This window comes from Eupeodes corollae, chromosome 2 (assembly GCF_945859685.1).
Source record: "Eupeodes corollae chromosome 2, idEupCoro1.1, whole genome shotgun sequence".
Classification (NCBI taxonomy): Eukaryota; Metazoa; Arthropoda; class Insecta; order Diptera; family Syrphidae; genus Eupeodes; species Eupeodes corollae.
In genome coordinates, this window is record NC_079148.1 from 92,305,283 (window position 1) to 92,593,640 (window position 288,358).

The following is a 288,358-nucleotide window of genomic DNA, read 5'->3' on the forward strand; positions in this document are numbered from 1 at the left end:
GCCTAGGCAGCATTTGGCTTCTCCAAGGTCTCGTACAGTAAAGTGCTTGGTGAGAGTTTGCTTAATTTTATTTTCCATTTCTTGATCAGATGAAAATACGAGGATACCATCAACGTATAAAAGGATACAAGTTTTCTTGTGTTTGTCGTGATAAACGCACGGGTCAGAGTCTGTTGGAACTAAACCCGTTTTTTTCAATATACCATCAACCTCGATGTTACATTGGCGTCCTGGCTGGCGAAGTCCATATAATGCTTTTTCGAGTTTACAAACCTTATCGGAAAAGCCTTGAAGATCCTTCAGCATTTTTCCTGACAGAACTCTGAGGTTCCCATCGTTATCACTTGTGGACATTCTCTGCAACATGACTTCCAAAAACTGAGGTTTTCCATGAAGATGTCTTCGTCAACCTTGCCGTTCAAATAAGCTGATGTGATGTCCAATTGTGAAATCTTAAAATTTTCTTTGGCAGCCAGAGCAATAAGTAATCTTAACGAAATAACGAACCTAGTCTGGCGACAGGGGTGAACGTGTCGTGGAAATCAACTCCAGGTTTTTGTGAGAACCCTTTTGCTACTAACCTAGCCTTTCGCCTTTCGAGTGTACCATCCGCGGACCATTTATTTCGTAAAACTATTCTGCAGCTAATTGTCTTAACATACTCGGGCTTCTTAACGACTTTCCACGTGTTGTTTGCGATTAAATTTTTAAACTCCGTGTAAGTGGCTTCTTCCCACTCGGATTTGTCATCGCCAGAAATGGCTTGAGATATAGGGACTTCAGAAGCGTTCATTACAAAATCATCATTTTCTGATTGTACTTCACCATCGTTAGTTTCGTCAGGCACTGGTTCACAAACGGCTTCTTCATTGTCTTCCACTTTATTGAAGATTTTTCTCGGACGACCTCTATGTCTAGTTCTAAATTTTGTAGGCCTTCTAGGTGCATTTCTGTAGGTTTTAGATACCTTTGGTGTTCCTTCTTCATCTGTGGAACACTCCGCCTTTTCTATTTTTTCAGTCGATACATTTTTAAACTCAGATTTAACATTTTCAGATTTAAATTCATTATTTATGTTCGTAGATTTATTTTTAATATCAATTGTCGTTGAAGCGTTCACATCTTCCAAATTGAAACGACCATTAAATGTATCTTCGTTTGTAAATTCGCTGAAATTACCTTGGCTTTGATAATTATTGATAAATTTGACGTCTCTTGAAACGCAAACTTTTTGTTGAGATGGAAGCCACACTCTGTAGCCCTTCTGTGTGTCGGGATATCCAACAAAAATTCCCTCTAGACCTCTATCATCAAATTTGCCTTTTCCGACAGTCTTGTCCAGGATGTAAACCTTGTCGTCAAATGTATGCAGGTAATTCAAAGTTGGTAGTTTTTGGTTCCACAACTTATAAGGCAATTCTCCATCTAGACTTTTGGTGACGCATCGATTTCTAATGTGATTTGCTCCGGAGTAAACACAATCGTGAGTCGGCGCTTGATATCGTGTTCTTTTAAAATGTTGTCCATTACTCTGTTGCAGTATTCGGTTCCGTTGTCTGATTGCAGTGCTTTTATTCTTCGACCAGTTTGTGCTTCAGCGAAATTTTTGTACTCAATGAACTTTGAGGCAACTTCATCTTTGCCTCGTATGAAGTATATCATACAAAATCGACTATGGTCATCGATGAATGTTATGAAATAACGAGATCCACCGTGAGACTCAGTGCGCATGGGTCCACACACGTCACTGTGTATGATTTCCAACAGTTCATAAGAGCGTTCGCTTCGATTTTGAAAAGGCAACCGGGTTAATTTTGATGCTACACATGTTTCGCAGGTTTTTGGACTTTCTTTTAGCACAGGAATAAAATGATTTTTGGACATGAGGAACAGATCGTGTGAATTCAAGTGACCAAGTTTTCGGTGCCATGACTCAGGATCTCCGGGTTTATTGTTGGTTGCGATGTGACTTTCATTTTTATCTGCACAAACGTAAAACAAGTCGCCGTCACGTTCGGCTACGATTTTGGTGCCTTTGTTGGTATCTTGTATGATGGCTTTGTCCTTTGTGAACACAACTACATCACCTTGCTCTACAATTTTGGATACGGATATCAGGCTGGTGCGAAGGTCGGGGACAAACAGTGTATTATTGAGACTAATATCGATATTTACATTTCCATTCCATGTCGATATCGATACGTCTCCCTTAGCTGTGATGGAGGATGATGCAGATGTTGCAAGCTTCAAATTCGATGGAGTTGGAGTTTGGTTTTGAAGAAGTGATGCATCCTTACACACATGTGAAGTGCATCCACTATCTAAGCACCATCTAGCTTGGGAAATATCGTTGGATGTGTCGAGAAAATACGATTTGTGGGAATGTGCTGCGCTGCTTTTCTGTTCTTTCTTCTTGAAACAATCCATCGCCTTGTGTCCTTTCTTGCCGCAGTAATTGCAGTTGTACTTGAAGGGTTGTTTTGTTTTCTCGCTAGGATTTTCTTTGGACTGCTTGTTGTATTGTTTTGTAAGAAGTGCCCCCGATGATCGATCATTATTCTTACAGATTCTTGCATCGTGCTCTTCGATGATCTTGACCTTTAGCGATTTGATGTCAGGAAGATTGTCTCTTGACTCGATTGCACATCTGAAATTTTCAAACGAATTAGGTAGACTGTCATCATTTATGTTGACTTCCATATTTTGAAGTCTGTCAACTATTTCGAAGAACTCCCTTAAGTACTATTCACATGAGCACGACCAACGACCAACGAATGAACGAATATTCGTCGATTTTGACGTTTCTTTCACATGAGAGTTTTTAATTCGTCGCGAATGAAGCCACAGCCAAACACCATTCACCACCGAAACCAAAATAAGAACGATTTTTTAGGTTAAGTACGCGCGATTATTTTATTCGTTGCGAGTGTGGATTATGTGGAACGCGAATAAAGTTTGACAGTTCGTATCAACTATAATTTTTTTCGCGACGAATAAATTTGTTTTCTTAAATTTCTCAATATATTATATTGAAAAGTAAAAGTATGTATCATAAATCAAATAGAAACTATATTGCTACCGTTTTGTTAAGAATTTGTATGGAAATATGTCTTCAAACGTATATAAACTCACATTCTGTAATTCATTCGTCGTTCGTTGGTCGCGCTCATGTGAATACTACTTTACGTCGCTGCCATCCATCATCTTATTTTGTGTCAGCTGCATCAACAAATTCGCTTTTCGGGCGGGTCCTTTTGATGCGTATGTGGCTTCGAGTTTAGTCCAGATCTCTCTCGAAGTTGAGCATCCTCTGATTTGACTCAGTTCAGATGGACTTATGGCTAGTATGAGATCCGATTTGGCTTTTCGATCTTCTACTATCCATGCATCTAAAGGACTTCGTGATGCTGTCTGAGCAGCTGCATCGTGGCCTGTTATTTCAGGCTTTGGCTTGTCGCCGCTGACGTAGACCCATGTCTCGTTTTAAATGAGAACGGCTTCCATCTGTATTTTCCATGTCTCAAAATTACTTTTGGATAAAGTTTCGATACGTATGGCGTTGGCCATAGTTAAAAGATAAATTTTAATTTGCTTTTAATTCAAAGTATCTTTTGGGACTGGGCCCATAACCTATCAGAGTTATAAGTAAAAATGCGTCCGCTTGGATTGAAAATACAAAATCAAGTAAAGAATTTATTCGTTATGTCTGAACTTTGAATATAAGAAGTAATACAAGATATGAATACAAAAGGGCGCATATGGCGCAAAATAAATGTCACAGGAGAGGGAATTGCCAGACTCCAACAGAAGCTATCGCAAAACTGACTGGGCTTCATACAGGAACTCATTACAGAGTTTACTAGAACCTGGACCATCTAGTCCTTCCTCTAACACTAATGAACTTGACAACAAAGTCAATAACCTTACCTCAGCTATGAACAGATCGCTAGAAATTGCTTGTCCACTTATACACATAAGAGGAAACTACAATGGTGGGCCTCAGAGCTTGATTCGCTCAGGAAAGAATGCAGGAAACTTTTCAACCGGGCCAAAGCCGCAAGAATCTACAAGAAGGCACTAAGGAAATCTAAGCGATCCTTCTGTGGCACGATAGAAGAAACTTCTGAAGCGTCTAGGTTATGAAAAATTCTTTCAACTAGTGCAGCTAAGCCAAGCTGCATGAAAAATACAGACGGCTCCTGAACAAATTCGCTCACTTTCCTGGTAGTTCTTTTACCGAAACTTGCAACAATTATATACGTTCAAGTTCAAATACATCATATCCACAAGGTTTGATCACAAGGGACAAGCTACAACAGCTTTAAATCATTTAAATCTGCAGGACCAGATGGAATAATACCAGCCGAATTACCAGCTGTATTTACCTGGTCCATGTTTCCTCGGCATGGAGAGAAGTTAAAGTTGTTTTTATACCTAAAGCAGGTAAATGCTCAAAAGTCAGTCCTAAAGATCTATGACCCATAAGTCTATCATCATTCCTTCTTAAGACCTTGGAAAGATTGATTGATATCCATTTAAGGGCACGTATCGATACAAGACTTCTGTCTTCGTCTCAACATGCCGTCGAATATTCCCTCCCTCATAAAGAGTTCACTATGGTTGCTTTCCCGGACATCGAAGGTGCCTTTAACAACGTAGACACATCTGCAATCACATCTGCACTGACATCTCTAAAAGTAGAGAGTTCGCTTGGGGAGTTAATTCATTTGATGGTTACTAGCAGAATAATTAACTTAAAACTGGGCAACTCTTCTAGTAGACGATTCGTTAGTAGAGGGACACCGCAAGGTGGTGTTCTGTCCCATCTCCTCTGGAACCTAGTGGTGAATGAAATCCTAACTAGTCTGGGTGCGGAGGGTTTCATAGTGATAGCCTATGTAGACGACGTTGCTATAGCAGTTTCAGGAAAGCATCTTAATATCCTAAAAGAACTCTTACAAAATGCCTTGGATAGACTAATACTTTGGGCTGATCGGTGTGGACTGGGTGTTAACCCACACAAAACCGACCTGGTCTTATTTTCAAGGAGATACAAAGTTCCATTTTTCAACCCTCCCTATATTAAAGGAATACAATTAAATTTCTCAGACGAGGCTAAATACCTGGGTCTTGTCTAGAAAAAAACTAAATTGGAAACGCAACGTGCAAGAAAGAGTCAAAAAAGGTACTGTAGATCTCTTTTCTTGCAAAAAAGCTGGACACCTTGCTCTACCTAACACCTCTTGACATATTTAGCAAAAAAGCAAGCTCTTCTATTTGGCTCAAAACTTCATCGCAGTGGACTAAAAACAACATTGGCTACTCCGTAATTCTTAAGTATTTAGAATCAATTCGACAGAAACTTCCAGATTTCTATATCTACCAGATCTTTTTGGGAGGATAGGACATTCTTGTAGGATGAGTCAATCCATTTTTACACAGATGGCTCAAAAACCAAAGAAGGGGTTGGTGGAGGTGTGTACTCTGAAAGACTGAAATTAAGTCTCTCATTCCGCCTTCCCAATCATTGTAGCGTGTTCCAGGCGGAACTTTTGGCGATAAAAGAAGGCATGTCTTGGCTCAAAGAAAACGTGATATCAAAATCTGATATCCGTATTTTCTCTGATAGCCAGGCTGCTATTAAATCTCTGGACTCTGTCTCTACAAACTTTTTAACAGTCCATAACTGTCGATCATCTCTAATGGAGATGGCGCACCAGTTTAATATTCACCTTTGCTGGGTGCCGGGCCATAGAGACATTCCAGGTAACTGTAAGGCAAACGAACTCGCCAGGAACGGTACAGTACAACCCATGCTACCACGTTTGGCAAGTACTGGCATACCAATCGGTACTTGTAAACTGTTGCTAATGCAAGACGCTGTGAGGACGGCAGGCACCAGGTGGAACAACACTACCACGTGTCAGGTCACAAAAAACATCTGGCCAACACTGGATTTAAAACGTTCAAGGTGCTTGCTCTCTCTAAGCTGATAGCATATAAGCTGATAATAGGTGTCATAACCGGACACTGTCTAATAGGAAAGCACGCCACGAGACTAGGTGTATTCTCAAATGACTTTTGCAGAAGTTGTATGGACGAGGAAGAAACGGTTCTTCATCTTCTCTGCACATGCCCTGCTATAGCTCGAAAACGCAAGAATTACCTAAGAGAATTCTTCTTTAACGATCTAAATCATATCGGTACAATCAGCCTCTCACGTTTCGTAAGGGAATCAAGCTGGTTCCATTGAGATTAGGAGGAAGCTTCAAGATTTATGTGGTTTCACAATGGGCCATTAAACTGGCCTAAGTGTGTCCGTTTCCATCTTGGACAGCCACTATTACCTAACCTAACCAGAGACTAAATAAAAATACCGTTAACTTGTTACTTCTGTTCCAATTTTCATTGCATAAGATGGGTTTAACGTTTTCGGGGTATATACATTACATAGGTTTCGAGTTTTTTGGATTTGGGATAAATTTTTGCTGAGTTAGGCTGCATGGATTTTTTTTTTAGTATACAGTTTTGGGTTAATAGTGACTTGGGCTATTAGGTTAGGTTAGGTTAACGTGGCTGCGAATTAAAAATCCACACACTTAGGCCAAGAGAAAGGCCCGTTGTGATACCACACGAATCTAGAGAATTACTTCTAACTAATCGAATATTTGATATCCTTTTTAGCTAGTTTACTGGGATGAAGTTTGCGTCTGAGTGAAAGAGCAGGGCAAGTGCATAAGAGATGAGAGATTGTTTCCTCTTCTTCTTCGTCCATGCAGCTCCTACAGAAGTCATTTGAGGCTACGCCAAGTCGTATTGCGTGTCTGCCTATAAGACAGTGTCCTGTAAGGACACTTATTAGGGAGCTAATATGAAGTCTGCTTTGAGATAACAAGTCCTTAGAGCGCCTTAGGTCCAGTGAAGGCCATATGAGTTTTGTGGCTGCGCATGTTGGTAAGCTGTGCCACGTAGAATTTGCTATCGCAAAAGCTGTTTCTTTTAGCATAAGTTTACATGTAGCTATCGGTATACCTATCTTCTCCCTTTCAGGTGAAAGAGGTAAGACGGTTCCATTTTAAGCGAGTTCATCGGCTCTACAATTACCTGTGATGTCTTTGTAGCCCGGCACCCAACAGAGGTGAATGTTAAATTGCTGCGCCATCTCCATAAGAGACGATCGACAATCGAGGGCCGTTAAAGATTTGGTTGAGACACCGTCAAGGTATTTGATAGCAGCTTGACTGTCAGAGAAGATGCGGATATCAGAAGTTAATATCACGTTTTCTTTTAGCCAGGAGAGAACCTCTTTGATCACTAAAATTTCCGCTTGAAAGACGCTACAATTATTAGGGGAGCGGAACGAGATGCTTAGAGTAAGCTTTTCTGAGTACACACCACTACCATCTCCCTCATTTGTCTTGGATCCATCTGTATAAAAATGAATACTTTTGTTATACAGGAGTTTTTTGTCTTCCCATTCATCTCTGGATGGAATGGATACCTGGAAGTTTTTTCCAAATAGGGGTTTAGGAATAGTGTAGTATATGTACTTTGGTATAGATCCAAAGAGGTTCAAAATGATGGAGTGCCCCACATTGTTGTTGGTCCATTGAGATGAGGCGATAAGACTCGACTATCGCTGTACTCGCTACCACTTGTTTACTGAAGATGTAGAGGGGTGTCAGAGGAGAGGAGAGTGTCTAACGCTGCTGAGGCTGTGGTTCTCAATGCTCCGCTTATTCAGAGACATGCAGTGCGCTGGACTCTGCTGAGTTTGTCGCAGTATGTGACTTTCTTCAGTGCAGTCCAGTCCACCATACTGCAACCCCGTACATAAGTATACATCGGATGACCGATGTGTATAGTCAGTAGGTTATGCGAGGTTAAAAACCCCAACTGCTTCCTATAGCTTTCTTGCAAAGGAAAAGAGCTACTGTAGCTTTTTTAACTCTTTCCTCTATATTGGATTTCCAACTTAATTTTTTGTCCAATATCAGACCAAGGTATTTGACTTAATTGGTAAAAATTAGTGGTATACCTTTTATTGAAGGAGGTATAATTACTGGGATCTTGTATTTCCGAGTGAAAAGGACGAGGTCTGTTTTTTGAGGATTAATACTAAGTCCGCAGTGATCAACCCATCTAGTGAGCATATTGAGTGCATTTTGGAGGAGGTCTCTCAGTGTATTAGGATGTTCCCCTATGACGGCGATAGCAACATCATCGGCATACCCAACCATTCTGTAGCCTTCCCTCTCAAGGGATATTAGTAGTTGGTTAACCACTATATTCCACAGGAGAGGGGACAGAACACCACCTTGCGGAGTGCCTCTACTGACAGACCTTTTTGTGCAAAAATCTCCCAAATTATGTCATAGCAGAAGTGATAGCGGATGTGTCAACGTTGTTGAAAGCGCCCTCAATATCCAAGAAGGACACCATAGTGTATTCCTTTTTTTTCTCTAGTTGAGTTGAGCTATGTTTATTTGATTAATTGTGAGTTGGGCTACATGAGTTTAACGTTTTAGCTTTCGAGTTTGGATTTTTTGGGGTCAACTAATTTCGGTTTTTATTTTTGGGGTTTATTAGGTAGTACAGTTTGAATATCGCGGTTTTACGGTTTAAATTTCTTAATGGGTTGCGGCCCTCGCTTTCGTGGGCCCGGGGCTGCAGTCCCCCCTAGCCCCCTATTAATCCGGGCTTGTTTAGGACCTAAAATTGGGATCAGTACAAACTATGTAACAATAAGCTTTTGTAGATGTCTTTGCAATAGGTTTAAATATGTCTTAAAACAAATACTCAAAAAGTTTTTTTTTAATTTTTTTTATTTTCTTATAAAAAAGCTACATTCATCAATTATTTTATATTTAACTTTTTTATATTTTATTTTTCTTTATAGTTATTTATTTATTTATTCTGAAAACTTTATACAATAATACAATCATAATATTTTTATTTTTGTCTTTAATTTTAACTCCTAGATACCATTTTTGTTTTTTATAATTTCTTAACTTTTTACAGGTTATTTAGTTTTTTTTAAGTATTTATATATTATATATATACTAAGGTGCTTCATTTTCGATGACAACATTTTTTTTTTCTATTCAGTCCCATATTTTGAAAAATTATGGAAATGTCAAAAACAACTTTTCTCCTTAAAATTTCAACCCACAATATTAATATTAAGTACTCACCCACAGAACTTTTTTGGTATAATCTTAACTAGGCTAGAGTTAAAATGTGTCATTTACGATTTATCTTCAACTTTTTCTAAACAGACAGTATCAAAAACTTGACATATTTTTGTTCAGAAAATTCTTGCTTTCTTGCTAATATCTCGGAAATGACTAGACCTAAAGAAAACGATGTTTTTGACAGTTATTTGTAGAAAATATCTTACAAAAAAATAACTCAGGGTCATCCAGCTAAGATTTATAGTTTTCGAGAGTTGCTAACTTTATTTTCTTTAGGTTCTTTCATTTCCGAGATATTAGCAAGAATTTTATAAAAGAAAGTAGGTTTAATGATCGAATTGATCTTGAAATTACTAGACCTTAAGAAAACAATATTTTTGACAGTTATTTGAGGGAAATTTCTTACAAAAAATAACTCAGGGTCATACCACTAAGATTTACAGTTTTCGAGAGTTTTTTAACTTTGTTTTCTTTAGGTCCTTTCATTCCCGAGATATTAGCAGAAAAGCAAGAATTGTATACAAAAAGTAGGTTTGTGACCGAATTGATCTTTGTAAGGGTTAGAGATATACCGTAATGAATACTTTTGAAGAGCCTGAAATTGTAAAAACCCTTTACAAATGGCCGCTTAGCTCTATCAAAGTTTTCGTGTGTTTTATTTGGGAAATCTTAAAGGGCTGTGTTCAAGCAGTAAAATATTAACATTAAGGGCTGATATTTTCAGGATATTTTTTGCTCATATTTCCATTCAATTTTCGGCAAGGAAACGAAAAAACACCCTAATATATATGTTATATGTTTGTATATATTTATTTTTTTAAATGTTATTGTTTTAATTAAAATTTTTTTTAAAAAGCACAAAGGCGATAATGTGAAGATTTGCTCTAGCGGACGATTAAATAAATATTAGGTATAGTGTCAAAGATTTTCTCCTTATTGAATTTATCCTATATGAATGATGTTAAAAAAACCGAACAAATTTTAAAATAAAAGGAAAACAATTTGTTTTCACTTGGTATCAATTAAGTTTAAACAATGACAAAATTATTATAATAGCTGGAATAATAAACAAATATAAATTGGAGAGAGCTTTCATTGTTTAGTATGAAGGTAGCTTAAAAAAATTTTGTTAATTTTTTTTGATTTATTATTTAAAATAAAAAAATAATACAATTTTAGTTTATATTAAAAAAATAATTTGGGTTAACACTAACAATTTATTTTTTAAGCAACTAATTTTTACGACATCTTACACATTTTCAAATTAAAAATTTGTTATAATTTTGTTTGAACATTTTTTATAAGTACAATCGAATTATTACTAAACAGTCCATAATATTTTTGTAAAAGAAAGGAAAAAATAGTAATTTTTTTTTTATTAAGTGTAAGAAACATAAGTTTTTTTATAAGTCTTATTTTAGGAAAAAAATGCACTAGGTAGTACGGCACTTGATTAAAATATTACATTATTAAGGAACGCATCCAAATAAAATAAATGTCAAGGTTTGCTACTATTAAGTTTGTATTTGAAACAAAACTAATTTGCGATTAATATTTTTGTTTTTGATAAAATGTTTCAGGTAAGTTTATTTGTGATGCCAAGTAAAAAAAAATGCGGAAGGTTTTTCTAATAAGATAAGTTTGCATACATTTTCTGTTAAATTTTGTTATTAATAAAAAAGAAATCAATTTACACGGCCAATAGAACATACATCAAAGAAGATTTCTTGTTTGTCATAGAGTTGTTGTTCTTTCTAGAAGGTGGATCTGATAATGATACATGTCAGATGAAAAAGGGCTTTGATATTTGAGAAAGGATTATATATTTCTTACATATTTGTTATGTCAGTCAAATTGAAAAATCAGATCAGATTGATTGATTTTATATTTAAAATAAATTAATTTATCTTGTCCAATTTAACGTGAAAAGAGGAACACTTTCGTTATGACAAGTGGCAAGTCAGGTGTGATTTTTAAAATGTTTTGTTCTTGATGAATTTATTTTATAGAAGAGTTGTTTACAAAAATCAAACTATTAAACATCTCTGCTTGACATAAACATATTATGAGTTAATTTATTGTTGAATATCGTGAATTGAATCTTCTTTCAAAATGTTTACCTTTCTTGAGCATTGGAAACATAAATACTGTTCAAAAGTGTCATCGAGAATAAATTATTTGGTGTGGGGGAACAAATTTCCAATGAAAGCTTCCTCTTTATTCCTCAAAACAAAAATGACGTTTTGTGTGCATAAAAAAGGGGAAAGTTATAGCTGTCATTTAAATCAGTCCGAACATTTTTTGGATGGATACTTGACTGTGTTGAGAAATTTTTGTTCCTAGGCTATACTTTTATGTTCAAATGTGAAACGAATCGTTCCACTGACTTGTGTTCCAAGTATCACAATTCCAATGACAGATTTCTGTCACAAAACATTTGTTGGTGGATTTTAATCAAGCATTTTTTTTCAATTACAGAAATGAGTGCTAAAAACGAACAGCCAAAAATTCCAATGATTGGTTTCAATGATAAAAATCAATGGCCCCTAAAAATAAGTTACGTAAAAAAGTCTTGACTATTACACATATGTACATTAAAAACTTTCGTGGATTCCGAATTTAAAATTCAATGAATAAATTAAGGCCTTTGGTCAGTGAAATTTCTCTTTGATTTTGGAAACGCGTATAATTTTCAAATATTTGTTAGCTTAATTTTTTGGATTTTTAAACTCCTAACAATAGGTTGTACTTCGAAATTTGTTAATTATTTAGCAATTTACGAAGAAAGTCCAAAATTTAAAACCTTTCTTTTAGTTTTGCTAACTAGTAAACTGCTAATTTTCTTTTTTTTAAACAAGCATCCAAACATGTCTAAGAAGTGACAGTTCGTAAAAATAAACAAAGCAAATACGTTTAAACGGACCTATAAATTGGAATTCCCAACTATTGACAGCACGATTCCATTCACTGTTTTTATATGAATATTAATTGTACAGGTGTCAAACGGATTAAGCAAATTGCTTAAAGTTAAAGTAGACATTCCTATAGTTTTTATTGCGGTTTAAAACTAAGTAAATCATGTTTAAAGCTTAGTAAATTGCTAAAAATGGTTCTGACATTTTACTAAATAGGTGTCAGCCTTTCTCTTTAAATGACATCCATTTTTTGAAAACTGTGACAAATGTCAAATCTGTCTTTACATAATGGAAAGTGAAAAAGATTTAAAATACACTTTGACAAGATTTGTTGAATAGCAGCACTTCTAGATATTTTCATTTAAGAACGAAGTGTCAAGGGTGAATATTTGTCCGTGGTGCTAAAACATTGTACTTTTCACAAAGAAAGTAGCTTCAATAAAATATAACAGAAAATGAAGTGCAAACCTCTTTTTAGAATTTTCAATAACAATTTTGTTTTGTTTTTGGAATAGAAAAAAAATATTCAAGCCATTAATTTTTACTTAATACAACGCTAAAATATAGAAATACATGTATAATATAATTAATTGTAAATAAAATCGAATGATTAAGGCGCATACTTAAGACAAAGAATATTTATTTTAAAACTAAACGTATTTTTTGTTTACATTAATATATAATAATACCTAAATAATATTACATTACATATACATACACTCTATTTTAATAATAATAATAAGTAAGTGACTTCTTCATTATAACATGAAAAGTAAACATTTTATACCTAGTGACACGGTTACATACTGCTTTTCCACTGTATAGTAAGGGAAGACTTAATTTAAATAAAAGTACACAAATATCAGAAAATTCCCACGAACAATTACCTAAATAGGTACTTTGGATGCTGTGAGAAAGTTTTTGACATTCGTTACTTCCGTTTCCTCTTCCACGACGACCGGCGCCATTGATTGACATTTGGTATTTCCATAATTCGTAGTGACTAAGGGCGTCGTTACATGACTATTGACTGATAAATAATAATCGATTCATGTTCACATGACTTATGCAGTTGAAAAGCAGTGTGTGCAATATTATATATATGTATATATAAAAATGAATGAAATTAATTTTAATAATTAAACATAATTATTATAAATGTATGTATATAGAAGACTTAATTTAAGGTCATTCGAATATTTTTGTATTTTGTATATTTTACAGGAATTAAATTATTATTGTTATTGTTTATATTTTGTGTTTGTCTCAATGTTGGATAAATATTATTTTTAAATAAACAATAAAATTCAAAAAAAAAGAAGAAAAGAATGTGATGAAGGTTGAGTGATTTTGTTTGTATTCATTATTTTTATTTGTTTGCTGTTGATTGGCGGCAGAAGTTGAATTTTGACTGGAAAACCATATATGATGGTGCAAATTAATGCAAAATTACTATAAAAGGTAGTTCGCAGGTTTTCCGATTGCGCGGCGAATATTTGTATTTATTTTTGTTTCATTCTGGAGAGTATTTGTTTGAATTGGCCATTTTGTGTATATTTTTATTTGTGTGTTCATTGAGTTCCTTTGGTTCGTTTAAATTGCTCACACAGCGGAATTTTTACCAATTATTTCACCACTTCGTGAATGAACAAATTTACCATCGAATTCCAATGATGAATCTTTCTTTATGCTTCCAGGTGGCGAATGAAGGGGTTGCTTTTCGTCCCTATATAGAAAATGTAGTTGAATTAAATTTCTTTTAAATTTTTGTTTTAAAGTGAAAAAAAAAGATATGAATAAAATAATGTATGCTAATTTTTTACTAAATAAAGTGTAAGCAATATTTAAAAAAAGATTATAGTTAATGTTGTTTTAATGCTTTAGAAGTTTTGAACAAACAAAAATTGGAATTTACACGATCGAAGTTTAACTGTCAAACTTTTATTAAGGGTGAAATTATTAGTAAGTTTATTAGTGGTTATCACACTTAGTCAACTTTTGATAATCGTAAGGCTACGTAAGGCAATTCAGATTCAATTAATCATTTTCATTAAAGATTGAATTCTTCAAGGGATGCCATACTTATTTGACATGACGCCAAAATTCGAAACATATCTTATTAACCTATATGGCTGAAATACAAACACGCTTCAGCTTCGGCTTCACCTGACGTTTACGAGTTCAACCATAAGAATTCAATGCATGCTATCACAATGGAGCTTGACCTAACGTTTCGTTTGACAATTGTAAGTAAAAGAGCGTAATGTAACGTAATGTGACTCCAAACGGAAGCTCTAGTTCAATTTATCTGAACATTTTCTTTGTCAACAAACAAAATATTTGCTCTTTGAAGGGATGAAATAATAGAAATGTCATTCAAAGCAACCTTCAAGCAGGCCCGTTGTAACGCAGTCGAAGCTGAAGCGTGTTTGTGATTTATCTATTACGAGTTCAGCCATAGGAATTCAATGCATGCTATCACAATGAAGCTTCGACTTCATGTTTCATTTGAAAATCGTAAGGAAATAACGTAATGTTACGTAATGCGACTCCAAGTTCAAATTAGCTGACCATTTGCTTTGTCTGACAGCTCAACAGCTGTGAAAAAGTCGACAAACAAACTACATTTGCTTTTGGAGGGATTCCCATTGGTTATTATAGGCTGTGTAAGCTTCTTCCGCGATTAATCAAATTTTTTCTATTTCAAAACACACATGTTTTTTTATTTTGAGAAAAAATAACAGCTGCTAATGACAGATGTGCCATTTTAAAAATGTCATATTGGAATTGTCATTCAAAGTAACCTCGAAGAAGGCCAAACCTAAAGCAGACGAAGCCGAAGCGTGTTTGTGTTTCAGCCAATACAAAGACAAATAATCAGCCGTTTGGAATGGATTTTCAATTTGTTGCACCCTTAAGGCCCAACTGTAATAGACTCAACCGAACTTAAGCCAGCTTAAGGGAACGAACCAATACGTAGCCTTATATTCACTAACCATAATAGACGTTCTGCTCGGTTTCGTTAAATTTCGCGCAATTACGCAAGAGCCATTTAAGTGGCTCAAGCTTAAGCAAATGTCAAATTTGCTGAAGTTACTTGAATCCATTATAGTTACTTAGATAACTTCTGATAACTTTTCGTTCGGTTGACATTAGCTTACTTTCGGTTAAGTCTATTATAGTTGGGCCATTAGTACCTGTTGGCATTCAAAATGGGGCACTACAAATCAAAGCATTCCATTTGGAAATGATGCTATGATGATAACTTCTGAAGCCCTCTAACTTATGATGAATAAGCTGCAAGAATATTGTGATCTGTGTAATCTTCTGGTCAATCTGGACAAATACAAGGCTATGAAGTCAAAGAAGGGAAGCGGTCGTTTCGTCAGCTAAAGGGAATTCATTTATCGAAATTCCACTTCACATAAAATAGTACAGTAGAGCAACTGTCAAATCACTTAAGTTGATTCCGTCCCAAACTCTTTTTGCTTGATTAATTTCAGAAATTGTTGAGAAATTATCAACAGCGCTAATTTGAAAATGAAACAAATAACAAGTTACATAATTCAAATAGCCATTCTTTTTTAAAAAACGGTCTTAAATTTTGATCTCAAATCAGGAATAAACCAATTGATTGTTATTCTCAAAGGTCCAAGATATTTTAAAGTATTAAAAGATTAATGTAAAGTTTTAAGTTTATCTTTTTGATAGGGGACTGATAAGTTTAAGGCATTTACATAAGAACATTCAGAAAAATGCTTTAAATGATAGTATAGTTCCAAATCAAGTTGTCAAAATAGCACAAAAAACAATCAATGACATTGAGAAAAATTAATAAAACTGTCAAAAAATTGATTCAAGCATTCTAAGTATAAGAAAGCTACCACAACCGCTTTGTTTTATTAAAGGATATATTTAAATGTTATGAAAAGGGAGAACTATAGATTAATTATATAAAAATGGTAAGAAGTTATTTAGTAATACAAATTAAAAGATCAGCTCGTTTATACGTCAAAAGTAAGAAAGTCGAATCAATTTTAATTTAAAATTTTTACGGATTTTAAAAGAACTTTGGAAAATATTTTTTACGAAAATGTTGGTTAGAGAAGTAAGCAAACAAAAAAGAATTAAAAAACATTTAATTAATTTAAAAGGCAGTTTAAAAGTTGTTTATAAATATAAAGGCATATTTTTTGTATCTCTTAATAAAGATATTTTAATGAATTCGTAAAGGTTTTTGTTTTGCAAAAAGTGCAAAAGTACGTATTAAGAATCAAGAAGCTTGAAGTTTATTAAAAAATCAACTTTTCATAAAGCAGTAGTGTAAAAGGACCATGGATAAATTTTGTTTTCAGTTTTTAGAAAGCAAAACAAGTGAACAATGAACTTTTGAAGAGATGATTTTTTGAAAAAGTTGAACAAGTGAACTTTAAACTTCCAATGTGACATTGAGTATTACTTTTCCATTTATAAATTTCGAGTAATTCACGTGCTCTTAAGAACATTTAGGTCCACTATACAAATATATTACAAATAGATTGTTCCTTATTCAAATTTTATTCAATCGTAAAATCGTGGATTATGTTATCCAGAGTTTACAAAATTTTCCACGAACAACATTCAACCACGGTTGAACTTAACTCAAATAAATTGACAAGTTGAAACTACTGAACGATGATTTAAATTTTCTTGTTGAACCACGATTAAACATAACTCAACTAAATCGGCAAGTTGAAACTACTGAACGATCATTTAACTCTTCTTGTTGAACCACGATTGAACTGAACTCAACTTAATCGGCAAGTTGAAACTACTGAACGATGCTTTAAGTCTTCTTGTTGAACCACGATTGAACTTAACTCAAATAAATCGGCAAGTTGAAACTACTGAGCGATGATTTAACTCATCTTGTTGAACCACGATTAAACTTAACTGAAATAAATTGGCAAGTTGAACTGAACGATGATTCTCTTCTTGTTGAACCAGGACTGAACTTAACTCAACTAGATTGGAAAGTTAAAACTACTGAACGATGATTTAACACTTCTTGTTAAACCACGATTGAACTTAACTCAACTAAATCGGCAAGTTGAAACTACTTAACGATGATTTAAGTCTTCTTGTTGAACCAGGATTGAACTTAACTCAAATAAATCGTCAAGTTAAAACTACTGAACGATGATTTAACTTTTCTTGTTGACGACTTCAAATATTTTTTCATAAGACGAATTCTTAAAATTTCTTAAAATTAATGAAAACCTTCAAACTGCCTTTTAATGCAAAATAAGTGAGACTATTTTAAAGTAAAGCGTATTTAAAAAAAAAACATTGATTATTGCAAAGTTATCTTACAATGGTGATGCCAATGGTGATCCACCAAGTTTAACTGGTGGCGGTAATGGTAACGGTGATGGTGGAGGCTCCTTAACCAACTGCCCACTGCAATAAGGTAGCGGGAAACGCCAACCGTAAAGACTGCATTTGTTAATTTGTATGGGGATGTGTTATGATTTCAAAAATTAAATACAAATAATGGATTGGTGAAGATGGATACTGTCGTTGGTATTTTTTTTTTTTTTTACTTTTTTGTATTTGGGTTTTTAATAAATGAGTTATGATTTTTTCTTTAACTACAAAAACTATAAACAAATAATAACTAAAACATTCAGTATAATATTGCACTTAAAATCCATAGATTATGGAAAAAAAAAACTAATAAATAAAAACAAACTTATTTAAATATAAATTGAATTTCGAATGGAATAAAATGATCGTGGTCTTGCAAATACCCATCTGTAATCGGTATCTCTAGATCTAATATTTGTGTGGACAATTTTGATTTATTTTTTAAAAATTTGTGTATATAAAAAAGAGAAAAAACAAACAATTAAATTTCAGTGCAATATTACAAAGGAATTACAATAATAATTAAGGTGGATAATATTAAACTACCAAAATGTGTATAGGTACTTTATATTTGAATAAAACGAATTTTGAAAAAATTGCGTTTTCGAAAACTTACCTTCCTAGTTTCGTCTCTTCGTCAATTTCCGATGGTGATCGTTTTGTTTTTCGACACATTGCTGCAATGACACCCATTCGAACTGTCACACAGCAAAGAAGATCGACAATGATTAAAAGAATGACAACTCCACCAACCACGATGCCAACGATGGAGGCAGAAGACAAGACTTGACGATCGGCTACTTGAACGACATCAACACCTATTGGATTTCAAAAAATAATTATTAATATAATATTAAAAAAGAAGAACCTACAAAAAATATGATTGCTACTTAAGAGAATATGAAATAAATGTGCTTAAAGTAAAATACAATTGAGGAAGAGTGTCCATTAAACATTAGTAAATGAAAGATTGAAATGTTTTTTTTTTTTTCATTTAGTTTTGCTTTTAATTTTGATGTAAGAATAAAATTTTATTTGTCATGTTTTAAATAAAAGAGGACATTGTACAAAATTCAAATGCAGATAAATAAGCTTGAGATAATTTGTAAAATTAAGAAACATTAAAGGTTTTTCTTGAGCAATATTTAAATTTATTACTATATGTACATTGATTTAAGGGTATGTATATACTTCTCCTTAACTGCATACTCACAAACATTTTTGTGCCATTTGAGAGTGTTATCTACTCCCTTAAGGGCCTTGCACATGAGAGCGAACAACGAATGGACGAACAAACGTGATTTTACACATTTCAAAAAGTCAATTTCAAACAAAAACAAATTTAAAATATAAGAAACCAATTGACACTTATGTTAGGATAATAAAATTTGCATTTTGTTTTATAAAAGAAGGCAATTTTGTAAAAACAATTTGGTAGCAACGAATTGAAGTGTGGTTGCTACGAACTGTCAAACTCTATTCGCGTTCCACATACCATTCACACTGCAACGAATGCATTGTTTGCGCTCAACTTAACCTCAAAATTATACCACTCTTGTTTTGTTTGTTTAAAAGGGTACTTTTAAATTGACAATTCGTTGCTGTCTGCGAATAGAAATAAAGCTTATGTGAAAGAAAAGTCAAAAAATGCAAACATAAACAGTTTGCAGTTCGTAGCTCATCTGCAAGATGCTTAAAGGTGTTAAAAAATGTTTTTTAAAGGAATTATCCAAAAACAACCATTAGTTTTTCGTTCGCCTATTTTTTAGAGACAACTGAATAGGTACAAAACATTAAAAATGTTAATGGATTCGACAAAAAACTAGTTTTTGGAGGAGCTTGTCGTGCTGTATTTTAAACTACTGTATGGTAACAATTTTGTATTATACGGTATGATACTTTTGTGTTTTTCAAAACGCTGTACACGATCAAAGTGTAACAGTGTGACAGAATAACTGTCAAACTTTTATTAAGGTTGGAATCGTAAGTAAGTTTAATAGTGGTAATCACCGTTGGTCAACTTTTCATAATCTGCGTAAGGCTTCGCCTGGCGTTTACGGCTGAATCACAAACACGCTTCAGGTTCGGCTTCGCCTGACGTTTATGAGTTCAGCCAGAGGAATTCAATGCATGCTTATGACAATGAAGCTTCGACCTCACGTTTCATTTGAAAATCGTTAGGAAATAATGCATTGTTACGTAATGTGACTCCAAACGGAAGCTCTAGTCCAAATTTGCTGAACATTTGCTTTGTTTGACAGCTCAACAGCTGTAAAAAGTCAAGAAACAAAATAAATTTGCTTTGAAGGGTTTCCCATTGGTTATTGATACTTTCTTTTAAAAAAAGTATTCTGTTGTCAAGATTCTGTGTTTCAAAATGCTGTTAATAAGAAAAAAAATAAAAATGCAAAAAAGTGCCAGCCTTATTAACATCATTTTGAAATACAGAATTTCAATATACAGTATTTTGAAATACAATATTTTGAGATACAGTATTTTAAATACAGATCCATACAGTATTTTGACTCCAACCCAGTTTTTGGTAAGTTCAGTTATCAATACTTCCATCATCATTTCGCAAAGTATTTTCGGTAGGAATCGTAAAGATTTTTGACATAGTTCAACGGAATTATGCTCCATGCTAAATTAATTGCGGACATTAAGGAGTCCTTGTCTTAAAACATGACAACCACCCTTATCAACTACAGGTGATAACCAATCTTAGTGGCGCAACAATCCGTAGGAACAAGGGCCGAGTGACTTACAATTCTCAACCAATCCTGTATACGAGTAATTGCAGGGATGGAGGGGACCTACAGTTCATATGCCAAATCCGAACGGCTAATTTGAGAAAGCACTTTTTCATGACAAGAATAACTCTTGGAAAATTTGTCAATTCCTCGCAAGAGGCAGTACCCGTGAATAAAACTTTTGATGGCACAGACAGGGATCGAGCCCAATACCTCTTGCATGACAGTCCAACGCACTAACTATCATACCACGGGTACTACTCAATGTCAACTGTTCAATAATAATTGACAGCTTTTCATATCACAACACATCCTTGACGGCTATGATGAAGGTTTAAGGGCCAATTAAAGCTATATTGGAATTTTTCTGGAAGGTCGCTTATTGTTATCATCAAACATGTGTGTCATTGAAAATAATTTCCTGATTGAAATCCACCGAAAAATGTTTACTGACAGGTATCTGTCATTGGAATTGTGTAAAGTTGGAACACAAATTGGGTGGAACGATTTGTTTCACTTTTGAACATGAAAGTATCAGCTGATCAGAAAAAATAAAAATACATTTTAAACGAAAAATACATTTTTTTTTCAAAGAAAATCTTTGTATGATCGATCAGTACATAATTTTCATTTCTAATCAAAGGAAAACACAGTAAAAAATCCTTCAACAAAATTTCCGGATTGATTATAATAAGTGCTAAGAACTGGCCCCTTAAAACCGTTTTATCACTGTCATCGAAATAAAATGGCGTTTTGTCTTAAGAAAACACGTGATAATATTCTTTTTTCAACTTATTTCAGTTTTAGAAACTCCTCATATCTTTCCGTTGTTCTTCAAGTAGTGTTTTTAACTCATGTTTAATTCGTTTGAGACAACTCTTAAGGCCCAACTATAATAGGCATAAGCAAACATAAGCTTATGTCAAAAACCCAACGATAATTCACTTAAGTTTGCGAAATTACTGCATAGCCATAATGCAATTTTGCTCACGAATCTAAATGTCAGATTTTACTTATGCGGCGAGCGACTGGGATCGCTCTTGCTTAAGTGTGCTTAAGTTAACGAAACTGAGAAAAATTGAACGAAACGGAGCTAGACTCCATTATGTTCACTCGTATTGAGATTCTTTGTATTCGCACGTTTACTTATGCGCGCATATGCTAGCTATGACATAAGCTTATGTCAAAAACCCAACGATAATTCACTTAAGTTAGCGAAATTACTGCATAGCCATAATGCAATTTCGCTCACGTATCTAAATGTCAGATTTTACTTATGCGGCGAACGACTGGGATCGCTCTTCCTTAAGTATGCTTAAGTTAACGAAACTGAGAAAAATTGAACGAAACGGAGCTAGACTCCATTATGTTCACTCGTATTGAGATTCTTTATATTCGCACGTTTACTTATGCGCGCATATGCTAGCTTATGCCTATTATAGTTGGGCCTTTAAAACTGTTGAGCGACTTGCGTTAACTCCAATTTTATGGTCTATATTTGGCCCAAAATAAGAGGTATCTGACACCTTAAAAATCATCTTCAAGTTGCTGTTTTTGCTTTTTTTGTACCCTCATTTATAAGATGCTGTAAGTCCGGTTAGGTCTTGGTGTCTAAACAAGCAGATTTTAGCCTTTGAAACACTGCTAAAGCATGTAGATCTACGTATTGGTCTTAAAACTTTAGATCAAAAATTGAATTCCACTAAGAAGTGTATTGATTTAGTCTATCAATAACTTGAAACCGCTCATGTTTTTGTACCTATTCAGTGTTGACTTAATAAACAATCTTGTACTTTACGTATGAATTACTTTACAAGTGCGCTAAAATAAGACCCACAGCTTTAATTTTACATTTTTTTTTATCAATGACAGATGTCACAAAAATCCTCAATACTTTGATAAAATGTAATAAGCATTTTCGAAAATGTGCATAATCAGTTGAAGCGGAGTGTTTCGTAAGGTTCAATATAAATCCATTGTTTTTAGAACGTGAATTTATAATTTCGAAACATCTTTTGCGTTGGCCTTTTGTATTTCAATTGATTTAAAATAAGAACGTCAGAAAACAGATTGATCTCAAATCTTAAACGAAAGATTTCTTTCATACAATTGATTTTTCTTGGTATTTTGCGTTTTCGATCGAAATCGATCCGGAAAAATGTTTGAATCGACATTTGACGATGTTTCACTGTGATTAGAAATGTACCGATTGATCGGAAATTCACACAAAGAGTTTTTTTGAGAAAAAAAGTTTAGTTGCACGTTTATTTTTATCTAAAAATGAATTTTTCAATTTTCTGGACTGAAATTAATTTTCCTAAACAGCTGATACTTGTATGTCCAAAAGTGAAACGAATCGTTCCACTGATTTGTGTTCCAATTTCATACAATTTCAATGACAGATTTTTGTCAGTAAAATTTTGTCGGTGGATTTCAATCATGAAATTTTTTTCAATGACAGAAAATTTGATTGAAAGCTATAAACGACCTGTCAAAAAAATTCCAATGTTTGTTTTCAATGATGAAACCCAATGATAGGTATAACTGGTGTCTAAGAGTCTTATAATAAACTGCAAAGGAGTATTTTCTCCGAAATTATTAATCAACGAAAAAAATCCAATTAACAATTTAAAATTGCCTTATGAAAATGGAAAGCCGTGTAAATGAAATGTCAAATAAATATTTTTCTATATACATAACTACTATAAACAAATTGAACCGAAGAACTTTGGATTTCTTAATGTCACATATCTGAACATGTCTAAACAGTGGCGGTTCATAAAAAGAAGAAATCTTTGAAACTGACCTATTAATTTGAAATGTCAGAAATTCTGAAGTACAGATGTTTTTTACTTTAACTTCGGTACAGTTTTTAGAGAAAATAAGATATTAAAATACGTTTAAATCGTCAAAATTAACCTTATAACTTGGAAACTTAAAAAATGGCTTTAATATTTTAGTAAATCTTTTAAAATTGGGTGCCATTTTCGAAAATACTCAAAATCAACCTTTTAACTTGGAAACTTCAAAAATGGCTTCAATATTTTAATAAATCTTTTAAAATTGGGTGCCATTTTAGAAAATACTCAAAATTAACCTTTTAACTTGGAAACATCAAAAATGGCTTAAATATTTTAATAAATCTTTTAAAATTGGGTACCATTGTCATATGTGTAATGAAAGTTAAAGAACGGGAAAAAATTCTTCTTGCAGATAGAATAATAAGAATTTCATTATTTAAGTAAGAGTTTAAAACTCGGTAAAATTGAATACACCAAATAAAAATTCAGTTTGTTAAAATCTGATTGTTATTGGTAGTTCTAAGTTCTATAAGTCCTATTTTTTTACGTATCAAACAAGATTGTACAAATAAATTCCATTCCTATATACTTGTCACAAAAGTTTAACGCTTAAGGTTAAATGTTTTGTTTTTTGTTTTGTTTGTTTTGTTAACATATTTTAGAAACCTTTATTTATCACCGTTAAAGTAAGCCAACAATACGTTTCAGGTAGGAGAATGCTCGAAGAAAAGTAGGAAAGAAAGATGGAGTCAAAACACGGCCCTGAGGCACTTCAGCATTAAATTTATGAAAATGTTTAAAAAAGAATTCGAAAGCTTTTGATTTTTTCATTTAGTCCTTATGCACAAGATTTTGAGATTGATTTAGAACGTTTTCTAACAGTGATCGTTTCAAAAAAATGAAACTATAATTAATAAATTATTATTAAAAAATTTAATAAGATAAATATTGATCATACATACAATAATATTTTAATACAAAATTATCTCAAGTTATTTTGTTTTTTAACTTAATATATATTTTTTGTTTAAATATAAATTGCGCAGGAATACGTACAAAAGCATTATCTTAATTTACATTTTTGTGTGTGTATGATTATAAATAAATATAAACAATATATATAAAAAAAAACAAAAAACAAACAAAAAAAGAAAACTCAATATAAATAAAGCAACTTAAAAATCAAAATCCAGCACCATGCAAATATTTTTTTTTATTTTTTCAAAACATAAACATAATATTTTACATTAAAAATTATATAATATATATTTTTTTAATCAAACCAAACAGAAAAACACAAATGGAAGCAAATTCGTAAATAGCCAATGCAAGAAAATATTTATTAATTTTGTTTTTGGTATGAAATTTTGTTAAATTTTATTTACAAAAATATTAAAATAAATCAAAAATTAAATATAATAATAGTATAATTATTATTGTAACAAATACAATAAGTGAACCAGATATATGTTTTTGTTAGAAAATGTATAGGCATAGTTCTCATCATGTGAGAGATCCCTACGATTTATTAGATTATTTTTATGGATTTTGAAGATTGTTTCGATACAAAGAATTTTTCTTATAACAATAAAAATAAACCAATATAACACAATTAATATATGGTTAGTATATAAGAAACAAACAGAAATGTTAAACATAAATGTTTTTTTTTTTGCTTTAAAAACTATAAAGGTTTTGGTCTAGGTGTGTACATCTATGTATGTATATTTATGGGAAATTATTGGTTAATTTATGGTTTTTTTGTTTGTATTTACCTTGTTGAAAAACACAGCCGCTGGTGGTTTATTTTATTTTTTAAATAATTTATTTTTTCATATGATTATTTTGCAACATAATACAAATTGCTACCAACCAATGCAGCTTTGCAACAGCACATTCCCACGGTGAAAAATTTGAATAAAATTTTCTGATGGGTTAATTTTTTTTTAAATTCACAAGAGGAATATTTTTAAGAATTTTTTAACGGTTCAACATGCTTTTAGGTCATTGAGGAAGTTTTTAAAACAATTTCTATCGATTTACAGGGGGAAAGAATAAAAATGAAAAATAAACAAGATTTAACTTAAATTGTTTTATTTAGCTATGTAATAATTTGATTTTACCTTTATTCTATAGACATCTCAGTTTTTTTTTTTAATTATATTTTGTTTGTAATTTTCTTTTTTCTATTTGATTTAGTTTTCGAAGCTAATATTTTTTGTTTTAATTACTTTTTAGTTGTTTTTATTATGTACAAAACGAATCACTTACAATTACACATTTATTATGTATATTATTGTTTTTATAACACAAAAATAATTTTTACTATATACTCAACTTTTATATAAAATTTAACACACGGTTTTCTTTTTTTTTGTTTTAATATATATATAAATCGGTAACTATACATATGATGAAATTTCTTTTAAAAAAATAGTTTAAAAAATATCGTATTTTAGAAATATGGTAACAATGATTTGTACGGAATAAAAAATATTAGAATTTACATAATTTATGAACCTCTAAGGTTTTAGATTTTTTGTTAAAATGATACAAATTCTTCAAGACTATTTTTCAAACCTTATATTTGTCGCCTTTTTAGCCTTCGTTTTGAAAAGGAACGAAAAAGTTCTACATGTGTCTTTTGGGAACAAAGTTAACACCACAAAGCTTATTTTACTCTTCAAACTTAAGGGAAAAATCTGTTCTATGAAAAATTGTTAAAATGTATTCCACTTGTATTCTAATGTTCTTGTTTCAGAATTCTGTAAATTCAAAATCTTGTAAGTTCAATATGACCTGAAAATATTTTTTGTTTCTGATGTTTTGATGTTTTTGTTTTGGTTTCAGAATTCTGTAAATCCAAAATCCTATAAGTTTAATACGATCTGAAAATATTTTCGTTGATGCTTTAGCAAAAAATTGTAAAGAGCGTTTCTGATTTTTTTGTTTTGTTTTAAAAATTCTGTAAATAGAAAATCCTGTACGTTCAGTACGGCCTGAAAATATTTACGTTGATGCTTTAGCATAAAATTTAATGAGCGTTTCGCATGTTCGGATCAAGGAACGAGGTGAGTCACTTTTTGATTTTATTATTGAAAATAATATGACCATTTGTAACAGAGGCAATACTACCACTTTCGTCTTTCCGAGCTCGGAAAATTATGATGGATGGGAGGATGTGCTTGATGTTACTTTAGTAAACAACCGTAATTTATTAGTTGAGAGTTGGAGAATTTCCCCTTTGAATTCGTTTTCGGATCAAAAGTGGATTCTTTTTCAAATTAATTTATAGTCGAAGAACCCTCCACCTTACAGAAATCCCAAAAAAGCTGACTGGACGAAATTCAGTCAAATTACTAATTCCAAACCAAGCAACTTATCAAATCTCACTGAATCGATAGGAGACCTTGAATCAAAGGTGAAAACCTTTGAAACTTCTATAAGTAAAGCTTTAAGAGTCTCTTGCCTAGTTAAATATAGCCGTAAAACCATTGCTTCTTGGTGGAATGAAGAACTGTCCAGTCTTAGGAAAATGACGAGGACAATTTTCAATATCTGCCACAAACATAAGTTTTACCAACCGTATAAAGACTCTCTTAAAATTTACAAGCAAGCCCTGTAATCAGCCAAAAGACAAGGCTGGAGAGAATACTGTCAATCAATCGAAGACATAAAGGACTCCGCAAAGTTTTATCGGACGAACATAGTAATCCTTCATTTCTAAAAAAGCCCGATGGAACCTGGACAGCCTCTCCAGCCGAATCTCTTGAGCTACTGATAAAGACGCACTTTCCTGGTTGCGAGAGTGATAACCCGGAATAGCATGAAACCACAGAGCTAAACGTAGCTCATGTGGAGCAAGTCAATTCCGTTATAACCAGAGAAAATATTTTGTGGACCATCCATATAATTCTCCAGGCATGGATGGCATACTTCCAGTTATGCTCCAAAGTTGCATGATGTAGCAGCTCCATGTTTGGAACAAATTTTCAAAGGATGTCTCCTTCTCAAACATGTGCCCATGTCGTGGAGACAGGTCAAAGTAGTTTTTATCCCGATAGTGGGTAGGCGAGGTCACGAATCCGCTAAGGATTTCAGACCAATAAGCTTAACAACGTCCTTACAGAATCCTTCTTCTGGTCATGGATACAATTCTCGTTAAATTAGAGAGATGTGGAGTGAAGGCGGTAGCTTATGCCGATGATTTGGTGCTATTGGTATCAGGAGAGTACACCTCTTGATTAGTGAAATCACGGAGTCAGCTTTGAAGAAAGTTAGCAACTGGCCCACGAGTTGTTGAGTAGGAGTTAACCAAAGTAAAATTGAACTGTTGCTCTTTACCACCAAAACTAAAGTACCGCCCTTCACGCTACCTCGACTCAACGGTCAAATCCTATCATTTTCTTCCAGTGCAAAATATTTGGGAGTTATACTCGACCCCAAAATAAACTGGAAACTAAATATTGAAGTACGGGTTAAGAAGGCCTGTGTTGCCTTCTACGCCTGCAGCAAAACTTACGGCAAGAAGTAGGGACTTCAGTCGAAGATGATTTTATGGACGTACACAGCCGTAGTACGCCCAATCTTAACATATGGTTCGATTGTGTGGTGGCCTGCTCTTACCAAAGCCTATAATAGTAATAAGCTAAAGAAGGTTCAGAGAACAGCTTGCGTGGGCACCACATGGGCCATGCGTACTTGCCCAACGGACGCCTTAAACGTTATTTTGAATCTTCTACCAATCGACCTTTTTATTAAAGACATAGTTTCCTGCATCGCTATTAGGCTGAAGGAATCAAACAGCTGGTTGTCAAAACCTTATGGTCACACCAACACAACGAAATTGATTCCGTCAGATATTATCTCGGTAGACACTGACTACTGCACTCCTACTTTGAGCCTTAGTAAGAGTTTTAAGGTTATTTTCAAATTGAGAGAAGATTGGGTGGATGACATCGTGTCGATAGGTTTCGACACAACCATCTTAACTGATGGCTCAAAGATGGAGTGCGGAGTTGGTTCGGGGATCTTTTCTGAGTCCCTTAATGTAGCCAAATCCTTTAGGCTTCCTGACTTTGCTAGCGTTTTTCAGGCTGAACTGCTGGCAATAAGGGAGGCATGTAAGATACTTAAACAAAACCCAAACCAAAACCGAAATGCGGCTATCTTTACAGACAGTCAGACAGCTGTCAAAGTTATTAACTCGGCCATATTCTCATCTAAATTGGTCCAGCAATGTCGCGATGACCTTGCGAACCTGAATGTTAACCTCGGTACCGAAGGTGGAGCAATTTACCCAACTGCATTATATCTAGGAAGATATGGCCCACCTATAATAAAACCCGTACAAACGATCTTCTATGCAGGCCAAGGCAAGACATAACCAGGATTGTTGCGGTTTGTACCGGACATTGGCCTATAGGAGTTCATGCAGAGAAGTTGGTTATCTCTTACAACACCTTTTGCCGTAGTTGTAGTGACCAAATAGAAAGTGAAACGATAATCCATTTCCTCTGCGAATGTCCTGCTTTGGCAAACACTAGAATGAAATACTTTGGAAAAGCATTCTTTCACGAACTTGATGAGCTATCTGAGACAAAGATTAGAGACATAATCTTTTTTCTCAATGCGACGCTATGAAGCTTCTCTATAAATCTATTCCTTTCAATCAAAGGTCAAACGAGTTTTTGGTATCAAAACGGAGCACTACAGCGCTAATTGGATCTCAGGCTAGGTTGCCTTGAAATCAACATTTCTACCAACCTATCTTCGGATATTATCCTTTCAGAATTCTGTAAATTCAGAATCCTGTAAGTTCAGTACCGTACGGTCTGAAAATATTTGCGTTGATGCTTTAGCATGAAATTGTAATGAGCGTTTCTGAAAAAAGTCTTTAAATTTGGAAGTTTCTGTGCATATTTTGTGACAGCTGTCATATTTGACATTTGACAAGTAGAAACTTAGCCATTAAAAAAATGGAGCCTTAAAGGATTTGATAACGCATTAAAATTTACATATTTTTAAAACAATTTAATTTACAGAAATTCGTAGCAAAACTTTAAAAGAAAATTAATAAAAAAAACTAAAAGTGTTGTACAGAATGTTCCACTTCTGATTTTTGTCGATTGAACTTTTTTAAGAACTATGATGTTAGGGTTCAGAAGTGGTCAGTTGAAATATCTTAATAAAAAATATTAATTATTAATAAATATTCACTGTCTTATTGTTTAAGAAGTGCTCGATGCACAATGTCCTAAAGAATTACTTCTGTTTTGAGATTTCGTAAATATAGTTTGATTTTTGGAATATTGGAATTTGCATAATTTATCTTCTACACACCCAAAGCGATCCTCTTTTCTCTTCCTCGTCAAAATAAATTAAACAATTTTAACAAAAATAATCTAAGATATATCAAAAATAAGTTGAAAGAAAAAATTTAGTTTTTAAACAATTAAAATCATTTCTCAAATATTTATTGTCTTAAAGTTATACTATCTATTTTATTATAGTTTTAGAGCGTTCATTCTATTTCAACTATATTTTATTTTTATTTGATTTTTTTTTCTAAATTGCTTATGAAATTTTTTGGTGGATAACATTAGTTTTGTTTTATTTAAAAATTGACTAATACATTCATTCATATTAATTTATATTTATCTATACACTTTTTTTTTGGAATAATTCTAATTCTCGTAATTGATTTAACAAAAAATTACACGCGCGCACTTAAAATTCAAAAACAAAAAATATTTAGCTAAAAATTTGTATTTATATTAATAAATAATTAAACATTATTTTTGGTCAATATACACATTTCGAAAACCAAAAAAATGAAAAATTATGGTTGCTGCTGGTACACTGATAATTGTAGTTGAAGTTGAATTTTATGAGATTAAATTTAGTAAATTTTTAAATTGTACATGTACAGATTATGGTTTATATAAATTCATATAAATTCAAATATACTACAAATTTGTTGTTTCGTTTTTATTTTGTTTTTATAATATTTTTTTTATAAAAAAAAACAACTGTTTGTTTTTAAAATAAATTTACATATAAAATTTGGCAGTTTTGGTTTCATTTAAATTTTAATTATTACTTATTTATTTTTTGTATTTTGTATATTTAATGCAACTTTGATTTTTTTTACAATTCCTACAAATTGAGACTGCAAATAGTATTGATTATATTGTATATTTATGTACGTGTGTATAACATTTTGTGTTTAAGCCTTAAATCTGGTGGAATTCTTTTGCTTTTTTTATTTTTTTTTATGTTTTTCGTTTTGGTTTCTTGTTTTTAGATTTTTAGCACCACAGTCTCTCCTAAAATGCTGAAATGGAAAATCTTAAAGGGGAAACAAATCTTGCAACGTCAGTATGAATTTCATTTAAAATACCCAGAGTTTAGTGTGTTGAACCATCATCACTAAATGTGTAGACTCTTTTTGTGGAAGAAAAGAGCCTCTGCCTTGTAATTAACTTCGTCAAAGAACGAGATGGCTGTGTAAAAATATTGGTAGTCATTGGAAGTCAGGTCCTGAAGTCCTGAAAACTACGCATAGTGATGATGGAATTCTAAATTCAGATTTCTTTTCGTATTACAAAACATCCCAGGCTATACGTAAATGTGTTTATAAACTTTGTTTATAGAGTTTCGTTAAAGTGAATTGAAAAACAAAAAAAATAAAAGTTGAGAAGTTTGGAATTTTCAAGTGAACTGTGGTATTTTAATATTAAATGAATTTTTATTTTGTGGTAAAATCGTTAAAGGAGAAATAAATGAAAAGCAAAAAAACAATTAGTTTTAGGAACCTTCGATATTTACTTTGGTTTAATTGAGTTTGTTTCTTTTCGAAAATGTACATAAACAGTGGAATGAAATTGCATATTTATAAGAGATGTGTACAAAACATAGGAAAAACTCAGAGAAATACTTAAAATGAAGGTTTAAAGTACTAAGGTGAATTTAATGGAGAATAATTTCAAATCTCTTTTCCACATTTTTGATATTTAATCATATTGCTGAAGCCGTATAGTTTTCGAAATTAGGGGGAATGAAGTCCAACAGATTTTGATGGTTGACAATAGTAATAGTGAAGATGAATTACTGCTTTACGAAGAAGACACAGGATGATGACCAAAGGGTTTTGGATGTTGAAATTGAAGATAGTACTCATCAATCTCAGGATTCAACAAGCGCATCAAAGGAGCCTTCAACGTCTACAGGATTATCTGTCAGCGGTAAGCATCAACTTTCGTAACATTGATTTTGATTTTGGAAAGGTGAAAATCCTCCAAGAAGTTGAGGCCGATCAATTGACACCTTTTGGAATCTTCTGTTCAACAACAGATTTCAAGTTACTTGTTGAGCAAATTCAGTGGTAGAATCAGTTCGATACGCACATCAAAATGGACGAGAATTCACCATCGAAAGTGATGAAATGAATACATTTCTTGGCATGAATTTGGTTATGGGGTATCATATCTTGACAACATTGAGGGATTATTGGTCTAGAGAACCTGACATGGGAGTACGGAGGAACTTGCATTTTTGCAACAATTAGGAAAACAGAGACCCAAATACCAGAAATTATGACAGAGCTTACAAAATTCGGCCAGCGTTGAAACACATCAATAGGTAATTTCAAAATGCCCTCAGCAACACCCGACAACATTGAATTGACGAACAGACGATAAAATTCGAGGGACGTAATGTTATAAAACAATACATAAAGAATTAGCCTGCCAAATGGGGCTTCAAGTTATGGTGTAGATGTAATTCAGCAACAGATTACCCATTTGACTGTGATCTATGTACAGGTAAACGAAGTTCTGGAATTGAATATGGAATTGGTGAAATTTACATTGAAAACTTTTTCAATTCACCTTTGCTTCAATATCAGCTTATTGGCCGGAATACGAAGTCGTGCGGGACGGTTCGAACAAACCGAAAACATCTTCAGAAAGACTGCACCAGTTGATAAAAAAATGAAGAGGGGAGATATTTATACCACAAGTTTTCAACGCATAAAATATGTCAAATGGATGGATAACAAAGGCGTTCATTTGTTGACCAACTTTTTGTCACCTGTGGAAAAAGATGTGGTAAAGCACCGCAAAGCTGGTTCAGCAGAGAAAATTGATGTCGTTTGTCCCAAAACTGTTTCATTTTATATCAAACATATGAGTGGAGTTGATCTCATGGATCAACGTAAGGTTTGCTACGAACTTGATCGAAGGTCTAAAATCAAGTACTACCTTCGACTATTTTTTTTGATCTTTTTGACATTTCCGTAAATAACGCACACACGGTCTACAGTAAATTTCATGACGAGAAAAAAATGGAAGGAAGTCTGTTGAATAGCCTGCGGTTCAGACAAGTTGTAGCTCGGAGTTTGGTAAGTGATGGTATGGAAATCTGTTAAACAACAGTTACCCTCGCATCCAATGGATAAATCAAGCGTGATGAAGCGATGTGTATACAATTTCTTAAATTTTCATTTTGAAATCTGATTTTTACAAGCTCAATTGGTCACTATAAACAGCTGAAATGATGTTATTTAGTCCCATAATGTTATGGTCCTGAGAGGGTTAAGGTTATAGTTAGTTGTCAAGAAAGTCTAAAAATAATCAATACAAATATTTCATTATTCAAGAGTGTTCAAAAATCAATTTTTCGTTGTCCTAAGTTATTAAATAATGCAATAGAAAATTAGAAATACATTTCATACACATTTTTGCAGGACGAAAAAGATTTATTGAATCAAAAAAAGTGTCAAAATGAATGAATAGCGAAATCGTGGCCACATTAAGTCTTAACTTAAGTTCCTTCTTGTGGGATAGTAAATTAACAAATTTAAAACCTTATTCATTGTTTTGTTAACCAAAATACTCTAAAAAAAATAAAGTTATTAATAATCAAAGTTTTTGTAACTTGGAAGTACTGAAATTGGCAGCACTGCTCACTTCATAACAAAAGACAAAATGACAGTTCCCTGTTGTTTGTTTTCTGTCATTTGCAATTTTAGTTTTGATCCTGCTACGCGTCTCACGTCAGTGGCATTAATTGAGATGAATATTTTACTTCATAGCAAAATACAAAGTGACAGTTCCCTGTTATTTGTTTCCTGTCATTTGCAATTTCAGTTTTGATCGTGCGTCGAGTCTTGCGCCGGTGGAATTAATTGAGATGAATATTTTGTCTTTTAAATGACCAACTGGTGCAAGTCAGTGGTTTTTGATTAATTAAAAAGGTTGGTCAATCATTTCTGACAAAATCCAATAATGCGGGGAACAATAATGAGCTTAGATGTAAATATTTGAAACCGATTTCCTGAAATAACGAAATAGGGTGTCAATTTATTGAAAGGATCTCATCTCTCTTTTTTAAGATAAAAAAGCTTCAAAAAGTACACGTGATTAAAAAACCGTTAGCAAGTATCAACAATTAATTGACATTGGGTAAATATCAAAGTTTAACAATTTAACAAATAATTGATGAGAGTCTTGATAATTGAGAATAGTTCTGATTGTTGTAAATAAAAAAAGGATTGTTAATTAACTTTTTAATTGATATTTTAAGGCTGAATTTTCATAATGTAATAGTTACATGAACAATCAATTGATATCTGACACTCTCATTTACGAATATACTTAATAACCGCCCACCACCTCATGTAAAACCAATAAAGTATCATTTAATCTTTGATAATATTATAATATTTATTTTTAAATAGTTGTATACTTAGTTTAAACTATTTATTGTTAAATGTATGATTAACAAATTGTATTTTACATAATGACATCATGCATTTTCTTTGTATACTATGTATAGGAAAGAATGAATACATAAGTTTAAGTTCGTATGTTTCTGTTTTTGATTTACTAGTTTTTTTCTGATTTTAACTTTTTTGGTAATATTTTGTACAAAACAAAAATTAAATTAATTATTGTTTTGATGATTGGAATGATAAGAATTAAATTCGTGGCATTAACCATCATTAACGGTAAGTAATGTTGCTATCGTTTTTGTCCGGTGGTCATGTTCGATGTTCGATGTATATAAACATTTTCCTCCATTGTTATTTTTAGGCTGCAAACATGCAGTAGTTGAGGATGTCTGCAACAGAGATGGCGCTGACATCACTTCCGTTTTCCTGTCAGTTTGATTTCCCCTAAAGCTGTCTAGAGATGATGATGATGGTGTTGTTGCGATTATTGTAATTCCAGCAAGTAGCAATAATAAGCAACATCGGGACCATGAGGTCGGACTATTTCTTGATGAAGCTGCAGTGTATGGATTATCTACGAATAAGTGGGTAAGAGGAGGAAGTTTTTTCGTTCGAGATCTTTCGTTTCAGTTCAAACAAAACAAACTTTTTTGTTTTTGTAAATTCAAACAAATAACATAAGATTTATGGCAAACACAATGTAGCATATTTTTGATGTGTTGTTAGAGAGAGATAGAGAGAGAATTTTGAGTGATAAATGTGTGTTTGTATGTTTTCTATCGATCTTGATTGATTGATTGATTTGGAGAATGATTGAGATCCAATGGAAAAACATATTCAAAAATGAATATTATGCAATAAAACTAAGAACAAATTCACAATTAGTTGTTAGTTCTTAAACAATATGTACGAATAGCACTAAAAAGAAATTCAAGAATAATTTATGTATTTATGGACGAAGTAGCGGGAGATATCGATCATTCTTTAATTTTGTCAAGAGTTAATCCAATTTAATTTGTTCAACTACAAAAAATATTTGACTTGCGTTTTCGAAAATGTGTTTGGGATTATTATAGAAGGCACGAGGTGTGTTATATATATTATTTTTTTGCATTTTGTGAAACAGTGGTTAGGTTTTTTTAATTTATCTAAACACAAATAAATTAATCAGCATACAAAAAAGTGGTTAAAAACATAAATAACATACATTTAGAATTGAAACAAAGTAACACAAAAAAAAAGAAACTAGATAAGTTGCACATTTATAACATTTATATATTTGTTTAAGTTTTTTTTGTTTTCTTAACTAATTACAAACAAATATATTTCGAGTGATGGAGAAAGGGAAATTCTTTCCAAGGGATATTTTATTAATTAAAAGGTACAAAATGCTTAATATTTAACCTTCAGTAACTGAAAAAACAGGATACTAATAAATGTAGTCTCTATTGTAAATCAATGAAATTTAAAAATATATGTAAAACAGTGTTACAATAAATCTATTGTAAATAAATGTAAGTACAAAAATATAAAAAGAGGCTAGGATGCTACCCTCAATTCTAACTTCCCATCCCGTCTGTGGATTTGTCTTGTTAAAAACTCTAACAAAATGTTCAGAACGATTTTTTGTGTGAAATAAATAATTTTAAGTCAATATTTTTCTTTGTTGTCTTAATACTTGAGTCGAAAACTGTTCTATATCAGTTTTTTGTTCTTTTTGCAAGTTTTCGTATTATGTTAAAAAAGTTGTCAATTGAATTTTTCTTAACTAAAAATTACCAACAGTATTTTGCATATGGAAAATGGTTTGATTTCAGAATCTTTTTGTTGTTATTGAGAATTTTAGTCTAAAAATAAGTTCTACCAATTTTAGAGTTGTTTTTTATTTCTTATATATTTTTTTTATATTCAACGCACACTCAAGGGGATATAAATACCCTTTTTATGATTATATACAGTGCGAGTAATTAGGAAGGGAGGATAGGATTTTAAAGGAGATATATCGATGCTTATTGGTTTTGAATGCCTGCACATTGTAATAAGTGGGAAATATTCAGTCTGGTAAAGCATTCCACATTCGTGTAGTGCGACTAAAAAAAGAATCTCCGCACTTTACAGTACGACCGAAATTAGGCTCAAGGATAAACTGATGGGCATTCCTAAAAGAGCGAGTATTACGGTTGAATTTTTTGAGGGAAGGAATGCAACTGGCTATTTCAATCGAGCATTGCTTATGGAAGTAGCGATAGTGAGAGACATGAAACCTAACGACGGTGCTCGAGAGATGCAAAATTTTCAGTTAGACAATGGTCACCTATCATTTTTAGAGCTCTCTTTTGAATTCTGTCCAAGAGACTCAAGTGGGTTATAGGAGCACCTGCCCAAATAAGGGAATTGTACTCAAGCTTTGGACTAATATAGGCTTTATAAATTATAGCCAGATTAGCAAGGGTAAAAAACCTCTTGCATCGTCGGAGAAAACTTAAACACTTAGCAGCATTTTTGGCGATGTCAAATATGTGATCACTCCACAACAAGTGGTTTGTAATGCTCATACCTAGGACTGATAGCTGTTCAGTCTCCTCGATGCAAGTACCACTCATGGATAGTGGCATTGGGGGTGTATTACGCTTTAACGACAGGAGACAGCATTGAGTTTTTGCAGCATTAAATTCTACACGGTTTTTGATTCCCCATTATACATTGCTGTCAAGATCAGAAATTAATGACCTTATCATACGCTGCCGTTTAAGTTCCACATCCGAAGGACGAGGATGTGAATCTAGAAACGAGTATGAGAAGCTTTCGTCGGCGAAACAGTGTAATGGATTAGAAGTGTCAGACATAAGATCATTTATGAATATAAAGAAGAGAGTCGAGACAAAACGGAGCCCAGTGGGACACCAGCGTTTATTTTATGAATTTCAGACTTGAAACCATCCAATACAACTTGCATTGAACGGTTAGAAAGGTAATTTTTAATCGAACGAAGAAGGGATTCATCAATACCAAAAGTACGCATTTTCGATAAGAGAGCTTGGTGCCAAACTCTATCAAATGCTTTTGAAGCTAACATTTTGTGTCAAATGGCTAACATCAAAGCACACATCTTGTACAGCAAAGTCGTGGTTATTTTACGAAGGTGCTTAAAATACAGAAAAAAAACACTTTACATTATTGCAAAAATTGAATACGTCGGAATTACTTTTGCTCCTGAGTATTTCCAAAAAAGAATGTCAAAGGTGCTGTTAGGAGTTAAAAATTGTATTGTTCATGTTGATGATATCCTTATTTGGGCGAAAAATTGCAAGAGCTTGAGGAGTTAGTAGAGGTGGTGCTGACAAAATTAAGAGAAGGAGGTGTTACACTTAGCAAACAAAAATCGGAGTTTGGTAAAACAAAAATACATTTTTAGGGCATATTATTTCGGAAGGGTCGATTAAAGTTGACGGTGAAAAAACAAAAGCTATTCGAGAAATGGCATCGCCAACCAATGTTTAGGAAGTACAAAGATTTCTTGGAATGGTTAACTTTATTGGGAAATACATCCCTAATAAATCATCAATCATAGAACCAATTTCAAGCTTACTCTGTAAGATAAACGCTTTCGTTTGGGGAATTACTCAGGAAAAAGCTTTTAAGGAAATTAAAGAAAAATTGATTTCACTCCCCTGCCTAACAATATTTGTCGTGCGATGCTTCTTCGCGAGGTTAAGGCGCCGTTCTTTTGCAGACACACGGAAAAGATCAATTCCCTATCGCTTATATATCAAGGACCTTAACTGGAGCAGAAACGAATTATGCAAACATAGAAACAGAAGCATTGGCAGAAATTTTACTGTACAAACGGATCACAAACCCCTTTTACAAATTTTAAAAACAAAAAACTTGGAAGATCTAACTTCAAGGTTGCAACGCATTCGCATACGAATGATGAGGTATGACTACACCATGAACTATATTCCTGGTAAAAATCTAATAGCAGCTGATAGCCTTTCAAAAATGCCCATTGATGATAGTTCTGGTTCTGAAAAATTAGAGGAGGAAAAAGAAGCTTATATACATCAGAATATTTATTCGAAAGACGAAAATATCGTTAAAATTATCCAATCGCAAATATTGGACAAGGAATATCAAGAAGAAAACAAATTTGTGAGAACTAAATGTCCAACAAAGATTAAACTGACTTCCAATATTAAAAACTATTATTCTATTCGAAACGAACTTAGTGTAGTTGATGATTTGCTGTTAAGAAGTAATAGAATGGTTATTCCAAAAAATTTAAGGCCTATAAAGTTAAATAAATTACATGCAGGACATTTAGGTATAACTAAAACAAGAATAAGAGCTAAAAGAACCATATGGTGGCCAGGAATTTCAAGAAACATTGAACTTAAAGTTAAGAACTGCCCAGCATGTGTCCAGAACTCAAGAAATAAACAGAAGCCGGTAATTGCATCAAGCTTGCCCGATTAACCTTGGCAAAAAGTTGCCATGGATTTATTTAAGTTAGAAAATAAATGTATATAATTATAACTTATTGTTATTACAGATATTTTGAAGTTGAAGAATTGTTCCGCATGCGAATGAGAGATATAATTAAAGTATAGAAAGCAACGTTCAGCCGACACGGAGTGCCTCAAAGTATTTTCACTGATAGTGGAACGCAATTTCAAAACCTCATCCGAGTTTCGACGTTTTAGTAAGGAATGGTCTTTTACTATTTTTCGAGCAGCCCTCAAAATCAGGCTGTGAAGGTAGCTACGAATATAATGAAGAAAAATCTAGGAAACGTCGATCTGGCATTACTAGCGTACCGAATTTTTAATGGACTTAGCCCAGCAGAATTACTTTTTGAACGGAGACTACGTGACAACCTTCCGGATGTAAATTCAAAGGAAAAACCAGATTTCCGAAACTTGATAAAAAAGGAAGAAATTTACAGAAAAAAATATAAATACAATTACGATAAACGACACAGAGCAAAAGAACTGATAGAACTAAGAGCAGGAGAGATTGTGTGGATAACTGATCTTAGGAGGCATGGGAAAATTATTAAAAAAGTATAACATAGGTCTAACTTAGTCGAAACTGATAAGCGAGTTATCCGCAGAAATAGAATTAATTTCATTCAAGCTCCTTATTTAAAATCCTTACCGATGAAACCCTCTTCTGAGGTATACCTAGGACCGACATCAGTCTCTCTTCTTCTTGGAATACTAAACTTAAATTTAACAAAATTTAAAAAAAAGCCTAAATGGTATAAATGGTATTTAATTTGAATTCTAAAAACAAAACATAAGACTATTATAAATTATTTTGAATTTTAATTAATTAATGAAATATTAAACTTTAATTTTATATAGACTTTAATATCTAAACTATTATAATTGTTATAGTAGTTCTTAAAATACTTAAATGTCAAATGAATAAAGAGGATTCTCAACTAATTCTAGAACACAATATTTTATCGATGAATATTTGTTTTTCTTTAATTTTATTTTTATTTTATTTTCTTTTGTATTTATTTTGAATTGTTATCTAAAGTTATGTAATAGGTTCTCAAAAATTTATAAAATATCTGTAATCTTACTGTGGAAGCTTTATTAATAAATAAACTAAAACTGCTGTCAAATTTTAATTTGAAGTTCTAATAGAAAACGATTTCAATGAAGGATTTCATTTATTCAAATAAGAAATTGAATGCATGAAAGATTCCCTCAAAAGCCCTATTTTTCACTTATAATGATTTAAACAAACTCGGTCTACTTTTATGGAACTTTTTAAATGTGACTATCTACTCTGGCTTTGTGCAGACGAAAATGTGGTAAACATTATGTTTTAACAACAATTCATACTATTTCATAGAAAACGATAAACCAATGTTTAATATCTTCTAGATGTTTGCTCTGTATCATACATTTTATCAGGTTGAAAACATGATAAAACAAATTACAATAAAAAATTATGTATACGCCCAAGTGACCCATTTAAAACATCGCATCTACATTTCCATATCCCTCTTAAAAAATTAAAAATTGGTAAAATTTTTTTGTTATTTATAATTGATAGTTTTTACTTTAAGTGGGTTGATTTTATTCTACAAGAAAATCAAAGACAATGAAATAAAATAAAGAAATAGGAATTGAGCTTAATTTTTCAAGTTGTAAATAAATCTTTTGCGTTTGTTTCTAGGCGTTACTTTGTTTTCTTTTCTTAACTTTATATTAAAAAGAAAAAATGCCCACTATCTTAAAACTACAATTAGCAGTAAAAATAAAAAAGACCTATAATTAAGTTATAAATTTGTGAGCTTAAAAGAATTACAGTTTTTATCTTATCGCAAATAACAATAAAAAAACTGTGAATCTTTTTCAAACAAAAAAACGGTACACAAATATTGTTATTTGTAAACTGTATTCATTTAAACTACACAAACAAATGTTAACCCAAATTACTGATAACACAATAATTTATTTATATATTTTTCTTTTCAAAAAGTTACGAATACAATTGCAAAACACAAAAGAATCTATTTGAAAAAAAAAACTTTTTTACATTTAACAAAACACACGAACACACATTAAAAACTTGCTATTAATTACTCAAAAATATGTAACACATAACACAAAAGAGTTGAACTGTTTCAAGTTCTCAGAGGATGCATTTACGACAAACAAAAAAATATCACTGCTACGAACCCTTAACAAATTACTAAAAAAAAAAAACAATAAAAAAAATCATGTTAAATAAATATATTTTTTTTTATTCTAAAAAAATATGTTTTTTTCCTTTGACAGATTAAAAAAATCAACTACAAAATATAATAAATTTAATTAAATAAACTATGAAAAAATTACTTCAATACACACACAAAAATATATATATTTTTTGTTTTTAAATTCAAATTTAAATTTCGGATTTAAAGGATTTGAAGTGTTTTTATTTTATTGGTGTGGTTGGTTTTTTGGTTTGTGTAGAAAATTAAAAAAAAAGGAAACTTTTAATAAATTAATATTTATTGTCAAAAAATAATAATCATAAAGTTAATAGGTCTGTATTAACCTATTCAAGGTTTTAAACATAAAAAAACTAACCTTCAATAATAAACAAAATGTGTTTTGCATTTTTTTTAAAAGTATGTATATATATTTTTTCGCAAATTATCTTTAAATATTATAATAATTTCGTAAATTATACAATATCTCATTTTGTTTTAATTTATATATTTTTTTTTTTAAATATATTAAAGTACTTGTCTTTATTTTATAAATTTTTTAACTAATATTTACGTTACTACTATAGTTTTACATTTAAATCGATGTTTTGTTTTTGTTTTTATGTTTAAGGTTTAAAAAATATATATTATATGTATTTTTAAGTTGTAATTTTGTGACTAATGTTGCGTCTATTTTTGTTTTTGTCTTATTTATTATTTTATTTATTAAATATTTATCTATTGTTTTCTTTTTTTCTTTTTGCATTATGATAGACGTTATATTTTGGCAAAATATTATTTATCTCGTTTTATTTCATTTTTAATGTTTTATAAAATTTTGTTGTGTATAAGAATTGAATGGCTTAGTTTAAAAATAATTGTGAGGAAGACATGTGATTTGGCATTTAGGGTCTCTAGTGTTTCGGTTTAATAAACATGGATAGAGAATAAGGGAGATTTTTAGTACATTGATTTGGTCATTTATTTCGAGTTTTTTGACAAATTTTTTAAAATGTTATCCATTTACGATAGTGGATCGCTTAGCAATAGAACGACGACTTGAAAATGTGGAAAATCACAGAAGTGGTGCCACCGTCAATATATTTCTTAGTGGGAATGTCGAGAGATAAAATTGTAGCATAAGTTAACGAGATACTAGGTTTCCTGTTGAACATTATTTTAAAATAATCGTTTTCTGCAAATCTTGTCATTTGAATAAATCTATAAAGAAGTCATCAAAATTGTATCGCTAAGTGTTTAACTAAGCTTTACTTTCGAAATCGGCAATTGAATAGACCTGTTATTTTTTTTTTAGTAGAAATTTCGGAATTGAAAAATTCGGACGGATCAACAAGTTCTTAAGTTTAGAGCGTGGTAGATTAATTTTGTGTATATCGTGCGCCCAATTACCCTTTATACCCATAAAGGAGGATATGATTAGAACAGAACGGAGAAACCAATTCACATTGGATATGAATGTCTGCACACTTAAATGAAATATCGAGACTGGTAAAGCATTCCACATTCGTGTAGTGCGGCTAGAGAAAGAATCCCTTTTCTTAACAGTACATCCAAAATTGGGCTCAAGGGTAAACTAATGAGTAGTCCTAGCAGTGCAGTTATTACCCTTGAATTGTTGAGTGGGGGGGGGGAATGCAACTGATTATTTCACTAGAGCATTGTTTATAAAAATAACTTTAAAACAATGACAGGCATGAGACTTTGCGGTGGTGTTCAAGAGAACCATGTGTCTCGTTAAGAAAACGATCGCATACCATTTTTAGAGTTCTCTTTGCAGGTCTATCTAAAAGACTCAAGTACGTTATTGGAGCACCAGATAAATGAGAATTATACTCCAGTTTTGAACGAATAAACGCCAGATCAAAAGGGGTAAAAAAGTTCTTGCATTGGCACTAAAAACCTAAACACTTAGCAGCATTTTTGTCGATGTCAAATATGTGCTAACTCCATAAGATATGGTTTGTGACCACATAACTAGAACTGAACATTGTTCAGTTTCCTCGATGTAAGTACCGCCCATGGTAAGTGGCACCAGAGGAGAGCATTCAATTCTACACGGTTTTTGATTCCCCATTAGACAATGCTATCAAGATCAGAATTTAATGAAATTACGAGGGCGGGTCAATAAGTCCGTGACTTTTTGAATTTCTGACCTCTTTACTGAAACAGCAACATTGCTCCTGTCAACAGGCATCTGTCAGTTGACTCTTTTAAACTTGCTGCGTCAGTTATTTTGTGTTTGATAGCTATTTTTATCAGACCACTCACTAATTTGAGGAGAAAGTTGAAAAAAGTGAATTTCGTGCTTATTAAGCATTAACCATTATCAAGACCAAGGCTTAGCTTGATAAATACTATGGGGACTCTGCACCATCGATTTTAATTATAAAAAAGTGGATTACTGAATTTCATTATGGCCGTACAAGCACTAAAGTTGCCGAACGTCCTGTACGCCCAGTTGAGGTCTTTACACCCGGAACAATAAAAAAATATGGTGTTGGCCGACCGAAGATTGATAGCGCGAGAGATTGCGGAAGCCGTAGGGATCTTGCATTGGAGAAGCGTTTTACAAAGTGAATAGAGCTCAAGGGAGACTACGTTGAAAAATAAAATTATTTCTTATCAAAAAATCTGTGTTTTATTCCAAAAGTCATGGACTTATTGACCCGCCCACGTATGATACGTTGCCGAGCATTAATAGTTCACATCGAAAGAACAAAGATGGGAATCTATAAAAGAATATGAAATTCTGAGGGTACTGTCATCAGCGAAACTTAAAGTGGGCTAGAAGTTTCAGAAAAAAGATCATTTATAAAAATAACAAAGAGTGTCGGACACATAACGGAGCCCTGAGGCACATCAGTGTGTATTTCGTGGATATGAGCTACTTGAGTTGAACTGTCCGAAGGATAATTTCTACCTCAACAAAGAAAGAAGAGATTTATGAACAAACTCCGTCATATGTTTTTACAAAACGATGTAATTTGTTTTCACTGTTTGGTGTGGACCTATTACTACGAAAGCCATGCTGCTGATCATTAAGAAGCTTTTGTTCTTTTAGATTTATATAGATTTATTTCAAGGAAAACTCTCTTATATAAATTGTATTGGAACATATTGGTAACAAGTATATGGTGCTTTCCTTGCAATGCTCTACAAATTATAAATTATAGGGTTTTCCAAATTTTGAATAGCTCCGTCATAGCAATAATTAAAATTTTGGACAAAGAGCTATTGGGTATAGTGATGTGAAGTATCAGAGCTGTGTGCGCTGTTTAAAACCTTAAACCCACAATTATTGAAGTTACCAAGGTGAAACATCATGAAAAGTGTTTCAATGCGTGTACGCCTTTAGAACATGCGCCATCTGCTAACAACTAGAACTAATGGGGATTGCACCTCTATGCTATTATAACTTTTACATTTGTATTCGGTCTTTGTTCTCACTACAGTTTATTCAAGCTATTAAATTTAAACTGCGTTTAATTTAAAAATGTTTATGGCGGGCATTTGGCTAATAACGTTTTTCAATTAAAAAATCCATTGATTTCTCTCAAAAATTCAAGTTTATTTCAATATCCAAATTTAACTCTTTTATTGGGAAATCTCCAGAATCTTGGTAAAAATTAGAATTTCGTACTTTAACTAAATTAAACTTCCGGTGATCTACTAAATATTTTGAATTTTGTACTAGAGCTTGACAGATAATGTATTGGAGTAGGGAAGGACATCAATTTTTTTTATTTTTATATTCAAATTTAATCTTTTTAATGTAGAAATCTTCAGAATCTTGCTGAAACTTAGAATTTCGTACTTTTTTTATTAATTAAAATTTCGGTGATCTACTACACATTTTGAATATTTTGTACTAGAACTTGACAGATAATGTAGTAGATTTACTTTTTTTGAGATCTTATATTAACATCAACAGGATTTTTGTCGTGATGGAAGGATATCCAATATTTTTATTTTGAAAATGTGTTGAACTTTTTATGTTACTCCCTTTAATAGTCATATGTCATCCTCACAATCATAATTAAGAGCATTCGTTTTGATTTTTTTAAAGCTAGACAGTGGCAGTGAGGCCCTTACGGTATAGTGGCATTTGAAAGAAAAGAAGCATTTTATTATTGTTTCTTTTTTGGTTTTTAAGTTTTAAAGATAAAATAAAACACAACAACACAAGCGAGATAAAAAGTGTGTTCTACGTAAACATACATATACACGGGAAACAAATAAACATTTAATACAAAAAAAAAACTATTTATATTTTTTTGTATATAAAAAGTATTTGTTTAATTATTTTTTTTTTTGAGTAAGCATTAAAAATGCAAAAGGCCATTTTTATTATAATTAACAACTAAAGACAAAACAATAACGCTATGAAAAAGTGGAATAAGAAAGAACAATGTTTAGGCGTTTATGTATGTATTGTGAATGATGATTGTTTATGTTTTTGTTTTGTTTTTTTGTACGAGAATGTATGTGTGAAAGTATGATTTTATTTTTGTTTAAATATACTATTAATTTTTTAACTTAATATTTTGCTTAAAAAGGACATAGAACTTTAAAAGCAAAAACAATACAATATTTATAAGTATTATGAAAAAAAGAGATTTCAAATCTTTTGCTAAAATTTAATCGAAAATAAAATTTAAAAAGATTTTTAATGGTAAGAAAAATGGAATTCTTGAACTGTTATATAAAAATATTATTACGAGAAAAATTTAAAAAAAAAAACGATTTTTAATTTCAATCTTAATTAAATTCAAAACATTTAAATATGAAAAAAGAAGTCAAAATAAAAAAATAAGAAGATTGAAAAAAGATCAATGATTAATGATGAAATAGCGCAACATAACAACTGCTAGATATTAATATTAACATCGATAATAAATATGTTTTTGTGGAGGAAGTGATAAATATTGTTGGCGTTGTACTTGTTGCTAATAGACTGTGACTGAAGTGTCTATTGCCAGACGAGGAGGAATAACCAGCCGAATACAATAATGTTCCGAGATTATTATTAGATGAATCGAACTCACCTCGGGTTGTTTTCATGATGATACTGGCCGGTGATGAGAAACCAATTGCATTGTGCGCTCTCAATTCAATGCGATAATACGTGTTTCCGCTTAGGCTTGACATTTCGAAACTTGTCGATTCGATGACATCCTTTGAGCGGCACTCTTTGGCAAGTTCTTCCCATGTCCCAGATACTTTAACTCCCTGTAATAAATGAAATGAATAAAAATAGTATGTTTAGAATTAGATTTAGCATTGGGTTTTCGAAGCATTAAATTCTACACGGTTTTAGATTCACTATTGGACAATGCTGTCAAGATCAGAATTGATTGAACTTATCATATGCTGTCGTTGAAGTTCCACATCCGAAAGACAAGGATGTAAATCTAGAAACGATTTAGAAATGCTTGGGGTATTGTCGTCAGTGAAAAAGTTAAATGGATTAGAAGTGGCAGATAAGAGATCATTTATGACTATAAGGAAGAGAGTCGAAGACAAAACGGAGCCCTGGGGGACACCAGCATTTATTTTATGAGTAGAAAAGTAATTTCTAACCCAACAAAGTAGAGATGCATCAGTACCAAAAGCATTTATTTTTGATAAGAGAGCTTGATGCTTTAGGAATATAAAGTTCAATAATCTTACCTTTTCCTAAAAAGATCACCATTGGACCTATTGCTACGAAAGCCATACTGTCGCTAATTTAGAAGCTTCCGTTGTTCGAAATATTTCTTAAGCTGGTAATAAGTTGGCGTTTCAATGATCTTGGAAGGAAGGGACGTGAGGGCTATTGGACGATAGTTGGAGGTGGAGGAGGATTCACACTTTTAGGGAAATGCTAGACAAATTATGTTTTCTATCTTCTCGGAAAGAGATCTGTAGAGTAGGAAAGGTGGAAAAGCTTAGGAAGTGGTTCTGTTAACGTTGAAGAGACCGGGAAATTGGATTTTTGTATGACAAGGTCTTTCAGTACTCTTGCAACTGCACGAGTAAGAAAGAAGATTCGTCCCTTAGAATCGGTCACGCTTTCAAGAACATTAGGACTCTGGTAGTGTCAAATTAACAGTAAACTATGTTGGAAACAAATTGGCTCTATGAATCGATCTTACAAAGGGAGTGTCATTGTGGACGAGCGTTAGAACCGAGGATGACTTGGTGTTTCGTACGTTTTTTGTATAAAAATGACCACACATTTTTACTAACTTTGGGGCTTTATAGTATTTTTTGTCGTAATTTCTGGTCATGTAAATATTTGGTTCGTCGAATATAAACGTTACAGGTCTTTCTAGCTTGTTTGAACTTATTTCGGTTTTCCTCAGTATGTTTGGCTGTATGATTTTTGATAATGCATTGTAAGCATAATGGCGGAACAATCCTTTTCAAAGTTCCACACCGTATTTGGCAACAACACTTGTTTGATGGTTCAAATATACACCATTTTGAATGCTTTAAAAAAGCCTTGAGAACTCTTTACATGCAGATCGACTACATTAAATTTCATGCTTTCACAGAAATGCCTTTTAGGGTCATTTTTCGAAAATGTCTTCCTTGTTTAATAAATTAGCAAGCCTTAACGTTGATCTCAAGAATTTACAGCTCATTTAAAAGCTTGACTCAGAAAAGAAAATGTAGTTTGAGTTTTTTTTCAAATTTAAGAGTGTTTTGAAATTTTTAAATAATTAAAGAAATGCACTATTTAAAATGCTTACACATTTGTTCCGTGTTTTAGGCCTGTTCGTCATTCTTGTTTTGACAGATGGCAGCCATATTTAAGATGTAAAAAGTTAAATAGAACTGAAGGAAATGACTGATAGATGTTCTTGGTTTTGACAGATGTCAAGTTCATACGAGTTGAAAATACCATATTTTCAAAAAATCATTGTTTGGTTGAATGGAATGGAAAGATCTATCAATTCTGATTCATTTCATGATTCTAAATTGATATTTTTCAAAATTTTCATCATGAAGAGAATATCAAGAATTTCATTCCAATAGTAAAAGTGAAAATAATAATAAAAATCATTCTACTTACGGGGCAATATTTAACTTGATAGAAATCAATTGGTTCGCCATTGTCAGCAGGGACGCTCCATCTAAGCTCAAAGTGATCGGAATATGGCGAGACGACAACAGGCTCCTCTTTGTCATTTTGTACGGGCGAATGCAATGGTCGTGGTTCCTCAGGTGCTGATCGTTTTGGAGTTGATTGAGTTCGTGTAGCACTCCATTGCCCGATTCCTCTTTGATTTCTTGCTGCAAACCTAAATGTGTACGCAGTTTGGGGCTTCAGCCCTTCCACAATATACGGACTATCCGGTGACCAACTACGATTCTGTGCTGTTGACCAATCTGGATTGATTTCCTCCTTATACTGTACCGAGTATGCTGTCACAGGGAGACCCAATTCCGTTGCAGGGCCAGTTATCTCGAAGGTGATAGTTGTGGCTGTCAGTCCACGAGGAATGGCCGCTTGTACATTTCCAGGGACATTAGCTTCTTTCAATTGCATGTCGTGTTCAATGCTACCATGCACATTTGTTGCGATGCACTTATACACAGAGTAATATTGCCGGGCGACAGGAGTGACGATAAGATCACTGCGGGGGCCTGTTCCTACAATCTTCAGATACTGATCAAATCCGTTTTTCAGCTGTTTTCCATTCCAACGCCACTCGATTGTGGCATTGGGGATGCTCATTGCCAGACAGCTCAAATTGGCTGGTCGCTGCTCCCAGCTGAATGTTGGTGGCAGATCTTTCATGTGGCTAAAATCGGGGGGAAATTCCATTGTGATGTGTCCAGTCTTGAAAGCTGTATCTCCCTTGTTGCGGGCTATGCACTGATATAGTCCGTCATCAGTCCGAACTGAATGGGATATTCTCAGAGTTCCCGATGACTCACCTCGTTCATCATCAAAGTGCTGTTCGAGCACCACGCGGTCATCATCCGGTTGAGGTCCAGGTACGTACTCTTCTTCCGATCCCCATCGTCTAAAAGTGATAGCAGGTGCAGGGCGACCCTTCGATCGGCATGTCAGAGCAACTTCTTTCATGGCCACTCCCGTAATGTTATAAAGTTCAAAAACGGTCGGTCTAACAAGAACGTTAAGTTTGGTCTTGGAATCTGTGACTCCGGCATCATTTCTAGCAATGCAAGTGTATGTAGCATAATCATCCTGGGAGACTCGGTTGATTGTCATCAGACCTGTTTGGGGATTGACTTTGAAACGATCTGCAGTGGCAACATTCTGTTGGGTTGAATCTTTGATCCATGAAATTTCTGGCACAGGTTTTCCGGTCGCTGTACAATTCGTCGAAAAAGGTTTTCCCTCAACAGCCTCTAACGAAACGGGAAGGAAAGTTATCACAGGCTTAATGTAAACTTCGACACGTATAACGCGCTCCACAAGTTCCCCCGTTTCAATAACAGCTGCACGACATGTGTAAATACCATCATCTGACTCCTGAACGTTTCGGATTAGCAGACCATCTGTTTGCACAACATATTTGTCATTTGTCCGGATCTAGAGTAGAATTAAAAAATAAGAATAATTTATCAAAAAATAAAATAACAACTTTTAACAACTTAGTATAAAATTTTGGGAGGGTAGCTTACCTGATCCCCATTTCGCATCCAGTCAACGGTTGGATTTGGATCTGCTCTGACTTCACACTTGACTATGTAATCAGAACCCAGAGTTGGGTATTGGTTTTCTGGTGCATCCGTCCATGTAATAGATACTGCAAAGGAGACACAAGAAAGATTTTAATTTTACAATGTCGTCGTACATAAGGGGCTTTTAGATGGAGATTGTGGAAATGCCTGATGCCACCACACCACGAGCACGTAAAGTCGAATAATCCTCTGATTGTTCACATATGTGTGGCCACAGATGAGTGTAACGAAAAGAAGTTAGTCCTTTTTGCAAGCTATGTGCTACAAACACCGTGATGGTTGATGGAGAAAAATATAAAACTTTACCAATAACTCGAAAACAGAAAACTAATAACGTTGGAGCTTTTCGATTTTCAACTCCTCTAATTCTCATGGTACAGAGGTTAGGTTGGTAGGTAAGGTATGTGAGGATTTTTGTAATTTCTATGGATAGGAAAAAGTTTGAAATGTTTTTTTGGTGGAGAGGGGGGATTTAATTCGACGACAGGATTTGTGTTCGCATTTTATTTTTTTTTAAACAAAAAAATGTTATTTTTGGGAGAAAGTTTTATGTTTGGGAATAAAAGTAGCAGAGTTTTCCATTGCGTATTGAAGAGCATTCAATTAGATTGAAAATATTTATCTACATGTGGTTGAAAATTCAGCAATAGAAAAAGCGAATATACATTTTTAAAGGGAGGGAGTAAGTTTTCTCTATTTTTTTAACTTGAGTGACCGATAGACAGGTCTAGGGTTAAAATTTTGTCCGTATTCTTGATTTTAAAAAACTCATTATTCATATTATGTATTTTTGAATAGATAAATCCATAAAATATTGGAAAGTCCTAAACGTTATGTGTTTGAACTTTTGGCGAAAATAAGGATTTCAACTTTTGACTCTAATCAGAAGAGATTTCCCTAAAAATTGAGGGATTTTCCATTCGGATTTTGACCTGCCGCATTTTTAAAGGACAAAAATGTTGGACTTACTTAATCTTGGAAAAAAGACATGAGTTAAGTCCAGAGCTAAGACAGAACGATATGGTATTTCCAAAATAGGAAGATTAGAGTAGTTTTGACACCTTATTAGACACCTGTTAAAGAACGTTCTATTTTCTTAATTTAAGAGCTCAGGCATAAAAGGTTTAAAAAGTTTTCGAATAAATGATTTAATTTTGAATAGCTTTTTAGTTTTTGGGCTCGAGAAATAAGCTTTAGAAGATGTCAGCTATCATATTTGTTGACAAGTTAGAACTACGCCATTACTTGCATGCTTAAGAAATGCAAACAAATTGCATATAAACATTACTTATAGGTAAAAGTCTTGCAGTCGAGCAGTTTTCAAAACAAAAACAAACTGGTGGAAAAATTTGTTGTGATTGGATCTCACTTATTTGAAAATGAATCTTGTGCAACTGTTATGACGTTTCCGATCTATGAATAATTATTTCTTATGGCCTGGAATTTAAATTCGGAACTTGCATCACATATGTTGCATAACCAATTACAACTAAAGAACCTGACTCAAATGATAGTCAAAGCTGTCCCAGCAGGCGTGGAAGTCAAGGTTTATAACATTTTTAGGCAGGGATGGTTTGACGATGAGTGTCTAAAAGCAAGAAAAAAATCGTTCGCTTTCTTAAAGCTGCTGATGAAATTCAACACATCTTTTTTCAAAATAATGTATGCAGATGACAATACAAAATTTAAAAAACTCTGTTTTGAAAAAAGAAAAAGTCTGGAGCTACAAAACATTAACGTTTTAAATAAGACGACGATACGAAATACATCATCCTCAAAATTTTGGAAAGCCGCCAAATCTATCAACGAAAGAACCAATTTAATTGCTGCATCACTGAAAGCGTCTGGACCCCGTATTTATTTCACGAAATTACTCAACAATACGCAGCTCCTTATTTCAAAGATAAATTTCTTGATGCACCATTCTCGACTACTGAGCCAAAATGCCAAAATGGGTAAGGCTCCGGGTGAAGACCGAATTCCAGGAGAGTTTTTTAAGAACTGTTCCATTGAATTCTTATCCGTATTGATAGAGGAGTTCAACAAGATTTTTGAGAGCGCAGATGTCCCTGAAAGCTTCAAGAAGTCAATAATATACTCCTTACATATAAAAGGTCTTTAGAAGTATCGGAAAATTATAGGGGCATATCCTTCTTGAATTCTTCTGCAAAGCTTTTCAGGAGGAGGACGTTGGAGGAGAAATCCAGTTCGGAAGTACTCGGATACCAGGTCTGATATTTGCGGATGATATTGTTTTCTTTATCTGAATCGGTGAAGGGAATGCAGCGTATGGTGAACAGACTGGAGACATACTGTGAAAATTGGAATCTGTCAGTTAATTTACAAATATCATAATTTGTAAAATCATGATATTTCGGAACGGAGGAGGAAGATATGCAAATAATGAAAAGTGAATATTCAAAGGTGAATTTGCTGCAATTGTCGTAAACATTTTTCACGCGACGGCAGCTTCGATAATGCTTTATGGAGAGCAAGTTTGGGGATATTGCCAATACGAGGAGGTGGAAAGGTTAATCAGGAATTTCTTAAAGCGCATTTTTCGGCTACCAATTTGCACTCTAAATTATATGCTACATTTGAAAACAGCTAAACCTCCATTGTTCTTAAGGACCTTAAAACTGCTTTTTGACTACATTATTAGAGTGATGGAAATGGACGAAGAAAGATTGTCGAGACAAGTACTTAAAAAGATTTTGTCATCCAGGGGTAACCTAGTCAAAAAGTGGGACGAGTTGGCTCTTAGCTTAGGTGAAAGTATCAAATTTTTACCCGGTATAAGCCTTTTAGATCTAAAAGACAATTTTAAAACAATAATAGAGAAGTTAAGCCATGTAATATATAGACGTTTTAAAGAGGAAGCTCAATCTTCGCTAAATAGAATGATTTGTAGTCAACTAAATTTAGATCTTCAAGAACGAACATACCTCCTCAACCGTTTCCCCATAAGTATGATAAAGTTAGAGGCGAACTATTAAATTTAAATTACATTCGGCATCGACCAGATCTGTCGATCATATGCGTCCTTTGCAATCTTAATGGGAGAGGAGATGTACACCACTTCATTGCAAGATGTCCTGTTTTATAAGAGTTTAGTATAAAATGCTTTGGAGCAGCTGTGATGGAATTGGCCGAAACATTGGAAGTTCTGAATGGAAAAATAGGCTGGAAAATTGTATATAAATATATTACAACCGCATTGCCCTATATAGAAGGGATCCACGAAGGAGACTTTTAATTAAACAACTAGGTTAGTTATACAATTAAAGTTAAATACATTGTCAATCTGGTAGACGGCCACTGGCCAAATCATATTAAACTTGTGAACATAGTATTATAATTGTTAATTTTCAAAACCGTTTTTCAAATAAAGTTTTTCTAACATCTAACTTCTTTATGGCCTCGAAAAGATGAAAGTGGAAGAAGTTTATTTAAACAAAATAGAGTTACATGCTATCACCACAATTGGGCACCGAAATCTTGTGTTTTAACACCTTTAGACTTCCTTCCTTCAGGCCACAGCTATGCATCTCTTTAAAAAATTCGTGAAGCTATCGAGGACGTACAGCCTTAAATGAGCAAATTGGTCATGAAAAATCAGATTAAAAGAATATGGCTAGGAAAATAAATTCGGTCAGAAAATTCTAGGCAAGAACTTATAGAAAAATTTTAATCTCTTAGCAATGAGAATTTAATTTTTACTTGTTACATAAAAGAACTATTTTCTATTAGATTCACTTGTTCAACGTATACACATTATACCTATATATGTGTTACGTACAACTTCTACAACTACTACTTACGTGTCACTTCATAACTGAAATCCAAAAAGTATAAGATCCTGACTGTAAACAACACATGAATAGCAATTTCTTGAACCTGTCTGTATGATTGTGTTTTTTATAAACTTTAACGAAAAAAATAAGCTGCACGTGATGACTCCATGTTTGTGCTGAAAACTTCACTATCATCATAAACATGTCTTTATCCATCTATCTCCATAAAGCTGAGCAAGCCCATGAACTAATTTCTATCCGTTTTAAACACCTACCTAACTACACAACCAATAGGCGATCGCTTTACAATTCAAACATACATATGTACATGTTCTGCCTCTTTCTTATCTTAAGATAATTTATTTTCCATCCTGGTTCTTCTAATACGATATTAAAATAAAGCTATCTAAAGGAAAAAGCTTTGAACGAACTAGTTGAATACACGAACAATTGTTTTCGTTAAGTATGCTGACAAGTATTTTTCATTTCCGGGATTAGTTGTCTTAGGATGAGTTGTGTCTTGGGATGAAACTACCTTATCGAAAAAACATGGTGTGTATTCGATAAGTTCGTTCAAATACACAAACCATTTCCCTTTACATAATATTTTCCGAGTGTTTCATATTTTTGTTAAAATAAAAAGTTTAGTTTTTTTTATCAAATTATAAATTAATATTCAATAAAATGGATGTCGTATTCTCTACGGAAAAATGTCTTTGTTTTGAGAGCCGAAAAATGGAGACATGCTAACGAAATAATGTATATGATTATAATTCGTCCAGATTTAATTTCTATTCAATCACTAAACAACTGCACAACAAAAATATTTTTAAGGAAAAATGGAAAATTTGTTTAAAAAAGTGAATTTTTCAAACAAAAAAAATTTAAAAATGGACGTTTTTTTGACAAAACAAATGGAATTTATATCTTTGAAGACAAACTTATTTTGCAGGTAATTTTTAAAACAGACTCTTTGCATAAAGGAGCAAGTTCGTGCGATGCAGTCTTGCAATTTATTACTAATAAATTTATAAACCTGCTGCTTCCAGGATGTGCTCTAAACAAAAAAAATAATGAGTATCACGATATCCTCATTCTAAAATAATATTCGTATAAATCTAAAAACTGCTATCGGCCTTTAAACTTAAACTACCTGCTAATTAAAGCTTTAAAAAGTGTGTATTAATTTTAAAATAAAAATGAACTCCTAAATTCTATGTTTGCAAATTTAATTTTCTATTCTCTTAATCTCTCTTTTCACATTCAAAAACAACAGAAGTGCTTATTTTTGTATATAGGTATCTCCTGCTTCTATGTACTCTCAGAAGAATAGTGAATTTTCTTCAACAACTTAAAACCTTAAAACCTCTTAGCAATCGTGTTTTCTCATTTATCAAAAACAAATATAACAAGAAAAAGAACTATACCTAACTTAAAAACAATAATACCTATTTTCTAGACATTTTATGTTTTAAAAAACACGTATACAATAATCCTTTGAAGATTAAAGTTTAGTTAGAAATAATATTCTTATCAAAATATATGTATAATATTTATGTATACAAAGAAGCATTAATTTAAATACCCAAGGCAATATTTGCTTAAAAATATGTTTTAAAATGCCTCGCTAGGTTCTCTATTTCCTTCAATTTAAGACCGAAAATCTTCGCTCATTCTCTCTAACTATACATATGTATAGGTACTACAGGAGTCCAAAACGAACCCTTGAAGCGATGGATACTTTCAAAATAACTCTCGAAACAATTTCTTTTGAATTATTTTTGCCAAAGCCTTTGCTTCGATGCACGCAAACTTTTGCTTTTGCTTTTGCTTGAGATTGAGAACAAAAAGAAAATCTTCAAGATTTACACCAAACTTTCTATACTTCCTTTCGACTCCACTTCCTTCACTTCCCTGACTTCCTCATCCAAACATTTCTCGGCACAACTTGTCTTCTATGTGAACTGCGGGAAGCACAACACATTGCAAAACTTTGCATCTTGATAATTCTATAAACGGATATTAAACCATTAAAATTATTTATCCTTTTTCGGGTAGGTACTATGGAGGTACGAGTAGGTATACAAAAACATCCTTTATAGTTGTTAGGTTCTTTGGTTAGTTGGTACTTGGTACATATCTCAAAGTTAGAACTGAAATTTCAGTGGCCAAAAATTAATAAACGCTTGTGCCATATTAAATGCTGCTTGCTTTCGCTTCATGTCCTGTCCATGACTCTCAAAACTTAACTATTACTGTCTGTGGGTACTTATTTTAATATTCTATAGAATACTCGTACTCACCGTAAGTTTTAATTACAACACTGGTTTCCAGAATTTCCGTATTCGCATATGATGCCGTGCAGTAGTACTTGCCCTCCATCTGTGGCGTTAAAGTTGATATCATCAGGGCTAAACTTTCGCCGGGTAATGTTTCCGTGTACATTGGGGGCTGATTGCGGCCAACTCTGTAGGGTTATTTCAAGATGAAAATCAAAAATATGTGTGCATTAGTGAATGTGTACTATATCCATAATGGAAATACATATGTATATAGGTTTCTCTCTATACATAGATCGAGTATCTAAAAAACTATGTATGAAGATTAGGGTTATATGAGGAGATATTTTGTTTCAGTTTTATGTTGTATATAAAGGTAGGTGTGTGAATACAAAATATGACGTTCTGTCGTCAAAAACACTACAAAAGATTTGAATTTATTTTTTATGAAGTTTGTTAAGACTTTTGGCAGTTAAATGCTCATGAGGAAACACCAATCTCAAAGATTTCGGGCACACATTGTTCGTTATGTATAAAGTTTGTGTTAAACAAAAAAACTTAATAAAAACTTGAAACTTGTTAAATCAAAATTAGATACAATGAACAGAAATAAGAAAACAAACAGAACCAAAACAAAACAAGCTGCTGATTTTTAAATGCAGTCAAACGGATTGGTAAAAAAAAGGATAAAAAGCTTAAGTCTTATGTTAATTGGTATCTAAATATATTTTTTTTAAGATGAAGAAGTTACATGCTTATCATTTAAAATTTTAACTGGTTCAAATATAATTCGGAGTCTAAATTCGTTTTTGTCGAATGAAGCCAACATAAATTACATAACAGTTAAGACAGGCCTTAAGTCTTATAACTCTCTGCTTTAAGATTTTCGGGAGAGAAATTGTACACTTCTTAAAGTTAATAGAACTGCAATCTATGTTGAAAATATGGAAAGACTTCTTCTCCAAATTATAGTACGGCGATGACGAACCAAATTTCGATGTTAGGGAGATAAACCACTCAACAAAGTCGACGCAGATCAACAATTCCGCCTACCCGACCTCGACGAAGTGAATTTAGCTATGTCGAAACTGAAGTCCATAAAAAAAGCTTCTTTCGCTGACGACATCGCTGCCGAATCCTTCAAAGCAGCATATTATGACTTGGTAGGGAATATGCACCAACTCATCTAATAAATATGGTCGGAAGAAAGCGTGCAAGATGAGTGGAATCTCAGCATAGTTTGCCCAAAACAAAAGAGAGGAGACCCTCTGAACTGTGCCAACTACAGAGACATTAGTCACCTGAGCATTGCATATACGAGTAAGATTCTTTCTGCCGTATATGTGAACGTCTGAAACCGTTTGTCAACAACCTGATAGGGTTTTTATCAATGCGGCTTCAGAATAGGAAAGTCAACTATTGAGAAAAATTCACATTACCGCAGATCTTGAAAAAAAATTAAGTTCTTATATTATGATAGTATCTATAGGGAAGAGTTTTACAGAGCAATGTCTTGTTTTGGCATCAAATTCAAACTTATCCGTTTTTGCAGAATGACGATGCACGATACTCTATCAAGGTTAGAAAAGATCTCACCGTTGCATTTGATGTTGAAAAGGATTTAGACAAGGTGATTCACTGTCATTCAACTTCTTCACCATCGTTCTGGTAAGAATTGTGCAAAACTCAGCCATCATCACTTAAGGCACAATCTTTCAATGGCCCATACAATTACTCGGATACGCCGATAATATTGATATAATTGAAAGATCAAAGTAAGATGCCAGTGGAGAATTTTTTATCTTTCCGACGTTGGTCAATTAGAGCAAGACAATTTATATGCCGTCATCAAAGAAGGGCATTGAACAATAACGGCTTGGACAAAACCTCAACAATGCACAGCTATAACTTTAAAGTGTGAAAGACTTTATCGACCTAGGCCCTATGCAGAGCTATAAACTTAGCCAATGACACCAAGACTGAAATCGAACGAGGAATAAGTTTTTGAAATCGGTGCTTCTTTGGATAATAAGCGCACACTCAAGGGAATATTACTACCCTTATATATAGAAAGAGGAGAGAGGGTTTGAAAGGAGATATCGGTGCACATTGGTTTTAAATTCCTGAATATTGCAATGACTTCGAAAAACAGAGTTTGGTAAGGCAATTCACATTCGCGTAGTACGGCTAAAGAACGAATCTCTGTAGTTGACGGTACGACCGAAGTTAGGTTCAAGGGTATACTGATGAGCATTCCTAGAAGTGCGAGTATCGTTGAACTGTTTAAGTGGCGGAATGCAGCTGGCTATTTATCTAGAGCATAAACCCCTAAAGTAACGGTAAAAGAAGGTGATACAGGAAATTTTCCGACGATGTTCGAGCGACTTATATGATCCTATGATGGTATTATCCCCAATCAATCTAAATTCTCTACGTTTAATACTGTCCAAGAGGCTTAAGTAAGTTGCAAGAGCACCAGCTCAGATATGGAAGTTATACTCAAGCTATGGACGTATATAAGTCTTGTAAATAACAGCCAGATCAGAGGGGGAGAAAAACATCTCCTTAGAAAACCCAAACATCTTGCGGCATTTTTGGCGACATCATTTATGTGATCGCTCCACAACACGTGGTTGGTGACACACATACCGTGAATATCGAGATGTTCAGTCTTATTGATGCAAGTGCCATCCATGGATAACGGCAAAGGGAGTATATCTCGCTTTGACGATACAAGACACCATTGGGTTTTCGAAGCATTAAATTTCACGCGTTTTTTTAATCCCCATTGAACAATACTGTTTAGGTCGAAATTAAATGAGCTTATCATATTTTGTCGTTGCAGTTTCACATCCAAAGAAGGGGGACGTAAGTCTGAAAACTAATATTAGAAGCTAAGAGTATACTATCTTCAGCGAAACAATGTCTTTTATTACAAGTTGCAGACAGGAGTTCATTACTAAAAATGAGAAGGATTGTTGGAGATAAAACAGAGCCCTGGGGCGAACCAGCATTTATTTTAAGGTTTTCAGGCTTGAATCCATCCAATACTAGTTGTATTGAAAAATCCGAAAGCTAATTACTAATCCAATGGAGCACGGACTCTTGAAAACCAAAAGCACGTATTTTTGATAAGAGAGCTTAATGCCTCTAAATGCTTTTGAAATATCAGTGCAATAATCGTACTTTCTCCAAAACTATGTAAGGATTTGCTCCACTGTCTGGTGAGATGAACCATGAGATCACCAGTGGACCTATTGAAGAATCCCCTATTTTGGGAATGGGCTGGACAAATGCAGTTTTTCATCCGCTCGGAACGAGACCTGAGGAGTAGGACCGATGAAAAAGCTTAGGCAGTGGTTTTGCCAGCGTTGAAGAACACATCTTCAAAACAACAGCCGGAATACCTCTCCTCTCTAGAGCATCTAAATCACCATCTATAAGACAATATTCAACACGGTTCTCGCTTATGGCGCTGAGGCCTTCAAACTGTGAAATAAAGATGAGAGCTTCTTAGGATGCTTCTTGAAAAAAATTCTTCGAATGATTTTTGGTCTCGTCTGCATAAAAGGAGAGTGGGTGTACAGCGTTACTAACTTTGTAAAAAATAACACTCCAGCCCAGAAGGTTTTCGCATCTTATTCCGAGTGATAGCGCAGTAGGGGAAGACTACCCAGTTAGTGCACGCAGGTGGGAGAGGACCTCAATCAACTTGGCGTGTGAAACTGGAGACAGCTAGCTAGACACTGAACTGGCTGAAGACGCATGCTATTGGTAGAGGCCCAGGTCCACCTGGACTGTAGCGTATTGGGCATGAGTATATACCAAAAGAGTTCTTGTAAAGTTTAAAAGAGCATAATATGGTGTTATCCAGTCAAGACACAGTTTTTATAGAAACAAACTAGTTTCAATAATAACTGACAAACCGTAGTTTACTTGCTGAGTCAATTTCTCACAAACTAACAAAAGTATGAAAAACTTCTCTTAACAATTTGAATACAAAAATCATCGTTTTGAAAATCTCGATTTCTCTGTTCTTTTTTAAGAACACTTTTAATGGCAAAGACACAGAGAGTTCTTGCGCAGTAATCTTACAGTCTTATTTAAAAACTCTGTATAGAGCTTACATAGAGTTATGTAATCTCTATAATGCCTCTAAACGCAAAAATGCTATTTATAAAACTTATGCAAGGTTGCATAGTCCCATAATAAGCTAAGCGCGTTTTGATGTTGAATAGAGGAAATTATTGTTATTATTAATTCGTAAAAGTTTAATAATTTAAATCGCGTTTTACCAACTCCGAGAAGGTGGAAAGTTCATACAAAAATGTTCAAACCAATTAATTTAAGAAACGAAGAATAAAAAGAAATAGATTTTCGGAAGAGAATATCCTATAAATTATTAGATTTATCCGTTCGCACCTCAGCAGCGACAATTAAGGATGCCATATCCCCATAAATATATAAGTAATGGCTGCAATAAGATATTGGGGACGGAACGAGGTAAGTTTGTACTAAATATTCACACCAATTTGAAATCCTTACCTTTAATTTTTTAGCGAGTGGCAAGAGCATTAGCTACCAACAGACCTTTGTTCATTTAAATGCCAACTTCTTTTTCGGACCAGCTAAGAACTATGAACAAGTGCTCTTAAATAAAGAAGTTTCCAGAGGTGGTTGGGGCCATTGACTGTACCCACATAAGGATCCCAAAAGTAGGAGGCCCATCAGAGCAGTACTATATAAACAGAACAGGGTACTACTCGTTGAATACCCAAGTAGTATTCAAGGAATGCTAGTACCCGTGACATGATGGTTAGTACGTTGGATTGTCATGTCAGAGGTATTGGGTTCGATTCCTGCCTATGCCATCCAAAGTCTTTTCACGGGTACTGCCTCTTGTGAGGAATTGACAAATTCTCGAAGAGTAACCTAGTCACGAAAAAGTGCTTTCTCAAATTAGCCGTTCGGATTTGGCATATAAACTGTAGGTCCCCTCCATTCCTGACAACATTGTTCGCACACAGGAATGGTTGAGAGTTGTAAGTCATTAGGCCCTATTTCTCAACGGACTGTTATGCAATTAATTTATTTATGCAAGGAATCCCTAAAAACTATTGACATTGATTGCCGCTGGAGAGGCAGCACTCATGACTTACGAATTTTTAGGGAAAGCAGAATTAAACAAAGATTTTATGATAGGGATTTCGATGGTCGTCTATTTGGGGATGGTGAGTACCCTTGTATTAACATCACCTTAACCCCTGTTTTGAATTCTTGAACGGATGCTAAAATAAGGTACAATATATCTCATATAGCGTCTAGAGTCAAAGATTCCGCATTTTGTTAAACGCCAAAACAACTATTAAAGCCTTAGCAGTTCTTCATAATTGATTTCCAGGATTTTCTTCCACCCAAAACACAAATGTTTGTGTTTTATTTGTTATGACAAACAGCTGATTTGATAGACAGATAATTGAATAGATTGCTCCATTTTGGTACTTTTTTTGACATAAGCATTGTATGTAGTGCCTACATAAATCCTTATGCCCTTAAATAAGACTGAAAATCTTCAGTTAACATATTGCGATTACATGACTTTGGGAAAGAACGGATGATGCACTAACAATGGTCCGGTGTTTTCTTTTATAAGCCTTTTAGCTCCCGTTTCATAGTACATACTTCATTGACTTATTTTCAGAGTAAAATTTAGTTTCGACGCTAGTTTTGAGGATTAAAAGTAAACAATTATGCAATAAAAGAAATAACGTCATCAAAAAATGTTAATTCAATATTATATTTAATTGCTTATGGTGGTGGAATCTTTTACGCAGTGTTTTGTTTAAAAAACTTTTGGATTCATATTTGAAAATATATATTTTATAAAAATAAAGAAAGGAACCATCTTTTATATTTGATTTAATGCATGTGAATGTGTAAATAACTGTCATTAAAAAGTAAATTTAGGTATAAAAAAATCATATCACTACTAAGTAAATTCTGCCTCTTTCGAAAAAATCCCCTTTAGGATTCATCATTTCATGTAAAATGAAGAGTTGCTTCAAAGGACCAAATTTACTAAAAATATATATGTATGTATGTATGTACACACTTCCTAACCTAATTCTTTTTATTTTGTTATATAGTAGTTTCAATATAGATATGCGCCGCTTCGCTTTTACTCAAACAGAATACTGAAACATGCTTGTACCACTATTTGCATATTGCACTGAATACTTCCCCTAGACCAACAAAAATAAAAGACAAACCCTAGCGAATATCCTTGTTCTCGTTCCATTCTAGCACTCAATTAAATTTCACTAGGACATCCCAGATTCTCCCATTTTATGTGTAGGTATATAGTGTATGATACAATTTTAACATATCCTCCGGGCTCCAGCACCCAGGACGAAAAACTGGAGCTCTCTCTCTCATGATTGATGAAAGAATGACAATTGCCAATGGCCGCCTATCTGCGAGTCGTTTTCTGTTACTCGTATTTTCGAATATTGACAGACTGCCAACATCAGAATAAAAAAAATATATTCTGAAACCGTTTCGAATGTAATACTCGGCTACAATTTTCTGCCTCCCGATTTCTCTATTTTGAGTCTTTGAATGGAAATCAAATGGCAGAGACCTAGTTTAATTTTTGAATAGAATCAGCGGGATGATGAAGGTGGTGGGAGCTAAATGGGAGCTGGAAGCTACGAGAGTTCACAAATAGTGTTAGATAGGAGTGATAGTTGATATTTTGCGACCACAGGAATTTTTTAGGATGTTGTTTTCTGTTGTGTGATTTTAGTGTTCGAGTTGTAAAATTATTCCACTTGTTCCATCTAACTTTATCTGAGGACAGGAAACTCTTTTTATTTTTTTGTAATTTCAAAAAAGCAATTTAGGTATATTGAGGGAAGTATGTCTGTATCTATGCAAAGGACATGGTTTTATATAAAATTTGGAACCGATAGTTCTGTTAGTGATTTGCATACAATGTATCAGCATTTAGGTGTCTGCTTCAGCACCTTTGGTCAGTTTTATATATCACACTGAAGCAAGAGCGGAAGTTTAGAAGGGATATTTTAAATCTTTATTACTTTTGTAATTGAGTAATGTCTAGGCTTGCATCCCTGTCGAACTTATCACGCTGCCATATCAAGATCAAAAAAGATCTCACCGGTGCGTTTGTTGTCCGAAAAGGTTTTAAACAAGTCGATATTCAACATCGTTCAGGAAAGAATTTTGCAAAACTCAACCGTCAACACTAGAGGCACAATTTTCCAAAAGTCCATCCAATCACTCTGAAACGTCAATGATATTGACAATTCGAAGATCAAAGCGTGATGTCAGGTTCAGGTTGGGGTAAGTTAGCAATGAGGACAAGACCAAGTATAAACTTTCGTAAAAAGCGGCTTGAACGACGATGTCTTGCAAAAAACGCCAAACTCTTGCAAATCGCTTCTTCTTTGGACTTAGAAGGCAATTGAGAAGTAATGGCTGAATCACAAACACGCTTCAGCTTTGTCTGCGTTACGTGTGCCTGCTTTGAGGTTGCTTTGAATGACATTTCTATTATTTCATCCCTCCAAAGAGCAAATATTTTGTTTGTTGACATTTTTTTTAAAGCTGTTAAGCTGTCAGACAAAGCAAATGTTCAGATAATTGATCTAAAGCTTCCGTTTGGAGTCATATTACATTACATTACGTTATTTTCCTTACGATTGTTAAACGAAACGTGAGGTCGAAGCTCCATTATGAAAGCATGCATTGAATTCCTATGGCTGAACTCGTAAACGGCAGGTGAAGCCGAAGCTGAAGCGTGTTTGTGATTCAGCCATAAAGTTCTCTCTCAAGCATCTAAAATCACCATCTATAAGACACTCATCATTCCGATTCCCATTTTACAGCGGCGATGAAGCCTGGAACCAGTTAAAGAAAAATGAGAGCAAATTGGGATACTTCGGGAGAAAAATTCTTCGGTGAAGAAAAATACTGTAAAGGTGTCGAAATAATGTTTCAATTGTGAAGAACTATAATTTTCAGTCTGTGGGATCTAGAATTCCGGATAAGCCAAAGTTTTGAACAACATTTGAAGTACATTTACAACAAAGTTTAAAAATGAATTCAGATAAAACATAAATATATTTTTGAATTTTCTCACAAACGCTGTTTTTTATTTATGGATGCTCTATAGTTTTTAAAAAGAAAGTCTTTTTGATTTTTCACATATAAAAACTTATTTTAAAGAAATCAAACTAAAAATATTGAATATTGAAAATAGTAAAAGTTGATTCAAAATATAAATATTTTATTATGCGATATGAATTCTAACGTCAACTTATTACAAATGTTTAAGAGACAAATTATATGAGTATCATTCTCTAATTGCAAATAAATCCTAAGGAAAAGTTAACATTTAAGTTTATTATCAACAAATTACAAAACGTACATAAAATTCGGAGCTATTCTACATATCATAATTAAAGTTAAATATTTTATATTGTATTTTTCAAAATAACTATAATTGCACACTTGCATGCTTTTTAAACATTTAATAGACCTACAACAGACCTTGTACTACGTTTTTTAAGTGTTCTTTTTTTAAAGTTAATTAATTATTCATACTCATGTCTACATAACAAAATACTTCCATTGTCATTTTGATGGTTGCATACAAATAATAAAGAGAGGAGAAAGGATAGTTTTAAATTAAAATACGCAGTTTTTCTTCTAAATAAAAACTAAATTATTAATTTTCGAAATGATAAAGAAAAAACAAGCATTCGAATTAATAAAACCGAATCGAATTAACAAGAAAAAATACACTTAATATTAATAAAATACAAACTGTAAAAAATGTGTGAAATGTTTTTTTTTTTTACTGTCATTGTGCTGTCACTGTCACTTTAAAAAACACAAAACTGATGTGACACATTATTAATATATTATTAAATTTTTTATTGAGTGCAATTTTATTTTGACATTTTGGTAATTTTCGCAGAAAAACCAACGAAACGCAACGGGATGGATATTAAATCATTGGTTAATTAAAAATTAAAAAACAACAAACAAACATGAGTAAAAACTAAAATTATTTTCAGGTGGCGCATGATAGGGTTGGTTTTAATGAAATTTACATAATATATATTTTATGTACGGCACTATGAAGACTTTATATTTAAGTTAATGGCTTTTAAATAATCTGTTTCGATTGAATTGGCTTGCACCAGGATACGTATGATTGTGATTTTGTTTAAAAAATATTTGTTAAAAAAAGATTAATTTCGTTTGAAATAATTTTTTTAAATTTCAATGATTGCAAACTTTATAGAAACACTTAATGTTATTAAAATGGACTCTCTCCTAATAACTGGAACACAGTTTTTTCGTTTTTGTTATTTTCCAGAACTGATTAAATGTCCCTCGGCTACGTTAGAGTCAGTGAATATACATAGGTACAAAGTCAGATTTCAAGGTAATTCCATTAGCCAAGTCCTAGAAAATTGGGTTTAATTGCTTACAAAACGTGCTCAACGCCCTGGCGCGCCGGCATGAAATACTAAACCTAGTTATTTATTTTTCGATAAACCCAAAAATATGATTCTTCTGAAATGGTGGATCCAGAGGGGAGTCGTAGGGGTCATGAACCCCCCTAGAAGAGTATTTTTTTTTTAAATTACATAGGAATTTCCTTAAATTCAAAACTTTTCGTATTGCTTTAATGGATATGACCCCCCTTTTGTATTAATTATTTTAAATATTGTATGAATTAAAATAAAATTTGTATTTTAGTGCTAGCAGACATTTAAAATGTTTGGAACTTGAGTAATGCCTTAAATAATGTTTCCAAGAGAAAGAGCAAAGATTCAGATTTCTAAGAAGAAGTTCCCCTTAAGTTCATGAAACCAGCCTTCAATTCCATCTTATTTTTGTACGTACATGTCCTGTAAATGTCCTGGCCCCTTAGGCATAAACCACAGTGCCATGCCGATTGAAACTGAGCCCATACACTTTTTTTGGTGTATATTCGAAAATTCGAATTTTTTTCAGAAATGAACCGATAGATTTTTTTAGAACTTTCTCTAATTTGTTTCTTAATTCGGCTTCTTTTTCAAGAAAAACGTATTTTGGTACTGCTCCAGAAGGATACCCCTCATAAAGCCGTTATTTTGTTTTCAAATTTGTTCAAACTTAATAAGATTTCAATAATCTTGTCTTTCAATGCAAGCACTTGTCGATGGTCAAATTTTCAAATTGATGTTGATTTTTGATGATCGAAAATGTTATTATTTTTTATTTTAATGGGAATATATTTCTTTCAAAATTGATTTTTTGTTGAATAAAACTTTTAAGGTCGTAACAAATTAAAGAAATCTTTATTTAGACAAACACAATCCACGTTTTATATCTATGAATATAAAAGCTTTGAATGTCTTGAGAACTGAAGGGAAAACAGATTCTTAAATTTGTAATTTGTGACTGTCACATAAAAGTTTGTTCCCAACTTATTTGTTTACCTTAGTTTGTTTTTATTTTATATTCAGGACACTTATGTACTTAAATGCACTTATTTCCTTAAATTCAAGAACCAAAAATGTTTCTCTCTACAATTTTCAAGTTTTGTTGACTCCTTTAAGATAAAGCGTCAGCTCCAATCTACGGGTATCAGACTGGTAGCAATAGTAATAATAGACTCCCGAAAATTGAGTCCGAAAAAACTACGTCAAAAAAACAGAAAATTCTTGACATCTGATTCTTTCCCATTTTCTGGGTTTTTGATTTTTTGTAGCGTTTTTCGCATTAATATAAATGACAACAAAAATAATATATTTTTTTGGAAGAAAGCAAAAACTATTGTAAATATGGCATACTTAGAAAACTGTTAGAATCTTGGAATTCTTTTATATCAAGAAAGTTTACTAGACTTTCTAGGTACTAGACTGTACCTTGCTGGACACTAGCGTTTTAAAATAATTAAATAACTTAAGCTGTCACATTAGCCCTTGAAATGTGTATATTTAAGGTTAAGATGCACATTATGTTATTTAAATTTTGTTAGCCTTCTTTAAAGAACATTTTTAAGCGGTAAGTAAAAACTCGTCTATATATCAAGTGCGTGACCCCCCCTGGCTGAATTTCATAAAGTCAGATTTTCGATCGAACTAACCTAGTCGAACTGCAGTACCTACAATTCATAAACGTCAGACTGTCGTTAGCGTCCAGCAGATTGTGCTGCAGATTTGTTTGGACGAAACGAAACGAAGGGCGTTTATGAACTCTGTTTACATAAAAATCGGACTAAGTCAGACCTTTTTCTTTAGTGCAGACATTCTGCGTTAGGAGTGCGTTTACAAATGCATCAAAAAGGAAATGCGATTGTACTAGCGCAGATTTTCTCCCGTTGTCTGTCAAAAAGAACAAAAACCTTTGTAACAATCTTAAAAGCCTTCAAAAAATTTAAAATTTGGAAAAACTTTTCTGTGAGAAAGTGCAAATATTCAGAAAAGAAAAAAGCCTTGAACAAGATGGCCGTTTTTCATAAGAATACCTTATTTTTAAATTTTTTTAACTTAAAATAAAGTTGTCTTTAAATTCCCAAAACTCGTGATCAATTCCTTCTCATTTCCTTGAGGCACATCAATAGTGTAAGGTTTTCTTACACTTTTTTTTCTTTCAAAGTTTTAAGATCTTAATAAATTGAAGAAATCTTCTAGTTGAGGTGAATTTGCATTGAATGCACTAGAACTTAGATTTAGACATGAATTTCAAGAATATAAATGTCCCGAAAATAGCTTAAGTGACACTTTGAATCTCTCGGGAAAAATAATTTGAGAAGAAATTGTGCCACGTGTAATTTATGAGTGCTTTATTATATTTTTTTCCCAACTACATTTTAATTGTCAGAGAAAGTTTTTACCTACATACATATACGTTTGTCTTTAAATTCAAGAGATAAACATTTTTCTTTATCAAATTTTTGAGTTGTTGTTCACGGTAAACAATCATTTTTTAGAACTTGTCTTCTAGCGTGTAAGCAGACTGAAAATGGAAGCAATAATATAGACTACCAGAAATTGCGTCAGAATAAAATACGCCAAAACAATTCAGAAAATTCTTCATATTTATTTCGTTTTTGTTTTCCTAGAGAACCGAACAGCATTTGTACCAAATGTTCGTATTTTTTTTGTAGATTTTATTTTTTTTATAAAAAACGAACTGTTGGATTTTTATAAAAAAAATCACTGAATGGTTAAAACAATATTTTCTGTGATATTAAAAAAGTTTGAAACCACTATTTTTAACTTTTGAAAAGACATTTGAGTCGAAAACCAATTTTTACGAACTTTTAGAAATGCTTTTTTTTAGGTTTTTATTTTTTGTTAAAAAATTTTCAATTCGATTTTTCAAACAATTTGTAGAATTTTCAAAACAATATTTCTCATAATATAAAATTAGATCTAAGTCAAAATCTCAAAGTTTTGAAAAGATATTTAAGTCGAAAATCAATTTTTAACTTTTATTCAGTTTTTAGGTTTTTAATTTTATGTAAAATAACTGTCAATTCGATTTTTCCCAAAATTTTACAGAAAGTTAACAATAATATTTCTTATAAGACAAAATAGGTTGGAATCCGTAATCTTAAATTTTTGAAAAAATATTTGAGTCGAAAATAACTTTTTAACTTATTTGTTTAACTATTTTTAGATTTGTAATTTTTTGTAAAAAACTGTCAATTCGATTATACTCAAAATATTACTCAATTTTTAGAACAATATTTTTTTAAAAATAAAATAAGTCTAAAGCTAATGTCTCAATGTTTTGAAAACTTATTTTAGTCGTAAATCAATTTTTACTACCTTTTATTAATTTTTTGTAAAAAAAAGTTGTCAATTGACTTTTTTTGTTGAAAATTGTATTGAGTGTTGACAACAATATTTTTTAAAAGATAAAGTAGTTTAAAGCCAATATTTCAAATTTAAGTTTTGAAAAGACATTTGAGCCGAAAACCAATTTTCACCAACTTTTATTAATTTTTTTCTTTAGGTTTTTAGTTTTTGTTAAAAAACTGTCAACTCGATTCTTTTCAAATTTTTTCAGAATGTTGAAAATATTATTTCTTATAAGACAAATTAAGTTTGAAGCCATAATCTTAAATTTTTGAAAAGATATTTAAGTCGAAAATAAATTTTTATCAACTTTTGTAAAATTTTCTTTAGTCTTTATTTTTTGTAAAAAAAACTTGCAATCTGATTTTTCTTAAAATTTTATTAGATGTTGAAAACGTTATTCTTTGTTGGTAAAAATTTTGTTTGGAAATAAAATCAATTTTTATTCGTAAGATTTTCTTGGTGACAAATATTTTTTGTACAGTTTTTTTGATTTATAAAAAAAAAAACGGTAATTGGATTTTAAAAAAATATATATATATTTCGTTGGTATCACGTTGCAGTACATAATATAAAATTTAATTCAAGTCTCTAGCGTAACTGGTTCGTGAGATATTTAGGTTAAACCAAAATGTTCAATTTTTTTAAACTGCTATGGTAAAAAAAAACCACCTACTCAATTTTCTTCAGAGCCTTTCTGCATTCTTCTTTCTTATTTTCTCTAAAACAACATTTTTTTGAAGTCAATATGTGTTCTGGTTCTTAAGCTATGGACGACGAAAAAAACGTCGCAAACGTAGGGACGTACGTACACACGCACGCACAGACATCTTTCTTAAAATCTTTTATTTCGAATCTAGGGACCTTGAAACATCGGGAAATGTCAAAATTTTCAATTACAATAAGTTCCAATGGGAAGATACAAATGTTAATCGGCTTTAAACCTTAATTTCCAAGTTTGAATAGAATCGACAAAATGGTTTTGGCCGTCGCGTCGGGGACAGACGGATAGACGGACAAAATGGTGGGACAAACTTTTTTCGGGACAACAATTTTTCGCTGGTAAAAAACCTTACAACAAAGATCGTCACTTCAACCTTTGTAAAGAACATTTTGAATCAGCTCCCAAAAACTCGTCTAGGTTGTGACCCCCCCGTAATTCGAAGTCTGAATCCACCATTGTTTGTGTAGATAGAGTATGCGAGCTTTAGGAAAAAAAGGAAGGATTAAAGAGGAGATACAGATGAACATTGGTAGTATAGTTTTGATAATCAAAAGCATTTCACATTGTTGATGTGCGGCTAAAAAGAAAAAATGACAATTCTTGACAGTATATCCTAAATAAAACACTGAGGGGTGTTTCTATTAGTTCGATGAATAGAAGCTATGAATAAATTGGAATCAGATCAAAGGTGTTGAAAAATTTGTTGTATCTTCAAAGAAATCCTAAATAAATCCTAGTATGTATTTTTTATGAGATTCACGTACCGAGTACCGAAAGCTAAGTATTCTCGATGCAATAAGTGACGCTTATAAATCTTTGTAAAAACTGTTTTTACTGAGCGTTTTGATACTAATTGTTTATAGTCATTCAAGAAGAGAAAAGGGTTGAACTATTTGAAAAACTTTATATTCATTAAATTTGACAGTTTATTTAATAAAAATGAATGGCCTTATGTGAAAGTTTTTCAATGTATGTGGTTAGCTTTAGGAGACATTTCTAGTCAACGACCTACATTAGACTAAATTTGAAATTTTGATTACTTTTTTCTGCATAAGTACTTAATACGTTGTTATCTTTTATAAATTTGTATTAGCTAGAGGTTGTTAGTTTCACAATTTTGAATTGCTCTTAAATGCATGATATGACAAAGCCTGGTTTAAAACATATGATAAAATCAACGGAAAGTTATTTACGAGTAGATACTTTTCAATCTGTTATGAAAGATTCTCATAAAATTGTAAATAACAGATTTTTAATTGTTTGCATAGGTAAAATGGTAAAAAAGAGTTAAGCAATTTTTATTGAAATTGAACAAATTATTCATTCAAGAAAAAAAAAAAAACATGCGCCACCCTAAATAAAACGAAAAAACAAAAGACTAATCTATATTTTTGTTTTGTATTTTAAGTATTTTAAAGATGCATTCATTCCAAATCCATGATAATGGCATTTACGTTAATTATTTTCGAATTGCAACAAAATTTCTCACATCTTTAACAAAAACACTTACGCTGGTAATCTACGTCCCTTGGAATCATACAGTGGATAATAGTTATTGTTCCTAATGCAAATAATAATAATAACAATAATAAAAAGAAAATAAATATCTTCAATAAATAAAAGAAAATTAAAATAAAGAAATAGTTTATATAAGTTGTAAGTTTTTGTTTGTATCATACAAAAAAGAGAGTTGTATTTTCTTTTGACACTTTTTTTTAACTTGTTTTAAGGAACAGGATATATAGGATATATATTTATTCTTTTATTAGTATTTATTTAGAGTAGTTTTTTTTTGTTAATATTTTTAAGTAAAATTAATAATTTAAGGAAACAAAGCTTACGGTTTTGGTAGAATAGTGTTGTTCATACTGTCCTTCCATTGGAGGTCTGTCACCAAACTTGGATCTGGCACCCTCGGCCGACATGTTAGAATCAATGGTTTGCCCACGGGTTTTCTTTGTACGTCGTTTGTTGGATATATTTCTAATTTGGGTGGGCTTTCGCAATTTGTAAGATCTGTAAGAAAAAGAAAAAAATGCGTTATAAAACAAGTTAAAATTTAGGAAAGAGAAGGAACTATCAGGCCACCCACACTGGTAATTCCTTCATAGGCTTTTAAAGTACTTATATATAAGGTTTTTCGATAAGAGGTATATTCTACTAAAAAATAAATAACACATAATAAATAATAAACAATGATAATAATAATTTTGTCGACTTGGGTTCTTTGAAACTTTACCAAAATATTAAAAAAGTTTACAGAAACGATCGTCATCTTAGTAATCAAATAAAAAATAAAAAATCACCAGGTTACGATCTAATTACTGCTCAGGTTATGAAAGAAATGCATTTGAAAGCCTTCATAAATCTCCAATATATAATAAATGCATGCCATTGGAAAATTGCTGAAGAAATTGTCATACCAAAGCAAGGTAAACCACCTACAGAAGTGATGGCTTACAGACCAATATCGCTTATACCAATTATGGGAAAAGTTTTTGAAAAACAGCTTCTGAAGAGACTTAGCAACATCATAGAAGAAAGAAAGTTAATCCCAAACCATCAGTTTGGATTTAGAAATAAACATTCCACAATTGACCAAGTTCATAGAATATCGGATGTAATAGAAAAAGCATAAAAAGAAAAACTAGTATGTTCAGCTATTTTCTTAGATGTTGCTCAAGCTTTTGACAAGGTTTGGCATGAGGGACTTGAGTACAAACTGCAAAGGGTCCCAGGCAGTACTTTGAAATATTAAAATCGTATATCTCAGACCGATTGTTTAGAGTAAGGTCCGATCAAGAATACTCGGAATTGAAGAAAATAGAAGCCGGTGTACCACAAGGAAGTGTCCTAGGTCCTACCCTGTATTTACTATACACAAGGGATATTCCAGTTGGTAATCACACCATAATGGCTACTTTTGCAGATGATACCGCAATTTTGGACCCGACAAATGTGCTTTTGGGAAGCAGTAAAACTTTAAAATGCCGTCGACACAGTGAGAGCTTGGACCGAAAAATGGCGTATCAAACTCAATGAAACAAAATCTTCACATATAAACTTTACAAATAAAAAGATAAACAATATTAAAATATTCATTAATAATCAAGCTGTACCTTACGCCAATACGGCCAAATACGTTGGAATGACTTTGGATGCAAAGCTAAAGTAAAAAGAGCACATCAAAATGAAAAGAGAAGAACTAAACTTGAAATATAGAAAAATGTACTGGTTACTTGGTAACAACTCTGATTTATCAATCCAAAACAAAATAATGCTGCATAATCAAGTACTAAAGCCTGTTTGAACCTATAGAATTCAATTATGGAGCTGTACAAAGAAAAAAAAAATACCGAAATCATCCAAAAATTCCAAAACGAAGTCCTTCGTGGAATAGTTAATGCACCTACATGGTTACAGAAGTTGTTAAAAAATACGCTGTGTCACACAACCAGAGACTGCAAAGTCATACTAATTCTGAAATGGAGTCAATCTTGAATATAAGAAACCATGTTCAGAAATTAAGAAGAACCAAGCCTCATGAGCTTATGGTCTAAAAAACATGGGTAAGTGATTATACAATGTTAAAAAAGAAAAATCTGTAGTCGATCCTTCAAGATTGGTCCTGATGAAGAGGTGGTTTTAGTGGTTAAGAGTTCCTCATTACTTGGTGTCGAATGCTGCCAAGTGTCTTATGAAGATTTCCTCCTGTAAAACAAAAAAAATCTTGGTAATGCAAAGGATTAAGGTGGAGGTGTTCTCATAGGGGTAAAGAATACATATTTCTCTTTTTCTGTATATTTATCATTTGAATTATCATTGGAATTGGTATTTTCATTTTAAGCGCCTACATCCCACCAAAAAGTTTGGAGTCTGTTTATAACGATCTCTTCTTGGCATTAGACTATCTGATAAATTTGTCCAGCTCTGACACCAATATTTAACTTTAAGGCGAAGACAAATCCTGCCTTGAAGCCTCTACTTCTTCTTCACAATGGGAATTATCACTTCTCGATAAAGTCCTATTTACTGACTTACAGCTAAGAAGCTGTATTAAAAACTCAAAAAATTTAAGTCTCGATTTAGTCTTTTCTTCTGACGCTATTAGGACTCTTGTTCTAGAATCTAGACCAGGAATTACTAATATTGATAAATATCACCCACTCCTTGGACATTTTTTTTGACTTAAGTAATCACACAGTAATTCCTTTGATTTCTTATAATAATTTGGATTTCAGAAGAACTAGTTTCCAGCAGTTGTTTAAAGATTTAATCATTTCTGGAATTGCTGATACATTAGCATTTTCTAACATTGACAAAGCAGCTTCAACTTTTTATAACATCCTTACTTATTGTTTGGACAGAAATGTACCCTTAAGGAAATCAAGAAATACGAATTCAAGCCATCCTTGGTAGACGAAAGAATTGCGTTTACTGCGTAACAAAAGAAATAAGGCATGGAAAACTTATCTCAAAACTCTGTTTCCAATCAACTTCTCTATTTATGTTGAACTCTTTCACCAATTTAAGTCTCTTTCATATTGTTTAAATGCTAGGTATGCCCATAGCACCTCTTTGAAAGAGAATCCTAAAAAATGTTGGAAACTTGTAAACTCATAGAAAAAATCAGATGGCTTTCCAGCTAACTTCACTTACAAGAACCTTTCATTAGATAAAATTGTTGATATCTGTAACGCTTTCGCAACGAATTTCCGTGAATCATTTATTAATAGCTCGTAGAAGTTGATGAATTATATTTTCATAATCTTCACTCCTTTTCGCAAACTTTCTGTAGTCACCTACCTATGCTACAGAGTACGGTCCTTGATCTTTTATCTGCGTTTAATGATGACTGCTAAGCCTGTCCCGATGGTATTCTTTAGTTACGTTCTTATAAAAACTTTCTCTTAAAATAGGAAAATTTCCCAGAATATATAAGAAGACATTTCTAACACCAATTTTCAAGAAAGGTAACAAGCCGAATATAAGCAACTACAGGCCCATTGCAAAGCTTTCTTGCATTCCTAACGTATTGTGCAAGTTGTTTGACAAAGTGTAGCATTTTTTAGAAAAAATCTCACTTGCGAACAGCAAAATGGTTTTGTAAGAGAAAGATGAACCGTTATAAATCTCCTCACATTCTCAAACATATGTTCAAACGCTTTAGAACAAGGTTATGAAGTTGACTGTGTATGCACTGACTTTTCTCAAGCTTTTGACCAACTTAGCCACGGAATTATTTTATTGAAACATAAAGCTCTTGGTTTTCCACCATTTTTCTTAGCTTGGATGAAATCAAACCTGTTTTCAAGGATCTTATGAGGTAAAATTTAGAAATTGTCATTCTGAACCTTTTGTTGCTCAATCTGGTGTTCCCCAGGGAAGCCATCTTGGTCCTTTTCTGTTCCTCCTGATGTCTATTAATGATGTATCGTCATGTCTACGCTTAAGTGAACTGACTGATGGATTTTTACAAAATTTTACTGAATGTCAAAAATAATATTGTCTATAAGATGAAATCGAAAATCAATTTTAACCAAGTTTTAGAATAGGGTTTTTTAAGGTTTTTATTTTTTGTAAAAAAATGTCGATTCGATTTATCTAAAAATATAATATAAACTGTAATTCAAGTTGCTATTGTCATTGTAAGATATTTTTTAAAAGTCCTTTCCTCATCTTTCTACACCATAATCTATATGATAACATTTATTTGAAGTCGATATCTCTGCTGGTTCTTGAGATATTACTTACTAACTTAGGTCCTTAAAACCGTTGGGACAGCAACAAAAAATTTCCCGAACATACTGACGTACAGACCTACAAACACGAACGCACATACATCTCTTTGACCATCATTTATTTAGACTCTTATAGGGACCTTGAAACGTGGAGAAATTTCAACATTTTCAATTCTACGAATCGAACCGATAACAATAACTTACTGTGGAAAGTTAAGAAAGACCTCAACTCGAAAATATTTACTTTCCAGAATACTCAATGCGTTCACATATTTGTGAAAGCAACAAGAATTTTCCATTGACTTTCTTCCAAGCGGTCTTTCCCAAACTTTTTGGTGTGTCTTCAGTCTCCTTACCTAAAGAAAAAATGGTGCATCCCAAAATAAAATAGTTAAAAAGTACGTGCTCCACCCTATTCACTTTCATAACACTAGATTTATAAATGTACCTTCTCCTAATTCTGACATCACTCCTAAAAGCACTTAGTAGACTAACACTTAAATCCTTCTAAGTGAATAAAAAAAGATTGTGTCTTTAAAAAAAAAAAGAAATCGTCTGTTTTTTTCCATTGGAAGACGATGGTCTTCGTCGTCCATGTTCATATAAATTAATTTATTCTTATCCTGACTAAAATGGGTCGGTTAATTGAAAAACATGAATTTTAACCACACACACAAAGTATAAGTATGTGTCTGTATGTGTGTATGTAAATATTGTGTACAATATGCACAAAGGTAGCTGTGTCACTTAAGTAACTATCCACAAAAGCTAAAGTAAATCACTTAATATTCTTCCTTAATGCAAAAACCTAACCATGATTGCATCCCAAGAAGGACAAAACTTCCACCGGAAGTTTACAAACCATGGTGCGGCTTTGACCATCATCATCATTGCCATAATCATTTGGTCTCCCACAAATCACAACCCGACAACTAGAAAATTAACAACACACAGCACAAGGACCTATGCTACCATCACCATCACCATCTCCATCAGCATCAGAAGAAGGATTCTCTACACACAAAACCAGTGATACCGCACTTAAGTGCGTTTCCTTGTCCGGTTGTTACAAAAGAGTTCCTGTCCACCAACCGATGTGATACGATGCGATGCGATGGTATACTCAAGAAACGAAGAAAGAAAAAAAGGAAAAAGAGTAAAAATTCTATAAGACCGCACCATTACCATTTATCATAATCATAACGCCAATGGCGCTCCTGGGGGTGGTAATTTTGAAAACTAGGGACATACTCAATATCTGCTATATAGAAAGACGACCGACAACGACAACGAAAAAGGACGACGAGCCATTCACAAAAACCACCAAGAACCAAGATACGACAGGATATACAAGGAAGAAAGAAAAAGAGAAAAAGAAAAAGTTGTAAGTGAAGTTATAATGATACCGATGCATCTTTGTATCTTTTTGCGGAAGGAAGAAGTGAAATCAATTCCCGAAGTCACTATTAAATGTTTTTTCTTTTTCGTTTTTACTTTTTTTTATGTTGTTTCCTTTTCCTTTTATATGAATTTACCGCGAACTTTTAGTTTTATTGATTAAATTTTTCTTTAATAATATAGGAGATTTATTTTTGCTTCAAAAGTGTGTATGTAATCGACTTAGCATATTTTATTTTATTTAACCATTATGATATTAAGTTTGTGTATGATTAAAGTGAAAAGCTTATGTTTATGCAATGCCTGGATAAGTACAGCAGATTTCCTGACAATAATTCAGATTCATGTAAGGAAATTCCTGAATCCTAATTTGTGTTTTTGGGTGTTATTACTCATCAAAGAAAAACAATCAATTTTCTTGAAAAGAAATAACTTTGATTGTGTTTTTAAATTAAAGTATTTTCATGTGACTTAGTAAATTTGTATATCCTTATGGTTTTAGAGAAAAGCACACCAAAAATAGAAGAAGAACAAAAAGAAAGAACGTATATATCAGTAAATCTTTTTATTTTTCCTCTGGTTCTGGAAAATTAATAGTTTTACAAGGATAACACATTTTTGAAAGCTTCATGTGCAAAAGAACGTTTTATGTAGGACTTTGTAGTTTTTACAATACCTTTGCAAACGCGTAAGGATAAGGATGCAGATTTCTAGGTGAAAGCTATACAAAAAGAAAGAAAAAAGCTATAATAGTTCCTAGAAAAGTTTTTCCCAGGATATAGTTTCTGTTTATTGACAATTCTCTTTTCGTTATTCTAGTTTTTTTTTTTTTATTTTTGTTTTCACGGTAAAACAGATTTCGTTTAGGGAAATCATTTTATTTGATTTGTGTGTTTTTCTTTTAACATTTAAATCTACGTATGTAAATATATATGAATGTATACTTCACATTGTGCAGTGTGGAAATAAAATTCAAAAAAAACCCATTTCTACGAAATTGTGTTCATTGTGGTCTTAAAGATTTTTCTTTTTTATTATTTGAATAGATTTTCAGTTTTTTAAGATTTTGATTTTGTTGGCAGGTGGAAATGCAATGAAATTTGCTGGAATATTTATATTTACATGTTTAAGAAATACATTTCTCAGGAACAGTTTTACGGCATTGCATCGTTAATATTGTGCTCTAAGACGAAATAATTAGTTTTTTATTCCAGTTTAATTAAAGTTTTTCATTTATTCCGTTTGTTGTTGTTAATTAAGTTTTTTATTTTAGAACGATTCAACAATTCGGTGAAATTTGGACTTGATTTCTACACTAATATTTAAGACTAAAGATTTGTATTTTTGTAAAAAATAATGAACCGATTTTATAAATCTACTATTTTTTTTGGACGCGCCCGGTGGCACAGGTAAAACCCTTCTTTGTTTAGTATTGTCAAAAGTACGATTTTCCGTAAGAAAAGCACTGTCAGTGGCATTGTCAGGAATTGCTGCAACCCTATTAAATGATGGAAAACGGCTCACTCTACGTTTAAATTACCGTTGGCTGTTTCCTTAGATCAACAGTCTGTATGTTGAATCCGTAAAAATGGTCCAATGGGAAAATCTCTTACAGGACACGTCACTTATTATTTGGGATGAGTGCACCTTGAGCCATGTAGGAGCAGTGGACCGCACATTTAACGGTGTAGGAAACTCATGCAATATGATGGGTGGCGTAAATTTTGTTTTCGCTGGAGGCTTTCGCCAAACTATACCAATTGTAACAAAAGGTACACGTGCCGACGTTATTAAAGAGCGTACCTCAAATCATCAACTTTGTGGCTATCAATTAAAACTCTCTATTTGCGCACGAATTTGAGAGCACATTTATACTATAACCGCGGTGGTATTTTCTCTGGAAATATACTTAAATTAGGAGACGGAAAATTTACTACTCCAATTATTGCAAACAGCTCCCAAGTACTGTTGGATATTGAATTGGCTCAAATTAACCTTTCACAGCCTAAAAACTCTTATAGGCACAATCTATCCCGACATCAACAATCTTACAGTAAGAAACTTCCATTGGCTCTGTTCGAGGACAATTGTCACCCAGAAACGACTCAGTAAATGAGATAAACAAAATTATTATTGAAAAAGTTCCAGGTGATTTTAAATGTTACAAATCTGTTGACACCGTGTGCAACATCGAAGATACCCACAGGAATTTTTAAATTTCCTCAATCCTGCTGGCTTACCACCTCATGAATTAAAATTAAAAACAGGTGTAATGGTTTAAGACTATTGATCAAAGAATTAAGAGATAATGTGGTTGTAGCAACTATCATTACAGGTCCCGCGGCTGGTCAGCTCGCACATGTTCCACGGATCCCGTTGATACCAACTGATTTGGCCATATCTTTAAAAAGATTGCAGTTTCTTTTAAAAAAATCCTTTGCCCTAACAAAAATTAAATCCCAGGGACAAACTTTTTCCATAGTTTGTATCGACTTAAGAAAAGATTGATTTCCCATGGGCAATTGAAGGCTCAAGGCCGCACATGACAAAATCTACAGTGACGAACTGAGTCATGTCTATTTTTGACGTCCTTAGCATCGTCCTTGAAAGAATAGTGCAGAACTCCTACGTCAACACTAGAGGAACTATAACCAAAAGTCTTTACAATTACTGGTATATGCTGAAGAAATTGACATAATCGGAAGAACTAACACACCAAATTCTAGGTCAAAACGTCACCATTGACAGACATAACTTTGAGGTTGTAAATCACTTTGTCTACTTAGGCTCGTTATGAACAAAAAAAACAACAGATCAAACGATAAATCACTCTTGCTAACCGCTGTTTCTCTGAAAAGGCAATTAAGTAGTAAAGCCCTCTCTCGGAGACCAATGTTATATATGAACCTCATCATCCCGTCCTACTATATGGTGCAGAATCATGGACTTTTACGAAAGCGGATAAAAGCACCTTGGATCGGTTGGAGAGAAAAGTTTATTGCGTGATTTATGGTCCCGTATGCATAGAAGTTGATTGGAGAAGGGAATGGAACGGAGAGTTATACGGGCTGTACGACGTATACTTATCCAGAGGGATAAGAGTCTAACGACTCAGATAGCTGGGTTACGTAGAGTACATGGAAACCGACCCGGAAAGTTTTCAAATCCACATTCATAGGAAACCGACACAGTGGAAACCACCCAACTTGGAGCGCGTAACTGGAGACTTCTAGCTGGGGACCGAGCTAGATGGAGAAGTTTGTTGGCTTAGGTCCTAGTTCAGACAGGACTGTGCCACCTTAAGTAAGTAATGGTGTCTAAACACAAACAAAAACGGCGGTTTTGACTTCCGTGTAGATGTAGAGATGATATATGCTTGTCTGGAAGGGAGAAGTGCTAACTTGCACCTCCACGTGGGGGCTCCTGGTGAGTAAGTTAGAGAAATCAATGCAGCTCGATGATGAATGATACTGATCAATTTATAATTATTGAAAAAGGCACAACTTAGAACTGCACTGAGAACATGCTCAACTTGCGAGCGAACGCAAGAAGCTACGGTTTACTTCCTTCCTAAGATTAAATCTTACGAAAGATGGTAAACACAGGACTTTCGTCCTTCCCCTGGGGCAGGGGTTTACTTACTATGATAGAAATTATACAAACCTAATAAGTATCAGTAAATATACAAATGCGAGTTGCTGCAAGTGTAAATACTTGCCGTCAAATTAAGGCTCATAGCTAGGTGTTGATGTTGTAAGCAATTATACTCTCTGACGTATCGATTCAATTTTAAACAGAAAAAAAGAACCATGGAATTCGAATACAAAATTTTCACAGTTTGAAAGCGTTGTTTAGGTGTCAGTCTTTTATATTGGAATTCCAAAACAAACTTAAATTATATCAACTTGACAGCTGACAAAATGACCGTCAGTTAACTTTAAGTTCTATGCATCTTTTAAAGTTAGCAGTGAGCGGTTCATGTTTTTCTTTGAATTTATATTTTATGTTGTTAAAAGAACAAATATTTTTAATTTAAGGTAAACAGATAACAATTTAATTCACAAGAAATTGTGTACGAATAATTAAAACTGTACCACGTCAGCAAGAATATTAAGAATGTTTCCATTTCAAATACTTTCTAACATTTCTTCTATGAGAAACATTTTTTTCCAGTCTACAAAACTATTAAATGTATAATATACTTATATACTATACATAATCACGTAGAAAATATTATATGTTTGACATAAAAATCCTTTTCTCACGACTGTTGCCAACACGTCGTCCTGGCTTTTCCCACAGTCTTTCATATTCCCACAGAAATTGCACAAAGATTGCTGCAATTAAGTGAAATCGTTTTATACCTCAAGCGAGAAAAGAACTAACGACCAACTAAACTCCTAGACTAGGTAAGGTATACCTATCTACCTTAGCTGGTGCTATGAACGTAATTAAAGATCTTTTCTTAGCAACATCCTTTACTTTTTTTTCGTAAATCTCAGCACAGATACAAATGTATATATATACAAGTGCATGACATCTCAAAACACCTTGAAATGAATTCTTTCGCGGAATACAGTAATTTGCGTTCCTTTTGCTGATGTTTTTATTTTTCAATTTATCCACATAACAAGAATGTATCAAGTCATTGTCGACTGTCACTTTAAACATGCTCATTCCATGTTATTACATACAAAAATGGAGAAAAAAGAAGGAAAATAAATAAAGATACAAATAGAAAATACCAACAACTAATAGATACATGACTTCCCGGTGATGGGAGTTACGAGGAGAGAAATCTTTAGGACAGGAACAATCTTCTTCTGAAAGAGTTCCACAGTGGCGTGTTGAGGTTAGCCTTTGGCCTCGGGCACGAACGGGGAAATAGTGTTAAGCCTTTTCTTTATATATACTTAGATTCATTGAAGAAAATTAAGTGGAAGTTGTTGAAAAGTGCGGTTAGCCTAATTTTTCGTTGTGGCAGCTTCTAAAGCCAATAAATCAGTTAAAGATGATCGCATCTGGCCCGATTCAGGTAAATCGTTGGAGCCAGCAATGTTCACTGATATTGTATTCGAGATGTTTTATTTTTCCATGTTTTTTACCATGCAGACATTTTTTTACAATGTTACCACTCTTGTTCTCACACCATGTTTAGGTATCCGTCGATTCGCGATATCCGTTCTTTCAATCAATTTTCTTTTTCCACAATACTGCTGCACTGACTCCTCCCGTAGTAGTCTCCTCGTCGCCGTATCGGTCGCCTGCTCAGTGCTGCTAAATATGCTAGCAAAACAAAAAAAAAAAGAGGAAAGAATTCCACTTTGGAAAATTTGCATGTAAACTGAAGTATGCTCTTTGAAAATATGGAGATAGAAAAAAATGAAAATGGCTTCAGCAAAAATTGTATGCATGTAAGTTGTACAGTGTAAATACATATACATATTTACATTAGGGTGGAGCATCAAATTGTAGCCAGAAAAAAAGTTGCTGGATAAGTTTTGAATAGCTCCAGTTTATTGCATTTTGATGAGTAGAATAAATGGAAACATCTTTAGCCCTCTTCCATAGCTCCAAATTTTTAATTTTTGTAAAGAAAAAGACATTTTTTTTATTTCAGTAAAGATTCACCCACAAGTCAAAACAAATTTATGTGATATCACTCTCAAATAATTATAAAAATTTTAGGCATTAGAACTGCAACAGAAAAGACCCAGAAGCTTCAAATCGATACCCACCACCGCTTATGACAGCATCCATACAGAAGAGCTCTGTCAAACTTATCCATTTGTGCAAAGTGACGATGGAGAATGCACGCTGCTCTTTCAAGGTCGGAAAAGATCTTACCGATGCATTTGATGTCAAAAAAGGTTTTAGACAAGGCTATGCACTGTCATGCGACTTCTTTAATATCGTTCTGGAAAGAATTATGCAAAATTCAACCGTCAAAACTAGAGGTACAATCTTCTAAAAAATTAAATTAAATTGGATGGGGCAACAGTCCGTTTGAGAACTAGGGCCTAGTGACTGACAAACTTTCAACCATTCCTGTGTACGAGTACTGTTGTCACTTGTCAGGGATGGAAGGGACCTACAGTTTTAAGCAGAATCCGAACGTCAAATTTGAGAAAGCACTTTTCATGACAAGAATTACTCTTGGAGTATTTGTCAATTCCTCGCAAGAGGCAGTACCCGTGAAAAAAGTTAGGTGGCACAGGCAGCGATTGAACCCAAGACCCCTTGCACGACAGCCTTAAGCCGAATCCAAACAGGGAATTTGAGAGAGTACCTTTTATGACAAAAATTCCTTTTGGAATATATGTCAACTCCTAGTAAGAGGCAGTACCCGTGAAAAAGAAAAACTTTAGATAGCACAGGAAAAGATTAAACCCACGACCTCTGACATCACAGTTCTACGCTTTAACCATCGAGCCGAGGGTACTTACATATCTTTAAAGGTAGATTTATAACGGGTTATCCGTTTTGCCGCTTCAAAAGTATAGGGTATAGCTCACACATCAACTGAAGCCAGATGACGTTTCCTAATGTGCGTCATCGTAAATACGTCGAATGGGTGCTTCATGCGCTCTTTGGTCCAGAGGTATAGTTGGACCTTACTTTTTCGAAAACTACGCGACGATATTGAATAGCTGTCTCTGTCAATTCGGAGCGTTATGGTCATTTGATAACTGACTTTTTTTTTTGCTAGCTATTGAAGAATACTAATTGCAGAATATGTGGATTAAACACGACGGTGCCACATTCTCATTTCGTGTGACAGGTGGTCCCTAAATTGTTGACGGGTCGTGGGATCCTTTAGTGTGGCGATGTTGAATTTTGGAGCTGTTGTTGTTCCGTTGGATCTTCGAACTGTAGCTGTACGTAATCTTAGGGTAGCTATCATCAAGTGCTGGTCACGGGAAAGTCCCATATCGGGACCTCTTCTGTTTCGTACATCCAAGAGACTGCTTCTAAAGCGTCGACTAATCACGAAGTGGTCAATTTGGTTGGCAGACGCTTGCCTGTTCGTCGACACCCAGCTAATTTTCTGACAAAGTTTGCGCTCAAACGTAGTGCCACCAATCACAAGGCTATTGGCGTTGCAGAAGTCAATGAACCTCCCACCATTATCATTGCAATTGCCGACTCCGTGAGCACCCATCACATGCCTTAGCCCGTTGTTGTTACTGCCAAACTTAGCATTGAAGTCTTCCATAACCAAAACTATATCTCCGCGAGGAGTGTTGTTGTAGGCGGATCCGTAAGAACCGTGTCGGTGCGTAACACTGTATAATGGTGACGGTTCGTACTGTACTCTAAAAACCTAGCTTTGATAAGCCTTTCCCCAAGGGGCTCCCACGAAATAAGGCTTCTGGTTGCCGTTTTTGTAAGAAGTAACCCAACTCCAGCTTCTTGAGCGTTTCCTGGGTCATTACAAGAGTAGAGCAGTACAGTGTTACGTGTCGGTGACTTGTATTTGCCCGATGCCAACCATCGCACTTCGCTTAACCCTTAGATATCTTAACTGTACCGCATAAATTCTCTCTCTGGCTGAGATACCGTCTAATATTTGTCAAAATGTGGTCCAAAATTACCCAAAAAAGAATTAAATGCTTGCAACAATTTGCTTGGTGGTCATTTAAATGACGTAGTGCTTCACGAATAAACATGTTCCACAAAAAATGCAGGTACATTTTCATGGAAACATTCATGGAAAAGTTCAAGAAATATCACTAAATGAAGAATGCGTGTAGACTCATGGGTATCGCTATTTTATCATAAATCAATAAACAGATAATTCGTAATGTTGTTCTGAGTAAAAATGGCAACATTTTCGTAGAATGTATTCTTGATCCTTAAAGTCTTTTCTAATAAAAGTTGCCATTTAAGATTTGGTCACAATTTTCACACAACTTCACAACTTAAGTGGTACTCTAGACTCTGGTGATTGCGTTTTAATTGAAGCTTTTTTCTTCTAATTTATTAATTTTTCCTACGTTTCTCTTAGAGAGATCCTTAGGACAGGATCCTTGCTTTCATATTTTTAGATACCTAGGATTCGAGTAAACTTATATATTAGAAAGGTTGCTACATTATAATATTGCTTTTCCGATGGGTTTTAATTCATCCCAAATAAAGCTGAGTTTATAATTTAACTCCATCCAATTTTGGTTAGTTATGAACTATGCCAATATCTCTTTAAAAGAAAAGTTAGACATCTTTTATAACGACTTTTTAGCGCTTTTAGAAAATTCAAATCGAAAACAATATTTGACGCTCAACCCTAATGTAGAATAGAATGCACAAAACATATCTGTAAATAGGAAAATTGCGAATTCTCTACTTTTGGTGAGCGGTAAGGTGGTGGTGATGTTGAAGTGAAGTTGGATACGAGGATACGAGTATGTTTATATGCATAGCTGTGAATTGAAATCTTTCTGTTGTCTGCGTGTAAGACTATGTCAAGCCATCAGACACATTTGGAAAATGCTTTACGAGTTTGTGTATTGCATTTCAATTGAAATCGAAATCACACAATGGAATAAACTTTTCGTGTGGAAACAAAGCAATAAATTAGACAAAATAAAAGAATGTTAAAAAATGACAAGGAAAATATATAATTTTCCATCTACATTTCGCATACACCTACACATATAATGTAAAAATTGACTCCCACAACCATCAAATCAAATTTATAGAATAAAAGGAAGCATGATAACGAAAAATGTAATGCATAAAAATAGATCCAGAAAAAACTAAAAACGGATGCAAAATGGTTGATTTTTAAAAATTTATATTTTTCTTTAGAAATTGAAAAATTCTTTCAACATTCCCGTCGCAATCTTAAGCCGGTGGCAAAAAATGGCTATATGGCTGCTGCATTAAGAAGGATAAGAAAAAGAAGTAGGTACTTGGAAATATATGTGCTTTTCCTTTGGTTGGATTCTTATAAAACTTCAGGTCAACTTTACTTCTTGTTATGGATTATATGATAGGATAGGAATTATTATTATGCTGAACTGATTGAAGATGCTGCTGCAATTTTTGAAAAAAAAAGGAAATAAACCACAAAGATGGCATAATAATGCTCAGAGATGCATAAAAACCGGAGAACTTTTTACGAATTATTTGAAGAAAAATTCAACTAAATGTTTTGGCAGATACAAATTTTGGTCTAGAAATTTTTAGGGGTATAGATATCAACCTATATCAACCTTTAGTTTTTTTCTTATTTCCTTTTTTTAATGAGCGTAGATTTTAAATTCAAACATATAGTTGGAAAAAGGACAAATTTATCATATTAAATTTTCTTGGTCCTACTGATTGTTTTACATAATATTTTTCTGATTTTGTTTCATAAGTCTACAACATAAAGAGAAATTTAAATATTATAAAACCATTTCAACTATAACCTAGCCTATTGTAAAAAAAAAGTTAAAGGTTTTAAAAAACTAAAATTCAATTTAATTAAAATTTAAATTATTTGTAAGACCATGGCACATAATTCTAAACAACCTATTGTTAGGTGTTTAACAATTTACTAGTTAGCAATTTACTAAATTTTTATCAGCTAACTAAGGGACTCCAACATTTAAAACCTTTCTTTTAGTTTTGCTAACTGCCTTTTAATAAAAAACGAGCAACCAAACATGTCTAAAAAGTGACAGTTCGTGAAAATAAACAGAGCAAATACGCTTAAACGGACCTATTAAATGGAATTCTGAACTGTTAACTGAACCATGCTATCCACTGCTCTTATAGGAATAATTGTACAGATGTCATATGAATTTAGCAAATTCAGGGGCGAAGCAGGTAAGGGTTTTGGGGTTTAATTCCCCCCTAAATATCAGAATATGGCAATATCCATTATTGTTCAAAAGAAAAAAAAAATGGTACAAAATTAATTTCTAACTCAAATTCTCAAAAAATTTTAATAAATTTGCTACCGTGATAGAAATTGTCTACAGATCAACAAATGTCTGTATTTTTTGGTACAGAAAGAAAAATATTTTTCTTGTTTTCATTTATACTAACAATTAAAATGTTTCCAATGGCTAAAAATGAAAAATTGAAAACAGAAAATGACGTTGCTGTACTCTTTTTTGAAACGGTCTCACGGCCATTTATGACAAATTTAAATATTAAAACACCGACAAATTGGTCGGTTCATTTATATTAGCTTTAACTCTTAATTAAAAAAAAAAAATCTTTTAACTTAACTTTTTCACTTCTTGAATTGTGACACAAGAATATTTTAAAACAGAAACAGCAACCATGTTTGACTTTTTTGCGTTTTTCCCTATTTTTCAAGAACAAGAATCAAATTAATAATGAAAGTTACGTGATGTCTCCTAAATTCAATATTTTTAAACATTTGAATGCGTTTCCGCATTTAAACATAGCTTAATGTAAGACACAAAACAATATGGGGCATGTTCATAGTCATATTTTAAACCCGAGTTTATTGGAATTGGAGTCTAAAATTAACACATAGGTTAGACGCAGCTGCTATTCATAAAGAATTTGCCAGCTCTGTTTAGTTAGAAACAGGTTTAAGGCATATTCTACTACAATTTTGAAAAAATTCACTTAAAACTATACAAAATGACTTGCAGAGGGTAACAAAATAAATTGCGTTAGGTGGAGATCCAAATTCTTAGAAACAATTTAAACTATTTCGTTTGCTGTTAGTTGAGTAATTGTATGAAGTCGGGCTGGTGGTTTTAAAGACTTGGAAGTAGGCAGATATTAGATAACATTTTATTAAATTTCGATCTATAATATTTAGAAGGCCAATCATAATCTTGACATTTTTTTTTCTCTCGAATCGATGCCTTTCATACAAATCGTCTTCATCTATTTTAAAGGGGTCCAATCAAGTTAAGTAGAGCTTTCGTTTTTTGTTAGTTTGTAGAATTCCAATAACCAGAAAAATATTGATGCTTAAGTCTTTTGACATTTTAATTTTTGATTTTAAATTTTCAAAAAAGAGGGTGGGATGCGACCACACTGATAACTTCCCATCCCGTCTGTGAATTTGTCTTGCTTAAAAGTTTGTAGGGTATCGTGTTGAGTTAAAAAAGTTGTCAGTCGAATTATTCTTTAACATTATAATTACCAACAATATTATTCATATAAAGAAATAGTTTAAATTGAAAATCTAGTTTTGTTAAATAGATTTCCTTAATTTTTTACAAATTGGGTGAGTGAAATTAATTAGAGAGACTTCAAGTACCGAACATCAATTCTTACGAAATGTGCGTACTATTTTTTGTAGATTTTATTTTTTTATGAAAAAACGAACTGTTGGCTTTTTATAAAAACCTACTGAATATCGAAAACAATGTTTCCAGTGAAATACAAAAGTTCGAAGAGAATATTTTCAATATTTGAAGAGAAATTTGAGTCGAAAGTAAATTTTTGCCAAGTTTTAGTATTGTTTTTTTGTTAGGTGTTTATTTTTTTTTTTAAACTATCAATTACATTTTTCTCAAAATTTTAGTAATTGTTGACAACAATGTTTTTTAAGAGATGAAAGTAGTTTAAAACCAATATCTCAAATTGTTGAAAAGGTATTTGTGACGAAAACCAGTTTTTACCAACTTTTGTAGAATTTTCTTTTAAGTTTTTATTTTTTGGAAAAAAACTGTCAATTCGATTTTTCTCAAAAAATTAATGAATATTAAAAACAATATTTTTTAAAAGATAAAAGTAGTTTACAGCCAATACCTCATGGTTTTGAAAAGATATTGGAGTCGAAAATCAATTTTTACCAACTTTTGTGAAATTTGCTTTTAAATCAATTATTATTTGTTATATATTTTTTGTTTAGGTTTTTATATTTTTTGTTAAAAAAAAAACTGTCAAATTGATTTTTCTCAAAATTTTATCGAATGTTATATTTCTTCTGTGAAGATTTCTTATAAGACAAAATAAGTTTAAAGCCATAATCTTAAACTTTTGAAAAGATATTTGAGTTGAAAATTAGTTTTTACCAACTTTGAATAATGTTTTTTTTTAAGTTTTTATTTTTTATGAAAAAAAAACTGTCCGTTTGATTTTATCAGATGTCAAAAATATTATTCGTCGTTGCACAAAATTGTTTTGGAGATGAAATCATTTTTTAGTCGTAAAATTTTCGAGCTGACTTATGTTTTTTTCCAGTTTTTTTGATTTATTGGTTCGTGAGATATTTAGGGTTAACCAAAATGTTCACCTTTTTTTTCAAACTGCTATTGTAAAAAAAACACCTACGCAATTTTCTTAATAGCCCTTTCTGCATCTTTCTGCCTTATTATCTGTAAAGGTAACAAAATGTATTTGAAGTCCATATCTCTTCTGGTTCTTGAGCTATGTACGACGAAAAAAACGTCGCGGACGTACGAACACACGCACTCACAGACATCTTTCTAAAAATCTTTTATTTCGACTCTATTGAACGTCGAGAAATGTCAAAAATTTCAATTTGACAAATCGGACAAAAAGAGTCAAAATCCAATAAGATTTAGTTCTTAGTTGTGTTAAAGAAGTTAAGATGAATTGTCAGTTCATCACAGAGAAGATTAGAACGCAATCAAATGCCTTCGAAAAGTCTGGTAAGTTTGTTACCGTAGAACATTTTTTGGCTAAAGCCTGTCTTGTGTCATGGGATACATTATTCAAAGCTGAAACGCAACTATGTTCAGACAGAAATCCTGACTGCTTAGATGTCAAGAGTTGTTGTTTTCTTTAATATATTTGTTTAATTGGCTACTTATAAGAGTTTCAAAATCCTTACCGATGAAAAAGGAATTATAGATACCTACAAAAATTAATGGAAGTTTTTTTTATAAAATTTAATGAGCTTAAATTTTGTAAAACAAACATTTTTTGATACGACAAATAGTTTTCGAGTTAAACGTGAAAAAACTGAAACAAACTCCGACGTGAGCTCTAGCGGCAGTTATGAGCCGCTAGAGCTCACGTCGGATTCTTGGGGACTTTTTTTGGGTCATCACCAGACATTTTCTAGTAAGTGTGCAAGTTTCAAAACTGTTGGATTTTTTTTGAGGTGAAGGCAATTTTTTTCGTTCATTGACTGGACTAAAGAATAGGTACGGGTCTGCACTCATTTTTCTTTCCTTGTTTTTGAATAGGGATAATTTTGGACATCTTCCAAGAAATGGAATACATAAAGGTCTTTACAATTGTGTTGAAGATGTGAGTTATGTGAAGAAGTGGAAGAGATAGAAGAATTTCAATATAGTCTGGATGAATATTGTCAAGTCCAATTATTGAACATTTGAAAATTCAGAAGGAAATTGTATACATTTTTAATATCTTAAGTCTACTCAAGAGGATGTCAAGGCCCTTTTAATAATCAAAAACAGTACTACCTTCAAAAAAATTGGCTATAGGATTTAAAAGAACTTTCCGGTGAGTTTCTGCATATCATCGCAATGAGTGAAAAGCGTTAAACATTCGTGTAGTGCGGATAAAAAGAATCGCTAAACTGTAGGTTCTTAATAAGGGACAAGATGAAACATATGAGCAATATTTTTAGAGTTCTTAAAAGCTGTTTGCGGATCAAAATATATCTAGAAGTTTATATTCTGCCATAGAAATTGATTGGATCTTTCGATTCACAGAAACATTTTATTGAATTTGACTCGCATTCTTTCTATCTTTCAAATGCAAAACCTTTTCCTATACCATTATCTAGAAATGAAAATAACAAACTAATTTTTAACTATTTATTTTCCAATTCTTATGAATTTTGGATAAATTACTATCTTCTACATTATGCTCTTTTGACACAAACGAGTGTTCCCTTGAAGTTAACTAATTTCATAAATTAAGTTTCTATAGAACTTTGGAACTCATTCAATCGAACAAATTCAAAGTTACAAGGAGCTGTGCCAATGGATGATAGGGACAATTCTGTGGAATATTTCATTCACAATAAGTAATTAAAACAGTTTTTTAATTTTAAGTTCTGTTAATAACTAATGAATCATGCTTCAGGATTTAGCCAGAATATAAGAGTTTTAATATGCAGATGTTTCGTTTCTACTTGCATTGTGTATGCTTGATGACTACGAGTAAGCTTTAAATTTTAAAAAGAAAATGTGTTTCTTCTATGCTCCACTTCTATTTTATATTCAACCAAAAAATATAGTGCATGCCAAATTCATTATAAACTACAACACATTTAATCTTAACAATAAGAAAACAACTCAACACAACATAAGAATTCCATTGCTAGGCTTGATATAAAGTGGAAACAATTTCCATCAATCATCTAAAACATTTATGTTATTCAACTCTGTAGGAGTAATGGAACAAGAACTGTCCTCTCCATAATATCTCCACACATCACATAAATTAGACATAGCTTCAGAATCTATAATATTACAGGCTTGTTGATAGATTTGGATATGGGGTGCATGACTCCACATGGGAGTCGCCTTCATCATCATTAGACACCATGCTTTTCATATTCTTGTACGATAATAATGAAGAATAATTATTATTCCATTCAATTAAAATGCACGAAGTGTTAATTTTTGAATTTAAAAAAAAAAACAATATCTTGAGTTGAATATTGAAGTGACACATGTTTATACTAAGAATGGGCTTGGTTGATTCTTTTGGTTTTTGTTTCTCTGCTTTATTAAACATAGAATTGAAATATGCTTGAATGGTATTTCTTGGATATTCCTCCCTCCATATGCATATTAGATTTGTTTTGAATAATTTAGGCATTGAAATGTTGCTTTGATTTACAAATATAAGATAAGTTTGGATTTACTTGTCATAGATGTACAGATACTTCAGTGTTAAATTTGATTGTATATTTATTGTGCAAGCTAAGATATTAACGATAGACATGGAAATTCAATGAAAATTATATGATGATTGTAAATGATAGTGTTTTGATAATTCTGCCAAATAGGAATTATATACGTGTCACATTCACATAAACTCTGTCGCAAATGATTAAAATGCATTATTGCAGAAACTTTGTTCCTGAGGTAAATTATTAATATCCTTTAAAGCTTAATTGTGTAACAATTATACTCCCACACTGCACCTATTAAGCTTATCCTTAAGAAACTTTTAATTAAAATAAATTGAAGAAAGACAAAATGCATTTATGATAAATTATGAAAAGGTTATATTTAAATAAATAAAAGTAAAAACGTAAATAACTTTGTTTGGTTTTGGTCCAGTGGTACAAAATTGTAAACGATTAATGAAATGTTAAAGTCATTTTAAGCATTTTACCAAGCTCGAAAAAGATGATTTACCTAATTTTTACAGATTTTAACATCTCACTATGTCTAAACTATTCGATAAACTTAAAATCACTGAATGGCTTCTTTAACTTTTAGCAATTTGGTAAATTAATATGACATCTTTGGATTAAGTGTTCCAGTCAACAGTTGGGAATTCCAATTAATAGGTCCGTTTAAGCGTATTTGCTATTTTTTTTATAGTTGACGGGATCTCAAGGCGTTATTTATACCCTTAACATGTTTAAAGTTTAAATACAGTACGACCTTTAGGAAAATAGGGAAGGATGAAAGAACAGATACCGATGCAAATTGGTCTTAAAGTTTTGAGTGTTAAAATGATAGGGAAAACAGAGTTGGGTAAAGCATTCCACATTCTCGATGTGTGAAACAGAGCTCAAGGGTAAACTGATGACCATTCCTAGAAGTACGAATATTACGGCTGAATTTTTTGAGGGGGGAATGCAAGTGGCTAATTCGACGGAAAACTGTTTTTAATAATATCGGTAGAACGACGAAAGGCGGTGTTCGAGTGACGTAATTGTTTCAGTTACAGTTCTATTGCCTATCATTTTCAAAGCTCTTTTTTGGATCCTGTCCAAAATACTTAAACTTGTTTTAGTTGCACCTGCCCAAATATGGGAGTTATATTCGAGTTTTGGACGAATAAATTTGCCAGATCAGAAAGGGAAAACAATTTCTTGCACCGTTGGAGAAATCCTAAGCATCAAGCAGCGTTTTTGGCAATATCGAATATGTGATCATTCCATAAGAGGTGATCTGTGATACACATACCGAGTACTCACAGTTGATTAGTTTTCTAGATGCAAGTGCCACTCATGGATAGCGGTTTCGGGTGTGGGTTACGCTTAAACGACAGGAGACAGCATTGAGTTTTTGAAGTATTAAATTCTACACGTTTTATGAAGTTCCACATCCGAAGAACAAGGATGTGAATCTAGAAAAGAATATGAAAAGCTGAGAGTAATGTCGTCAGCGAAACAGTTTAATGAATTAGAAGTGAAAGATAAAAAATCGTTTATGAAGATAAGGAAGAGAGTCGAAGACAACACGGAGCCCTGGGGAACACCAGCATTTATTTAATGAATTTCAGAATTGAAACCATCCAATACAACTTATATTGAACGGTTAGAGAGGTAATTTATAATCCAACGAAGAAGAGATTCATCAATACCAAAAGCACGCATTTTTGATAAGAGAGCTTTGTGCCAAAGTCTTTCAAATGTTTTTGAAATATCAAGTGCAATAATCTTACTTTCTCCAAAACGATGTAAAGATTTGTTTCATTGTTCGGTAAGATAAACCATGAGGTCACCAGTGGACCTATTGCTACGAAAGCCATACTGTCGGTCATTAAGAAGCTTCCGTTCTTCGAGATATTTCTTAAGCTGATAATTTATCAGCGTTTCCATGACCTTGGAAAGAAGGGACGTGAGTGCTGTTGGACGATAGTTAGAGGGCTAGAAGGATTCGCCTTTTTTAGGGACAAGCTGCTGTGTTTATTTTCACGAACTGTAACTTTTTAGACATGTTTGGATGTTCGTTTTTTAATGACAGGAAATTTACAAGTTAGCAAAATGAAAAGAAAGGTTGTGAATTTTAGAGCCTTTAAGCATATTGCCATATTAAAGGAATCCATTTTAAGTTCTCAGACGAGGCTAAGTATCTGGGTCTTATTTAAGGCAAAAAACTAAATAGGAAACGCAATAAAGAAGAAAGAGTCAAAAAAAGCTACTGTAGCTCTTGCAAAGCTATTAAGCTTACAACCCCGAATTCCGCATTGGTTCTACACATCGGTAATCAGATCGATTTTAATGTGCGGTGTTTCACTATGGTTTCACTTTAGAAAAAGCTATAACCCACGACAAACTGAACAAAGTTCAACGTATACGCCTATGTATAAGCGGATCGCTTTGCAAGACCCCATTTGCTACACTGGATACCCTATTCTACCTTATACCTTTTAATATAGTTTGATTAAAAGCTATAGGAAAGTTTTTCAAAAAGAAAACATATCTAATTAAGAAAAATGCATACAGTATTTATTTGAATCGATATAATTTGACGATTATTTTATCAAAATGTTAACCTTGACTTCGCCTTAAAAGGTCCATCCGCTTAGTCCAATTTTGAGATACTCTTTCTAACATTTCAGCTGGAAAAAAAGCTTCAATGTTGTCTTTCAATGCGTCAATTGAAGCGGGCTTGTCTGTATGAACATGAGCTTTAACATGGCTCCACAAAAAAAATCTAAAGGCGTTAAATCACACGATCTAGGTGGCCAAATGACCGGTCTCGAACGTGAAATAAAATGGTCACCGAAATCAATAAGTCCATTGTTGAGCATGGTGTGTGGCATGTGGCACCGTCTTGTTGAAACCACATGTCATGCAAGTCAAGCTCTTGCCTTTTGGGCAAAAAAAAGTTGGATATCATCTCACGTTAGCGCTCACCATTCACAGTTACGTTACAATTCGCATCATCTTTGAAGAATTACGGTCCAATGATGCCACCAGGCTATTAACCACACCAAACCGTGACATTTTCTGGATGCACTGGTAGCTCTTGCAATGCTTCAGGCTTATATTCACTCCAAAATCGACAATGCTGAACACAATTTTTCCACAAAAAAGTGGATCTTCGGCGAACTTTCCAAGAGCTCATTCGCCAAAAATTGTAAGTTGCGGAAGGTCGTTCGGTTTAATTCTTGCACAAGCTGTATTTTAAAAGGCATCACACCTAAATCCTTCAGCAAAATTTTCCACGTTGTTGAGTAACAGAGGCTCAAATACTGCGAACGTCGACGAATCGATAATTGATGGTCATCATTAACACTGGTCGATACAGCTGCGATATTTTCTTCATTTCGCACTCTACGCAAGCGTGTTGATAGTTTAATGTCCAACAATGGAAATTTGGTGCGAAATTTTGTCACAATAGTCCGACAAGCCGCTTCAATGGGTCGATTAAACTGACCATAAGACTTTCTTAAAAGAGCACACATTTTGATAATAAAATTCAATAATTTGCAATCGTGGTTCATTTGTAAGACGATTCATGGTTAAATTATAGACCAAACTAAAGATGTTTGATAGTGAAACAAAATACGAAACGTCCCTCAGCTGTTTGATCCAGTTTTGCCAAAAAGAAAGTGGCTACAAAATCACAATTTATATTAAGCAAACAAATAGCTGTAAGCTCTTCTATTCGTCGCAGTGGATTAAACAACAACACTGGCCACTCCATAATTGCATAACTGCAATTGGAGTAAAACTTCCAGACTTGTAAACCTCCCAGATCTTTCTTGGACGATAGGGCATTCCTGAAAGAAGAGTCAATTACTTTTACTCAGATGGATCAAAAACAAATGAAGAAGTTTCTGGAAGTATGTACTTTAACGACTGAAATTAAGTCTCTCATTCTACCTGCCTAATCAGTGTAGCTTATTTCAGACGGAACTTTTGACGATAAAAAAAGTTTAGTCCTGGCTTTAAGAAAACGTGATCACCATCTGATACCCGTATTTTCTCAGATAGTCAGGCCGATATCAAATCTCTAGACTGTGTTTCTACAAATTCTATAACAGTCCATAACTGTGGATCATCTCTAATGAAGATATCACAACGGTTTAATATTCACCTTTGCTGGGTCCCAGGCCATAGGGACATTCCAGGAAATTGTAAGCCACATAAACTAACCAAAAATATTACTGTGCAAACCATCCTACCACGCTTGCCTAATGCTGGCATACATGATTAACTATTGCTAACGCAAGACAATATGATGAAGGTAAAGATCAGTTGGAATAACATCACCGTGTTTCTGGTCCCGAAAAACATCTGGCCTACATAAGATATAAAGCGTTCAAGGTGCTGGCAATCTCTTAGCAGATTGCATATAAGCTCGATAATTTGTGCCATAACCAGGAACTGTCCAATAGAAAAACCTCCACGCAGTTAGGCGTATTCTCAAATTACTTTTGCGGAAGCTGTATGAATGAGGAAGAAAAGAAAACAGTTCTTCACCTCCTCTGTACATGCCCTGCTTTAGCTCAAAAACGCAAAAATTACTTGTGGAATTCTTCTATAACGTTCTAAACGATCTAAATTATTTTAAAATAATCAGTCTTTAATGTTTTATTGAGCTTAGAAGAAAGCATCAAGATTTATATGGTATCACACTTACTGTGTCCTACTCCATAACTAAGAACCACTTTGAAAGCCAAGCCTAGTGTCAAACCTTGTAATTGACACAGTCTACTTTCTTTCATTAATTATGATTCCATGATTGAAAGTTTCGTAAATGACAAAAAATAAATGCTAATACCTAATGCTGATCAAAAGAGTATTTCAACTTGACATCATTTCGATACCAGAACTTTCAGCACTCTAGATGATAATTATTATCTACACGTCAAGGAAAGTAAAGTTTTTCCAAAAAATGCACAAATTTCGTTTATTTTAATTTGACTTAAGAGCATTTTCCTTCCAAGAAAAAGAAACAAAATTAAATTGAAAAGATCCACATTGAAAATTAACTAAAATAACTTAAAAACAATAAATTTCAAATTCGATCGCAAGAAATTCTAGATTATTAGGTATTCAATTATTTTGTTCTTTTTTTTCCAAGACAAACTTTATGCGACCCCATTCCATTGAAGACTGAAACTATGATGATGGAGAGAAAGCTAAAAGAGTGCTACAGATATATCCACTTGGACTCACAATCAGGTTCAAAAGCCCGCACAGTTAATTTGTTCCGCTCAAATTGATTTTCAATTATCGACACTTTGGGGTGGTGTATACACCTTCAATTTACATCGGCATCAGTACTCAGCACTTCAGCCGCTGGCGGTGGGGTTCGGGTTAGGAAAAGAGCAACTATGCTCCGAAATCTGAGAAAATATTAAGTTCTGAAAACATTGAAATAGAAACTGGCGCCCACACTCTGGCTTCACATTCTATTGAATACCTTCCCGGAAAACTTCTCTGGAGCTACGAGCAGCAATAGAGTGGAGGTATTTTCGTTCGTCGCCATCGCCATCACCATCACCGTCGCCGTCGTGGTTCGAAAGAACTTCGCGAAGCGGAAAACAATGAATGCACCTTGCCTTGGAATATACGAACATGGTCGTTTCGATTTCGATAGCGCGGTGAATAGAGCAGTCCTCTTGACGAAATAGTGTGACCGTGTTTTTGGGTTAGTTTTCAGGATTCTTAGAGAGATTCTTTTTAAATTGTTTAAATAGTTTCTTAGTGCGGGTTTTTGAAAAAGGTCTTCCTTTTGTGTCTCGCGATATGTATTCATCAACTTACGTCAGTTATTACCACAAAATGCTTATGATTTCTTATTTTTGTTCGAAAATAACAATGCATTTAACTTTTCGAGTTGGTTACACTTTTTCTTGTTGCAGTTCACTTCTTCCACCTGATCGAGCACTTTCAAAGCTCCATAGGTATTTGAATGAAGAATTAATTCTGCTAGATGCTTATTTCCAGTTCTCTAGTTATTTATTTTTTTTTACTTTCTATTCACTTTTCAATCGACACATTTATGCAAAACTCGAATCGCGATGCAGCGCAGCATTGTGTTATCCCTTAAGAAAAGTTTCCCTTTGAAAGGACACCGAGCTATATATAAGCTATATACTATAATATGTATGTGGGTTTTATGTGGGTTTAGGGTTGGAGTTTTCCTCTTACCACACCGAACCCCCCAACTTTTCGTCTAAGTTTATGTAACTTGAGTGGAAATGCATTTTCTTGTTTGTTGTTGTTGTTCTTTCCCAACAAAAGCATAACTATGCAGATAAAGTAGGCAAGACCGAAGTTGTATAATAATAGGGCTATGATGCTAGATGGGTATAGAATCAATTATTGTCCTGGTTATGAAGGAAATATTTTCATTTTGTGAGTGAATTTTGCGCGGATGGGCAAGTCTTGTGGGATTCAATGTGCTTTTTATAGGTATAGGCATATATATATATATATAAAATATAAAAAAGGCCGAGATTTATATATAGAAATTGTTGTTCTAGTTGTATTGAAAAGTAGAGAAAACAATATTTTTCATGACAGAACTTTCATTTGTGACGGCTTTGGTTTTCAAGTTAGATTAGTTTTTGCATTTAAAAGGTTTTATTTTTATACCGTTGCTTGTCGATGCTCGGTCGTCAAAGCTCTGCAGCAAAACATCAAAGGGCACTTCAAGATAGTTATAAATTTTAGTTTGATTAGCTGAGTTTTTATGAGTAAAGTTCTATGAATAAACAAATACAAAAGAAGTTTTCTTCTTGATAAGTTAAACATTTTAATAAAATTCATTAAATATTAATTTTGTTGTGACAACGAGTTTTGTTTATTTTCAATTTCAAAGTGGTCGAAAGGTTTGCTTCGTCGTAGATTCGGTATTTCCCTGATGAACGATAACATATTTTTATACAGATTTGCATGAAAAATTCGGCTTTGAAAAATACTCTTACTATAATTATATTCTGTAAGATACAATATCTTATAAGCTATATCATAGTACAACTTAAAAAAAATATGTATATTCGAAAATATCTAAAAATTTAAATTTACAATTCATCATCATCATCATCATCATCTTCATCATCAAATATGTTTAGAGCTAGGAGAAGAATTCACTCAGCAATTTTCCAAAAATGGTCGGACTGCTTATAATTTTAACAGAGCTAGGGAGGGAGTTCCACAAACGAATAGAATGCACATAAAAGGAATGAGTAACGTACTGGAATACGTTACAGTAGTCGTAAAGTGTATATAAATATTCAGGCTGATGTTATTGTATGATATTGTGAAGCACGGTTAAAGTTCTTACTTTGAAGAGATTATCGAGTGAAATGCCATAGATTGACTTAGAAAAACTTGAGATGTGCTCATATCTCCTAAGACCATAAACATAACGTGTTGAATGCAACTTTGAGTTCTCGCTTGTGTTCGAAGTCACAATTACTGAACACTCGCAACGAAAAATCATTGATATTAATCGAGAATAGTATAAAGGGCTCAAAATAGAGCCCTGAGGGACACCTCAAGAAAGAAAGTAGACATAACATTGTTAGCAAAAACTGCCTGAGATCTACCGGTTAAGGAGGAGAAAGTAAGCGTAACAGATGCAGAAGATAGATAAAGTTGACTTTTAAGTTTTTCACAAAGTATAAAATGGTTTACGGTATCAAATGCCTTTGAAAAGTCAAGAAGCGTTAATATAGTCACTTTATCAGTATCTTATTTATTTCTGATACTTTCAACGACGTATATTTAAGCTGTAGTACAGCTGTGCTGTGCTTAGGGCGAAAGCCTGATTGATTGATACACATAAATTTATTACTTGTGAGAAAATGGTAGTTTTAGGTCGATTTTTGGGAACTGAAATTATCTTCGCTTGCTTCCAAATGGAAGGGAACTTACAAGTTATAAATATATTATTAAAAATGTAGGTTATGTATTTGACTATATACGGAAAAATGGCTTTAAGAAAAACCGCATGGATGCCATCAGTCCCAATAGAGTAAGATTAACACCTAGAACACTTTCCAAGACATCGCAGGAAGATTGAGGAGATTTTGTTTCTGCGCTGAACAAAAGGACTAGAGCAGCTCGCGCGCTCTACGAGCAGAAGAGGAGAGATTAACACCGGCTTCTTAGATGGAAAAAAAAGAGAGCATGAGAAGCGCGCAATCGAGGAGATAGAGGGATTTTACAACAGGAATGAGGTTCGTAAATTTTACCAAAAGGTAAAAAACCATAGTGCATAGTGTGCCCGATACATAAGAAAGGAGACTCTCTAAACTGCGCCAACTACAGAGGCACCAGTCTCCTTAACATTGCATATAAGATCCTCTCTGCCGCATTATGTGAACGTCTAAAGCCGTTCGTCAACAACGTCATAGGTCCTTATCAGTGTAGCTTCAGGCCAGGAAAGTCCACTATCGACCAAATATTCACACTACGATAGATCTTGGAAAAAACCCAGGAACTTCAAGTCGATACAAACCATCTCTTTATCGATTTTAAAGCCGCGTATGACAGTATCTATAGGGAAGAGCTCTACAGAGCAATGTCTAGTTTTGGCATCCCTGTCAAACTTATCCGTTTGTGCAGAATGACGATGGAGAATGCACGCTGCTCTATCAAGGTCGGAAAAGATCTTACCGATGCATTTGATGTCAAAAAAGGTTTTATACAAGGCGATGCACTGTGTCATGCGACTTCTTCAACATCGTTCTGGAAAGAATTGTGCAAAACTCAACCGTCAACACTAGAGGCACAATCTTCCAAAGATCCATCCAATTACTCGGATACGCAGATGATATTGGCATAATTGGAAGATCAAAGCGTGATGTCAGTGGAGCGTTTTTGAGCATTGCGACGGAAGCGAAGAAGATGGGTTTAGTGGTCAATGAGGGCAAGACCAAATATATGCTGTCATCAAAAAAGGACACTGAACAGTGACGTCTTGAACAAAACGTCACCATGGACAACTATAACTTTGAGGCAGTTAAGGACTTTGTCTACCTAGACACCGCTCTTAATACAGACAACGACACCAGCGCTGAAATTAAACAAAGAATAACTGCTTCTTTGGACTTAGAAGTAAAGTCCTCTCTCGAGCATGTAAAATCACCATCTATAATACACTCATCATTTCGGTTCTTATTTATGGCGGTGACAAAAATTCTTCGGGTGATTTTCGGCCCCGTACGCATAGATGGAGAATGGAGGGGAAGATATAGCGACGAACTGTACGGTTGTACAGCTACACTGACCTAGTTAGCAGAATTAAAGTCCAACGGCTTAGATGGCTAGGTCATGTAGAGCGAATGGACATCAATGCTCCAGCCCGGAAGGTTTTCGAAGACAATCCCAAGGGACGGCGGCGCGGCGCAGTAGAGAAACACCGCGACTCAGGTGTCTAAACAATCATACTATCAGCAGTATTGGTATAATAAATATTGCTATTGAATTGCTTCTTTGATATCAGAAGATTAGAAGAACAACCAAGTCCTTTCTAGAACAACTACTGCATTCTTATGACGCTTATTATTTTGGAGCTAGTGTATGATGCAGAGGAAGGTGGGTTAGGACCTGAATCGATTTGCCTGCATAAGTTGATCACGAAATTAGCTATCAACAGTAAGAATTTCGACAAAAATTTGAAAACTTTGACAATCTCGGGAGTTGAATCTTTAAAAAGCAACCAAAGTTGCTTGTTTTTTTTTATTATCAGATTTCGATGCATATCATTCGCTACAGCACAAGTTCTTAGTCCATAACCAGGGTTAGAATTTTGTTGACCTAATTTTTGTGGGACCTTGAAAATATGTTTTTTTTGGATCGAATAAAAACCCAAATTGACTTTATTGTACGCCAGCCGCGCTTGCAGTTCTTCATCTTCAATTAATTTCTTTGCAAATGCAACACAGCTTGCATCATCATCGAGATCGTTAACGATTTTTTTGATCCGAGCAAAATAGTCCGAATAATATCCTGCTGCCTCTAACGAGGTAAAACCTAGTTTAAATGTAAATTCAAAAATACGACTTCAAATTCAGTTTCAAACAAACTTACAGGTTGACGTGGCAGTGGAAGTTTAGGTTGCATATCTTTAAAAATAGCAATCCGAGATGGAATCTTCAGAAATACTTTTTTCAAGTTCGACACGAAGGCGTCAACTTTAGAGTAGTGCCAGCGTATGCTTTCAAAAACTTTGTTTACTCAGTTAGCGACGCAAGTTACGTGAACCATTTTCGAGTACAGCCCTTGCATAATTTTGACACTCTTCTTAATACACTGTGCAGCATCTGTTACGAATAACAAAACCTTTTTTCTCTTAAGCTCAACAATTGAATAGAATCGTCAAAAAACTGGGTTTTTAACCAAAGATTCTCAACGGTATGAGAAAATGTTCGCATTTCTTTTAATGCTAACCCAATTATTAGATATTTCTTAATAAAAAAGCAATGAAGGCAGAAAGAGGCAACAATGGCGAAGAAAGACAAAAAAAGGCAGTTATGGTATTAAAAGAAAAAACAGGCAAAATAAAATACCAGGGCTTGAAAGATGTTTGTCGAAAGTCATGTATTAAATGTATATCTTAGTCAACCACAAATTCACCCTGGTTATCTAAACAATCGTGAAAGTCCTTTCTATTTAAGAAGTTATGTATAAGTATGCTTCAGAGGTCAAAACAAGTAATTATTTACAATCAATGAAAAAGTTTCAATATTCGTTTTATGTGTACATGTATGCAGTCTATTTTATATCAACTTATAAATAATTAATTCAGACTTTCTTAAGTCCTTTTGTCGAAATACAAAAAGTTTTTTTTTTTCATGAAATATGGATACGGGAATCACAAACACTTTGTGATATATGTGGCATGTTTTTAAGAACTTTCTTTTGGGAAACTTTGTTACCGTAAGCACCCCTCATTTCAATTTGATTAAGGAATGTTTTCAATTGAATTCAACATAATACCTCGTATCAAGAAAAAAACAAACTTTACTTTTTGTTGTGTTAATTTTAGGAAATTAAATATCCAACGGTTTTGGTTTGGTTCTTGATAAATAATTATTGTTATTCGTTTTGAAGATTGCTTCAAACTTAACTTTCAGATACAAAATTAATAAATATAAAAATAATTTAAGGGCGGAAGTATGTAGATATAGTTTTGGTCTTTAGGAGAATGTTTAATGGAAATTTTGTCTCAGAAAAAGGATGTTTAAGACGTGATTCTTCCCGATAATAGCTCCTTATAGCTCACACACTATCTTTGATATTACTTATATGTCTGTTTTATAAATGTCCTGCCGTCAATTTTCCATTAGATTATACCACTTTGTATAGACAACGACACGACAATGGCACAACGACACGCCTTGCTGCAGATTAAACATTATAAAAGAAAGTGATAGCTAACACAGAATGCCAACGACTCGCGATGACAAAGAATTTTTCTTGAAAAAGGTGCCAACACTTTTTATAAAGAACAAAAAAGACAAAACTTTTATATTCACCCCCAAAAAGATTTTTATTTTCAAATTCCGAACACATCTTTAGCCCATCAGTTTTCATTTTGATCCAATACCACCCTATACTAAAATATCCTTTTGATTTTATGTGTCACAAAGAGTGAATCTTCTGCACATCCCTTCGACTTCGTATACGTTGACGGTTGCGTCGCTTGTCGTTGTCTTCATCGCTCACCCGCTCGCTCGCTCCATATTATATTCCGCATCCGTATCCGCTTCCGTATCCTTGTCTCTAGGTTTTTTTTGTCTTCCTTTTTAGCTTTAACGGGAAAATGTTAGTATTCAAGTCGCAAAACATGGCTCTTTGGGTGTACCGTGGTATACATATTAACGATTATTGTTTGACTACAAAATATCACCACCCTTCCCTAGCTCCATCCAGGATGGAGTTCTTTGCTTTTTGTTTATCCTTTTGTTGCCGCATTAGTTAAATATGTTATGAAAATACGTTCAGAGATGATATATCACCAGTTATGATATTATACCTAGTCAAAAAAATATAAGTATCAAAAAATTTATTTTCTGATTTAAGCATTTCGTCTAAGATTTTCGACTCATTAAATGGATAAAAATACTGGTGCAGTTTTGAACTTTTAAAATTTGTTGAAACACGTTTTAAATATTTCAATTTAAATTATCAAACAATAACTTTTTCTTGAAATAAGATAAATACACTTTTATAACAACGCTGGTAGACTGAACAAATCTTTAAACAAATATTATTATTCCTTAAACGTAGGAGACAGACGTATCTGTGAGTTTTTATAGTTAAATATGGACTTGTGTTGTGAGAGGCATCATCAATCGTTTGATGCACACAAGATGGCTAAAAGAAAAATGACTGGTCAAAATAGCTGCATATGATACCCTTAAGCTAATAAACTGGCACAAGAGACCGACCGACAGGCAGACCGAAAGTCCGACCGACAAAAGCAAACTGGGTGGGCGGGTGCGCTGACTGGGCTCTTGGTTTGGTATGGATTATGTACAATCTTCCATATACATGAACTGCTTCAAACTTGTTCCCAATTCCTTATTACATAAGTTCAGAAGACTCCCACATCCACCCAGATTCCTCTAAGACCTAATGATGATACATTATAGGGATGTAGAACAGTCGTACACCATTCCTTTGACTACATTCTATATACTCGTATTAAGACAGAGAGAACGGAGAACTAAGGACGACTTTTGTTTTAATGTTGGGGAATTTAATCCCTTGATGGTGGTTTATATTGCTTATAAAGTTCTATTCAAAGTGGGTTGCATTATTGGGGTTGGGGTGGTGGTGGTGGTCGAAGCGGAAAGCAGTTAGAGATATGACGACAACGACAGCATCGACTTCGACAACGATGACGATGACGTGAATGAGTTAAGGATGTAACAACTGCTTAAATAAAAAATAAGACGAAGAAAAAAAAAACAAACCACTTGTCCTAGAATTTCTATTTAAGTTTTATTGTCTTGACTGCATCCTGTACACGATTATGAAGAGGTCCTTATTTTGTATTTTTCTTTTTTTTATTGTAAAAATTCATATTATGAGTCATGATGCTTTGTCTATTTTTATCTTAGGGAGAAAAAAAGATGAATCGTAACATTGAATTAGGCCACTATATTAATATCTATATAGGTTTTTCTAAAGGCTTTGGTATAAGGTACTTCCTGGGTGCGGTACTGCGCAATACTGAAATTGACTTTTGCTTTGTTTTCTTTTCGGTTCACAAAGCAATTTTATCTATTCAGTCATAATTAATCAATTATTTTGATGTTTGATTAGATTGTTTGCATAAAGCGTGGTAATAAAGCAATAATAGCAGGATATCGACGAAGCCAATATTAACATCCAGTAAACAATATTGTTTGTGGGCATCATCGTTATTTGGGAATGTTTTGCATACTGTTGTTAAATATTCGATCTTGACATTACTTATGGTCAAATGAGTATGTAATGAGGATGAGATTTGAGGATAAGGTTGATTTTGCGCACCGTTTTACTTCTTTTTCACAAAAGGGTTTTTTCGACTTGGATATATTTTGATGAATTATCCCTTTTCCGGTGAGAAGTTTTTGAGTTAATTTAATAAAGTTGCATACTGTGTTTTTTTTTAACGTTTGGGTTTCAAGGAGAAATAACGCATATGGCCAAGAATTGAATCTTATTATAAAGACAAGGGCTTGCCATTATGCTAAAAAAAAGATTTCGACAATTGGTCACCGCGGATTGCCGAGATTCACAATTTTCGACCACTTTTTGTAGCATTTAGGGCCGTTTGTGCGCAATAAAAAGAAAAAGTTTCCTTCCAAAAATTCCATTTTTTTGGTAATAAATTTGCAAGGCTTACAAGAATTGTTCAGAAGTAAGTCATTTTACTATAAAATAGCAAACCGAATTGAGCATGAATCTAGTGACAGCTGTCAAAAAGACAAACCCCTGACTGAAAATTAAATGTCTAAAAAAAACACCCATCATTTTTGTTTAAATTCTAAGATTGACACATTTCACAAATTATGTTCTATAAAAACTCTCAGATTTCCTTACCTTCCAGATCATTGTGGAAGGATAAGGCGTTCCTGGAAGATGAGTCAATCCACTCTTAAATTGATATTACATAAACCTTTTTTGAAGGTTAGTAGACTTAAACTTAACCTTATAAAACTTCTGGCGATAAAAAAAAGTCCTGTCCTGAATGAAAGGAAACTTAATATCAACATCTAATATCCGGATTTTCTCAGATAGTCACTTTGAGAATGTCTCCTCAAGCTCTCTAACATTGGATCATCTCTTATGGAGATGGTGCAGCAGTTCAATCTTCATCTTTGTCGGGTGCCGGCAGTACTACAGGGACATTTCAGAAAATGGTAAATCTGATGTACGTCGTGGTCAAAGCATGCTTGTAGTTTAATCGGCAACAAATACTACATTGTCCCAAAGGTAGTACAAATTTCTGGTCATTTGTAAAAAAGTGCTATGAGTCCTCCCGTTCTTGAAAGCGTAAATGATTCTATAGGATAAATCTTCTTTCGCACTCGTGCAGTTACAATAGTACTGAAAGACCTTGAAGTTCACAAATCCGCTGGCCCGCAGGTTCTGAACAGGTGTTCTTCATCGCTGACAAAACCACTACGTAAACTTTTCCATTTTTCCTATTCTACTGGTCTCTTTACGAGCGGATGGTAAATAGCATTTGTCCAGCCGGTCCCTAAAAAAAGCGAATCATTCTCCCCCTCTAACTATCGTCCAACAGCACTCACGTCCCTTCTTTCCAAGGTCATGGAAACGCTGATTAATTATCAGCTCAGGAAATATCTCGAAGAACGGAAGCCTTTTAATGACTGAGAGTATGGCTTTTGTAGCAAAAGGTCCACTGATGATCTCATGGTTTATCTCACCGACAGTATGGCTTTCGTAGCAATAGGTCCACTGATAATCTCATGGTTTATCTCACCGGACAGTGAGATAAACCATTGTTTTGGAGAAAGAAAGATTATTGCACTTAATATTTCAAAAGCATTTGATAGACTTTCTCACAAAGCTCTCTTATCGAAAATGCATGCATTTGGTATTAATGCATCTCTTCTTCGTTGGATTAGAAATGACCTTTCTAACTGTTCAATACAAGTTGTATTGGATGGTTTCAAGTCTGAAATTCATAAAATAAATGCTGGTGTCCCCCAGGGCTCCGTTTTGTCTCCGACTCTCTTCCTTATATTCATAAATGATCTTATGTCTGCCACTTTTAATCCATTAAACTGTTTCGCCGACGAAAGTAACCTCAGCTTCTCATACTCGTTTCTAGATTCACATCCTTGTCCTTCGGATGTGGAACTTAAACGGCAGCGTATGATAAGATCATTAAATTCTGATCTCGACAGCATTGTACAATGGGGAATCAAAAACAGTGTAGAATTTAATGCTTCTAAAACTCAATGCTGTCTCCTGTCGTTAAAGCGAAACACACCCCTGATGCCATTATCTATGTGTGGCACTTGCATCCTGGAAACTAATCAACTTTCAGTACTTGGTATGTGTATCACAGATCACCTTTTATGGAATGATCATATTTTTGATATTGTCAAAAATGCTGCTAAGTGCTTAAGATTCTCCTACGGTGTAAGAAATTGTTCACACCTTCTGATCCGGCTGTAATTTACAAAGCCTTCATTTGTCGAAAGCTTGAATAAAATTCGCATATCTGGGCAGGTGTCACTAAAACAAGTTTAAATCTCTTGGATATAATACAAAAAAAGGGCTTTAGAAATGATAGGCGATAGAACTATAATCGAAACATTTACATCGCTAGAACACCGCCGCAATGTTGCATGCCTTTCGTTGTTTTATCGATTAGCCAGTTGCATTCAACGATTCCACGATTGAGCCGTAATACTCGCATTTTCAGGAATGCTCATAAGTTTACCCTTGAGTTCAATTTAGGGCGTACTATCAAGTATAGAGATTCTTTTTTAAATCGCACATCAAGAATGTGGAATGCTTTAGCCAACTCTGTTTTTCCCTCCCATCTTGCTGTTCAGAACTTTAAGACTAATGTGCACTGGTATCTCCTCTTAAATCCTTTTTTCTTAATCCTCGCACTGCGTTTAAATATAAACATATAAAGGGTACGTATAACCCCTTGAGTGTCTGTAAATTATAAAAAAAAAAAAACATAAACGAGAAGTCATAAAAAGACTTCAAACATTTGATCAGTCAAAGAAGTACACTTTCGTCTAATATGTTTTTATTTACTTTCTTGCCTTGTTTATTGTCTTTTCGGGGGTATTTATCTGTTTTATTAAAATAATAGAATTCTGGGCATAAAAACAAGTTTTCGGTTCCAAAAATTCTTTGCTAAGAACCAATAACTGCTTAAAGTTGCTCGGAGTACAACTTCCATGTGTCCTTTGTAGCGATATTGAATCCAATATTTCGGCACGTATTCAAAATGGTTGAGAGAGTATTAAAGAAATAGGATTGTTTTTAAGTGATATTTTTACTTAACCTAAGGAGTAACATATTTCAAGTTTAACAAAGTATGGTCAGTAGGATGTCTTCTTTGTTTGCTTGCTAAGTTGTGTTTTAATACTCCAGCAAACCAATAAACGAGAAAATAAGTCCATAGAACATAAAAAGTTTTCTTTTGAAAATGTTCCTCCCGTATTTTTTTTTCAAAGCCATCATCGTTTGTTGCTTTTAAAGCTTATTTTTAAATAGATTCAACCACAATATGTTTTTTTTTTTTTTGGAAAATTCCATTTTTGTGAATAAATTAAACAGACTACAAAAATATCCATAAAACGAACAAATGCCTCGAAGGGCTCGTTTCGAAAACACTGTGAAAACCATTCATATTTGAATTCATGACTTTATATAGAGTACCTATTGCTTAAATATAAAGTATGGATCTGCATAAAGGACATCAGCGGTGGCGGCGACGACCATCGGCCGTAGACGGGCGGCGGCTACAGTGACAACTTTGCTCCAGAGTTAAGGTTTTATTTGTACATATTTTCTTTTTATTATTCGTGAATTAATATTAAAGAGGATGTCCATATACCTGCGAGTATATCACGAAAAAAGAAACATCCCCCTACCCCACTTATAAAAACATATATTCATTCGTTTGGCATCAATTGCGCATATATGAAAAACCACAAATTGCTGCCGGAGTATCCTATCATAGATCTTTGCTCTCTTCTCATCATAAGCTTGTTCCTCGTTCCCTTTTTTTATATATATTTTTGTATTATTCAGGAACAGATAAATGCATTAAAATGCAACTGCAACTGCAATTGCAACAACGACATCGCATGGAAAAGAAAAATGTAATGTAAAAACCGCACGTCAGCAGGATAACTGGAAATTACATTGAGAAAAGGATCAAATAAAAATTATGTATCCAAAAGATCTGGCGCACCTACATTTAAATATGTAAACTCATCATTCAAGCACTGCGTCGAGAAGGACCAGAACCAGGACCAGGACCAGCTCTATCCCAGTCAGCCAACTATTTGCTGCTTCTGTCGCTGTTGCGTTTAAATTCACATCCAGTAGCCAGACCAATAAATAATTGATTTTAATTTATTGGAGTTTTCATCTCTTCTTACATCGTATTTCGAATTTATATAAAATGCAGCTTACATATTCGATTGACAAGTTAGTGTCCTTTTGAGTAAAACGAATTTATACGTCATCATCACTTAAATGGGCCACTACTTTAAATTAAAATAAAATGGATGATTGCGGTGCTTTACACGTCGTTGGAATTGGAATATGAAACAAACAAAAAGTGTCAAAGTTTTCACCGATTCTCGGTGACAAAATGGTGGGTCTTAATCGAAGAGCATTATGGTTAAAGCCCACTTTAAGAACCTGGATGTCTACTTCTGAAATACCTTCAAGCAATGTATTCCTTTGAAATTATCGTGTATTTATTATGGAAGTTATAGAAAGGATTTTTATGAGGATGTGAAATGGAATATCAAGAATTCGGGCTATAAGGACCTCATCATGGTAGCGCACAGTTATTCTAGTGTAACTTTAATAAGTGTTGCGATAAAACAAAAGCATCTACATATACGTCCAAGTGAACCAGTTTGATATTGCTGTTTTAGAACACTCAAACTATAGAGTGTTTAGAGTATTCTAAAAAAGATTGATTACCTGAAATATTTTGCAAAATTATTATATTTTTCAAGGAATAAGGTTTTTGACTTCTAGTAAAGTTCTTATAAAAATTGAATTGATCTAAAAATATCTTCATAAAGTTTGTCAGTTATTACTTAATGTTATTAAAAAAAAGAAGTTATTATTTGTTTTAAAAGAAATAAAAACTTTAAAAAAATTGTACTAAGATTGGTAAACATTTGTTTTTGACTAAAAATCTCGGGAACTAGAAAAGTTATTGTAACCAAACTAATTTTATCATATGCCAAATATTGTTTTTAACTTTAAGCTAGTTTCCTAAAATAAATCCAATATTTTTTTACAAAATAGGAAAATGCAAATATACACCACAAAATAAATAGGTAAATGGTTTTAAGTAAAGTAATATTGAAACAAAGAAATATATTGACTTCAATACATTTTTATCTTACAGAATTTTTTTATAAAAAGTTTAACTAAAAGCACTTGCTTAGGAAAAGATTTCTATGTTTTTGAGGAAACCCAAATTATTTGTATGTCTTCAAGAATTGAAGAAAACGGCAGTATAGACGTTTTCTCGGTAAGTTCGGTAGATGAGTATTAGGTGTTTGAAAATCAATCTTTTCTAAAAATTGGAATGCTCTGGACTTGAAAATATTAATTCTAACTTTATTAAATTGTCCTACCTCTTCAACTTCCTCACATAACTCACATCTTCAACACAATTTTAATGACCTCTACGCATCCCACTCCTTGGAAGATGTCCAAAATTATTGGTATCCCAAAACAAGGAAAGAAAAAGGAGTACATCCCAATATCCATTTCTATTCTTCGTTTTTCATCTAAGGCTTTTGAAACTCTTATAAGTAACCAAATTAAAAAAAATATATTAAGGACAAACAACTCTTGAATTATCTGCAGTCAGGAGTTCGGTCTGGATAGGCTTTAGACATAAAACGTATTACTGTGATAATATTACTTGACTTTCCGAAGGCATTTTACTGCGTGAGTTCTTACCTTCTCTGTGATAAATTGACTATTTATTATAACTATTATCAACTAAAAACCTTATTTATTTATTCTTGTAAACTATTTTTTGTTCCTTCCTGTTCATACTGGTGTTCTTCAAGGATCAATCCTTAGATCTCTACTATTTTCGTTGTTTACTAATGGTCTGACTTCTAATGATGATGTTTAGTAATATATATTAGTTTTCCTGAGAGCATGACTAAGGATGCAATAGCTAAAATGATCATTGATCTATAGTCTATATGTGATTAGTCGACCTGCAAAGGGCTTAAACTTATTCCCGAAAAAAAAAACTAAAGCTCTTCCAATATCGAACAAAAACCTCAAATCTGAAAACTTGCCTTCCGTTAAATTAAATAATTCCATAAATGATTATGTTATTAAGTCAAAAACTCAGGACTGATCTTTAAAAATAGACTAATTTGTGATGATAACTGTTGTGTCAAAGATTTATGCTTCTTTCAGAGGACTATCTGTTATTAGATCAATTCGACGCACTCATACTTAATTAAAGTTAGTATATTTACTGAAATAACCGTGACATGATGGTTAGTGCGATGGACGCTATGATATGCTTAACGGAAGAAAGTTTGTTGTCAAAAGTGGCAATGTAACTTCTACCACAACATTCCCAATCGAAAATGGTCTTCAACAGGGAGCGGTGAAATTCTCCTATTCTCTTCAGCATTTACACCAGCGATCTGATAGGTAGTCTTACAAAGGCAATTGCGTAAGCCGACGATCTAATTGCGTACATAACGGCCCGAAAGGTTGAGGTTATTATAATTCTCTTGCAGAGTGATTTCGACAAGATTCAGCGATATTGCGACGACTGGAAACTGAAAATAAATGTCTAGAAGTCGGAGACAATTCTGGATACGTGCAAGAATTGGCGCAAGATGGTCATCGTTGATCTTCACGGGCAGCTATTAGCGAGCAAAAGTGTAGTGAAGTACCTCGGTATCTGGTTAGATCAGTATTTATATTTCTACAGACATATAAATGCTGCTCTGACCAGGGCCAGAGGAGCCTTCGCTCTGACGAAAGAGCTGTTTTTAAGCAATCGGATTGACTCCAGAGTGAAGGTAATTTGCTGCATGGCCCTCATACGGCCAATGATCGTTTATGGTTGTCCTGTGTGGTTCAACGTTACCCCTTCCCAGATGGAGAAGTTTCGGGCGTTTTTCCGAATCTTCTTACATGCATTACTTTTCCAACGAGGTCCTATACAACGGGCCTCGAATCAACAGAATTGACAATTTCGTGATAAAACTCGTTCGAGGTCACATTGCAAGAGCTATGTCTTCGACCAACAATTTAATTTTCGGGGCGTTCTATCCGAACGACGGGTATTTTGAAATTGCACGCTTGAGCGGTTTCATTCCACCAGAAGGATTCCTCTTTTTAGATATATGCATTCTGATAAATACGATAGATTGCCAGTTCCGCTACTCTAACACGTCGGACAAAGAACCGTGGATAGGCGACTCCTGTACAATCAGAACGTCATGGCACAATGTGGAGCAGAGCTCCTTCGGTTCAGTAGGGCTGTGTCCGAACGGGACCGAACTGATAGGGTGAAGCAGGAGAACCAGTTTTGGTGGCTTCAATCGGCACTTGATAATGGGTAGTCGGGATGGGGTTTTAAGCCTTGGCCGGCTTGTTTTATAGTTTTAGGGTTAAGTTTTAAGTAGAATAGACATGGTGGCACACAAAAAGTTTTTCAAGTCGTTTTATCTTATGGCGCCCATGTTTAACACCACGCAGTCAATTTTGTGTTCACACTGTCAGACTGTGTCAGTCAAATGAGGTCTAGAATCGAAAACAGAAAGTTACAAGATATTTGTTTTGAATATTTCTCGAACTTGAAATAAAATACGCTTTTAAAATATTTAATCTTATAATAAGAACACAACTTTCATTTTCATAAGCTTCCAAGTTTCTATTTCTTAAATAAATCATTGCAAAATAAAATTATACCGAAACCGACAAATAAAGTAAAAATTTGCACAATAAAAAAGGAAAAATAAAACGAAAACGGTCAAATGCACAAATACAACCTTTGAACTTTTCACTCTTTGCTGCCATCATCAGCATCACATCTTGCTCATATACAGTGCCCATATAATAATCAATAACTCTTCCACAAGTTTTCCTTATTCATGTGCAATAGTGCTCAAGCTCAGTGCATCTTGTTGGAAAATGCACATCTAAGACGACGCACGGGCGGGCGAGCGGCAGCATACAATAGATGCTGACACATCTTGAACCGAACCCCATCCTTTGCTCTTCATCGTCATAGTCATCGTCTTCTTAGTCGTCTTTTAGAAAGTTATGCACATGCTTGTAAAAGTTTGCATATGGTAATTTCCTGATTGAGTTTCACCAGAAGCACAAAAAGACTAATCAAATATGCCCACACACTCTGCAGTCCGCTCATCGCACTGAACTCTCAAGATTGATGCAGAAAAGGAAGTCACTTTTCTGACCTTAAAGTAATTCAAAGTGTTGGTTGGTTATTAAAGTTGCGAAAGACATATTGCGGAGGACGATGAGGTAGCAATTCCTTACTTGTCGCCATACGCCACGCCACGCCACGCAACGCAACGCCATCTTTGTCATTTTTTATATTTTTATTTTTTACTTGGAGGCAGAAGGCAGTTGTGGTGCTGGTGCTGGTGCTGGTGCTGGAGCTGGAGCTGGTGCAATATGGTTCGGCTGTCCATGTTCAGTGAGCCCAGACGGACACAATTCTATTGTTTCTGAGGAAAAAAATTAATGCAACGAGAAAGAATGTTGTGGAGACACACACAAATTTTGTAATTAAATAATGTTGCAGTGCAGCCACAGACGATATGAAGAGAGGCGAGGAGACGAGCAAAGAGGATAAGACAGCAACCAAATGGGGCATGTACAGCACATCCGGTTTATAGCTTTGACCAGTGACCACCCCGAAATTCAAATTAAATCTACATAAAAACTATAAAACAATTAAACTTAACAGACAAAAACAAAAAACAAGATATTTGAGTCATGTTTTGAACAAACACACATCAGAAAAGAAAGCAGAAGGGAAGACATAAAAAGGCTTCCGGGAAAGGAAGTTCAAGCCACGGGAGCAAACAATTCGTTCCAGATGGTCTACTGTGTAGAAGTAGAAAGGGTAGGTACGTATATGTATGTATGTTTGGTCAAGTGGTTGCCATCAGCTATTAAGTTACGTTTAATATTATGTGGGCCAGAAGTTTGTGAATTTTTAATTTCAAATTTTCTTCACAATTGATTGACAGACAACATTCGGAGGCGTATCATCATGTTCTGTGCGAGGGATAACCCTGATGGTGACCATAAAACGTGTATTACAGAATCTATAGGTTGGGTGCTCAAAAGTTGTAAATTAATTTGCAGATCAAATTACTTGTGTGAAATGAAACAAGTTTCGAATTTTGTGTGGGAAATTTTGCATTATGTTTTTTTTGGGAGCTGTCTACGATTTAGGTTTTAAGCTGAAGATTATGAGTTGAAGTTATTGCTTAATTTAATTAAATCCAGAGTAATTGCTAAAGAATAGATAGTATAAAAAAAAATTTCTAAGATTTAATATAGGCAAGACTAGCTGAAGCAGCTAGGAGTTTAATTTAAAATTATGATCAATTTCTCTTAAGAAGATTATGGGGTAGTGAGTCTTTAGAGCTATTGACGTAGAATCAACACAAAAACTAGAATCTGATAGTGATTTTAAGAGAGTGTTTTTGTCCAAAACATATTTTGTTAACAGAAATAAGTTTAAAATAATATTCACACATGAGCATGTGACTTATAACACAAAAGTAAATTAGGTGGCGCAACAGTCCGTTGAGAGCTAGGGCCAAATAACGTACAGCTCGCAACCATTCCTGTGTGTGTTTATGTTTGAGAAAGCACTTTTCATGACAAGATTTACTATTGGAGGATTTTTCAATTCCAAACAAGAGGTAGTACCCGTGAAAAAAAAAATTTAGATGGCACAGACAGGAATTGAACAAAAGACCAATCATCGCGCCACGGATTGTACTATAACTTAAAATATTGTCCACTTGAAAATACGAATTATTTAAGCTACAAACAGAAACTTTTAGGCCCTGAGACTTAGTTATGGTTTTAGCAAAAGCCGACCGAATAGGAAATCAAGTCTTTTGAATAGTATTTAAGGACTCTATAGTATCATAGAAATATAGAAACTCCAACTATCTTTTTGATGACCAAGTGCATAGTTGTCTTATTTACACAAACAAATTATGTAAGAGAGTTGTGTAAAGTGGCATTCCTTAAATATGTATCTAAATAGTTTTAAAATTTGACTAAAAAATTCACTGTTATGTTTTTATCCACAACAACATTAAGAAATCCGCAATTAATTACAATCCTTATGTCTATTGACAATTTCCAGCGATTTCTTGAAGAAGAAATTTAGCTTCCGGATTATTTCAAAGCTTGGACATTATTGTGTTTTGAAATTTGTGTATAAACTTAACACCCCGTCTGTCGATTTGTCTTGTTCAAAAGTTTGAAGGTTTTCGTGTTGGGTTAAAAAATTTATCAGTTGAATTATTCTTACAAATTTCCAACAATATTTTTCATATAAGTAAAGAAATAGTTTAGTTTGAAAATCTAATTTTGTTAAATTAATTTTCAGTGGAAAACACATTTTTACGAATTTTAGTAGAATTTCTTAAATTTTTACAAATTGGGTGAATGAAAATAATTTGAGAGATATCAAGAACCGAATAAGTTGAAGGTATGATCTCAAAGTTCTGAAAAGATATTTGAGTCAAAAATCAATTTTTACCAACTTTTGATAAATTTTCTTTTAAGTTTTTATTTTTTGTAAAAAAACTGTCAATTCTATTTTTTCAAAATTTTACTAAATGTTGGCAACAATATTTTCGAAAAGATTAAAGTAGTAAAAAGCCAATATCCCAAAGTTTTGAAAAGATATTTGAGTCGAAAATCAATTTTTACCAACTTTTATTAATTTTTTTGTTTAGGCTTTTATTCTTTGTAAAAAAACTGTCAATTAAATTTTTCTCAAAACTTGACTGAATATTGAAAACAATATTTTTCAAAAGATAAAAGTAGTTGTAAGCCAATATCTCAAAGTTCTGGGAAGATATTTGAGTCGAAAATCATTTTTTACAAACGTTTGATAAATTTTCCTTTAAGTTTTTATTTTTTGTAAAAAAAAATGTCAATTCAATTTTTCTCAAAATTTTACTGAATGTTCAAAACAATATTTTTCAATAGATTAAAGTAGCTTAAAGCCAATATCTAAAGGTTTCGAAAAGATATTTGAGTCGAAAATCAATTTTTACCAACTTTGAGTAACGATTTTTTTAGGTCTTTAATTTTTATAAAAAAAACCGTTAATTCAATTTTTCTCAAAATTTGACTGAATATTGAAAACAACATTTTTAATGGACAAAAGTAGTTTAAAGTCAATATCTCAAAGTTTTGAAAAGATTTTTACCATTTTTTTAAAATTATTTTGTTTAGGTTTTTATTTTTTGTAAAAAAACTATCAATTTAATTTTTCTCAAAATTTTTCCGAATGTTGAAAACAATATTTCTTATAATTGAAAATTGGTTGTAAGCCATTATTTCAAATTCTTGAAAAGATATTTGAGTCATAATTCAATTTTTACCAACTTTGAGTAATGTTTTTTTAGGTTTTTATTTTTAATAAAAAAACCGTCACTTCGATTTTTCTCAAAATTTTACGCGATGTTAAAAAAGTTATTTTTCGTTGCACACATTTCTTTTGGAGATGAAATCATTTTGTACACATTTTTTTTGATTTATAAAAAAATGATTAATTGAATTTTTTTTCAAAAAAAATATTTTTATTTGGTATCACGTTTCAATATATTACATAAAATTTGATTCAAGTCTCTTAAGATAACTTCAAAAGCTGGTCTTAACATTTGTTTTTATATACAAACACATTTGAGGTACCATCTGCTCAAGGCTTATGAAAGTTGTACTTAATAGCAATGGTCCAAATTGAAAATAATTAATAAAGTTTTAAGTAATTCTATATCTCAAGTTTCATGAGGATCGTTTGAGTAAAACCTGAGGACAAGAATCATAATACTAGATTTTTAAAGCTTAGATGTAAGGATTTCATTCTTTGAAAATTCCTATAATTCATAAAATAAAAATTTTGAAACTTTATTTTGCTAAAAGTTAGGCCTAATAAAAGTTAGGACTAAAATCATTAGACCATAGTTTCTTGTTTTAAGGCTACCTAATAATTTAAATCAGAATAAGCTTAATTAAATCCAAATCTTTCCTCATAGTGTCTATATTTAGCAAGTAAGAAAAAATCAATTCTTCTATAAACAGAATACCATTATGTATGTTCTACCTTAGAATACACCCTTACAACTAAATAACGGATGTAAAAAGAGATCTTTCACCCTTTTTGACAGATTATAAAAGCTGTTACTGTCGACTATTAGTCACTTTCTTAACTCCAAATTCAAACATAAAAATCAATCATAACTTTACTACCCTCTGCTTATTTACACCAAAAATACCTTCGAAATTTGTATAATTTCAATCCATCAGCTTCTTCATTCAAAAAGGATATCATACATACCCGAAACCTGACTCCTCTCTCTTAATCAATCTGTTGCAACCTTTTTTATTCGAATGAGTTGCCTGAGGTGTTAAGAATATCCTTGGGTGTCCTAAACTCTCGAGGAATTTCCTTAATACCCCCATAAAAGGGATGTCAAAAGGACACTCATATAAACCTATCATCCACCGTGGCACGTCTACACACACAAACGCACATGCAAAAATCGCATTCATATTGACATTGATTGAAAACCTTATCTCTGAAGAACGTGACGACTTTTGTTCATCCTTTCAATCTTTATTATTTCCTTTCGTTCATCAACGCATTTACACTCACCAAATCGTACGTGCGTGTCGTGTAATCTTTGTCCAACACAACACCAACAACAAAAAAGGATTCTTTCTTCACTCAATAAAATCATCCTCATCGATCAAAAAAATATATGTACATATATAAATGTTTTCTTTTATTATTACTTTTATTTTATACCTAAACCTTTTTTTAAAGGACTTTCATTTTAGGGCTTCGACCAGACTAGACCAAAACGAAGAAAATTAAAATTCAATATCACCCTTGGAAAATTCGTTCATCAATTTTATTATTGCCAAATCCTTCCCGAACCCGCACTCTGTTCCTTATGATGTTGAATTTAATGATGATCGATTGTTTGGAGGTTTCTGACTTTGGGTGTCTTTTCTAGGAATGTTCGTTTCTGTGTCTCTATTGAAACAAAACGCTTGATCGACCATAAAATATTTTTCACTTTTGACTAAAACCCGCACAGCCCGGAGCTGAGCGGGGCGGAGCGATATGATAATAATGATGGATTACTTTTCAAGCAGACTTTTAATGCGTTTGATGTGTGGTGTATGTATATTATCCATCACCATGTATCAACTGTTCACCCATTCAAATAAAAAACAAATGCATCTCATTTCATTGTTCATCATGTGTGATGTGTACCTAAAAAATTTAAATTATTTCTGTTAATTAAACTGAAAACAGAACTTAACAGACAAAATATATAACCAATCAACACCCTTTCAAGAGCTGGAATGATGACATTGCATAAGCACATGGAGTTGGAATGTACTTGTACTCAGTGCAATGGGCCTCCATAGGGTGTATTGGCCCTTGAGGCGCGGCGGGCGCCAATAAACAACTGCCACTTTGACATTTGACAAACCGTAATGACTTAACTGTCAGATATCAATGGATACTCAGAAATAGTTGCTTTAGATTTTACAGAGTAAAAACGGAACTGAATGTCATCAAGACTCAATTTACTTTTTATGACATCCAATGATGGGTTTTAAAATTATGAAACTTGAAAATTCAACACAGTAATTAAATAAGTCGAAGACATGGGTTGTAAATGGGTGATATTTTTAAATAATTTTATATTACTGTATTCATTTCTGTGTTAAGGGCCTTGCACATGAGAGCGAACAACGAATGGACGAACAAACGTACACTTTTCAAGAAGTCAATTTCAATCAAAAAAACATTTTAATTATAAGAACACAATTGAAACTTATGTTAGGATATTGAAATTTGCATTTTGTTTTCTAAAACAACACAATTTTGTAAAAACAATTTAGTAGTAACGAATTGCAGTGTGATTGCTACGAACTGTCAAACTCTATTCGCGTTCCACATACCATCCACACTGCAACGAATAATTTGATCGCATTCAAATTACTCCTGGAATACAATGGTGACGAAGCCGTAGCCGGAGTCATAACCGGAATACCTGTCAAAATATTGATAGTACGCAAATGCAGATGCACGAACACAACGCGGCGGAACTGGAATCGGTGCCGCAACCGGAGGCGGAAGAGTTGACCAACTTTTAACTTTGATGTACGACACTTTTGACGTCTATCATTTTTAGCACATCAAATTTGATTTCGTGGTTTTTATTTGTGCATTAAATTAATATTTTTCATTGGGGTCAAAAAGTCGTTAGACGCATTGGGTGCGTACTTTCTGTTAACGTACGACAAGCTATGACAGCTTCTCCGACTCCAGCTCCGATTTTTGCCTTGTGTTCCAGCAGTTAACCCCAAAATTATACCACTCTTGTTTTGTTTCTTGAAAAGGGTAATTATAAATTGACAATTCGTTGATGTCTGCGAATAGAAATAAAGCTCATGTGAATGAAAAGTCAAAATATCCGAACATTCACAGTTCGTAGTTCGTAGCTCATGTGCAAGATGCTTTAGTGTTAGTAACAATTTTTAATTTTCAGTTTTTATTTTTTCTAAAAAGTTATTAAAATTGAAAACTATTATCAGTAATTTTTACTAGATCCCCAATATTTTTAGTTGAGTGATTTAAGGTCCTAAAAGTGTTTAAGAAATTATTTCAGTAAAATGTACGAACAAGTTGATGAATTTCTCAAACATTTTACATGAAACCACTTTGAAATTTGAAGAATTTTTCATGTTTTAATGTGGTTTAATATCTGAATCATAACAAATTTTCAAGGGAAAGATATATAACAGTTTTGTTGCTCGAAACTGCCCTCAAACACCGGTTTTTAATTTTTTCCCAAATTGTCAAAAAATGGTTAGTTAAGTTTTGCTAAATTAATTTTTAACTGACAAACAAAAAATTGTGTTCCTTTTTTTAAAATTGAGTTCAGAACTATACGTTTTTTTTCGTTTAGAAGAAGGTTTCCGAATGCAGAGCAATTTTAACGAGCTCGGAGAAATAGCTTTCTGAGTAATGAACTGAATACAATATAACGTAGCAAATGCTAAGATTATAAAATTTGTGAATTGCCCTGGAAAAGAAGTTAATTTTTGTGATGAACAATTAGTTAAACATTTGTATCCATATGTGTGGTTTGTAAAAAATAAGACAATTTTGTTCAGAAACCACTTGAATAGTTTTAAAATTTGAGTTTTCAGAAGTTCGGAGAAGATGAGAAGAAGAGAATGTTTAAGACAGATTTGGAAGACTCAAAATATAGTGCTTCGTCAAGAAAAGTAAAATAGAGGCTGGGTTGCAACTCACACTGATAACTTCCCATCAAGCCTGTCGATTTGTCTTGCTTAAAATATTCATAACATTATTTTGTGCGTAATTAATATTTTGAAGTCAATATATTATCTATTTTGCTATTTCAAAGTATATAGGGCTGCAATTTGACATCTGTCAAACTTAATTTTTAAAAAAAATTCAGCTAAAAGTCTGACATTTACGATAATCGATCGCTTACAAACTGTTAAAACCTACCCTAAAAATATGGTGTTTTTGTCACAGCCACATATCGTACTTTAACAGCAGATCTTGGTTTACACAATCGTCCAATTATGCAAACAATTGGCAAAAATGTGAAGAAATTTGAAGAGAGTGGATTGGTTACCGATATTGTAAGGTCGTTTCTCTCGTAGGTACCATTGAAAATATCGCTGCTGTATGTGTCAATTCCTCTTAGTTCTCAGGAATTCAGACCGTCTTAGGTCACGTTTTGTATTTGGATCTATACCTACATCCATATAAGGTTCAGTAGATAGAACAAGTGAAGGCAGCTGACCATTCCCAACTTCGTAGATATGTCGAATGGGTGCTTGAACAACAGGTGACGGTGGACGGCGATTTTTTGAGTAAAATTTTGTTCAGCGACGAAGGGCATTTCTCACTTGGTGGGTATGTTAATAAGTACAATTGTCGTATTGGGGCTCTGAAAATCCTCAAGTAATTGAAAAGAGGCCAATGCATCCACAAGAAGTCACCGTTTGGTGCGCTTTTTGGTCCGTAGGTGTGATTGGAAAACGACGATGTAACTACTGTCACCATCAATTCAGAGCTTTACGGTCATAAGATAGCCGACTATTTTTTGCCTACTATTCAAGAATACGACTTGGAAAATTTATGGTTTCAACAAAACGGTACCACATGACACACGATTCGACCGAAAATACGTAATTTCTAGTCGTGGCGATATCAACTCACCGCTTGACACCGCTCGACTGTTTTTTGTGAGGCTACGTGAAAGACCGTGCTTATATATTTAAACGTTTAACACTTGATCACTTAAAAAATAACTTTCGTCAAGTTACGACTGAGATACCAAGCAATATGTGTCAAAAGTGGTCGAATATTTTCTCACTTTTTCGTAAAATATTCAAGGTGACAAACATTTGTTTAAATTTATTTGAAGTCGATATCTGTACTGGTTCTTGAGCTATGGACGACGAAAAAACTTTCTGAACGTACAGATGTATGAACGTACGTCCCCACGCCACGCACGCACAGACATCTCTCTAAAAATCTTTTAGTTCGACAAAACTTGAAACGTCTAAAAATGTCAAATTTTGCAATTCGACAAAGCGGCCGAATACAATAACTTCCTATTTTTGCTTTGTTACCAAAAAAAATTTATAGGGACATTTGTTATTTTTCGTCTTAGAAAAATTAAAAAAACGCGAATCAGCTCAAAACCTAACTTTTTAAATTTGGAGTCTATCGGCCCAATGTTTTGGGCTGCCATAACAGACAGACGGACGGAACTGGGGAACCCACCACAATATTTATTTTAATTCAAGTTTTTAATTCGTGAGATATTTTGGGTTAAAAAAACAAACTACTTAATTTTTTTGAGGGTCCTTTCTGCATCTTTATTTATTTAAAATTGATATTTTGACTGGTTTTTGAGATATGGAAGACGAAAAGAGCTTCCTGAACGTACAGACGTACGAACGTGCACAGGAACATACGGACACACAGACATCTCTCTTAAAATCTTTTATTTAGATTCTTGGAACCTTCAAAACGTCAAGAAATGTCAATATGTTCAATTCGACAAACCGGGCTGGTGACAGTAACTGAATGAATATTGACACGATCATGCCTTGAATATCAATGAAATGGATGAAATACTGTAAATTCGTCATTGGTAAAAATATAGGACACAGTTTTGAATAAGAAAATTGAAAAACAGGCGCCAGCGATGTATCTTCACATCGCCAACGGCAATGGAAATGTCTCTACACCAGCCTCACGTGGTCTACAACAATAACAAACTGCAGCTTTCATTTTATGGTCAATTGAATGAATAATTGTGGCAGTGAGTATTTTCTGAACCGTTTTTTATTTTATTATTATTTAAAAACAGAAACCGAGAGATACTCGAATTCAACAACAAAATTACAAAACAATTGACATCAATTAAAAACGCTCTCCAACCGCTAATATTAACAATGACAACCATGCGCTGGTGCTGATGTTGACGACGAATGATGAGACTCATCAGATGCAGCCTATATATACATATATGTATCGTAGTACCGCTGCTGGCTAACTGTTGAAAAATGTTCTAAATGAGAAGCTATAAAGACACATAAATATAATCAAGAACTACTCCTATACTATATGCAGATATGCCACCATTTATAAAATAAAATTAAAACTTCACATCAGATGCTGCATGGCTTGACATAGCTTGGCTATAGTTTTTGGTTATGTTGCGCTTTAGCTAGCAATGTTAATTTTTGTAAATTAATGGATATCATTTTGTGCTGTTGTGAGAAGAGATATGGGAAGGGAAACATATTTAATGCGTAGTTTTTTTTTGTTTTTTAATTAATTAAAGCTTCAGTTTCATTTATACTTTTATGCATCACAATATCCAGAAATCCAGATCCGCAGTTGCAGTCTACAGAAACAGAAACAGATACTGTTGATGTTGATGGTATATTAAATGTGGAGTCATGACTGAATGTGGAAATAAGTGAGTAATAATTACCATCAGACTGTCAGGGACGAATGAAACCGCAAATGCAAATTGTGGCTAATTGATATTTTCGTTGCGCTAAAAGAACAAAAAAGCAGACCCAAAAAAAGTGAAAAAAGAAAACACTTAAGGCTCATTTAATGCAATGAAATGGTTGAATGAAATAAGTCCCTGTCTTAATATGCATACATAGCTACTAATCTGGATTTCGGAATTTTAATACTATGATCTGGACTTTTGTCTTCGACGAGATGCTGCAGTTTTTTTTTCTGCCCAAATAGAGTAGTGAAAATTAAATACATGCCTGAAGCCAACTTCCCATTAAAGGAACAGTTAATTTGATTCAGTGTTTTGACTGAATTTGTAAAACATTTTTGTGTTTACTCAATTTAATTTTATTAATAGCTAAAGTGTCTTTACTATCACACAAGTTGATCAACTTACTTGATCTCTTCGATCTTCTAATTCCCTTTGCCAGGGCTAGGCAAAAAGTATGGCCCTTGGATCTTTGTCGATTCATTGTGCTTCCCAGGATATGTTAAGGTTTAGGTAGAGAATATAGGAAGGTTCATCTCCTCCCAGAACCATCTTAACATTTGAGAGAGTTTCAGTGGCAAAGACGGAAATTGGCACATAAGTCATCCAAAATGTATTCTCCTAGTGAGATCATTCGGCTTTCATCTAGGCTTAAATATCCTCAGATTAAAGAAAGGTGTCATCTTCCGCCGACCATTCGCTGGTTGCAATTTCGAGAAAACTTTTCACTGTAGTTCAATTATATGTGATAACAGGTTGGTTTTGTTAAAAAGCGTTCAACTATTACTTATCTGTTTAACTTTACGTGCTTTTGTTTAGATGTTTTTGAAAAACGTGAACAAGTAGATATATCTTTAGCTTTACTGATTTCAGGAAGGCCTTTGACAAATTGTGTCATAAAACATTACTTTTAAAACTATAAGAGCAAGGTTTTAACGACTGTTTCATAAACTGGATCTCCTCATATTTGCAAGATAGACGTTATAGTGTTAAATTTCGTAATGAGTGTTCAAGTTCAATTACTGTGAATTCTGGTGTCCCCCAGGGTAGTCAACTTGGTCCTATTCTATTTGTTTTATTTGTAAATGACTTGGTTTCGTTCATACAAAATTCGGCTGTCGTTATAATATGCTGATGACATTAATATAAAAAAAAATTCTACAACTGACTGACTTCTCTTGCAAGAAGACTTAATAATACAAATAGCTGTTGTCTTAGATCCTAAACTAACATTCAATGAACATTGTAACTTCATAGTTCAAAAAGCAAATGGGGTTTATTACGGGATTTGGCCGTGTTTACCGTGATCCATATGTTTTAAAATTACGTTTTGTTTCATTTGTGAGAACAGTCCTGGAATATGCTTGTACAGTATGGTCACCTTACTACGCCGCGCCGCGCCGTACACGTCACAAGACTCGAAGCCATTTAGAAAAGATTTTTGCGTTTTCGTCTACGATCCCTTTCCTGGTTTCATGATATTGATCCATTACCGCCTTATTCACAAAGACTTTCTCTCATAGATCTTTCTCTCATAGATCTTTCGTTTTTGACAATTTGCAGTTTTGTTTTATTGTTGGAATAATAAATGGACAAATTTTATCACCATCAGTTTTTGTTAATTTAAACATTAGTTTTAGTCGTTCGAGTATAAGACTCCAGAAACCATTGAACACTAAAGTACTAAATTGCCAGCAATAGTCCGGAAGCTTTAGCAGGAAACTTTATGGGGATTGATTAAATAAAATATACGAAACCGTTCCTCCCCTCCGTTTTGCAGCCGTCTGTATTACCAATGCATGATTTGTTATTAGGACCCTTTTTTTCATCCATAGATACCTAGTTCAAATTTTTTAGGGATGCACTTGATGTAGCTTCATTGCATTCTCTGAATGTTTTTCATGCTCTTAAGATTTGTATATAGTCCAAATAAGCGAATGTCAATATTGGACTTACAATGTGAAAATCCACTGAATGGCTTTAGAGACTAAACCTGGACTCCATCTTCTTCCAAAAGTTCTAATTTCCAGTTTCATTTGAGATCAATTACCATACCGTAGATATACCAGAATGTTTAGTGAAACAAAATTAATAGTAGGAAGATCTATGTTTATTTAAAATGTTACTTTTCACGTAAATAAAAAAATCAATTTTACGTGAGTCGACATTTATTTCACACTGTTTATGCCCAATTGCGGATTGTCAAAACCTTATTGCAGAAGTTTACAGCGTGTAGATATGAATTCCCCAGAAAAGATTCCTATAATGTCGTCAACGTACTGTACGATTTTAAGTCCGCTTTGGCTAAGTTTTCTTGAGGATGAGATGATTACCGGGAGCCAAAACACCGCAGTTGATTTCCCACCCAGCGGACTACCTCATCTACACGTCCTGATTTTAACCTTGCTCTCACTCATTTCTCCGTAATTACGACCGCAAAAAAACTCGTATTACAGATCTTTTTTTTAGACCATACCATCAGTTGTTTAGCTAAACTTAGCGAGTGCAATGTGCTATAACATAATTCTAAGAATGGCTTCCTGCTAAGCTTCTAAGTATATGCTCTAAATTATGTATACTTATAGCATGTTTAAATGACGTAATTGCCTTTAAGCACTCTCTTAAACTAATCGATACGGATATAGCGAGCTGATGTTAACGTAAACTTGGTTTAAATTTAACACCTTGACTTTATGGAACTTCAACTATCCACCTTGCACTTACCCTTAAAATAAGTATGTAAATGCTTACATTCTATTTTATAACATTTCTTCTAAACCTCCCTCTTCTATTAACACTCATTATGCACGCACCCTATCATGTAGACCATTCTTCTTAAACCTGTATGTATACCTATCCTTTAACTATTTAAAAAATACACACTCTTATGTACTTGCATAGTAATTTTAATTTTCGCTGACAAATAAAATGTTTAAATATACATGTATGTATATGTAGACATATAGGTAGTCACAAAATCCCCTAGTTTTATTTTCTAAAGCTAGCAAGCTTCATAGCTATAAGATATAACATTTTGTCGTATAAAAAAAGGGAAACCAAATCCAGAAGAGGAGTGAGTGGGAGTCTTAATTAGATTAACCTCTCTTACTATTTTAGTAAAGCACTGAATAGACATACATTCATATACCATTATATATAATAGTATATATATATAGTAGTAATATTGTAACTTGTATAGATTCAAATTGACGAAGGTCTAGGTTTGGTCAAAGGGTTACCTACACAAAAATCTTAAAACCTATTAACTTTTACTTTTAAGGAACACTTTCATTAAGCAGTAAAATCAATATTAAAACTATTTTGTCGATAAAGTAGTATTAAAGTCTTAATTTTAGTATACAAAGTTATAATTAGGTGGTTTTATTTTGAGTCATCTACAGATTAAACCTATTGAAATCGATTAAAGAACTTAACTCAGGAGTAGAATATTTAAATCCGTACTGATGAACTATTCTATTTAAAGGAATATTTCTATTTCTTTTTTAGTGGTTATTTAAATTGACATAAATAATCTCTCAATTTAATCACTTAGGTAACCCTATCTACAAGGCATACCTTCTATATCAAAGCGCGTTCACTGTCAGTATCTGGCATTTAATTTATATATAGTTACAAGTATCTTGTGATGATGGGCCTACGCAGGAAATTGTTGTGCTTATATTTTATACGATATGATGATGGGACAAATTTGATTATGTCGTTGAGGTTGAGGTTGAGATAAAGAGTTATCCAGTCCAGTTGAAATAGATTTCAATTAAATGAGCAAAACTAATTTAAAAAAATATAACAATTATTTTTAAATTCCTTATGATATCTAAGCTTCCTGTAAAAGTGAAGACGACATTCGAACTGTTTTTGTTTTAAGTGGCTCAAAAGTGCCAAGGTAAAAATATATATACTTTCATTATATGATTTAAGGACTTATGGCAATGAATCGTTTGATTACATAGGCGAAGAAAAACTGGCGTATAGGCTCTGCAATTAATAATGAAAAACAGACAAACGGCCGTCGCGGATACGTTTGCAGCTCCCATATTCTCTTATGTCAATTGAAGCCATGGACCCTCGATTACTTCACGAGGGCCATCTTTATCTTGATCTGGAATCAGTTTATCTTGGTTTGGAATCGCTTTAGGGAGGTACCCGAAGCATGATGGTTAGGGAGTTGGACTGCCATGCCAGAGGTCTTGGGTTCAATCCCTGCCTGTGCCACCTAAAGTTTTATTTCACGGGCACTGCCTTTTGCGAGGAATTGACAAATTCTTCAAGAGTAATTCTTGTCATGAAAAGTGCTTTTTCAAATTAGCCGTTCGGATTCGGCATATACTCTGTAGGTGCCCTTCAACCCTGCAATTAATCGCACACAGGAATTGTTGAGAGTTGTTAGTCATTGGTTCTCCACGGACTGTTGTGCCCCCTAATTTATTTATTATTTATAGCTTTGGGATTGTTAGCTTAAGAACTTATGTCGATTACAGATTCCTAAGCATTTTGCTCTTATTGGGTCAACTCGATCCATACTGACATGAAGAACTATACTGTCAATTCATATGACTACCTTATCATTTCTAAACTTGCTTATCGACACTGTCTGTTTCTGCCATCTAAACGTCATGTAAAACCAAGTGATAAAGTGAAATTATTTTATCCATTTATTCAAAGATTTCAAAAATAAATAAAATGAACGACTGGATCGCACGAACTTGCTCCTTAATGGAAAGAGTCTGTTTAAAAAAGTACCTAATAGAAATCTAGTCTAGACGAATCATCATCATATATATTATTTCGTTAGGATGTCTCCTCTTTTAGGCTCTCATACGGAACTAATTTTAACAAATAAGGTGTCAAAACAAAGACAATTTTTCTTAGACTATGCTAATTGAATTTTATTGAATATTAATTTATAATTTCTTGAAAAAACTTAACTTTTTATTATAATAAAAATATAAAATACTCGGAAAATATTGTGTTATCGAATACACACAATTTTTTGTCGGTAAGCTAGTTTCATCCCAAGACACAACTCATTCTAGGACAACTCATCCCGAAAATGAAAAATACTTGTAAGCATACTTAACGAAAACAATTCTTTGTGTATTCAACTAGTTCTTTCAAAGCTTTTTCCTTTGGATAGCTTTATTTTAATATCATATTGGAAAACAAGGATGGACAATTAATTATCTGAAGATAAGAAAGAGGCAGAACATGTATGTTTAAATTGTAAAGCGATCGCCTATTGGTTGAGTAGTTAGGTAGGTTTCTAAAACGGATAAAGAATAGTTCATTGGCGTGCTCAGCTTTATGCAGATAGATAGTTAAAGACATGTTTATGATGATAATGAAGGAATGTTATTGGAAGGTAGAAGGTGTTTACTACAATCCATTTAGATTCCTTATTTCCTAAAAGTTTTCAGCGCAAACATGGAGATAGATTTTAAATTTTCCCTAAAATTTGTTTTTTTTTTTTTGCTGGATACTCCCCCTGGAACCGTTATTTTCTTTTTAAATTTTCTTAAGAACCAACATATAGGTTTCAATAATTTGTTTTGTATATAAATTTTTTTTTTCAAAATTCGATATCTCAAAAACGAGGCAATATTTTTTATCGAAAATTAAATGTTTAAAGTATATAAATAAGCTCTACATAACTGGGTACCAAAAATATTTGTTTTAACTTAAATTGAATAATACAAAATTCATTAAAAAAAATATTTTCCAAAAATATTTAATAAATCAAGTTTTGTTGAAGGCAAGCGTATTTTATTGGTACATTTTTTTATTTTTAAATTTATATAAAATACAAGTTCTATTTGCATAAAGAATCTTGGGATATGAAAGCAAGTTCGAGCTATCGTGAACTTTATTTTGTTTTGTTTCCATTTAACTTAAAATTTACTTTAGATTCTTTTAGATATTGGTGCGAATGATGGAACATTTACCCTTTATTTGTCAAATGTCAAAAGCTTACACCTGTCCAAATTGCAAGTGCAACCTATTCAAAAACTTTTGGAAAACCCTTTACAAGGATCTCGTAGGTTCTGTAAGTAAAACTGAAACAAATTTGTCATTCATAATACTAATAGGAATGATGACTCTATTTTTCGATTAAGAAGCTGTTTTTTATGTCGGAAACACCATAAGAGTGTAGATTCGGTACTCGTTGCACTAAGAGCCATACAATTCACATTGTCTCATTTTAATATAACCATTTTTTGCCGAATTTTGATTTGATTTTTGTAAAATTTGATATTTTGAAATTTTTATATATTTTTGGTATACGTTTTAAGCAGCCCTAAGGAAATTTTTGAAATGTATGTGGCTCTTGCATTTATGAACTTCAAAAATTGTGCCACTTTGAACTTAGTTTTCTCAAATTTTCATAAGTCAGGGTGAAGCGATACACTGAAGATTATCACTGCTACTCTATGTGGTGTGCAGTTTATAAAAGTCATACAACATTAAATATTTAAAAATACAAACTTTCGACATTTAACCCTTCCAAAGCCATGTAAATGTTTACAAAAATTTCAAAAAAAAAAACTTATTATTCTTCTGTAAAACATCAATCTCATATTCGAATCACTTAATTATGCATTCATATATTCCGTTCGCTCTTGTCTCATCTCCGAGACCGAAACAGATATTCATCAAAAACTGAACTGACAAACAAACCAGAGTTACCTACAATCTAATAATTCAATCAGATGTCGCCTTCTTAGCATTGAAAATTATACTTTAGAAGTTCAACAGCTTCTCGTTTATGTCTATCAATTTATGAGACACATCTCACGAAAGAAAAGGGGCACAGCCAACGACAACTACGCCGCCACCAGCTGGCAGCAGTGTAGGCGCCAGAACCTCTGAAATACTGAATTGATGGAATCTCTTGATCTCCTTCTTTTTGTGTAAACCCAGCCCCAACACCAAGCTTGAGCGACGTAATTGAATAATGGACATTACACGAAAGATAATCGACAGTAAGGCAATTTTCATTTCAGAAATTACAAAGGAATGACTTAAAATATACAAAGATACATTTTCATTTTCATTTTCAGTGTCTGGCTGGGCTGTGCTGGGCTGGGCTCGAGATTTCGAGATGTCTCTCGTGGATTCAACTCAACTGAAATGTATGTGAGTTCATTTGAATATATATTGGCTGGTGTGCCGTTACGAGCGAGTATTTCTATACCATGTAACCTGAGCATAAAACCCTTTTAAAGGATGACAACGATGGTGATGACTGAAGCCGAAGCTGAAGCTGAAGCTAGAGCTGTAGCTGGAGCATGAGATAAAAGGACGACACATTCCTATAATCTTTATACCAGCGTTGTATCGGAAGTCCTTGCAACAGTAGGAAGGTATCTATGTATGTATGAATATCGGGAAAAGGGAGTTGTGTTTAAGGATAAGGAACATGAATGCGTGTTCAATTATGCGGGATAGTATAGGGAAGGGACTTCGACAACGACAATGACAACGACGATGACTACGACTACGACGAGATGATTACGACTAAGATGACATCGCAGGACTTACTACAAGAGAACAACTGCACAAAGCATCAGAGAAAGTCCTTTTCTGTATGTAGTACATTTTGACGGCTTGTACATGTACTTTGTACATTTTACATGTACAATGAACAAGTAGTCTACATATGTATCCACATATATCTTTTTGGAAACATTGCTTCCAAGCAAATGCCAAATAGAGGGGTGTTTCCCGAAACAAAAGGCTCTACACATCATGGATGAATGAATGAGTAAGATTGGAAGCTTGTGTGGTCTCCTTTGGATATGTAATAAGTACGAGTAGATAATATGTGATCTCGACTCGACTCGACTCGACTCGACTCTGTGGCTCCTTAAAATTTATTTATGTAGAAGAAAACAGGAAGTATCTACAATGTATATAAAGTTGTTTTGACTTATTTTTTTTTTCTTTTTCAGGACGACATACAAAAAAACAAAAATATGACGGAAAGGCAGTAATTACAGATTTTTGTCTATTCTTTTTTTTTCAAACAGAAATCTGCCAACAGCAGGATTGATTATAGTTATTTTTATTAATACTTCACCCCGAGCAATGACTTGATGGATCCTTTTTTTTTTCTAAGAGTCATTATGTGGAATGCATATCCATATGACACTTTTGTATGCGTCATAGTTTTTCTGACTGATGATTGATTGGGATGTGTTGAAATATAATTATATTTTTTTCCAAGTTGACTCACTTGTTTTTGAGGGAGTTTTTGGTACCTTAGGGCATTTTGTATTGAAAATTATGCTGGTAGTAAGGAAATTCTTTTATTTTTGATTTACTATAGAAAGTTAAACCTTTAAACATTTTTAGTTCAACAATCAAATCAGTTGTCAAGGCGATTTAATTGACAAAGCTGAATACACAAAAAAATGGGACAATTATGTATTGAAACTTTTCTCTTTATTCTTAAATAAATAAATGCACTAATTTTAGTTCAATAAAACATTTAAATGAGATATTTTAAGACTAATTTAATTATGAAACTAATAAAAAAGTATTGTTGTTTATATTCATGATGATAGTGAGAACGAAGTGCACAAAGAAGCTTGTTTAAAAATCAAATGAGTCAGAAATACGCAGCCTCTTTTAGCATTTGATGTTGACGTGATTCAGACACAATTTAACACAAAGACAACAAATTTAAATAAATAAAATTACTATTATTGTTTGAAATTGAATACCTACAATTTTGTATACTGATGATAAGAAAATTTAGCTTTTTAAACAATCGAATTCAGAATCGAGTCATATTAATTAACTCTTCCTCCTTTTTTGTTCTTTACTCAAAAATTGTATTTGTCTCTGAGCTTGTTTGATCTTTTTTCATAATTATCGTGGGGTTTTTAGTACCTTCTTCTTTTTGTTTTAATTGATATTGAATTTCTTAATAATGCAATTAAGGAAAAGACAGTATTTTTGAAGGTATTCTATTTCGCAAAGTACGGCAAAAAAACGGATATCTGTATTGAACAGTACAACCGATTATTAATTAAATAATAGTTATATAATTAGAAGGAAGAGGTTTCGCCTTGTTTTGAGTTTTGACTCGACACATGCTGTTTTTATTGAACTTCTTTCTTCAGATTTTTAGCCTAGGCATCAGTTTTTTTTTAAGGTGGCATCGCTTTAGTAACCGTTTTCGATTTTAAAAATTTCAATCTAGGCAATCTTCCGTCCGAGAACTGGGTGGTCGTAATAGAATTATGCTAAACACACTCAGAGTTAAAAAACTTTCTGCTCATTTTAAAATCTTTTGTCGGCTAATGAAAATAACCATACTTTCTCTTACGCACTACCTAACTACATTTTCAGTGAATTGTATAGCCCAAAAAACTCCAAAATATCAAAGCCCAGGCATAGATGGCATTCATGTAGAGTTTTACAAAAACATAGTACGTGCAATTCAAAAATTATCTGCTCGTGCACTTTAATGGGCTAAACAATGACTCATACGTGACTATAACAACTTTAATAAAGCAGTTTTGTTTGCCCTATTGAAGAAAGGTGATGCAAATATTTTTGACAACTACAGAGAGATTTGTATTGTAAGTACTTTACGAAAGATGCATATCTCAATTCTGTACGTTAGCCTTACCAAGTGGATTGATTTCGGTCGGGATTCTCAACAATTTATCATATTTTTGCACTGTCATTGCCAGTAAATCTATTGAGGAAATGAACAAAGTATACGCTTGTTTTGTAGGCTTAAAGACAGTTATTGACAGGCTCTGATGTATAAGCTTTCATCACTAGGATTATCTCCCGGAAATTCTTATAAATATATTAAAAATTTCTGGTCCCATCTAGCGTCTCAATAATGTTTGCTTTGTTTATTGACAATATTTTTGTGATGTGTTTTCTAGGAGGAATACTCTTCGCTGATACCCAAGTGAAACTTTTGCTTTAAGGATACGACTTGGGTTTACTAGCTGACAACCTTTTACTTTGCAGCTCCAAAAACACGAATTTAATTCCTTTTACGAAATATGAGGCTTGCATAATTTTTGAAGCATGTCAAAGAAGAAGATTTAACGCCAAACGAAAAAGCAAACTACGACTACATAATAAGAGTGATAAAAAGAAGTCTTCACAAATCGATTATGGTAAGGGACCAGTTAAACCTATCAATTAAATCAATCTGGAAAAATATTTAAATCGAAATATGACGATGTTTCCTTTATTATATTAGACATGAAAATTATATACTGATCGATCGGAAATCACACAAAGAATTTTTTTGAGAAAAATGTGTAATTGCGCATTTATTTTAGAAACCATTCAAGGGCACCATCAACTAGAATAGCCAATAAAATGTAAAGAAACTAGTCTTGATATCTATAATGAATTGCTTATTAACGGTTTCTAATTATTAGGATCTCTTGCACAAAGTGCAGCAAAATAAAAGAACTTTTTATTTGAAGAAAAAACTGTTGTTTTTTGTTTAGATCTTGAGTAAGCAAGAAAGTTTTCTTATCAGCTGCAGACATGTTCAAATTAAGCTAAGAGTTCTGCTCATTTTGCATTCAGCGAAATTCTCCAAATGGTATGTTCATTGCTCGGAAAGTATATTAAATGGTCAACTGTTCAACATTACATTTTACATTACATTACACACTACTCAGCAGTGCTGAGTCAGCACATAAATGTACAGAGTAGAGCACACAGCACCTTGAGCGACTAAACTATGTAAGGTGATAACAACACAAGACATTAATACAAGACAGAAGGACAGAATAAAAGAACAGACAGAAAGAACACGTGACAACAGCACGCGGTAGATTTTGAGGCGGTCCTCCATCTGTCTACTAACTACGCTCACTGATGCTTGATTTCGGTGATCGATGGGAACCGAATCTTTATCAGTGACTAGGCCGTTGGCTTGTTCAACATTTCAACAATATTTCTCAAGTAAAAACCCATTATCAATATCACTTCATAAAATTGTCTGAAGATATTTTTTTTCAAAATAGGCAGTCCGTGAAAAATCTGGAGGTAGCAAACTGGTCATCGACAAAACGAGAACAAAATAAGTCAATTTTGAAGTAAAAAAAAATATATCATAATTATCTTCTAAAATTCGGAGGAAATGGCTTCTTCGTCGGTATTATGTACAGAACATTCCCAAATACAACTTAAACTAACATTTTGTTTACCAATAAATACAAAAAGCTGGAATCAATTTTCTAATTTCTTGAAATTCAACCGTGTGTTGAATCAGCTGTTCTGTCGGATACCTACATACCCCAGAAATTCTTAGATACCATTGTTTTACCATCTCAGATTTTTTTAATCAGCTGTTATTTTATACGTATCTGTCAGAGATTGAACGCAGCCAATCAAGAATTTTTGTTCAATGACAGACATTTTTAATAATAGCTATAAACGACTTGTCAAAAAAAATTTCAATATTTGTTTTCAATAATGAAAATCAATGATAGCTAGAACTGGTGCGCACCTAATGTAATTTAGGTGTAATCTAATGCCATATTCAAGAAATGGAGTCTAATGGAGTGTAATAAGGATGATTGGAATCTTATATTTTTTAATTTGACTCCTAGAATTGATGAATAAAATTTCAGTCAGCATCATTCCAGAACAACACTTACAATTACAACATACAAGTATGCTTAAAGGTACCCCTATCACTACATTCCATTAGAAACAAACTAATTTCAATAATGAATTATCGACCGAAGCTAAAAGCCTTATCTTCAGAGCACGAGTCTTGAAACTTAACTTTGATCAGTTGATATAATATTAATGTACACTTTATGTAACAGAAGGAATAAGAAAGATGTACATCACTTCATTACGTTTTAATAAATCTGATTTAAAATCATGAAAATGATGTAATGGTTGGGCTCATCAGATATGTCCACTATTACAAGAAATCCGTCGACTATATTTTGATGAAAGCTTTCTTTCTGCAAAAACACTTCACGAAATATAAAATGGAGTGATTGGATGGCCTATCTTAAATAATTTTTGTAAACATGTCTTAGATTTCCGAAATAGTTACTTAACCTAATGCATTCAAGCAGTTACTTTAGTTTAAAACTTTTTCATTTTTATGTTTTAAATTATACTTAAATTATTGACTCTCAATGTTCCAAATCATTTTCAAATTGGAAAAATTATATAATCAATTATTTTATTTTTGTAACAACTTATTATTTTTTTTTTAAATTATAATTTAAATTAACTATTCAGATTATTTATTTTACTTTGTCAGGCGGACGCCATGTCTTTGTACTTAAGTATATAAATATTGTTGAACTTTAATGAGGAGTTTAATAATAATAATAAAAACTATTTTTAGTTCAATTTTTTATTCGAAGGCATATTAAACTACACCAATTGTAAAATTATTCAAATCTGTAATTCAATCCATCAAGTTTATTCATACAAAAATACTTTTTTCCTGAAAATCACTACAACAAATTATTCCCCTAGATTTGTAGTTTCATTCTCCATGACATAACACACATAATGCTATGATTTGGAACTGTAAGTCACGAACCTAAGCCCTAATGGTTTTTCATCACACGAGCTATTAGAGCCAATAAAAATTAGATTTCCATTTGAAAAGAATTTATTGCAAAACAATTTTTAAAATTATGGTTGGCATTTGTTCCAATTTATAACAATAGCAGTGACAACACAGTATTAGTTTTTGACATGGATTCGCTGTAATCAAAAAATTGTAGGAATTCTGAAAAAAAAAATAAAACATTAACCAACGAAGTTCACAGTTGAAAATTTTGTACAATTCTTACATTGCGAATGTTGTGGTGATACGATTTTTCAGGATTCGTTGAAGTATTCAATGTTAAAAAAAGTGGATTTTTAACTAGCAAACTTTGTTTTGAACACATTTAGAAGGATTTATAAAGATATATTATTCAGAACTTTGCCAATTACATACATTGTAATATTAAATTTTAATAAGTGGAGTATTTATTGTTAAAATATCATAAGTTAACATTAGTGATTTTACTTATTTGAATAATATCGAAGATAAAAACAACCTAAGATATTTAAACAACATCATTTATGAATATTATCAGATGAATCAAATAAATAAATACGTAAGACCATTCATCCTTTACTTAAGCTGTTCTATCTTTTGCAAAACACTACGAAATAAACTTAAGCAGTTTTACAAAAGGTCATTACTTTCTTGTTTTCAAAGATTTTTCAACGAGGTAAACAGCTAAACCACTTAAGTCGACTTGTGAGCCTTTACCTTTTTAGCACAGATATAAGTGTGTTTGTTTAGACGTGTAGTTCTTCCCATAGGAAGTTATTGTAATTGGTCCTATTTTTCGAATTGAAAATTTTGCTATTTCTCGACGTTTCAAGGTTCCTAGAGTCTAATTAAACGAATTTTAGAAAGATCCCTGCTGTCCGTACGTTCGGGAACCGTTTTTTTTAAAGAATTCCAAGGCTTAACCGAATTTACAAAAAATTGACGTTCTGATTTTAAATATGAGTAACGAGGGATAATTAGCTGATGTGATCTGTTTGAGTTCGCCCTTCTCACTCTGTCAAAACAATATTGTGGTTGGTGTGCGATAAGTATGTCCGAAAGCAAAATCAAACTACGAAGCTCTTAATATTTTTCGAAAAGCATGTCTAGTGAGCGCGAGACAAAATCAGATATCCTATCAATCTATACGTAATCCAAAAACATAACCAACGATGGAGTTCGCCTGTTAGCGAAACTGGAGTTACAATAGATTTCACAACCATAAACTAGGATAGGAATTACCAGGGTTTTAGCGAGAAGCAAACGCGTTTTTAATGGAGTGAAAAATTGTGTAACCAATAACGTACAAAGTACTCCATAAACCTTTACCAACGAGTCCAGAGACGATTAAAAGTCACACCAAGATTGTTTTTCTGTAACCACATATTCGATTGGAGAATTGCATTGGTTTTAGCAATTGCTCAGAACAATCGGTTTAAAATAAGAAAGGTCAAGAGATTTTCTATTAATTATAAGAAATTTGTCCGTTTGACAAAGACCAATTTGTCACTCTCTTCAGGTCTTCATTGACTCCATGTTCGATAATGTCGATTGGACAGCTGAAGCAAAGCTGATCGTCATCAGCATAAAAGTAAAAGCTGCAATTATCTCATGAAGATGGAAGTTAATTTACATTAGCCGAAAACAAGAGAGGATCCAGTATGGAACCTTATGCTACATCAGTGTCATTCAGCAAAAGATTTGACAGGGTGTCAACAACTTCCTTCCTATCAGTTAGATAACAAACAATTAATTCAGTTGCACTAGATGAAAAATTAAAATGTTGCATGAGCTTTTTAATTTTACATGATTAACAGAATCGAAAACCTTCGAAAAATCCATTAAAACTAGAAACGAAACCTTGTCTTTATCTTTAGTGCGGTAAAGCAGATGTGTTTCTTCCGAAATCCAGATTGATAAGGGCTGAGCGGTGAGTTTACAGATAGAAAGACGTTCATTTGCTTTTAAAGAATCCATTCAAAAACTTTCTACAAAAATGGCAATAAAGAAATGGGTCTAAATTCATCTCTTTTAACGTTTTTGGGAAGTGAAATAATTTAAGCAACTTTTCATGGTATATTGAGGGTGTTAAAAGAGTATTGGAAGCAAAAGTTATATATGGCAATACAACTGTCAATATCGTACACAAAAAGGTAGGATGTAAACTATCGAGCCCAACAGCTTTTGGATTAATAAAAATAATACTTTCGACTACATCTGCACTAACTACTGCAGAAAATTCAAAATTAGGCTCATTACTGTCGCGTTGGTCAGTAAAAGAAATTGAAGAAATTGATATTTGATCATAACAACGTAGATTACCAATATAGCGGGCAAAATTGTTCAATTTGCGGCTAGTCACACAGTCTAGATTACAAAAGATTTCACACCCATACAGCACAATTGGTAGGATAAGGGCCTTAGCAAATAGCAGTTTACTTTTTATCAGGATGAAATTTCAAGTGACTTGAAGAAGGTGGAGACTTCCATAGACTTTACCAATGACACTATTAAGGTGGTCATCCCAAGTGAGAGTGCGATTGAATGCTACTCCGAGGTTTCTAGCAGTGCTAACATATTTAATGGTTTCGTCGTCAAGGTTCAACAGGTTTAAACCCGATGGATCAAAGTTTTTGCGATTGATGTGGAGGGATGTTGATTTGACAGGGTTAAGGCAGAGATCGTCCTTTTTGACCACTGTGAATTGCGGAGCAGATCCTCGTTCATTAAAGCTACGGCATCATTTTTAGGCCCAAACGGTCGACTTATCAGGAGTTTCACATCATCAGCATAAAGATGAATTAAACAATGTTTAGCAACTTGTGGTAACTCAATTATGTAAAGTGAGAAGAGAATTGGTCCAAAGATAGATCTCTGTGGCACTCCACTCAAAACATTGAGAAATGTGGACGAGTATCCATTGGCTAACACGCTTTGTTGCCTTACGCTGAGATACGAAAGAACAAGCTTACAAAGAATTGAGTGGTTAACAGTATCAAAAACCTTTGATTAATCTTATAGTGTTAGCAATTTAACATGATCACCATCCATTGCCATTCTTATTTCATCAGTTACAAAAAGTAAGGCGGATTTGCAGCTGCGCTTAGGGCGAAAACCAGACTGACAGGTACTTAACAGGTTGTTGATGGTAAGATTTGTTTGGATCTGCCCCAGAATAGTTTTTTTCAAACACCTTCGAAAGAAATGGAAGAATGGGAATCTTCCAAATTATGTAGCAGAACCTGTTTGCTTTTTGGGTATGGGAATAATCTTAGCGTTCTTCTATTCTAAATGAAACTCGGAAGTAGTCAATATGCTGTTAAATATGTAGGTTAAACTATAGCGCAGTATATATGGAAGCAGCAGTCTCAAGAACTTAGGGTCCATTTGGTCCAGGCCAGTAGCATTAGATTTAATCGATATTATTGCTTCTACAATGTCTTCTTCTTATATTCTTATAAAACTCAGAGAGCTGTTGATAGCAGTTGGTTCCTCCTCAGTAAGTGAATGAACTGGTGAAGCAACGTTTAAGGACATGGACTTACATTTTTATTTGAGAGCATCACAATTGACGTCACCAACAGGCTTCTTAGATTGTTTGTCAATACCGCTTTCACGCAGGTTTTAACATAATTTTTTGACAGAGGTTAAAGAACCAAGTTTATTTTCATAATGAAGTCTTTTTGCTGTTCTGACCATTACGACAACTTGATACGCAGTCTGCAATACAATTTGTGGAAGTGCTCCAGTTTGTAACGTCTCCATTGACTGTGGGCGGCATCTCGTCGTGACATCAGAGCAAAGATGTCGCTATTCAGCCATGGTGGAGCCGTATGCCTTACGAGAAAGGTTTTAAAAGAAACATGTCTATTGTTTTGCCGTAAAAACCTGACTAATAATCAAACTTTAATTTTTAGTCAGTTGAAAATTTCAACTGACAAATTGTGGGTGGTATCCCAGTCCCTTTTTTATTTGAATTTAAAACATATTGTAAGGTTTTTTCTTGTTATTGACATTTTTTTAATTAAATTAACATAAAAAAAAACATTTGCTAAAAATAGTTTTAACTTTACTGAGGCTCTGTTAAACAATTGTGTTGAATTTAATCCAAAATTAATTGACATGGCAACATTCATAAAAATAATACATTTTGAATATGCATGCGTATGCACATTTATAAATTTATATGGATATTTATTAAATAATATCCTCTGGGTATATTATGAAGGTTTTTATTTTTTGAGAAATATTAAAAATCAATTTGCTTGTGCAATTATTATTTTTGTAGGTTACATAGATAAATCTAAATCCATTTCAAAGCACGTTTACACAAATTTGGTTCATTGAAAAATAAAAAAAAATAAAAACTATACAAAATTATGTATTCTATTAACAAATATACGATAGTTTTGCATGTCAAAGGTTTATATTCAATGTTTCATTAAAAATAAAAAAAAAAAAAAACAAAAAAACCACACGCTGATTAGTGTGAAACGAATGCCAGAGAAAATTATAACTAAATTTGTATTTCTTTTTTTTGTATTACAAAAACAAAATCTAATAATCCCTAAAAATATTTATTTTGCATTTTACATATTCTACAGAATAATAATAGTAAAATAAAGTCAACACGAAATGTAGCAACAAATTCAAAAAAAGTAACGATGATTTGTGGTAGAAAATAAAATAAATTTTTAACTGAAGGTTTTGTGTGCAATGTGTGCTGGGTTAGGTACTAACTTGAAAATTTATTCATCAATATTTTTCGTTATCAAAAATTTATATTTTTGTTCATTGTATGAAAAAGGCAACAAAATTGTCCTCTATCCTGCTGCATGGATGGTGAGAATTTAACAGGACTATTCTGTACCATAAAAGCTCGCGCATACAGGTCATAACCACAAAAACCCGAGTTGGAATTACAACACATTGCAAAAGAGAGTATGTAGGTACCATCAGTAGGTACTATATAATAACTGGGGAGGCATTAAGGGTTTTTTTTATGGACTGTGAGTAAAAAGGACCCTTCTTTCATACCTTCCTGATGCCGTTGGAATTGCCATCACAACCGCCACAACTATTCCGAGGGTTCAAATAAAATTTATACAGCTTGTCATATTTTCGCGATGGAGTATGTAACAACTTTTATTTTTCCTGGGTGATGGCGAGCGACGCGACGCGTTGTCGATGAAGACTAACGAGGGCGATAAAACTGCCATGGGTTTTTATATATTTAGACGCTTCGAAGTTGTATCGCCATATGAGCACAATTACGACATAATGTTAATAGCATACGTGTTTGGAAAAAGTAGAATTTAAAAAAAGAAAATCTCGATTTTAATATAATTTTGGGCAAAGCTCGTCGCATATTTTGGGATCGTTATACATGCACATAAAGTACGGGATTCTTCAAAGAGGGTTTATGCGTAAGGGTGTGTGGGGACACAAAAAAACAACAATTTATTCATGGAGACAACGTAAAGTTCATCCCGAGAGGATATCACTCCTATGATGAAGCACACCCAGCTCCAGCTCTAGCCTTGGCTGTTTGGTATACAAATAAATAATTGCAAGTCCCACTGAACTGACTTTGATAGTTTATTATTCAATTTTTTATTTGTTCATGAACATCCCTTGGCACATCTCTGTATACAAGATTTGAATGCCATCGGTTTCGAAGAACATACATAACAAAAAACCAAAAATAAAGAAATTGCTTTTACCCATTCCCCTTCACCGCTTTTTTGCCAACATAAAAGACCATATAATGATTGTTTGCCAATTTTCCCAGAACACTGATATTAGAGTCGTCCATGTTTCTTTTTGCCATATCTAGATCATAAAGAAAAAAGTTCAAAATTTAAGAATAGGAATTCCTCTTTCTACTGATATGACTCGCGCCCTCTCCAAGTGAACAACCAACCACCCCCCCCCCATCTATCAGCCTCACACTAAGCGAAAATGTAAAAATTGCTGAAGTTCTCCTTTGGGGATGCTTGGATGTCATCATTTGAACAAGAAATTTACATTAAGACCATCGTCTTCGTTAAAATTGTGTGAGTTTTTCACCACACCCCAACCCATGGACCAAATTTTTACCTTCGCTGGCAATTTTACTTTAGACAGCAAAACGCAACCCGCACCCCATCGCTGGCTGGCGCCATTCGTCGACTCTCCTCTCACTCCTCGGTACAATGGAATTTTTATATAAGTAAATTTTACACGGGGAAGCTGGTGTAGAAAATTGCATTACATTTTACCAAATTCATGGTACATTAGGACTACGCTTAAGTAAAGGTACATTAGCTTTTATTTTTTAAAAGTACAAACACTTTTGGGATATACTGTTTTGTTGAGCGTACCTACCGATAGATATATATACATTCTTACGTTGCGTCGCTCGTCGTTTCATAAGTTAAAAGCGGAGTGTGAAATTACAGGAAAAAACATTTTGCCTTCCAATTTATTTCATTAATATTACTCACAATAAACCAGAAAAACACATCAGAGGGGTGGCTGAGTGGTGCTGGTATTTTGTTTCCTCCAGGCAACATTAGAGGAGATATTGTCAAATATAATTCTTCCAAACTCACCTGTAAAGATACAAGAAGAAAAAATAACGTAAAATGACGAAATTAGTTAGAATTACAGATGTTAAATTTGATTTATGAAAAAATGGCGAAAATAAAAGTTATACAAAGTTTTGGGGTGTGTGCGTTGTTTTAAATGTCGTGTCGGTCGGGGGTTGTGATGGTGTTGGCCGTTCGTCGTCGCCTTCGCCTTCGCCTTTCGTTTTCATTTTCACCCTCCTGTAGTGTTGTCTGACTTTTGGTAATTTAGGTCATTAATTTCAGGAAAATTCTTTTCACTATCTGACAAATTAACTACTAACTTTGAGTTACTTTTTAAAACCGTACAATCGAAACAAAAACACAATTTGTCAAAAATTTAACTTAAAACATTGACCAATGTTATGGAAATGATAAGAAACTAATTGTTGGAGTCGAATGGGCTTTTGTGATTTATGATTAATTAAAGTCTAAATAAACCAATTTGTTCGTCTGTCTAAGGTGATATACTTACATTTGCTGGCATAATTATTACTGCGACTACACTTTCCAACAAATTTTACAAATTGGAAGTCGATATGTGAGAATGGAGTAAAAGAAAGTAAGTTTGGGGGTTTCTAATCTAATCTTAATATTATTCCATTTCGGTATTGATGGAATTCAAAACCATATTTGAAAAATGAGAACACATTTCATTTCTAAAATCGTGCTGTTTACGAGAACAAAAAATGATCGGAAAAGTCGATAATTTTTATTTGTTCACATTTTCAAAAAAAATTGAGTTTTCAACATATCAATAATTGGCTTTTTGTTCAGTTCATAAGGCAAAATTCTTCTAGGTATGTTTTTTAGACAGCAGAAACAACAAATATAAAATAAATACAGACACAAATTTTACGTAAAATCCTACAGCAAATAGAGATTTCACTTTAATTTGAGTATCGGAATAAATTTTTGAGTTTTTCAGTTTTAGATGTGTGTTGGTACGTCTCATACAAAACACTACGACTGCATGAGATAGGGGCGGTTTTACCAGGTTCAATGATGAAAACTTGGCAAATGCTATCATCGCCGAGCAAAACGGGGCTAATACCATATTAGCCACGCAGATAGAGCTCCAGCTAATCTTCGATTCATTAAAGAAGAAGAAGTCAGTAGGTGTCGATGGTATATCCAAAATTGTACTACGACATTTACCTCAGGAAGCTTTGGACATTTATACCACTCTGTTTAACAACGATCTGAATAATGCATATTACCCGGTCCGTTGGAAAACAACTGAAGTACATGCTCTCCCGAAACAGGGAAAGACCAACTCCGATCCGGCGAATCTCCGGTCGATAAGTCTTCTGCCGAATATCAGTAAGGTATTCGAGAAGGTTATAAATAAAGCTCTGTTTAAGTGGGCTGAGAACAACAAAATAATTCCGGATAATCAGTTCGGGTTTAAGGCTGGACATGACACTATTCATGCTGCGTCTAAGCTTGTTTCTTATCCAGTGGAACAAATCTAAAAGGCAATGTAGGGGTGCTTGTCTGGTTGACTTGGAGAAGGCTTTCAACACCGTATGGTTATAGGGTCTGTACCTAAAGTTAAACAGACATGAGTAAACCACTGTTGTCTGTGCTTTATGACATGCTCAATAGTAGACGGTTTATTGTCAAAATTGGCAATTTAACATCTACCAAAGTCTTTTATATTACAAATGGTCTTCAACAGAGAGAGGTAAGCTCACCGATCTTATTCAGCATTTACACCAGTGATCTGATAATCTGATAATTGCGTACAGAACGACCACAAAAATTGAGGTTATCAAGAAACTTTTGCAGGGTGACTTCGACTAGATTCAGCAATTGTGAAATGGGAAACTATTTTGTTCAGGACGCCGCTGTATGGAACCTCAAGGGATACGAGATAGAACTGGAAAAATTTAGTGATAGTTGGACCAAATCGAAAGCCACTAGCGAATAAAAGATGATTGCCTATGGGTGCCCAGTATGGTTCGACGTTGCCGCATCTCAATTGGAAAAGATTCGTGTGTTCGAGAGACAATGTCTGCGACTTTACCTTGGACACAGAACACCAGGGTCGGAGTACAAACATTACTATTAAAACCAGGTTCTATACAACAGAGACAAATAAAACAGAATAGATAATTTCTTGCTGAAGCTTGGTAGGGGTCACTTGCGTGAGCGATGTCGTCGACTAACAGCTTAATTTTTGGGGCTTACTACCACAACAATCAGTACTACGAAAGTGAACGTTTAAGTGGCAACATTCCGCCCGAAGGTTTTCTCTATTTAGACAATCGAAGGCTGATACAGGATATTGAAACGGTTCCGCTGATCTACCACGTCAGCCGTAAAACTGTAGATAGGCGACTCCTTTACAGTCGAGACGTCCTCGCACTGGAAGAAGCCGAGCGTCTTCGATTCAGTAGAACTGTTTCCTTAGGGACCGAAGAGTAACCTTCGGTTCAGTAGGACTGTTTCCGATATGTACCTTCCGTCATTTAGGGTGAGGCAGGAGAACCAGTTTTGGTAGTATTTTGGCTTCAAATTGAGAATGTCATTTCAAGATGTGTAGCTAGGGCGTTTGATCTTGGCAACAACAACCAAAAAAATTATTAAAACAAAATTTAAAAAACACACAAAAAAAAGCTTACTGTTAGACCATGACTGCATTTTAAGACCTAAGAGAAACTCTGATATTTCGATAGAATTTATTTTTAATGTATTTCAACTAATTTTTGCCGATTTAATTACTTGTGTGTTTTTCCAACGCCTCCATTTTTTATTAATCTTTTTTGGAAATATAAAATGGTTGTGGGGCTGTGAAAAAAATAATATAAATTACAAGGAAGTTAAAAGTTTAAGAAACTTAAGATTTCAAAAGTGATGTTTAACGCTTGAAAACAGTTGCAAGTTTCAGAAGAATTGAAATAAAGTTTTAAAGAACATTTGTTTGGGTTTTTGCCCCAAACATTCGTGGCTAACTTCTGTTAAATATTTTTCATGCTTTTAAAAATCGTGGTTGTAAAAATTATTCTATAAGAAGTATAAACTCGTACAAGCGATTATTAGTCGAACTGCATTCTCAGACTTTTTTGAGTCAAATAAAGGCGGTAGCCCACCAATTTAACGTATCCCAAAATTTTGAAGAAAAAAATTAATAGAAACAGAAGGAAGATTATTTTATTAAAATTTTTAAACAACTCGATGTTTGAAAAAAATTATGTCAACAAATTTTTACTAACAAATATTGGGACATGTATAAATTAAACGCTTGCAAATTTGTACAAACGATTTCCAGTTTGATAATTTGCGTTTTTAGATTCGAAAGTTGGTGGGCCAACCACAATACACTTTTTTTAATTGCTAATAAACAAAAAACGATTACTGTACTATTTTTTGTAAAAGTTTTATAGACTTGTACGAACGATGTACAAACGATTGCAATTATCAGATTTGCCAAACTCGAAAGATGATGGGCCAACTACATGGTAATCTACTGCGGTTAGTTTTGTTGGCAATTTCCCAATGTTCTATTTATTTATTTCGAAAAAGTTGTTAGAACGCTCCAATTTTGTATATATATATATTATTTTTAATGTGGAAGGGTTGAAAAGGGTGAAGTGCAGTCATATCACAATTTCTCCAAATCTTACGCCCTTTGTTTTGTTTAGGGTTTATCTATGCGAAAGACTTACTTTTTCTATACTTCCAGGATATTGCTCCACTTTGAAATATCCTTTGAATTGGTCCCAAAAAAAAATTCAGCAAAAAAAGGATACAAGACTTAAGTACCAAAACCTAAATAATGAACGATAAAATCATATCGAAGTGAAAACAAGTTAAATCTCAAAACTACGTTTATTAATGCGAAAGACTAACTTTTCGTATATACTTCCAGGAGATTACTCCACTTTTAAATATCCTTTGAATTTGTCTCTAAAAAGAATTCAGCAAAAAAGTATAACATTTACAAATCCCAGGCTTTTGCTTTTGATATAACTGCCAAAAATCAATACTTTCCAAAACCATAGTAAAAATAAGAATTTTAGATAGTTTATTGCCACCACACAAAAATTCCCTCATATCTGAATAGAAAACTTTCGACTATGGTAAAGTTAACAAAACTTGGGTGAAAGTTATTTTGATTGATTTTCCGTAATACCTGTGTTTCATAATGTCTTTGTTTAGGCATAGTTAAGTTAAGTGCGAGCATTTTCCGGCTTGATGTTAGATTCCTTACTGGTAATTAAGTAGCAAGAAAAAAGTAGAGGAAAGTTCAAAATGTTACCCTAATTAAGTAATATACTATAACCAAACTTTCAATAACACGCAATCCTTACAAAAAGCCTTATACATATGTTAAGTTGAACTTAAACCAACACTTGCAAACGAAAAACTTACTGGTGTATGACTTACAAACCCAGATTTATTTCACAACTTGTTGACGTTTTCTTTTCACTTTCTTCATCGTATTTTTTGTTCGCCTTTGATACTTATTCTTAATTTTGAAATATAGTTCAGATATAATCAGTTTTGATGACCCAGTCACCCGCAAAAGTCTCCTTTCTTTCATGTAGGATACGGATACCCAACAGCGTATTTATTAAAGGAAATTCATCACCATCATCATCATCATCGTCGTCGTAGCTGTAGTCGTCCTTGGCGTAAGTTTTGTGCTCTTTTTTTTGTATACAAATTTCCTCATCAAGGATATTATATTCACTCACCTCATATCTTTTGTTAAGGCATAATAGAAGGATATATAGGAAGAAAAGAAAACCTTCCGTGTCTTCGTCAGCTAAAAAATGCTGCACAATCACAAAAATATGTTTGTTTGTATACTTGGTTATAAGAACCGAACACACAAACACAAACACATTAAATTATTCCAAAGGACAACAAGAAACCTAAATAAGAAAAAGGAAGCAGAAGAAGGACATCCACATCATGCTGGGTGAGAGGCCGAAAGAAATTAAAATAAATATGTCCACGAGTCGTTGTGGAATATTTTCTCAAAATGAATTGAATTTGCATACACTAAGCACCAGCACCAACACCAGCACCAGCACCAGATAGTGTTGTTCTTATACTTCTTCCGCCACAAAACGACGAACGACGAAAAGAAAACGAATGGACAAAATAGGAGTGAGAATAGGGCCAAATAGGAAGGTAAACCAAGAACTAAAACACAGTAAGTACACAATCCTGAGTCCTCCTTGAGTCCTTGTGGATGTCATTATATTTAATGAATGACGGAGAATTTTTCATTTCTTAAGTTTCGTTAAAGATAATTTGTTAAGATTAAGATTGTTTCTCATTTTGCTGGAATTATACACAATTTCTGTTTCTGATGTGGACCATGATGAAGGCATCTTTTTATTTTTAGGGAAGGTGTTACAGATATTTTACAAAAAATGTATAAAATCGTTGGAGTGTAACTTATACCTAGTTTTAGTTATAGTGAGTAAACTATTTTAGGTTTTAAAGGTTGTAATAGTGGGGATACCTGTGTACCTTACCTTAAGCTACACAAGACCAGTGGCCTTTTTATTATAAACATAAAATTAAGTCAAGTACTAAGCTGTTTGAAGTAAGTTAGAAGAGTGAAAGCATAGAAACATGAAAATAATTACGTGTGCTTTAATATAAATTGGCGACTTTAAATAGACCATGGATCTGAATAGCTCAAGACCCACTTTAAAAATGTAATAGTTCTTAAAAAAATGGTGTAATTAGTGGTACATAGAAAATATTAAGGTCATTTAATGCTTTAAGTTCTTTATTGGAAGATGTTTCAGAAATTAAATAAAACCTTCCCTATTTTACAGATGAAAAAAAATTGATTTTCGACTCTAATATCTTTTAAAAAAAGTTTGAGATATTAGCTATAAACTAATTGTATAGTATGAGAAATATTGTTTCTTACATTGTGTTAAATTTTGGGAAAAATTATGCAAAACTTTGTTATTTTAATATTTTTTTTTTAATTATTCAACGAAGAACTTTTTTTAACAAAACACACAAACCTACAAACTTTTAAAGCAAGACAAATCGGCAGACGAAATGGGTAGTTATCAGTGTGGGTCGCATTCCAACATCTATTTGGTTTTTGATATAGGGTCGACGAAAAAAACTTCCTGAACCTACGGACGCACAAACGTACTGACGTGCATACGCACATACCGACATCTCTCTAAATATCTTGTATTTAGATTATAGGGACATTGCAACTTCAAAAATGTCAACATCTTCAATTCTACAAATTGGACCGATTACAATAACTTCTTTTTTGAAGTTAATAAAGATATCGACTTCAAATAAACTTTATTATACAGATAATAACGCAAAAATGCCTCTCAAAAAAATTGAGTGGGTGTTATTTTTTTACAAAAAGTTGGTAAAAATTAATTATCGACTTAAATATCTTCTTAAAAATTAAAATATTAGCTTCAAACTATTTTCAACATTCAGTAAAATTTGTATGAAAATACAACAGTCAGTGTTTTATAAAAAGTAAAATCTACACAAAAAAAGTGAGCAAAATTGGTAAAAATTGATGTTTGATTATCGATACCTCGTGAAGAAATGAAGATATTGTAATGGACACAATTGTTAGAAAAAGAAATACTTTATTCGATTTTTATATAATAAAAATGAGCTTATTACAAGTGTTTTTTTGGCATTCTATAAATGTTATAGTAGAAAATTCCCAAATTAACCCATCGGCAGTAACCAGATTTTTGTATTTAAAAATTGGTACAACTGAAAGAAGACCTGTCAGAATAATAATAAAAAAAAAGTTAAAATTAACTTCACCAATAAAAAAACTAACTAAAACTAATAAAAAGACAATTTTCAAGAAGAAATGGTAAGAAAACATCTAGAAATTGAGATTCTATAAAATAAGTTCATTTACCAGTTGCAGCTTTGACATAAAATAAAAACTTCAAGAAGGGGGTTTGTTCGTAAACTACTGTATTAACATGTGGTGTTGAAGTGAGCTTCTTTTTACACCTGAATGGATGGCGTTGAAATAAGTTTAATTCGACATCACAATATTGACTTCAAAATGATTTTATTTTGTGCATAAGTTTCTTAGAAAAATCCTATCTTCTAAATAAGAAATAAAAACTTTCAAGAAAAACTCGTTAATGAAAATAGATTTTGAAGTAAAACTATTTCATCACATGCAAAATATTGTTTGTAGTTTTTAGTTAATTGGTTAGAAAATTTCAACTTACAAAAAAAACTGATAAGAAATGGTTTTCGACTCAAATATTAGGAGAACATAGAAAGCTATTGACTTCAAATCGTTTATCTCGCAACAAATATTTTTATGAACATATTGTTAAAGTTTTAAGCAAGACAAATCAACAGAAGGGGTAGGAACTACATATCAGCTTAATAGGGTTTCGAATCAAGCTCTCTTATCGAAAATGCGTGCCTTCGGTTTTCATGAATCCCTACTTCATTGGATTAGGAACTACCTTTCGTATCGTTCAATGCAAGTAGTATTGGATAGATTCAAGTCTGAAAACCTCAAAATAAATGCTGGTGTGCCCCAGGGCTCTGTTCTATCTCCAACACTCTTCCTAATTTTTATTAATGATCTCCTGTCTGCAACTTCTAATAAAATACATTGTTTCGCTGACAATAGTAGCTTTTAGTAGCTTAGCTTTTCATATTCATTTTCAGACTCACATCCCTCTTCTTTGGATGTGGAACTGCAACGACAAAATATGATAAGCTCATTAATTTCCGACCTAAACATTTCAAAGGTGATTAAAAAACCGCATGGAATTTAATGCTTCGAAAACCCAATGTTGTCTTGTATCGTCAAAGCGATTTTAACGCCCTTTGCCATTATCCATAGATGGCACTTGCATCAATGTGACTTAAAATCTCGATATTCTCGGTATGCGTGTCACCAATCACCTCTTGTCGAACGATCACATACGCGACGTCGCCAAAATTGCGTAAGTTATTTGGATTTCCTTATGCGATGCAAGAAATGTTTCACACCTTCTTATCTGGTTATTATCTACAAGACTTATATACTTCCAAAGCTTGAGCATAAACTCCCATATCTGTGTTGGTGCTCCAGGAACTTGCATAAGCCTCTTGGATAGTGTTAAACATAGAGCATTTAAATTGATAGGTGATAATATCATCATATGTTCATTTACTTCTCTTGAACATCGTCGTAATGTTTCTTGTCGTACCCTTTTTTTACCGTTATTTTAACGGTTTATGCTCTAGTAAAATATCCAGCTCCATTCCTCCCCTTAAACAGTAAACAACCGTAATACTCACGCATCTAGGAATGCTCATCATCATCAGTATTCATTCTCGGCCGTACTGTCAAACACAGAGATTCGTTCTTTAGCCGTACTACGCGAATGTGGAATGCCTTACCGCACTCTGTTTTCCTAAATCATTGCAATTCTCAGGAATTCAAAACCAATGTGCATCGGCATCTCCTTTCAAACCCTCCCTCCTATTCCTAGTGCTTACAGTGTGTCTCTGCATAATGAGGGTAGTAATATTGCCTGAATGTGCGCTTATTATAAAAAAGGTCTCTTATTTTATATCATTTTTGATTTTTCACAACAAATGAGATTACACCTTATTTAAAAAAGAATTTTGGGCTTAGGATTTCAAATTTAACTCACCAGCCAATGCATCAAAATTTCATGCGAAGACGGCCGTTTGGCTTATATCGCTTACAATTGTTAATGGCTTACCTTTACAATAATTCTTTAAACAAAATATTAAATACTAGAATTAAAAGTCTTATTGGAAATCCTAATGTTTTCTAGTATCACCCAGAGGCCAACACCAAACCTTAGAAAACAATTTACTTGAAAATATTGAAAACAAGAAAACATTGTTAGATTAAGAAGATATGACCTACAATAGAGCCTATCTTTCATACAGTACTATTATTTGTGGATAAGTTTGCGGCTCGAAGTCATTTATTATTCTATACCCATTGTGATAATAAGTTCTTTAGAATCTCCATTAACATCGTTTAAAATGTGTTCTTGAATACTTAACATAAGAACTCTAATATCAAACAAGCCAGAAAATTACTTTTACATATTTAATTATATGTAAACTGAATTGTTACTTAGAATAGATATTAGGTACCTACCTAATGTAGGTATAGGAAACCGATTTGTTGAAACTGCCAAGTCATATCCGTTTTTCCTCTATGTCATGTTGTAATAAGACCAAACAAACTTTACATCAGTTCGTTATGCAATATTCGTTTGTAAAGTTTCTCCCTTTCATGTTCAAATCCTTGAATGAAATTTTACTATAGTACCGTACATAATATAATACTTGTCATCGTTTATGTAATTTTATAAACAAAAGCTTTGCAACATTATTATCTATATAAATTGTTTTTTTGTTTGAACTACAAAATCCCCCAGCATCATCCATCCAACTATTATACTCGTTCAAAGCCTTCATCTTTTAGTCAGCAATAATTATGGTCTCAATTTTGTATCTCAAGCAAATCTAATTACGGTCTTTCGTTTGTTTGGCAAATTTTCAAACCCAATTTCACTCAGAATTTATGTAAGTTCAAGTTGTATGTGAGGATATGTAAATGCGTTGGTTTAACATTAGTGTATGTGGAATGTATGTCTATGAAGAGGTGGAAGATGTGCACCCTTAGCTTCACGATTTTGTTTTGTCTGAATTTAAACAATTTAATAACATTGTGGTTACTAAAAGCAATGACATTGTTTCATCCGACCTTCATCTAAATGCTTTCACACTTCTCAAGCATCTTTCTCTCTATGATGATGGTTACCCAATACCCATGCCCAAACCAAAACCCAACCATATCCACAACACCCACCCCACTATTGTTACAAAACATCACCATCAGACATAGGTGGTAGGTGGTAGGTGGAAGGTATTCTTCGAGCTTCGAACAATCTTCATATCTATCCATAGTCAGAGAGCAAGCGAGTTCCATTCCATTACGACAACGTGCAATATTTAATATTTATTCATTCATGAAGGTATGGTTGCCCCAGAGAAAGGGTGCAGCAGCATGGCATGGGAAATTCCTTTTAAAACAATTTGCATCAAACCACACTATGTTGTTGAAAAAAAAAACACCAACAAAATGAAAACAATAAAATTTTACACATTTGCTATTCAGTTGTATATAAAAAAAAAAAAAAAACAAAAATAAAAATAGGAACGAGAAAAAAGAATTTTTTTTGTTAGATATACATTTAAAATCTATGGCAAAAGGAAATAATATCCTGCTAAAAGATATTAGAATAAAATGAATATTCACCAACACATTTTTGTATATATGCATGGCCGTTTTGTGTGTTCGTGTATATGTATAGATATCTGTTTCTATTTTTTTGCTCATTTCAATGTACCCCCTTCGCCCCACCTCCATCTCCTCATCCTCTTCCTCAGCCAACTCTGCGTCGCAATGTCATTTTCGATGTCATGTCAAATTCGTTGGCACTATTTGTACGACGTCGCATATACTCGTATCTATAACTGTGACTGTGTTTCACCCAAGGGTTCAAGGCTTTATAGGACTTTATTATTTAGGGGAGAATAGGACAAAATGATGTCTTTGGTAAAAATGTTTTCTTGTTATTTTATGTGAATAAATAATGAAGTTAAAATATGGACTAACGTGGTTGTCACATTTCAAATAGACTGTTCCCTCGTGAAAGGGTCCCAATTCAACCATTCCTTAACTGACAGCTGTCAAAATTGTGTCTTTTTCTGTTCGGTTACCAAAACCAAAACATTTTTCTGCAAAATGTGCGACTTTTTGTAATTTTTCGTAAGTGCATTTTGGAATATCTTTTATTTGTCAAAATGAATTACAAATCACTAAACTGTCTAATAGGTGCTTATTTCTTAGAGCATTCAACTCTGTATGGTTCTATTATTTTCATTAAAATAGCTCCATGGAGTGAATAAAATTTCGGACGATATGGTCTTCAAGAATATCGGTTTTACTAAACATTCTTACGGTGTATAGGATTACGACTCTTCTTAAGTTTTGGTATTGAAGATACAAGTAATTATCTTCCAGTTTTGCGTCTAATGTTCCAAAAGCATTTTAACGATATTTTTTCTAATCGAACATAATTTTTAATATCAATTTATTTAAGGGACTCCAAGAACAGAAGCCAATATTAGTTTGAAAAAATATCACAAAAGTCAAAAATTCTATAAAATTGGAAAAACCCCCATTGAAAATGACAAAAATACAAAAACTCCCTTCACTATATTTAACTTTACCTAAAAGTAGAAAAGAACACACATTTTTCTGATGGATTTTAACAAGTGTCAGGGTAAATATGATGATGATGATGATTGTTGGGAAGCAACGTCAGTGTAGTGGAGTAAAGGAACCTGCAGCTTCCACCATCATCCGAACATTGTTGGCCAAAATTTAGTTTATAGTCAAATAGCACTGCGTACTATTGTCATTCATTTTATACCATTTCGAATGTACATGACATCGTGTGAATAAATGTTTTTATTTTTATATTCCAAACATGCGCCCAGAGACGAAATAGAAAAAATGCATTTGATTTGGAGAACGAAACATTTTATTACATTTTTATAACGCAAGTTACACACACAGTGATATTTTTCAAATAAAATTTCCAATAACGAGAAATGTAATTTTTAATAAAGTTTTAGGTACAAAAAAAAACCATCAGATGGTATACTCAAGTTGTCAAGTATGCCAAATTCTACATGTGTGCATATGTTGGGTATATTTTGAAAAAATAAATGCTGAAAGAGTTAAACCTACACAAAAAAAATAAAAAGCTTTATAAATTGAAATGGAATTTTTAACTAAGTACACAAAGTACACAATGTTTTTGTTTCAATAAACGATTTTCACAGAAACCGTTTTAGACATATACCATACAAAAATAGATACGTGTGTGGGTATGTAACTAATAACGATGAAGTTTATTTACATATTGGGAAAAAATAATAAATTTGAAACAAATATTACTAGCTGACCCGCACGCCGCCGGCCGGTCGTTATTCGACTATACTATAAATGTTAGATGAAATATTTGACTGTTTAACAGTCGAATTGTTTTTTCCTCAACACTGTTTATTTTAATTAATATGATTTTAGATCAGGGAAATAAAAATAAAAATAAACCAGCATAAATGTTCATATATGCGTTTCGCCCCTATGTAATGGTTGGGCTCATCAGAAGATTACACCTTGTCTTGACGGATATTGTCTCGAATAAATCGAGATTATATATAATCTTAGCTACATATAATTCACAGTAGCTCTATTATTTTTGGTGGGTTTTGATCTTCTTATAACTTTCAGAAAGCGAATTTTGCTCTATACAACGAACACATTTTGTTCCTGGAAATCGAAATCACATCGTTTTTGTTTCCACACAACGAATTTTTTCAAATTATTTTCTTTTAAAAACAGCAGCATGCAGAGGAAAAAAAAACCTTATAAGGGGATTTCCCAAGATTTTAAATGCTTTCATTCTATGTTTAGGCTTCAGTGAATATAATTGAAAATGTCAAGAAGTAGCATTTCTCTTGAGAAAAAGTTGTTGATTATCAATAAAGTTGAAGAAGGATTGACTAAAAAAAGAATTGCTAAGCAATTTGGAATTCGTCCCAGTAGCTTATCAACAATTCTAAAAAAACCAGCGATTTTCAGAAATGTAGAAGACGAGGAATTAAGCACTAAACGCAAAAGTATTCGGAAATGTCTTTTCGAAGATATTGATGAAGCAATGCTGAAATGGATAACGCGCGTTCGTGGTAGGAATCTTGCTATCTCTGGACCATTGATGAGACAAAAAGCCAAGAAGTTCGCTAATGCAATGGGACACGAAGAGTTCGAAGCAAGTATAGGATGGTTAAACAAGTTTAAGAAACGGCACGAAATAGTTGGAAAAACCCTATGGGGGAAAATGCAGATGTCAACACATAGGATCGTGATGATTCGGTTATAAATGTTTTGGTAAAAAATTTCAGCAAAAACGACATTTTTAATGGTGATGAGATTGGTTTGACGTTTGAATGCTTACCCAATAAAACGCTGAAATCTAAAAATAAGAAATGCTTTGGTGGAAAACAGAGAAAAGAGAGAATTACTGTCCTTGTAGCAAGCAATATGACTGGGTCAGAGAAGCTTGAATTTCTTGTTATAGGGAAGGACAAAAGTCCAAGATGTTTTAAGGGAATAAAATCTCTGGATGTAGATTATGAGTTCAACAAAAAAGCATGGATGATAAGTGAAATTTTTACAAAATGGATTTTAAAGTTGGATAAAAAGGTTGGTTCGCAAAAGAAAAAAGGAATATAAGAGATAAATTGAAAAAAACATTGAGCTTGCTTGCTTTGCTCCCAACATGACTTCTTTACTTCAGCCAATGGACCAAGGCATTATCAACAACTTAGAACAACATTACAGAAAATGTTTTTTGATGAATATATTGACACAAAGAGCAAACCTGTTTCGGCCATAGACTTGCTGCAAGCCGTTCGAAATCTAAGCAAAGTATGGAGTGTAAACGTCAAATTCAGAAACAATTGCAAATTGTTTTAGAAAAGCAAGTTTTTTGAAAGATGGCTTGAAGACTCATTGTGATGAAGAGGAATCCTTTCATTATCTGATTCAGCTGATCTACAGTCGTCATTTAGAGCAGAAGCAAACAATACTGCATCATTTGAAGATATTGTTAATATTGATATTGATGTGCAGACAAGGGATAACCCGTCCGATGAAGATTTTCTCGGTAGTGTTTTGGAAAATCGTGGAGTTGAACTTATTTTCGGTATGTATATTATTTTATTAGTTATCTTACGTGCATTGGTATCTACACATTCTAATCATATTGCTTAATATATATGAAGAAGATGAAGTAGAATTGGCCGGTTCCGATAAGATTTCATCTATATTGGAACGAATTTCTTCATCAATTTACGCGCTTCGAACCTTTCTGGAAATGATGAGTCACGTATCGACTAATTTATTTGGATCTCTCAATTTATTAGACGATTTTGTTGAAAAAGACAAATGGAAGAATGTAATCCAAACTAAAATCACTGACTTTCTTAAATAAAAGTAAAAATAAAAAATATCTGTGTAACGAATTTTCTATAAACCGAAATAATTGTTTGCTAGAGGGAAGTTTGACTGTATCTGCATGGGTTCAAACACTATTCAAAGCTTTCTTTAGTAAAAATTAGTAAGGCCGTCTATTTGTCTTTCTTTAAACTTTAACAAAATATTCATTCTCCTAATACTTAAGTTGTTAACTTTTTTTTTTTTAAATAAGTTATCATTTTAATTTTTCCAAAAGATTAACTAAAAAGTACCAACAATATTTTGTTGTTGATTTTTTAAAATAAATTTGTCCATTCTTTTTTTTTATTTTTTTTTGTTGTATAGCTAGCGAAAACTAAAAGGGTTTGGTATACCTTTAATATGACAAAGACACAGTGTGAGCATTAGGACAAAACGGAAGGGTTGAATAGGAGGTGTCGGTAAACATTGAACTTTGCAATGACAGGGAAAGATAGAGCGTGGCAAAGCATTCCACATTCGCGCAGTACGGCTAAAAAATGAATCTTCTCTGTACTGCATAGCACTGCCGAAGTTGGGCTCAAGCGCTCAATGGTAAATTGATGGGCATTCCTAGAAGCGCGGGTATTACGGTTAAATTGTTTGAGGGGAGAATTGCAACTGGTTTTTTCACTAGAGCAAAGCCCATTAAAATAACGGTAAAAAAGGGTGAGACAAGAAACTTTTCGTAAATGTTCAAGTGACGTAAACGAGTTGATGATGTTAGTGTCACCAATCATTTTAAGGGCCCTTCTTTGAATACAGTCCAAGAGGCTTAAATACTGGAGTTGCCAGCCCAGAGATGAGAGTTGTATTAAAGTTTCGGACATATAAAGTTTTTTTAGATTGTAGCCAGATCAACCGGGAGACAAATTGCGGCATTTTTGGCGACATCGAGTATGTGATCGCTCCACAAAAGGTGGTTGCTGATACAATTCCAAGGATGTCTAGATATTCAGTTTCGTTGATGCAAGTGCAACTCATTGATAGTGGTACGGAGGGTATATCTCGTTTTAACGATACAAGACATCATTGCGTTTTAGAAGCATTAAATTCCACACGATTTCTTATTCCCCATTGTACAATGCTGTGTATGTCGGAATTTAATGAGCTAATCATATTCCGTTGCAGTTTCACATCCGAAAAGGAGGGTTGTGAGTGTGGAAACAAATTTGAAGAGCTAAGAGTGCTATCGTCAGCGAAACAATGTATTGGATTTGAAGTAGCAGACAGAAGATCATTTATAAAAATGAAAAAGAGTGTTGAAGGTAGAACAGAGCCCTGGGGCACACCAGCCAGATTTATCAAATGCCTTTGAAACATCAAGTGCAATAATCTTTCTTTGGTCCTATAGAATCATTTTCTCGTTCAAGAACTGGGGGAATCATGACACTATCTGGTAAAGTGGAATTTTCAGCGAACTGCCTTGCAAATAAGTTGGCTTTATTAATAGAGCCAATTAATGGAGTGTCATTGACAACAAGCGTAGAAAGCGAGCAAGAGCAAGAATTCCTCCTGTTTTTACGAATGACCAAAAATTCTTACTGCCTTTGGGACATTGTATTTTTGGTCATGTGAAAATTTGGTCCTACGAACATAGGCGTTGCAGGTCTTAATGGCTTGCTTAAACCTGTGTTATCTAATTTGTTTTCAATTTTTTTTTAGTTTGGTATCACGTAAAATATATAATATAAAACTTAATTCAAGGCGTTATTGGTTCTTGAGACATTCTTTGTTATTTTCTGGTAACCACAATTTATTTAAAGTCGATACCTCTACTGGTTTTTGAGATATGGACGACGAAAAAAGCTTCCTGTACGCAAGGACGTTCGTACACACGCAAGCACAGTCATCTCTCTAAAAATCTTTTATTTAGATTCTAGGGACCTTGAAACGTCGAGAAAAGTTACATTAACTCCGTATGGGAAGTTAAATATATTTTTGATAAATTTGAGAAAGAAAGCAGTGCGATCTTGCAACATTTATTAATATTTGTATTCGACTTTTCATAATTGTATTGGACTGTCACAAAACTTTATATCAATCATTACACCAATTTTAGGGTTTAATGTGGATGTAAGGAATGTTGATATTCACACCGCATCTCATGAAAATCTGAGAAACTGTCTTTTAATTTGATCTTCGGTAATTCTTTCTGTAAAGATTAAACTATAAAAAGGGAATACGTACTACGCTGACGATGCCATACATTTTATAAAAAACCTTATAGTGTTCCATAAAATAAAAAATTCCCTAAGAACTTTAAAGACGAACAAAAAAACAAAACTCATTAATATATCAAATGAGATATTTGACATTCAAGCGAACCGAAGAATGGATGGTGAAAAATGTTGTTCAACCGTTTACCCCTTTGACCTCGTTCACAGGAAAAAACAAATTCTCAAAAAGCCGACATTTATAAAAAGTATCTTGTTCCTTTTTCTTTTTCAAAATGCCACATGGTCTACATCTTCAATGTGCCACTTGTTTCATGTGATGTGCTCTCCCAGGAGAGGAAGAAATGTCAGTCTTACATCAACTAAATTATAGTCGCATTTGTCGCTTCAAAGATCATCGTCGTCTTCATCATCTTCATCAGATTCAGGTACATCATCATCTTGAAAACATTTCTGTCGAAGCTTTTGGATACAAAATGCACTTATATGCACACTTTTCCTTGTCTGGCCAATATGTCGTAGTCATCATCATCATAATCATTTTGTATCTTCTTGTGCATAAGCCATGGCGTGGCCATATAGTGGCAGTCATTGACAGAGCTGGGTCCATCTCAAAACTTATCTAATCAATTGTATAACTGAAATCACAAAAACAGCAAAAAGTATATCTTCAGCGGCACGGCCGGCGTACTATATACATTCTACATACAAACTTGTATTGCAGAAGCAACTTTGAAGTGATATTTCCTTTTTATATCTGCTGTATGTTCAACTCGTTTGAACTTTATGTCTAGTGGGTTGCAGCATCCCAGAAGCTATATACATATGTAGCTCAGAAGAAGCAGTTTGGCCTTATAGCTAGAGATGGAGATGGAATTGGAGATGGAACTGGAGATGGGCTTAAGTGGTCTCCTTTATGTGCGCCTTATTTGAAGGAGCAGTCAGTTAGTTCCTCTTTCAAATGAATTCTTCTTCAATTGAGAATGCAGTTATTTCTTCTTCTTTATATGAACATATGCATCTGTAAATGCAATGCAACATTATTGAATGACGAGGGAAATAGGTCAACTATATTGACATTACGATTTCTATATTGGCATCTGGTACTGGGGCTTGCTGCTTCTGGCATTTCTAAAACGACTTCAACAAATCGAAGTCATCTTTGTCGCTTTTGTATCTGTGTATGGAATGTTTGTTATAATATAAAATTTTATATCATACAATGTTCATATGTATCTTTTTATTAAGCGGCGACAATCCCTTGATGTGAAATATTCATTTTAGTTTGGTTGGGGGTCTTGTATTAGCCTCGGCATGATTGATATACAAACATTGGATGTGGATGCATAATACATTATATTTATTTTAAATATATTTGAATTTATTTATTTTCTCATTAAACTGGAGGTTGTTGATTGTTTTAGCAATGCCTTAAATAAACCACACAGTTCATCAAAGTTATGAAGTTGTTTTTGCAAAAATTTATGCACATATTGAATTTCATAATATGCCAACGGTCTTTATAGAAAGGAAGCAATTTCAAAAGAGTTGGGGTAAAATGTCTCAAACAAAAATCCTTCATTAGGGTAATAAAATTTAGATTTTGTGTTTTGAATTTCATATTAGCTATACTATCTATTAATAGTGTTAAACAGAGTTTCAAATTTAAGCAACGGAATGTAATATTTTAATAAGATTGAATGAATGAATTATTTTAAAACTACGAGTATAGCTCTTCTCTTTTAAGGAATTTGCCAAAAAAGACGTCGGGAGAAATGGTTGGCTTATAGAATTGGGCAGATAAGTTTTAGCTAATTATGATATACTTGTCATGCCTTCTTTTCCTAATTTGTCAATTTAAACTTTCTTGTTAATTTTTTCTAAAAAATTGCCTTAATCGAGTCCAAATATTTATTCTTAAAAAAAAGATCAAGAATTAATGTGTTTGAAAATATTATTTTATTCTCAATGAAGATTGTGATCAAATTATAAAAGTGACCACACACCTGTTTGTCCTCAATACCTTTACTGATTCTTATCTTTCCACGTCGCATGAAAGGCAAAAGTTTTAAGATGGTAAATTCTAAGATATAGGTGGATCAGTCCTACGAAAAACTTAACTTATCTAAGAAACTTCGTGTAAAACTGAGAGAATGCAAAATTTTCACAGTTTTTGTAGTGAATTTTAAAACTTCAACGTGCTGGTGAAGTGTGTATCGTTCTTTTGTTATTAATGATGTAGTTTTACTAATCAAATGTTAAAAGATGACTACTTCGAAAGTAACATCTGCTCAAAAACCGGGATATTCTGTTATTAATATACCCTTCAATATACAGATTCTCATCAAAAACTGTGTTTTCTAAAATTAGGTTTCAACAATTTTTAATTTCCCACAGGAAGTTATTGTAATCAATGCGATTTGTCAAAACTTCAAGTTAAATGAAAATGACATTTTGGTTAAACCAAAATATCTCACGAACCAATAATGAAAATCTAGTTTTGTTAAAAAGATTTTTAATCGAAAACAAATTTTTAGGAATTTAAGTAACATTTCTCAAATTTTTACAAATTTTATGAAAAAAACTAATTTGAGAGAAATCAAGAACCGAAGATCAATTTATTGCGTATTTTTTTAGATTTATTTTTGTATGAAAAAATGGAGTGTTCGATTTTTATATAAAAAATCTAATGAATGTGTAAAAACATATTTTCTGTGAAATAAAAAGGGTTTGAAGACAATATTTTTAGTTTTTGAAAAGTTATTTGAGTCGTAAGCAAATTTCTACCAACTTTTATTAATTTTTTTGTTGAGGTTTTTATTTTTCGTAAGAATACTGTCAAATTTTTCCAAAAATTTTACCGAATGTTGAATACAATATTTCTTACCAGAAAAAATAAGTTTTATCTCAATTTTAGAAAAGATACTTGAGTCGAATTTCAATTTTTTAAAACTTTGAGTAATTTTTTTTGGGTTTTTATTTTTTATAAGATAATTGTCAATTCGATTTCCCTCAAAATTTTAACAGATGTCAAAAACGTTATTTTTCATTGCCAAAAGTGTTTTGGTGATAAAATCATTTTGTATTCGTAAATGTTTCGAGGTGAAAATTTTTTTTGAGTTCTTTTTGATTTATAAAAAAACCGTTAGTTGTCATTTTTTCCAAAAATATATTTGTTTGGCATAGCGTTACAATACATGATAAAAAATTAAATTCAAGTCTCTAGCGTTATTGGTTCGTGAGATATTTAGTGTTGACCAAAATTGTCACCTTTTTTTAAATTGTTATAGTAAAAAAACCACCGACGCAATTTTCTTGACGTCCTATTCTGCAATTTTCTGCATTATTATCTGTATAACAAAATTTATTTTAAGTCGATATCTCTTCTGGTTTTTGAGCTATGGACGACGAAAAAACGTAGCGAACGTACGTACGCATGCACAGACATATTTCTAAACTCTCTTATTTCAACTTGGGGTTGGGGACCTTGAAACGTCGAGAGATTTCAAAATTTTCAATTTCCAAATCGGACCCATTACAATAATTTCCTATGGGAAATTATTAATTGTCACCTCGAATATTTAAGGACAAAATACTGATTTTACATCAAAAATACGTGTTTACAACGAAAAAAAACTTAATTGTAACCATTTTTTTCGACTAAAATATGCTTTCAAAAATTTAATTTATTCACTCTAAACTAACTTCATTTTATAGAAAATGTAGCTTTCGAAGTTCAGTAAAATTTGTATAAAAATAAAACTGTCAGTTTTTTTTCAAAAAAATTAGAATCCAAAAAATTGTTAATAATTTGTGTTCGATTCTCGATATCTCAGGAATTAATAAGTGCGTTTTTTTGGGATTCTATATATAGTACAGTGAGAAATTGCCAACAAAACTATCCGCAGTAGCCAGATTTTTGTAAGTGAAAATTGGTAATGTTAAAATTTAATTCGCAAAAAAACTAACTAAAACTAATAAAATGCACAATTTTCAAGCAGAAAAATGGTAACAATACATCTGGAAATTGAGAAATTGCTTCAAGAAGGGGGTTTGTTCGTAGACTACTACATTGAAGCGAGCTTGGAGATTGCCTCAATTCTTTATATGCCCCAATCGAGTTGAAATGAGCTTGATTCGACTCGATTCCCGTCGTAAATCGGGGTCGAGTCAAAATTTGCGAAGAAAAACCAGCGTGGAGGAGTTGGTCTGTTTATTTGCATGTTTGTGAACAAAAAATATAGTTTTGTTTTATTCAAATTACAAAGAAAATGGACATGAAGTAGGTAGCGTATTCATAAGAAACATCAAAACACCACTTGCATTTAAGAAAGTACTGTCAAAATTAATCATTTTTAAATCTTCTTGTGCGGTGAAAACACCAAAAAGATTTATCAAATCAAAACTAAGATAAGCGTTTGGTTTGAACATGACAAAACTTAATTATCTTTTCTTTTGTTTTCTCTTGCAAAATAAGCCCAGTTAGTCCATTGTCATTAACAAAACTAAATAATATCAACAGTAACAGATTGATTTTTTTTCCTCAATGGAAAACACATACATAATTCCAAATGCACAAATACTCAACGAACACAGCCATCGAGATACAAATTCAATATCAATCGTAACAACATTTGAGAACGATCTCACATGTCAAAAATTCAACCGTAGTAAGATTCTACTTTAACTTTTATCGGTAATATTTATACTGCGAATATTGTTTTTGTTAATCGTGTAAAATCCTAATTTACTATTGATAGATTTTCCAACAAAACATGTGTAATGAAGGTATTAACCTTAAAAAATGTCTTTCTTTGCTAAATTTTATTGGAAAAATAAAATTTTTATTGATTTATATAAAAAATATTTGTATGTTGATTTTGTGGGTCGCATGCCAGCCTCTTCTTATTTTTTGTTTGATCAACTTTAGAATTTTTAATAGTTTTAAAAAAAAAATGTGTGTCTCTCTTTTGAAAACCAATTTTTTGTTGTTCTGTTCCGTTTTTAGTGGTATTTATACATTGAAGGCCGATTTACGTTATATTTAGAACTAATTGAGTTATTATTTATTTAGATCGGATTCTTTGCAAATATGTAGTTACATAAGTTACATATTTATTAAAAAAAAACAGAAGAGGTTTTTACTTCTTATGTTTATGTCTTTGTTTCGGATTCTAAACACAGTTTTTTGACAACAAATTATTTTGCTTTTCAATATTTTAGTAAAATTGACTTTGTCTATTATTTGTTAATATTTTAAGAACAATACATTAGTCTTTATTCATATTTTAAACCTCAACCAATTAAAATTGAATTTAAGTTGTTTTTCATAATTGAAAATTTTGACATGAATTTAAAATGTTTGTTTAAAAAAAAAACAGTATTCAAATCGAAAATTCAAAATGAAGCAAAGAGTCAAAATCTTTGTTTTAAACTGAATTCCTTTCCTTTTACGTCTTTTAACTTTTACAATTTATAAGTTACGCTTTCGTAGTTTTTAGCAAGCATATACAGCAAAAAAGAACAGCTTTAAAAACTGGTTGTACCAAAGTTCTAGTAATTGACATGACAATTCAAACCGTGAAAAAGAAAGGACAGTGGGCTAATATTTTCTTATAAGCTTTCTATTAGGCCGAAATCTATTGAAGTGCAAAAATCTTCGATGAGCAGGCAAAACAAACAAAAATTGAAAACAAAAATCAGCAAACTTCATTTTAAGTCGTTAAACGATTTAAAAAAAAAACAATGATTTTGAATAAATTCATGTCATTTCAAGAGGAATGGGAATACAAACAAAATAAATACAAAAAATACTGTTAAATGATTTAGAAAATCAATCACCATTAGAAATCGTTTATCGCCGCCACACTGAATCCCCCCATCACATCAATACCCATGTTTCAATTACACATTCTTAAGATAAACTTAGTAGATACAAAATTCCAACAAAATGAACACAGCCTGAGCCGACTGTGATTTTGGAACTTTATCTTCAAATTATGTTCAATTTTACGCTCTTAATAGGGAGCAAGAGCAATCCCAGGAGAAAACACATATATATACCTACTTCCTGAATGTTTTTCCCTATTCATGGTTTTCCACATCCTGCACTGACAGATTTTTGTGTTACATTTTTTCTTCTTAGTATCCGCTGCTTGAGGACACGGAACAGGACGAGGAAAAGGACGAGGACGACACTGACAGATGGCATGGCAAGATATAATAATTTTCTTCTTATTTTTTAACGCTAACATAAATTTCGAAAACACTCTTGAAATTCACTCAAAAAAACAAATCACATGTACGCCGACGAACGCACTACTGTGTGTGAAGTGTGACGTGTGAGATACATTTTTGGATAAAAACATTTTTGTTTTCACATCGTTTAACTGTTATGTCATACAAATCGAGCATTTCCATTTGAGCAATTTTAAAGCCGCCTATATATCGCATATCGCCCGTCCTGGCCATCATCATCCCCTGCCTTTTCGAATGAATGTCAAGTGTGTACTTTGGAATATTTATGACTATAATTAGCTAAGAGCTCTCTGATCGCGTAAAAATTGCAATCTGGCCAAAGTAAATATAGGAGTTGGTATAATTTTGAAGATACACACGCCATAGGTCAATGAAGAAGATTTATGTTTATTTTTTTTATTTCTAAAAGTATTTATGGTCCATTGAGATTATTATTTTTACAAATACCTAAGAATGCTTTATTGCTTATTTTGCAATATCTTGAGCATGCCTATCGAGTTATTTCACTAAACGATCTGTGTAAAGATTAAATTTTATTTTAGAAATAAGAAAGCAGGATTTGTTTATTGTTTCCTAATTTTGATGGCAACCACATTAAACGAAATTCGTGCCGATTTTTGGATTTAGTTTGGTTTCGTGAAGTTAATTTTATCAGCCAAAGTTTCTGGTGGAATTTTTTTAAGTCATAGGAATACATTGTTTTCAGTTTTTGTGAAGAATTGATTTATTATCTTTGAGTTCAGAATTTAAAATGACAGTTTTAGAAGGAATATTATAAGTTATGTCATATGTATTAAGAATTTGTATTAATACAAAATATATCACCAACACTTAAAATCGTATTTTAAATGAACTTTATAAAGAACGCAGTAAATAATGGAGCATCTTAAATTTCTTTGACAAACGCTTCAAATAATGACATTAAATAATATTATAAAATAATAATAACATTTAATCAGATCAAACTTTAATTTTGTTCTTTTGTTACTTCACAAATTTTCTTTTTTGTATTCCTTATAGTCGACAGTGATGGATTACAAACCCTGATAGTTTGACTACAAAATAACTTGGCTAGCTAAGGACCTGTCAACAAGACTTGAATAAACTTCAGGATCAAAGATGGATCAAGATAACTACAAAATGGAGACCGGAAAGTAAGACACCATCATGACGACCGAATAAGAGATGGAGAGACGATCTTTACTAAGTTAACGAATATTGGTGGGGCTAGTGCCAGCAACGAATAAAAATCATGTTGAAATTTCAATTTAAAATTCAAAATTTAAGATAATAACTAAAAAAACAATAATGCACTTTAAATCTAAAACTTATAATTTTTATGTTTAATTTAATATATCTTAGTAAATCCCAAATGAATACATATTACAATTACGAGTTAAAAGCCTATGATTATAATACCGTTTACTGCTCCTCAAAGTCTACTTGAAATTGCATTGTTAAAATAACCCGTTTTTTGTAGGAAAATTTATCCATAGTATAGTAGGATTTTACACGAATAATAAAGCCAGTGTCCATAGTCTGAATAACACTGATAAAAATTAGAGTAGAATCTTACTATGGATGGGTTTTTGACGAATTAATGTTATATGATTTCGTTCTCAAATGTTGGTAGGATTGATATTGCATTTGTATCTCTATGGCTGTGTTCGTTCAGTAGTTGTGTATTTGGAATCATGTGCTTTCCATTGGGGAAAGAAATCAAGATTGATCTTTTACTGTTGATATTATTTAATTTTGTTAATGAAAATGGACTAACTGGGAAAACAATAGAAAATTTAATTAAGTTTTGCTATGTTTTCACCAAAGGTTTATCTGAGTTTAGATTAAATAAATCTTGTTGGTGTTTCCACCGCAGGAGAAGATTTTAAAATGATTAAGTTTGACAGCACTTTCTTAAATGTAAAATGGTGTTTAGATGTGCGAAGTGCAAATGAGATAATTTTATTCGTTTTAAACAATGAAGAACTGAATAATTCAGCACCATATAAGAATATGCTACCCACTTCATGTACAATTTTTTTATTTGATAAATAAGCAGACCATAATGCATTATCTGTAAAACCAACCTGTCCGCATAGGTTTTTCTTCACAAATTTTGACTCGACTTCGATCTCCCGGGAATCGAGTTAAATCAAGTTTATTTCAACTTGATTCAGGTATATAAAGAATTGAGGCGAGCTTCAAGCTCACTTCAACACCCCATGGCAGTAGTCTATAAACAAACCCTATTTTGAAGTTTTTATTTTATGTCGAAGCTGCAATTGTTAAATTAACTTTGTTTAAAGAATCTCATTTTCCAGATGTTTTCTTACCATTTCTTTTTGAAAATTGTCCATTTTATTAGTTTAAGTTAGTTTTTTTTTGCTGAACTTAATTTTAACTTTTGATTTTCAAAAATGTTCTTCTATTTCTGTTTTCTTTTATTAGTATTCTGACAGGTCTTCTTCCAGTTGTACCAATTTTTAAATGCAAAAATGTGGCTACTGCCGATGCGTTTTCTTGGCAATTTTCTAATATACTATTTATAGAATGCCAAAAAAAAACACACAAAAAATGCGGTTTATATGCCGAATCTAAACGGCTAACTTTGGAGAGCACTTGTCATGGCAAATAAAACATCTACGTTGAAACTCTGCTGCAAACAGAGATTTGACTTTTATGCGAGTATCGAAATCAGTTTGCGAATATAGATTTTTAGACGATTGAAACCACCTTGAGGCTCGTTGGATGCTTTCGTAGAATAGAGTTAACACACAAAACACAATGACATCATTTTAAAACTCAAGATGAACTCTGATAGAATTGATTTACAATTTCAACTAATGTTTGTTTATTTAATTATTTGGTTGTTTTTATAATGAGCAGATTATTCGACTTTTTTGTAATCTCTACAACATTTTGGGGCGACTCCTTATCAACTGTAGTACGACTAACTTTCAGTATAAACCCGAAAAAAGGACATTTGCAAGTTTTCAAAAAAGGTAGGTATAGATAAGAAGCCTTACTTCTAGTTCTGATTTCAAACTTACTAAAGATAAAATCGATCATTGAGTTTCCTGAGCGTTGATTTATTGTAATTTTTTTTAAATTAATTGTAAGACTAAATTAAAAGCTTTTATTGTGAATTTTTGACTAAGTTATTTAATTTCACGGATATAGGCATACGCTTAAGAACATGTTGGTAATTTTGTGCAAAGTTAGATCCAAAGAATATATATACGAACGCAACTCTTTTTCTAAGTTCTTATTTCACTTGTATTTAATAAATAATTTTGAAAAAAATGATAAAAAATTAGATATTAATTGTTGCTAATATTTTCTTAACATATACCCTTTAAAATTGTCAATTTTATTGATTTAAAATTGAAAAATAAAATACAGTAGCTGGAGAACCAATTTTTGTTTAAATCTTTGAAACTATTTGGTTGACTGTTGGTTGAGAAATTCCATAACCTAAGATATTGGCAAATCTCTCAGGGAAGTTCAATCTTCAGTATTTAGAGGGTGTTATGTTCAATGTTTAGAAGGCAGTATATTTATGGAATCAATACCTTTCATAGAAATCATCGTCACCCATTTCCAAGGGGTCAATTCGGGTTAAGTAGCGCTTTCACGCAAAATACCAAAATCATTATCGTTTTTAGAGTAATTTGAGTACTGCGAATTACAGCTCCCAACCATTCCTGTGTGCAAGTATGCTGTTGTCAGAGATGAAGGGACCTACAGTTTTAAGCCGAATCCGAACGGCTAATATGAGAAAGCACTTTTTCTGATAAGAATTACTCTTGAGGATTTGTAAATTCCTCGCAAGAGGCAGTATCCGTATTATTTTAGATGGCAGGGATCGAACCCAAGACCTCTGGCATGACAGTCCAATGCATTATAACCATCATACCACGGGTACTACTTTTTTCAATTAGTTTTTTTGATAATTCATATTTAAAAACAGCTTAAACATATGTTTTGTAGTGTTTATTTTTAGACTCCAAGCTATCGTTTAAAAATGGAATTAAACTAGCATTTCCTACATGAATGATGTCTGAGCCATTTATACCAAAACGGTTCAATAAAAAAAGAAAACAGTTTACAAATTATTTCTTTGTTTTTATAAAGATAATGCACCGACATCTCCTTTCAACCCCTCTCTCCCTTTCCTAGTGCTCACACTGTGTCTACATAATAAGGGTAATATATCCCCTTGAGTGTGCGCTTATTATATAAAAAAAAATTGAAACTATTTTATATAACTGATAACTTATCATCGAATATTGGATTCGAAATCAACACTAAACATTAATTTCTATAAGTGTTTTTTTTTTAATCATGAAAGCATAAGACGCAACGATTTTCAAAAAATTCACAGAGTTATGTTGAGTTTCATAAATCATTTCAAAACTAATGGGAAGTTCTTTGAAATGAGAAAGATACTAAAATTATTTAAACTGTATTTAAAAAAAACAATGATTTTAAACTAAAATTTTAAAAAAGGCATCTGTTTTCTGGGGCAGAGACAAAACTTTATTTCGTAGACCATAGCTGAACCGTGAAGTCTGGAAAATAATTTTCAACGGCAAAATTATTCCCATTGTATGAATAGAATACATTGGTTCTTTAGAACTGAGAAGAAGTTCCTATAGCCTTATTTTTTGAAGATTAATTGTGAAGTTGCCTCAATTTCTTTACCTCATTTAAAGATGCACCAACTTTTGAAAGTGCTATGAAACAATTAAATATATAAATAAATCTATGTAACCAAGATACTAAAATGTTTAAACATTTCTGGCGCAAAATTTTAAACAACCTATTATTAAGGCCTTAGCACGATACTTGTTAACAATTTACTATATACATAGTAATCTTTTCACTAATTTTAAACACTTTTTATTGTTTTGCTAACTAGTATCATGCTAAAACCATTTTATTAAAAAAAAAAAACATGAACACATCTAAATAATGACAGATTGTGGAGCAAACAAAACAAACATACCTTAATATTTTTGCAAATGTCAAAGTGACAACATTGACATTTGCTTTTTGCGTAGACCAATTCTGACAGGGGTTCCCTCCATACCGCTGGTATTGTTGGTGGACTCTCCACTGTGCCAGTTTGTGCTCCAAGTGATAAGTTCCTGTATATGGGTGGTCCCTTGGCAATCGGACTTGGGTTCGTTTTTGCCTCGTCGTTGGCTTCAATGTGGCTCCCACCCACCACCATGCTAGGAGCTGGTTTGGCTTCGATGTCTCTCTACGGAGGACTAGTATTATTCAGTGGATTCTTACTCTACGATACACAACGCATTGTCCGCAAAGACGAGACCTATCCAGCATTATTCACACAGAGACCATTTGATCCATTTAATGAGTGAGTTTTATTTGGTTTATCTCTGGTTCTTGCTTCTTTAACTCTCTTGTTTATTTTAGATCCCTATCAATTTATGTGGACACACTTAACATATTTATTCGAATTGCATCCATTTTGGCTGGAGGCGGTCAACGACGGAAGTAAACTCAAATTTCCGAGTAAATGATCGAATGTTCGCAGTGCAAGGCTGTGTTGTGTGATATTTTATAATTGAATCGATAAATCGAAATTAAAATTGAATGAAATGTAGAAGCATAGAAAAAATATAAAACCAAAAAATAATTGTTCGATGCTTTACGTTTGTGGTTTTAAGTTGTGTTGCAGTACCACGAAAGAAGATAATAGAAAGGGAAGGAAGGGAAACAGTGCAGGTTGCACAAAATATTGAACTACCTTATGAAAGTTGTATAGAACTAATTAGAATGTAATTGCTTAAATAAGGAATTTATTCATCTTGTGGCTCATTGAAAACAAGACAAATGATACAAAAATGATAGGGAAAAAAAACAGCTTGGGAGGCAATTAGGGTAGAAATGATCGCTGCTGGTTTCAACAGAAGCACAGAGAAAATCAGACAGCAATGGACAAGGATGAAGGTTGCTGCAAAGCAATCCAGAATAGCAACAAAAAAAGCGGTCAAAGCAACAGGCAATGTGGTTCCCGTTCCAGTTTCTGACGGATATTTTAGTTCAGAATAGAAGATCAGCTGCATGAAGATACCATACATATAGACAGCAATACCGAAATCCTACAAATATCAGATGCTAGTGTTATGAATGACGAAGTGGCAAAAACCAGTGGTGTGTTGCACACAAGCCCTGATCATCAAAGTAACACTGCCATTCAAAGTGATGATGTAGATGTAGAGCTTGTAACTCCTCCTCCTAAAAGGATTTCGGTTCCACGTGCTGGAACAGACCTCCTATATAGCTTGAGACAACTGCCAAAAACAGCGGCAACAAAGTCCGACGTGATGACTTCTCGAGTTAACCAAATCGACGAGGGTACATCTCATGCAGCTCAGCTTCATTTGCTGCAGATCGAGCATGCTAAGCAGGTCTTACTGCTTGACGAACAGCTCTTATTAAATGCCAAGGAAGCTAATGCTCATGCTCGTGAAAAGCATTTATTGGAATTGGAAAATTTCGTTCCTTTGCTATATTGTGAAGCACAGCCACAGCAACAACAACATTTTTTGCCGTTTCCAGATCCACTCGTAGCCGATCTAGCAAAGTCCTGAATTTGGACTTAAGCTGCCCATTTAGGCATTCTATACGGCTTCTTGTGGAAGTATGAGAATTGTTATATTTTTCTTCTTTTCTGGAGCTCGGGTTTCTTAAAGGGATTAACAAAATGTTGGAACATGGATATCCAGCATCGCCTAACAAGATACCCTGATGGATGCTAATACTTTCTTCAAGCTTACTTTTAAGGCGACAATTGTTCCAAATGTTGGAGTCATGAAGAGACCCACGAGATCTTGCAACGATATCTATAATTCTGCATTTATGATCCGTTACAATTTGGACATTAAATGAATAATAACCTTTAAGAAATTAATAGTGTTTTGTACATGGACCAAATGATTGTTTGACTATCGATTTTTTTAGTTAGGAATGTAATATCTACCTTTTCTATTTATGTAGTGGCCAGCCATAATAGGTCCCACAATCCTAGCTGGTCGCTTGATTTGCACATGAGTGCAATCGATTGCACCTATGACTTTTGGGAACCTGGCGATATTGTAAAATCCGGATTTGATGTCATTCAACTCCGCAGGGGAAGATGGGAACTGTATAAAGTGTGGAAGTAGTGAAGCAATTCTTTTTGCGATGTTTTTAATTATTTTTCCCACTGTGGACTGCACCATTTCATGTAATGCTCTTAAAGTATTCGAAAAGTTGTGCATGTTTACACGTTTGTTGACTAGTAATAGAAAAGTTTATTTACCAACATCAGATTGATGGACATTTCTTCCAAAAAAGTGTAACGTAACTAGAACTTGCAAATCTGGAGAAATAGGTAGCCCACGGTTTGTAATAGGGTCTTGGATGTCAAGATTTTCAACCAAGAACCGAACAGTTGTTTTATCAAATCTATACCTGGAGTAAAATTCACCATCGTCCAGCTCTTCAAGAGGATTTGCTCGAGTTTTAAAACTTTTAACTTTCCTACACAACACTGAATCCTTAAACATTTCAAAATCTTCTTCCGAAAACATTTTAAATTAATTTACTTTTTATGATATGTATAAATAAATTTTATTTCACAATTTATCAATAATTTTAAAACACTGTCACATTTGAGAAAAATGACAAGAAAAATCTGTATGACATAGATTTAATACGATACTAAAAAGATAAAGTAGCCATTTGGTGATTTTAACTTTAGTAAAATGTTAAGAAGATAGTACGATACTAAACTCGTTTAAAATTATCAAAATCCTTTTTTTAACCTAGTATCATACTAAAAATGATTTAACATCGTACTAAATCGTCTAAAATTTTGCGCCTCTGTGACTAAATTTTGCCATTTAAATTTCTAATTGTAATGAGTTCGTTGTTTCAAAATTTGGTGATTTTTTATTTTGACACTAATGACGGTCTTGTGTATAAATCCACCCTCAGCAATTCTTATATGACCTTTCCACAGACTCTTCCAAATGAATTGAACCACTTCGCAATCTAAGAGCAATATTGGTTCACACTGCAGTAAATATATGGAGTGCGATTAATGACGTTCATTATTTATTTATTTGTTTACATTTTTCTTTTAATTTCGGTCTCAAATGCAATGATGCATATCTTTAATTTGTTCCTCTGAATATTGGTATATTTATTTCCGTCAAAAAGAAGAACGAAGTGCTTACTATACTTTTTCACTGAGTTGACAGTTTTGCAGTCAAATTGCCAATCTGATGCTTCTGATACTTTTAGTTTCTCGTCATAAATAAAACAGAATAAAAAGCAGAAAAAAACACCATCGATCTCAATGTGATGAGTTTGTTTACAACATCAGAAGCAGGAGCTGCACTCGCAATGGATGTCACGAATTCAAGTTAATTGTTTATTTTCGAAATTGCATTGAATTTATTTTTCCAAGAAAATTGGCAACTTTTTTTCAGCTTATTCAGCACAACAAACACAACCATTTGCAATCAAACTGACTAAAGTACTTTTTGAATCAGAACCAACCCAGCGAGCCAGTATCTAGCGTCCAGCGTTAAGCTAAGCATTATCGGATCGCCTCCCTTTTCTGGTTTGCTACTCACTCAACGGTCCATATACTAGTAGCAAGTAGGTAGTCTTGTGCTTAGGATGCAATTACCTCTTAATTGACACAATTGAGATAAAATAACATTCGAACGTGCCACATCACTATCGAGTTCGACTCCATCATCATCATCATCATCATCATCATCATCACCATCATCTTCGTCGAAGTCATCATCGTCATCATCACAGCTTTGCAAGTGGCCTCTGTGTCCCGTGTGTCTGACTCTGTGGTATGAACGAACACAATATTATTCGTGCTCTTTGGACAAAACAATGCAAATCAGCAAAGAGCAAAGGCATTTCTGGGATTTCCTTTGATTCTTGGTCAAATATAAAAAAAGAACCACACAAGCCTTCGAAACAAAAGAATCTAGATTAAATCATCGCATCGAACTGGGTAGATATTGGGATTGATATCGTATCGCATCTCAACTATTTGCACACACGCCATCGCCATAGCCATAGGAAGAGGGAAATAAAACCACGTTCCCAGTTCCCACACAGACCACGTTGGAATAATTCAATTGCCTCAGCCCGTCCATGACGTCCTCGTCATCGTCAACGTCCTCGTCATCATAGTCGTATACCCTCAGATCTCAGTACCACTATACTAAAGATTTTGTTCAAATCGAGGAACTTCCATGGAATGTTTTGCTGGCGCAAAAGTCGCTTTTCTATTTTCGAGAATTGCTTTGCCTCACAAACAAACCAACCGACATACACACATTCATATAAGTACGAGTATTGTGGAGACAAATCCTTTCAACTGAAATGAATTTTCGTGTGGAATTCCTTTGTTTGGAGGTTAATTCGCTCCAATAAACAGCAAGGAATATTGAGTGAAATCAAGAAATCTCTCTAATTCGCTTCCTCGAACGCAACGCCATATACTCGAAGCATACGAAAACGAAAATAGAGCATTCAAATGGTGTAGAATTTAAAGTTTTCAGGAATGAATAGATAGTGTTGCAGGTACATTAAGCATTCAATGGCGGCCTTTGCCAAGATAAGAGACGTTTATAGTCTTATTAGAATTAAATTAATATTATATTCGCTGTAATTGCTTATAACCGCAATTACCAATAAGGGAGGTATGTGAAGTGATAAAGAAAGGTTTTTAAGTGAAAATGCTTTTGACAGAGGTTAAACTTGAGTTAACAATTGAAGTGTTTTTCATCTTTGATGATATCGACTGAGAAATTGCCAACAAATCTATCCGCAGTAGCCAGATTTTTGTATTTAAAAATTGAAGATCTGTCAGAATAATAATAAAAAAACACACTACTAGAAGAAAGTTTAGTGAAAATCAAAAGTTAAAATTAACTTAGCAAACAGAAACTAACTAAAACTAATAAAATGGACAATTTACAAGCAGAAATGCTAAGAAAACATCTGGAAATTAAGATTCTATAAAAAAAGTTAATTTAACAATTGCTTCAAGGGAGGGGTTTGTTTATAGACTACTACATTAACATGTGGTACTAAAGTGAGCTTGAAGCTCGCCTCAGTTCTTTATATACCTGAGTAGAGTTGAAATAAGCTTGATTCGAATTGATTCCGGTCGGAGATCGGATCGTATAGTTATGTTTTAATCAAAAAAAAATATTTATAATATCATTCCTATTGTTTACTTTTGCAAAATAAGCCCAGTTAGTCCATTTTACTAACAAAACAAAATAATATCAACATCAGTAATGGATTGATTTTTTCCCCCAATGAAAAACATATGACTCCAAATGCACACTACTCAACGAACACAGGCATCCAGATACGAATGCAATATCAATCGTACCAACATTTGAGAACGAAGTCACATAAGATCCATTCGTAACTCGTATAAATGTCAAAAACCCATCCGTAGTAAGATACTACTCTAACTTTTATCGGTAGTATTCATACTGTGGATATTTTTTTTGTTATTCGTGTAAAATCCTACTTTACAATGGATAGATTTTCCAAAAAAAACACGGGTATTGTCAATTTACTCAGTAAAGTTAAAATTGTTATCATGCGGTGACACTAACAAGCAACGTCTCCAAATTTTAAAAAATTCCTAGTTGGTGGTTCTAATACTAGTGGATAGTTGCTGGGGGCAGCAAGCGAGAGAAAAGGGAGAGGAGTTTTCACTAAGGCACCTCTACTTATCTAGACGGCAGCGGACGAATTTTTGAGATGAAATCAACGGTGGCGTCTACAGTTCCAGTAAGGTTGAACTACTTAGTGAACACATTATAGGGCTTCTTCGACATATTCGGAATCCAGACCTATAAGGAGCGGTTTATCCGGCTCCCCATCCTTGGAGATATGCTAGGGATTTGGCCCTCCAGGTTGGAGGTTGTGCCTTCAGGGTGACTTCCTGGCCACGTAAAAAAAAAGTCGCGAAGCACCAACAAGCCTCGGATACAGACGGATTTACAACTTACCAACCCAAGCAAACGAAATAAGGACAACGAACTTCGATTCTGTACGTGGAATGTTAGGTCCCTTAACAGACCACGTGTAGCCGAACAACTAGTGAAAGCCCTTAACTGCTGCCAGGCAGATATTACCGCTATCCAAGAATTTCGATGAGATGGGCTGGGCAAACGCAAACTAAAAGACTGCAATGTATATTACGGCGACTGCTACCGAGAACAAAGACAGCGTCTATTTCAACAGTGTGAGCAAGTGCATCACGACAATCCGCATCAAGGCTTATTTCGCCAACAAAAGCCTAACAATCGCCCATGCCCCAACACAGGAGAAAGATGAAGATATCAAAGACATTTTCTTTGAGCTCTTGAATAAGACACATGAGCAGTGCCTTAAGGTGCGAGACTGGAGGCAGCTAGTTAGAGACCGAGCTGGCTGGAGAAGCATGTTGGTTGAGGCCCAGGTCCGCCCCAGGCTACAGCGCCACTTTAAGTATTAAGTACGTATCGCTGCCGTTCGGCGTCCGCAACAAATGATCCAAAATAATCAATTTCACGGTTTTGTTAAGAATTAGGCATCACTCAGACAATATTATATAGCGTGTTTTGCTGATTAATCTTGGCTTACGCGATGGACTATTTCAATCGACGAGCATTCTTCGATTGGGCTCTGCAAAAATTTTCCAAGATATTGAATTTCATCGGAAGATCACCTTCAGTGACGAAGCTCAGTGGGTTCCTCTTAGATCATGGTTTAAACCCGTTAAAACTTTTTTTTTTGTGGCAACGATATTTCATTGGCCTAAGTCAAAAAGCTGACGAATTTTGGAAATGATCAAAGTCTTATTCGATAACAAAAACAGGTTTTTAAAATTCATTTGACACATTTCTTACAAAAATTAAATTATAAGCTGTAGGAACACTACTTTGAATTATTTCACTCCTCTGATACCTTGGTCAAAAATTGAAAATATCTGTTATGAGACTTACTCATTATTATTCCATATCAACATTTCACTGACAAGCCTATGGAGAAATCATTACAAAGATCTAAAATTATTCGCTTGAAAAGGCCCAATTCGAATTGAAGGCATTTCATAACTCGCTAAGTTATAGCTTCGAATTTCAGGGTGTAGAGCAGCTTTAAACTTAAAACGGTTTATGGTGAAAAATATTTTTTTGTGACTAAACGAAACTTTATCTCGTAAGGCGGCTTCGAACAAAATTGAAACATCTCGTGGTTTTTTAAAACTTAAACATTATTGTAGAAAGTTATTGTTGCGTTCACAGATTGTGACAGCTTGTTGCAGACTGTGGACAATTTTTCATATGAAATGAGATTCGTAGCTGTTCATTGTTCTAAACTTTTTTTTAAGGGAAGCAGCGAATACCCGATGTTATGTCATCAACACGGAAAGGAGCTTTTAAAGACAATATCACCTAAGAATCCCGGGTATAAACGATCTCTTGGTAAATAAGATTGACAGAATTAATATATTTAATATATTTTTTTTTTATTTGATTGTAGTATAAAACATTTGTACTTGGTCCTTCTTTTTTATCTAAAATGAGAGCTTGCAATAATTTACTGAAAAAACTGTTTCTATTTAAATTGCTTACCCCAGTCTCCCCTATTTTATTGAACAACTTTATTTGCGCATACAGTTTACTAGTATTTAAAAAACTTACATTGTTTATTTTTGTGTGTTGTTTTATTTATTCTACAGAAAATATTTACTCCACCTACAATATCGTTTCCACATCCTAATTTTCAACCAAATTACTTTGTTGGAAAAAGTTATAGTTTTTTTCTTATTTTGTTGCTATAGTCTTACCAATTTTTTCATTATTCAAGCAAAATTGTACGTTTGATTAACTCTAGCTATACAAACAACATAAGTTTGTGTTGAAAATTGCAATCAAGTGATGATGCTATATTAAAAAATCCAGAAATAAAATGCACCCTATATTTATCCAACAAACTATAGAACCTTAGGTATATGGACTTCTATATAATGTATCTCTCATAATAGAGGCACCATATCATCAGCTTGTCTTTTCAAAAATAGAAAGACCTAATCTATGTATCTACTCGTATAGGAATATGTATATGATGCACTTATCTGGGCCTTGAGATACTTGTATAATTTTATCCCCACATGTTTAAAAACAAAAAAAAAGTTAGCACTTCCAATTCAAGGCAATCGATTTAAAGGATGATGATGATGATGGTATTATGTGGAGCTTACACTATAGAAAGAGCGGATATAATCGATTCCACTTTTCTCGTTTTTCTTCATTAGAAGATTGTTTTTATTTTTAATTGATTATCCAGACTGAACACCACCGAAGCCGAAGAGTGAATGAATCTCAGGGAAAGAGTTATTTTGATTGACAATGAAAAATTGTGAACAGATGGGCAATATCTATCTTTTCGTGTTGATGAATTTGAAGATTGTAAAACAATCTTCTGTTTTCTATACTTTCTTACATTAAGCACATGACTGTGTAATGTGTATAATCGGGGCAAAAATATCAAGACGTTTCTGAAAGACACATAATTATTAACGAACAATGGCGGGAGCTAGCGAAATAGCACAATTCTCATGGTTACTTAGATAAGGTATTTTATAGGCTTAATAAACTTTTGTAAATGAAAATATGATTCCGATCATATAAACTCATTTATATCCTGACAGGATACACAAAATTAAAATTCAAAAGCCTTTCTTTGATACTATGCAAATGTTTCGAATGTATTTTATTTAAAATTTCGTTAAGGATCAAACTTATCGAAGGGATTGGAATCGGAATAACCCTAATGTAAATTTAATTTGACTTGGTTTTCCCTTTTCATCGATAAATTACAGTTTTTTTTAAGCTAGTAAAGTATTTTCCAACTGAATACAATCAGAAATTTCAGATATCACAAATTAGAAAAAAATAAAACACGAAATTTAACTTTAATTTGGAAACAAATATCGACCTCATTTCTAAAGCCCTAATACGACTAAGTATCCTTACGTACATATGTATGGATATTTTGCAGTCAGAACAACTTTGCACTTAACATCAGTGGAATCGCTTTCGAAGTAAAAGTAATTTTCTCTTTTTTAGCATAAGTTGAAAACTTGGAATTTTCAATTTTATTGTTTTTCGATTTAAAAATCGTTTACTATTTTCTCATTGTTACATATCTAAACTCACATCACGTTTCGGTTTAATTTGATTATTCAATATATGAATTTTTTGAATAAAAACAAACATGAATGTGTAAATAGGAAATATTATGTAGGTCAGGTACGGAAATATATATTAAGGCCTTTATTTTTAAAACGAAGTTAGGCACCGGTGAGAGAAAGTACAAACATTAAATTTGAATCAAGGAAGTGTGTGGACATTTATAAAAAGAATATTTTTTATTCACAGTGAATCGAAATTTAATTTGAATTCCAATATTTCTTCTTTAAGATGCGACTCTAAGGTTCGATTTTAAACTCATGATTTCAAATTTTTGACTCCTCTTTCCTGATTTCGGAACTTTATTTTTCTAGTGGTAAACTAGTTTTTTCATAATCATTAAGAATTTCGTAATTCAATTAGATATTTTGAGATGTTAACCACTGTTTGGATAAGCAACCCTCTTTGCTTGAAGACAAAGCTATACGACATTTCCGCTTAAACGTCGATTCAGTACTGTGATACGGTTGCAAATGACAGCATCATCTTCATTATTAGGTATTTACGAAGCATCTCATGGGATTTCGGGCCCAATTATTTATCCAATGAAAAACTATATAAGAAAACGGTTCAGGAACTCTTTGGCACTATTACACTAAGGCTCAAGTGGCAGTGGAATGGACTTACGCTTTGAAAATGTAATGACTGAATTCCTAGATGGATAATGCAATGGAATCCACTCATCGAAAAATGTAATAGAGCCTGGAGAACGAGAAGAATACTTACTTAGGTCTTCAGACCTGTTAAGTCCGTTGGGAGCACCTTAAGGGGCATAGGGCCTCTACTACACCTACGCGCCAACGTGTACGTTTTCCGTATATGTGTTTCGGCTCCCTCTAACTTTTGCCTAGTGACACTGTTTCCGCATCGACTGTCCTGCGCCATGTGCATTTTCGGTCATCCAGCTCTTCTTCCTTCTTGTGCGAGCAGATTCCACTGCATTGCTTAACCTGCAATGCAGTCAAGCGTATGTCTAATCTATTGCAACTTATGCTTTCGTATTATAGAGTCTATAGGTTCCTGGCCTGTCCCTCTATGAACGACCTTATTTGATATTCGGCTTGGCCATACAATCCTTAGGATGTTACGAAGACATCTATTCACGAAGGTTTGCAGATTTCTTGTAATGGCTGAAGTAACCTTCCAAGTGCTGCACCCATAAAGAATCACAAATTCGACATTTGTTCGAAACAGTCGTAGCTTAAGTCTTAAGCTGATAGAGTTATTTCTCCTAATTTTTCGACAACATACCGAACGTCACTTTTGCTTTGCCGAGAAGAACAGTCTAGAAGAAATCATCGAAATTGGCTAACATCTGCAGGAAGTAATTGAGGCTCTAGCTCTATATCCCGGTAGGGACAACCCACTTACTTTATAGATTTGAGGACTTAAGTTGGAAATAATATCACTTAATAGTGAATTAAAAATGTATTAATTTCAATGAGTTCCAGTCTAACATTTAAGCTTTGACAGCACCTTCTACGATGTCACACCTCAGATCAGGAAAAATTGTTTTCAAAACTACAAAACCATTTTCTTTCCGGTATATCAAACCATGTTCGAAGTTCCAAGTAAATGCTTAATGCGATCATCTCGAAACTGCGATTTTGTTCCAGGCCGTTCGGTGGATAGAGATTTTTTAACTTGATCAACTTTTGTCTCTTATTTCTAACCGATATAGGATAATCCCTGTGAATACTTATTCCAGTGTTTTTTTAGTTTTGATGAGTATAAAGGTGTTAACAAAATGTTTGCTAATGTTTCGAAAGTATACGCGGCAATAGTTTATCTGTAAGCGGTTCAATCTTTAAAAAAGAAAGTGCTAAAATTTTAAAGACAGCTTTTAAATTTCGTAATTTCAATTCAAGTGATGATTGAAATTTTAATTGGAAATAACAGATTCCAAAAGTTTTGCGATTTAAACCGGACGACATTTTAAATATTGGTGAAACGTTATTTTTTTACAACTGTTTGTCGATACGTACCTTGGCTTTAAAAGGGGAAACATCTTTTGGAGAGAAACACAGTAAGGAAATAGTAACATGCCTTCTGGAGTTCCACATCATAGGTTCAGAAAAGCTTAAGCTGATAATAGCAGATCTTTTTAATATGTAGTTGGTTTTTAAAGCTCGACGTAAAGTTTGGACGATCAAAGCGAAAGGTATTATTCTTCATCGGAAATATGAATACCAAGTGCAATTTCTGTCGTGCATTCAAATAGCCTAAAGAACCACCAGGTCTCTGCTGTTCAGGAGGAAAAGCTTTATTGGCAGAAATTGCTGATAAACCGGAACCATTAAAAAGTCTTTTGAATCATTCTCATCAAGATTCTAAACATTTTCTTGATATGATTTGTGTTTTCAATTCTGCTTTCCAAATGACGTCATTTGGTGCCAATGAAATCAGACATGGAGATTTTATGCCTACAGTTAAAGTAAAAGACTTGACATTTAGTTGGATGTCTTTTACCAAACAACCCTGACAATCTGAAACTTTTGCAAATATATTTCATGGGTTATTTGGTCGAAGTACAACGGCGAAAGCCCCAAATACTTACAGAGAATAGTAATACGACGCTTCAAGAGCGCTTGAAGCAATGCAATCAAACATAGAAAATGTTGAAATCATTACGGAACGTAGAGGTCGTTATAATGCACCTCAAGTTTCCGATGTAGTCGTATTATTTGTTGGACAAGAATTTACCAAAAAGGATATCGTTTTGCGAGCTCGAGATAACACTCTAAAACTCTAGTCATTGTGAAGACGGTTATTCAATTAAAGTTCATCCAATAACAAGAGTTCCTAAAAAAAAAACAGTGTTACAGGCTTCAAGTCAGAGAAAATTCAAATAATATTTTTTTTCTTCGTTCTTTTTATTCAATCAGTATCTTGTCGATGAGTACGCTAAAACTGAATCTGATCGGCTTCAGTTTTTAGAGCAAGTCAAACTAAATTACGAGCAGAAAATTACAATAATCTTCACGATGCAATTAAAGCTGACGCTGATAATACAGAAGTGGGAAAAAGAGTTATTTTAGCAGCTTCCTTCACCGGTAGCCCTCGATATCTGCAGCAAGATACTATGGTTTATGTAAGAAATTTTGGACGCCCTGATCTGTTTATCACAATGACTTGCAATCCACGATGGCCAGAAATTAAATCATCTTTATTTTTAAATCAACAAGCGACAAATCGAAAAGATATTATTTCACAAGTTTTAATTTAAAAGTAAAAAAACTGATTGATTTATTAACCAAAGATAAAATATTTGGTGAAACAAGGTGCAATATGTATAAAATCGAGTGGCCAAAAAGAGGCTTGCCTCATGCTCATCTTTTAGTTTGGCTCCAACATTAAGTCCGGCCCAACGATATTGGTACTTTTATTTCTGCTGAGTTATCTGATCAACAAGAAGATCCTATTTTATTCGATATCTTTCTGAAAAATATGATTCATGAGCCCTGCGGTCGATTAAATCCTAAAGCACCATGTGTGAAAGATGGAAAATGTACCAAGCCATTTCCAAAAGACTTTTTGAAAGACATTCAATCAGGAAATGACAGCTATCCGAAATATGAGCGACGGTGAATGGCCGATGATAGTCGTTGGATTGCACCATACAATGCAGTATTATCCCGTATCCTCGAGTGCCACATAAACATTGAACTCTGTAGTTCAGTAAAAAGCTATCCAATACATTTGCAGTTATATGAATAAAGGTTCCGATCAAGCAACATTTTAAGTAGAATCACGAGATGAAATTAAAGCTTAACTGGTTGTCCCGGCTTTACAAACAAGTCGCCCAAATTTCAGAGAAAACGGATGATTGGTACGATTCTGTTACAAGCACAAATAATAAAATTCTTTCCATGTTTCAGGCCCATCAACAAACTTATCTTTCTATTGATAACCTGACTGATCAAGATAATGCTATTGATATTGAATTTTTGAATTCTTTGAACTTTAAAATTGAGGCTCCAATAATACTTGTGAGGAATTTAAATGCACTGAAATTAGGCAGATTACAGATAGTAACCATGCAGAGGAACGTGATTGAAGCTAAAATTCTTTTCTGCAAAGCCCAAAGTCAAGTCGTTTTCATTCCCAAGATACCGATGATTTACTTACCCGTTCGAATTTTAAGGAGTACAATTTCCTATAAAACTTTGTTTTGCTATGTCTATCAATAATAACAGGGACAGACACTGAAGGTTGCAGGCCTTGACATCACAAATCCCTGTTTTACCAACGGACAATTTTATTTTGATTGCTCCTGTGTCAGCTCGGCAAAAAATATATATGTGTATGCGCCTTACCAAAAAACACAAAAAATATTGTTTACTAGAAGTATTAAAACCGTAATAGAAGTATGTACAGAGATATTATATAAATAAATAAATTAAAAAGGTACAACATAAGCAAGTAGTAGGTTTTCCATCGTCATTTTTTTTACATAAAATAGTTGAATACTTCCCGGGTGAAGGCTGGTAAACCAGCTAGTCATTTATAAATGTAAAATTACAATCCAATGTCTAATTTCGTTACAACACTACTACGACTACCGACGCCTTGAAAAGGAACATAGAAGGTGTCACGGTCACGGTCCTAATACCATCAGTAACACATTTAGTCTCATGTATCAAAAAGCTCAAGGGCGGTATAATTCAAAATTGGAAGAAAACGATTTTTATCAATTTTTTGAAGCTTAAGTACAGAAATGTTAATTTTTTCTTGGGGCGATAACAATTCATTGTTTCTGGTCTAAAAGAGCCTTAAAAGTCCTAAATACAAACCTTGTTGAATAGGAGCCATTGATTATCTTTTATGAAACTAAATAAAATATAGTTTAATACTGGGGCTCACAAGGCCAGAGTCTGCCAATCCTACTGCGACCCGTTGCGTCCTCGCTTTTCGGTACACCCAACATTTTTATTTTTTGTTTTCCTAATCAAACACACAAATATAAATGAAATCTGGTTCATGAAATATTAATACAACGTGCAGGGAAAATTAATAAAACCTTCCAAAATTTAAGTGCCACACACTTTTCTCTCTCCAAAAAACTATAAGATTAATGTTGTTACTTTCCTTTCAACAAATAAAATGAAATAAAATAACATAATATTTTGAAAGCAGACAAGGTCAAACTATGTTTCAGCTAATACCTAATTTATTTTAAGTCAAATATTTGTGTGTCATAAATTATACCAATTTTTAAAAAACCAGCAGTCGAATACGACGACAACGGAAACATTGAAAAATACTGAATTTTATTTTATTGCTCATTCGAGAACACAAATTAAAAATTCATTAAATCAATATTCGTATTAAATCTGGATGAAATTAAGAAAAAATCTAATTTTCTTTGGTTTATCCTAATTACCAACAAATGACCGCGTCATCTACAAGTACCAGAAACCCAAATAAATTCAAACGAATCTTTCGATTAAAAGGCATTTAGCATTCTGGAATTCAACATTCAAGACTTTCCGAACAATTTGTGGTGTATAATTGAACATGAAATAGTTAAGTTAAATACGAATGGGTTTTCCATTTACAAAAACACACGCAAATGTAGATAAGATATCTATATGTATACTGTATAGCTTTAGCCCAGCTTAGGTTTTGGTTAACTAGTTTTCGACATATCGAAAAATAAAAACACATTTTTTATTATTTATACGGAGGGAAATGTTTTTGTACTTATGTAAACGTTTTACTGCGTCGCCAGTCGGTCGGTCTTTTGGTCGGTCGCTTGTCGGCCTGATGTCGGTATCTCTGGTGAGATTCAATTGGAATTGACACCATGTACAGTTAATTGAACGAATGAACAAAACGAATGTGTGATGGGGATCTTCTGTCAAATCACCCAACCCCCACCCCTTTTTCGATCCACTAACAGTGCTGAATGAAATTCACTGCTCCAATTTATGTAACCTCTGCAAATAGATACTTTATTAAACAGAATGGGATTGACATTGCTATTTGTATCTATCTGCTACTATAGTATAAATGGATTGATTTTCAAGGCTTTGAGGCTTAGTATTATGGTAGAACGGATATGAAAACTGATGAGAGCATGTATATTCGTATATAGAGTTATAGAGAGGCAGAGACAGCGAGGAAACTGTTTAATTAATGAGAATCGATTTATTTTACTAAAGCACTCTGTAGATACTTACACGGTCTTCACGAAAAAAGAAGGAAAAAATAAATATACCTTCGATAGGATGGAGTCAATCTTCACATATATCTATGTTATAATGTTCCAACATATAATACATACCTGGAATGAGAAAAAGAGAGAAACGAAGAATGTTATTAAAATTCCATTTTCTTATATAAATCGGTGCAATAAAATTAGTGTTTTAATAGAAGATTACGGATGTAAAGGGGGAGATAGGAACTTTTTATAGGATATGTTATGTAACTTTTGTAGGAGTAAAAATGGTTTATAAAGCAATGTAATAGTATAGGTGATAAAATCGATAAGTTTAAGGAAGAAAGTATAAGGGAAAAGCCATCTGTTGGTTTCTGTTTGAATCATTTACTATACTTTTGACACTGACATTTCTTTAGAGCTCAGGAACTTGACAGGATATCATCTAAGACTATATGTTATTTGTCTTGGTGTGAAATTGATGAATTTGTTATGTGACAGTGTTGGTTGATAGTAAAACTCAAACGGTACATTTGAGGACATGTTTTGGCTGCTTTCAAAACTTTGACAACAGAGAAGGATGTATTCATAATTCTAATAGTTCAAAAGGATATGTGAAGGTATGATGAGAAAAATCTGTTTTAAGGAAAGGGAAAATTAAGGTTTTTTAACAGGAAGAAATATAGTTTGATTTTTTTCAAAGACTTCTTTGCACGGTTATCCATTTTGCGGTTTCAAAAGTGAACGTAAATAAAACACATATAAAATACTCTTGTTCTTCATATTTCTTTTTTATTATAAAGTTTTAATGTTTCGACCACTTTTTGACACATGTTGGGAGGTATCTCAGCCACCAAGATAATTTAGGAATCTTGGTTTTTAAGTACTCGAGAGTTAAAAGTTTATCTGCCTAAACACGGTCTTTCGTGTAGCCCCACAAAACAAGAAGTAAAGCAGTGTCAAATGGCATAATCTTGGTGGCCAGTTTTCAATAGTAGGTACAACAAAAAGTCGGTTATCTTATGACCATAACGCTCCTAATTCACGTTGATAGTCGTTCCATCTTTGTTTTCGAAGAAGTAAGGTGCAATCACATCTCCGGACCAAAGAGCGCACAAAACCGTGTTTTTTTAATTTCCCAAAGGAAGTTATTGTAATGGGTCCGATTTGTCAAACTGAAAATTTTGACATTTATCGACGTTTCAAGGTTTCTAGAGTCGAAATAAAAGATTTTTAGAAAGATGTCTGTGCGTGCGTGTGTATGTACGTTCGCGACGTTTTTTTGTCGCCCATAGCTCAAAAACCAAAAGAGAAATCGACTTCAAATAAATTTTGTTATACAGCTAATTAGACCGAAAAATGCAGGAAGGGCTCTCAAGAAAATTGAGTGGGCTGTTTTTTTTTTACCATAGCAGTTTAAAAAAAAAGGTGAACATTTTGGTTAACCCTAAATATCTTACGAACCAAAAACCCTAATGACTTGAATTAAATTTTGAATAATATATTGCAACGTGATACAAAACAAGTATATTTTTTTTCGACAAAAATCCAATTAACTGTTTTTTATAAAACAAAGAAACTGAAAAAAAAATCGTCACCTCGAAAGTTTTACGAACACAGAATGATTTAATCTCCAAAACAATTTTGTGCAACGAAAATTAACGTTTTTAACATCTGGTTAAATTTTGAGAAAAATCAAATTTATAGTTTTTTTTATAAAAAATAAAAACAAAAAAAACAATTACTCAAAGTTGGTAAAAATTGAATTTCGATTCTAATATCTTTTCAAAAACTTGAGATTTTGGCAACAAACTTATTTTTTCTTATAGGAAATATTGTTTTCAACATTTGGAAACATTTTGAACAAAATCGAATTGACAGTTTTCAAAAAAAAAATAAAAACCTAAACAAAAAAATTAATAAAAGTTGGTAAACATTGATTTTCGGCTCAAATATTTTTTCAAAACTTTGAGATATTGGCTTTAAACAACTTTCATCTTTTAAAAAATATTGTTGTCACCATTCAGTAAAATTTTAAGAAAAATCTGATTAACAGTTTTTTTTTACAAAAAATAAAAATCTAACAAAAAAACAATACTAAAACTTGGTAAAAATGTACTTCCGAATTAAATAGCTTTTCAAAAATTAAAAATATTGTCTTCAAACTTTTTTATTTCACAGAAAATATTGTTTTCGATATTCAGTAATTTTTACATAAAAATCCAACAGTCCGTTTTTTCATAAAAAAAAATGTAAACTGAAAAAAATACGCAAATAAAAATTGATGTTCGGTTCTTGAAAAATTTAACGAACGCTACTAAAATTTTGTAAAAATTTGTTTTTGAAATAAAAATCTATTTAACAAAACTAAACTATTTCTTTATATGAAAAATATTGTTGGTAATTTTAAAATTTGTAAGAATAGTTCAAATAACAACTTTTTTAACCCAACACGAAAGCCTACAAACTTTTAAGCAAAACAAATCGACGGAAATAAACGCGATGGGTAATTATCAGTGTGGGTCGCATCCCAGCCTCTTTTTGTAAATGTAATGGCCTCTCTTCAATTACTTGAGGTTTCTCAGAACCCCAAATACGACAATTGTGTTTTTTAGCAAACCCAACGAGTGAGAAATCTGCCTAGTCGCTTCAGAAAATATTGTTTGAAAAATCGGTCCTTCGCCTGTTGTTCAAGCATCCATTCAATGTATCCATGACGTTTTGAATGGTCAGCTGGCTTCAGTTGTTGTTTAATAGAAACTTTATATGGATGTAGTTCTAGATCCAAATGTAAAATACGTCTTAATGTGCCGTAAGAAAGTCCTTATTCTTGAAAACGTAGAGAAATCGAAACATTTGAGTCTTCGGCAACACTTCCACTTACAGCAGCGATATTTTCAGTTTAACATTTTAGTTTGAAAGATATCGAATTCCAGTCCTGTGCTTCCGAAACCGATAAATGAATAAGCAGCTGTTATTTCACCAACTAACATTTTCGCATACTGTTGAGAATCTTTATTTAAAAACCCAGCTTTTTTAACGATTCGATGAGATTGTTGTGGCCCGTTGATCTTGAGAGGGAAAAGGTTTTGTTGTTCGTAGCAGACGCTGCACTACATAAAAAAGTATTACTAAAGAGTCCCTCTCGAATTGCTATTTTTAATGATATGGAACCTGAATTTCCAATGCCACCTCAACCTGTAAATTTGCTTGAAACTGAATTTGAAGTCGTATTTTTGCATTTACTTTTAAGCTAGGTTTTAAATCGCTGGGGGCGGACTATTTTGCTCGGATCAACAAAATCGTCAGCGCTCTCGAAGATGATGCAAGCTGTGTTGCATTTTCAAACAAAATTGATTGAATATGAAGAACTGAAAGCGTACATTAAAGTCAATTTTAGGTTTTTAGTCGATCCGAAAAAACATATTTTCAAAGACCTACAAAAAACAATTATAGTTGACAGTTTGCACCTTCTTCTAATTTAAACTAACAATGTTCTCATCAAGGAACATCACTTGGCGAAGTGCTGCCTGTTTTGTAAGACATTAAAGAAAATTAAAAAAAAAAGCAAAAGGGCCTATTGCAGATTAAGCCTTGAAGAAGCTTACTGCCGTTTTCAGTGGAAACACAGGGCTAAAAACGATTGAGCAGATAAATATGTAACAAACAGCAACGTGGACTCCAAACTTCCATACGACATTGAATTGAATAAGAAAGTTTGAAAGCTGAAGTTAAGAGATCATTTAGCTAGTTCACAGCCCTTCTAAGGGACAACTAAAGAAAATTGCTTAGTGAGAACTTTAAAAAAAGCTCTTGGTAGTCCAATGCAACTATAATTACATGTATTATTGTTTATTTTTCTAGTATTTTTTCATAAATGCCTTTTCTTTGCCTTTTTAATTGTTTTGTTTTGCCCTTTTTTAATAATTTAATTAGTTAGGATCAATCATGAAATAATTCACACATATTTGATTGTTTGGTGAGGTTATTTTATGGCAGTCTCATTGTTTTAAAATGTCAATAAGAGCACCTTTATCGACGATTTTGGTTGCCTTCCACGGTGCTTAGATTTCTAAAATATCGATGTATCACACCTTTTTGTTGGCTTATGTCACTGTCCCTAATTAATTTCCCTGTCTTTTACCGGATTTCCTTATTTTATAATCAACAACTGGGTCACGGCAAATTGTTCGATTTCTTACAATTACTTCGTTACAATTATTTTCTCGGAATCTTTCTTAAGCCTTAACTATACCATATCTAGTTAAGTATTGAAGACTAAATCCCAAGTATTGCGCAGACTCCTCAGGCTAATCAGAGGTAAACATTTAAATGATGTGGGTTAAATAGATTTAACGTCAGTATCAATTTTATATCTCACACCTTTTTGATGATTCCGCTTTTTGTATCAATTATCACTTTCTAAAAACCAGAACTTTTTAATAGCTTTTATTGTGATATAAAAACAAAACGAGCCTAAAAAGTCTACCTTCATCATATTCATCTTCAATAAACGAACACTGTCGACTTTTACTTTTACTTTCAAAGGACCCTGAACCTTTTTGTTGGCCAATGTCAATGTCCCTAATTAATTTCCCTGTTTTTACCGAATTTCTTTATTTTTTGACAATCATCCCTTCCCTTATTAAAAAAAGCGTTAAACATCAACATAAACACTTAAACACTCGTGATGGTTAGGGTACCTTTATCTAGATTATAAATTTTTACTTTATTAAATGCGGGATGTGTTCCGACATCAGCTTAAAATTAAAATACCATTAATAAAACAAAGTCTCTACAATATCATCATCATCGAATTCGTTAAGAAAAATTTCCTTTTTTCAAGTAATTTCATTTCATTTCACTTTATAACAATAAAAACTATAAACAAAAACAATATAATTGACATTTTACCGCAAAGTCAATACAACTCATAAAATGAGTGATAAATTGAACTGAATTTCTATGAATTTATTTTGTCTCCAAACAAACACAACAACAACAACAACCAGCGACTTAAAAGGCAAACAATTAATATTATAAAATCTACCCTTTTAACGTCTCTATTTTGATTGTTCATTTTGTTCATATGAAGTCTTGTATTTAGGTATAGGTGAACTTATAGTAGGTATAGGGGTTAAAGAGCGATAACTATTTGTGCATCATAAACGTTGCATCCGAGCGGCACGTTCGTCTTGCTGATGGCACACGTCGGCCGTACGGTCGTCGTCGTCGTTTAGCAATGGGACGACGCTATTTTCCAATAAACAGCAGGGGTTAGACAACACAACTAACTCATACCTATAACCGTACAATAATAATAAATAATGTCATCCTATACCCCGCATAAGGGTGCGTTCAATAATAGCATAACCAAACAAACTGCATCTAATAGATACACTTTTCATCATCTCTTTACAATATGAGAAGAATGCCTACTATGTATATCCTGTTGCTTGCTGCACGCTATTCGTTTACGGATAAGGTCCCTTAATTCTCATATTTGTTGTGCCTATGGGAAGTGGACACTGGACAGTCCAATAAACCTAATGGATCATAGATGGGATATGAATTCCATGTATCGAAATAGGTTTTCGAATCGAAATCGAAATCAAATAGAATAGAATCTCCAGTCGCGTATGTTATTGTTTTAGTGGAATACATCTAATGTCAATTCCAAGGGTGAGTTTACATACATATCTATCCTGCATCTCAGCTCACCCACGCCGGCCGCCGCTAAGCCCAAATAAATACCCTTCCCTGATGCTTGATCCTCATCCTCATCACAGCATCACATTCGCATCGGGAATGGGATCAAATGAGTTCTTTGCATTGTTCATCTACTTATTCTTGTCCATAGCACCAAACGAGCTCGCCGCAGCCTTCAGTTCGGTCATCAGTTGCGGGGCAGTGTTGGAAAGGGGCAAGCTCAAGTATCTGAGTACGTTGTTTGAATATAGCGATGGATATTAATTGTCCTCTATCTGTCGATATACATACTCGTAGACTCTGTTGTTGCAGTGTTGATTCAGCTGGTCATTCAATTTATTGAAATGAAAATGGATTGGTTAATAAATAGTGAAAACCTAGCTCATATAGAATGAAATAAAAAGAGAAATTAAAACAAAAACCAACCCAACAACAAACAAGAAAGACGTTTGTGTATCTGCAATATTGCTGCGGTACTATCGGCGCGGTGGCGGCAGTGTTGTGATAAATGGGTCTATTCTATGCTGGATAGGAATATAGGAACCTTTAGGTTAAATTTGAATTTATTTATTATATTTTGAACTGTCACTGCAGATGTGGTGATAAATGTAATTGTAACTTTTAACTGGGGCTATGCGACATGCGGTGGCTGGTGTATTGGATGATGATGGTGCAGCTAACCATCAGAGGAGGGGCAAAATGTCCAAGGCAAACGGAGAGGGAGGGTATTGGGTAAAGTCGTAGTTGTCATTGCGGGATGCAAGTGTAAATCAAATAAACATACAAGTCATCGTCAAAATACCAGAAGGTGGTGGTCTCACATCCTTTGAATGTTGAAAAGGGTAAATGGGAGTTAAGTCATTTAAAAGTTACTATATACTACCTATACAATACATCGTAGGTAGATTGAGATAGAATCAAATATATATATTAAATAATATATATTAAAAACGATTGTGGGAGAGGTTTGAATTTAATTATACGAATGCGGGAGTTATTCCCAAATGGGGTAAAGGGTTGCCTGTAGCCAATTTGAGTATACATAGGTATATAGAGGTAGGATAATAAACAATAATTATGTTAACCTTCTGTTTGAGATTAACTTAGATACCTATTAATTTTAATTTATGATACGGATACCCCACTTGAAGCGGGTCAGTGTTAGAAGGGATGGTGACAAAAATTCACTTAAAATTTGAATAGGTTAAGAGAAATAAGAACTTAAATTTAACAATTTCATTTTATTTTAAATTTTGGAATAACATGTAAGGATACGAATGAAATAAGAGGTTGGGATACGGTCACACTAATAACTTCAAATTCCATCTGTCGATAAGTCTTGCTCAAGCCTTTAACGAAGAAAGAGTCTGGGATTTGTTTTGCTGAGAAGATTTGTAGGCTTTCGTGTTTTGTTAAAAAAGTTGTCAGTTTAATTATTCTCAAAACTTTAAAAAATACCAACAATATTTTGCTCATGATGAAATATGTAGTTTGATTTCCAAAATCTATTTTTGTTAACTAGATTTTTAGTCGAAACCCATTTTTTACCAAATTTAGTAGCATTTGCGTTATATTTTTTGTAAATTTTAATTTTTATTTTTAAAATTAGTTTGAATATAATATTTTATGTTTTTTCAAAGACATTTGAATCGAAAATCAATTTTTACCAACTTTCAGTTATTTATTTTTAGGTCCTTATATTGTGTAAACATTTTACTATTTTTCTCAACATTTTACGTTTTTATTTGTTGCATAAAAATGTTTGGAGATACAATCATTTTTTGTCCAAAAAATATTCGGGTGTATATTATTTTTTTCAGGTTTTTTGATTTATTAAAAAAACCGTTAATTTGTTTTTTTTTTTCAAAAATAAACTACTTTGAGATCAAGTTAATATATATAATATATAATTTAAATCAAGTCCTAGCGTGATTGGTTCGTGGGGTATTTTGGGGTAACCAAAATGTTTACCTTTTTTTAAATTGCTATAATAAAAAAAAGCAACTACGCAATTTTTTAAGAGTCCTTTCTGCATTATTATCGGTATACCAAAATTTATTTGAAGTCGAACTCTTGAGCTATGGACGACAAAAAAAATTACCAAACGTAGGGACGTACACAAGCACCCACGGGCATCTCTAAAAAATCTTTTATTTATGCTCTAGGGGCCCTGAAACGTCGAGAAATGCGATTACAATAACTTCCTATGGAAAGTTAATATTCATAACAATACGCGTGTTTTTTTGGCATTCAATAAATAGTATAGTAGAAAATTCCTAAGAAAACCAGTAGCCAGATTTTTGTATACAAAAATTGGTGCAACTGAAAGAATACCTGTCAGAATAATAATAAAAAAACACAAATAGAAGAAAGTTTTGTAAATATCCAAAGTTAAAATTAACTTCAGCAAAAAAAAACGACTAAAACTAATAAAATGGACAATTTTCAGGAAGAAATGGTAAGAAAATATCTAGAAATTGAGATTTCAAAGTTTTAACCGAACAATTTGAAATAAAGTAAAAACTTTAAGAAGGGTGTTTGTTCGTAGACTGCTATATTAACAGTCGGTGTTGAAATAAGCTTGAAGCTCACCTCTTTTCGACTCGATTTCGGTAAGGGTTAGGAGTTGAGTCAAAATTTGTGTAGAAAAACCTTTGTGGATGACTGGGTTTTACAGATAATACATTATGGTCTCCTTGTTTAAATCACATTTAAAAAAAATTGCACATGGAGTAGTTTTTCAGTTCTTCATTGTTTAACACGAATCAAACTATTTCACTTGCACTTCATAAGAAACATCGAAACACCATTTGCATTTTAAAAGTGCTGTCAAACTAAATCATTTTTAAATCGTCTTGTACGGCGAAAACACCAAAAAGATTTGTTTAATATAAACAAAGAAGAACCTATGGTGGAAACATAGCAAAACTTAATTATCGCCCATGTTCCGAATTTCGATCGAAAGTTAATTGAAATCACTTTTCAATTTCACTTGGAATGAAATTGCATGTTCTTGAATTCGATCGATTTCGAAAACTTCGAAATTGTTTCGAACTGTCAGAACTGAAGGATCATTCATTTTTATTTTGAATTTGAAGTAAAATTTTTGCTTTTTTCAAGATGGATGCAATATTATTGACAATGTTAAATAAAAAAAGAAAACAGAATTCAAGACAAAAAATAAGAAGACGATTTTTGCGAGACAAATCAAATATATTGGATTTACCTGACACAATGTAAGTGTCTGCAAATTATGTAGAATTGTTCTGATAAATAAAGTAAATTCTTGATTTCCTCTTTTAAGTTTTTCTTACATTTTGCAGGAAAACGAAGAAAACATTCAAGCTAAAGAAAGAACAAACTGATTGCAACTGCATGGCAGACAATACAATTCACAAAAATATAAAATGTGATTTGAATGCGTTCAAAAAATGGAACAAACCGAAATACAGAACATCCATTTTCATGTTCGAAAATCCAATTCACAATAACGAATTGTGGAACACCCAAATTCACTTTCGCAAAATTTATTCACAATAAGTGAAATGCGGAACATGGGCATATGTATTGTTTTCTCTTGCAAAATAAGCCGAGTTAGTCCATTTTCATTAACAAAACTAAATAATATCAACAGTAACAGATCGATTTTTTCTCCCAATGGAAAACACATGATTCTAAACGCACAAATAATCAACGAACACAGCCATCGAGATACAAATTCAATATCAATCGTACCAACATTTGAGAACGAAATCACATAAGATCCATTCGAGACTCTTATAAATGTCAAAAACCCATCCGTAGTAAAATTCAACTTTAACTTTTATGGGTAGTATTGATACTGCGGATATTGTTTTTGTTATTCAGTATTTTGCTTTGGAGTTTTTTTGTTTAAGGTTTTCGTGTTTTTTGTCGTCAGTTGAATTTTTAAGGATTAACTAAAAATAACCAAAAATATTTTGCATATATGATGAAATAGTTTGATTTCAAAATCAATTTTTGCTAGCGAGATTTTTATTCGAAAATAAATTTCTACCAATTTTAGTGGCATTCCTTGTAATACTCGTGACATGATGGTTAATACGTTTGACTGGCATGCCAGAGGTCTCGGGTTCGACACCTGCCCGTGCTATCTAAAGCTTTTTTAACGGGTAATGCCTTTTGCAAGGAATTGAAAAATTCTCCAAGAGTAATTCTTGTCAATAAAAGTGCTTTCTCAAATAATCCGTTCGGATTTGGCTTAAAACTGTAGGTCCCTTCCAGGAACGGTTGAGAGTTTTATGACACTAGGCCCTAGTTCTCAACCAACTATTGTACCACCCCATTTATTTATTATTTAGTTGCATTTATTGACATTTTTAAATTCATATATATAAACAAATACAGATTGGATTTTTTTGAAAACAATATCCTACGTAAACAACAAAATTATGCACAAAATGAAATCATTTTGAAACCAATGCCCTCATTTATTCACGATGTATCGAGAATAATTTGTATAAAAAAATCTTACTGTTGTATTTTTATAAAAATTTAAATGAATCGAAAATCTATTTTTACCAAGTTTTGTAGTTTATTTTTTTTTTTTTAAAACTGTCTATTCGATTTTTCTCAAAATTTTACTAGATGTCAAAAACGTCATTTTTCGTTGCATACCATTATTTTGGAGTTCAAATATTTTTTATTTTTTTGTACTTAAAAAAAAATCTAATAAATTAATTTATAGCAATTATGTATGACGTTGTAATGAGAAATTCAAGGTATTCATGATTTTGTAAAATTGCTATATTTAAAGAAATTCCACAAGCGCATTTTTTGCACAATGTCATGTCGTTATGTCTAAACCAGAAATTGTTTAAAGTCAATACAGGCATCTGTACGTTCGAAAAAGATATTACGGAAGAAAGAAAGATTTAAATTCAGTAAATGTCAAGAAATTAGATCAAATTTTACAAATCCATTTTTGAATTTTCTGGTTTCCTTTTTTTTATTAATTTTGTCTCCTTTAATATTTGACGAATGAGATTCAATGTTTCGATTGTACTGTAAATTATATGAATTATATTTGGCGAAACTTTAATTATGTTTAAAATATTGTTTGACAGTTAAAACCATATTGTTTCCTCACCAAATGCTCCGTTTTTAATTTTTAAAGTCTTACTTTTTGTCAGCTATCAATTTAGGATGAATTTTTGAGAGTTTTCAAAACTTTTGTTTACAAATTCAAGTCTTGCGTGATATTTAGCAAACTCTTTTGATGTTATGATATACTCGTCCATATACATGTATACGCAGGAGGTCCTGTAAAGGATGTTGCAAACGAAAGCTATTATAATTAGGGATAAACAAGCTATCAAATTGTGATAGGTTATAAGCTGGGCTTATCACCGTATTCAGTTTGGACGCAGCCTTTATGGGACACCCTGTGTCTTATCAAGAAATATTAGTTGAATATTCTGAAAGTAATTTTCTTCAAGGGGCTCTTGAATACAGGACGAAAGTATTAAATGATTGTGGAAAGAAACTCGCTCTTAAACTGAAATTAATACTGTTGTATTCTTCCATTCAAAAAAAAAACTATTTTGTAAAAATATAATTTAGAAATTACTACAAAACTATTTTTTAATACCGCACAGTTTTTCTTTTCTTTTTTTTTGGTGGTTGATACTTATACATGTCAACGAACAAAAATAAGCTTTAAAAAAAGTAAAAGACTATCCAATTTCAATTCTATAATGAATACTCTTTATATAATTTCTTTTTTATTTTTCCAAGCATTTTCTTTTTGTCTTTGGTTTTTATATTTTTTGGTATTTATTTTATTTTAATTGGATTATGTCCTGTGTCAGTAATGAAAGTATACAAAGAAATAAACCTGACAGGACATTTAAAAAAAATAGAAGTAGTATCTTTAATACGACTATATAAGACCATTTGTACGTCTTTGTGACTTTAATGTTCACAATTTTATTTTTTTTTACTTTCTATTTTTATTTTTGTACTTATACTTTAATATAGGAGTGTGTTTTCTTTTTCAAGCCATTTTGTACAACATAGGGTACAGTACGATTATGTTTAATTGAAGAAACATTTTCATTTCTCTTGTGGTTATATTAAGGCTTTTAAATATTTTATGGAACTTATTAAACGAAAAAAAATATTATGAGTTTATATTAATTCAATTAAAAGGAAAATTAAATAAAAATAAAATAAAAGTAGTGAACAATTAATTTATCGGCATTATTTATAAAGAGAAGGAAAAATTACAATGTACATTGTTTTTTTTTTTAATTTTAATTCAAATGAAGCTATGCTGACTACAAATTGAAAACAAATTACATATCTTGAGAGAACAAACAAATTCACACTTAAGTTCTAATTTGTATAGAACGTTTTATAGTTAAATGAAGATCAGGGTTCAAGAATTTATAACTTGGATAAGAAAACGCTTTTAATTCTTAAAAAAAATATAATTTCGATACATTTTAGATTCAAGGGGAATTTTAAGGAGATATTGTAATAAGTTATATGAACTTTTTGTAAAGTTATATCTTGAAAGCTTTAACTTTGGTCTTACTTTAAGTTCAAAGAATGTGGTTGATGTGGAAGTGTAAGTCTCCTGAACGTACTGAATATAAATAACTAAAATTAAAGATTAATGTACATATTTACAAGTGTTAATAGAAAAAGTATACTAACATCGTGAGTATACTTTTTTGAGTAACACTTACTTCCAACCAGATCTCACTGATTGACAATAAGTTATAATAATTTGTATTTTTAGGATTAAGCTGACAACAATTGGTTAATAATTCCAAATCAATTCTTTCTAATCTATTGAACAAAATACATTTTTGAGTGCGAAATAAGCAATTGACTTTCTAACACTTGTTTTCGTAAAATCTCGTTACATCGACCTTAAAGTAAGTAGTAAGCACTAATTGCAACGTTCATACGAAGAAGACACCGCTGAAAATACTACAAGCTAACATGTAAAGCTTCAATTTAGTACTGTTAAAAATTGATTAAGTTTCAAATAAAAATAAAACTTGAAGTTTGAAATTCAAATTCATTACTTTCATTGATCAGTCTTTTCAAAGAAGTATAATTGTACTGTGGGGATGTACCAGCGTAACCTACCATAATTTTCATTTGAGCAATATTTCCACCGCCACTTCAATATCTATTGTATTGCAAATCAAGTTGAAATACGGAAAAGTATGATTTTTAATTGAATTTCTAAACAATTGACTAAATTATAAAAAATAAAAACGTTCAAGTTGAATTCAACGTTACCTTTTTCAACATTTGAATCCATCTATGGATCTAAAAAAAAATATTAGTATCTGAAGTAAAGTTACTTTTTTTCATAAGTATATCTGAATAGAATGTTTTTTTTTTTTTTTAATTCTAGAGCCACTCTATGTGTGTTTTATTTTTGTCTTTAATTCCGATTCCAAACGTCCAACATAGAACGATAAAGGCGGTGGTAGGTAGATGGAGGTCGAATGGACGGCTGGGCGATGGATAGGTCAATGGAACTAACTATACCAACTTTTTCCCTTAGCAGCAATGGTTCAGCTTAATCCTTAACTATTAAATGTGCAACGCCAATTCTCTCTTCTCTCTTTCCCTCTTTTCAGTATCTATGTTTCGCTCCTTGTCTATTTCCAGTTCCCACTTGACCAGATCAAAAAGGAGTTTTATTGTAAGCTATATAGTACCTTTTAAGGGGATTATGAAGATATTTATGTATTATGTGGATACATGTTTCGCATATGTTTGAATGTTTATATACACTATGCACACACACATATGAATATAGAGTTCGTTTAGATAAGGCTATTGTTCAGAGAAATTAAATTTATATGGATTCCAATTACATTTCCCTATGACATTTGAATATTATATTCAAAGTACATCGTTACATCTAAAAGTCTTTATCGTGGTCACACACATCACAGAGGTACAGAGAGATGGAGGAAGTTTTAGACATTTAGAAGCAGTTCTTGGGATTCATCCACACCTCTGCGCCTCTTCCCAAATTGGATTTGTTGAAGTCTACGACTATGAGAAACTTAGGGTTCCGAAGGACTACAGCCAGGAGTTTCTGTTTTACTCTTTGTATGTTATGTACATACTACGTGAACTGTATAAGGTGCATCATACATTTCCGATTTGTTTGAATGTTTCAGGTGAAATGTTCTACAAGTAAAGTAATTATTTTCTCCGGTGAACACAGAGAGAGAGAGAGAGAGGGGTAGTCGACACTTCCGTCAAATATGCATGCATGCATATGTCTTCTTCCGGATGTTGACTGGCATGGTTTTTCAACGCTCCATTGGATAAACTCATTTCACACGCGACATAAAAACAAGTAAATATATACTATATCTACAAAAACAACAACCCAACAACTACGTGTACAGAGAACAGAGTCAAATAGAACCTTTTCACATGCAATCTAAGAGTTTTATACGTGCTCCTGAACGTTGTGTTGTTTTTTACATGTTACATCCATGAGAGAATGCAAATGGACGTGTAACATAAGATGCATCGATGCGGTTATAAAAGTTAATAGGGATATAGATAGCTTCAGGATAGATTTTGATTTTTTTTTAAATATTTACTTGAAGGCTTTCAAAAATTTCAATTTTTTAGTAACTTCAAATTTAAGTTTAAAATACAAAATTATTTGAAAATGTAAGTTATTTTTTGTCATTTAACCAGAAGGTAAAAGCAGCAAGTGGCATTATTAATAAAGGCACAGTTTTCTGTTAGCACGTACCGACGGATATTGGTAAACTTCAATACGACAAATGCAAGAAAACCAAATTCCTTTATAACCAGATTTTTCAGGAACATTTAAGTACGATTTCTTTGTAACGGGTGATCTTTTTTGACGTGTGGCATTTCTAAGCGAAAATACTTTTTTCGAAGTTGATGTTTTTGAAAGTTTTACTTGATCTATTCTTAGTTTGGTTTACTTTTTAAAATGACCAAACTTACTCCTGAACAAATGCTTTTGAATCGTTCAAATTTGATAAGAAAATATTTATAAAATTTTTACAACAAAGCATTGGACTTGACAAAATTTACAAACAAAAATGGTGTTTTAGACTATTTTCGTTGGGCCACGAACAATATAAGGTCTTTGACAATGCTCCACAATTGATGAAATCATTAAGTTGTCGAAACCATAGATCAAACAGCAAATGTCAGAATTAAAAGGACATAGTGCTCCAATCAAAGCCGTGGTGGCCATTTGACAGATATCGTTTTGATGGCAAACATTTCTCTCTAAGTACCGTAAAATATTAACATAAAAACATCATTTAATTTGGCGATTTTTCGAATTGAAAATGTTGACATTTCTGGATGTTTTAAGGTCCTTTTATAGGGATATCTGTAAGTGCGTGGGTACGTACATTCGGGAGGCTTCTTTCGCCGTCCATATCTCAAGAACCAGTAGAGATATAGAATTCAAAAAAGAGGCTGGGATGCGACCCACACTGATAACTTCCCATCCCGTCTGTCGATTTGTCTTCCTTAAAAGTTTGTCATATGTATTTTTACCAAATTTGCGCACTATTTTTTGTAGATTTTATTTTTTATGAAAAAAACATACTGTTGGATTTTTATATAAAAATTACTGAATATTAAAAACAATATTTTCTCTGAAATAAAATAAGTTTGAAGCCAATATTTTTAATTTTTGAAAAGCTATTTGAGCCGAAAGTAAATTTTTACCAAGTTTTAGTATTGTTTTTAGAGTTTTATTTTTTGTAAAAAAACTGTCAATTAGAATTTTTTTAAAATTTTACCAACTGTTGAAAACAATATTTCTTATAAGATAAAATTAGTTTGAAGCCAATATTTAAAATTTTTAAAGAGATATTTGAGTCGAAAATCAATTTTTACCAACTTTTATACATTTTTTTTAGGTTTTTATTTTTTGTAAAAAAACTGTCAATTCGATTTTTTTCAAACTTTAACTGAATGTTGACAATAAGATGTTTTGAAAGATAAAAGTAAATTAAAGCTAATATCTCAAAGTTTGAAACGATATTTGAGTCGAAAATCAATTTTTACCAACTTTTATAAATTTTTTTTTAGGTTTTTATTTTTTGTAAAAAAACTGTCAATTCGATTTTTCTCAAGATTTTTCCGAATGTTGAAAACAATATTTCTTATAAGATAAAATTAGCTGGAAGCCAAAATCTCAGGGTTTTTTAAATAGATATTTGATGTAAAAACGGTTTTTTTCGTTGCAAAAAATTGTTTTGGAGATGAAATCAAATTTTCGAGGTGAAAATTTTTACAGTTTTTTTTAAATTATAAAAAAACGTTAATTGGATTTTTTTTTTCTAAAAAATATATTAGTTTGGTATCACTTTACAATATATAATATAAAATACAAGTCTATAGCGTCATTAGCTCGTGAGATTTTTAGGGTTAACCAAAATGTTCGCCTTTTTTTTAAACTTCTAAAAAATTTTAAATATTGGCTTCAAATAAATTCCATCTTATAGAAAATATAGTTTTTGACATTCCGTTCCGTCCGTTTTTTCATACAAATTAAAATCTACAAAGTATAGTACGCAAAATTGGTAAAAATTGATTTTCGTTATTTCTGTAAGGAATAGGCATTGTCTTCATTGTTTTAACGTCGGATATTGTTCTTAGAAAAATCCAAATTTGTTTATATAAGAAATAAAAAATTCCAGAAATGTTACTAAAATTGGTAAAAATTCGTTTCCGACAAAATATTTTGTTACCACCAAACCATCATTTGCAAAATATTATATTGGTGTATGTAATTTTTAGTTAAACTTTTAGGAACATTCAAAAACAACAAAAAACTGATAAGGAATGGTTTTTGGCTCAAGTTTAAGAAGAACAAAGAAAGCTATTGACTTCAAATTATTTTTGTTTTGCAGCAAAATGAGTTCCCCAGATTTTTCATTCAGTAGGAATTTGATTTTTTTTCTTGACAAGGAATTGACAAATCCTTGTCATGAAAAAGTGCTTTCTTAAATTAGCTGTTCGGATTCGGCCTAAAATTGTAGGTCCCTACCATTCCTGAGTTGTAAGGCACTAGGCCCTGGTTCCCAACGAACTGTTGCGCCACCCAATTTTGTTTTTATTTAACTAAATTTTGGTTTTCAAACACATTGGGTTAAACAGTTTAACCCATTAACCGCTGACCCATGGGCCATTTCAATATTGATAGATTTTGAAGAAAAAAATCCCTTTAAACCTTTGTATTTCGAATGTGCATCAGCTGCGTCAGAATAAAAATGGATAAATAAAACACATTAAATTTACACAATATTAAAATATCTACCTAAGGCTATATATAATTAAACAAAAACTAATTTGATTCATTTAATTACACCCTTTTCATGTAAATTATATTCTTAATCCATTTCAATTATAGAGTTCATGCCGCACCAAGCTCTGACGGCCGACGAAGAGATAGGTATAGCTCAGTGAAATAAAAAAGGCATATGTTTTTGGGTAACCGCTATATAACTATACTTATTTTTCCTCAATTTTATTTCCGCCGAAATGGTGTGGCGGACTTATTTTCCAAAATTTATAATTAAAACTCCCTTGAGGCTATTTGTATGAAATTACCGTTTTTTATTTGTCCGTTCATCCGGAAAAGAATATAAAAGAAGTTGTAAATCTATATAGGTTGAAATTTCAGTGGATCGAAACTACACAGTAAACAAATAAACCGCTTAAAAACAAGCGGTAAGAATATATTTTTAGGAACCTTCTATTTGAAAATTTAAATATAAATTGGGGAAGCACATCCGCGTATAATCTGTCTCCTAATGATTTTCTAAGGTAAAATTTAGGTACATCTGCCTAAGAGTGAAGGACCATAATTACTTTTGATTACCCTAATCTACTTCACGCTATGATCTTCAGTCTTTCAGTTAGTTATAGTTTCGAAAACTCGAAGAATTGAGGGTGGCTGGTGCGTTAACTTGCTTTAATCAAAATGTAGATAAATTGTATACCAACTTAAATTTAGTGTGGGTTGTTTCTTCGACAGCTAATTTAAGAGTATTTTTCTTTTAAAGAACATTTTAAAGCAATGATTAGTTATTACAACTGTAGGTAATAGAATGCATTCCAAAACTATTGAACGAAAAGAATAAAACCGACGATAGATTGACAGATAAATAATATAATTTTGTTTCCATTTAAAAATTTAACAAAAACATTCTTAGGCTGGTATTCAAAATAAAGTATGACAATAACTTGTTTTTAAGTTGTCTGTCAGGTTCAAAAAAAAATTAGTTAATTAAATTAAAGCAAAGCTTAGCAAGTTTTAACAAATTTCGTTTATTATTAAGCTACGATATTTAAGCGAGTCTTTTAAAAATTTGTAGAGTTTTGAGTAGCAAGATCCATTTAAAATGTTTAGGAATGTTGGCCGATCTAAAGTTACATTTCCAAGATATTTTTGTCGGTAGATGGGGAACACACCAATGAAGTGGTAAGTATTTTCTGTCGCATCCTGATTACATAGAGTGCATACGCCAACAGAGTCGTTGCGAAAAGCTTTAGCATTTAAGTTCAAAAGATCGCACCTTGCTTTGAAGATTAAGCTGATCATGTCACGAAAATTATTATCTTCAAAGTAATTCGGGACTTTTGCATAAAAAACATTGCAATAATCGTCGTGAAACCGTGACTGCATTGCTGGTAAGATCGGCCCAATGCTTTTCTACTAGCTTTGCCAGCAGCAATTTGTGCATTTGATTCCGTTCTGAAATTGGAGTTTCGGGACTGAAATCAATCTCCATCTCTTGGAAAAGGCCTCACCATTCCTGGGTCCAATAAATATTTTCCTCGATGACTGCTTCAGAGAGGATACGCGGCAAGCGGTTACGTGGCATTAACATCACTCTACGTATGTATGACAGATGTATCTTCCCAGACTGTAGCAGTCGTATCTTTGTACAATAAACGTATAATAGACACCAGTTTTGTAGAGACGCCTATATTTGATAATTTGTAAAACAAAGCTTTTCTGTTAATGTTGTCAAACGCTGCTGACAAATCTACGAAGAAAGCGTAAAGCTTTTTCTTCTGGCTCAGCTGAAGTTGGATGATACAAGAAATGTTGTAGACTTGGTCAACTGTACTATATTGTTTTTTCTATGCAGCCTGGTATTCGTCGAGCATGGTGTTCTCTCCAATCCAGAGAGTCAGCCTCCTAAGCAGAATTGTTGTAAATATTTTGTAAATCGTGTCCAGAAAGGAGAGCCCACGATAGATGGAAGCGATACTGGCATCACCCTTTTTGTATAGAGGGAAAATTATTGACTTTCTGAAGGAAGAAGGTATATTTCGTGTTTCAAAGATATCTCTTGGTAGAGTGTGTATATCTCTTCAAAAAATGAAATGCTTGCGTTTTTGTAGAACTCATTTGGAATACCATCTACACTGACGATTCAATACTTCAAGCTTAAAAACAGTCATATACCTAATGACATTGACAATGAATTGAGTTTTGGTCAATGGTGGATCTAGAGGGGGGATGTATGTCGAAAGGGGTCATGAGCACCCTCTGGGATACTTTCCCAGAACAGCAAAATTAAAACTTTCGTTAAACGCAAGTCTAATTGAAAAAAACATAATGAACGTTTATATCATTAATTTCATAGAAAAAGCTTTAAATCTTTTAAGAATTGAAGTCGAAAAAGTAGAAATCATTTGTGTGTGCCACACTATAGTTTCTTCTCAACTTATTTTATTTTTACCTCAGGTGATTTTTATTGAAATTTTAGAGAAATAATGAACCAAAATGCAACTATTTCTTTATCTTCAAGGAGCTAACATTTTTCTCTTACTCCTTTTTAAGTTTTGTTGCAAGAAGTTCACGCAAAACATTAATTTCATAAAATTTGTCTTCTAGCGTCAGCTCCAACCTAGGACTAAAAATGATATAATAATCTTCCAGAAATTGCGCCAAAAGCAAATACGCCATAAAATTCTTAATATTAAAATCTGTTTTATTTTCCTTATTCAAATTTTTCGGCAAACTTTATCAGTTTCTTGCTTTTAGCATTAATATTTTGTAGCACTTTTTGCATTTTGTTTTTGTTGGAAAAGTTCTACGTTTCAACACAATTTCATACAGTTCTGCATATAAAACCCTTCTAAGCAATTGTAATTTAGTTCTTAAATAGGGAACTTTTAGAAAACTGTTGAAATCTTTTAATGCTTTCATGTGAAAGGAGTTCCCAAAATTAAAAAAAAAATTGTAATATCGAAAATTTTTACTCCAAACCGTGAGCTCAGATACAACATTGATGAAAATAACTATTTCCATCATAACTTAAACAAATAACTGGTAAAACATCAATGATCTTTAAATTACTTGGAGAACTCATAAACCTCGACTTCATTTTTCACCGAGATGATTCGTCCATGTTGTTGTTTAATACCGAAATTTCTTCACAATATTTTCGGATTTCGAGAATTTCAATTCTTAAAGAACCGAGGTCTTCACTCAATTTAAATTGTAATGTTATTTGAAAGCAGGTGGTTTCCAAGTATGCGGCATTTTTCAATATGAATTTGTGTGAGTTTTTGTGATTCAACAAATAAATTTCCGAAATTCCTTAAGTGTTTACTAAGGACTCTAGAGTAGTATCATAAATATGAGTATTTTTGTTTTATGTATTTTTAACTTGTTCTACAGAATTGAAACCTACCTAAATATATAAATAATCTCGATTGTGATAAGAACAAATAAAAATGTAATCCGATAAAAATTCAAGAGAAAGATGCATATCGGGCAATATTTGCAAATGAGATCAAAGGGAGTGTGAGGTATATCTACTCTCGTATAATTCTTTGATTATAAATATACATACATACATAATCTTTTTTGTGGTCTTGGGTTTTTATTTGATTTTTCTTTTTTATTCGCTTTTACTCTTCTTGGGATTGTTTGATTTAGTATTTGAGTATTGGAAAATTCTACCCCAAAGGAATTGGAATTGAAATCTAAATCAAAATCAAAATCCGAACTGCATTTCTAGGAATCTATGGATGGAAGTGGAAGGGCGAAGGACTTTTTTACAGACGATTACATTAATTTTTTCCATAAAGATATCCATACTTAGATATTTTTGTTTGCAAAAGCGATATTAAGGAATACAAATTATGGTAATGACTTCATCGAATCAAGGATTTGTTTGATTCTTTGGGGAGAATCCTTGTTTTTTTTTGTTGTATGTGTTGCTTTTACAGATAGATTTTCGGATCGGATGTTTGTCTTGGTCGCATTTTCTACCCTTGTACAAAAATGAAAAAAATAGAAATGGCGTAAAGAAGGGTCACACAATGATGACGATGAGTATCATGCACTTAGCTTTATTATAAATTTTATTGTTATAACTTAAATAAGTAAGGACAAGGAGCACATCTATTTAGCCAGTTGTTACAGTAATTTGAAATTTCGATGTAAGTCGATGTCGTTTTTCTTTTTGTTATAAACGTGCCTTTTGTGATTGTTGGAATTAAAATGGAGGCAACATCTGCGAACCTTAAGATTTTTAGTTTGACAATTCTTGTTGAATATTTTACCTCAATGAAGGATAAATTTGCAAAATTTTGAATAACTCATTTGGCACAAATGAAAATTATATACTCAAACGGTGTTACTTGATGATTCCTTTGCCTAAAGTTTTACTTAAATCCATTTCACAATATTCTCCCAAGGGTTGTACTATTATCTCTGACTTTATGAAGTTTTAGAACTTCATTAGGTGTGTAATTCTTAGTGTAATTTATTTGAAAACGTGTTCTTTGAAAACAAAAATAATGTTTATAAGTTGGGTTTGTTTCTATTTACATTGGTTTATTAATTTAATAGGATTTAAAATGGGAATGTTGAATGGAGTTAAGGCCTAAGAATCTACATAAAAGCTTATCAAACATTTTAAATACAATATAGATAAGATTAAAGTGGTTTGTTGTACTTTCAGCATTTGTGTCATTATCATAACACATTTAAGTAAATTACGAGTTTTATTATTTCGCAAGCTAATCATAACACCATCATGGCATCGCATTGCACAGAACCAGGAAAGCCAGCCCATGTGACTTACCTTAATTTGTTTAAACAAACGTATACCAAAAGTTTATTACCATTTGAATTATTGCTTTTTTTTGTTTATACGGTACTTTTTATCCTAATAAGAAATTTTAAATGTAAGTTATGACGATCTTCGGGCAAATACCTTATACCTTCGTACAAATAAAATTTTAGGTCACAAGAAAATATAATTTTATGATTCCTTATAATAAGAAAAGAAAATATTTCATTGTTTTGTTAGCTAAAGGTGGTGGTGGGCTGGGTTTATAAGTCTAAAAAAAGGTGAATTTGAGTTGATGACTTCAATTAAATTTTCAGGAATGTTGTAAAAAAAATATGAACGGCTTTGATATAATTAATAAGAAAACGTAAGCGGCTACTATAGGAAGCCATTAAAAAATTTGCATTCGAAAATATTAATATTCCCAAGAAATAAAAGGATACCTTAAGCCTTAAATTAATAAAGGTACATAACCTATTTATATACGTATTCTTAATTAGAACAAACGAAATAAAGGTAAAAATGTTATTTATGTTGGTTGTTTATAATAAAAATTAGGTGCTTTACAAAATTTGTACCTATTCAAAATGTTATCTTCAATTATTTATACCGATTAGGAAATTCATGATATTTTACTTTGGGAGTTTTTTTTTTGTAATATTTGCTTTTGATAAGACACTTTTTCGTATCATATAAACACGGCGTACCCATCCAAGAAGTGTAAGTCTTAAGTGATATTTTTTAGTACAAACACAAAAAATGGGAAAGAAAAAATTGTTCGTTAATAACCACCACACATTTGGACTTATTTTTTTTTAAGTACAAAAACTTGTCAACTTAAATATTGCTTTTAAAAAGACTTTGAAAGATTGTTAACACTGCTAGTCAAAAACAGACTCACTAACTTTTATTTCATATAAGTAGTAGACGAGTTTAACTACCTGTCAAATTTGAAAGCAAATAACTTTAAATAAAGGGTAAGATAACTTAAAACTACAACTTCGCTAAAAATGGAACGAAACAGCATTTAAAAGGTCTAAGCTCATAAAAAAAATAAATTTTGGATTTTTAGATAGGTGTCGTAAAACACCTTCTTGGGCCGTAATATTAAAATTGGTTGGAAAATTTGATCCGTTGGTAAAAGCCGACAGTTAGTTCATTAATTCCGATTTCACAAATGACATTACATCCTCGTTTTAATAAAGACTTGATGTTTTAAAGTTGTGTTAATAGAAGATCACAATACGTTAGATGACTGGTAACTTCAAGTCTTCTCTGATTCAGTCCTTCAAATGCATTAATGAGCAATATGTGTGGAAAATTTTACATTCGTAAAAAATGTCCAACTCGAGTTTCGAAGCAAACATGACGATGGTCGATTTCGCCCGTCTGTCTGTCTATCCTTGCCCCTACAGCCGGAAATATTAGGACGATTGGTTCAAACTTAAAAGTTAGATTTTTGAGCCGATTGGCGTTAAGCATATTTTTAACTTCCCATAGGAAGTTATTGTAATGGGTCCGATTTGTCAAATTGAAAATTTTGACATTTCTAGACGTTTCAAAGTCCCTAGAGTTAAAATAAAAGATTTTTTAGAAAGATGTCTGTGCGTACGTGTGTACGTACGTTCGTACGTTCGAGACGTTTTTTTTGTCGTCCATAGCTCAAGAACTTGTAGAGATATAGATTTCAAATAAATTTTGGTATACATATAATAAGGCAGAAAGATGCAGAAAGGACTCTCAAGAAAATTGTGTGGTTGGTTTTTTTACCATAGCAGTTTAAAAAAGGTAAAAATGTTGGTTAACCCTAAATATCTCATGAACTAAAATCGCTAAAGACTTTAAATTATATATTGGAACGTGATACAAAACAAGTATTTTCAATTCAAAAATTCAATTAACTTTTTTTTATAAATCAAAAAAAAAACTGAAACAAAAAATTTGTTACCTCGAAAATTTCACGAATACAAAATGATTTTATCTCCAAAACAATTTTGTGCAACGAAAAATAACGTTTTTAACATCTTGTAAAATTTTGGGATAAATCTAATAGACAGTTTTTTTTATAAAAAATAAAAACCTAAAAAAACATTACTCAAAGTTTTTAAAAATTAATTTTCGACTCAAATATCTTTTTAAAATCTTGATATATTGGCTTTAAACTACTTTTATCTTTTAAAAAATATTGTTTTCAACTTTCAGTAACCTTTTGAGAAAATCGATTTGATAGTTTTTTTTTCAAAAAATAAAAACTTTAAAGAAAATTTAACAAAAGTTGGTACAAATTTATTTTCGACTCAAACATCTTTCCAAACATTTCAGATTAAGGCTTTCAACTAATTTTATCTTAAAAGAAATATTGTTTTCAACATTCTGAAAAATTTTGAGAAAAATCGAATTAACAGTTATTGTACAAAAAATTAAACAAACAAATTAATAAAAGTTGATAAAAATTGCTTTTCGATTCAAATATCTTTTCCAAACTTTGAGATATTGGCTTTAAACTACTTTTATCTATTAAAAGATATTGTTGTTAACACTTAGTAAAATTTTGAGGAAAATCTTATTGACAGTTTTTTTTACAAAAAATAAAATCCTAACAAAAAAACAATAATAAAACGTGGTAAAACCTTGCTTACGACTCAAAAAGGTTTTAAAAATTAAAAATATTGTCTTGAAGCTCTTTTTATTTCATAGGAAATATTGTTTTCGATATTCAATAGTTTTCTTATTAAAATCCAACAGTCCGTATTTTCATAAAAAAAATTAAAATCTACAAAAAGTACACAAATTTGGTAAAAAATGATGTTCGGTTTTTGATATTTCTCAAATTAATTTCATTCATCCAACTTGTAAAAATTTAAGAAATGCTTCTAAAATTGGTTAACATTTGTTTTCGACTAAAAATCTATTTCAGAAACTAGATTTTCAAACTAAACTATTTCATTATATGAAAAATATTGTTGGTAATTTTAAAATGTTTAAGAATAATTCAACTGACAACTTTTATAACCCAACACGAAAACCTTCAAACTTTTAAACAAGACAAATCGACAAACGGGATGGTTATCAGTGTGGCTCGCGTCCCGGCCTCTTTTTTAATTTTTTTAAGATTAAAAGTAACAGTAGTCCATACACATTTTTTGAACAAAATTCTAAAATTAATTTTTTCTCAAAAAAAAAATCGATAGGTTATTGTAAAACTTTTAATACAAAATTTCTCTGTCCTCTTTTCAATGAGAAAAAAAATTGTGTATTGCTCCGAAAGGGGATTCCCCAAAGAGCGTTTGCTTGTTATTGAATTTTCTCAAGACACAAGGTCCTTTACTGTTTAAATAATAGTTGATGATAATGTCAAATTTTAGTCTTTGCATTTTTACAAAAACATAAACATTTATTTTTCGAAAGCGATATCTCGGGTTAAATGGGTTAATATTTTGTATCGAAAATTAAATGTAAAACGTAAAGTAATACGCTTTACAAAACTGCTGACTTAAAGAATGGGTATACAAACATTAAAAAAATGTATTTATACACTATTAATTTATATAACGCCACCTTAAGGATTTTCAAAAAAAAATAGTAAATCAAGTTTTTTTTTGATTAATTAAATGGCGTATGAATTTTTAAAGACAATTCTGTTCTCTTTAATTTGCCTTATTTTAAGTAAATGTGTTCCATCGTTTTTAACGTCATGTTTTGTTCAAATAAAAATTCTATGAAACAAGTTTTAGGAAATCTAATAAGCTCTTCTCTGAACACATTCTGAGCCCTGGGTATCCGTCGTCATCATAGATTTATTTTAAACTTAATCTAAAACATGAATTCGATTTCGTAACGATTGTCAAATCTATAAAAATCTCTAAAGCTCCCTGGTCGAGCATTCTTACCCAAAACCCACTTATAATGAGTACTTTTACATAACTGCCATAGAATGAAATAAATGTAATAATTTTCAATAAAATAAATTGAAAAGTTTAAGCTCCTAGTATCTATCTGTCCAAGCTATTTTTGTTTGGGTTTTATTTATAGGTATTTCATTTTGATTTCCATGAATTTAACAAAAAACATAAGTGTACAATTCTTTTGAAGTATGTAGATGGTGTTTGAAAATAATATTTTGTCATTTCAATTTAAAACACTTAGCGTTTCGTTCAAAAGGTTTACATGTCTCTAAAAGATACAAGAAGATATCACTGATATAGCAAAAACTGTTCAATAATTTGTATAATCATAAGTTAATTCTTCAAACTTCATAATTTCACTTAAGCTTAACTTTAATCTTGTTTAAAAACTCTGACTAGGCAACTAACCTATTTCTATATTCTTCATAACGACACACTATAGTTTAAAACCTTTAGTTGACTTGGTAATAAAATACATCACAAACAAGACCATCACAAGGCACACGTAGTTACATAATTATGTAACCAAAACCACAAAGTTTCATCCTTTATTCTATATAAGCTTTTTCTTCATACGAGTATCTGTCTAATAAACATTATAGATACGAGTATATAACTACAAAATACAGTTAAAAGTAGAAAATGTATTACAAATAAGTTAACCTACTTCTACCAACCATATCTTCTACCTCACATAGACATAATACTGAACTCGTATATGAGTTATATCAACTGTTAACCAACATAACTCCCGGTCCCGGGATTACTAGGGTAAATGTGAATTACTCGTTAGATTCCTCGAACACAACAAAATAACAAAAAAAGAAAAAAGATGCAGCAGTTTTATAACCTCTTGACCCTATTTTACAGTCATCATTCGCTTCTTCTTTTTAACATCATCTCCAACATAAATGTGGTTGTTTCCTTTCACAGTGAAGAGTCGAGCAGTAGTAGTATAGATATATGCGACTAGCTATATCGACTCGTTTGAAGAGAGCTAAGACCATAAAGAGAATAGAAAAAGTAGAATAGGTAAGTTTATGTCAAAGTTCAAATACGTCATATTTGAAGTAGGTACGTCATGAGCGTTAAAGTCAAAAAATTAAGTCGATTGGTAAACAAACTTATAAATGTATTGTAAAGGGTGTTTTTTTTAAAGACAAGTACTTTCAATATGCTAATACATTTTTTAGGATTTGGACTTTTTGACAGCTGTCACTTGATTCAGTTTCGTTTGACTTTTCATAATGAATAGACGTCAATTAATTGAAGGAACATTTTGTGGGCGCATTAAGACGGGTGGGCTTTCTAGATTTTGCTATTTAACATGACCGGATTGTTATTTTGTGGGGTTAGATAAAGTCGCTTGTCTAAGCAGATGAGCATCAGACCGATTGACGCCTTCAAGAAAATATTCATTACCATTCGGTATCTCGACTGGAAGCTAAATTCTTAGCTATAACATTAAATTATGTGTGTTTTGTTTCTTCTTGAAAACCACACGTCTAAAAAAATACCCGTTGCTCATATAAACAATGTACTATAACGTACTTTTGTACTATAATGCAAGAAACAAAAAGGATAGGGTAAATTAAGTATTTTCAATTTTCAAAAATATCTGTACGTAAATCTTTCTTTCAGTTCTTTTTATTTCTGATTTTTGAGTCAATATATTGTTCTGTATTTTACAATTTAAATCCTGAAATCAATAATTCTGTTTATGTTTTTTAAATAACATAATATGTAGCTACATACATTTTCTCCTGAATATTTTATATTATTTTAAAAGATTTAAATGAAGATATATCATATGTAAATTTAGGGAGCAGGTCAAAATAGATTTTAGAGGTCTTTGTACGTTATGTCCCTAAACAGATATGTATGCCCAGAAAAAAGGACACTTAACAATTAAAAGGTAGCAAGCTATACTTATGAGCTCAGAAAAAAAATATTCAATACTCAGTACACTATATTTTTTGATAACTGACTGATAACTTCCCATCCCGTCTGTCGATTTGTCTTACTTAAAAGTTATCAGTTGGATTTTTCATAAACATTTTAAAATTACAAACAATATTTTCCATATAAAGAAATATTTTAGTTTGAAAATCTAGTTTTGTTAAATAGATTTTTAGTCGAAAACAAATTTTTACCAATTTTAGTAGCATTTCTTAAATTTTTACAAATTGAATAAATGAAATTAGTTTGAGAAACATTCAGAACAGCACATCAATTTTGTAGATTTTATTTTTCTTATGAAAAAAAACGGACTGTTGGATTTTTATAAGAAAACTACTGAACATCTAAAACAATGTTTTCTGTAAGATAAAATAAGTTTGAAGACAATATTTTTAATTTTTGAAAAGCCAGTTGAGTCGAAAGTAATTTTTTACCAAGTTTTAGTATTCTTTTTTTTGTTTAGGTTTTTACTTTTTGCAAAAAAAACTATCAATTCGATTTTATTCAAAATTTTACTGATTGTCGACAACAATATTTTTTAAAAGATAAAAACAGTTTAAAGCCAATATCTTAGATTTTTGAAAAGATATTTGTGTCGAAAATCAATTTTTACCAACTTTTGTTAAATTTTATTTTAAGTTTTTATTTTTTTGTAAAAAAACTGTCAATTTAAATTTTTTCTATATGTTACTGGATGTGTAAAACGTTATTTTTCGTTGAACAAAATTGTTTTGGATATAAAATCATTTTGTATTCATACAATTTTCGAGGTGAAAATGTTTTTTTTTCAGTTTTTTTGATTTAAACTAAAATTTTCAATTTTTTTTAAACTGCTATGGTAAAAAAAAACTCAATTTTCTTGAAAGTCTTTTCTGCATCTTTCTGCCTTATTATCTGTATAACAACATTTATTTATAGTATTGACTTTAAATAAATGTTCTGGTTCTTGAGCTATGGACGACTTAAATACGTCGCGAACAGACATCTTTCTAAAAATCTTTTATTTCGACTCTAGGGAGCTTAAAACGTCAATTTTTTCAATTTGACATTACAATAACTTTCTATGTGAAGTTAAAAATCTGGTATTGGTTCACGGAAAAATAAAAATGAAAATTAATTTAAATCGAAATTTTATTTAAATACCGCTCGATAAAAACTGACAAACATCTAATGTCATTAATCGAAAGAATGTCAGAAATATGTCAAAAACTCATACCGTGTGCAGTAAAAGTAGTTTATTATTCGTTTAAACCTTGTTTGAAGAGATCTAAGTCTTTAAAAGTCAATAATAAAATTATACTAAGTTCTAAAGAAATTTTAAAAAGTGGAGAAATGCTGGATTTTTAAATATTTTTTAAAGATAAACCGAGAGTTATTAAATCACATTTTAAATTTATTTTAGAACTTTGTCAAGAAATTGGCTATTATTATTATTATTATTATTATTGTTATTAACTGTCACTATTTTTCTTCTAAAAATTTAACCAATTGTAAAATACCATATTAATTGATGCATACAATTATTTTGGAGGTAATATTATTTTATGTTCGCAATATCAAAAAACAATTACTTGAATTTTGATTCCTAATTTGTACCAAATTGGTATCATGTCAGATTGTATCTTTCATTGAGGTCGCCAGAGAGAAATTTAATTCATTTGTATATGTACACATTTTTCACAGCTATAAATGCCAAGAGAAAAGATAATAGTACTGCAATATAGATCAATGGACACATTTTGTAAATTCACTGAAATATATTCAAGTCTAAAGTTCCATTGTTCAGTCAACCAGTATTTATCAATAGAAGTTATTGTATTGGTTCTTCTTTTTTACAAAATACAAACGAATATATTTAAGTAGCTTCCTTGAAGAAAGAAACAAGAACCTTAACCAATTTTTGAGTTTGTAGGTTTCAAAATACAAACTTAATTATTACTTAATCATTGCAAAGACATTGTATTTGTTAATTTTTCAAAATTTCCAATTCTAGTGAAAGTTAGAAATCTTCATCATGAATAATATTATTAAAAATGTTTAATTTCTTTCTGACTTAGTTTATTCAGGTTATTGTTTTTTTTTGTTATCTTAAAATAATTAACCCCAATTTACACAAATTTCCCATCATAATTGATGGACAGGTACCACAACCATCATCATCATCAGTTTTTCACTGTTGGTCTGTCCTTAATACACAATAACCCAATATGATTCTACCACTGTTTTAGAGCTATAATAAAATATAATTAATCATTCGTTAAATGCACATCCATGACCAATTTACAAAGCCTATAAAAGGTATTTTAGTTCTTAACCGGAGAGTAAGACAAAGACACAAAGGTGGGAATTGGTTTCTTACCTACCTGCATAATCTGACAAAAACAAAAAAGAATTTCAAAACATCACATTCTTTCGACTCGGTATTGTTGCACACCACCTCACTGCTGTCATTGAACTCAAAGAAGTTCTTAACCAGGTTGATGATGATGATTATAATTATTTTTACCGTCATAACCGAAACGCATTTAAACACAATCATTATTACCTTAAAATCTATTTTATTTTTATTTTGAATTTCAATAAATTAATATGTGATTATTATTATATTAATGATGTGTACTTCAAAACAAATTAAATACAAATTAAGGCATGTTTATTCGAAACAACAATTGAATACCAAAATAATGCACTTCTGAATCACTTTAAGTCCTATACTCTTCAAACTAAAAAATGTGGCTATTGAAATGAACAAAATATTCGTTTATTGGTTTAATTTTTACCAAAATCAAGAAATTTCTATAGAATATTAATTAGAAAATGTAAATAAATACACAAACAAAGTGGTTATACTTTTTGCAGTTATAAATTTATAGTTTTTGGTATTTTTTTGTTTTCCAATTTTCCTTTATTTAAGTTATACAAACATCTGTAAATATAGTTAAAAAAATTGAATATCGATTTAAAAATGTGCCGTGAAATAAGGCAAAATTTCAAGAACTGACCGGTGCAACAGTCCGTAGCGAACCAGGGCCTAGTGACTTACTGTCCTGTGTGCGAGTAATTGCAGGACTGAAGGTTACCTACAGTTTATATGAGGAATCCGAGCGGCTAATTTTAGAAATCACTTTTTCATGACAAGAACTACTAGGTATTGGAAAAATTTGTCAGTTACCCGTGAAAAAACTTGAGGTGGCACATGCAGCAATCGAACCCAAGAACTCTCGCATGACAGTCCAACGCACTAACCATCATGCCACTGGTACTTCTGTAAAGTAAAATAAAGGCATTTTCCAACACTTGATCTTATTACACTTAAATAAAGTGAAATAAAGCCAAATTGGTACGTCACCGTAATAATGAGTTGGTCTTATAGCTCAAAACAATTTAGCCTTAATTCACTTTGTCAAAATTCAATGTGATCAACTGCTGAAAATTAGTCTTATTTCACATTTGTAAATTACAATAGAGCACATGGCACCATTTAAAAACTAAAATATTCTTCTAAAATATGGCACACGACTAAATGTGTATTTATTTCCGAATTAAAATTTTTTGGTTTAACTTTCAAATCTATATCAAGACATTTTCTCCTCCAAGTTTAACAGTGGCGCTGGAATTTCTTTCTTGAATTGTGTGTTCGGCTTACTTTAAACAATTTTCTTCTGTCATACCCAAATAGGTTTATTTAAAGAACGTACAAGAAATTTGCCAAGAACTTTGCATCTAAAATATTAAAAACAACGAATTACTTCCAGTTTTGGGAGTGACTGTAGCTTATTTTCTATGTCCCACTTGTGTTTTTCAATAAAGCTAGGCTCTTGCTCATTTTTCAAATGTTAATTATTTTACTTAGCTTAAATATACTAATATCTATTTTTCTGTCAAATGAATTTTCACTTGTTAACTTCAAATAAGAAGTTATTGTAAAGGATCCGATTTTTCGAATTGAACATTTTTTCAATTCTCGACGTATTGCAGTTTTTTGTTTTCGGTAAAATTTTGAGAAAAATTTAATGGACAGTTTTTTTTACAAAAAATAAAACCTTAAAAGAAAATTTAACAAAAGTTGGTAAAAATTGATTTCCGACACAAATATCTTTTCAGAAATTTGAAATAATGGCTTCCAACTAATTTTAACTTATAAAAAATATTGTTTCAACATTCGAAAAATTTTAAATTAAAAAATTTAAAAACCTAATCAAAAAAATTAATAAAAGCTGGTAAAATTGATTTTGGACTCAAATATCTTTTCAAAGCTTAAGGAAAAAAAATGCTAAAATTTGGAAAAAATTACTTTCGACTTAAATAGCTTTTCGAAAATTAAAAACATTGTCTTCAAATTTTTTTTATTTCACAGAAAATATTGCTTTCGACAGGTAGTTAGTTTTTTTAAAAATCCAACAGTCCGTTTTTTATAAAAAATAATAAAATCTACAAGAAATAGAAAGTACGCAAAATTTGATAAAATTTGATGTTCGGTTCTTGATATCTCTCAAATTAATTTTATTTGTCGAAATTGTTAAAATTTAAGAAACGCTACGAAAATTGGTAAAAATTTATCTTCGTTTAAAAAAACAATTTAACAAAACTAGATTTGAAAGCTAAAATATTTCTTTATAAGACAAATATTGTTGGTAATTTTTTAACACGAAAATCTACAAACTTTTAAGCAAGACAAATCGACAGACGGGATGGAAAGTTATCAGTGAGGGTCGCATCCCAGCCTCTTGTCTTTAAAATTTGATTTTAAACGTTTTTAGAACTCGAGTATTTCTTCACTTTTTATAATTACCTTAGAATTCAGAGTAAGTTTATTTTTGACTTTTAAGGACTAGATCTCGGTTTAATAAAACAAGGTTTTAAAGAAAAATAAACTACTTTTATAGAAAACTGATAAGCGTTTCTGACATTTTATCTAGTATTTACATTGAATGTTTTTCAGTTTTGATAGAGCGGTGAATAATTTTGTCATTAATTTAAGTTTATTAAATAAATTGGGGATTTAAATTAATTTTCATTTTTATTTTTCTGTGAACCAATGTTAACTAGATTTTTTGTTTTGTACTCGTATTTTCAATATTATTTTCTTATGTTCTAACTAATTTTTGAAGTCGTCGCTGTGACTAGACCTATGGCATTATTAGTGTTCATGGATCTTAAGGTTACAGAAATTGATATAGGGTCTATGGACCGTATGACTTCTTTGGTATGTTAACAGAACTGAAACTTCTGTGGCGAGAGTAAAGGTGTCGCGTCATTCGTTGTTGGGAAAACATTAATAAAAGTAACACTGATTTGAAACTTGTATATCGATTTTAACACAAATTATAACTAAACGAACACTATGGCTTCTTAAGATCACATAATGTCCAAACAGACGAATGGACTTCTTTAAACAAACAAAACGTCTACCTAAGGATATATTAAACGTTTGAGATTTGAAGTCATTTCTTGAGCATGATTTTATGTTCCTTTGTGAAGTCAGAAGCTTAACATTAAAACCTGAATTCAAAATATATTATTTTTAAGTGAACTGAAAGTGTTTGTGAGCTAAACCTGTTCCCATACGTCCATAACTATATTTTCAAACAATTTATTACTATTGCACTTTTAAAAATTCGGTGACTTCAAACTTAATAAAACAATATCTGATCATTTAATCTTAAGGAACTAAAAACATTGCTAAAGCGAGTTCTAATATCCTAAACTCTCAAATTTTAGATTCTAATAAATCGAAGTTTTATTTCATACTGATAACTTAATCAGAATTCTAACACCCAAGAACTTAGTGAAGAAATGATTTAAAAATTAATGAATTAGACACTAGAACTTTGTCAAGGAACTGGCCGTAAGAAAAATCAAATCGTTTCAAATATAGCAATTTTTATACTTTGAACTTTGTTTTAATCCTACACAAAATTTTGTTTTAAATATTTGTTTAATTTTAATTTACGAATGAAAAGTTATCAGTGGGAGTCCCAGACTCTTTTGTGAGATTTTATTTTCAAATTGGATATTGTTAGAAATCGAAAACACGTCCACTTTTCGTTCTGATAAAAATGTAAGATAAAAATCAGTTGTCAATTCTCTGCATATACAATTTAAAAGATTAATTAATATGAATTAATCTTCCTGCAAGGTATGAGTATGACTTCATTATGATAGCGATAAAAATAAAAATTACTTTATTCCCATGACAAATAATAATTAAGCCACAACTTTTCTCCTCCTCCTTACTACACAATGGTCTTCTTAAAATTATTAAGCCTTAACATTACTCAACGCCTCCACGAGGCTCCTCAACAACACGCCTGCATACCTAACTTAACCTACACCTTCTACCTACTGCTTCAAATTATTACCCCCGTACATTCTCGCAACCAACCAAAATGACTTTCAAGAATATCTTTCTCAAATATATGTGTATTTGATGTGGTTTAAAATTTTTTCGAGTACTTCACTCTCAAGTTCTAATTATTAAGATTCAAATTTCGTACGAATACATCCACCTATATTCAAAGACACGATAAATAAAACCACAAAAAAACATTCAAGTAGGTATTTAAACTGCGGTCTTTCCATTTCCAGAACTATCTGCACGTATAGGTACTCATATATGAGTTTGCCTAATGCCTACAGCGAGTACTCGTAGACATCCCCAATCCCAGACCTCAGACTCCAGACATATACATAGCTCCTTAAATTCATCTGCATACACAAAAAGAACAACCATTCCGAGCTATTAATTAAAATGCCGGCATTATTATTAAATTTTCTTGAGGGTTATTATATAGGAGGTGGAGGAGGAGGAGGGGAGCTAAATATTTTGATGGTGTCGTCTTGTTAAGCTAACTCTCTATCTCTGCGATGCTGATCCAATTTCTACTTTCTGTTGACTCGAAAATTCAAATTCAAATTCATTTCTATTTTTCACCTATAGCTAAGCCAAGTGGATATCACTTGCACTCTTGCACGAAATTCAAGATACAAAAGTATCTTTCGATGATGATGAGATGCAGCAGAGGGTTGGAATTGGCAGTTAAAGAAAAAGATAGTTCTGTGAAGTGAAAAGAAAAATAACAAAAAAAAAACTGAAAAAAGGGAAAGGTAAGACATCACGTAATGAATGATTTCTATTCAAAAGTGTTTGCTACCTGCTAACGTATCCAAATGCCAACTATTCACCGACTTGACTACTATGTTTGCATAGGTGGGAAGAAGGTAACAGGGGATGGCGGTTGTAGGAGTATGCGGATGATGGCAAGTCGTGGGGGCCAAAGGATTCTAATGGAGCGCTCTATGTTTACCTTCAAGAGTTGACTCTGGTGCCCTGCATTCAAGGTAATTACAACCCAAGCAAATGTATGCATACATATTCTATGTACATATCCCACAGATATATACAAAACGTGGGATGTCAGGAATTCCTATATAGAATGCTGAAGTTATATGCATGTGTGTATATGTTATCTTCTGGCGTACAGAGTGTTTGTAGATTTTAATTAAAACCGGGGAAAATGCAAATACAGAAAATAAAGTGTGACCCTCAACTTGTTGGTTAGTTGGTTAGTAAGTAAGTGAGTAATACGCTTATAGGATTCAAGGATAATAAAATTGAGATCAAAGGAAAATCGTTGATTACTGTTGCCATAGATCAAAATGGTCATATACTCTACTCGTACCTTTACCTTAACTCACCACAGTTCGTTCGTAGTGAAGAGAAGCATTTAATGAGATGTTTAAGTAGGTTTCCTTTCCACTATGGTAGGATGTGAACCTTGCAATAAACCATTCTAATTAAGGACCGTTAATTTCGAATACTAAATGCACTTACATATACATATGCATGTATGTATGTGCACATTTAGGAATGTTTGAGGAAAATTTTTAATTGAAAAGCTTGTTTTTATTTATTTATGTTTTTCATGATACAAAATCAAATAGGTAAAGAACTTGCTCGTACAATCCAAGTATTAGATTATGGTTTCCGGTACGGTTTTGAGTTTGACCGAGGAAGTTTTCCTCACAAATTCATCACATCGTTTCAATTTTGCACAAAATTTTCAACAACCTTTTGTTAAGGGTTTAACAATTTACTAGTTAGCAATTTGCTAAATATTTAGCAATTTACTAGGAGAGTCCAAAATGTTTATCCTTTCTTTAAGTGTGCTAACTAGTAAATTGCTAATTGGCTTTTATTAAAAAACAAGCATCCAAACATTTATAAAAAGTGATACTTGGTGAAAATAAATAAAGCAACTGTTGACGGGACCATTCCATTCACTGCTCTTCTAAGAAAAATTGTATTTAGAAAATTGCTGAAAGTTGAAGTAGCTATTCCGTGATTTTAACTTTGCCACATTGTTAAAAGATTAAATTATCTGCTAAGCTTAGTAAATTCCTTTACATTTTACTAAACCCTTCAAAATGTTGTGCCATTAGCTTTTTTGAAAAAAAGTTTATGGTTTAAATAGTTTTGAAGCCTATACATTGAAATTGAACGTTTCATAAATCAAGTAGATGTTTCTTGTAAGGAAAACATGGAATAATTTAATTTCGCCTCTAAAAACAGTTTAGCTCTTAAGCACACTTAACAGTCTTATGACATCGACCTTGATCTTAAAATTAAAATTATTTATATTGAAAGAGTAACATTGCCTCAATCTTTAACCGGTTTGAAGTGAAAACAAACGTATTCCTGTTAAGGCTTTAGTCACGGAATTTTTAGTGCTAATTTATTTTCAAAATAAGAAGTTTCAATAAACAAAGTTTAAAAGTAAATCGGTTCGTGAAAAATGTTTCAAAACACACTTGAAATGAAAATGATATTGAAACAAACTTTTCTTAACTTATTTTAAGAGATATAATAGCTTGGCATGCACATGTTGAAATACCCTATTAGCGTATACCCAAGGGGATGTGAACACTAGGAAAAGAAAAGATGGTTTGAAAGAAGGTGTGTTTGCGCATTGGGTTTGAATTCCACATTCGCGTTGTACGGCTAAAGAACTAATCTCTGTATCTGACAGTTCGGCTGAAGACAGGCTCGAAGGTATACTGATGAGCATTTCTAGAAGCACGAGTATTACTGTTAAACTGTTTAAGGGGAGGAATGCATGTGGATATTTCTCTAAAACATTAAAAGTGAAAATAACAGTCCTTAACATCCATTTCAATGCTAAGTATTTCAGAGAGTTTTGAGTGTAACAATATCAGAGGAGTTTTCAAAATCTTGATAGTAGAGCAAGTACTTCTTCAGTTTCAGTTGCTAAAGTTCTTCTGAGCATAGTCTCTTGTAATGTTTTATGAAGGGTTGCAAGAAAACAACCAATTTACTAAACATTTGCACTGCGTTTAGTTGTTTGGACTAATCACAATTCCTTGAACAATTTATGTATTTAAAAAGAAGTCCTTAACGATGAATATGTCTTTCTATTTTATTTCTTCACATTTTTAAAATTTATTATAAAATTTTAGTTTTTGTGGTTCCTTTTTTGTCAAAATGTGTTTTCCTTTTTAAATACAATTATGAAACAGAAATATTCTCCCCATATCTGTTTAATATCTATCTAAAAGTTGACTTGCAATTTTGAAAACTTTTTCAACTTATTCTAATTGCATTTTCGGAGTGTAACTTTACACAAACATTACTGTATATAACTATGTACTTAAGTATTTATTTTTATTACGATATTGGGGAGAGGGTAGAGCTTAAAATGAATGAAAACAGTTAAAAAAGTTTAAACACAGAACGAATTTTAATTTGAATAATTAAGAGAGAAATTTCACAGAGTCAAGAACTATTTTATAGCAGTTTTGGGTACACCTTTATAACTTCAAAAACTTGCATTAAAAAGTTATGTACATACATACATATATAAATAGTTGAGGTACAAAGGATGAAGGAATGGAAATAGGTAACAAACAAAGTAAATCCTTTGAACTTTTTAAATAAACGATTATGGATAAGTACTGATGGTAGTTTAAAGTTTATACACTTTTTTCTTTAATTTTAATCAACTTTGCGAGATAAGTACTTTTAGATATAGACACAAAATATTTTCCTCAACAGGAACATTTTTCAATCTTCCTTTCTGTTCTAAAAGTTTCAATAATTTGTGTGGAAGGTGGAAAAATCAAAACAACATTTTCGAAATGATGGGATGAAAATTGTTTCGAACACAAATTTATTATGCAATGTGTGTGCTTGTGTGTATTTTTGTACTCTAAAGTCAAGGGGAAATTATAAATAGCAAGTCGAGAGTGTGGAAAATGTATTTGATGACATTTTTGTATGTTGACAACTTAGTTCATATGTCAAGGCATTTATAATACGTCTCGAATATGGATGTATATTGAGGAAATGTTGAAATACAAACGTTTTTATTGGTGATGAAAATTCTGCGGGAGATTTAATATTTAACTCTTGAACTTCTCTAAAAAAAATATTATACATGAATTGGACACAGGATTTCTTTTGCTTTCACTTAATCTTTAGTTATGTCCAAAAATTAAAATGTATCCCAAATAACTGTTCTTATTCCAAATTATAATTATCCAATTTATTTTCATAAAAAAAAACAAGCTGAAGCGTGTTCGTGTTTCAGCCATTAATTCAGCAGTCTTTTGAAACGTAAAGATGTAACAAAATACAATAATACCGTGAGCGCTGAAACTGCAGTATTAGCCTCAGCTGTTTAACTTAAAGATGATGATAAAAGATCGACGTCATCGCGCATTAGATATTTCGCTCAACTTAAATACATCTCAAAAACATAACAAATAAAAGAAACAAAGCCTGATCATGAAAATTTGTATTTCGTTATGAGTATTGGGATCAATTTGTTATAAATACTGGAGTCCCTCAGGGAAGCTATTTAGGTCCAGTTTTATTTTGATCATAAAAAATTCATCAGTAGGTAATTATTTATGCTGATGACATTAATCTTTTCAAAAGTATAAGATCAACTTCTGACTGTTTACTTTTGCATGAAGACTTATTAATATTTAGTAAATGGTGCAATTAAAATCGTCTCTTTTTGAATGTTGACAAGAAGTGTAAAAATATGAGTTTTACACGAAAAAAAGTTCCTTTTGATTCAATTATACGTTTGATACACGTAAGTAAGTAAAGTCTCTGGTGTTTTTTTGATTAAGGTGTTATTCTTTATGCTAAGTTAACTTTACAGAGCATTTAAACTAAATAGTTAAGAAAGCTAATAGGATCCTAGAATTCATAAAGAGATTTAGTCGTGATTTCCGTAACTGTTACTGTTACAAGACTTAAAGCAATTCAGAGAAGATTTATGCTTTATAACTTCCTCGACATCCTCCGTACTCTTAAAATCTAGCTTTAATAAACCTTTCAATAATCACTAGTCATAGAAAGTATTTACAATTTTGTTTTATAGTTGGAATTATTAATGGCACAATATCATCTTCATCAGTTCTAAGTCAGTCAAAGTTTACTTTTAGTCGTACAAGTAATGTACGACTGAACAATTGTTGCACATGTTTAGTAGATGAAACTATGGTGGAAATAGTCCCCTTAGGCCCGTTTGCTGATACGGCTCATAACTATTTAAGTTTCACATAAGTTACTAAGTTTTAATTAATGGTTTGCACAGAACTCAAAGTTTGACATAAATGAACATAAGTGAAACTTATTTTATGGGGAAGAAATAGTAGGGCTTAACACCATAAGTCTCACTTAGGAGATTATGTTGTGTAATATTTCAGTATATTGTTGTGCCAAAAAAATAGTCCTTTGTTCAAACTAAAATAAAAGAATAAAAATAAATTTTGAATTGGCCGATTTGTTGGAAGATGTTGTGGAGGTTCTTGAATTGATTGAAGTTGGTGCCCCCGTCAGGTTTACGATAGGAATGAGTCCATTTTTATTTTTGGTGGATTTGCCTTCTACAAAAGATTTCGTTTGACTAAAAAGATAATAAAGATAAGATAAAAAGATTATACATGGATATAAGAACAAATCGAGAAAGATCTAGAACGGCCTTATAACAGGTTTGATACATGAATTTTATAACAAATCGTTGAACAAAACTTTCCGTCTTCTAGAAATAAATCAATTGAACCCATAAACCTGCTATTGGGAGCTCTACGGTTCTTTTCTGCAGTCAATCATCTTTAAGGTTAGGTTAGATTGAAGTGGCTGTCCAAGATATAAACGGACACACTAAGGCCAGTTTAATGGCCCATTGTGATACCACATGAAAATTGAGGCTTCCTCCTAAACTCAGTGAAATCAGTTTTAAGTCCTTAAGAAACGTGAGTGGCTGATTATGCTGATATGATTTAGATCGTTTAGATCGTTGAAGAAGAATCCTCCTGGGTAATTCTTGCGTTTTCGAGCCAGAGCAGGGCATTTACAGAAAAGATGAAGAACTGTTCCATCATCTTTTAAGTATTGCTGAATTTTTAAGGAATGCATGTTTTAACTGTTTTAAGAATAGTTTTAATAGTTGGCACAGGAATTTCAAAGCTGCATATGAAATATATTCAAATTCTTTTAGGGAAAAATTGGGGTTCCTTGTCTGCCATTATTAATTAATTTTGAACAAACGTTTCACAAATTGAATTTGTTTGACATTTTACATATCAACGAAGTTAGATACGCTTTATAAAATACATAGTTTCCTGCAGCGCTATTAGGCTGAAGGAATCAAACAGCTGGTTGTCAAAACCTTATGGTCACAGCAACACAACGAAATTGATTCCCTCAGATATTATCTAGGTAGACACTGACTACTGCACTCCTACTTTGAGCCTTAGTAAGGGTTTTAAGGTTTTTTTCCCATCCAGAGAAGATTGGGAGGATGACATCGTGTCGATAGGTTTCGACACAACCATCTTTACTGACGGCTTAAAGATGGAGTGCGGAGTTGGTTCTGCGATCTTTTCTGAGTACCTAAACGTAGCCAAATCCTTTAGGCTTCCTGACTTTGCTAGCGTTTTTCAGGCTCAACTGCTGGCAATAAGGGAGGCATGTAAGATACTTAAACAAAACCCAAACCAAAACCGAAATGCGGCTATCTTTACAGACAGTCGGGCAGCTGTCAAAGCCATTAACTCGGCCATATCCTCATCTAAATTGGTCCAGCAATGTCGCGAAGAGCTTGGGAGCCTGAATATTAACTTCGGTGTCACCCTGATCTGGGTTCCGGGCCATAGTGGTATCGTGGGAAATGAACGGACTGACGAGCTATAGCCAGCTATAGTGAGCTTCATAGCTCACTTGCGGAAATGGTTAACATTCTTCTTGGTGCTATGAAGGGTAAAATCTTTTCTATCTACCAAATTGAATCAAACCGAAGATGGAGCAATTTACCCAACTGCATTAATCTAGGAAGATATGGCCCACCTATAATAAAACCCGTACAAACGATCTTCTATGCAGGCCAAGGCAAGACATAGCCAGGATTGTTGCGGTTTGTACCGGACATTGGCCTATAGGAGTTCATGCAGAGAAGTTGGGTATCTGTTACAACACATTTTGCCGTAGTTGTAGTGACCAAAGAGAAAGTGAAACGATAATCCATTTCCTCTGCAAATGTTCTGCTTTGGCAAACACTAGAATGAAATACGTTGGAAAAGCATTCTTTCACGAACTTGATGAGCTATCTGAGACAAATATTAGATACCTAATCTTTTTTGTCAATGCGACAAAATGGCTATAATATAATCGCTATCAAGCTTCTCTATAAATCTATCCCTTTCAATCACAGTTTAAACGAGTTTTTGGTATCAAAACGGCGCGCTACAGCGCTAATTGGATCTCAGGGTAGGTTGCCTTGAGATCGCCATTTCTACCTTAGTAAAGTGAAACCTAAAAGTTTTCTGACAACCAAAAGTTGTACTTAGAATATTAGATGTACTTAGTTATGGCACCCGTGGCATGGTGGTTAGTGTTCGATCCCTGCCTATGCCATCTAAAGTTTTTTCACTCGTACTGCCTCTTGCGAGGAATTGACAAATTCTCCAAGAGTAACTCTTGTCATGAAAAAGTGCTTTCTCGGATTCGGCACTGTAGGTAACCTCCATTCCTGACAACATTTCTCGCACACATTAATGGTTTAGAGTTGTAAGTCACAACAAACGTGCCTTAATCCATTAATTTCAAAGTTTTATAAATTTTACTTTTGTATAGAGCCTATAAATGATAACCTTAAATTTAAAACTTTCTTCTTTAATAGTTTTGAATTAATTTAGATTATTAGTTTTATGTATAAGTATTTTTCTCAGTACTATTTAAAATGAAATAAATATTTTTTACTAGAGTAAAGCCAAAATCTTTAAACGAAAAAATTCTGAAAATTTGTTTGGATTGCTAAAAAAAAATAAAATTTCGGTTTATCAGACTCATTTTCTGCACAGATGGACTTCGATCTGAGAATACAACTTTTATGATGTTGCATAGTTTTGAAAGTCTAAATTCGTTTTCAACTAAACGATTTGGTACTGACTTGTTCGTCTTCTGAAAATCAAAATGTTAAATAAATATTAAGAAAAAAACTAAAACTAAGCTGTCTGGGTTTTGGTGTAAAATCAATCTTATGGCTAAACCCCAAACATTGAAACTTAAATTTTGGTTGACTTTGACATTATTAAAATCTTCTGCACACCAAGCATTTCAAGCGACCATTGTTTGTATCCCGCAAATTAAGCATAATCTTCTTTCTAGTATTCAAAAAAGTGATATAAGGGAAAACTTTTCGCTGCACAAGTTTAGATTTCACAGCTGCACGGGCTACAAAAAATCTCCAAGGAAGAGTAATAGTTCATATATTGAAATGGCAACATTTCCAACAACATTCATTGAAAAATTGTTTTCATGAATCAATTTTTTAGAAAAGGACACCTAAAGCCAACAGAAAACAGATTCAACAAAAACTAGATAAAGTTTTGTAATTAATTAATGTTTCAAAAACTTACCTATAAATGAACAGCATAAATGCAAAACTGCAATCACAAAAATCCTCTGTTTGAATTTCGCCATAATTATGTTATTTGTCTTGTCTGTTAGTTTGATGCTGTTCTACTTCTGGTTATAACTTTTGTGGCTTTAGTTTGGTCGATTTTGATTAAATTTTTTATAATTTTTTGTTATGTAGTTGTTGGTATACAAAGACTTATTTTCCGCGCTTCACTAATGCCAAACTCTATTTTTAAAAACACTCACAAGAAACAGCAATTAACAAAAATACAAAAACTGTCACACGCACTTTTTTTGTTTTCACTCCTCTGGCACGCAACACACCAAACGCAAAACCGAAAAACAAATGTGTGTTAGGTTTTGGGGGGATCCTATGGGTAGAAGGTATATGCCTATCTCCTCCTCGGGGAAATTCAGAGTATTCGAATATTATTATTTTAGGCTCTCGCACTAGAAGAACTAAAAATACACAATTCCGCAAATTATTTATAAATATGTATCTATAAATTATTCACTAAAAAAATAAATGAAAACAAAAATAAATAAAAATAAGTTTGAAAAAACTAATTTAAAAGAAAGAAGAAATAATAAATGTGTCAAATGAGAAACAGGAAGTAAAGTTAACTAGGGGGGTATAAGGTGAGTACGTATTCACTCGAATTGAAATTCTTTTGAAATAACTGTAATAAGGTGAGATTACTCATTCGTTATTCACAATGTCCAAAGGTTCAGTTGTTTAGAGATACAGATACATTCGCCGCATATATCAGCTTTTCTGCTGCCGCTCACCTCACACATTCACTTAAGCTTTTATTAGATAGAATATAAAGTAAGACGAGAGTTAACAACACTCTTTTAACAACTTCTCAACTTCACAATTTGAATTACAGAGCGATGCATTCACGTGTTATTTGATCGCTAGAAATCATTCAAAACAAGAATAAAAAAAATTCACAAGATACTTTTACAAAAGTCACAGTAAAGATACTTTTTTTTCTCAGTTAAAATGTTGCAACTTGCAACTGCTGCAAGCTGTTGTAGGTACTTTTTCTTTGTTAAATATGTTGTTGTTTTTCCGTTATTTTATTATTTTATGTTTTGAAGACAGATGGACAAGTGGACATTCACTAAGGTAAGATAGAGTATCTGCGTGTGTTACACTTGACTAGAGTAGCAAGTTTTTTCTTTCAAAAACAAAAAGAAAAAGACTGCAGAATTTATGGATGGCTGATTCGAACTGTTCGTTGCAAAAATATGCGGGCAATGTTTGTGTATCATTAAAAAAACAACATTTTTCGTTAAAATTAAACAATTAGGTATCACATCGAACACTTGTTTTGTTGACTTGTTCTCTCCCTCTCTAACTTGCGTTATCACATAGGTAGGTACCTAGTATCTGTTAGATACTGTAAGGCCTTGTGTATTAGTGAATATAATACTTTTCGGTTTTACCTGTGTTTGGAGAGATATTTCATAGTCTTTATATCCACCAACCACAGATACAATACAGGTAAAATTATTGTGCAACCGGTTATAAAAGATACAGATACACTATCGAGAGAGAGCCAAGTTGGGGTATTTTGGAGTCACGATCGTTTTTTTCTTTATTTCATCGATGATTCTTTAAGAACAATCCATATGAAAGGTTTGAATAAAACAATAAATTACTCGTTAATATTGTTTTAATCAACACTCAATTGTAATCCGTAAAAAGTAAAGGTTATGATTATATTTTCAATTTATCCAACCCTAGTTTTAAAAAAAACTAGGTTAAGAATCAAGTGAATTATTTACTCAAGGTTTGTTGATTTTTATTTTTCCAATTCACTTTGTATCTATCCGCAATGAACTACAATGTTACAGTACGCGACAAAATTCCAACGACAACTGAAGTTGATTTCGCTGTCCACAAGAAGCACTAAGCACAAAAAGCAGCCACAGTTGGTGGTTGTTCGTTTAACTCTAACGAAAACGATTAACGAACGCTGAAGAAGAATTTGTGTGTAGTTTGAGAGTTTCGACTTTCAATTCGACCAGATACAGATACATTTTTGTGTCAGTTGGAATTTGGAAAGTTCCAATTGGAAGAGAGGCTGCAACATTTTGTGTTTAGATTGGGAATAAACAAGACACACTCTACAAGCAGTGTTTATTTTTGTATATACATTTCAGATATCTAGACTTTGTGGTTGATACAGGGATATGGCCTTACTACAAGTGTATTAGGTACCTATCTTCTAGAAAAGTTTCATATTTAATAAAAGAGGTATTTAAAAATTAGTAATGTTACCTTATAAAACGTTCACAATGAATGTTTGTATAGGGTATTTCATTTAGAAAATGTGTGCGTTGAAGTTGATTTTTTAAAACTTCTTCAAAATATCGAATTCTTTTTTATTCGATGCTACTTCATATAGGAAGTTATTTTAATCGATCCGATTTGCCGAATTGAAAGTGTTGACATTTCTTGACGTTTCAATGTCCCTAGAATCTAAATAAAATATTTTTAGAGGGATATTTGTCCGTACGTTCGGGAAGGTTTTTTCGTCGTACATATCTCAAGAACCGGTGGAATTGCAAAAATTACTCAAAAATTGCTTAACCCAAAATATCTCAAGAACTAATAACGCTAGTGACTTTAATCAAATTTTAATATATATATTTTGACGTGATACCGAACTGATGTTATATTGAAAAGTAATCCCTTGAAGCAGCTGGAAAATAACCAGCGAAACGTGGGGTAACAGAAGATGAATTAGTTTTTATTAACCCTGCAGTCGTCGCACACCAAAATGTTACACCAATCGTCGCGTGGATTACAAATGTAGTACATTTTAAAATTAAAATAAAACCAAAATGCTTTAATTTTTTCAAATTTATTTTGGTTTTAATATGTAACTACATGTTATATTAAGTAAAGTTAACTAACTGTTCTAACTATTTAGCTGTAAGTACTTAGAGACTAAAAATCCCCACCACTAGTTTCTTAGGAATACTCCATTTTGTATGTGTGGATTACAATAGTAATCCGCGCGACAACTGCAGGGTTAATTGCATCAAGAATATTGATCATAAAAGCCCAATCAAACAAACATTATATATGAAAAATAATTCAAATAACACTTTTTTTAAAACAACTGAATATAAAGATTGTCTTCTCGAATATTTTACGAAAAGAAAATGATTGCATCTCCAAAATAATTTTTTGCAATTAAGATTAACGTTTAGAACATCTTGTAAAATTTTGAGAAAAATCAAATCGGCAGTTTTTTTACAAATTCTTTATAAAAATTGATTTTCGACTAAGACATATTTTTAAAAACTTAATATTTTAACTTCAAACTAATTTTATCTTATGATAAATACTGTTTCTGGAATTCAGTAGAATTTTTTAAAAGTACAAAGGGTCATTAAACAAAAAAAATAAACAATAAATAGAATGGGTAGTACGTGAGTAATACTTGTCATGAAAAAGTGCTTTCTCAAATTAACCGTTCGGATACGGCACATAAACAGTAGGTTTCTTTTATCTTTGACAACATTACTCGCACACAGGAATCGTTGAGAGTTGTAAGTCACTAGGCCCTGGCTCTTTATGGACTGTTGCACCACCTAATTTATTTAAATAGTACGCAAAATTGGCAAAAATTGATATTGATAATTGATCGATCCAATTTACATCGTAAATAAATGAATATTATGAATATTTTGTTATGGTTTTTATTTCTTAAGCCATCTTACTTGTAAGGGTTCAATAACTTAAATTGTCCATTTTACAAACCCTCATAAATTTGCAATATCTTCTAGATTATAAATAAATGAATTTATAAATTTATACAAAAGGCTTATTTTAAAGTTTCAAGTAAAGATTTTAATGTTGTGTGTAGGTAAAGTTAATTCTGAATGATAATTTTGAAAAAATTAAAAATATATTTTTGGATTCACTACAAAAGCAGGCTTATTGACTCACAAATCTCAGAAATGATTGTGCACAAGTAATTGTCGGTATGGAGAGAAGCTATAGGGTATTGCCGCATCTGCTTAATTTTTGGTGGTGCCGACGAAAATTGGATCCAGGCCTTGGGATGACACCTCTACACACAATTTATCATTCAAAAGGTATTTGTTTTTGAAAATTTAACCTATTTCACTCACTTATAACTAAATCGTTCTCTGGAAGTTTTAAGGTTAGTTAAAAAACAGCAGCCAGAAAAATTGTACGGTAGCTCAAATACACTTTGTGAATGAGTTATTCAAAATGGACGTAAAATAAATGTATTTAGCTTATAATTTAGTTATTTAAATTAAGAAATACATCAGAAAATTAATGTATTTTGTCTAATTTTTACGTATTAGTCATTCAATGTTTTTTTAACTTTCAATAGGAAGTTATTGTAATGGGTCCGAATTGTCAAATTGAAAATTTTTACATTTCTCGACGTTTCAAGGCCCCTAGAGTCGAAATAAAAGATTTTTACAGAGATGTCTGTGCGTGTGTGTGTACGTACGTTCGTACGTCCGTACGTTCCCGACGTTTTTTTTTCGTCGTCCATAGCATAAGAACCAGAAGAGATATCGATCTCAAATAAATTTTGTTATACAGATAATAAGGCAGAAAGATGCAGAAAGGGCTTTCAAGACAATTGCGTGGGTGTTTTTTTTTTACCATAGCAGTTTGAAAAAAAGGTGAACATTTTGGTAAACCTTAAATATCTTACGAACCAAAAACGCTAGATGTTGAATTAAATTTTATATAATATACTGTAACGTGATATTAAAGAAGTATATTTTTTGAAAAAAATCCATTTAAAAAAAAAATTTGTCAGCTACAAAATTTTACGACTTAAATATGATTTCATCTCCAAAACAATTTTGTGCAACGAAAAATAATGATTTTGACATCTGATATAATTTTGAGAAATAATCAAATTGACAGTTTTTTTGATAAAAAATAAAACTCTAAAAAAAACAATACTAAAACTTGGTAAAAATTTACTTTCGACTCAAATCAAAAAAAAAAAAATGGGGTGGCGCAACAGTCCGTTGTGAACCAGGGCCTAGTGACTTACAACTCTCAACCATTCCTGTGTGCGAGTACTGTTGTCAGGAATGGAAGGGACCTACAATTTTAGACTCAAATAGCTTTTTAAAAATTAAGAATATTGGCTTGAAACTTATTTTATTTCACAGAAAATATTGTTTTCGATATTCAATAATTTTTATATAAAATCCAACAGTGCGTTTTTTCATAAAAAATAAAATCTACAAAAAATAGTGCACAAATTTGGTAAAAATTGATACGAGTACATATAGACAAACTTTTAAGCAAGACAAATAGACAGATGGGATGGGAAGTTATCTGTGCGGGTCGCATCCCAGCCTTTCTTTTTAAGTTTTGTGATTGAGCACAATCCTTATATAAGATTCTTGAGACTCCATTGCATCCCAAAAAATTTAAGTTTTGAGAGGTTTACATTTTGAAGCTGTCATTGGCTGATTTATTTTTATATACAACATCTTTACCGAGGTAATAAACCCTTAATGCAATTAATTTTTGATTTTTTTGTTTACCAAGCATGTAACAATAACTAAGTTGAGCCGAACGTTGCGAAACGAATCATCTCGAGAAATTGACTTTTGAGTTGCACAGCTGCTTCGTGTGAGCTAGCACCTTTTCTGGCCTACTTCTTGTTTGGGTAGGTTGAATCTCTAGTCTATGCTGACAAAACACCAACAATAGACCATTTAGATAAAAACATTCGAAGACTTTTTCGGAAGAATGCCAGAAGTTGACCTAAAACATAAAAGCCATGAAATCTTGTAAACTAGTAAATCACAAATATTAAGCATTTGATTGATTACTTATCACATAGAATAAGTATATATTTTTTCATTAATAATTTTGTTTTATTATCCGTACCCTAGTTATGGTTACTTATATTCAATTTCAATAAACATGTTGATGGTGTGGTGAGCAACTTCTAACTGGAATTCTCTTTCTTATGTAATTGGAATGGTATAAAATGTATAGATACAAAATGTTTATAATCAAACCTAATTGTGAAATCTGGAAAATGCATTGAAGGAATGTTATTCTTTTGTATATGTTCTTTTATTTAAAAAAGCAACCGCTGACGCACCTCAAAAGTTTAGCCGAGAATAATTAAGAACCCATTACAAGATATATTTTTAAAAACAAATTCATTTTAAAGATGGGATATTTAAATTTAATTTGCTGTTTTCCAGACTTCAGTTCAACATGTTCTGCAACATTTCCAACATATTCACCGCCCTACAAACAAAGATGATTCGAAATGGGCTTGAGAATAGGGATCTACATCCAACAGCAATCAAAAAGCAGTTGTGATGAAATGTAGATAAAAAAGGCAAACATAAGTTGACGGGACGCACTTTGATATGATAACCACTTGGGTTAACACGACCAGTGATAACTTACCGGTTAAATGGTGAGGTAAACTAAAAAAAGAAAATAAAACCTGACAAGAGCGAAAAGATATCAATCCTATTATCCTTCTTGAGGAGTCCTTCAATGCGTTGGATTGGTTTCGCTTTAAACAATGACAGGTGTATGATATAATAGAGATTATTTGGTTCAACCTTTGCGTCGGTATCAGGTGTTATTTTTGTGTGTGTGTTTTTTTGGGCTATGAATAGGATTGTGTTACTTATTCTTATGATTTTCTTATAAATAAAATGCGGGCAAAAAGATATGAAAGGAAGTGTCCTGTCTTGATATTCTTTTATTCTTTATTGATTTGGGTAGATAAAACGTTGTTGTATTGAGAGGGAAATATTCCTATTTCTGATGAAGGACATCATCGGAAATTGTGACCTTATTTGAGGGTTTTTTTCAAACGCTTTAAGGAGTTTTCAAATTTTATTTTTGGAAATGAAAAAGTAGCTTAGTTGCCATCGTGTGTGACATAATATAGGGACAACCAAGGTACCTTTATTTAACCTTTTGAGTTAGATATTATTTGAGGGCATAGGTAGATACTTAATAAACTTTTGGGAAGAATCCAAAAATACATCTAATATAAATGTTTTTACCAAACTTTAGCTGTAAAGGAAATTGTAACGATTCGTGTGTACGTTTAAAAATAATTATTGTTTTTTGTTTTTAGAAATTATGTCTATTTATATTTCCTTTGTCTTAATGAAACTTATGGGTATTAGATACTTTTTAAGGTCTACCTACGTGCTACGTTAATGATTTTTTGGAACTTTAACTTTCTCTGTGTTGGACAGTTTTCATATACCTAGTCTCGTTTAGATAAGTATTTAGAAACAAGTTGTATCTATAGTTTGATAAATGTACACTAATTACATGTAATTAAAACTTGAATTTATATTATTCTCGACACAAATTTAGGTTGATTTTCAGTTTACTTATGCCTAAGTGCGATATGAAAGTACAAGTTAACAATTAAATAGATACAACAAAAAAAACAATAAATTTAATTAAATATGAATACCTACCTTTCTTACCTAGAAAAGCTTTTATCTTTCTAAAACAAGCAATAATTTTCTAAGCTTGAAAAAAAAAGATACAAAAGTCAATAAACCTAAATAAATAAACGAGTATCTACGAGTATGTGCCGTTTTTTTTGTTAAGTCTGTCTGCATGATTATGATTCTAAATTTTCTGTCCTAATTTAATTTTACTCGTGCACATTTTTTTTGTTTAAATGAAAGTTTTTGAATGTTTTAATTAATATTTTTACCGTCGCAACTCGTTTTTTCAATTAAGTAGGGTATGGTGCCAATTAAAAATACAAAAACAGAGTAAAATTGATAAATACATACATTATCGTATTCAATTCAATCTTAGAAACTTGATTATTTGAATACTATTTTCTTTGGAAAATTAAGATATTTATTTTAATAGAAAGTGGTAGGGTGGTATATTGAAATTTAAAGATATTTTGTTTAACAATAGGGAAGTGTTCAAAAGAATATAAAAAGTAATTATTGAAATGTGTTTTTTTGATACACATCTCTCATTTATTTGTCGAAGTCTTTTGTGTGAAAGAAAAGAAGTTTTCGAATCCAAACGCTTTAAAGTATTTATATGTTGCGTTTGTATATGGTCTTACCTTGAATACTACAGTGTAATCTTTATTCGTTGATAATAAATGATTTTTGACTCGAATATCTTTTCAAAAATTCAAAATAATGGCTTCCAACTAATCTTAGCTTATACTAAATATTGTATTCAACATTTGGAAACATTTTGAGAAAAATCGGACTTCACAGTTTTTTACAAAAAATATAAACCTAAACAAAAATTTAAGAAAAGTTGGTAAAAATTTATTTTCGGCTCAAATATCTTTTGAAAACTTTGAGATATTGGCTTTAAAGAAAAAACTAATTGATAGTTTTTTTACAAAAAATAAAAACCTAACAAAAAAACTAATACAAATTTACATACTTTCGGCTCAAATAGTTTTTCAAAAATTAAAAATGTTGTTTTCAAACTTTTTTATTCCACGGAAAATATTGTTTGCGATGTTCAATAGTATTTTTTAATAAAAATCCAACATTAAGTTTTTCATTAAAAAAATAAAATCTACGAAAAATAGTACGCAAAATTTGGTAAAAATTGATGTTCTGTTCTTAATATCCCTCAAACTTATTTTTATTCATCCAATTTGTAAAAATTTTAGAAAAGCTACTTAAATTGGTAAAAATTTGGTTTTGACTAAGAATTTATTTAACAAAACAAGATTTTTGAACTAAACTATTTCTTTATATGAAAAACATTAATGTTATAATTTTTTAGAATAATTCAACTGATAACTTTTAAACAAGGCAAATCGACAGACGGGACGAAAAGTTGTATGTTTTATTCATGACAAGCTAATACTGGAAGATATAATATCTTTTTAATATATTGAAGCTTTTATACTGTACATTAACTACGTTATTTGAAATTTAACATAATTAATTTAAAATTAAATAATAGTAAGTTGTTGAGAGATAAAAAAAGATGCAAAATCATATTATTTATATTGAGTTGTACAAGGGCGGATCGACACTTTTCATTTTTGACACACACTTAGATGAGTTTTTACTTACCGCTTAAAAATGTTCTTTTATGTTTTGTAAAGGATGCTAACAAAATTTAATAATTGCTAAAATGCCAACTTTAGTTATCAAATTATTAAGAACACTGCTGTCCAGCAAAGTATGGTCTTACTATTTAATTTGGATGACTTATATGAAAGCATTCCAATATTCCAACAGTTTTCTAAATATGCCATATTTAAAGCTAAAATACGATAGTTTAGAGGGTTTTTGGTGCATTTCGAGCAGAAATCCAGCAAATTGTTTTGAAACGTTGCTTTTTTCCAAAAACAAAACACACTTTTCTTGTTTTCATTTCTATTAATGCAAAGAACGCTGCAACAATTTAAAAATCCAGAAAATATGAGAGGATCTGATATGTAAAAATGTCGGGCTTTTTTTGATGTAGTTTTTTCGAAATCAATTTCCGGGAATCTCTTATTACTATCGTTAGCAGTCTGCTTACTTTTATTTTGATCTTATAAAGGCGTCTTAAAAATTGTAGAGACAAACAAATTTGATTCTTGACTTTAAGGAAATAGCTACATAACTTCTCTAAAAAAATAGATTAAAACAAAGTAAGGTAAGTAAACAAGAAAAGTTTTGTAGTACTCACAAATTACACGTTTCAAAGCGTTGTATCAATAGATATGAAACGTTTATTTATTTTTCACTTAGCCATTCATTTAACAAAAGTGTCACTTTTTTTGGACATTTGTATTGTTGAAATTCGTGTTTGAATCTCAGTTCTAGAGCTTTCAAAGCAAATTCACTTCAAAAGTAGATTTATTTAATTTTTAAAATCTTTTGTAATCAACAGAAAACCAATTTTGAAAGAAATGAAACGCACGACTGGGTCGCTAGAACTTGATAATTTCTTCCAAGAAGCCTGTTTAAATAATTTCCTATATTTTAAGATTTAAAAATGTACCAGTTTTTCTCCAAATTTTAAATGCCATTTTATTTGTCAAAAAATCTATATTAACATTTTTTTTTTCGAAAATCATTTTAAATTATGTCTTAAAAATATTGTTGGTATAAGTGCTAAGTAAAGAGCTTATAAATATATGAACAATTTACATTAAAATTTCGTCAAAAAATGTTGCCCCCTTTCTGAAATATCGAGTTTTGTAAATAAATTAGTATTTTATTAAAAATAAAAAAAAATAGATTATTGATCATAAAAAATCATCATCAATTTGATCATTCAAGCGCTTGTCCAGAAAGAGAAGGATTTTGAAATCGTTCCATTAGTTCTTGAGAAAACTTAAAAACAAAATTAAGGTTTTTTGAATGGTACCCTTCTGGAGCAATACGAAAATATGATTTTATTGTAGAAAGCAGCCAAATTAATAACACACAATTTAGAGAAAGTTTTAGAAAAATCACATCTTGATTCCCCCGTAGGGTCATGACCCCTACGACCCCCCCCCCTCTTGGATCAGCCATTGGAGTTGTATTTCCATTAAAGATGTACTGTTAATTGCCTTAATTTGGCACGGCAATAAATTCCATATGCGTAAAGAGTTCAAAAAGGACTGTTGTTCAGATGTTAGATACTTGAACCGCAGTATTACCAGAAGACACGACCTATTTTAATTGAGAAAGGTTTTTTAATTTGAAAAGTCTGGTTGATGGTTGATGCGTTAAAAGGAAATGCGAGAGTTCAGTTAAGGTTTAAAATAGGAAAGACTTGAAAAATAACATAGCTAAGAGGTTTTGTATTGCTGTAGTGCAGATCAAAACGCCGCCGTAGCCCTATAGACATACCGTACCGCACTATTAACTACAACAGTTAGGTTTCTCTTACTTTCGTAGTCAGAATTGCAAAAAATTCCACACCTATATAAGTAGCTAAAATAAATATAAGTGTTTTCAGAAATAATGAACGTATTTTAACGGGTGTATAGTACGGTGTAGACCAAAGCGTGCGGAGAACAGATTTTAAATTATTTGGGCTTAGCACTAAACCACGATTGTCCGATCAGTGCTTAATTACTGCAGTATGTTCGATGAGTCCCAGCGGACAACTTATATAGAACTGAACATTATCAGCGACATACATTGAAATAGCAGGGGACCGATAATAGATCCCTACGGTACTCCACTACTATTTAATACAACAGCTTCTAGTCTATTGATTTAATAAGAGTTTTTTAGTTGGACTGAATTTTAAGAATAGTAAAACGACTTTAAGAGTTTTTCACAAACTAAAGAATATTTTACGTTTACCATATCAAAGCCCTTTTAAAAGTCCAGAAGCACTTAGCACGAATATCCTTTGTGACACTTATTAACGCTGCAATACAACTATTTTTCCTAAAAAAGCCGGACTGCTTGGAAGTTAATATATTATACATGGTTAAGAAATCTATGTATTTGATCGTGATTGAGAAAAGTTAGGATATATTATAACGGCCTAAAATAATCACACATGGAGGACTGGTATAATTTTTGACTTTTTCCATTGAGTTGTAAACTTACTTGTCGAAACAATCGAACAAACATGAGTTATGTATGGTAGAAGCACTATCAATAAAAGTTTAAGGAATAAGAAATGTATTTGATCAACACCTACTGCTTTTAAATTAATAGTAGTAGATTTCAACTGTTGTCTACTTGAAGTTTCTCTATTATAAGCTAGAAAGGTTTGAAAGCAAATTTACAGATTATTACACCAAAAGTTGTTCATAGAATACACTTTCAAAAAAATTAATTTGTTGATTTAGTTGACCCAAAATATCTCTCGAATTAATCACGCTAGCGACTTTAATTAAATTTTACCATAAATTGTGACGTGATACCAAATTGGTATGAATTTGAAAAAAACACCTTCAAACAATTCTTCAAATATTGAAAAATGGGTTCAAACGTTTGTTATTTTTTGATATTATTAATATTTTTTAAGACCATAAGATATACGAATGAGAAGTAATCAGTGCAGGCACGTCGCATTCTTGTATCTTTTCCTTCACTTTTTTGTATTATTTTACGGAGATCTGTGACAATTATGTGTAAAACTAAATATTGACTAAATGCTCCCCTCGGCTTTAGTGGCCAACATTTATCCCATGGTCTGTATTTTTAATAAAGCATAGGATTCATCATCAATGTTCCGAATCAGTCAATCCTTTAGATCTTGAATTGGTCTTGGCTTATCAACCCACACTTTCAAATATCGTCAACAAAGGAACGACTGTATTTTCGAAAAAGTACGGCAAGGTGATCCTTCGTCGTCACTCTTTTCTGTGGATGGATGGATTGGTTTTTCAACAACTACTGTAGAATTTTTACATACCTCTTTTGAGGGTCATGCTTATTAACGAATCAACTGAAATGTTCCTAATAACTGACCGACAATAACACGGGATGCATTTTTTAATAAATCAATCAGCAAGGTCCAGAAAATTGACGTATACAGCTACAAGAGAAGTAGTCTTAATTATTTAGCTTACTTAAGGTGGAGCTACAGTCCGGGTGGATCTGGACCTTAAACAACATGCGTCTCCAGCCAACTCGGTCCCTAGCTACCTGTCTCCAATTTCCCACGCCAAGTTGGTTGGTCTTCCAGTCTTCCGGTCTTCGTTGCATGCGCCGTCCCTAGGCATTGGATTCGAAGATCTTTCGGGCTGGAGCATTGATGTCCAATCGCTCGACTTGACTCAGCCGTCTAAGTCGTTAGACTTTTATTCTCTTACCCAGGTCAGTGTCACTGTATAGCCCATACAGTTTGTCGTTGTATCTTCTCTTCTACTCTCCATCTATGCATTCGAGACCAAAAATCACCCGAAGAATTTTTCTCTCGAAGCATCTTATCTTTCTTTGACAGGGTCCAAGCCTCAGCACTATAGATGAGAACCGGGATGATAAGTGTCTTATAGATGGTAATTTTAGATGCTCGAGAGAGGATTTTACTATACTTAATTGACTTCTAAGTCCAGAGAAGCAACGATTTGCAAAAGCAAGAGCACTCGTGTCGTTGTCTACATTTATAAAAACGTCACTATGGATGTCTCAATGCTTCAAAACGCTCCACTGACATTAAGCTTTGATTTAAAATTATATCAATATCATCGGCGAGTAATTGAATGAACCTTTGGAAGATTCAGCCTCTAATGTTGACAATTGAGTTTTGCATAATTCTTTCCAGAACAATGTTGAAGAAGTCGCATGACAGTGCATCGTCTTGTCTAAAACCATTTATGACAACAAATGCATCGGTAATAAATTTTCCGACCTTGATAGAGCAGCCTGCATTCTCCATCGTCATTCTACACAAACGGATAAGTTTAACAGGGATGCCCACTGGAAACTAGATATTGCTCTGTAAAGCTCTTTCTAATAGATGCTGTCAAACTTGACCTTAAAATCGATATAGAGATTGATTTGAAGTTCCTGGATGCAGGAGTAGTTGGCACAACTCAGAAGGTCTCCTTTCTTGCGTTTTGGGCAGACAATGCTCAGATTCCACTCATCAGGCATGCTTTCTTACCACCATATTCTACCAAGTCATCAAGTGCTGCTTTAAATAGTTCAGCAGCGATGCCGTTAGCTACAGCAGCTTCGTTGGAATTCAGCTAGCTTCACTTCGTCGAGGTCGGGTAGGAGCAATTGTTGTTCTGCTTCGCCTGGGTTAAGTTCTATCTCCTTTGCAGCAGAATTCGACTTGTCTTCGCCGTTATATAATTTGGTGATGCCAACCCATTTTTTTTTTTTTATAAAAATGGCGTCAGACACGTTTACACTAGACATTCTTCTAATGCTTAGTTGTAAAATAATATATCTTTTAAAATTTGTTCAAATAATATTACAGACCTAGGAAACAAGTTGATATTTAAAAAAAATTTCAAAGCAGTACCGATAATGATATTTTTGTATTATTCGAAACTTTTATTGAGGGAAACACGACATATTATGAAATTATTTTCAAGATTTTACACTAAAATGAATACCTGCAACAAGAACTGGGTAGGAAACTTACAGCTTTTACAACTGGAAGCTGAGTTCGTCCCCGAGAAGATAAGATATACAAGGGCATCAAGAGATCCGAAAATTGACGTCAACGGAAGAAGATTCACAGAAATGTGTGAGACGATTGGGCTCACATTGTTGAATTAGCAAAGAAGTCATCCGGATGGACATTTAACATACATAAGAAGAACGGATTGTTCCGTAATAGATTACTGCCTCGTACATGGAAAATGGCTGGAGGTCGTAGAAGATTTAAAAATCGATTCCTGGTCTTGTCAAAACACTTACCACTTCTCGTTACTTATTATATGGCGTACAGACGAATCATCCAGTAATAACGGAGACATGAAATTGTTGCCAAAACTTAAGTTTAAAAATTCGCATTTGGATCGATACAAAAACAAGGTAGACAGTTTGGTGGCCTCTGTTTCCAACAAAGAGATTAACTCAATCCGTAACACAGACATATTGGTTTCGTGCACAAACCAGCTTGGACCGTGTCTTCACCGTACAAGAAGTCCTGGATGTAATACACACGTGCACACCCAACAAAGCCCCAGGCGAAGACCGTGTACCGTATGAGTTTCTCTAAAAAGCGTCGTTAAACTTTATTGAAAAACTTACAAATGCATATAATTACTTATTTGATGTAGGAGAAGTACCAGAAAGTCTTACCAAAAATATTATTCTTCCCATATTTAGAAAAAAGGTAATAATAACAATCCAAACAATTATCGGGGCATATCATTTCTGAACACCATAATGAAAATATTCACTGGCGTCACTCTAGACAGGCACACAGCCTGGGTAAAAAGTAATAACCTTTTTAGTGAGTTTCAAGCAGGAAATATTAAACAGTTGACAACATCTTTTCACTAACGTGCATAGGTAGATCTTATCTGGATAAGGGAACGAAATCATATGCCTTCTGTATTGATTTCAAAGCAGCTTTCGATTCCATCAACAGGGATGCATTGTTCTACAAGCTCAGTTGCCTGGGAATATTCACAAAAATGTTGAAAATAATGAAATGCCTGTACGAAAACAATAAAACGGCAATATGGGGGTTCGGCAAGGCTGTCATTTAAGCCCGCTTCTGTTTTCTATCTTCCTAGATGATTTGACATCAGCTCTGCCAGGTGAAATTAATGATGCTGGTGTCGACATCAAAGCGTTGATGTATGCAAACGATATCGTCATTTTCTCTGAAACTCCGGAAATGATGCCAATAATGATAAATAAACTACAAACTATTGTCTCTCTGGAGCCTTACCGTTGATAAAAATAAATCAAGAATCATGATCTTTAGAAATTGTACAGGCAGATTCACAAGAAATGAAAAGTAAAAATGGGAAAATGTGAACTTAGAGGTGGTTAAGGAGTATATGTATCTTGGAAGTTACTATAACACCAAAGCTTTCATTCAACCAACATCTCAATGCAGAACTAACAGAATCGAAAAAAGCTATCAATTGCAATCGGAATGGTATCAGCAAAAAATATGTAGTCCCAAATATAAGCTCTTTAAAGCGGTGATGAGATCGATGATGTGCTACGCTGCCCAGGTGTGGGGATTTCTTCAATGTAGAAAAGCTTTCTACATATTCTGGCTTCCAGAAAACACCCCTAACTAAATACATGCTACATGTGGAGTTTGGACTTTCCCCGCGGTACTTCTTTACAATAAAAATGCATTTTAACTTAATTTTTAAAGTAATGGCTCTGCCAAGTTATATTGAATTGCTAGAAAGTGGGACCGATACTTGGAACTGTAGCTTCGATACACTGCTCGCAAGTATTGAAGAAGACAATGTCTGTAAGTCTACCGAGATGGCGAAACGAAGCAACACGCGAAGTATGTACAAGGGTCTGTAGCCCAACCTCCACGCCAGCAACTATTTTGATGAACGTTACACGTTGGAGACAATCTCTACTATCTTTAAAACGAGAGGAGAGTTACTACATCCGAATTGCCGACCATATTGTGCCTATGCAACCACATGTTAGAGAAGACGTACTTCACATCCTAGCAATGTTCCTTATTCTTGCTGCAATCAGAAGAAGACACTGGGGAAAGAGCGTCTTAACTTTAGAAGAAGCCAAAGGAATACGAAATGGACAGGAGTAGAACGTGTTGACTAGTTAAGTCAAAACAGCGCTAAAATACCGATACCAAATCCTGAACGAAGCCTTCTGAACGCAACTGAAATCCACTCTACAAAACGAACCTTATGAATCTTGATACAAATTTGTTTAGTCAATTAATATTAAAAATTCTATTTATATTGCACTTATTTAGATTATACTCTTTCTTCTGGCTGACGGCAAAAGCCAATGCTATAACTGTGAAATTAAAACAAAAACAATTAACAATTAATCTGATAAATAAAATCACATTTTTACTACTACTACTAATTTGGTGAAGTGGTCTTTCCATATTCTCAGTACGTCTTTACAGGCTTCGGTTTGTGGCTGGTATCCTTTGGAGGTTTTGTTTTACCTTTTGATAAACTTTAAGAACCTCATTCCTGTTATGACATCTCCTCGATTGTGCACTTCCCATGCTTCTTTTTTTAAATCTAAGAAATCGGAAACCTATCTCCTCTTCTGCTCTTAGAGCTCCTGAGCAGCTCTAAATTTTTCAAATTCAGGTACATCGACCGGATTTAAAGGCAATTAGGTCGTAAAACCTCCGGCTTGTCAACAACATCAAAACTTTTTTTGGGGGATACGATAACTATTTGAGTATTAAGAGCATCATCACGATTGTGCTCACTCCACAAACTACATTTCTGGTAAGATTATATGACTATAAAAGTGCTCTATTATTTGGAAATAAATGTCCCTGATTAAATTTTAATTGTATGACTTTTAAGCAGTTTCAAATAAGAATACTGATTCCCTGCGTGAGTTGCCAAGATCAGCAAGTTCATCTTTTCTTTTATTTTTTATTTTTTAAATAGAATTTGAAGTCCCTCAATTTTGTTAATCTTCTTAACTCCAGGTTCTAGAGAAAAATTAGAAAAGTTAAGAATTATTTTAAGTTGTTGTCAGGATATTCCCCTAAAACCCAAATTATTTGAAACAATAGTTTTTTTGAATTCATCAACGTTTGAAACATTTTATTCAAATTATGACCACCCAGTTTACAGCTTAGTTGATGGAGTTACATCTTATGAACTTCGTAAGGGCCAACATTATCATGAAGCATGGTTCTAGGTAATGAAAATATATATATATATAAAAAAAGATTATTTGTTAGGTAATCAATGATCAGATTATAAAATTGAACACATACAACAAAATTAAATCCTTACCATGTCTCGAACACTATACTTCCATCAGTAATTTTGTATTACGGGTACAATCAGTGGAGTTATTTACGAGTATCTTGCAATAAAATCCTATCAGCCATCGACTACACAAAGACCAACATTGAATATAAAAAAAGTTACCAAAGTAATCGTCGATAGACGAAAAAAGTGAAAAGCTTGACAGTGAGTTCCATTTCTATGTTCTTACACGATCTGTGTAGCTGCGAAATCGATTATTTTGTAATCATTGAGATAGCAGTCGAAGACGACATAAATTTTACGAAATATGGCTCTAAGAGCTATTGAAGCACCTTGCAAGTTGCAAAGACATCAATTAATCGCAACATTTTACCCTCTGGAATCAATACTCGCAGATATAGATTTTCCATTGCTTTAATCCCCACCCGACACCACCGCCGCTGCCGCCGCCGAAGAAAACTGTAATAAATCTCCTATCAAACAGACATAGCTATACCGTGAAGAATTGCACTTCGACATACCGCATTCGGTTCAATATATGTAGGATTGGAAGCGGAATAAAGTGGTAGAAGCAAAGGCAGGGGCAGACACAAGAGAGATTACACTCAATTGTCGATTCAAATCTCGGATATACATTGTTGTAAGTTTGTATCTAAATGTGCATCGTATTGGAGTGTTTCACTCATAAATTCATATCTCGATACCGCCGCGCCGCTCCGCTCTACCTCCACTGCCAGGGACTTGGAAGCGGGAAGACTATGGGTTTGTGGTGTGATTTGCGCTAATAAATATTATTTCTCGTCCTGGTGTCGCCTGGTTGTCCTATTCGAGGTGATGCACTGGTTGGTCTTGGTATATGTAGCACCCATCAGGGAAGCCAGTAACACTCACCCAGCAGTACGCAGCACGCGCTACCCATTGCGGAACAAATCGCATTAAATTGGAAAAAGGAAAAGCCCGGAAAAATTTTGCGAATGGCTAGAGAACATGTGCGCAGAATTGCATGTTGTCGATCTTTATTTGAGGTTTTCGTTTTTGCACTGCTATCTATTTTACGATTTTTCGGGATGTGAATGTGATACAAGACCGACCTAGCACCGAGAGGTGAGGTACAGATCCTGTGATGGTTCATGGTTGGTAATGCGGGAATATGGGAGGCAATAAATATTATCAACCATTTTGCAATTCTTTTTTTTTGTCTCTTAGTCAGATTGAAACGAATGGCTTGAGGGTTTGGGCAATGTGCACTGAAAATGTGTTTCCCATTTAATGGTTTGTGTTGACAGATTAAATTTAGTTTTAAATCAATTTCTGTGTCGGATGTTGTTTTGGTTGTGTGGGGTAGGATTAAAATGGGACCTTTGGTTGGAAGGTTTTGTAGAGTTCAATTGGGAAGATAGGAGAGGTTTTGATTTTTGTTTCGTTGACTAACATCTGCTACTAAAATCATTTGCATACGCTCAATTGGATAGTCCTGGATTTAATTTAGATACATAATACCTTTTTTTGTATAGAGCAAAGAGTAGATACCTAATCCTTATCAAAAATCATTAGAATGCTTTATGATGGAGCATACTGCTGTCAGATATATGTCAGTAATCATTTTAAATAATTTCTTTTTTTTTAGACGAAAAGTGTTCACCAGAAAAAAGTTAAACTTTTTTGGCGGTCTAAAATTTTAGGTTATTTTAAATTGATAGTGATTATATTTAGTTATGACGTTATGAGTTACCTGTAAGAGATTATACAGCAAGCATAGCACTTTTTTATAACATGCACATTTAAAGGGATACCCTTCTTGTACAGCATATCAAAGCATTCCACATTCGTGTTGTACGACTAAGGAACAAATCGCTGAACTTGAACCTACGACTGAAGCTGGGCTCTAGGGTGTACTGAACAGCAACTAATTATTTCCCTAGATCATAATCCGCCAAAGTAACGGGAAAAAAGTGCGACAAGATAAGGAGAAATTCGAGGATTTTAAGCCTCCTTTGGTGCAAGTGCCACTCATTGATATTGGCAGAGGTGGTTAATTGATTTTTCAAGTTTTTAATTCTATCCGATTGTTTTCCTTGCCAAACAATGCTCTTTAGATCGGATTTCAATGGATTTGTTTTATTCTCAGCATAAAGGAAACCGAACAAAAACAACTAAACGAAAACTTGTTACTGAAGGCATTTTTGCTGATTATTTTCATGTCAATTTAACCAATGCGAAAAACCTCGTGCTTTGCTCTCACTTATTTGGTTGGCAAATTATACATTTTGAAAAATGAAATAATTATATCATGTTAGCAACGGCCTAATCACTGATAAGGCATCAATACCCATTTCATCTTCTCTCGAAAAAGGGAAGAACAACTTCTACCCGTCAAATCTTCGGTCGATAAGTCTTCTTCCAAGCATCAGCAAAGTTTTCGAAAAGATCATCAATAGGGCTCTGAATAAATGGGCTGCGGACAACAAAATAATCCCGCATAAAAAGTTTGGGTTAATGCGGGTGATGACACAATTCATGCTGCGTCTAAACTCGTTTCTGATATCCAATGGAATAAATCAAAACAACAATGCACAGGTGCTATTCTTGTTGATTTGGAAAAGGCCTTTGACACCGTATGGTTACAGGGCCTTAACCTAAAACTGAAACATTGTTGTTTATATTTTATGATATGCTTAACGGTAGAAAGTTTGTTGTCAAAAGTGGCAATTTAAATTCTACCATAACATTCCTAATTAAAAATGGTCTTCAACAGGGAGCGGTGAATTCGCCAATTCTCTTCAGCATTTACACAAGCGATTTGATAGGTAGTCTTACAAAGTCAATTGCGTACGCCGACGAAAGGTTGAGGTTATTAGAATTCTCTTGCACGTGATTTCGACAAGATTCAGCGATATTGCGACGAATGGAAACTGAAAATAAATGTCCAGAAGTCAGGGATCATTCTGTTCCGGACTCGTTTGACTAGGGCCACGAGGGATGCGTGCTAGAATTGGTGCAAGATGGTCATCGTTGATCTTCACGGGCAGCGATAAGTGAGCAAAAGTGGAGTGAAGTACCTCAAATATAATTGCAACAGCTATGTCTTTGGCCAACAATTTAATTTTTGGGGCGTTCTCTATCCGAACGACTAGTATTTAGAGAGTGAACGGTTATGCGGCTTCATTCCACCAGAGAAATTCCTCTTTTTAGACAGATGCGGTCTGATATAGAATGGATTGGCAGTTCCGCTGATCTACTACGTGAGACAACGAACCCTGGATAGGCGACTCCTGTACAATCGGGACGTCATGGCACAAAACGGAGCAGAGCTCCTTCGGTCCGAACGGGACCGAACTGATAGGGTGAAGCAGGAGAACCAGTTTTGGTGGCACTTGATAGTGGGTAGTCGGGATGGGGTCTTAAGCCTTGGCCAGCTAACGTACTTGTTTTATAGTGGTAGGGTTTAGTTTTAAGAAGAATAAATATAAACAAAAACAAAAAAAAAGGAAAACAAAACATATTAGATAGTTAGATTTGCTGCTGTGGTTGTTCTAGTTTTAAGTAGTTTATAGGTAGAATAGGTATTTAGGCATAAAAGGACGAGAGCTGCTCATGAGCTCTATGAGCAGAAGAGACTTCTCAGAAGGAAAAAGAGAGGGCATGTGCAGCGTGCGGTCGAAGATGTTGAGAGGTTTAAAAGCAGGAATGAAGTTCGAAAGTTTTATGAACAGGGGAAACGAAATTCACAGGTACATGAACCTACCTAGATCCAAAGGCTGCAAAGACGAAAGTGGAAACATCATAGTGGAACCGCAGTCAATTCTGAGGATAGGAAGGACCAGCTCTGCAGACTGTATAACGGCGACAACGAACCAAATTCCGCTGTCAGGCAGGATGATCCGTTCAACATAGACGACGAAAGCCAACAATCCCATCCTCCCGACTTAGACGAAGTAAAGATTGCCATACCTAAGCAGAAGTCTAACAAAGCCGCTGGAGTGGATGGCTTGAATGCCAAGCTCCTTAAGGCAGCTGGAGATAAGTTGGTTAGGAGCATGCAGCAACTTATCTGTAAGATATGGTCGATAGAAAGCACACAGGACTATAGCGCCATCTTAAGGTAGTAAGTAAGGTATTTAAGATAGTTTTATACTAAAGACCTTATTTAAAAAAACCATCGTTTCAGGTGTTCTTTCTCTTCTGTCTTGTATTAATGTCTTGAGTTGTTATCACCTTATATAGTCTAGTCGTTCAAGGTGCTGTGTTCTTTACTCTGTGGATTTATGTTCTGAATAGTATGTTATATGTAATGTAATTTAATTATATAATTTACCTTTTTTTGGATTTAGTATACAAACATTTTGACTTAGAATTGTTGAATCTTTGAAAAAAATACTTTAAAAGTACAATTTTGAAAAAAATTATCAAAGTTTTAAATTGTGTATATCTTTCTTCTGTCAGACAGGCAAAAGAAAAGTTTTTTCATCTCAAGCAGTGCTGATTTTAAAAACACCTTACCGTCAAATTGAAATTCTAAGAAGTCCGGTTTATTTTTAGAATAGTGTTAATCAGGAAGATAAAATATAAGGTCCCGATACCGGAGTGGTACTGTTTCATTTATGGATATGACAGCCTGTCTTCACCTGCTTCTCCACATATCGGAAAAGTTCATCAACGTAAGTCACAAGCCATACTTTCCATTTTCTGAATGAATGTGGATTTTGCTTTCGATCTATTTTGTGTGCTTCGATAAAGATCGTCAGCAAACAGAAGACACTGAGATTTTTGGAAGATTTTAGTAATGTTTTTAATTAAAAGAAGGAACATTAATGTGCCTAAATGGCTACCCTGCGGTAAACCAGATGGAGCCAATATTTGATTAGAATGATGATCGACAATCTTAACAACTTGAACTTTCAATGTTAATAACGATTTCATTAAATTAAGAAAATTAGAATAGAACCTTAGTTCATTTTTATTACAAAGATTATAAAGCGAGAGGGAAGGGAAGGGTTTAAGTTCATTGGACTTACCAGGTACAGAATTATCACATTCATTGTTCATTTTCATAAGGGAGATCATTATTGGTGAAGAAGGGAAAGGGTTGAGAACATTGAAATTCCCAAAAACAGTAATAACACTTTTGCAAACGACACCATTAGAATATAGGCCAAAAGAAATTGGTTTCCATCGATTGTAATAGTTACAAGGTAATAACGCCTCCATTAACTTCATTCCCAGATGCACTGCATTTTGGTCGATCTCTTATACGTTTGATCTTACAAAATTGTACAATAACGCTTGTTTGAAACCCTTTCGTTTTAAGCCTTGTTAGTGAATCTTATTTTTCAACCCAGGTGCTGTTAGAACAAATGAAATGCTTCCATAAAACAAATTTATACCTTTCTTTTTACCTTTCTAAGAATAAATTTGGTTTGAACTTATAAACCAAATTGACAGATATAGTTTCAACAATATGCCCGCAATCACTTGTCAAAGTTGAGAGTATATAGTCTTTATAAGAAAATCCTTTAGATAAAAGACTCGTATACAAAAACTCAGTCTATTAAATTTCATGAAACTTAAACTATTAAATAAATCTATAGATATACATTTATATACCTATTGTTAAGCAATAGTGTATTATGTAGAGATAGTATAAAACAAAATCGAATCGAATTTCTGCCATCAACATTTCGATTTTAACCTGATGAAAGGTTTCGATTTCAGCATTTTTCACATCTATAAAAATAAAGGATAGATTCTTCTTTTGTACACATACACACACCGACAGGCCTTATATTAAAACAAAAAAAAAATAAAATACGAATTCTATTTACTCAGGACACTAGCTTAGCTATTTTCGTTGTTGATTTAGTAAACATCAGAGCAAAAAAGGGCACTTTAGTACGAGAGAGAGAGTGGCGAGTTCAAAGGACATATTGAGGTAATTGCTTGTCAAATAACATGAAATGGAAACATAGAACTTATACAAGTACACAATATCCTCATACACCTTTCTCAATTCAAAAAGATACACACATGATATGTGCCCGGCAACACAATATCACACAAAACGCCTACAACATAAAAGGCGTCCATCAGGCCATTGTTTGTCAATGGTATCAAAATAACAAAAAAAAAAGATTAAATGTCCTGGTGTCGAAAATGTCCTTATTCTTTCAGCTGGGTGAAAAATTAACATTGACAAAGTGAAATAACACAATAAGGACAGTTAGTATATAAAATATAAGGGATGCAGGGTCGGTACATTACAGTGGTGATTTACAGATTCCAACAACAACAGTAACCTTTATCGAAGCTATATATAGCATATGGTATCTTATAAACTTACACGTAATATATGCAATTAAATGTGATGGTTAAAAACCTCTTTATTTGTGTTTGCTTCGTTTATTTAATTACCAAATGGACCACTAAACGTTGTCCTTCTTTTATGTTAAATACATTTTCTGCTATAAATTAGCTATCGTTGCGAGAAACTGAAAGTTATTTTATTGAAATCAATAAATTAAAATAGTGAATGTAACTGTTTATGTATAATATAAGGATCTGTTTGCTGTTGCTGGCTTTGAGGGTAAATTAATTTTATCTTAAAAACGTCTTATTCTTTTATGAAAAAGTTGTATTTATTAGCAGCTTTTTGGAATTTCATATAAAGTACAGTGATCAATTGCCAAAAAAACGATCCGCATTTGAAGGTCGACTTCAGAATTATTTAAGTTAAATGACGTTAACAAACGGGTTAATGGTTCATTTAGTCCATAGTTTGTCGTGTGACTAGGTGCGAGAAAAACATCATCTCAGTGTCTAAGATTTCTCTCTAAAACATAAAGAGGCAAAAATTCAAAAAATTAGGTGAATTTATTGTCCCAATATGTAAAAAAAATGTACATAGAATGTCGCTACTGCTCTCCAAATTTTTGAGATCAGTTAATGCGCCACTAGATTTAGAAAAATGTAAGCCTTCTGGCCTATTTAAGTTTGCAAATCTTGTGGATCTTCTTTGTATGATTTCGATCCTATCAGAAGAGTTTTTATAAAAGGGAGACTATACAACACAAACTTTCTTTTCAAAAAATCAAAAAGTGATTTTGCCTTGCATACAATTAAATTTGTATGTGATGCAAAAGACAATTTGGAAATGACGTAAATATCTTTCATTTCACTAACAGTGGATACAATTTCGTTACAAAGTTTATAATTATATATCACTTTTGGAGTTGAACTAAAGGCATTAAACTTTTCCATTTGGAGATATTCAACTCAAGATGATTATGTTTACATCACTGAAACAATTTATCAACATCTTTTTGAATACTCTCAAAAACTTCATTATTGGATATTTGATAGGCAATTCTTCAATCGTCTGCAAACATACGACATTTTGTGTATTTTTTTGATATCTGGAATGTCATTAACGAAAAGGTTAAAAAGTAGGGGGCCCTGATGACTACCTTTCTCAAATTTTCTTATAAGAAACCCATGATGGAATCTATCGAATGCTTTAACAAAATTTGTATGTAAAGCATCTACCTGTGTTTTACGCTCCAATGCTGCCTTTGTTGTTATGATTCCCTTGTCTTTAAAATTAAGTTTATCATAAATTAATTTTTCAAAGAGTTTTGGTATGTCTGAAAGCTTAGGCACTATAATTATCAATTAAATGTTTAAGACCATTTTTGAAGATAAAACTTATTGAAGACAGTTTCCATTCTTAAAGAAAAACACCAGTATGAAGTTATTTATTGAAATTTGTTTTGAAAAGCAATAGGGCATATTTTTAAAAGTAAGAGAGCAGGAATCAAATCCATACCATCTTAAATTTCTTAATTTGTGAAAAAAGCAACCAAAATCAACCTGGTAGCTAATTTCATTATACATTTTTTCATAATTTTCAACAATAGTTAAATTTTTGTTTGATTTAAAAAAATGCAAATAGATCACATGTAGATTTACTATAGAAGCATTCACTATCGAGTTCCATTAAAAATTAAAAACTCAAAAACTTTTCGTTTCGGATTCCAGAAAAGTCAAAAAGATTTTAAGTTATACTTAATATTTATTTCGCTGTGCGTGGCGAAAAACTTTTGAATACCCTCAAATAAATAACTTTAAAAAAACATTTAATCTAGACTAATCGGCTATGGCCAATTCCCGATTTAAAGAATTTTAAAAGTGAAGTCGGCTTTCTTATAATAAAGGGTGATTTTTTTGAGGTTAGGATTTTCATGCATTAGTATTTGACAGATCACGCGGGATTTCAGACATGGTGTCAAAGAGAAAGATGCTCAGTATGCTTTGACATTTCATCATGAATAGACTTACTAACGAGCAACGCTTGCAAATCATTGAATTTTATTACCAAAATCAGTGTTCGGTTCGAAATGTGTTTCGCGCTTTACGTCCGATTTATGGTCTACATAATCGAAAAAGTGAGCAAACAATTAATGCGATTGTGACCAAGTTTCGCACTCAGTTTACTTTATTGGACATTAAACCAACCACACGAATGCGTACAGTGCGTACAGAAGAGAATATTGCGTCTGTTTCTGAGAGTGTTGCTGAAGACCGTGAAATGTCGATTCGTCGCCGTTCGCAGCAATTGGGTTTGTGTTATTCGACCACATGGAAGATTTTACGCAAAGATCTTGGTGTAAAACCGTATAAAATACAGCTCGTGCAAGAACTGAAGCCGAACGATCTGCCACAACGTCGAATTTTCAGTGAATGGGCCCTAGAAAAGTTGGTTTTTATCGACAAATTTTGTTTAGCGATGAGGCTCATTTCTGGTTGAATGGCTACGTAAATAAGCAAAATTGCCGCATTTGGAGTGAAGAGCAACCAGAAGCCCTTCAAGAACTGCCCATGCATCCCGAAAAATGCACTGTTTGGTGTGGTTTGTACACTGGTGGAATCATTGGACCGTATTTTTTCAAAGATGCTGTTGGACGCAACGTTACGGTGAATGGCGATCGCTATCGTTCAATGCTAACAAACTTTTTGTTGCCAAAAATGAAAGAACTGAACTTGGTTGACATGTGGTTTCAACAAGATGGCGCTACATGCCACACAGCTCGCGATTCTATGGCCATTTTGAGGGAAAACTTCGGAGAACAATTCATCTCAAGGAATGGACCGGTAAATTGGCCACCAAGATCATGCGATTTGACGCCTTTTGACTATTTTTTGTGGGGCTACGTCAAGTCTAAAGTCTACACAAATAAGCCAGCAACTATTCCAGCTTTGGAAGACAACATTTCCGAAGAAATTCGGGCTATTCCGGCCGAAATGCTCGAAAAAGTTACCCAAAATTGGACTTTCCGAATGGACCACCTAAGACGTAGCCGCGGTCAACATTTAAATGAAATTATCTTCAAAAAGTAAATGTCATGGACCAATCTAACGTTTCAAATAAAGAATCGATGAGATTTTGCAAATTTTATGCGTTTTTTTTTTTAAAGTTCTCAAGCTCTTAAAAAATCACCGTTTATAAGCAAATAATATCAATAATCACATTTTGAAAACAATAAAATTCAATTTTTATTTAAAGGAAATTTACATTCAAAAAACATAAAATTCAATTTTAATCAAAGTGAAGACAAGACCAGGAAATCTATTTTAATCTATTTTTGACATGGGTAATTTGAATTTACCCTATCGAGTAAAAATGGTCAACCAATTCAATTTTCACATCCTTAGTAACACTAAATGGAATAAATTGGAACACATGTTTTTTAAATTTAGCGTTAAATAAAATTTTTAAATCGTACACCCAAAGGCCAAAAAGAAGAGTCAAATATTTCTCAAAATAAAGTTCCGGAACACCAAGTTTAATTTATAAAAAGAAGAGTTCAGATATCCTTCTTATTCAATCTCTTTCAAAATCACAGAATAATTTATAACAACATTTAAAAAAAATTAAGTGAAGTTCAGAACAGAGTTAATTTTAACCTTATAAAGGATGTGTTAGGACAATATCAGGAATAATTTATTTGTATACATTTCATTTTGTAAATTGAAGTAGAATGAAATAAAAAGGAAAGCTAAGGGTTTTAATGATATATTATGGTCTAACAATGTGGAGATCTTCGTCGATTATAATTTGATATTTTTTCTATTTAGTTTTACAATTAAATTAAAATAAATCAAAGATCAATTTTAAGTTAAAACCAGAATAAGAAGAAGATAAATTTGAATTTTTCTTATCTCTATTTTTTTTTTGAGTACGACAACTTTTCAGAATAAAAAGAAAATTGTATCTTCTCAGAAATGGTTCCGAAAAGGTGCCTCCTCAAAATTTAATAAGGCTATACATAAATTAAAAACGTGCATTTAAGATAAACATTGAATAAAAGTTTAGCCAAAAATTTGAAACAAAATAATTTTTTGTTCGTAAAATATTCAAGGTGACAATTATTTTTAACATATAGGAAGTTATTATGATTTTTAACCCATAGGAAGTTATTGTGATGGGTCCGATTTGTCAAATTTTGACATTTATCAACATTTCGAGGTCCCTAGAATCGAAATAAAAGATTTTTAGAAAGATGCCTGTTCTGCGTCCATAGCTCAAGAACCAGAAGAGATATCGACTTGAAATAATTTTTTTTATACAATAATAATGAAGAAAGATGCAAAAAGGGCTCTCAAGAAAATTGAATTCCGTGTATGGTTTTTTTACCACTTCAGTTTAAAAAAAGGTTGACATTTTGGTTAACCCTAAATATCTTACGAATCAAAAACCAAAGAGACTTGTATTAAATTTCATATAATATATTGTAACGTGATACTAATTAACGTTTTTTTTACAAATCAAAAAACATCTGGTGAAATTTTGAAAAAAATTGAATTGACAGCTTTTTTTATAAAAAATAAAAACCTAAAAAAAACATTACTCAAAGTTGGTAAAAATTGAATTTCAACTCAAATATCTTTTCAAAAATATGAGACTAGGGCTTCCAACTTATTTTATCTTATATGAAATATTGTTTTCAACATTCGAAACACAGTAAATACCGATTTAACTGCTGAAAACAATACTAAAAAGGGAACGCCTAAAAAGACTGTTTAAAGTAAAAGCGATGAAAAGAAAGCCTATTCTCAGATTGTTAAAAATGTGCGGAAGAATGAGAAGACTTCCATAAAAGAAATGCTACAACATATTCTTAAAAGAATTAATAAACAGGATTTGGATATCAAACTGCTAAGCGAAAAAGTCGCTCTTAAAAAACAGTGATGGACAGAACACTTAAAATCGCTACATGGAATGCAAACGGTCTTATACAACATTCATCCGAATTAAAAATCTCTTTAGATCTAGAACATATCGATATTTGCTTGGTGTCCGAAACTCATATCTCCAATGGGCAAAGTCTAGATAATGTGTTGACTTTTTCGTAGCTAAAGGAATCAAACGAAATCACGTCAGTGTCGAAGGTAATTATGACCAGTCATCAGATCATACTCCAGTGATTCTATCACTAAGTGAATCGGAAGTACTAGACAAAAGTAATCCAAAGCTTGTAAATAAGAAAACAAACTGTAGTGATTTTAGAGAAAGGCTTTTAAGTTTTATAAATTTAAGATCTCCCATAAATACAATCGAGCAAATTGACCATGAAGTGGAACAATTTATTGCTTATGTGCAACAGGCCTCTGAAGAAAGTACTCCAAGATTTTCTAATAGAAGACAAAATGAAGTAAAATATCCTTTAAAGATAAAAGAGTTAATAATAGAGAAAAGAAGAGCTCGAAGAAAATGGTAAAATACTAGATTTCCAGATAATAAAACAACGTTTAACCGTATAAGCAAAAATTTAAAAAAAAAAACAAATTTACAAATTCAAAAATGATTCACTCAGTACATTCCTAAGGAATTTAACGACTGATGCTTCAACCGATTTTTCGCTATGGAAATCAGCCTATGGAGAGTAACCCGAAAAAAGCTAACCTTCTCGCTGAACATCTTGCGAATGTTTTTAAGCCATACTCATCAAACGAGACTAAAAATAACTTACAATTTGTTGATAAGATAGATGAAAGTGAAATACCATTTTGTAAGACTTAAAGAAATAAAAAGTATGTGTTTACATTAACTACCAAATAAAAAATCACCAGGTTACTGCTCAGGTTATGAAAGAAATGCAATTGAAAGCCTTCATAAAACTCCGATATATAATAAATGTATGCCTTAAGCACTGGTATGTCCCGCGCCATTGCAAAATGGCTGAAGTAATTGTCATACCAAAGCAAGGTAAACCACCAACAGAAGTGACGGCTTACAGACCAATATCGCTTATACCAATTATGGCAAACGTTTTTGAAAAACTGCTTCTGAAGAGACTTAGCGAAATAATAGAAGAAGGAAATTTAATCCCAAACCATCAGTTTGGCTTTAGAAATAAACATTCCACGATAGACCAAGTTCATAGAATATCGGATGTAATAGAAAAAGCATTAGAAGAAAAACAAGTATGTTCAGCTATTTTCTTAGATGTTGCTCAAGCTTTTGACAGGGTTTGGCATGAGGGACTTGAGTACAAAAATGGCGTATCAAACTCAATGAAACAAAATCTTCACATATAAACTTTACAAATAAAAAGATATACAATATTCCAATATCCAAGCTCTACCTTACGCCAATACGGCCAAATACCTTGGAATGACTTTGGATGCAAAGCTTAAGTTGAAAGAGCACATCAAAAAGAACAGAGAAGAACTAAACTTGAAATATAGAAAAATGTACTTGGTACTTGGTAATAACTCCGATTTATCAATCCAAAACAAAATAATGCATTATAAACAAGTACTAAAGCCTGTTTGGACCTATGGAATCCAATTATGGGGCTGTACAAAGAAAACAAATACCGAAATCATCCAAAAATTTCAAAACAAAGTCCTTCGTGGAATAGTTAATGCATCTTGGTACACAAGAAATGCCGATCTACATCGAGACTTACAAATAGAAATGGTTATAGAAGGTGTTAAAAAATACGCAGAGACTGCAAAGTCATACTAATTCTGAAATGGAGTCCGTCTTGAATATAAGAAACCAGGTTCGGAGATTAAGAAGAACCAAGCCTCATGAGGGTATGGTCTACAAAAAAACATGGGAAAGTATTCAAAGTTTAAACTTCCCCCAAAGAAATCGGAAGTCGATCCTTCAAGATTGGTCCTGATGAAGAGGTGGTGTTAGCGGTTAAGAGTCCCACACTACTTGGTGTCGAATACTGCAAATGTCTTTTGAAGATTTCCTCCTGTCAAAATAAAAAAAAAACATTTTAGCAATATTGTGGTCAACATTCAACATTCAGTAAAATGTTTGGTAAAAATCGTATTGACAGTTTTTTTTACAAAAAATTAAAACCTATCAAAAATTAATTAACAAAAACTAAAAACTTAAAAAAGCATTTCTAAAAGTTCGTAAAAATTGATATTCGACTCAAATGTCTTTTCAATAATTAAAATATTGGCTTCAAACTTATTTTATCTCACACAAAATATTGTTTTTCAGTGAATTTTCCAAAAATTCAACAGTCTGTTTTTTTCATAAAAAATAAAACAGTACAAACATTTGGCAAAAATGATTTTCGGTTCTCGATATTACGCGAACAATAGAAGTTATTAATTTCAAATTAATGTCATTCATCCAATTGGTATTTGTTTACATAAGAAATAAAAACGACTGAAAAATCTCGTTACCAAAAATAAATTTTGAAATCAAACTATTTCTTCATATGCAAAATATTGTTATTTATTTAAAATTTTTAAGAATAGTTCAATTGATAACTTTGTTAATAAAACACGAAAACTTACAAATCTTTAAAGCAAGACAATTTGACAGAAGGGATGGGAAGTGATCAGAGTTGTTTGCATCTCTGCCATAACGTCACGATTTATAATTTCAAATTTAATCTAAGACGCCAGCGTTATTTGCTCGTGAGATAATTGGGGTTGACCAAAATGTTCAAAAAATCAAATCAAATGGGGTGGCGCAACAGTCCGTTGTGAACTAGGGCCTAGTGACTTACAACTCTCAACCATTCCTGTGTGCGAGTACTGTTGTCAGGAATGGAAGGGATATACAATTTTAGGCCGAATCCAAACGGCTAGTTTGAGAAAGCACTTTTTCATGACAAGAATTACTCTTGAAGGATTTGTCAATTCCTCGCAAGAGGCAGTACCCGCGAAATATAATTTTTTTAAATTAAGGTGGCACAGGCAGGGATTGAACCCAAGACCCCTTGCATGACAGTCCATCGCACTAACCATCATGCCACGGGTACTACCAAAATGTTTCTATGGTAAAAAACATCCGCTCAATTTTTTGAGAGTACCTACTGCATTATTATTGATCTAACAAAATTTATTTAAAGTCGTTATCTTTACTGGTTTTTGAGATATGGACGATGAAAAAAGCTTCCCGAACGTACAAAAGTACGTAAACACTGTAGGGACCTTGAAACGTCTATAAATGTCTAAATTTTTAATTCGAAAAATCGGACCGATTACAATAACTTTCTATAGTAAGTTAAAAAACGCCTAAGGCGAATTGGCTCGAAAACTCAATTTCCAAACTTAAAGTCAATCGATCAAATGCTTTGGGCTGTAGCGGCCAGGTCAGACAGACAGACGGATGGAATCGAGGGACTCACTATTTTCGACTTCTCTACCTTCGTAGTGTCTTGTTTGATTAAAATCGCAAGTTCGCAATTTTTTTACGAATGCAAAAGTTCCCATATAGCTCCTACATGTCGCAAGCAAAAATGAAAATCATGTTTTTGAAAAATCTGTATTTCAAAAACAGATTTATGATTTCTCCATTTGATTTTTTTAACTGATTAAAATTAAATTACATATTTCAACTCAAACCACACTTTTTTATCAACACCCCACTGTACACTTACATTTACACATCCCTTCGGCGACTACGACGCTAAATAAACTATGAATGTGAATGAAAGGAAATATTTTTAGTTCGCTGGCTGAAAACAAAAATTCAATACAGACAGAGGGGATGAGTATGAAGATGTCCTGTCCAGTGTATACTACATACATACATAACATTCTAAAGCTATACGTATGATGTATACATTTTCATTGGCCTTTTAACAAACGCAATAATGATAGAAAAGGACTATGGAGTACATACATTGTGTATGTAGGTTTGGGTCAGAGGTCCAGCCACTTTAAACGCGTGCCATCACATTACTCAAAGGGATGGGATGGGTGAGAAAAAGGTCAACGGATTTCAACAAAAGGATGAAATGAAATATGTGATTCTGTTTTCCTCTGTGCGTATGTGTACGAGTATGTCCTGGATGTAAGTACCTGAGTAATATGTATATACGAGTATTACGAACATTTTGGTTACTTTCTTTTGTGTGCAAATAGAATGTTAATTATACTGGACATTCAAAAATATTCACAAAGGAAATTAGAATAAATGGTTTGGTTTGGTTAGGGAGCTAAAGGATCTACCAATACAAAGAATTTTTGGTATTAAAATGACGGTAAGGGGAAGGGATGTCAATGCTGTCTTCTTCGAGCTTTGATTCTGTGTGTGCGTGTTTAAATTATTTCAAATGAGATTGTTTTGAGGTGTTATTTTATGTGCGGGGATGTTAGGTAGACGACATCATTCTTTAATTATAATATCAAGACCGGTGTTGTTGAAAATTGAGGCTTGGGAAGCATAAATTATAATAAATATAATTCCCCTAATTACAATTATAATTGGTTTGGAAAAAATGTATGCTTTTGTTTGATAGCGAAATTTCTCAATCAGTATCCGATTATGTTGATGCTTGGACATAAATGTTATAAGAAACATAATTTTATGGAATTAATTATGTTTGAAAAAATAACAAAAACTAAAATCGATAAATAGACTTTTTAAAGATTTCTGTAGGTTATTCAAATGTTAAACTCAAAGCTAGTTTAATTCTACTTACAGGGAATGGAAATGACAGTATTTCTCGTAATTTCATATTTTTTAAACCAAGGAATACATTAAATGAGGTCGATATACCGATAAATAATTAATACTTAACTTACATACTTAGGGTGGCTCTACAGTCCGAAACGGGACATGGGATTCAAACAACATACGTCTCCATCTAGATCGGTCCCTAGTTTCTCAGGTTTCCAGTTTCGCACGCCAAGTTGCTTGAGGTCGTCTTCCACCATTGCTAATCCTTCGGGATTAGAGTTGAAAATCTTCCGGGCTGGAGCTTTGATGTCAATTCGCTCTACATGACCCAGCGAACTAAGTTGATGGACTTTTATTCGTTTGATCAGGTCAGTATCGCTGTACAGCCGTACAGTTCGTTATTATATATTCTCCTCCACTCTCCATCTATACAGACGGGACCAAAAATCACTTATCTTACTTTAACAGGGTCCAGATTCAGCGCCATAAATGAGAACCCGGATGACAAGTGTCATATAGATGGTAGTTTAAGATGCTCGAGAGAGAACTTTACAACTCAATTGCTTTCTAAGTCTAAGGAAGCAGTGATTCTCTGTTTGATTTTAGCACTGGTGTCGTTTTCTGAGTTTATAGCGGTGCCTAGGTAGACAAAGTTTTGAACTACCTCAAAGTTATTGCTGTCCATGGTGACGTTTTGTCCAAGACGTAGTCGTTCAATGTCCTGTTTTGATGACAGCATATATTTGGTCTATGCCCTCAATAACCACTAAACCCATCTTCTTTGCTTCCATCTCAATTCTCAAAAACGCTCCTCTAACATCACGCTTTGATCTTCTAATTATGTCAATACCATCGGCGTATCCAAGTAATTTAATGGATCTTTGGAAGATGGACTGATGAGTGTTAAACAATTCTTTACAGAACGATTTTAAAGAAGTCGTATAAAAATTCATCACCCTGTCTAAAGCCTTTTTTGACTTCAATCTCCATCGTCATTCTGCACAAACGGACAATTTTAACTGGAATGTCAAAACTAGACTTTATTCTTTAAAGCTTTTCCCTATAAATACTGTTATATGGGGTTTTGAAATCGATAAAGAGATGGTGTGAATCGATTTGAAGTTCCTGATGGGTTTTTTCAAAGGTCTGTCGTTGTTTGAATATTTGGTCGATAGTGGACTTCCCTGGTCTGAATCCACACTGATGAGGACGAATCAGGTTGATGACGAAAGGCTTTAGACGTTCACTTAATACGCAGAAATAATTTTATGAGCGATGTTTAGTAGACGGATGCCTCTGTAGTTGGCGCAATTCAGAGTGTCTCTTGAGTGTTGGGCAAACTTTGCTATGTTTCCACTATTGGGGCATGTTTTTTCCAACCATATTTTACAGATCAGTTAATGCATGTTCCTAGTCATTGCCTGCTGCTTTTAATAATTCAGCAGCGATGCCGTCAACTCTATCAGCTTTGTTTTACTGCAGTTTTGATATAGCTATCTCCACTTAGTCGTAATCGGGTTGGAGCAACTTTCCTATGAGAACTAGGGTCTAGTGACTTACAACTCTCAACCATTCCTGTGTGCGAGTAATGCTGTCAGGATTGGAGGGGACTTTTAGTTTTAAGCCGAATCGGAGCGGCTAATTTTAGAAAGCACTTTTCATGACAAGAATTACTCTTGGAGAATTTCTCAATTCCTCCCAGAGGCAGTACCCTTGAAAACTTTAGATGGCACAAGCAGGGATGAACCCAAGAACTCTGGCATGACAATCCAAGGCAATAAAATTCACGCCACGGATACTACACCTTCCTTAAATAAATATGAAATTATTGCAAATAATTTCACACGCTATCGTTCTTCAGAAATACTGCCGAAATCACTTTAAAAATTTTTTTGCCTCAAAAGATTGTAACCAAGTATCCCTAGCGAATTTGCAAATATTCCTTAACTTGTTGAAAAGTACGTATTTTCTAGGTTGGCCTTTGAGAAGACTTTGTGAATCTATGCGAATACAATTTTAGATGTTTTCATTAAAGAGAACTTTTTAAAAGTGTGGTTATTAAGAAGAAACAACACGCATACAATTTATTGTAATGGCAAAGAATTTAGGTTTATTATAAAGATAAGGCTTTGCCATTATTATTTCGCACAGGTGGCGCCGCGGTTGTCCCGAATTAATTTTAACCGAAAAGCCCAATTTTAAAGAACTTTTTGCCGCAATTAGAACCGTATGTGAAACGAATATTCACTTTGAAGACACCAATCGTTTTGGGCTTTTGTAAAGGGTTTTTCAATAAGAGCGGGTAGAAGTTGTAATAGAATAAAACAAGCTTTGTGTGAGGTCTTAACAAAATTATTTTTTTATTTTAAAGTGTCAAGTATGCCATTAAGTGTGGATTATGACATCATTAAAATGCCTGCCTCAGCTTCCTGCGGTGGCACGAATCTGAGTGGTCCAATTTTCAATTACTCTTCTGCATAGATCCGGCTGAATTTGAGCGATGGCCTGTGTTATGTTCACTTTTAGGGCATTGGTCGATTGTGGTTTATTTACATAGACCTGCGACTTCATTAAACCCCATAGGAAAAACTCTACCGGATTCAAATCACATGACCTTGGTGGCCAGTTCACATCACCCCTGCAAGAGATAACCTTACTCTCAAACAATGCAAAATGTCAATCGTGGCGTTAGCTGTAGCTCCGTAACGTTGGAACCACACGTTGTCTAGGTCCATATGGTTCAATTTGGGCTAAAAGAAATAAGTGATCATCGTTATGCTGCAGTCGCTGTTGACAGTGAGTGTCTAACTAACGACGTCGTTTTCAAAACAGTGCGGACCGAAATCCACACAAAACAGTAACTTTTTGAGAATGCATTATCACTTGGTGAACCTCGCGTGGGTTGGTGTAGTCCCATGTACGAGAATTTAGCTTGTTAACACAGCCATTCATCCAAAAATTCATCTCGTCACTAAAGATGATTTTTCGGCCAAAATGAGTATTATCTTCCAAACGGTTCGAAGCCCAGTCAGCGAAAAAAGGCGTTGTCTATGAACATGAACTTTGAGCGCCTGGGTGAGTTGGATCTTGTACGGATGTAGTCCCAAGTGGCGAAGGAAAATGGGTGCAATGAACGCAACGTTTGCTTGACCGAACACTCATTCTGATAATAAAGTTTTATCATTTGAACGTGCTTTTCAATCGTGTTATTTGAAATGATGATTTGGCATAAACAATTCAATAATAAACAAAAGATTTGACAGATGTCACCAAAACAAATTGGCCGCCACGGGCAACCAAAATATACCCACGAAAATTAAAAAGCGCTTCAAATAAACAAGCGAATTCAGCTACCCCACAAAAAATAGTCTAGTGGTTTTAAATCTCACGGTCTTGGAAGCCACGCCCTCTCCGCGAGATAAGACGCTCAAAAAAAGTTTCCTTGCCTCGTTGAATCCCTCTAACCGAACCATTATTTCGCAAATAAATTTTGATGATTTGTAAACGTTGTTCGGGTATGAGGCTTTTCATAATTGATTAGCAGACCAAACTGATAGCAAATCGATCAAGTGACAGGCCGATTCCGAAAAAAGTATTGCCAGATTCATAAACCACACGTCAAAATCTTTTAAGCTTATCGTTGAGAATATTCCAATATTTCAGAAGTTATAATTGTTTCCCAATATTGTCAGCTCGAAAAAAGAAAAAGTTCGTTAAACCATTCATTTTGAACGATTTATAGTTATGTTGTTTGTGGGTTTCTTAGTTTTTCCCCATTTGCATGAATGATATCCATCCCATGCTAATAATTACCTACATTAGTTTTTATTGCAAACATATATCTCAGCTTAGTAACATCAATCCTTCTTGATGGCGCAAAAGTCCTTAACTAGCTCATTTCCATTATGACTTATGTTTATTGCACCAACACATAAAACACAAAATAAACCAAAGAATCTTCTTTACGTATCTGTGATATACGACGTATGTAGATTATTTTGATATTTGCTCAAATAAAACAATGAAAAGAAATGTGATTTTAAAACTTTTTTACAAGGAATTCTCTTTTTTTTTATTTTAAAGAAAACACCCATTTTCCATGTCTAATATTTGTTGTTTAACTGAACATTTATTCGTTTTGTAAATAAACCTAAAATAAAAATAAACAAATGAAATAAAACTTCTAAACTAAAATGCAAACAAAGTGCAACAACAAAACTTATTCAAAATATTTGTACAATGAATTTCCGGGATCAACAAACAATGGCAATGACATCCTTTCTTTCTTATATATTATACACTTATATATATTTGTATTTCCATCCTACGTAACTATGTTAATATGTAAGTATATAAACATACTAGCTATATAACAATAACTAAGGAAAAAGTTCCTCCTTTGGAAAGAAACCTAAAACAAACGAACATGCGACGAGTATCCAACGTATTTATTCCACTAAATCCTTACACACATGAAACATGACGTTGTCTTAAAGCCTTATAGTCCTTGCAAAGACTAAATAAGAACCGACGATGACGACAACGCACGGTAAGATGTACCGTACATACGTAGATACTGGTTCATAAAGGTAGGTATATGTTTTATCTTTTGTGGCAATTAAAATAAACTGAACCAACAGGTCGTACTTAACTGCTGCTATGGCTGCCATATTTTGCAAAAATCGTGCTCAAAAAGAATCAAAATTTTCAAAAATTAGGACTTTTTTACCAAAGCACGAGAAAACTTTTCTCTGGAAACGACCTGAGGTGCTTTCATCCGCTTTTGTCATAATCCATGCTTCTGCACCGTGTAGCAGGATGGGGATGATGAGGGTCACACTTTGGTAGCTTTACTACTTACTTGCTTCTTGCTTTCTTAGCCCACAGAAACAGCGCTAGTGTTGTTTTTTGTGCACATAGCAGAACCTAGGTAGACAAAGTCATTAACTACCTCAAAGTTACGTCTGTCAATGATGACGTTTTGACCAAGACTCTCGTGTTGTAGGTCCTTTCTTTATGACAGCATTTACTTTGTTTTACTCTCAACAACTATTAAAACCATTTTTGCCACCTCTGTCTAAACACTGAGTTCTTCCGATTATGTCAATGTCATCAGTGTATGCCAGTAATTGGGCAGACTTTTGGATGATAGTGCCTCTAGGGTTTACTTGGAAGCACTCACAAATCTTTTAAGAGCGATGTTAAAGAAATCGCATGACAGCGCATCGTCTCTTTTTTGATTTCGAAAGGTTAGGTTAAGTTGTTTCCAACTTTCATGGAGCATCGCGGATTTTCCATGGTTATCATGCACAAACGGAACAAGTTTGGCAGGAAAGCCAAAACTAGACATAGCTCTATACAGCTTGTCCCTGTAGATGCTGTCATATGCGGTCTTGAAATCGATTTGGTGTTCTTGGGTTTTTTTCAGGATCTTCCGTAATGTGAACATTTGATTACCTGCTTTAGACGTTCACATATTACGGCAGAGAAGATTTTATAGGCGATGTTAAGTAGACTGATTTCTCTATAGTTGGTGCAGTTAAGAGGGTCTCCTTTTTTCAGGATCGGGCAAACAATACTGAGGTTCCATTCATGGGACATGCTTTTTTCCGACCATATCTTACAGATAAGTTGGCGCATGCTCCTAACTAACTTATCTCCAGCAGTTTTAAAGAGCTAGGCATTCAAGCCATCCGCTCCAGCGGCTTTATTAGACTTCAGCTTGGATATGGCAATCTTTACTTCGTCTAAGTGGGGAGGACGATTGAACTGTTGGCTTTCGTCGTCTATGTTGAATGGATATATTCTCCCTATCTATTTAAATTGTAATTATTGGGAGCAGGATTTTTGTAGTTTAGATCGCTTTCTTAATTTTTCAAATATTAGCAATATAGTTTATTTGAGATTTTAATGCTCGAGTGGCGGAACATCAGGTACAAAGTGATACAATACCTTTTGGCGAACAAATCAAATCGGTTAGATTTTCAAGAGATAAAGTGTTGAACGAAAACGATAAAAAACTATTAGAACTTCTTCAAAATGTTCATATCTTTTTACTTAATCTGTCAACACGTCAACGGTCAGCGGGGATTTGTCCGAAGGTTTTAATGTTGGTGCTTTGATTTGCTCGGACCATATGACAATGTCAGTAGCCCTGACCATAAAAAAACTCTGCTGCAAAAAATCATTGCTCTTCTGGCAAGACTATTTTGGAACGATAGGGAAAAATGGTATGAAGCCAAACTTAGTCAGTTTACTGTACAAACTGATTTAAGTCAAGCAAGCACGAGCCACCAGATTGTTTCCTTTATCCAAGCTAGAAAACACTCGATCTCCTTTACGGGCCGTAGCTAAACGCATACAAAAGTGGTTTGACAAAAATTGCGAAAGAGCCAGCGCTAAATCCTTCAAACTGTTAAAACTAGCAAGAATAAGAAATGGAAGTTTTTACCGTGAGGCTTATGTTCAGACAAATAAAGAATATAAAAACTCTGCCAACTAATGGGAAATAAATACTATTTAGGAATAGCGAATAATTCAAAACTCTTCTGAATTTTGGAAAGTAGTGAAGGAACTGAATGGGAAAAAAGTCAAAATTAGTAACAATTTGGATCTCATATTTTGGCAAATCATTTTAAAAACTTACTTTATCCATTACAGATTGAAGAACCAAGAGAGTTCGATGAAAATTTCATAATCGTTGATTCTTTAGATGGGGATATATCCTTAGAAGAAATTCATAGTGTTTTACATAAAGCTAAGAATAGAAAAGCCCCAGGGTATGATAGAGTTCCTTATGAATTTTTCAAAAACGCTTCAAACGATATTTTGGAAAATTTAGCAAGGACCTTTTCAAATATATTGCACACGGCTAAAGTACCTTAAACTTTTAGAAAGTCAATTGTATTTCCAATACACAAAAAAGGGGACATTATTAATGTGGAAAATTATAGGGGCAAATCTTGCCTAAATATGATTTCGAATATATTTACAGGAATTATACTGAAAAGGCTTGAGACTTTGAACGAATTTCAAGCAGGTTTCACAGCAGGTTATTCAACAACGGATCACATTTTCTCCATCCAAAATATCTTAGATTATTACGCAGAATATGGAAAAAGCTGTATTGAATATTTATTGATTTCAAAGCTGCTTTCGCTAGCATTGATCGAGGAGCATTGTTTTATAAATTAAATTTATTGGGGTTATCCTCTAAGAAACTTTACGAGAACACTACGTCAGCTGTATGGGACGGTGAACAAATATCAGAATGGTTTGAAACCAAAAGTGGAGTACGTCAAGGTTGTCTTTTATCTCCCCTGTTGTTTGCTCTTTTTACCAACGACATAGTTGACGCTTTGCGAAACGGTATTAAAATTGCAGGACTTGTTATAAAATTCCTCCTATATGCTATTGATGTCGTTTTGTTTGCAGACTCCCCAGAAAGTCTTCAGCTCATGATAAATAGGCTAGATAAGTACTGTAAAATATGGAATCTGGTAGTAAATATATCAAAATCGATTGTTACGATATTTAGAACAGGTCGAGGACGACACAGTAGAAATGAAAGTTGTTTTCTAAATGGTGAACATATTGAAGTTGTGAATGAATTTACTTACTTGGGAATGATTCTTACACCCCAACTCAACCCTAAGAAACACTTTCAAAGTAAATTGAAGAAATCGTTAAATGCTATAAACTCAACCTGGCAAAACTTGTTTAGGAACACAAATGTTGCACATGGTGTCATATTTAGAGTGTTTGATGCGGCTCTGAGAACTATAATGACACATGGATGTCAGGTATGGGGATATCAGCAGTGTGATGAGGTTGAGAAACTGCAACAGCTCTTCTTAAAAAAAAACTATTTAGATTACCAATATCAACACCTTATTACATGCTGCAGTTTGAAACAGGCCTCCTATGATTATTTTCACCGTACGTCTGCACGTTCGCGACGTTTTTTCGTTGTAGATAGCTCAAAACCATAAGAGATATCGACTTCAAATAATTTTTTTTATACAGATAATAAGGCAGAAAGATGCAGAAAGGGCTCTCAAGAAAATTGCGTGGGTGTTTTTTCTTACCATAGTATTTTAAAAAAAGGTGAACATTTTGGTTAACCCTAAATATCTTTCGAACCAATGACGCTAAAGACCTGAATTACATTTTATATAATATATTGTAACGTGATGCCAAAGAAGTATATTTTTTGAAAAAAATCCATTTAACGATTTTTTTTATAAATCAATAAACTGAAAAAAAAATGTGTGACCTCCAAAATTTTACAACTAAAATTTCATCTCCAAAACAGTTTTGTGCAACGAAGAATAATGTTTTTGACATCTAATAAAATTTTGAAAAAAATCAAATTAACAGTTTTTTTTATAAAAAATAAAATCTAAAAAAAACATTAATCAAAGTTGGTAAAAATTGAATATCGATTCAAATATCTTTTCAAAAATTTGAAACATTGACTTCAAACTAATTTTATCTTAAAAGAAATATTGTTTTCAACATTCTGAAAAATTTTGAGAAAAAACGAATTGACAGTTTTTATACAAAAATTAAAAATTTAAAAAAAAATTAATAAAAGTTGGTAAAAATTGATTTTCGACTTAAATATCTTTTCAAACTTTGAGATATTGGCTTAAATTTACTTTTATCTTTCAAAAAATATTGTTGTTAACATTCAATACATTTTTGAAAAAAATTGAAATGACAGTTTTTTTACAATAAATAAAACTCTAAAAAAACAATACTAAAACTTGGTTAAAATTTACTTTCGACTCAAATGGCTTTTCAAAAATTAAAAATATTGGCTTCAAACTTATTTTATTTCACAAAAATATTGTTTTCGATATTCAGTAATTTTTATATAAAAATCCAACAGTCCGTTTTTTCATAAAAAATAAAAGTACGCAAATCTGGTAAAAATTGGTACGAGTACATATAGACAAACTTTTAAGCAAGACAAATCGACAGACGGGATGGGAAGTAATCGGTGTGGGTAGCATTCCAGCCTCTTTTTATTATTATTATTGTTGCTTATTGTGAAACCACATGAATCTTGAAGCTTTCTCCTAAGCTCAATGAAACAAGTCTGAGTCCCTTACGAAACATGAGGGGCCGATTATGTTAATATGATTGAGATCGTTATATAAGAATTATATATTAATAGGTAACTTTTGCGGTTTTGAGCTAGAGATGAAGAACTTTTTAATCCTCTTCTTCATCCATACAGATTCTGCAGAAGTCATTTGAGAATGCACCTTCAGCGTTGCGTCCTTTCTGATTAGACAGTGCCCGGTTATGACGAGCATGTAATGCGACCTGCTTAGAGATAGCAAACACTTTGAGGGCAAGGTCACCTGTCTTACAATTTCTTTGAATGTCTCTGTGGCCCGGCACCCAGCAAGGGTGAATATTAAACTGTGCAATCTCCATTAGAGATGATTGACATTTATGGAATGTTATAAAGTTTGTAGAGAAAGAGTCAAGAGATTTGATAGTTAACCGACGTTCTGAGAAAATACGGTTATCAGATGTTGATATCACGTTTTCTTTAAGCCAGAACAAGACTTTTCTTATCGCCAAAAGTTTCGCCTGGAACACGCTAAAATAATTGGAAGGCGGAATGGGAGTCTTAATTTCAATCGTTCACAGGACACACCTCTACATTTACCAGGACTACTTAAACCTTTAATATCAACTGATTTCCTTTCTCGGACTACCATTTATAATTGCTACGGTTTTTACCTATTTCTACTAATAGTTCGGACACATAAAGTTTTTATTTAAAGAGAATACCTACGAATTTTATTTGTTGAATTTTTACGATTCAAATCATTTTATTTAAATATTTCATTCCTTTAAATCTTAAGACCGGCTTTTTACGATTCCTTAACACAACCCTTTAGTATCGTTATATTGAAGTAAAATGGTGTCAAAAGAATATTACACAAATACACAGGTTCCTATAATGCAGCAGGATGAACAAATAAAAACACAAGCATTCCACTTTATTTTTATATTCATCAAATTTTTCAATAAACAACCAAACTCGCTTTCGTAGACAATCACACTTCTCTGCTTCCCCAACAAATGCTAAGCAAGCTTCATACCATAACATTGTCTTTGGCATATAAAACAGGATATTACCCCCAGCATCCGTTTGTAAACAGAAAGTCGGAAATGCTATTATACAGATGCTCGTACACCTATCTATATGTACCAGTTGTTGGCGCAAAGTTATCCTTTTGATTAAGGTAGATGTATTTCTCTGTCTTCCATTTGTAGATACTTTCTTTAACCCTTTCTTTTGACTAGTCATAAAATTTGTCCGAGTCGGTTATAGACGACATCAGACAGGCAACTCAAAAAGTCCTTCGTTATTATTATGCTATGTAGAATGTGTATGAATCCTTGGTTGGTTTATTATAGAGTCAGGATATATGGCGCTGGCGCTGGTTGTTTTGAGTGCGGCATGAAAGGCTGCTTGTGGAAGATCGTCCTTAAGGAAATTGACTTTAGCAAATGCTTTTCAAGGAAAAATAAACGAACAACAACGATTTACTTTTTTGCCATGTGATAAATGAATTGCTGTGAATGGCAGTTTTATTGAGAAGTTCTGTGAATAAGGTAGTTTTCAGAAATATAAGGATAAATGAAGGAAGTCATCCTTATAAAGCTTAGTACCGCTCGAAAATTGAAATGTGTAGCTATGTTCATTTATTGGAAGGAAAATAAAAAGAGTGTTTTAAATAAATATTTGTCAACACCATACAAATAAGTGTGCAGTTTTATTTAAATTTCTTGGATCTAATATTTAAAGAAATGGAAATTTAATTTTTGTATTCTTAAAATGTTTGATAAGGTTATCTGTAGGTCTTTAAGAAAAACGAGATCTCACTAAAGAAAAAACTAAAAAAAAAAATGGATCCAAGTTTTGGTTTTTACGAAAAACAAGTAATGAAATATAGAAATAAGCCAAGTTCTAAATTTGTATGAAGTTTCGATATTAGTCTTTTTATAGTGAGATTGAAGCAATTCTTAATAGTAACCGATAAAAGTGGGCAAGTTTTTAGGAAATAATTGGTTGTGGACAACAGAAAACTAGCCAAGTATATAACATCAACCCGTACAACCTTATCAGTAATAACGTTCTATATGACTGATAACAAATAAAGATTTTCCAATAAGACGATTCATTTAATATCTTCCACTATTTGGAGAAATTTTAAGGTTCTACGATATTGCAAGTGCCTCATAATCAGTTTTGCGATTTTGGAAGTTCTGTTAATATCAGAAATAACCTTTGAAGTAAAATTTCGGAGTAAAAATGTGATTGAGTAGCTAGGAATTATGGTTAATTTAAGATTCTGACTTACTTGATTCTAAAGGTAGAGAAAGGTAGTCTTGTCTTGTCTGTTGATACCTTTAATTTCGAAAAGATAACCTTTTTCATTACCATCCAAAATGTCAATAAATATACACAGAACGATGACAACACATATAAACATATTTTGTATTGGAGTAATTAGTTGACATTTAAAATGTTAAAATATAAAATGTTGGCAACCCATCAGACAAGTATAAATCTCTTTGGTTATTAAAAGGTGACTGTGTTTTTTGACTACTTTTTCAAAAATTTGAAAATTTGTGAAAAAGCATTGCAAAAGTCTGCACAACTATAGAAGTAAATATGGAAAAAATTAAAGATCTCAATTTTTTCGAAATAGAAATAAATTTAATATATACATATGTAGGTACATACATAAAAGTGAAAACAGAATTCAGCCTCTATCAACAAATTTGCATTTTTGTAGGAACGTTATTGATTTAAGAGGTGGTTAATAGATAATACTTCAATTAAAGTGAAAATGTTGGACAAATTTTTGAAACAAGTTTTTCCATTCTAGTGTTTGTTTTCGTTTAAAATTATCAAAGTATAAGTAAATTACATTGTTCTTAATTTGGAAGATCTTGTATTTTGTAATTATTTGACCTTAAAGCAATTTTGCAATATTTATACAATTTTGCTTCTTTCACCTCATTTAATTCAGTAGGAACTTCTTTTTTTGAATAAAAAAAAATCACTTCCAAGGATACTTTTCTCATCACTTAAATAATTTCTATCTCCTACATTTTGGTTAATAAATAAATTAGGTGATGCAACAGGCCTCAGAAAACCACGCCTGGTGACTTCCAACTCTCAACCATTCTCCTGTGCGCGAGTACCTACTGTTGTCAGGGATGGAGCAAACATACAATTTTAAGCCGATTCCGAACAGCTAATTTGAAACAAGAATTACTCTTGAAGGATTTTTCGCAACAGGCATTACCCGTGAAAAAAAAACTTTATATGGCCAGTCCAACGCACTAAATATCATGCCACGGGTTCTATAGATTTTTTTAAGCCTGTTTTGTTCGCCTATACATTGAATTTGAAGCTTCTTGCACATATTCGGCACCTTTGATATTATTTAGTACAGGATGGCTTTAAAATTCCATATGTTTTCAATCAATCTTTCTTACACGCTTATTGAAGAAAGAAGACTAATTCCGAGCCATCAGTTTGGATTTAGAAATAAACATTCCACGATAGACCAAGTGCATCAAATTACGGATGTTGTGAAAAAGTCACTTGAAGAAAAACAAGTATGCTCGTCTGTATTCTTAGATGTTGCTCAAGCTTTTGACAAGGTTTGGCACTTGGGACTTGAGTACAAACTGCATAGGGACTTCCCCAGGCAGTACTACGAAATACTGAAATCCTACGTTACGAACCGACTCTTTAGAGTACGGTACGACCAAAATTACTCGGAACTTAAGAAAGTTGAAGCCGGTGTACCACAAGGAAGTGTCCTAGGACCAACCCTGTATCTGTTATATACAAGGGATATTCCAGTGGACATCAACGCTATCATGGCCACCTTTGCTGATGATACTGCAATATTGGTGCCAGATAAATCCGTTACGAAGGCTACACAAAAATTGCAAAATGCAGTCGATAAAGTAAGTGATTGGACGCACAAATGGCGTATCAAATTAAACAAAACAAAATCGACGCATATAAACTTTAAAAACAAAAAAATAAACAATGTTCCAATTTTTATAAACAATACAGTAGTACCTTACTCCAATACTGCCAAATACCTTGGAATGAATTTGGATGCAAAGCTTAAATGGAAAGAACACATCAAAAAGAAAAGAGAAGAACTAAACTTGAAGTACAGAAAAATGTACTGGTTAATAGGAAAGAACTCTGACCTATCTATCCAGAACAAACTAATGTTATATAAGCAAATATTGAAACCCGTTTGAACATATGGCATCCAACTATGGGGCTGTACAAAGAAAACAAATGCTGAACACATCCAAAAATTCCAAAGCAAGGTCGGTCCTTCGTGGAATAATAAATGCCCCTTGATATATAAGAAATAGCGATCTACATCGTGACCTTCAAATTGAAATGGTTACAGAAATGGTTAAGAAACACGCTGTATCACACAATCAGCGACTGCAAAGTCATACTAACTCTGAAATGGAGACCGTATTAAATGTACGAGACAATGTTCGGAGACTAAGAAGAACCAAGCCTCATGAGCTGATGGTCTAAAAGCTACGGGAAAGTGTTATAACCTTAAACTTCCCCCAATGCGATTTAAAAATTAAGAAATAAAAATCATTTGTCGATCTTTCATAGATTGGTCTTGATTCACCCGTGGTTTTAGTGCGGTAAGAGTCCCACACTACTCGGTACCGATTCTTACCGAGTGTCTTTTGAAGATTTCCATCGGATAAAAAAAAAAAAAAAATGTTTTCAATGTTTAACTTTTACCGTAACTTTAGATCGATTGAAAAACTACCTTTCTAACCCAACGGGCATCTTGATGACTTGCAGTTTTACTGTTTTAATGAAAATAGGAGATAGTCCTATTTCTTACATGAGAATGTTATTCAGCGTATTCGATGGCAGGTGAAATATTTTATTAAAATTTGGTTTGAATTGTTATATTTCTTACAACCGCACTTAGTATACTTTCAGAAACCGCTTCAAAAACTTTAAAGTTGCTGCTATGCGCAATATTTCCTTTCATAAATCATCTTTTCACGGGAAATTAATGGCAATTTTTGCTTTAGCAATTTTTCTGTAAATTGAAAAAAAACTACATTTGTCCAGCCAATCCCAAAAAAAACCCGAATATTCTTCTCCCACAAATCATCGACCAATGGAAATAAGGTCCATTCTTTCCAAGGTCATGGAAACGCTGATTAATTATCAGCTTAAGAAATATCTTGAGGAAGGGAAGCTTCTTAATGACCGGCAATTAGGCTTTCGTAGCAATAGGTCCACTGGTTATCTCATTTCACCAAACAGTGGAACAAATCTTTGCATCGTTTTGGAGAAAATAAGATTATTGCACTTGATATTTCAAAGGCATTTGATAAAGTCTGGCATCTTGCTCTTTTATCGAAAATGCGTGCTTTTTGGTATTGACGAATCTCTTCTTCGTTGGATTAGAAATTTTCTTTCGAACCGTTCAATACAAGTTGTTTTGGACAGATTCAAGTCTGAAACCCATAAAATAAATGCTGGTGGAATTTAATGCTTCGAAAACCAAATGCTGTCTTGTATCTTTAAAGCGAGATAAACCCTCTTTGCCACTGTCCATGAGTGGCAGTTGCACAAACGAAACTGAAAATCTTGACATCCTCGGAATGTGCATCAGCAACCACCTTTTGTGGAACGATCAGATATGCGATGTTGACAAAAATGCTTCAAGATGTCTAGGTTTTCTGAGATGATGCAAGAAATTTGTCTCCTCGTTTGATCTAGGTACAATCTACAAAACAAATATACAAACGTCCGAAACTTGAATATAACTCTCATCTCTGGGCTGGTGCTCCAGTAACTTATTTAACCCTCTTGAACAATATTCAAAGAAGAGCTTTTAAAATGATTGGGGACATTGACATAATCAACTCTTTTACGTCACTTGAACATCGACGAAAAGTTTCTTGTCTCACCCTTTTTTATAGTTATTTTAATAAACTATGCTGCAGTAAAATAGCCAGTTGCATTTCTACCCTCAAGCAATTTAACCGTAATACCCGCGCTTCTAGGAATGCCCATCACCATATGAAGTACAGAGATTCATTTTTTAGCCGTTCTACGTGAATGTGGAATGCATATTTCTATCTTTCCCTGTCATTGCAATGTTCAGAAATTCAAAATCAATGTACATCGACACCTCCTATCCAACCCTTCCCTCTTTTCCTTATGCTAAAAGTGTGTCTTTGGCATAATAAAGGTTTGTATACCCTTTTAGTGTTCGCTAATTATAAAAAAAAAACAAGGTCGGGCTTAATGAACAATCCTGACTCAAGCCTATTGTAGTTGCGAACAAGGCAGAAAGTACCGCACCATTTCACACTCCCGATTGAGGTCCTTTGAACACTCCTTAGCCATACAACTTATATGATAAAGATCCTCGATTAATTGTGTTGAAAGCTGCTTTGAAGTCGACGAAAAATACAAAACAATTTTTACTTTGCGTGCTAAAGCTCTCCTCTTAACTTCTGATAAGATCTAAATCCAGATTCGAATTCTTATAAACCTTTTCCTATTTCTATCCAGATTTTAAGCTGCTTATGTAGCATCGTTGTAAAAACCTTAAACGTTGCGTTAAAAATACATATTCCACAGTAGTTTAAAGCTTCCATCACTTATCCTTCGATAACTTCATTGAAAAGTGGAATACTGCTAGTACTTGAGACTTTTCCATCGTTTAGACACCCCAACGTTTGCTCTAATTCTCTTAAATTGAATTTAAAGTCTAAAACTTTACCAGTGAATCCAGATGAGCATAATGTCACATTTTTGGTGACGTATTGGGATTATGAGTAAGTCCTTAAAGTGGGAGTGTAGCATAGTTGCATCCAGATTTTTGACACACCAAATTTTTGATTTAATTCTTAGAACAGATTCCAAAATTCTGTTGAATTTTTGAAATTTGCCAGTATATAGGCTTGAGTTACTTACTTACTTACTTAAGGTGTAACATGCGTCTCCATAGAGCTCGGTCCCTAGCTAGCTGTCTCCAGTTTCGCACGCAAAGTTGGTTGAGGTCCTTTCCCACCTGTGTGCGCCACCTGAGTCGCGGTCTTCCACTACTGCGCCGTCCCTCGGAATTAGATTCGAAGACCTTCCGGGCTGGAGCGTTGATGTCCATGGTGATGTTTTGTCCAAGACTTCGTTGCTCAGTGTCCTTTTTGTGATGACAGCATATACTTGGCCTTGCCCTCATTGACCACTTAACCCATCTTCTTCGCTTCCGTCGAAATGCTGAAAAACGCTCCACTGACATCACGCTTTGATCTTCCAATTATGTCAATATCATCTGCGTATCTGAGTAATTGGATGGAACTTTGGAAAATTGTGCCTCTAGTGTTGACAGTTTAATTTTGCATAATTTTTTCCAGAACGATGTTGAAGAAGTCGCATGACAGTGCATCGCCTTGTCTAAAAGCTTTTTTGAAATCAAAGGCATCGATAAGATCTTTTCCGACATTGATAGAGCCGCGTACATTCTCCATCGTCATTCTGCACAAAAAAACTCATTCGTTTGTGCAGAATGAATGACAGGGATGCTAAAACTAGACATTGCTCTGTAGAGCTCTTCCCGCTTTAAAATCGATAAAGAGATGGTGGGTATCGAATTGAAGCTCCTATGTTTCCTCCAAGATCTGCCGTAGTATGAATATTTGGTCAATAGTGGACTTTCCTGGTATGAAGCCACAGCGATAAGGACCATGTCAGGTTGTTGACGAACGACTTTAGACATTCACATAATAATAATGTTAAGAAGAATTCGAATAGTTCAGCAGCGATGCGGTCAGCTCCAGCAGCTTTATTTGACTTAAGTTTAGATAAAGCTATCTTCACTTCGTCAATGTCGGTTAGGCTGAATTGTTGATCTGCGTCGCCAAGTTCTAGGTTCTATCTCCCTTACAGCGGAGTTCGGTTCGTCATCGCCGTTATATAATTTAGACAAGTGGTCTTTACATATTCTCAACATGGACTACGGTCCCACTACGATGTTCCCCTGATCGTCCTTACAGGCTTCGGTTCGTGGCTGGTACCCTTGGTCGGTTTTTTTACCCTTTGTGCAGCGCCGTTTTGTATGCGGCTTGTTTCGCCGCGTGCGCTTGCCGGCATTCGTCGTCAAACCAGGGGTTTCGCTGTGGTGGCCGTGTGAAACCTAGCACTTCAGAGGCGGCATCTCTGATGGTTGCAAGGAAATGTTGCCACTGGTTTTCAATGCTTAATGCAGGCAGCATAGGATTACTTTAGAGGTTATTAGAGACTCGATTGGAAAAGGATTGTAGTCGTCTAACGTCGAATCTTCTCACAGTACTTCCTTGTTTTGGCTTGGATCGGGATATCCGTAGACGAACCTTAGCTTTAACGAGGTAGAGGTCCGAGTCAATGTTGGCCCCTCGGAATGTTCGGATATCTTGTATACTGGAGAAGTGAGGTGTGTCGATCCCAATGTGGTCAATCTGGTTGACGGTTGATTGATCAGGAGATTTCCATGTCCCCTTATTGATATTGAGATGTGTGAACTGTGTACTAGCTACCAGAACGTCTCACCCAGCAGCGAAATCGATTAGCCTGAATCCGTTGTCGGAGGTGGTGTCGTCCAGGCTGTTTCTCCCGATTATGCCACCAAAGATGTCTTCTCTTCCTAGCTTGGCATTAAAATCTCCTAAGACAATTCGTATGTCATAGCCAGGGCACTGCTCATATGTCTTGTCCAAGAGCTCGAAGAATATGTCTTTGGTGTCTTCATCTTTCTCCTCTGTTGAGGCATGCGCGCATTTTAGGCTTATGTTGGCGAATTCAGCGTTGATGCGGATTGTCGTGATGTGCTCGCTAACACTGTTGAAGCTCAAAACTTTTTGCCTGAGTCTAGTTACAACCACAAATCCACACCCAAATAGACGCTGCTTTTATTCTCGGTAGCAGTCGCCGTAGTGTACATGCCCGGTCCATCCCATCGCACTTCTTGGATGGGTGTAATATCTGCCTTCCAGCAGTTTAGGGGTTCCGCTAGTTGTTCAGCTGCACTTAGTCTGTTAAGGAACCAAACATTTCACGTGCAGATCCGAACTTCGTTGTAATTATTTCGTTTGCTTGGATTGTCAACAGTGAATCCGTCCCTATCCGAGGGTTGTTGCTGCTTCGCGTTTAAGGTATTTTTTACGTGGCCAGGAAGTCACCCCGACGAGCTACACCTCAAAGTGGAGGGCCAGATACTTCGTATAACACCAAGGCTCCGAATGTGTCGAGGAGGCCCTATAAGTTGTTCACTAAGTAGTTCAACCTTACCAGAACTGTAGACGCCACCGTTGCTTCCATTTCGAGAATTCGTCCACTGCCGTCTGGACGAGGAAAGGTGCTTTAGTGGAAACGACTCTCCCCTTCTCTAGTTTACTGGCGCCAAGAACTTTCCACTAGGTTTAGAACCCAATCTGCAGTTGAAGTACTAGGCACCCGATATTTACCGCGGGGAGGTGAGAGTAGGAGTTTATAGACAGAGGTGGGTTTTGAGAAAATCCTGTAGACGCTTGTGAATGCACATGTCTACCATTTGAACATCAAGTCTACAATTTTATGTTCCTTAAAATTGATGTCTATTCATTGTTTCTCCCAAGCCTTGGAAATTTAGTACATCGCTGGTTAAGAACTTTTTCAAAAAGGAGATGATCCTTAAAAAGAGAAGTAGCGATCAGTCTATGAGTTGATACTAATTAAACATAAGTCTCAGAACCTATCTTCAGGATCTTATGAAGAAATCGGTTGTAAGAGAAGTACATATATATTTCTGACATGAAATAAATCGTAGATTTTTCAACTTTTCTAAGATTTCTGATAATTTTCTCAGTCTGATTAATAGAGCAGGATTATCCGATTATTAAAATGTCTAACCCAGATTTTATTCCTTGATTTGAAATAAGCCACGAAGAATAATTGAGAAATAAAATCAAGAAAATTTTATTCTTAGATTTTGGAAAGAAAAAAAAATTGTATCTAACATTTTGAATATATTATATCTAAGAAAATACTAATCCCTGAGATCTTAGAAATATGTATATTAATAAACTTACAAATTTATTTACTTTCACCAAAAAATTTTAAAATTTTCAAATATTTCCCTTTTGTCATAAATTTTTTTCTATAAAAAAAAAATTAAACTCCCCTTGCTTCAGTATGAAGCACTTTTGCAGTCTGACACTCAGACATTGACATGGAAATTAAATTTAATTTGACAACAACAGGACACTTTCATTAGTAAGTCTGAGTCCTTCTGCAATTTTATAGATAAGTGTAAAGCATTTGAGCAAACGATGCGACACGATGACGATGAGCGTTGATGCGACAGGAGCTACCCTTTCATTGCAACTGCTTGGCTTGCTTAAAGGGGGAAATTATATAACAATAAGAGTAATGTAGATTTATAGAGATGCTCAATTCCGTTTGTCATTTTGTCAACTGTCAACCTATTTTTACTTTTGCTTGTACATTCGATTTATTCTTTTGTGCACACACATTTAACATTATCCTGCAATTGAATTGCGTTGTCTGTTGCTGCCTAATTAGCATTTGAATAGATTTGCGTGAGCCCAGAAGCGGTTCGTATAGCTGCTGTCAAAGTAACATAAGTTCCAATAAAGACATATTGCCCTAAGGCTTGGTAAGAGGCGTGGTAAAATCTGCCGAGAAGTGTGTCTGTGTAGTGGCAATAATTCTAAAGAGCTTCCGTTGTTGTGATTTGGCGGATGTGTCATAGAAGTGGGTACATATCCGGATGAAGCCAGACGAAACATGAGAAAGGGTTAATCACGGATGAAATGCAGAATTTGTTATATAGTTTCGAGTGTTCTTCTACACACTCTGAGGAGTGGGCATAAGTCGAGTTATGTGGAGGGTGTTTCCACCTTCATCATTCTGACTCCCTCATATGATGTACTTCATTAGAAAGCGAGGATGAATTTTGTTTGAATAAGAAACTTAATTCGTTTTTTGTTGTTTGTATTTTTTAAGAGAATATTCATGTTAATTGAATTAAGGGATTTAAGTCTTTCTATAAGTGAACAGCACGAGTCCTTAGGGCAAATCTAATCGGATTGTGTGGTTGAGATACGCACATGTGTTTTTGAAAATGTGTAAATGTCACACTGTTTCAGAGGAATTTCATACATTTGAGAGTGTTTTTGCTTTTACAAAAATAACTCTCGAACAATTTAACTATTGCTGTGTCTAGAAATATGGTATTTCAAATACTTTTGCTTTGACAATGGAGCACAGGTATCAAGGATCACGCCAAGAACTACTTCAATGAACTTTATTAACAGTCCATTGAGAACTAGGACGTAGTGACTTACAACTCTCAATCATTTTTGTGTGCAGCATTATCAAATTGTTCTCAACCATTTCTGTGTGCAGTAATTATCAAATCAAAAAAGAGAAAGTATAAAAGCTCTTAATCTTGTATTTTGAAAATTATAAGGGTGATAATTAATCTGTTTACTTTTCATAAATTTTCCAAACGACACACGTGCCGTCCAGCCCTCTAAACTTGAATCTAGATATTAATGTATGAATATCCAAAAAGTAACATTTTTCAAAAAAAGAAAATTCGCCCCAAATGGAATTAATAAAAGTTCATAAAGTGTAATTGTCCTGATAAAGACTTCGTTCGCCCCAATTTATTATCTACATCGCAATATAATATTCTAAATATAACCCAAAATTGAAGTTGAATAATAATTTATGGCTTCCTGTGGAAAACAAAATGAATTACCCATCCATTTCCGCACCACATTATGTTGTTCTTTACACTTTTCCTATATTTCATTTCAATGTATAATAAATCCTAATTCGCCATCATATCGTTTATTCTATACGAGTGAATATATATGCAGTGTCCTTGTTGGCAATTTAATTTGTGAGTCATCTAGTGTCTCCGTCTCGCCTCTTAGCATCATCAACATTATTTTTGGGATTTGGATTGCTCTGATTGGAATATATCTAAAAGAGAGGTCCTCCACTTGGAATGATGTCCGTTTCCGCCCAAAGATTGGTTACTCGATTACGAGCAACACTCTAGCCCGGTCTCAAGTTATTGTGTTGTTATTGTTAAACCATTATTGAGTTGAAAAGGGATCCCAATCCCAATCCCAATCCAATGGACAGGACATTATACAACAAACTCAGTGTGGTATCCACTATATTTCTACTCATGATGTGAAACACGCACATTTAGATCACCCTGCTGGAAAACAATATAATAAAAACTGGAGTTAAAGTGCTCTGTCAACATCGATAATATAAATATACTCAATACACTTAAGTGTATAAGTGTTGATATATATGTATGTAAAGTATAAGCTTGGGCTAAAATTTATGTCTAACAGTTCGATGAAAACTAGCAGGAGTCTCCAAAAACTCAATTAAGGCAGCTGGACGACCATACGAACGAGGGTTGAATTCAGGCAAAATGCAATTGATTTGAAAGGAACATTTTTATCAACAAATTCATACCCTCAATCCCAGTCATCTAATAGGACTTGTGTTCATTGAAGCTTATATAAATGATTATACGCGCCTCGCCTTGGATAAGTATTAAAATAATTGATGGCTTTCCAATCAATATGGTTCTTGCGAAGAACTAAGATAATATGTGTAGGAAAAGTTATCAATATTTTTAGAATATGGTTGAGGAAATAATGTTACTTGCATTCTTTTTGTCAATTACTGCTTCACATCTATGAAGGGACTAAGAAAGATAAATTCAGAGTTTAATCCTTCTTCTAAAAAATGTCATGGATGTCATCTATCACTTGTCCTTTTCTTTTATTCTTTTTGCAGTGCGTGTTTCATACTTCTGGAAAGACTATACAATTTTACCAATAAATAAAAAAGTTCTACAAACGTAAACGAAAAATATGTACATATACCTATCTTGTATTCTCAAGCTCTTCGAAAGTTTAGTTTATTACTCAACCTGTGATAATCTTAAAGTTTTAAAGAATTATACTAGATTGTGGCAAAAAACCTATCTAACTTTGGCAGAGGCTGTTTATATGGATTCCGTTAGTGTATTGAATCCACATATCAACTGAAATGGTTCAATGTACATGATACTGTTTTCTTGCAATGAAACTTTTCGGGATCTATTCTAAATTTGGTCAAAAGTTATTTAAACTGCAATCTTTGGATGCGTGATTTCGTAAAATTAAAAACCTTCTTTGATAAATTTCAATCAAACCACTTTATACTTATGGGATACGTCAGAACAAGAATAAAAGAAACATTCGATTCACGGCTTATCACTGAAGTGAGAATTTCAAAAGATACTGTAAGTGACAACAACAATATATTTTGTGAGCTCTTGGAAAAGACATCGGTGCATTTATACTTAACAAGAGAGAGGCTTTGTCGATGAAACTGGCGAGTTTACTATTGTGTCAACTAGAGATAATACTACCTTTTTGGACCACATGACGCAAAGTTTCCCCAGTTCATTGTTGCTTCTAAGACTTAAATGGTTTACCAATAGACGCGATTAATACATGGACAGAATTGATGAAGTTGCTGTGCAAAAACTCTTGCCCTATAAATAAATAAATACCAATGTCAAGTTTGAGCGAAAGAAACGCTGGTTTGATATGGATTGTAATAAAGCTGGAAAATCTTCATTAACATACTACTTAACATTTACAGAAAATATAATCTCGATGCAAGCTGAAAAAACTGTTGTGAAGCAAATAAAAAGTGTAAAGCCCTATGTAAAGAAAAATAACTTTTGTACTACCAATGCATTTCCAGTCAAGTCGCAAGTATTACCGCAGCAAAAGATTGGTGGAAACTAGCCAAAAAAAAAACGCGGTAATCCTCCGAATACTGGAACACAAATTACAGCTTTCGAATTTATGTCATGATTCGAAAATTGCCTTAATTCAGATCGATTAAGCAGTGGAGAATATTCCTGTAGTTGAAACACCTGAACTTGATCACCCAGTTGATTTGAATGAAGTAAAGATTGCGATTGAATCTTCAAAAGAAAACAAAGCTTCGGGTATTGACGGCATCCCATGTGAGTTTTATAAAAATGCGAGTAATTCTTGTATTGGGGAGGTTCATACTTTGCTGAAAATAATCTACGAAACAGGAACAATACCATCTAATAATATTTTTCCGCTCTTCAAAAAAGGTAACGCTAGTTTCATTTTTAGATACCCTCTAAAAATTATTCACCTCAGTTCTCCTAAACCGCTTGACTACTTGGATCGAAAATAACAATATATTCAATGAATTCCAGGCTGCATATTGAAAAGATTATAGTACCATTGATCAGATTTTTAATCTTTAATGTCTTATTCAGTTGCAACTAAGCTAGAAAAAGAAACTTTATGCTTGGTTCGTTCTTAGTTACCAACTTATTACATGGGCATCTCGACGAAAATGGTTAAAATTATCAAACTACTATACCAAGATACAGTTGCCGCCGTCTGTGATGGAAGCAGTACGTTTAATTTCTTTGGAACGAGCAAAGGCGTTAAACATTCTGAACTCCCCATCGGAATACATGTGGAAGGAATCGGTGAAAATGTTCTTTTGTATGCTGATAATATTGGAATATTGGCTGAGAGTCAAAGAATCATAAACAAGTTCAGCAGCTATTGCGATAAATGGAACCTTGAAATGTATGTTGAAAAATATCAAATTGTAATTTTTAGGAAAGGAATCCGAAGAGCATTAAGTGACAAATGGAATTTTAAAGGTGTAGAAGTAAAAATAACAAACCAGTATAAATATCTTGTCTTTACATATAAAATCTCTTGGCCTAAACATCTAACAAAGAGGATGGCAACATCAAATAATGCAATCAACGCAACCTGGTCTAATTTTTTGAAAAATAAGTAAGTGCCTCATTCAACAAAGTTTACAGTCTATGACTCAGCCGCCAGATCAATTTCTTTTAATGTGCTCAAATATGGGGGTACAAAGAGTACATACAATGTGAAAAGCTTTAAAGAGTTTTCGCAAAAAAAAATGTTTCAACCATCGAGTGCGCTTCGCAAAAAAATGTAATGGGCCACGGAGCGGTCGGGCCCTTTCCGCGCGGCTGCCGTCGTTGTCAACTATGAAACAACTTATTTTGAAAGGAAACATGCCCTTAAAATGCTCTTGAAAGAACAACAGTGGAAAGATTCTACCGAACGTGCCTTACAGTCGTAATTTCACGACAAATATGGCAATGTATCATAACCAGAGGTACCCAACTATTTTAATGACTCAAATTCACGAGAAATGATAAGTCTGATCTTAAGAACGAGGTGTGGATTACTTAACTTGAATGCTATTACGTTTCAGCATGACACTGTTGACTTATGTACAATGTGTAACCTACCACTCTGTCAGCATATGTCCTATTCTCAATTCATACCGGAGATTATTTCTGGGAGCTGAAACAATTAATCACACCGGTTTTTTTTTCAAATACTGAAAGATAAATGTTATTTAAAACTATACAAATTCTTAAAATATGCTCTTAGTTATAGCAAATTACTTGTAAATAAATATATAGTATTTACAGTAAATTCAAGCTAAGGAAAAATATAAATAGTAAAACTTTAACCTGACAGACAACTTTAACAATTTATTGTCCTTAATAATTTTGAACACCAGCATAATCTTGTTTTTATAACCACTTTTTTAAAAAATAAAATGTATTTATCTATCTATCTTTCTATATCTGTAAAGTAAACCAATTTTCTCACCCGATCAGTAAGGCTTTCCCAAATTTAGGTCAAACATTATGATGTCTAATTAATTTTATAAGTCATTTCTGAGCCCAGACTGACCCTGTCCAACTTTAAAATAATCTTAATCGGTTTTATACTTGGGGTGTAATTAATTTTCTATAACCATGGTCTAAGAAATTTTATAACCCCGATGTAACTAAGTCTCTTTAAAATGATTTTTTAAGGTCTACTCTTGAATATGGTCTTCTTATTATACATATCATTCTTGACGCATTCAAGGCGTTCAAAGAAAAACACAAACAATTCAAAAACTTGCATGAAATCTTTATTTAATTGATAGTATGGTCCATATAATTTAATGTTTGAAGATTATTTCATGCAAATGTTTACCTTGACTGCGTCTCTAATGGTCCATCCGCTTAGTCCAATTTGACATACTCTTTCCAATATTTAGGCCGGTATCTCACGAATAAAAGCTTCTATGTTGTCTTCCAATACGTCAATTGAAGCGGGTTTGTCTGTATAGACATGAGCTTTAAGAAGCTCCACAAAAAATAGTCAAAAGACGTTCAATCGCATGATCTAGGCGGCCAATTGACCGGTCCCGAACGTGAAATAAAATATTCACCGAACTCGCCTCTCAATATGTCAATTGTTGCGCATGCTGTGTGGAATGTTGCACCGTCTTTTTGAAACTATATGTCATGCAAGTCAAGCTCTTGCATCTTGGGCAAACAAAAGTTAGATATCATCTCATGAGCGCTACCCACCATTCACAGTTACGTTACAATTCGCATCATCTTTAAAGAATTACGGTCCAAAATCCTACCTAAATCCTTACGCAAAATTGTCCACGTTTTTGAGAAACAGAGGACCAATTACTGCAAACGGCGACGAATCGATAATTGATGGTCATCATTAACACCTGGCCGATACAACTTGGATTTTTCTTCAGATCGCACTCTATGTAAGCGTGTTGGTGGTTAAGTGTCCAACAATGCAAATTTGGTGCGAAATTTAGTCACAATAGCCCGAATAGCCGCTTCAGTGGATCGATTAAGCTGACCATAAAATGGAAGAAGCACGCGATGAACTTTCTTAATAGAGCACGTATTTTGATAATACAATTTAATAATTTGCTGGCGTTGTTCGTTTGTAAGACGATTTATGGTTAAATTATAGACCAAACTGAAGTTGTTTGACAGTGAAACAAAACACGAAATGTGCTTCAGTTGTTTAAACCAATTTTGGCAAAAAGATAATAGCTAAAGGATCACCCTTCATAAACAAATACAGATTGGATTTTTCTTATAAAATTATAAACAGAATACAAATATAACAAAATATTTTCTATAAGAAAGAATTAGTTAAAGGCAATATTTTTTTTATTTTTAAAAGATATTTGAGTCAAAAAACAATTTTTACCAACTTTTAGCAATGTTTTTTTAGAGTCGTCTGTATCATTGTGCATTTTTTGTATTAAAACAAATTATTTAAAGTCGATATCTCTACTGTAGATATGCACGATAAAAATATCTTTCCAAGCGTATAGATGTACGAACTTACGTACACACGTATGTAGACTAGGGTGGATCGATTCGATATGAAAAAAAAAAAGTCGTCAAAAAGAAATCGGCCGTGGTCCAAAAGTTGTATCCATGTATACAATTACCAAATCCAAAACATTTTTCAAATTGAACCATTTTTAGCTCTGCCTCAAGTCAGTTGAAAAAAATTTACAGAAAATGTGTCTTATTCCGCTTAATGTTTTTTATTTGAATCCTATAACAAGCAACCTGTCAATATTTTGAGTTATACAAACTATCACTACACTGGGGCTAAATCATTTAAAATAGCAATGCATTTTCCCGTTTAAAACAGTCAAACATATTATGCTTCATTCCTTTCAAATCTGTTGTATTGTGTTGTGCTTTTGTTTTAACTTAAGAAATGTCTTTGTCTACTCCCCGTAGTGATTTGTTATGTACAATTTTTGGTAATGTACAAGATTTTAGATCTAATGTCTTGCCGACTAAAGAAGATTATTATACGATGTTAATTGTGTGTAAGTCGCAATAAACACAATCAATTTAAAAATTTGGCTACCGACACTTGAGAGGAGATCTCCGAAAAATTATTAAAGCTCTGGCAGACAGCTTCGATCCCTACTAAGAATTTACTTAAGTCTTATAAATCAAGAAAAGCTTTGGATTCATATCAGAAGCGCATTTAGGTTTTTAAGGAAGATGCAAAATCTTTATGATGATTTTTTAGCATGTAAGTGTGAAAAACAGCTTAAAGTTCCAATATTGGAGAGACCTTTTTTGATTGACCAACGAACGAAGCGTAAATGGGCACTGGCAGCATAGATGTTAAAGCGTCAATTAAGAACACGGAGAAATTGGCCCGAAAAAGAAATTATGAGAGTAGAAACCAAACAAATCTCCTTGAACCTGAATCTCATACGTCGATAAATTCCATATTAATGAAAACGAGTTTACTTCTGAAGAGGAATCAGAATATCAAATTCAAGAAGAGATTTCGTCAGAATTGAAACTTTTGAAGTCATCGATGCCTACTGTCGCTCATGCAGTTGATAGATACGGTATTTGAGACAGGGCTGCAGCAGTAATCGTTTTTGCAACACTTCAAGACGTTGGTCTTATTACGAAGGAAGACACTGACAATGTAGTAGACCAAAACAAAATAAGGCGAGTCCGTGAGAAAGAAAAGGGTATTCTAGCAAAAAAGCTTCTGTTAATAACAGAATTATTTGGAGTTTACTTTGATGGACGAAAGGACAAAACACTTTCCACTACTGATTCTTCTCGAAGAAAAATGCTTTCCGAGGAGCATATAAATCTGGTCAAAGAGCCAAACT

The 288,358-nt window shown here is 33.0% G+C and overlaps 1 protein-coding gene across 9 annotated transcripts; it reads right to left on the reverse strand.

The window, feature by feature from the left end:
• Positions 1–13,105: 13,105 nt before the first annotated feature.
• Positions 13,106–229,312, reverse strand: LOC129947449 (fasciclin-2). Of its 9 annotated transcripts, none has more exons than XM_056058006.1 (11): positions 229,144–229,312; positions 227,349–227,808; positions 70,766–70,940; positions 70,435–70,485; positions 55,338–55,501; positions 49,181–49,305; positions 47,598–49,088; positions 45,586–45,769; positions 18,132–18,333; positions 17,462–17,548; positions 13,106–13,835 (listed from the first exon to the last, which is right to left on the reverse strand). In XM_056058006.1, the coding sequence occupies exons 2-11, from the start codon at positions 227,410–227,412 to the stop codon at positions 13,712–13,714; spliced, it is 2,667 nt and encodes an 888-aa protein (XP_055913981.1). In that variant the 5' UTR covers positions 227,413–227,808; positions 229,144–229,312; the 3' UTR covers positions 13,106–13,711. The 9 variants fall into 9 exon arrangements, with proteins under 9 accessions (XP_055913981.1, XP_055913978.1, XP_055913979.1 ...); XM_056058003.1 differs by having other exon boundaries at positions 17,462–17,584; XM_056058004.1 differs by having other exon boundaries at positions 17,462–17,584; positions 227,349–227,863.
• Between the last annotated feature and the right edge of the window lie 59,046 nt (positions 229,313–288,358).

What these genes read in the sequence shown, in the direction of transcription:
- LOC129947449 (XM_056058003.1), bottom strand. Translation starts at nt 227,412, where the DNA reads ATGGCGAAATTCAAACAGAGGATTTTTGTGATTGCAGTTTTGCATTTA. An exon ending in AAGGGACGTAGATTACCAGC is followed by an intron (nt 55,502 to 70,434) that starts GTAAGTGTTTTT and finishes ATAACCCTACAG; the next exon opens with AGTTGGCCGCAATCAGCCCC. An exon ending in TCACCATTGGCATCACCATT is followed by an intron (nt 13,836 to 17,461) that starts GTAAGATAACTT and finishes TTTTCTATATAG; the next exon opens with GGACGAAAAGCAACCCCTTC.